Source organism: Dermacentor andersoni, chromosome 5 (assembly GCF_023375885.2).
Source record: "Dermacentor andersoni chromosome 5, qqDerAnde1_hic_scaffold, whole genome shotgun sequence".
NCBI classification, from domain to species: domain Eukaryota; kingdom Metazoa; phylum Arthropoda; class Arachnida; order Ixodida; family Ixodidae; genus Dermacentor; species Dermacentor andersoni.
This window is the reverse complement of record NC_092818.1, coordinates 138,696,601-138,984,958: the sequence shown is the minus strand read 5'-3', so window position 1 is coordinate 138,984,958 and position 288,358 is coordinate 138,696,601. Positions and strand designations below refer to the sequence as shown.

Genomic DNA, 288,358 nt, shown 5'->3' with positions numbered 1-288,358 from the left:
TTTACCTATACATATGACGAGTGCTTTACTGACGGAAATAGAAACAGAAACAAAACTATGTGCGCAATTCATTAAATTTAGAGATCCTATGAAATGAATCCTATTTATTATCCTATGAAATTATGAAATTATTATTCTATTTAGATCCTATGAAATTAATCCTATTTATTTATTTATTTACTTAAAATACTTTCAAGGCCCGAAGGCATTACAGAAAGGAGGCATGGGTGAACATAACAAAAAAAAAAGTTTGCAAGATAAAAGACGCATTCAACGTGGCGCTTTATGAATGGTGGTTTTGAAAATGTCGGTATCCAGGATGGCTGCAACGGTGGCGGTAAGGTGGTTCCAATCTTTGCTTGTGCTATAGGGATGAATGTATTACTACACAGTTTAGTACGTGAAGACGGCACACCAACTTTGAAACTGCGGTCAGAGCGAGATTATATGTATGACGGTTGGGTGATAAGCTGTTCTTACAACAAAGGGTTGTGGTGGTATATTTTATGGAAGAGCGAAAGGCGGAAGCCTCGATGACGGAAAGAAAGTTCTGGCAAGTGTTGTTTTCATTGAGGTAACACTAGCATATCGGCAGTAGTTCGATAAGATGAAATGCGCTGCACGATTTTGAATGGCTTCTATGCTGTTTATGAGTGGCTTATAAAATATAATGACTTATACTTTATAGGAGAGGAGTTTTTCCAAGACATGTGTAATAAGTGGTCCCAAAATAATTGCCTAAGCGTTAACACAAGCAAAGCTATATATATATATATATATATATATATATATATATATATATATATTATAAGGCCACAATATTTCGAGCAGACAATAAGGAGGCCGCATTGGAATTGAACGAGCAAGAGGTGTCCAAGTTATCTTCGCAGAAATCAATCATTAGACAAGATATCGCACGGTCGGGCAGTAGACCCATGCTATTGATACAAAATAAACAGAACACCGACCATTTTGGTCGGCGTTCTGCATATTGTGTTCCTATTATTAGTCTTAGCGCAATCGCTTAACTTGGATGGGCAAGTTAGCCATGTATGATTTAAAATCAATAAAGTAAAAGGTGAGTTATGTTGTAACATATTTAGTGAGTTAAGGTATTAATCTATTAACTACTCTCGGGCTGTTTAAGGCACAAATACGAAGCGCAATAAATCAAAGGTTCTTATTGCGCAGAAATGTGCAATCAAGTTAGTTGAGAATATACCATGGCATGTCCATGTAAATAAATATCTTTCCCAGTTTAACGTCCTCAGTGTGCCCGATATCTGTGCCTCCAGTTTTTGTACAAAAATGCTATTAGAAGCAACAAGGCGGACATATCGACATTAATATTGAACCTCGAAAGTCATGTACTCATACATAACGTGCGCCATACACCACTTTGTCTACACCGTTTCAAAATGATGTACCTCTATACTACCGCGTGGGCTTAACTTAACGAACGAAATTGTATTTCACCAGACGAAACGCCGAACAAGTTTATCAATGCGTTATTTCTCGTACTAGTCTTTTGTAACATTAATAAAATTGTATATGAAATTTACTTTCAGGACACAGTGCTTTCGTTTACCTTATGGATACTGCTTTTCTTGCACATCATTTCTTTTTTGAACCAATATGCAAAGCTCTGCTTTGCCTCGTTATTATTCCGTTTTGTAATAATAAAATGTTCTCCTAGTAGGAATTGATTTAAAAAGCGCGTGCCTACGTTGTACTCCTGTCCATTTAAGAATTCCGCGTTTGTTGCAAAGGCTTCGAACCATGTGTAAGTTTTTAATGCCTAAGCTGTTCCTCGTCAAGTGTTGTCGTGTGGGGCGTAACGGGGCTTTCAAGCTGTTATACGTGCGGCTTCTTTTTTCCTTGCGTACACTCTCTTTGGTAACGATAACGAGAGCAATAAAGATTTCATCTCGCTTGGTTGCTCGTTTGTTAGTTGTGAACAACACACACACACACACACACACACACAGATTATATATATACATATACATATATATACATACATATATATATATATATATATATATATATATATATATATATATATATATATATATATATATATATATATATATATATATATATATATATATATATATATATATATATATATATATATATATATACACACACGTATATATAGTGCCATAGGAACAGTGAAAGTAGTCATCCCAAGTATATGGCATTCACATGTGTGTTACCTGTGGGAGAAGAGCACATTTCGCGAGGACGGACACGAATGCGAGAAATACATTTAGCAGCGGAGAGTCTTCACACACACGCTCGCTTGAGCGCTGTACAGCCGTGACGACCCGTCATGATGCAAACGAGACCCCCAACCGCAGCATCTTAAGTATTCTCACAGCTTCGCATTGCAGTTATAGGTCGTAACGTCGGATCTTGGCCACGTCGTATTGTCCCGCTATTCTTACTTGGCGTCGTGTCGTTGTTCTTCGGGCATCGTGTCGTTGTCCCAGCGTCCAGACTGTTCACACAGCGTCGCCACAAAGCTCTCGAGCGACACAGCACGCGTCTCTCAAAGGAGCTATTCGGCGCTCGGTGGCGAACGCGCCCGTTCGAGTACGAAGACGGGCGAACGAATTGAAGAAAGCTTTTAGCTTCAAACACAGCAGTAAGAGACAAGGAAGTGAATTATTTTATTATTTCACAATACTGCAGGCCAGACTGGCCCAAGTAGGCGGGGCATGAAAACACAAATCATAACATCACGCAAATGCAAAAAAAAAAAGAAAGAGAAAGATTACATTGCATGTGATATACAAGAGAATAAAAAATTAAAATATGACAGAGCAGAAACTAAAACAATGAACATTGAAATTGTTTACTTTCTACTGAAGAAACAAAGTTTGAAGGGCCTGTTCCACGTCAGGAGAGCGAAAAATCGATTCAGGAAGCGCGTTCCAATCAGCCATTGTTTGAGGGAAAAAACTGCGCTTAAATGAGTTTGTTTTAGCAAATATAGGCTGTAATGAGTGTTCGCTATAATGTCGGATCCTTCGAGTAGTGGAGTGCCTGAGAAATGAGGGGGGATCAATGCTAAGCTTTCCTGCCAAAATTTTATGAAGGAAAGAAACGCGGTTAAGTTTTCTACGTGTACTAAGCAACGGGATATTATTGTCCTTCATAAGTTGTGTTGGGGAGTCTGACCTTCTGTATTTATGAAAAACGAAACGTACTGCCTTTTTCTGAACGAGCTCTAATTGATAGATGTCTTTCTTAGTGTGAGGGTCCCAAATTACGGACGAGTATTCAAGTTTGGACCTGATGAAGGTTTTATAAGCCAATAGCTTAATATGGCTAGAAGTATGTTTTAATTTTCGTCTCAAGAAACAGAGCTTCGAGAATGCAGTTGAGCAGATCTCAGAAATGTGAGTGCCCCAGGTTAATCGGTTGTTAAGAGTTATTCCTAGGTATTTGTATTGTGAAACCTCGCTAATGTGACTGTTGTGGAGGCAATATTGGTAACCGCTAATATTTCTTTTTCGCGTAACTCGGAGAAGTACACTTTTATCAATGTTTAAATCCATATTCCATTTTTAACACCAGTGACATATCTTAAGCAAAGATTCTTGGTGCAATTTATGGTCTTCTATTGATGTTATTTCTTTATATACAACGCAGTCATCTGCGAACAATTTTACTGACACTGACCGCGGAATTACATTTACTAAATCATTTATGTATATTAAAAACAGCAACCACCATTTAATAATAAACCACAATTTGGTTTATTAAAGGAATGGTGCACTGAAAGGCGTATATTTGGTGTAGCGGAGGTATTCAGGCTGCGCTGGTTGTTACGTTGCCTAATTCCGTAGAGAACAGAGGTGGCAAACGGCTACTCTGCAGGAGTAATACAGATGGCTATAATTCGTGTACCCCGACTCGTTATGCGTTTGCTGGCTTGCGTTGAGCCATGTCGGGCGATCACTATAGTTTCTGTGAAACTGGAGTCTGCAAGAGACCTAAATAGAAAGGAAAAGTGTTTCTGCTGTAAAAATGCGTAACGCGATACAAAAAACAAAGAAAAAAATTAAATCACAGAGGGACGAATTGATAAGAAAAGGAACAGGTATCGCATACAAGCGATTCGAAAGATTAACTGCTCGTGAGAAAACACAAATAGAGAATATGCATCATTCCGCGGGCTACGTTATCCTACAGATTATGGTCGCGGTAAAGTGCGGTCGAAGACTAACAATAGTTAAATACATATTACTTGATAGACGACGACACTATAAGTTTAAAACAGTATGTTTAATCTGGCAATGATTGTGCTTCACTATTACTTTTTTTAGTGCCAATAGCTAGGCTACACTGGAGGCTCTTAACGCCTTACCAGGCTTTTCAAAGAGGGCAGTCTTATTTAAAATACTAACGCCACACGCTAGAGGCATAACACACCATAACCGCCAGGCATAGATGCTCAAAGAGGGCGGCTATATGCCTGGAATTCAGCTAAAACGTTTTACTTATTGCACTAGCCCTCCTTACCCAATATTACTAATAGAGACGTGTAAGGTACTTTGAAAAAAAAATAATAAGACATGTCCTCTTCAGAAAGCGTGGCAGAACTTTAAGAGCTTGTAGCACAGCCAGGAATTCTGGACATTGCCTCTGCGGCCATCTGTCAACGTTCACCGCACTGCACCAGCATAATTCAATGGGGAGCATTAAAAAAAATTACTTCAAAGGCCGTCCGAGTATCAACAACTTTCAGTTGGCAACGTCTAAAGGGTTCGCCCTTCTAATAACACGTGTATTTACGGCACTTAGTCGTAGCTTTCCTGCTCCGTTATCGGAGTACTATTCCTGATCAATATTCTGCTATAACGCGGCAAAGACGTTACGTCTAAGTGCAGTAAATAAGCATGCTAATAAGAAGGCGTACCTTCAGAAGAACTTCACTTTGGCCTAGTTGGTATTTACTGCATATCATATTTATCATATCATATTTATTTGCGGTCAATATGATATGCAGGCGTACCTTCCCTACGTTGCCAAATGATTTTTTTTTTTTAAATTCGGGGGGCCTTCTGAAATATAGCATCTTGAAAATGCTGCCCATTCAGTTCAGCGGTGCGCAGCGGTGGACTTCGACAGATATCGGAAGGGTGTCCAAAATTCCTATACATGTGTAGCCCTATTGAAACTACAGAATAGTTCGAAGGTGAAGTACTTCTCCTTTTTTTATTAGTGCCCACAGCTCCTTTCCATTCCTTTTTCTTTCGTTTTTATTTATTCTTGCTTTTTTTATGAATGCTCGACGCCTCCTTTTTAGATTTCAACAAACTGTCACGAGGTCGGCATGCGCCCCTTACTCATACAGCATTCGGTCTTCCTGTTTATTATCGTTGTTAGAGAGATGAACCTGTCAAACAGCGCGATGGAAAACGACTAATCAGCTACTGTTTTGGCGCCGTCTGCGGGCTAGCTTATCTGTCTTCGCGTTAACTGCCGCTTTTCTGTCAACGGTGACGGAGAAAGAGTAACTCTTGACGAATGTCAGGGGTTGTTTGTTTTTTCACATTCTTCATTGCAAATGACTCGATTTCACGTGTGTTTATTTATTTACTTTTACCGTTAACGAAGTTTCTTCTGCATGTCCCTAATGCTTCCGGGTTCTTCCACTTTTTTCGCCCGGAGGAAAGCACAAAAGTTAGGCGCATATGCAGAAGTAAGTCAAGCCTTTGCTTTGTTTTTCGCACGATGAAAAGCGAGACAGAACGCTCAGGCGTGACGTCACCGGCGCCATGCTTGTGTTCCATATAGCTTTCAATGTGATGATGGAGTCGAGACGGGCAGAAAGGCGCGCAGACATCACGCGTTTCCGATTCGGCAGAGCGTCTGCCATCACCGCGAACCGTCGGAGTTAGGAAAAACAGAAAGGAAAGGGCAACATCCAAAAGAGCCCCGCACTCGCGTGAACCAAAACTGCACGGCACCGGAACAAACTTCGCAACGGAACAAACATCAGAAACCTGGCGTGCGACTTCCGCGCGCGCGCGCTGAAGCGCACACGCGCACAAAGTTCTTGCCGCTCCACTCGTCTCGCTTCGAGTGTACCGAGAGTGACCGCACCAAAAGGTTAGGGCGTCGTTTTATGCCCGCCGTTTGACGTCGAACAAATACAAATACGCGCACACAGACGCGCACGTTGGGACCAATCTCCGCGCAATAAACCGGCGGCGACCACTCGCTGGGCGCTGGACGGACACCTTTTGTTAGCTCCCCGCTCGTCCGACGCGCAACCTGTTTCAGGGGGGCCCCCCTTTGTCTGGGTGTGTTGCGCAAGCAAACGCGCCGGCCGAGGCAGAGGGGGACGAACCGACGAGCTGGACCTGACCTCCTCCCCCCCCCCCCCCCCCCCCGCTACATCTCGCCCTTCCATATAAGCGCTAAACAACAGACGGGACCCAGCGGCCGGTCGCCGTGGTGAAGGCCTGCGCAGCACACCCCTTCGCTCGCCCCTCTTTGCTCGACCACCACTGTTATATGATTTATAGGCAGACGTAGGCTGCGAGGGGGGGGGGGGGGGTTCAACTGGCGTGAGAGGCCAACGCACCGAACGGAAACTGGACCCAAGCTGCCAGCGCTGGTGCGACGGGACGATGCGGCAGCATCGGCGAGGAGCGTGCAGTGACTTGTCCGCTACATGCAGACGGCCCCCATCTAAGATTGGAAGTCGTGGCGGTGCTGGGGGGGAGGAAGGGAACTGGGAAGAGAGGTGCTTCTCGGCGGAACACACCCTTTATGAGCGAGGTGCAAGTAGCGCCGACGGGGAAAAAAAAAGAAAGAAGAAAAGCGAGGGCAGGAAAAAGAAGACCCCGTCGTCCAGCCAGCCGGGGCTGCGCGCACGCGAAATCGAAGCGCGACTGAAAGTAATAAATGCAAAGCGGAACAGAAGGGATTCATCGCCGCGACTGCACGAAGAGTCGAGACAGCGGCGGAGGGCGAGGGATATGTAAAAAAACCTGTTTCCTCTTCTGCCCTCGGATGACGCGCTGTTTCGCGTGAGGAGCGGGCAAGGGCTTGCGTAGGGGGAACGAGTCTTCTTCTCCGAGACGAACAACCCAGCTGAACTGCGGCGGCGGCAGCAGCAGGGGCAGCAGCCCTCCATCACCAACCCCTTTCCTCTCCGGTCGTTTGGTTACTGGTTTTCTTTTCTCGGAGCTAGTTCTTGACCTTTCGTTCCGGCGTCGCCGTCGTCCCCTTCCACCCCGTTTCGCAGCTGGCGATGATGTGTGTTATTGCGGCTGCGCGTGCGAGTCTCATTTCGAAACCGGGCGACCGTTATGTTCCGCGTTGTCTCGGGGGACGCCCCTCCATTGTCTGGAGCCTTCGAGAGCTCGGTCGCTTCTCGGGGCTTCAGTTCCTAACGCTCTCCTTCCGGTTGTCATTTAAGCGCGCGTCATTTACAAAAAGTGTTATGGCAAAACAGCCACAGTCTTTCGGGGCAGAACGAACAGGAAAACCAAACCGGCTGCCTTAGGTCCCTAAAGGATGCATAGGATAAGCTGGCGTCGAGATGGGACAAAGCCAGCCACTAGCAACGGCTATTCGCGATGCGTGTTCGAGTCCTCTGCGGTTGCTATCAACGGCGGCTAGAGGCACATTCGTTAGGATAATGTCAGTTGAATATCTGACACTGCCGGCGGCCTGGTAGTATCGGGAAGTACTATGTGTATATATCACAGGCTCATCAATATATTACTTCACACACACTCAAAAAAAAAAAAAAAAAGCCCGCACTCCTTATTGCTGTAGGTAGTGAGGCAAGCCAAAACAGCAAACTTCCCATTGGGAACACCACAAGAAAATACATTGGAGCGATATTAATTGTGCCTATATATCACATATATATCTGGCGTCTCTCAGTGATATGAGAAAAGACGGGGTGATTATTCGTGTGCGCGCCACTTGATCATCGCAGAGCTGCCGTCGATGCAAGTATAGCTGCATAGGGCTCTGTGGTTTGTCTTTTGTTCATAACGTACCTGACCATGATTGAACGTGGCGCGGCAGCATAGAAAGATAAAGCATGTTTAAGTATGTTTTGATTAATTTCTCTTTCAGACAGTGTGATATGGTTCGTAATGTTTCACCATAGCTTCAACCTCTAGTGCTGTGATCGAACGAACGAACGTCGACATACTAGTTATGTGCATAGGCCTGGTGAGGGTATACGCGAACGCCAAAGTGCCACCTATCTTTTGATGATCAGAAAATAAATCGTGATGCTTCTGCATGGGTAATTCCAAGTATGATAATGGTGCAAGCATCCAGTTGGCTGTTATTATTAAAGATTAGGGCGGCCCACATAAATGCCTCGAGATTGCAGTGCGATCGAGCATGGCCATGGCACCGAATTAGTTCGGTTCGGTGTGTAGTGGTACGATGTGCATGCAGTATGCAGCGCTGTCTTGTCTTCCCCTTCTGTAGGTCCCATATTTTCGCGCTGTTCCAAGGATGAATCAACACCAGCTTACCCTAATTTAAATATTATACTGTGTTGTGCACTACTATACTATACTATACTATACTATACTATACTATACTATCCACTGGGTTTTGTGCGACGTGTCCGTGGTGTGTTAGTGCCACAAGCTCGCGTTGAGCGAAGCGTTTCGCAGTGAAAACGCGTCCAACATCGTGTGGTCAACGCTTGCAAAGGGTCGCCCAACAGGCACAGCGTTCCCCGCAAAGGTGAAAAACAAGCTGCGCTTAAACCGGTTGACGCGGAGCGCCGGATACATATAATTTCCCAACGTATTTGAAGTTTCTGAGTATGTTAGACGTGTCGCGTCGTGAAAAGCTACTATACTTGGACCAAGCGGGGAAGTGCACGAAGTCCCGCATTGTCACTCAGAGTGAAACCGTCCCTCTGGACGCACTTTGCCCGTGCGATTTTTTTTTTCTCTCAACGCACTCGTTTGCCCTAGTAAACGGCATGGTCTTGTTCCGCCGCTGTCTGCATCGCGGCTTATCGACTCCACCCGGCTTCGCGTTTACGAGCGAGTCGTCTACCATGCCGTTCCAAGCCATTATGGCATGGTGAGGGTAGCATGGTGAGGGTACTCTGGTGCTTATGTATATAATTCATACGGGCCTTTAAGGCTTCAATAAATGAAATGAAATGAAATGAAATTCTCCTCTGCGTGTCCGACGCTGCTCTGCTTCGCGTTTCCAGGCGAAATGCTCCCCGCGATCCTATTGGTGCTCATCACAGCACTCGGTGATGCTTCGCCTGGCGTTTACGCGACTGCGTACTCCCGCGTTCTAAACACACACGCTTCAATGCTAATCGAATGCACTCTGAGCTTCCTCTGTACTCGGTACACGATTGTGTTCCAATTTGTTTGACAGCGAAGCGGACTTCCGCGATAATTTTCGTGCGGTGACGAAGGTCCTGCGGCGGCGAGCTCGGCATCAAATGCCAATCAAGGAAGATCCAGCAACGAAGCCTAGACCAGAGCTCCGATTTTGCTTTTGCAACGTAATTATCAAGAGCAGTACAATATATGTTACTTTGAGTTTACCCCACTCGAATATTACACAACACCTTCTTCGTGTGCTTATTATCTTACTATCGGGAAGTACTATGTGTATATATCACAGGCTCATCAATATATTACTTCACACACACTCAAAAAAAAAAAAAAAGAAGAAAGCCCGCACTCCTTATTGCTGTAGGTAGTGAGGCTATTGCTGTAGGTAGTGAGGCAACAATTCGTAATTTTGTTCCTCACGTCGCGTTTAACCGGCTTCACTTTGGAGGTCAGCTATAGGGGGACTGATATCGACAAACATTTTGCGGGTATCGTATCTGGGCAGTGTAGCTATACACGCGGGAAAATAACACCATAGAAGGTGGACTGGATGCCAAAGCACCCCTTTTGCACCCTTGCTACCCTGAAAATTTTCAAAATAAGTGTACTCATTAGCAAAGCACCCTTAATACGCGCATTCGTTAATTTCAGTGTGCTAAAAAAGTGTTATTTCGCGAAACATGCACCTTACAGAATTTAAGGTCGCTGGGGCGCACAATTCAACATTTCAAGCAAGTAAAAAGCCACGTTTTATTTCCCAGCGGTTTGCGCCAATTCATTTTTCGAACACTTCATACGGCCACACTAGGCTGTATGGATGTCATCCAGTTATTTCATGTATATGGCGTCCCCGGCGGGAAAATGCAGAGACTGAGCTGTTTCCTTCATTTCTTATCCTGGCTTTTGCGTTATACACCTGGCTTCGTTTAATTCTTTCAAGCTCGGTGCTGTTTTATAGATCATCTGTCAATGGTCAACGAATCAGTGCGTTAGCCAATCGTAGCTATTCAGGTTCATGTTCCTCCTGGTGCAGCATGGCCGTGCGCGCAGTACTATGCGCAGTAAGTCTTGCATTGATCTGTAACAAGCATGCGACGCCCCCTCGGGCATAATCTTCGTTCGCCCGCCAGGCTCGGTAGGCAACATTGGTCACCGCACCCAATAAACACCGACGAGCACAGCTGCTCGGCGGCCAGTCATCGTTAATCACCATCACGCTGCGGAGCGTCTGTCTAACGGAGGGTGCCTCGAGCCCTCCCTTATTCAAGAACCCCGGCGGATTGTGACATGATCCATGCAGTATCAGTTGAAAGAAATATTCGCTGGTACATGCGGAGCAATCCGCTACTGCTACGAGCACAGCATTTATTGCTGAAGTGGCGCGTCCTGATCGCACAGTGTACTTCGCCATTTTCTCTCCTCCCTGCCTTTCCCATCTTACTGCTAGCTTCACTTAAATAAAATCACCTTAGTGCTGTTTTATGGATAAACTGAAGCACCGAAGGACGCGGCGCCAACCTATCAGAACAGCTGGAGTAACTATACTGCACTAATAGGTACTGTTTCGTACCATGTGCTTATGTCGGTGGAGTGGTCGAGAGGTAATACTTCCGACTGGCAATCTGTGGGTCAACAGGTTCAAACAGAGGCTGAGCTGCCTTTTATTTTTCTGTGTCTTTTTAATTTTTTATGGACTTCACGGAAAACACTGCGGAAATGTTTCGGCGGGCGTCGGAAAGAATATAGTACACGGTAGTGGCAGAATAAAAGATGGCGCTGTAAAAATGAAACGTAGTGTGCATTTCGGCAGGACACAGATTGGTGGTAAGGGTGCAATTCCAAAAATCCCACTTTCAAATTGGTTTAGTTCGCTCAAACGCCATTTTCTACCCTCTTAAAAAGTTTGCATCCTTTGGGGCGTATCTTGTCCCACAACAATAATCGTCATCTGTCTTGTCCGCATTTCCTTTCTTTAACGCTGCCAGCTCGGTACTTGCAAGTCGCGAGCGGCATGCGCGTTATCAGCGTGACACAGAATTCTCGACAGCAAAGTATAGCGAGCGCCGAGTTTTCAAGAAAGGAAACGCAAGCAAGGCGGATGACGATTATTGTTGTGGGACAATTACACACTCCAAAGGGTGCAAGTGTTTTAAAAGTGTACACTTTTAGACAAATGTACACCCTTTGGGGTGTATATTTGCCACACAAGAATAATTGTCATCCGCCTTGCTTGCGTTTCCTTTCTCGAAAACGTTGTGCTCGCTGCTTTCCTCTCGAGAATGCTCTGTCATGCTGATAACGCGCATGCCGTTCATGACTTGGAAGTACTGGGCTCGCAGAGTTAAAGAAAGGAAATGCGGACAAGACAGATGACGATTATTGTTGCGTGACAAGACCCAAAGGGTGCAATTTTGTTTAAGAGCGTATGGTGTAAGGGAGTGAGTTATAGACACCAAAAAGCACCCTTAAGGGTGACATTTTTCTTATTGTGTAAGATAACTTTTTCTGTGGAAAACGTTTTGTGTACAACCTCCAGAACTCCTAATCGGTCCTCCTGTATCTGCTCAGGATTCTAGTGTGTTTATCAATTTTGCATCCTTATACATTAGCAGATTTACTCACACATAAAGAAGGAATGGTCGTAGTAGTTGCTACCAATGGTGTCACACCATTTGTTACCTTGGTATAACGACAGTTTGTAACGATATATTTAGCAACATAACTGACTAAGCAAGGAAGCAAGGAAAAAGTGGAGAAGGAAGGCAGGGAGGTTAACCAGTTTTGCCTAACCGGTTTGCTACCCTACACATGGGAGGGGGATGGGGGGGATGAAAGATGGGGAGAAGAGATAGAGGGCACATAACACGGCACACACATCGTTGGTTACAGTCTGTCACTCTTGTGTGGTACGTGACATCACTGTCACAGTCGCTTGTCCAAGCCCGTATCCTTCATAAACCGAAGTAGTCCCTTCGTCGCCTTCAGCTGCGATGTCTTCAGTCGGCGATATGTGAAAATGGTTGCAACTGACAATGGTCTACTGTCAAGGTGCGCTAGAACGGACGCCATGGACTGTCTCTGAACATTATAGTCAGGACAGTCGCACAGAATGTGTTCCAGCGTCTCCTCGCAAAGACAGGCATTGCAGAGAGCGTTGTCGGCCATTCCAATGCGAAACGAGTAAGATTTCGTGAAGGCCACCCCTAGCCATAAGCGATAAAGCAGGGTGGCCTCACTTCGGCGGAGTCCGGTTGGCATACAGAGATGCATCAAGGAGGGCAGGTCGTGTTGATGATCGCTGCGGTTGGTCTGGCTGCTTGGTGTGCACCATAGAGAGAGCGTGATCTCCTGTGCAAGCACTTGAAGTCTGCTGGCTGCGTCGGAACGTGAAAGTGGTATGGCCTCTTCCTGTGTGTCTTCAAGAGCTGTCCGAGCGGCTTTATCGGCGTCTTCATTTCCGATGACGCCGCAGTGACTTGGCAGCCACTGAAACTTCACGTGATGTCCTTTCTAATGTGATGTATGAATTAGGCATCTAATATCGAATACGAGCTGTTCAGATGGCCCGCGACGCAGAGCTGATAGTACAGATTGTAGGGCTGCCTTTGAGTCGCTGAAAATTGACCATTGTCGAGGTGGTTCCCGATTGACAAAACAAAGTGCAGCTCGAAGAGCAGCTAGTTCCGCAGATGTAGATGTCGTTGGGTGGTCAGTCCTAAAGCTGATGGTAATACCTCTTTCTGGGACGACTGCAGCACCGGACGAACACTGGATGTTTGTGGAACCGTCAGTATAAATATGTGCACTGTCTGCGTACCTCTCGTGTAGAAGAAGCAGAGACAGTTGTTTCAGCACAGGCGACGACAGCTCAGACTTTTTCCCGATTCCTGGCACGTCGAGATGGACTGTGGGGCTGACAAGGCACCAAGGGGGCATCGATGGTTTAGATGCAGCGGTGAAGCCCGAGGGAAGTTTGTCGTTGTACTTGACAATAGTTTTTGAGAATGATGCTTGGTGCCTGTCTGAAGGTAGCGTTGCAAGGTGGTGATAGGGGGCCCGTGCCAAATGTCTGATATGCGTTCTCAGGGTTTCCACCGTGATGTGAGTCTGCATTGGATGGTCCCGAGCAATCGCAATAGTTGCCTCAGTTGACGTGCATCTCGGCAAACCAAGACAAACTCTGAGTGCTTGAGCTTGCGCTGCTTGCAGAACACGAATATTTGTCTTGCAGGTGTTGTTCAGTACAGGTAGACTGTATCTTAAAAAACCGAGAAAGAGAGCTCTGTAGAGTCTCAGCATTGCGTCTACTGATATCCCCCACGTCTTTCCTGTCAGGTATTTAAACAACTGGGAGGTTGCTGTTAGGCGTCGTTTCATGTAAGCCACGTGCGGGCTCCAACAGAGGTCTCGGTCGATAATTACGCCTAGAAATCTGTAGGTTCTGACATAGGAAATGGTCCGCCCGTTGATTGAGATGACATAAGGCGTCATTGGTTTGCGAGTAAACGCCACTAGGGCGCATTTTTCTGGCGATATGCTGAGACCTTGTTCACACAAGTAGCTCGCTGTCAAAGTAGCCGCTCTCTGAAGCCGTGCACGTATCTGAGGACGTGTGACTGCCGAAGTCCAGAGACAGATGTCGTCTGCGTATACTGAAATTTTGGTGGTAGTTGGCAAGTGTTCAGCAAGCCCAATAAGAGCGAGGTTGAATAGCGTCGGGCTGAGAGCACCGCCTTGAGGAACGCCCTTGCTGGTATAGCGTCGCGTAGTTGGGCCATCGTCAGTTAATACATAGAATGATCTTGCAGATAGGTAACTTGCAATCCATAAAAATACTCGGCCACCTAGGCCAACCGTCACAAGAGCGTCGAGAATAGCCTCATGCAATACGTTATCGTATGCCCCTTTCACATCTAAGAATAAAGCTGCAGATAAACGTTTACGGGACCTTTCGTGCTGGACATATGAAACGAGATCAACTACATTGTCGATGGAAGAGCGGTCACGTCGGAAACCAGCCATGGAACTCGGATAAATCTTGTAGTGTTCAAGGTACCATTCCAGGCGGCCAAGGATCATCCGTTCCATTATCTTTCCTACACAGCTGGCCAACGCTATCGGGCGGTAAGAGCTGAGCTCTAGTGGGGATTTGCCCTGCTTCAATATTGGCACCAGGCGGCTCACTTTCCATTCGTCAGGAACATTTCCCTCCTGCCATGAGGTGTTGTAGAGACTCAATAGTGCTGTCCGTGCGGATTCTCCGAGATAGCACAAGGCTCGGTATGATATACCATCTGGACCCGGAGATGATGAGCGCCTGCAGAGAGCTAGTGCCGCCTCGAGCTCCTCCATTGTAAAAGGAAGGTCCATGCGGCAATCTCGGGAATGGGGGACATCATCTCGGGCTGGAGGATCTGGGCGTGTCGCTTGGTCTGCCATTCGCACACAAAAGTCTTCTGCGACATCGATGTCTTGCCGCCCTTGGAAAAGCGCGAGTGCCTTGAATGGAAAACGCTGTTCCGGAAGGCAACGCAGACCTTGCACCGTTTTCCAAATGTGAGACAGCGGCTTGCGGGGGTCGAGTGTTTGGCAAAACGTTGCCCAACGTTCCGACGCTAATCTATTCATTCGACGCTGAATCTTCTTTTGTATCCTCCTGGCTGCCCTAAGGTCATGGATTGATCTTGTACGCCGAAATCGACGTTCCGCCCGGCGACGAAGTGCGCGAAGTCGCTCTAATTCTATGTCGAAGTCGTTTCGCGTGTGAGAGATCGTCAGTATGCGAGTGGCGTTCCGCATCGTATTTTTAATTGTTTGTTCTAACCCAGAGGGCAGGCCCTCGCTGCAGGCATCTTCCATATCAGATTTGAAGTTGGCCCATTGAATCGTCCGAATGGTATTCCGTGGGCCAGATCTAGACATCAAGCCTTTGATGTTCAGATAGGTGGGAATGTGATCACTCCCATGGGTCTCAATATCTGGAAACCACTTCACATATCTGGCGAGAGAGTTGGAGACAAAAGCAAGGTCGAGGCAGCTGCCGTATGTCACGCCTCGAAGAAAGGTGGGGCTACCATCGTTCAAGAGAGTAAGGCCATAGTTGTAGGCGATGCTTGATAATCTTCGTCCTCTTGCATTTGTCTTTGTACTTCCCCATGCTGGATGGTGTGCATTGAAATCTCCTATGATGACCCATGGAGCGGGGCAAACACTCAAGATATCCGCTAATCTTTTAGTGTCGAAATTGTTGGAAGGCGATATATACACGCCTATGAGAGTAAACAAGAGTTTGTTCTTTTTAACTGTGACGCATATATACTGATTGTCGTCGTGGGGCGCAATCGGTTGCAAAACATAGGTGAGTTCCCGACGAACAAAAATGATGATTTTGCTGCATGCACTATTTGTTGATGACAGGAAACATTCGTACCCTGACAGTCTGATTGGTTTCGACAAGTTGGGCTCACAAATGACGATGAGTGGAAACACATTGGTGTACACATACTGACGGAAATCTGAAATTCGTGATTTTAGCCCTCTGGCGTTCCACTGCATGACGGACGCTGCCTTGACTTCTTTTCGGAAGGATGGGGTATGGGTAGCCATCTTTCTAGTTGAGGGATTCAAGCACTGGGCTTAAGGCGTCCAGCACTTTAAGTGCGCTTCGAGCAGACGGTGTCCCCATCTCAACTAAAATCGTTCGGATGGCCTCCATGAGGGAACGTAGCACCGAGATGACTTGATCTGTTTTAGGTGAATCATCAATGGCCGGAGAAGGCTCCGGTGGCGCCGTTACCTTCTGAGCTTCCTTAGCAAGGGAGCGGCTCGGTAGCGTAGGCCATTCCTCTAAACAAAGAGTCTTATCTGATGCCCTCGTGGAAGTGGTGGGCCCTATCGCGTCGCGACTAAGTGGTACCGTAGTGGAGCGGGTACTATCGCTTCGCTCATGCGCCTTCTTTGAAGACTTACGACGGTGCCGACGTCGACGCCGACGCCGGACTACTTCGGCTGCCTCCCTGTGGGCCGAATTGTCTCTGGCCATTTGCTTCAGAACCGCGTGCTCCCTCTTGATGCGGGGGCAGTCTTTCGACGAGGCTGCGTGAGGGCCGCTACAGTTGGCGCACTTCAGAACTGTGGCACCGCAGGTCACTTCTGCATGAGGTTCAGCGCAACGGGGACACAGAAGCGAGTTCGGACACACGCCCTTTACGTGTCCTAGCCTGAAGCACTGATGGCATTGCAGCGGCTTCTGGATGAATGGTCGAACTGGATGTCGAAAATGTCCGACTTTAACGTGGGAGGGTATGCAATCCCCCTTGAAGATTACTTTTACGCAGCGCGTATTCCCAAGACGGCGCACTTGCGTAATGATCGTGCCCTCGTTTGCCGGCCTGATGAGGCTAGGTAAATCTTCATTGGGAATGGCAATGTCAATGTCGTAAATTACACCGGCTATCGATGTGTCGTCGATCGGGATGAAGGGGCGCATTTTGATTCCGCCAAGCTCCGTGATTTCTTGAAGTGTTCCAAGCGCACTCGCGTTGTACACGTCTATGGCGAGTATATTCTTGCGTGGGTTTATTCTGATGTCTTTAATTTGATCCGGCACCGCACGTTCCAGAAAAATGGATAGGGCTTGCCTGTTCAGCAACCGTAGGTTGCTTGACGGTTCTTCCGGCATAAAGATGATGACGTGTGGCCAGCGCGCAGGCCTTGACTTCATAGTCGTAGTGCTCGCAGGAGGTGACGGCGCTGTGTTGGCGATCTTTCTCTTCGCCCTCTTACTCCGGACGGGTATGAAGCCGTCGTCGGATGAGTCGTCTTCCGACATAGAGTACAGCTCGGTGTCCTCGGTGTCGCTGGGGGAGCCAACTCGCTTCCTTGCGGTTGACAGCCGTGATGACTTCTGGCCAGGAGGGCCTGTGGCATGCTCCGCGTCCATGGTCGCAAGACGGGGAGGTAAGGCACCCCGAAAGGCAAAGAGTTCACCAAAAATGCAGAGAGCACAGAAACAAGCGTTCTGTCAAGAAGACACTTCGTCGTCACTTTTGTCACTTTTACTAATGGGTCTCCGCTACCAATTCCAAACGCGTTTAGCACCACCTGATACAAATATTATCACCTCTGCTGTATATATCGGACATGCTGTGGCGTATTCCACAGTGGGTCCGATATATGTGTTATAGAATGAAAACTTGATGCTTACTGCATTCGGAATTGGTAGCTGAAACCCATTAGTACCAGTCTCTGCCTTGTATATACAGCTATGTTACTAACTCTATCGTTACCAACTGCAGTTATAGTAAGGTGGTGTGAGACTAGGTAGTAACTCCTACGACCTTTTTTTAAGAGTGTACCGCACTGTTAGTGAGCGCCTGTTAGTGAGTCATATGTTGTGTTTTTCGACTTTCCCTTCGACAAGTTATGTGTATAATAAAGCTGCCCTTTTATATTTTGCGAGCCATACCAAGAAAGTCGTCAGTGTCTCGTTAGCGTCTCATCGGCGTTGGCTTTGGCGCCTATGAGCCTGCTGGGGACCCGAATCACCGGCTTTCCCGGGGGACCTTAGGCTGACCACAGCCGATAAAGAAGGATTCTTCGTGGCGCTTCCCGACGTCTTGTACAAGGAAAAAGCGCAGCAGTGACAAGAACGCCCTATTTCTCAGACATTGTCCAAAGTTAAACAAAGAGCCCTGTTTATGCTAAGCGGCTTCGAGTTAAGACAGAATGGCAGCAGCGGTAAAGAAGGCTGACAAAGATTCCCTACACCTATTCTTTGCAGCAAAAACGCATAAGCCTGAGACGCCTTTCAGGGTGGTGGTGGTGGTAGTGGTGTTGGTGGTGGTGTTGGTGGTGGTGACGGGGGTGGTGACGGTGGTGTTGAGTTGTAGCAGCAGGCGGGTTTAGCCTGGCGATCAAGGCCGGCAATTGCTCCGCCCGAGCGTCTCTTATAGAATCACTGTGGTGTTTCGCCACATGTCCACCAGAACAGTCTCTCTTAAGAATGCCATTCATAAGAATACATTTGAAGGCTTTCGCCACTAAAGAAAGGTACTTGCCAGCACTTCGTGTCACGTTATCTGCAGAGGCAGCCGGACACGGTGAACAATGATGACCCGTACCGGGTAGCGAATTCCCCCTCTTTGTTCTGACACAGTTTCTACTTAAAAGCAACCCAGGAAACTGCCAAGCCATCAGTGTTGATATGGAAAATTTGTTTTACTCATTTCCACACAATGAGCTCCTGAAAAGCGTAAGAATGTGCAACCTGGGGCTTCGTCAAGTGTTTTAAGATATACGGATTTCTTTCTTTCTTCATGTTTTACAAAATAAATGTCAGTTGAACGTCAGCGCCTGTCCTGTGTGTACTTTCTTTGTCCTTCGTCCAAATGTGAGCGCTTCACGAAAATACTTCGAAGGTTCAGCTCAACTTCAAACGTTTCCAGCAAACGTGTGCGACTCATCCAGCTATGAATATGACTTTGTTTTCTTATAAACAGACTGGAGTTGCTCCCGGTTCTTTTCGAGAGTCTCAGCAGCTGGGAAAAGGCACAGGGTCCCGTACGTGGAAATGAGCGCTTCATTGGGTTAAAGGTTCAAAGGCCACTCCACGTTTCATCGCTTGTATCGTCGGTAGCGTATTAAATCCTACGTGGTGCCCCGGTGGTACGTAGATGTGTGTGGAAAGGAGAATACAAAGCGACCTCTATTGCTGCAGGACTGCCCAGCCGGATCGTTCGTTTCTCGGTCATTAACTTCTCGAGCTTTGTTAACCACCACGTTTCGGCCCCATATGTTAGTGTCGGTAGAATGCGGTTATTTTACCCTTTTCTTTCCAAGGATAGTGGTAGATGGCAGGTCATGACTTGGTAACGCCTGCCATATGCGTTCCAACCAATGTTTTTTTTTCTCTCTATTGATTGTTGTCTCCTGGGAGTAACTGAAGTAGGCGAAGGTGCTCTTGTACACATTTAGTCTATAGACTGATGGTCACTAACGAATTCTCGTTGTCTTGGAATGCTACTGAACATAAGCTTTGCCTTCCGCACATCAATCTTCAACCCCACTCTTACAATTTCTCGGTTAAGGTCCTCAATAATTTGTTGCAAGTCATCTCCACTGTTGCTGAATCGGACAATGTTATCTACAAACCGCATATGGCCGAGATAAACACCATTGATCCTCGCTCCTAATTTTTCCCTGTCTAGATTGTATACTTTTTCTAAGCATGGAAGGAGAGAGAGAGAGAGAAAGTTCTTTACTGAAAGGGCAGAGTGTTTAGCCAGCGTATTTTTGCCTACATGCTACTTTGCAAGGAATGGGACGAACGAGAAGAAAGGCCCTAGAAGAAGGTGAGCAGAAGAAAAAAGGAAAATAAAATTAAAAAAAACTGCAGGTCGCGTGATGTCATCAGTAGTAGGGTAAGTGTCCGATGCGACGCACGTAGAGGTAAATGCAGAAGAAAAGAAAATCACAGTCTTGATGAGACGACTAAGCATGGAGAGAATCGCATTGAAAAGATTGTGTCTCCTTGCCCGACCCCTTTTTTTGATCAGTATTTTCCCGCTTCTCTTGTGGACAATTATGGTAGCTGTGGAATGTGGAAACGAAATTCGATGTGGCAAATACGTCCAAGCATACAAGGAACGCTACGAGGGAGCATACGGCAGTCTATGGTGCGTTATGACGAATCTCAGCGTGGGTTCATCCATACTATAGGCGCACACACTTCAACGCAAAAGGTTCGCTTGCGACTATATTATTCGGGAGTGTTCGCCTGTGCAACATGTAGCCCCATTTGGCTTAATTCTCGGCAACACTTGCTGTACACCCGCGTGAAGTATATGTTCCTGAATGAGTGAATACGAAAAGAGTAAATGTACCCCTCAAAAGGGAGCGCGAAACCTCTTAAGTATGGAGTTGAATAGGAAAGAAGTGGTTACTCTCGCATTCCAACGCTCCGTTTGTTCTTAAGATCACGGGCGCGGCGGCCGAGTTTCGCTAAAGTGACGCGACTCGAGCGATGACACGAGCCGGGGACGTACAGCTCATCGCTCACGCGAGCGAGCGATCTCCGCCGACGCCACGCGGAGCTTTTCCTTGGCAACTTGACAAAGGTCGTTGCGCCGCGCGAACAAGGGGCGGCGAATACACACTCCGGCAACGTCCGTTTGACAGATGCCGACAAGCGGCGTGAACGTCGCCAGCCGGCGCGCACGCGAGCACGGGCAGTATATGCGCACCCTCGCCCTCTGCCGTGGCACATCTACGTGGCCGTACACAATGTACGAACACGCACGCGGAGAGCACGCCGGAAGGGGCGACGTTAACCCTTTAACTGCCAAGGCCGAGCTGCACCCGTCCCGGCGTACGTTGTGCCTCGTCCAGTGCACGTACTTCGTGTGGACGCACTGATCAATCCTGATTGGTTGAGAAAGTCGTATCTTTGACACTGCTGCTAACCATTTCTGAGGTGTCGAGTCAAGGTGGTTTTACGATCGTGTGCACGCAGACAGCTCAATGCCAACGCGCAGCACAACAAGCTTGCCGGTTAAGCAATGAGCCTTCCCTATTGATAAAAAGAAACACATATGCCCCATAACTTCTATATCAAATAATCCGGTATGAAACACATATGATCCCATATAAAAACCTGTTTTTCCCAGATATCATATAATGTTATTGGGTATGGGAGTGATAGGGAATAAGTTTTTTTTACTAGAGTTGTGGTGCCACATCAAGGCTCAGCTTTGAGATAACACCAAGAAAAGTCGCAGTTCTGCCCGAAAGGCGAAGCATCGATTGCGATAGCAAATTAGTCGACAGCTATACTAAGTAAGGATCGTACTTTTCTCGGCCATATAAACTTGTAAACATTCGCTTGCTAATTAGCAAGCACGATGTCACGCACGCTCGATGATCAATGTCACATCTCACTCGATGACCGCGCACATTCGCTGTCAAAACGCTGGAGTGAGGAATCGCGGCAGCAGCAGTGAGCGAATTGACCTTCGTGCTGTCTCTCGCTTCAACGCAAAGTAAGCGGCGAGAACACAGCGCACATGAAGCTATCAGCACTCGGCGCACTCCATCCCCATTGCAGATCGCTTTCTACATAGGACCCGGGCGGCCGCGCCATGCGCAGCCGCCGCTGGAGTGTCCCCCTCCCTCGCCTCCTCTCGGTGCCTTGCACACGAGGGAATATGGCGCGCTTCCTCCCCACTTTCCTCCCTTGCGCGAGCAAGATTGAGCCGCCATTGTCGGATCATCCTTGCAATCTTTAATCGCACATAAAGTGTTCGGCGCGCGGCGACGAGGCTATCACCTTTGAAATTTATACGGAACATCATGGCGACGACGATGGCAGGAATGCGCCTGCTACCGCAATAAAACTTTGGAAAGATCATGCAATGTGATGTCTACTAGCTTGACTGGCGACCTAAATGACAAAGAAGGCCAACACTGTAACCTACGTGATGTTCTTTCCGAATACGAGCTCGTTTTCGTCTTTCCTTGTCCGCCCACAGGTTTGGAAGAGTTCGAAATATTCGATAATAACCACCCTATATGCCGGCATTTCGGCCCTTTAAACACTCTTTACTAGGCTACATGCAAACGTAGTTAATTCAAGCGAAGCTTTCTTTGCCTCTTCCTTCGACTTTACTACTACTACTACTACTTCTACTACTACTAATACTACTTCTACTACTACCATTACCGGCGCCGCCGCCGCCGCCGCCGCTTTGTCAAACGGACAAGTGATGCAGAGCGTGTCGCAGCGTTTAGACGACACTACGGAAGCGGCTGTCATCAAATCAACAGTTTTGTACGCGTCGCGGTAGCTTTGTGTCGATGGGGTTGCTCGAGGTCGCTAGTTAGATCCCGACCGTGGCAGCTGCATTTCAACGGGGGCGAAATGCAAAAACACTCGTGCACTTAGATTTAGGTGCACGTTAAAGAATCCATACCGCGTGCCTTATATATATATATATATATATATATATATATATATATATATATATATATATATATATATATATATATAAGGTTGTGGGCTTGTCACGTAGTGCCCCATAACTTGTGTGCCAGATGCGATTTTCCCTCTGAGCCGTTGACAGTGCGTACCTTCTCGCCGGCTATGGACAATGGCACACAACAATTCCTCAAGCAAGTACGTCTCGCTCTGTGTTTTGTGTGCTACGTCAACAAACACAAGTGGTGCACGCAAGGCAACGTTTAATGTATCAATACTTGTTGCTGGGCTAGTTGGTTCAACATATTCCGCGAAGTTAGGACGCAGCGAAGGGCGGAAAAAAGCTTTAGGACAAGAAAGAGCATGGCGTTCACGGCAGCAACATCAGCGAAAGGCTCTTTCCCGTCCTAAAGATTTTTTTTCTCATTTTGTTGCATCTTTGCAGAGTAAGGTTTAACATCAACTCACCACTATCGTATTGCTCTAAACGCTGAAGATCTTAAACATTCGCCGTCTTCATCACCGCAAATTATCGTCGATCAACGCAAACAGCAGCGAAAGCTTCGCTTACATCGATTCACACACTGCGTGGGATTTGCTTTTTTTTTTCCCTAAGAATGCTTGGAAGCAGCGCGAAATGACTAGACAAGAATGGAAATTTTTTTAATTTTTATTCTTTAATCTCTCTCTCTCTCTCTCTGTCTACGTGTGTGCACTTTTTCTTTATCTTTCTGTCTCCCTTACCCCTTCCCAAGTGCAGGGTAGAAAAACTGGATATCTATCTTCTGGTTAACCTCTCTGCCTTTCGCATCCCATTTATCACTCTCTCTCAATCCTGCGCTCCTAAAATTTTGTTGTTGATACACACTACAGTACACATACGAACTGCGAGATCCATGCACCCTAGGCAGCTTCGATATTAACGCCTCTAGGCGGCGTTGATATCGTGGCACCTTAATACACCCCATGCCGTAGTGCCCCCTGTGAAAGATGCGCTGTGCTTCGCCGTCGAGCAAACACATCAAGCGGCGAAACAAAGAAGCCCACTTTACAGGAGGCGTGGCGTTCACGGCAGCAACATCGACGAAAGAGTGCGAGAGCGCGGGGAAAGAGAGGCGAGCCACGGACGACGAAGAGTAGACACCGGCAGCGGGGAGCGCGAGGTCGAGAGGGGAGGCAGCATAGGGCGCAACGAGCAACGGCGGGCCGGGGTCAGCCGAGTTTATTTGCCTCCAAGGTTATGCAGGCGCGAAGCGAGAGCGCGCGCAACGACCGACGACGACGACGCGCGGCCAGACGCCGCCACGCTCCCCCCTCCGCGCACGCCGCCGCCTCTGCAGCGATGCCACGTGCGTGCGTGTGTGGCGGGAACACGGCACTGGCTGCGGCAGTCTGCGGGCCACGGAACGCGGTTCGTTAGTTTGTCGGTGTCGCAAAAAAACAAAAAAGAAAACAAAGAAATGAAAAGAAATAGAGAACGCACAGATAAAGGAAGAAGAACCTTGGAAAGAAGAGAGGAGATGACAAAGAGGAAGAAGAAAGATGTAAACAACGTAAGGGAGAAAGGGGAACAGAAATGAAAAGAATTGACGTTCACGGAAGTAACGTCGCGACAGTCACATCAAGGCGATTTCTCGCATAAGTTCGACGACGGCGCGTCCACTTATTTAGCACTGCACAAACCTTACGGCCAACTCACAGGTTCGCCATCGGTTTGCTCTAAACTTTCTTTGAACGCAAAATTTTCGTGTAGCCCAAGCCTATACTTAGGGCAAAGCGTTCGCAGCTTCAAATCCATCTCTCTGTTGGTAGCTAACATACCATGAGGTAAGCGTCCGTGAGTGAAACGAGCCTGTGAGTGTTTTCCAGGCGTCACATGTCTGAAAGCGTCACGTTTTTTTTTTTTTTTTCGTGAGATAACTTTTCTTTTTCTGACTTGAGAAGATGGTGATCGTTCTGCTACGCAGTCGTTCTGCTAACAATGACAAACGAAAGCGGTGACGCAGGATAAGCGTTTCGTTGCAGTGAGGAGATAAGCGCCGTCAAAGTACTTTGTTAATGCGTATCTTTTTGCTCCCATACTTTCGAATTCCAAGCAGAGATGTATTTCTTTTTGCAGTTCTTTCACACAGTGAATCAAGTACGCCCATAGTTCATCCTCTTGTATTACAAGTACTGCCTTTAATTAGTATCTATGTTTCATTGCAGTACACCCCGCTGAGCAGGAGTAACAAGCACTCTTAACCTAACTTGTTCAAAACAGTATTAGGGACGTGTGGCCCCTCGTGTTCATATGCTAAACCAGAGTCCTTCAAAAGGACTCCGACTATACTAACTACTCGACAAAGGCCGTACTTTCTAGATCTTAGTAAATTTTTTGCCCTTTTTTGCCATTCTGGGTGTTTTATTTTTCTGTGAATAATCTGATTCGAATGCTTCAGCGTCAGCCAAACGCTTAAGTCGAACGAAAGCCGCAACGCCGTCCGTAAAAGCGCAGAAGCGAGGACGCGAGAAAACCAGGGCCCGCTGGCGCCATCTGTCGCAGGAGAGATGGAATAGGCGTGGACCTCGGAAGAGCTTGCATTCGACGTTTACTACAATGCGGGGGAATGATTCGCTTGAACGAACTGAAAGGTTGAACAATTCAAAAACTAATCCAACGCACTTAGTGAACAGCTCAAAGTTCTTGCGACAAGTCCTTGAAGTGCCGGAACGGAGATTCCGTAGCTGTACAAAAGTTAATTTCACTGGATGACAACTGTACTTCAGGAAGTCTGCGAAAAAGAAAATTTCAGGAAGTTGTAAAGAGAAGAAATGTAAGATGAGTCGCCATGGTATGAACTACCCGCTTCCTCCTTCATTCCTATGATCCGTCAATAAATACTGATGATTTATTTGTCCATTAGTTATTACCTTGCGCTCGAATTCCCCGTCGATTAAATTATACAATTCACCCCTCCACCACTGAATTTAGGCTGGGTGTCCGCTTTTACGTAGATGCTAGGTGCTTTTAGTTAGTTATGAGTCAAGGGCTTACGCATAACTTTTCACACCATCTTTCCCTCCCTCCTACCCCGTTTGAGTCACACGCCATCCTCATATCCCTGATATCCCTTCTCCAATGGGCCCATGTACGAGGTCCGTCCCAAAAGTATGTGCGTCCCAGTATGTTTTAAAAAATCATTTCACAAACTTTCAGATACATAAATGTGCTGACCTTCATACTACTTCCTATATCACACAATATATACACCGGCTCCACCTTTTCTTCGATTGATGGAAGTGGGCTTGGAAGTCCTTTTCTGTTAAGCGCTTCAGCAGCGATGTCACTTCCTTTTAAATCGTAGTCACATCCCAGAAATGCTGTTCCTGGAATGCCAGTTTGCGCTTGTGAAAAAAAAAAAATACGAAAAAAAAGTAGCAGGAGTTTAAGTCCGGCGATAACGGAGCGTGTCCCATCACACTAAATAAAGAAACGATAAATTAATGGAAATGAAACTGGATGAGCAAACAACTTGCCGCAGGTGGGGAACGATCCCACAATCTTCGCATGTCGCATTGTTTGTGCGCTTCTTATGATATGACTAATACAAATCTGGCACCTCGGTTAACCCCCTTTCTTCTCGTTTATTACATAATGAGGGTCTCGAATCCGGCAACATTGATGTCTTCAGGTAGCATGTGTGAGTTTATTGAGCAGTTGTCTTCACCCAAAACGATCACGTTCTCGTGACGCCTGCGGCAGAAAGGATGTTCCACATCCGCCGCCAAGGTCTGTGAGTGATGGCGCTGGTTAACACTCCCAAGGTTCTACTAGAAAACATAAATACCCAAGAAAGTGGAGGGGGAAACGGGTCCGCGGTAGCTCAATTGGTAGAGCATCGCACGCGAAATGCGAAGGTTATGAGTTCGGTCCCCACCTGCGGCAAGTTGTTTTTTCATCCACTTTCATTTCCATTAATTTATCGTTTCTTTATTTCATTTATTAAGCACAAGTAATTTCTCCTATGTTGTCCTTGGTGTCAGTGTTGGCTTCTCAGGATATGAATTATATTCTAACAGTCATTCGGGGGTCATCCAACACAAGGGAACGCACACGATCGATGTTTTCATCTTCGCACGTGGTAGACAGGCGTCCTGATCTTGCATCGTCCATGGGTCTTCACGGCCTTCGCGACGTTTGATGAATTTCTGCATTATATTCTTGCCCACTTTCAAAATAAATTTAATATCGATCCTTCGTTCTGTCTGTTAGGTTATCTCAATTTCGGCTAAGATTTAAAAATTGCTTGTACGAAAAATGCATGCATACAATTTTGCATCGTCATCCAGCAGTCCAGCTCGTACTAGAGCTCAAGCGGGTCATTTCGAGTGTAGAAAGCGAGAGAGGGACGCCGCTGCCCTTCGCCCACATTTTTGTTGACTCACTACGTATGAATTTTTAGGGTGATACCTCGTACCTTGTTATCCTGTGTTTCTGATTGCTCCCGATTAACGTTGTAGCATTTAATCTTTCCAGGCTGGAAAAGTACCTCTCCGGAAATGCGAGACGACCCTTACACTTTTTGTCGCGTTGTGCTTGTATCATTACCTGAAGACCGCACGGCTTGTTCACAGCGTTCTGCAATAGTACTGCCAACGGGCCATCGCAGTCTGTTATGGCTTCATTTGAAACAAATACTCTTCGAAGTAGAGAGAGAGAGAGAGAGAGAGAGAGAGAGAGAGACATGATGTTTAATGAAAACTGGAGGGGTTTACCTGGTGGCACAGCTTACAGCCATGCCTACCTAGCGTGCAATTCCAGGTTAATGCAATGCTAAACGAAATGATACACACATGGCGTATACGACACTTAACACACACATAGCGCAACATACATAGTTAAATTATCTGTGACCATGCACTGAGACCATGTGCCTCGCAGAAACGCTAAGAGCGACTTCGTAGCGCGGTACGCATAAGTGGCACCAATCCAAGGTCCAAGTATACACAGTGGCGTAGCTAGGTCGTCTGGCACCCGGGGCCCATAGGTCTTCTGTCACCCCCCCTGATGTAGTCGAGGAAGGCGAGGATATCGACAATTTCCGGGTTTCAGCAGCAGTACAGCCGCCTTGGATACCGCGCACGTTCCCCGGGTCCCCCTCTCCTTCGCTTTCTTTCCAAGAGATCGCGAATGCAGCAAATATAGAAGCTGTTTTTCCTGCGCCAAGTAACACAGGGTGCTGCACTGATAACGTGCGATAAGCGCATGTGCACATCTTCTGTCAGACTGTAAGGCTTGGCAGCCAATACAAATGCGGCATCGTGGAAAATATGGATCACGTCACAAGTAACAAGAATATCTTTATAATAAAGGTTTAATTGCCAATTTTAGCGGCAATATTGCATTTGCAAAATTGAAGCCCGACATTCATATCTCGCCCAACAACAACTTCACAAAAATCGTCGTAGGTACTATGGCACGCAGTATTTTGTCTGTGGGCAGCCCTGAACGAAAACGAAAATTAAATTGTTTGTCAGTGACGCTGATCTCCCCACCCTATTAGAAAACGCTACCTGCCTCCCCGCTGCGCGGGTGCCAATGCTATGACAATTACGAGTTTTCTTCATTCTCATCAATAAAGCCTTGTTTTCATTTGCTGCTATATGGACGAACGTGGTTATCCGAGCTGCGGTACCACCGCAAGATTGGGAACAGAATAGAGCACGCTTCGCGTCGATTCTTGGCGTCACCATAAAAAAAGAAAGAAAAGGCCGCGATGAAGCCCGCGCCAGCGAAAGCTTGCACTACTGTTGATCTACACTCGTAATGGAGAGGATTAACGGACCGACGTCACTGGTCCACTATTTCATATTTCTTTCGCTGCTGCCATATACTGGGCGCCACCCGCAGTGCCAAAGTACTGTAGGTTGTAGCATCCAAAACGATTTTGTTCAAGAAGTTTTTGTTGAGTTAATAATATGACTTTGAGTCCTCAATTCTCGAATTGAAGTGCTTCCTGTATAAGCACTAATTACGGGATTATTAAGGCTATAGGTATTACTTATCTGCCATATTTTACGCGCTACCGAGTTCCTAGTAATCACAAAAAGACATAACTTCATAGAATCTCGATCGGGAAATATCCTTACAAAACTCACTTATTTTATATAAAATTCTGTGCGGCTTATACAGACACTGTACTTTTAACATGAAGTCACACAATAACAACAGTTTTCTAAACTTTCGAGGGTAAGAAGGAAAGCGTGAAACATAACGGCAGGTTTCGCAGCGGCTTCTCGGAGCGAGCGGGAGAGGGGAAGTAAAAGCGAGCCGGACATCGCGGCGGGCCCGCGACTACAGCCTGTCGAGTCATACGCCGCCAAACTCTTCGGCCGAACGGAGTCTGAAGACGACCCAGAGAATCCCATTCGCGACTTTTGACGGCCCCACTTATGCAACGTCGCTCTCATCGAACGCTTCACCGCTGGTTGAACGCGCTCTTGCTGCTGTCTTTGTTCGTCTTCGCTGCGCGTTCTGAACGGAAGTGGAATCCAAAAGCCCCAACGCCTTACAACGCCTCACTGTATGTTTAGCGACTCCTGCTCCCAGCATGAACACAGCACGAGCGCGCTCCATATGAAACGTTCCGCTGAGGCGAGTCGTTTAGCGACCATTTCGCGAATGAAATTTTTAGCCCGCACATTCGTGCAATTATTTCGTGGGGTATTGATAGAGCTGCAGCCGACAATTCTGCGGCGCAACGCATCGGGTGCATGAGCTCGGGCTACTGGATACCGGAGCATTCTTTGCAATTTGCGCCCAGTCAAGCCGGCGGAAAGAGGGGTGTCTTCAGGCGTATATGACACCCCCCCCCCGCTGGCCCCATGCACCCGGGGCCCACGGCCCCCCGGCCCCCCTGTTGCTACGCCACTGAGTATACATGTCGCAGCTCAAGGTGCGAACCCCGAGGAAATACATTTAGTGCGGTCATCAGGAAGGTTCTTTGCAAAGTGCAAATACGTTATAATCGAAAATTAGGCGTACTATTTCCTCGTCCTCTCGCACATTGCAGGCAGGGCACAGTGGTGATGCTGTCCGCCAAATGTTTGAGGCAACGTTCAGACGAAGAAAAGTGTGAAGACAATCGGGAGTTGAGATACTCTAAGCAGCCAAATTAAGAACTGACAAGCCAGACAACTATTCATGTTAGCACTGCATCCTTTCATTCAATTCCTTTCTTAGGTGAGCCCTGCGTGCAGGAAACGGTGGAAATAAAAGATTAGATAGATAGATAGATAGATAGATAGATAGATAGATAGATAGATAGATAGATAGATAGATAGATAGATAGATAGATAGATAGATAGATAGATAGATAGATAGATAGATAGATAGATAGATAGATAGATAGATAGATAGATAGATAGATAGATAGATAGATAGATAGATAGATAGATAGATAGATAGATAGATAGATAGATAGATAGATAGATAGATAGATAGATACCATACTTTGTGTGAGAGCTAAGTACTCAAGAGCAGAACCGTTATATCAAAGTGATACGCAAGTAAAGAAGTCGATCGAAACAAATAGAATTGGCGTATGAATGTCAGTTTCCAGTCGATTATGTACGGGGTGATCATTTCTAAGTTCTCCGGAAGTTTTTAAATCATGTGTTGCAGATAACACAATTCTAGTCCTTGAGATGGATTATGCAGGCAGGCGGACATTACTTGTACGATAAATCGAAACACATATTAAACTAATTAAATATCAAAATTATCTTCTTGATTAATTACTTTACGGCACATATTGTAATTTATGTATTGTCGCCGGTGAGTTTGTAAGGCGTATCTATTTGGAATTAATTTCCAGAATGACGCCAGTTTGGAGACATGCACCATCAAACTCTCCGAAAACAAGCACTGTTGTTCCACTTACTTTTTTTAACAAAACGCTCTTTTATGCATTGAAGGAAGAAAGTAACTGTAACGCCCATCTATCTCGTCCCACAGTTTGGGAAATAATATCTTCGAATTGGTGTCATCCTGCAGATTCATTTCAAGTGGATACATCCTGCAACCTCATCGGCTACAATTCATAAATCGCAATATTTGCCGTAAATCAATCAATTAGGAAGTTAATTAATTAATGTTTGTTAATTAGTTGAATATGTGTTTCAATTTGCCGTGCTAGTAATGCCCGCCTCTTTGAATAATCCAGCTCAAGGACACGAATTGTGCTATCTGCCACAAACAATTTTTTTTAACTCCGGGAAACCTAAAAATGATCACGCCGTACAATAGTGCGGTAGCTTAATGGCAAGGCGCTGTATGCCATTGACCCCAAAGCGATAAGACTGAATGTATTTCTGGTCACCTAAGCAGGTGCGTTTCCGAACGACTGCAATGAAGAACCGCATGTGCGTCATAATTTTATTGAGTGTTCGGCGCGTTTCTCCTATAATACCCTGCATCTATGGTTTTGTAACAATAACGATTCGGGCGAGTCGGTCTAAATTCATAGTGTAATTTTTGCAGCGCGAAGCATCCAAGTGCGGTGCGGTGTTTGTCCTTCTTTCGTTAACCCTTCGCGCTTTTCTTTTCTCTCCCCACTTTGGTACTTTGCGCAGCGAAATTTCCCGCCATGGCTTTGTAAGCGTCTTGGTGGATGTAAGAACGAGTAGCTGTTGGGAACTATCAACCAGCGGTATTTTTTATCTCTTTCTAACAGGCATTGACCAGCAAGCAAGCGATCTTTACTCAATATTCGAAGGCGCTTTACCTCCATTTCCATTTTTCCCAATTGCCCCGTAAGCACTGATACATTTACTGTTGTGGCAAGGCAGCATTAATAACTAACATAAAAGACATCCAACATGAATATTAACCTCATATAGAATAGAAGTACAGCTTACACGACAATATTGCACGCCCATCGCCCGGCACCTTCCTTGGGAGAGAGATGGAGTGAAGGAAAATATCTGAATTCAAAACTGCCGCCTAAACGGAGCGCGGTTGAAGAAACAGACGCCAGACGAGAGATGGCGCTAGTCTTCTACACATATTAAAATCGTGTGCATGTGCGCGTGCTTGCATGGGCGCGATGTGTGCGTGCGTGTGCGCGCAGGTATGCAAACAGCGACAGAATGAACGCGGGACATTGCGACGCCTCATGCCATTATGTATGAACACCGGAGATGCGTACGACTGACAAATTCGAAAGCGCAGCTGTTGTATTTTAACTGATATTTATTGTTTTCGAATAAAACCTTGAAAACACACAAAAAAAAAAGGAAAGCATATGGAATTTATGTTTCAGGAAATAGGTGTGAATGCGAGGATAAAGGAAGCTCACAAGAAATTGTGCTCAGAAAATTTGTACTCCCACCGCTGTGAAGCACCTCAGATTTTTTACAGGATTTCCAAGAATTATGGACTGACCCACTAACCATGCATATGTGATTACAGAGCTTTAAAACGTTGTGATAAGGATCAAAAAGTTTAAATTAAAAGATTATTTTCAGACAGTGTTTAGTCCTTTAAAATTCGATCACTATGAGTATGGTATCTTTTACTCGTCTGGTGCATCATCCGAGTTGGTGGTGGTGGTGTTGCAGCAGGCGGGATGAGCCTGGCATACGTAGCCGGCAATTGTTCCGCCTGAGCCTCCTGTGAGTGTCACTGTGTGTGTCACCAGGTGTCGAAGGGCCCCGTGTCTCGCTTCGAGGCAATCAGCAGTCCTTGTACTCTCTTTTTGTATGAAAGCCACGGGCCCTCCGGGTAAAACGACGTCTTGAAAGGTGCTCTGCGAAAGACCATTCTTTTGCAGGCTTTCGACCATCGCTTTTCTTTCTGAGTCTAACTGCTGGCATATCCGAATGAAATGCTTGATGTCGCCGATATCACCACAGAAGGCATAGGACGGGGAAGCGCATCATGCAGTCTTGAACAACCAACTGATGTGTACGCGGAGTCGGTTCGGATGCGGTACAACAGCGTTGCTTCTTCTCGAGTAAGTCCATGGGTCACACAGGCCTGGTGGGTGTGTGATCGACCAGGCCTGGAGCCTGGTCGATCGCCCTAAAGTGAATGCGGATTGCGTCCTTAGAGTTGTGAAAAATCTTTGGTGCTCTTACTTTTGGGACACATGTCAGTGCTAGGCGTGCAAGAGCGTCAGCTTTTTCATTTCCTTCAATTCCCACGTGGGACGGCATCCACTGAAATTTTACATTAAATCCCTTGCTCATTAGAATTTCGATCAGTGCCAGAGATTGCCGTATAAACTTCTCCCCAGGTAGGCCACGCTGTAATGCTGACTTTGAGTCCGTCAGCCCGACGACGTCTCTTGCAGAATAGGCGTGTAGTTTCTGCAAATCTGCGGTGATTGCGGCGCTTTCTACTGTTGAAGACGAAACTATTCGACACAGGGGACCAGACCATGACTTATTAAGGGACGGTATGCAGAACGCCGCTGCGCAGCTATCTGTTTGTGCACACACCGACCCGTCTGCGTACACTTGTAGGTGGCTTTGAAACGCTGTGCTCAAGTGGCCCAGCACAAGAAACTTTGCTTCGGCAGGTGAAATGGTGCCTTTCGCCGGTAGGTGGGATCACTGAGGCTGCAAGTAACGTCCTAAAGAGGCCATGGCATGTCGAGGCGGCTCCGTTTAGGCTATTCCAATGCTAAAAAGTGGAAGGTCTTCAGCGCCGCATGAAAATGGGAGCGAGTGCTTGCTCTCAGCCGCTGGAGAAACGCTGTGCCTGCGGAGGACTCGCCCAGCCTTAATAGCTGCTAGGCCTGAGATGCCAACAGGTGGAGTGGAAGAGACTCTGCTTCATTGCTAGCCTTCTTGCTTGAAACCGCTTGCGGAACTCCCAGTCCCTTTCTGTGCACCGCCTCCAAGCGCACGAATCCGAGTGTTTCCGAGTTGCTCAAGAGGACAGCAAACAACACTTAGTTCGTTGCGTGAGCACAGTGCACGCGCACCTGCTTTCGCTTTCACCCGTGGTACAAAGAAACCTCTATTTTAGCGAACGAAATGTTATTGGCTCCGGCTTTTACAATCTTCCACTCGAAACCTGTAATGTAAATTGGACCATCACTGACACGTGTTCGGATTAGTGAGGGAGATTCAAAGCCACTAGGTGTGCGTATATAAGACTGTTCGTTAGCCTTGCAGCCATTCCCCTTCCACTGATTCAGAGTAAGGAAGCGTATTTTTGCCACCCATTCGCAGGCTTGTGCGTCTAAACCATCTTTTACGCCGTTTGCTTAGGGACAAAGGTCGTACTGCGCACATTAGTCGAATTTCGTATAATGTAATTTTGTACCGTGCACCCACGAAAGTGTCCTCAATTTAAACACTGCTAAAAATTCTAACTACATCTCGTTGTGTGCACTAAATATGCAAATAATGACTGAATCCTGCACTTACGCGCTGTAAACTTCCCAACTACAAGCGGCAGGCCTCGTTTGCAAAGCCACCGAGCTCTTCCACAGTTTCCACATCCACGACGTAGTCGTCGGCAGATGTCTCAGTTTCTTACAGCAAAAAATGTAAATTTTCCACACTTTGCATTCTCTGTGTTCCTACATTTCGTACAGACGGTTGTTGGTCGATTTCTTGAATATCGTGTTTCTTTTCATTTCCAAACTCCCTAAATATACACAACAGTGGGTGCACATTAGTTAGGAAATTAACGACTATACCCAATACTGTATTCAATAAATATATAAATATACAAACTAATGTACGAATGATATGAGTTATGAATTGTACATGAAAGTGCTGTGCGAGGTAAAGGGACATGGTGTGAAAACACACTCGATCGAATGCAAAAGGAAGTTGCTGTGTCTTCTACGGTCTGTTCATTGTTTAACAGGATACAATGGATGTACAATTACTCTTTTGCACCGAAGGTCACAGCGCACTCGCTACCCTTTTTTAATGCAAAAGCATAGTTCCATTTGTAAATGGTGGCTTCTCTGCAGCACCAGTCATTGTGAGGCAAAGCAGCCTTATAGGCGTGCGCACTAAGGAAAACGAGGAAGGGTATGGAGATCGCTCGAGGTAAATTTGCGATACATTGGAGACATTATTCGAGCTATCTGTTACGACGCTAGGTAATTTATACGGTGATACATAATGTCATACAGAATGGAAATAATTTTTTCTTCAGCTATTATTTCTCGCCTCTCTCAATAACCATTCTGACGAAAGAAAGATTTTGTAAATTGCTTCTTAACCTCATATAAATCGCTCCCTTTTGTTGCTCTCTTGTAGATAAGGACGTCAAATATATCGCAGATTGGTCTATATAGAGAGTCCTATACTGTTAACTGTGGTAAAATCGGGTTTCGGCTATGTTGTTGCCGATCTCACAACACTTCTCAGTTATTATTCGTCGATAGTCAGGTCAAGAAAAACAGTAAACTGAGGCAGAGAAACGCGGAGAAGATACTGCGGCTTTGGCGGAGAGTGATGTAGAACTGAGGACACTTCGATCTCAATACCGGTCTTCAAGATACTCAAGAATGCTAAATAAGAACCATTAAGGCTTCTTTTCTTGTGAACCCCCATTTCACAGAGTTCCTCTGCAGAACGTATAGGCTGAATATTCTGTTCTGGGAGACATTTCTATCCTCCAAGCTATCTCGCTATTTGTCGTCATTGTTAACATCACTAAAACTTGACGAACAAACGCGTACGCTGCAAAGGTTAAACTTATTTTATGCCACTGACCATGCCAATGCCATGCCACTGACCATGCAATTCTATGCCAAGTATGGTATAGAATTTTTTAACACTGGCCTTTCACACTCTTACAACTTAACACTAAAGCCATGTAATGCAACCTCTCTTCAGACCCTAAATAAATATTAGGAAGCTTTACTCCTGCGAACAAATTTATGTTGTTTGTATACGCTGCAACGTTTGGGCGGCTGCAAAGGTGAATTAAGTGTACTCACATAACGAGTACGAATTAACAGCTTTTTTATAATCCACATCACACTTGTACACGTCACAGGATAAAAAGTAACCTATTACAACTACAATTCATTAAAATCTAATTGCTTACAGTTACCAACAACTGATCACGAAAGCAAAATGAGAAATTTACTAAAAAGTAATCGATTACTTATACGTTTCTTTTTTCCAAACTTTATGAACATTACACAAATACAGTAAATAAAGCGAACTGGGCTGGTTCTTTCAGTGCGTTCTTTCAGTGGTTCTTTCAGCCCTTCACACGCTGTTTACCTTCAACAAATATAGTCTTTCTAAATTTTCGTCGATCATCTTCCTTCGTTTTCTTGTGGAGACATCAGCCGAAGCAAGGATGACTCTCTTGATGTGCGCGCTGGAGTGAGGGACGGTGTCGTACGAACAGCTTCCGCACAATATTGAGGTTACTCAATGTTGAGGTGCCCGCGTGTGTCTCACCTGTAAGGTGCAGTGCTTTTCATTGTTGCTCGTGCTCGAAGGAGGCGCTCCCGGTAGGGCCTATTAAAAGCTTCTTAAAAAATCGTCCGTAGGCGATTTTCCGGCATAAGCGTCTTAAGTGACCATCTCTATGGAGCCACAGCGTTGCCTCTACAGTTCTTCAGCCAAAATCTCGTGGAGCGTTAAGATGACGAAGCCAATACTGAGTGCCCGCTTCGGCTGTCTGAACACTTGCGAGGCTGCTGCCTGACACGAACGTGCGCATTCTACTGTGGTTCCCGCCGTCTTCCAAGTGCTCAAATCTGCATCGTCTGTTGCAGCTTGATTGATTATTGGATTTTATTGGCACAAGGACCACGGGATCGTGGCCACAGAGCGCCGAGGCTTTGTTAGTGAGTTGTCAATGGTGCGTGAACTGTAAATTTCCAAAGATATAGATGCAACACGCCTGCATGGAGGCCTAAAAACGTTCCGTATAAAGTACGGGAAATATATATGTGATAAAGCTATGATAAAGATGCGTGAGCTGCACGATGTGCTATGGACATAAAAGATATGCAACGAGGGGATTGATATACTAAGTAGCACTATTGCCTCCCCAGGACCGTTGAACGTAAGGGCCTCGAGGCATATGCTCTACAAAAGAATGTTATCGCTGCAGCAGCAGCGAGAGGTTGTGCTGCGAATCTTTTGGCCATATTACTTGCAGTTTGTCAACATCGTGTTAAAAGTTTACAATGACTTTGCGGACATAAAACGGTTAATTGCCAAGCAGTATTTCCGGATGTATTGGGATATATGCTGTCGATAGACTAATAGAAAGTCCTTTTTTTCTTTCAATGTCTGCTTCCCGACATTCCAACAAGACTTGGAGAATGGTAGGCGTATTCGCCACATTGGCCACAGATAGAAGGTACATCACCGGTTAACAGCTAAGGGTGTGTGTCATATGTGCGGCCTATTCTAAGTCGGCAGAAAAACACCTCAGTTGTAGCTTCTCTCATCTATGATGTAATCGGTTACATGTAACTGGTTACTAAAAAATGCAACTGAATTACGGTGACTGATACCTAGTATAGAGAGTATACTCGATTAAATACAATAACCAAGTCTGTAATTCACTAGAAGCAATTAATTGCATGTAATTCGCTATTTACAAGTCTGATCCAGATAACTACAGGCAGTCTGTGGTTCCTTCATATTATTACGATATCATCGAGCGATGCTCAAGGGACGAGCCGCCGCGAGAACGACGACGAAGTGCGTCTGTGCCCTTGGCACGAGTGAATGTCGGCCTGGTGCTCTGGCTCCAGTCCAGCGTAAATAGCCTCTTTGACAAATATGACAAAAAAAGACGAAAGAAACAAAAAATGTGCGCGCCTCGTGCCGGGACTGAAACAATTCCAGATCTTACGCAAGTCAACCATCGCAACATGCACTCCGTGATCACAGATCTCAGCCGCGATAACAAAAACTGGATAAAAAAATTAGTACATACCTGTAGACGTCAAAATGTCGAAGCCGTTCTATTCCTTCACGTATACGCTGCGTCGGAGGACAGTCATTTACTACTCTTGTATGTGAGTTGCTCCGCTTTGTAGCCGTTAGTGAAACACACGCCACGGCACAAAAGCTTGCTTCTGCTGTGACCGTGTTCACAAAAGCTGTTCTTCCGAAAGCGCTTGACGCTACTTCGAGCGGGTCAAATACGAAAACACAAATGAGGCTGTGTACTGTAGTGCAAAATTACATGCATAGTGCCAAGCAAAAGTTCCGAGCCACGAAGGTAAACTTACAATGACGTGAAAAGTTCATTTGGGCTAAGATTGACGATTGAGCTTGCACCGAATACACCACTGAATATATGTAGCATCTTGCGGGAAGGCCCCTGTATGGCTTCTTTGGTCACTCGAATCCTGACAGAGAGCATTTTTGCACCGGTACCGTGCGCATCTTGGCTGGACAGAATCGGTTGAGATCACACAAGAGAGACCCAGCAGGTCCCGTGCCGAAACTGTGCAAAGTTAATGTGCTGCGATGCGCTGTACGCATTTCAGGCCACATGAAGTGTATTAGGTGCCACTAATGAGGTACAAGAAAAGAAACGAGGGGAATGAGCAAGTTGACCACTTACTCTGATTGCGGAGGCCGATTATTGGCCAGTCCCACTTACTAGAGATGCGCTACTGCCGTAGATGTCGTCAGCATCATCGTTAATGTGTACGGTGCGTGAGCCTTTGTACCGTAGCACTTGACCGAAAATGACTGCGTAGGCGACAAGACTGTGCTGACGCTGCATGTTGTTTTACAATGAAGCCACTACCAACGAGCGTAACTTTGTAAACAGACAATCTGAATCGAACTACAACGAAACTAAAGCAGCCGAACCTCAACCAGTACCACTCAGCGCGCTTCAATTTGATTCTCATATGGAAGCCATATAGCCCAATAGTTACCTATTGGACCTAAATAATAAAATAGTGCGTTACGACTAATGTTAACAATAAGACGGACAGTACATTATTTGCATGAGACCAACCACTTCAGCAATAACTTGCTGCGAACGAGCTGTCGGAGGTATATACTGCATATTAATTTATGCGAACTTCTAACACAACCAGCATACACTGCAGTGACGACCTGCGGTTTAATTCAAATAAATTTAAAGCAATACTATGTCTTAACCGTTGTTTTGTCTTCCACTCATATTTTTCCGAAGGATTGCACTTTTTGATCCGCATTGCACGATAAAAGACAATGTCCTTGCCTGATATTTCCAGAAAAAAAAAATAAAAAACAACGGAAACCGTTTAAGTATACACCTCGCCGTCAAAAAAAAGAAAAAAAACCAGCTGTGTCAAACAACGTGAATTTGTTTCACCGCCTCTAGGCGACTAAAATCCATGAGCCAGGCAAACAATAATTTCAAGTAGTTTACTAGACGATGCAACCGAGAAAAAGGAAAGCAATCTTGTCGCAAGTCACTGTATAACACAAGTGTTTATCACAAAGTCTGGCCATATATAGTGGCCTTTTTTACCTTAAAAACTTTAGAAAAAGATTATGATGTTCCGACTGCCTTGTTCTTAATTATATTTTGTAGCAAATTCGCATTCTATGGTTTGGATTGTTCAACATAACACTTGTCGCTGTTGCACAGTTAATTCTTGCCTACGAAGCCGCTACTGATAGTTGTAAACAGTGTCAACCACTTCATCCTGAGAGTATCCGTCAGACGATCACTGCATGCTATCCGTCTGCTTGCCGATCACGTCGTGAAAAACGGTTCTTGTGCTCCGAATGCATTGATCGCTGCTTTGTTTCTTGTGTATGAAAAAGAAGCCGTGTTGCATCCACATGTTGTGCACATCCCTCATACTTTTTTGTGTCCCATTTGATCATCTTGCTTATGTCTTTCTTTTTTAAAAAAACACAGAAACCCGTCGCGTCCACCACCGTCATCATACAGACATTCCTACCTTGTCCAAACACTTCCCTGCAGTGTATCTGACAACACACTATTGTACTTGCGATAAACCGATTTTTCCTATGTCTGTCCCCGTGCAATAAATTATGGAGCAGCTTGCCCGCAACCGTTCACGTTAAATAAATTTAGTGGTTATAGTTGGCAATGAATTCAAAATTCATGTAACTTCAATACGTTTCGCTTGCGTAAACTCAGCAACGAAAAGCCTAGCTGTTTAGATATCGCTTCAAGAGCAAATCTCCTGCTCTAATAGAGTTCGTTTTAAGATAGACTCTTGCAAGAAGCTTCACCTGTTTTTTTCCTTCTTTCTACACTGAACAAAGAGAGTTCCGTTAAACATAATATGGTTCTTGCAGTAAACTTACCTAACAGCACTGTGATACCCTTGCGAAATGCAAATTCAAACTCAGTCATAACAAGGACCAACCCGCGGCCCTTTCCTTGCATACAGTCGCCTTAATGTGCTGATGCTCTTGGCAACTGCACCTCCACCACCACCCCCTTTAACAATGTAGTTAAACAACAACATTCCGAGAAAACAAGCCACCACAAAAGTTATCTATGCGGCCATCCATCCCCAATATGGGTATAGGCATTGATAACATCGCAAACAAACGAGTACCATCACAGGCATAACAGAACGAGCACACGTTCAGCAAAACCGACACCCTGGACACACAATACTGTACAAACCATCACGCTGGCAACTACGCAGAACGGTTGCCGCGTAATAAACAACAACAACAACAACAACAACAACCATTCCCAGACTGAAACACAAGATACAAAGCGTCCACAAGCAACAGCTATACAACGACAATCGTTTTAATTGTGTAAGTGCAACGCATACAAATCTTAACACAACACGAGCAGATGCCATTCCGACGAGGCCCAGACTGTCTCAGTAGCACACCGGCGAGGCGACATGCAACACGTGCTCGTAGAAGCTTCTGCCGTCGAAAAACGACTCCGAGCCGAACACTCACTTTCTCGGCAAGTCCTCCCGCTCCCGGCGATTCCGAAGTCGCAGCCATGGACGGAATTAATCCGATCAAAGGGGCTCGGCACGGCATCCAAGCGAAACGAGCTTTTCCCGAGATGATAGTCGAATCGCTTTCACTCCACAAACCACGGTCAACTACACGGTCAAGCCACCTTGTGTTCGAGTAGAATGTCACGAATCTTCTCCCGGCGTGCAACGGACGCCAAGCGGCTCGAAGAACGAAGACACGGGAGGGAATGACACGTCTGTGCCACTGCCGCGAACGAAAGAAACAAAAAGTAGGAAACCGTTGTACGAGAAAAACGGATGGAGACAGACGATATGGGGAAAAGCCACCACCGGGCGCTTCCCCACTTTCTGGCTTTCGAGTTGGCGTCAGAGGGAGCCATGCTAGCGAAGCCAAAGGGAGAGGATCATAAGGAAAGGAGTGGGCGATGTTACAATAAAAAACGGCTGAGCCTCGGGAGAGAGACGGGAAAGGACATCCCGCATGCGCTGCGGCACCGACCGCCCGCTGCAGGGACACAAGAGAGAGAGAGAGACAAAGTAAAAGAAAGAGAGCAGGAGGGTGACTGGGCCGGGTAAACTAGTAAATAGGCAGCGAAGCGTGTCAGCTGGAAAACGCGGCGCACCAATAGGAGGCTGATCGAGGCGGGGGAGAGGAGGGCAACCCCGCCTCGTAACCCAGTAGCCCAAATAGTGCGCCGCTAACCGGGAAGAACGGGCGCGGGGAGAGAAGGAACAGGCGAGAGAGGGGAAAAACGCAGTTAGCGTGGTCTTCTCCTTGTGCGCGACATTTGTCGTTCTTTTTCTGGCCGCCATGCTTGGCCTCCCTTCGGACGTGTATCCGCGCCCTGCTTTCCTACCGCGTCGTCATCGGCAGACTTTCCGAACTTCAGTCGCGGGCATTCACGAGCAAGCGCTTTTAACTTGAGGAGGCAGGCAGCGTCGTACGCTATCGTTGTGTACAAGCTCGAAGCTTCCGAAGCTTGAGGCACACGCGATGCCACTGATAAAGATTGTGGAGCTCCGGTCTCTACCGACGTTTACGGACGAGAAGAGAAGGGACAAGTCAGGTATACTTTGCGAACTTATAGCACGGTCGGCATCGCCGGGCATTCTCATTAACTAAATCACCGCGCGAATGAAATGTCCGTGCGTAGGCCACGTTGTACGCAGTTACGTGTTCGGACCTTCCTGGTAGGCGAATGGAGGCTCGAGGAAAACAGAATGGACGTGACTCGCTTGCGGACGAGACCTGGTGCGAAATCGGCAGTGGGCACAGTTCACCAACAACGACGCGGAGCGCAAGTCCTTGCAACGTGGAAGTCTCTTACAGGGCAGTAAAGTCAATGGAAGGATATTTTTTTTAACATACTTATACTAGAAATAGTTGCTGTTTTAGTATATTTCTTTGACGCCTTGTGATCTGCACTGCGATGTAGTTGACCATAATATTGACTGCTTACACAATAGTCCTAGTCCAGGCTGCCACAATATTGTTGCGAATGTACTGAATTTGCCAGAGTAAATGTCGTTTTCATGAGAAGTTTCAGAAATCTTAACTTGCCAGTGAAGTGCGATACACGGTTTAAAAAAAGAAATCCTAACTCCAACGACACCTAAAGTAAAATGTAGAAACCCTGTATTAACTGTAGACCGATTTCCCTTACCTGTGATTGATGTAAGATGGTATTTAAGCATCGCGTAAATAAGAATGAAAATAGGATTCTCCGCTGCGCTATAGTACCTCAAGAATGGGAAGCTGGGTGAAAAGAAAGCTAAATGCAATCACTATTCTTTGGAGGAGCATATCATCAATAGGCTTGAGTAGCACATTGATTGTACCACTATTAACAAAACCATTAATTAACTTTTAAATAGTATTTCAGGGGGCATGTTGTAATTGTAGAATTGAAGTCAGCCAGTGCTCGAACCATACAAAATTGGTAGAAACATTATCGTACAACTATTCTTCAGCAATACAAACTGGCAATTGAGCGCGAAATGCATTGTTGTACCGGTAAATAGTTTTCCGTTATGCACATTCAGCAGTGCGGAAGTATATGTTTGAAATTGGAATACAGCAAGTTGCAGATTGGTGAGTGCACTTTACGAGTGCCCATGGATGCATATACACTCCCAAATACCCAGATCATATACCCAAACCCAAATACCCAGATCAAATACCCAAATCACCAGCTATGAACCACCAAGACTGACGGCAGCCAAACGTATCGACGGAGCACCTGCTTTGACTTGACTGATTTCCAAGCACTTTGCTGCGTGCACAGACAGTGTGCTCTCTATCCCGCTTTCCTTTCTGTTCCCCCTTTCCCTTCCCCCAGTGTAAGGTAGCAAACCGGACGCTCGCCTAATTGACCTCCCTGCCTTTCCTCTCTTTGCTATCTCTCTCTCTCTCTCTCCGCAATGCGCTCAGAAGATGCAAAAGCAGGCGTTAGACATTAGAAAGATGTATACTATTTAACTTAGTCTGGTCGCCGTCCTATAGTCAGTTCGCCGTTGTAGGTGTTATAAGGGGGCGCCGCCATGCTGTTTGGCGTAACGTGATCTATGGAAGGATAATTCCTGTCAGATCAATTTCGCGGCAGCCGCACTGAATTCGGACACAAGTTTTCTACCGAAAATGTTTTTGATACCACGAGTCACAAGAGCGAGGCTGCCGTCACAATTAGTCAACAGCCTGAGAGGGTGGAACACGAAATCCCTCTTTAATTCACTTGGGGGCCCGTGCACAAACATTACTCCTGCAGTGTATTAATATTGTCTCCGTGCAAAAACTCACTACCGGAACATAAAATATGATAACATCAATTATTTCATCTCCAGCAGCCTTGAAAAGCACCTATCCAGCCTCCTGAATATAATGCCTCGCACAAAACGTTGTTGAAGACAATGGAAGAAGTGAAGCCACTGCATATACAACGACATATTGACACCGAGCATATTAGCACCCAACAGTCTACCTTCCCACTCGTTCTCCTAAAATATTTTACAAGTTTATTTAAACTTGCAGCACTATTCCAACCTGAAGTCTCTAACGATGTATGCAACGTACTTTAACTGTCATTACTTTCATCAATGCTTTCGCTGATGGTGCGCCATCTTGGTGTGCGCAATATTTCGGTGTACGCACACAGCACCTGAAAGGGTCAAAAATAAATAAGAATATAATCTCTCCCTATTTTATTTTTTGTTGCTCGATATAGTTCCATAACTGACTTTCTCTGTATCGCGCCTATGCACCAGACCGTTTGTCTATCTGTGACGCCATTTTCTCCGCCGCTAGCCATGCCGGTAATGTAATATTTAGTGCTACATTTCGTGGCTCACTTTTCCCATCGTGGCTCAACGTATTTTGAAAGTTGCCCATGTTTTTCCAAGTTTTGCGCGTTTGGCGAGAACTCCTGCATATTCTTCAAGCTAATCTTTCTAAAGTTTCTGTGGAATAGATGAGCACGGGTAACGATAGTTGGCAGGCTAACTTACGTGGCTCCGCTGTTGCGTGATCGGTCGTTTCTTCGTGTGACAGGCTGAAAGTAAAAGCCAGATACTTGTTCAGCGGCGCAGAAAGCTTTACTTTAACGCCTCCTGAAGTTACGCCCATCTTAAACTTGTTGCGATCTTTCTATGCCGTTGTCATTCAGGCTCGTTTATTGCCCCGTAGAAACGTGCGCTTGTGAATTGTTTACAAGAATTATTGTGTCCATATACCACGTGTCAACCTATCCAATGCGTAATCTGAAGCTTAATGCTGCGCTATTGCAAAACTAGCACGCACAATAAGACGCTTAGCTGCTTTAGGATGGCCGCGCAGACCAATCTTTCGTTCTAAAGGGGCCGTGGAAAACCGCCGATTGCACAGCGTATATCTGAGTTTACTTCATAAGCTCGGCACGTATACTACAGCTATGGTGACAGACGCTCACCTGCGACGATCGCTTATTACGCAGATGTTCTTGCTCTCTTGCTTCCCGTGTCACAGCGAGAGATTCCCTAGTGGCATTGAGGGATCCGCTGGTTCCATGTCCTGGCCGTCTGTCGACAGAGTCTTCTCTGCTAACTGGCCCGCTCTCCATCGTTCAGCGCAGTGAATTCTGCACCAGGATTCCTGCATAGTATTGCCAGCGAGCGAAACGCCTGGTCGGCGTCCTGTCGACAACCCGGAAAGCCTCGTACCCTCTGTCCGGTGGACAACTCCTGCTGCCTTCACCACCTGTCCAGCCACAACGCACGCCTTCCAGCGTCCTATACAGGAGCATCACCACACTATTCCAGTGCCCAACTGCGCAAAACCAGCTGTCGCCCCCGTTCGCGCATGTCCTCGTGGTTCCGGCAACATTCAATCAAGACACATCTTCGCCCTCACCATATCGCGGCCTTATCAAGCGCGGCCTTCCATCGGCACGGCAGTGCTACAGCTATCGTGACAAACACTCACCTGGTGACGCTTGTTTGTTATGCAGGTAAACCATCGATATTACTTATTGATGCGAAAGCGTGAAATGGCTCATTGAGCGAAAAAGCCGGCGTCCGGCGTCTGTAGCAGCGACACGGCACGTAAATTCCCATTCGCTGCCACGCCATGGCTCGAGCGCGCCTCGATGGAGCAGAGCGGGTGGAAGGGCACACATGCCGCTGCAGTAGCGCGCCAGGTACTGGCTGACGGGAGAGGGCGTCCGCCACACGTCTCCCGATGGGCATTGCCGCTTGCTCGGGCAGCCTGTACCACTATGGTACATTACTCGAAGCGCAAAACACGAAGGACCACTCAGCGGCGTTCAATTGGACATTAACGCTTTCCAGTGCTTAAAGTCAGCGGGAACCGGAGACCCCCCCCTTTCATTTTGTAAGGAGCGGTAGGTCAAATGTAGCTGTGTGGCACCCATTGGACAAGCGCTGGAGGTGATTTTATTGCCAGTAATACCTTGTGTGGGGCAATCCTGATTGTCCAACTTTTCCATTAATTATTTAATCGCGGTTGCTCTGTTGATGTGGCATGAGCAAAAACAGGAAAGCAGGCATTGCCGTACTGCTGCATGCATTTGCCCGCGTCACTGCACGTGACGGTCACCAGCATTGTTCGACTAAGATTCTTGGCACAGGACAATGCTTCATGAGCCACCTTAGGGTTAGCACTTAATTTTCATTCGTTTAGTTGTGCATTATGAATGCTGCGTCATATCAAACACGCATGCATTTTGTCCGCGTTTGTTAGTAGGCGCAAAATCATAAAATATATTGTTGTAGTGCCTGAGGTTGTCAGTGAACAAAGGTGGCTGTTGTTCTGTGTCGGAGCTACACTTAATTGGTTTGAGTTCACAGGTCATTAACCCTTTGCCTCGAGTTATTTCTGAGAAAACAAAAAGTTTCCAAAATGCCAACTTTTATATGTGCTTGAGTTTTAGTCCTTAATTAATTGAAGAACTTAACTATATCATGAATGTAAAATAATATGGTCCAACAGACCGAGGTCTCAACATCTCCCAAACTCGTTATTTTTGCTTGTCGCGTGAGTTATGTATAGGTTGCCCAGCTCATGTTAGCTAAGCGGCTAAAGGCTGGCGACCCAACGCTATAGTCGTGTAGTCAGACCTTGCAGCGTGTTTTTATTCTTTGTCGTGTTTCATTGCCGGATCCTGTGATTCAACGCTTCACTGATTATATATATATATATATATATAGATGTGGGGTGTCGCAACTATCATGCACCAAGATTTAAAAATATGCAAATGTCACGTAGAAGCAAGCTAATATGATTTGCCATCGCTTGGAGACGTACTCAGATTATTTTTTGCATACTGCCTAACTACATAACCAGTCTTCCTTAATTAATCAACTTCTCAAACATTATAATTAGATGAAAGTGTCAATGAGAAAATTGTGCAGTAACATGAAAACCTCCCTATACAGCTTTCTCTTTTTCAATGCGGGCTACATAAAAGTGCTTTTCCGAGCGTGAAAAAAGCCCGCGAAACACGAAAAGGGCCTTGAGCGGCCAGTCGCGCGACAACTTAAAGTATATTTACTCAAGATTGTCGCGCGACTATATATATTATATATATATATATATATATATATATATATATATATATATATATATATATATATATATATATATATATATATATTCACGGACAAGTTCTGTAGGTCCGGTGCGTAGGTAGTGGAAGAAACGAAGGCGCACACTGACGAAAATTACATTTTTTATGTTTTAACGTTTCGGCCGTGCCACGGCCAATACGTTAAAACTTCAGAAATACATTTTTCGTAAGTGTGCGCCTTCGTTTCTTCCAACTATATATATATATATATATATGGTGTTTCACGTAACTTGAACCAAGGTTTAAAAGAAACAGTGGTTAAGCGTAGCTGAATAAAACCGACGCCATATGGTTTGCCGTCATGTGGTGCTTCTTAGTGTATCTTTATATTCCGCTTAATTAGTTAACTGAGATCAATTATGCAATATTTTTAATATTCAATTTAGGGACAAGTGCGTTACGTTACGTTGTAGAGGGTATTAGAAACAACCGATCCATTCTTTGCGGGAACGTATTATATACATATATATATATATATATATATATATATATATATATGCATATATACACGTTCCCGCAATGATTGGTGTACCGGGTGTCCGAGTTAACTTGGACCAAGATTTAAAAAAAAAAACGACCAATGACCAAGAGCTCTAGAGAAATCGTACCGACTGCATAGCAGCCGTAGCCGTGTGTAGTTACAGCCAGTATTTTTTTAATCACGAAGTATTAATTAATAAATTGATTTTAAGTGGTGAACTCTTTAATGATGGCTTGAATCACAAACACATCAATTACAACGTTGTAGGGCACCTCGAATAACCTCCGAATCAAGCATTTGTTTCGTGCTCAGCTTTGCCTCGTTGGTGTTCACGAAAAAAAAAAAAAAAACACTCGAAACATCCAAAATACGAAGTAGATACACGCTCGCACGCCGCTACTCAAGCGCTCCCAGGCGGCTTTTTCAATTTGTGAGTTAGGAGCCACTTGCGTGAACTCCCCTTCCATAGCTCTTTGCGATAAGGAACTCAAGTTCCTTATCCTTCCTTATCGTTCCGTAAGTTCCATATTGTGTATTATACATTTGTATAGTTTTACGTTTGTGACCCATGCGCAGCAGGAGTTGATTAACGATGACTCGCCTTCCCTTTCTTCCTCTCTCTCTCTCTCTCTCTTTCAGGCCATTGCGAATAGTATATGTTTGTACGGGCTTCAATAAAGATGGCGTTGGCAGTCAGCGCTGGTCCTGTGATCTTCCTTGTCCGTGTGCTTCTTTGGCGCTGTTTAAAATGAATGTCTGAAAAAAAGCGCCATGCGGCTACCGGGCTCCTTTCTTGCGCTTTTTTCTGTACACGCAGCGCCATCTAGTGGTACTGCCGAGAACAGTGCACGTGGCCTCCAAGACGAGAAGCGTGGCGCACTGGTGGGTGCGAACGCTGAGAATGGCTCCCTCGCTTGCCGCACACTCTGCGGAATTCATGAATTCGTGGCACCTAACATTGTTCACCAGTGCCTCGGGCTGCAACCACAGGGGCAGGGAACAGCAACTCCTTAGAATTCTGTAGGCCAAGCCTAATCTCCACAACGCCATTCTCTGAAGCGGCTATGAAATATACATTGAAGACAAAATGTATTTCATTCGCAAAAGAAAGACAGAGAGAGAGAGAGAGAGACTTGCAAAATGCATCAATTGAGTATTACTGATTGTCGCTTATCGTAAAACGTTTGGTAATATCGCTAGCCAACAACTGCAAAGCTATCGATAGCGCTGTCAGAAGCAAACGTTAGTAAACTATCGTGATACTATTGATAGTCATTTTAGAGATAGTTTTACCACTCCTAATACGTGCTCGACAAATCATTGTTTCATATACAGGACAGTCACTACGAGGAGACGCTGCCAAGCAAGCGCTGCTGAGACGACATGCGTGCTAAAGCTTTTAACGCCCAGTCATTTACGCCTGGGACATTCGTCAGAGAGGACAAGTGAAACGTCCTATATACGAAGACAAGCGGATGATGCCGACGCAAAAAAAAAAAAAAAAGAAAAAAGAGAAACAAGCACGCGCGAGTGCGAATGCATATGTGACGTTCACACGGGTTGAGGGCACTCTCTCGTTTGCATGTTTACCCGTTTATTACTTGTTTGATTTAAAAGGTCCTTTGTAACGCTATTGATTTTACAGCCATGAAGCGGGTGTAAAAACGGGACGTGCACGTATTACGCTCTCATATTGCCGCTATTGACAGGGACTCAAGAGAACAAGAGAAGGTACTTAGGTATGCATTTCTCGTCTGTGCGCTTTTCTGTTTAGTTTCCTGTACGCTAGGAAGTCAGTGTAAAAGGAAAGTACCAACGCGCATGACGACAGGAAGAGGCTGTCACCGAGACAGTTCGGCATAACAAGTGGAGTTCGATCGTGATGCAAAATGTGAATACCTTTTTGTAAAAAAAAAAAAAAGTATAATTAAAAAATAAGAAAAGTAACCTAAACATTTATTTGTATAAAGCGCGTTGTACTTGTTGCTGACGTGAGCGTGAATATTATTTGCAGTGCTAAAACCGGCCTGGCCAATAAGTCATCCTAATGACCCAACTCACAAGCAAACCGAGCCACCTCGTATTTTGCTTATAGACGGAGTATCAATTTAAGCTATAGTCATGCTTGTCAGCAAAAAGGGGCGGACAAACAGCTACCACACTCTCTAGAAAACGGAACGCAATGCTGCCAAGAAGACCCGAATATAACTGACAACGAACCTTTCATTCCTTCTTGTTAATCTCCTCCTTCGCCGTTGTTTTACTGGTTGCTGAAGATATCACATATAACCGAAGCGGTAGATTGGTTAAGAACGCATACAAAATTGTATAAATGACTTTGGAGTAGGTAGTGATGATAACAACAGTAAAAGAAAGCAGAATTTTGATGTGAACCTCAAAAGAAAGATAGTTCATTTTTTCTAGGTGACCAGATTCATTCAAATGATCAGAGGCATATGGAATAAGAATACAAAATCTGTGAGCGAATTTTTCACCACTGTCTTCACTATCATTATCTCTCTCTCCTTATATATATATATATAAATAAATTTTCTTTATTTCGTGAAATCAGTCTCACTCAGTAGGTTTATTTCGTCTCACTACGAAACGAACCATGTTCAGTTTATATAGCGGTCATCATTTTTAAGTTTTCCAGAATTTTTGTAATCGAATGTTGCAGATAACGTCAATCTAGTCCTTGAGCTGGATTAATCAGAGAGGCGGACATTACTAGCACGAGAAATTGATACACATATTGAACTAATTAACGAGAAAATCAGTAATTTACTTTTTAATATTTACTTTCCGGTACATATTGCAATTTGCAATTGCAGCCATTGAATTTTCAAGGAGTATCGACTTGGCATGAATTTCCAGAATGACACTTGTTTATAGGTGTGCGCCATCAAACTTGCCGTAAAAAATGCACTATTGTTCCAGTGACATTTTCCAGCGAAGCGGCATATGGCTCGTCCGTCCGTCTGCCGCCTGTGCGCCGAAAACTCCTCCGGCGCTACAGCATGCGCATGCGTGAAAAAAAAAAGGAGAGAGGCGCACGATTGGCTGCGCCAGTGGTGACCTCGTTGCTCTACGTCGCAGCCGAGCGCGCGCGCAGCAGTTTCTCTCTGGCCCCAAAATGAATAGGTCACGTGTCATACGTCCTCCTGAGGAACAGGCAGCTTTCGATCGGCAACGCCGTGAGCAGAACCGGGAACTGGCTCGTCTACGCCGTGCCGTTGCTGCAGCCCGGGCACAATAACAGGCTCGTGCAGCCGAGAGCAAGGAGCAGCTGCGTACCGAGGATCCGGCAGCCTACCAAGCCATTGTTTAACGAACCGTCGGGATTAACCGAATGATAAACACCGAGGCCGCACGCTTCAGCTTCGCTGGTTAACCATCTGTACGGAGTGCTAGGGCGATGATTTTTAACAAAATGCTGTTTTGTGCATTGAAGCAAAAAAAGTAACTAAAACGCCCACGTATTTTGTCCCACAGAGACAACGTATACATTCACGGGACATCAATCTGATTCCTACTAAAGGCTCGGGCAGTGACTGTTTCCAATGCGGCAATTCCAACTTGTACTTTAATTAAGAAAAATGCATGCATAGTTAATTTGAGCTTTAGTAAACTGAATACTTAAATCAAAATTTTCTTAACATTCTTTGTTGTGCGTCGGTGCAAATAATGTCTCAACCAAACAGAAACTTTGTTACTTGTGCTGCGCAGTTTTTTTTTTTTTTAATAATTCAGATACTTTATTCATTCACCCACAGAAACACTATATGGTGGAAAATCGGGGTCTAAGCGCGTAACACAGCCTGCAGCTGGAAAAGAAAAAAACCTAAAAACGCGTCGGCGAATCGACAGGAGCGACATATTCCGCGACCTCATGCTTCCCCAGCCAAACGAGGTCGACGTCCGGCAAGTCGAGCGCCCGGACTTCCGTGTGCGGAGGTTACATGCACGCAACCGCGCACAATAGCGGCCAGACGGGACAGAAAGGAATCCGTTCGGCTCTCCTTCCTTCAAGAACGGGGGAGCGACGCGCCGCGCCGGTGTGCGAGGTCCCTTCACAAAGGACGCGCCCGTATACTTCGGTGTCCCGGTCACTGGCGCTGTTGGTAATAAATCAAAAGTGGGTCGCAGTGGCACGGGGGCCGGAGGTGCTTTTGTTGCACCTTCCCTATACGGGCACCGTTACCCAGCCCGCTCGCGCCGAAGTTTTCTCCATTCTTCCTTCCCCCAATTTTTTTTTTTCCTTGAGTGTGTGCGTACGTTCGTGGCACAGAGCTTCGCGGGCATATATGACACCGACGTGCGCGCCTTTGTTGTCGCAGGCCGCCCAGTTTTCCTTCGGGTTCCGTATTCCTGAGGGCCCCGTCCAAGCGCGTTCGCTATACACGTCGTTTCGTAAAACAGCGCACAGGCTCCGCACCCCAGGTCTGCGCGGTGGTCCAAAATGGGGAAGGGAAATCGCGCAGCACGCGTGCGGCCGCGCTTCCGCTTATTAAACGCGGAAGTGATTCGCCGTGCCTGACTTCCTCATTGTGACTCTTGTAGCGAACCGCCACTCCATATGCGAGGTCATCGGGTTCCTGTTATTAGGTCACTCGGTGTGGGATTATGCGGGTAGCGATAGTCCTCTTCTTTCCCTGGAGGCTTGGGGCACCAGGGAACAAAATTTAAAGGAAACGAGGCTTCAGTTCGTAGAACGCTGCGAAACATCCAGTGTTTCCGGATATCTATAAATTTCTTGTTTACCGAATAGCGTTAAATCTAGCGCACAAATACGTATGTTTAAGCTTCGGGAGCATATCCTCCTGGCTCCAAGTATGAAAAATTCAGCAAATGTCTTCGGATATTATAAAACTTTCTTTAGACTCACCTTTCGCGCATTACAGAGCTCCGCTCACTTACGAAGTCTGAAGTTTCTGTAACCGCGCTGCGTAGAAGAGTAACTGGTTTCCTTTCTGCGTTGACATGGTTGAAGCTTTGCGCTGACCACAATGCATTAAAGAAGCAGAAGTGCCCGCAAAAAAAGTACATTGCATGTATAATCGACGTGTAGCATTTAACGGCGTTGGCGATTTATGCACAGGAAGTTTTTGAGGGGCACCCATGGCGATAGCAGGATGGGAAAAGGACATGAAATCAGATGACACGAAGTCTCAGTTCTATTTCTCATCGACCCATTTTCGCCGGCATGACCTCTTTGGGCATAAATGTCTGATGAGAGCCTGTCTGTTTGTTTGTTTGTTTATGTGTTTGTTTATGTGTTTGTTTGTTTGTTCGTTTATGTGTTCGTTCGTTCGTTCATTTCTTTTGTTTGTTTGTTTTTAGTTTTTTTTGTTCTTTGTTTGTTTGTTTGTATAGCCATGTCAGTTACTGGAACGGCTGTCTCAAGAAACGCCTGCATGTGTCGCCTGCGCTTCAACTCTTGCAGAACTGATAATTTGGGCGAGTTGGTATGAATTCATAGTGAAATGTTTAGCGCGCACAATGGACAAGGACACAGTGTAGGGGGACACACGAGCGCTTACTCACAACTGTTTATTTTCGGAAAGATACAAAACATAAATACCCCAGCTATCAGCACTGAGCATGTGCAACAAGAGTTGTCAGTATAAACAGAAACTGATTAAAAACAGAATAAAAGGGTTCAACCAGTATTTAAAAATGCAAATTCATTGTCGGTGATTGCAACTGATGGTTGGCTTATGCACTTTTCAGCACACTTTTTGATATGAAACACTTCTGTAATTAAAACAAGCATGTGAAATTACAGAAGCGTTTCATATCAAAAAGGGTGCTGAAAAATGCATAATGCATAAGCCAACCATCAGTTGCAATCACCGACAATGAATTTGCATTTTTAAGTACTGGTTGAACCCTTTTATTCTGTTTTTAATCTGTTGCTGTTTATACTGACGACTCTTGTTGCACATGCTCAGGGCTGATAGCTGGGGTATTTATGTTTTGTATCTTTCCGAAAATAAACAGTTGTGAGTAAGCGCTCGTGTGTCCCCCTTCACTGTGTCCTTGTCGATTGTGCGCGCTAAACTTTTCACTATGACTTCAACTCTTACTTGCCAGGTTTGCAGTTCCACGTCGAAACCGACCACAAGCTACTAATGCAGCTGCTAATACGCCTGCAACGATTCAGCATCATACTACTAGAGTTTGGTTACACCATCTATATATCACATGATTGAAAAAGAAGTACACACGACTGATGTGCTTTTCAAGAAACCACGAATAGATACAGAGAGCAGCAGCTCAAGTTCAACGAGGTCATCGAAGAGTACGAAGTACTCGCAGCAGAACTCCTTGTCTCCTACAACATTGTTGATAGAATAAAGGAAACACAGAACGATCCCACATTAGCAATGGTCAGGAATTATTGTTAGCAGGAGATCGGAGAATGAAGAGCTGAAGCCACCAAATCAGTCTGGTGGCCAGGCATCAACCGACACATCGAGAGCCATGTTTTAAATGCCGAGCTTGTCAGCAGCTTGCACCGTAAGCCTGACACTACTACCATGCTGCCCAATACTCCCGAAAAACCCGTGGAAAGTGGTCGGGATCGATCTCTTCTACTGTCTCGTGGTAGTGAACTTCTACTCGCACTTCTTGGAACTCAAGAACTTGAAGCGGGCCATCATTCAGGACACCACACATGATGAAACACAATAGCCTCGCGCCATGGCGGGTTCGCTCACCCATCCTGAATGTAATAGGGCAAGGTTTCATGGAACACGGATGCGCTGCTCGCGCCTAATGTATACGAGAACTTTATCTGAATGACAAAAAAGAACAAATAAACAAGATCCAAGTTAACAATGTAATAGTAACGCAAAAAGCAAATGCTGCGAGTCATTTTATTAATTTCTTCGAATCAGTTTTTTTCAGCGCCTAGCCGCAATTGCGCAGACGCCTGCCTGCCATCTTCGTTTTCATGTAGGATGGAAAATCTTGTCACTCAAGCAGGCGTGTTTAACCAACTGCTGCTTTTAGATTCTAAGAAGGCTAGCAGGCCGGATGGAATACCAACCCAATTTCTAAAGCGATACGCGGAGTGGGTGTCATTTTTCTTAAATAAAATCTTTGTTAAGTCATTGCAAAGTTACTCGTTGCCACAAGACTGGCGTTGCGCAGTCATAACTCCTGGTCATAAAAGCGGTAACCGATTGCTAATAAATAACTATCGCCCAGTTTCCCTGACTAGCGTCTGTTGCAAAGTCTTAGAGCATATCATAAGTAAGCATATTCTCGTTTTTCTTGAAAATAACGACTTTTTTTATCAGCACCAACATGGTTTCCGAAAGGGACTCTTTACAGTATAACCGGACTCAAAGAGACTAAGTATGATTTTACTTCAGCTATAGACGCCCAAGAACAAATTCACGTCATCTGCGTAGACTTTGCGAAAGCCTTCGCCAAAGTTTCACACAATAAAGTGCTTTTCAAGTTGCATAAAGCAGGAATGAATGACACTATTCTAAAATGGATTGAAGCCTACCTACACAATCGCAGGCAGGTTGTGCGTGTGGACGAGTGCTTGTCCCCTCCGTTAGAAGTGCTTTCTGGGGTTCCACAGGGGTCTGTTCTGGCCCCGTTACTGTTCTTGGTTTATATTAACGACATTACAGAGATTGTCGAGTTCCCTGTGAAATTGAAGCTTTTTGCTGACGACTGTTTAATTTATTGTACGGTAACACACACTGACGACCAAATCAGTATTAACCGGGTTCTTCATTCCCTTCACCTTTGGTGTGAAAAATGGGACATGGAAGTCACAACAAATCGACTTTTACACATGTTACGAACAAAAAAAAGTGTGGCACCATTCCTTTATAATAGTGCAAGCAACAAACTAAGAAATGTACATACATTCAAGTATTTAGGGGTCACAATTTCACATAACAGACTGGCGTAAACATATCGATAACCTGTACTCGGCGGCTTCACAAAAACTGTATTTACTGAAGAAAAAGCAGGAATATGCAACGAAGGATGCCAAATTAATTGCTTATAAAGCTCTGATACCTCCATCTCCAGAATACGCTTGCGTTGTCTGGAGCCCCCATCAAGAAGTTGTAATAGAAAAACTAGAAAGAATTCAGAGAATGGCTGCTCGTTTTATTGCTTCAAGGTACCGAAGGACGCACTCGATAACAACAATTCTGCGTTCGTGTGGGCTTGAGTTGCTGGAAACCCAAAGGAAAAAAGCCAGACTTAAGATTTTTCTTTTTCAGGTACTTCAACTGGTTTTGAAGATAAAAAAGGAAAAAAAAATATGCAGAGTTCCCTGCAAATCGTAGCGAGAGAATAAACCACAGCAGAGCCGTCAAGCCTTATAACACACGTGTTGATGTTTTTCGTTATTTTTTTTTTCCCGGATGGAATTAAAATGTGGAATGCCTTACCTGATGTTGTTGTAGATCAGACGGATGTGCATAAATTTGAGTGCTTGATTGATATTTTGTATCGTGAGCACCCAACCTGATGCTATGAAATGTCAAATTTGCTTGAGTTCTATTTTCCCTCCCTGTAACAGCCCTCAAGCGAGGGTTAACAGTATTAATAAAGAAAAGATGAAAGACTTGCCGTTGAGTCCTTGGAGTGCCGTTCTGATTTCCGCCTCATTAAATTCTTCATCTAACTTGGGACTAGGACTGCCAGTGTAGCGGCCGTGCTCGACCGTCGGTCGTTGCGGGAGGTACTTGTCGCAGAGTTTCATGACGATTTGCTTCTCGTTCGCCGCCCCTTTCTCTTTGTGCAGAAGTCTCTGCATGTCGGCTCTTTGCTTGGATTTGCTTCGGGTTTCGCCCAGCAGGTGCCTCAGCAGTCGCCACGTACTTCCGTTGTGGAGTTGGCCATCCGCGGCGTTGCAGACTTCGTCCCACTGTTGCTTGCTCAAGGTATTGCAGTGCTCTTCGATTTGTTTGTTTAGTTCGGCTATCTTTTTTTTCTCAGATTTCCATTGAGCCGCTGGCCTTGCCATCGGTTTTGTATGGATTTCTTGGCTTCCCAGAGGTGCGCGAGGCGACTGTCCATCTTCTCCGTCAGGAATTCGGGAGTGATGGTTTGCGTGGCCTCCCCGACATCCCTGGTCAGGTCTGCGATCCATCTGTCGATGTCACCGATTGGCTCGTCGTCCACCCTGATATTCCGGTGCTTGCGGAACTTGTCCCAGTCTGTCCATTTGAAGCTTTTGACCAGGGGGGTGGTTCCTGCTCGGGGGATCGTGATCTCGATGATCATGTGGTCGCTACCTAGGTCTTCTAGGGTGTTTCTCAAGTAGCCCTCTCGATGTTTTTGATCATTAAGTCCGGTGTGGTATCTCTTGCAACCGAATTGCCCATTCGCGTTTGGGCGCTGGAATCCGTGATGAGCGCGTATTCCAAGTCTTGCGAGTCCTGCCATAACTGTTCGCCCTTGGTTGTGGTGTGGCCGTATCCCCAGGTATGGCACGTCTATCACTATGAAAAATTTCACACCCTTATGGGTGTAATAGGGGTGTTTCGGTTTTTCACCCTTGTAAACACCTATGAAACTCCCTTTCTTTCAGAAAAAGGTGTTCCACAAGAAAACACCCTTACAGCACCAGTCCTAACTTACACCCTAATATTATGAGCCTAAATTAACAAGGCTTTAGTGTGATAAATGAATATTGGCAGATTACGGATTTATATTGACTATATGTGAAACGCACGCTACCTGGCTGCCCCCGGGCCACAAACTTTAGACAGCGCCAATTACCAGCTGCGTTTCCTTTTAGATATGAGTACTGCTGTAACCATATTAGACATGTGAGTGGTAGGACTTACTGCAGTTCCCGGGTATGTCAAAAAAAAAAACACAGCCATCAGAAAGCCTTAGTTTCAGCAGGTCTCTGCGGGCTGTGCAAGAGGGTGTGCGATTGTTAGCAGGGTCCATGATGATTCCCATCCACAGTTTTTGCAAATACGCTAGATACTTCTTGTAAACAAGATTCCTGTAGTTGTAAGAACGGTATTTCGTACCATTTGCTTTGATGAGCATTTTCATGCATACGTTGTACACACTACAGACGCGACCACCAGATTATATATATGTGGTCATTTCCAGAGTGATATAGAACCTGTATACTTCAGAGAGCACAGAGGTCGAACAACTGACAGCCAGCGGAGCACGTACCCCTCCCGCCGAGGCCGCAGGAACGCGCACAAAGAACGAAACGAGTACTCGGCAGGAACGACTTGCGACTTATACGCCGAGCCGGCTCGACGAATGTCGAACTACGTCACTGGCTAGTTGGTACGCCGTGGTACCGCTGGTACCACCGCAATTGGCGCTAGTGTTCATCGTAAAACAAGGGGGGGGGGGGGGAAAGAAGTCGTAGCCTGCATACAGTTGTCGAACTCGGCAAAGTTCTACAAGCTTGCACATGCTTCCACTGCGTTTTTGGACAGCTATGGTGTTAGTCCTGTCGCCGCAGTTTTAAATCGCAGCCCACCGACGGAACCCTCCCGGTTCCGTGGCCGCCTTCGTATTCGCGTTGGGCTACGGCAGCGCGCATGACTTGTAACTCGTGAGCGCCCGTCGCAACATGTTTTGTCTGCACACGTCGTCGCCTGCTCCTGCCTCACCGTTTCTCCAAGAAAAAAAAATCTAGGCGTTCAATTGCGTGCCTGAACCACATTATCAGACGCGCCGCAGCAGGGGACTCCGGGTCAATTTTGACCACCTGTGGTTCCTTCGGGCGCATCTGAAACTAAGTAAACGAGCGTTTTTTTTTTATTATTTCGGCCGTTATCGACATGCTACCGCCGCGGCCGTTATCGAACTCTTGACCTGAGCAGCGGAAGACGAGAGCCACTTCGCTACCGCGACGGGTTAGCTGCTTCGGACTGCTATAGTGACAGGTTTTGCCCTCCATTAAAAACATATGCATAACAAACGTTTCGATCTCCATCACTTGCGCCACATTCGCGTTTTTTTTAAATTCCGGATGCTAGTGTCCTGAAACGCCAGCATTCTGTCTTTGCTAGCAACGCAAGGGAAAGGTGGAGAACGAAGAGAGTTCATAGAAAGCCAGTCTTCCTATACTCTGAATGGTTCCCAGTGATGCTCCCATTCAATCGGTGTCGCTTGACCAGTTGCAGACAGCGAATGTGCCATTACGGTTGGCTAGCACGGCACAGTCTTCACTACATGTAGTTAGTGAGACGGGCAACAAGAATAAGAAGTTTTATTTTGACAGATGATTTGGGCAAGGTGCAGTTTAATGCAATGCATACTCAGTACAACCAGCGCAAAACACGACTGTAAACGGAATTAAAAGCGATTCAATGCTACATGACTGGACTTAAACCCAGATGCTGCAAACAGCAGCATATATACAGTGCATTAACATACATTTATACATATGTACAGGAATACATGTCAAATACATACCGAAATTTACATAGCACAGATAATTTCTCAGCTTCACGATACTTCGCCGTATAAAAATGCAAAACTTAAGTTTTCTTAGATCAATAAATCGAAAATAACAGCATAAATCAAGGCGCAGTAACAGACTTTTTTGCATACATTAAAGCTCAAATAGCTGCAAGCTGCAAAACGTATCTGAAACGGGTAAGCGTAGTAGAGCACCTTCGCTGGGAGATGAAAAAAAAAAAACGATTCCGGCATTTGTTTTCAGTAAACGAGAAAGCGCGCAAGTATTCGAACTTTCCGATGCGAAACGCACAGAAGGGACTAAAACACATTTTAAGACGACGATCTATATATACCACGTCGCATCCTCCAATATGACCTCATTGTGCAGTTATTTCGTGCATCGCTGTCGTATTGCGAACTATTGAGTGCTGCGTGGGTTTCTTGTTCTTTCTCTGCGTCCACGTACCACTTGAGTTACGCACAAAAAAAGAAGAAAAGCCTTCAATGACATACGAATAAAAATTATGAGGTTTTACGTGCGATAACCACGATCTGATGATGCATGCCGCAGTGGGAGACTCTGGTAATTTGGACCACCGGGGGTGCTTTAACGTGCACCTAAATTAAGTAAACGGGTGTTTTAGCATTTCGCCCCGATAGAAATGCGGCCGCCATGGCCGGGATTCGATAGCGAAACCTCGTGCTTAGCAGCCCAACACCGTAGCCCCTAAGCAACCACGGCGGATGCATATGAAGTCCAAATCGCCACACTGGTCGTATCGTAAACCGATTGCGAGTATTGTGGCGCAATTGCAGGACTGTCGTCTAACTGAAGATGGAAACTAATACTTTCTACAGTAAGGCTCCACTGCGCTGTGTGGATGTTAGAGGTTAAAAAAATGCATTCGACTGAGCACAACCGCGCATGCGTGGTTGCTCGACTTTCATCACAGCGCAGCGAGAAAAAAAAGGCAGAGCAATGCGGCATACGTAACCATTTACCACGGACAGTGCTCATGTTATATTCGGTCATCGAGCAACGCAGAGGTAAGGTTATTACACGTTGGGAACAATGGAATTCGCAATAAATCAAGTGTGCGTTCTTATATCGAGATTAGAACAGTGGTAGCATGTGCAAATTCAATCACTATTCAACGCAAACGCAATAAGATGCATGCGAAGAGCAATGGAAAGACAGCGTGCAGCAAAAAAAAAAAGAAAGTACGGGGGCGAACCTGGTAAACTTAATTCGCTTCAACACTCAAAAAAAAAAAAAAAAAAACGAGCAGACATTTTCTAATCAAGATTTCTTTGAGCGAGCTCGTGCACGCGACTTCTCTAGACGTTTACACACGACTTGGCATAAGGGGAGTACATGTAGCCCCTTCGAAGTAGCTGTTTGACAATGGCTCACGCGGTGCACTTTAATCGCGAGATTACACAAGTGTGCGTAATCTGAACAAGTCAGCAGGCAACGACGTCACAGGAGCGTGAAAGGCGCCAGGGCGCTTCAGTATTCTTACCTATCTTGCAGAGTACGCGATAGTTATGGACACAAATATCAAACTACGGCACTGTGTAAGCGGTGAACAAGCGACGACAGCGGGAAGCACTGTCTGATAAACGACAGGTAATACATAGGTTGGACCATGTAGATCCATAAGAGCATTTGAGTAGTGAAGGACACCAGAAAACTAGAAACAGCGAGCCCGGTGACCTTTGACACCAACCAGTCTTAAAGATGGACGTCATTATCATCATGAGCAAATCAGGAAATCTTTGTTGGCGAGAATAACCACCCTCCCCTTTCCCATTCACTGACATTGTGTCCTTTTGTAGTGGCATGTTAATCTTTCCGAGCCAGTGATGAGCAACGTGGAAGAACCGAGAATGTGTCAAGACCGTTTCTGGCACGAGAAAGGCGTCCGAACAATACCTGCTGAATGCTGAAACGACCACAGCGATCAACCCATGGTCCAAAGTAAAGGAAACCAGCGGTTCGACGAATCCAAAAGCGCATGTCCATAGACGATAGTAAACCATCAAACCAGGAATCTCAACAGGAATGAACCGGGTAAAGTGAAGCAACTGTGACGCTGGAAATGCTACCAACATATAAAAAAATTCGAAGTGCGCCAGCTAGCTGCGGAACCCACATCATACGTTGTCGATCGGAAAGATGGAGCACTTAGTAGGACACACACACACACACACACACACACACACACACACACACACACACACACACACACACACACACACACACACACACACACACACACACACACACACACACACACGTTACTACAAAAGTGCACAATGTCAATGAATGTCCATTACTCTCGCCACCAAAAATTTACTGATCGAGTCATGAAAACATTGACATCCCTTATTAAGGACCGAGTGGTGTCCACGTAACCAGACCTCTTTTACTGTTCTGCTTCGTATTAACTCGATTCCTAAAAGCGCCGTCCATTCGCAGAGCAACGTACCCCTCTTCCAAAGCAGAGAAGCTCGCTACGCTAAACTTAAATATGCCTGTGCAAAAAGGCAACACCGAACTGTAGGAGCACATCCGATGCTGATGGGACGGTGACGACACGCAGTCCTTCAGAGCATGAACACGCCGTCCACACAGTGCAGGACACCGCCATGACAGACGTGCGACGCGTTCACGAGTATGAGGAATCTTGTATAGAGGACGTGGCAGGACGACCGTGCTGAAGATTGTTGCTCGTGAGGCAAGGTCAGGGATTTTCTTGTAAATGAGCGTCTGGAACAATTCTCTTGCGCCACAAGCGACAGCAAACACTGGGAACCTGAAACGACACAAGCCCAGTTTGTTGGTCATTCAAAAACACGCAGGTGCAGTACAGTCGTGTGTACGCGATATTTACCAGAATTAAGTGCAAGGACGCCAGGCTAAGTCCAGTCTTACAGCAAGACGCCGTCCGCGAGAGAACGTGGAAGCAAAAGCAGTCGCTCATGGAACGGGTGATGCTGGCGCCCGAAGTAATCTCTTTTGGAGTGCAGAAAGGAGAGTCGACGTGCTGGAGCCTGCTAGGTACCGACCGCAGTCGAAAACGGGAGTGCAGAACCTGTAACGACACAGTGCGTATTTGTTGAACAGTGGAGGACACAGCCGTAATACGAGTCCCGTGTAAACGACACTTACCAGTAGTAGTGTAGGGCGAGGAGACAAGTCCAGTCTACCAGCAGGACGCCACTGGCAAGGGAATGTAGAAGCAGTAGTGGTCGCTCCTGGAACAGGTGATGCTCGTGGCCGAAGTAACATTTTCGAGTGCAGACCATAGAGTAGTGCAGGGGCACGCTGGGTACGCTTGAAGACCGCTGCTGGAAACAGGATTGCAGAACCTGTAACGACACAGTGCGTATTTGTTGAACAGTGAAGGACACAGCCGTAATGCAAGTCCCGTGTAAACGACACTTACCAGTAGTAGTGCAGGGCGAGGAGACAAGTCCAGTCTACCAGCAGGACGCCACTGGCAAGGGAATGTAGAAGCAGTAGTGGTCGCTCCTGGAACAGGTGATGCTCGTGGCCGAAGTAACATTTTCGAGTGCAGACCATAGAGTAGTGCAGGGGCACGCTGGGTACGCTTGAAGACCGCAGCTGGAAACAGGATTGCAGAACCTGTAACGACACAGTCCGTATTTGTTAAACACTGGAGGACACAGCCGTAATACAAGTCCCGTGTAAACGACACTTACCAGTAGTAGTGCAGGGCGAGGAGACAAGTCCAGTCTACCAGCAGGACGCCACTGGCGAGGGAATGTAGAAGCAGTAGTGGTCGCTCCTGGAACAGGTGATGCTCGTGGCCGAAGTAACATTTTCGAGTGCAGACCATAGAGTATAGTGCAGGGGCACGCTGGGTACGCTTGCAGACCGCAGTTGGAAACTGGATTCCAGAACCTGTAATGACACAGTGCGTATTTGTTGAACAGTGAAGGACACAGCCGTAATACGAGTCCCGTGTAAACGACACTTACCAGTAGTAGTGGAGGTGAGGAGGAAAGCCCAGTAGAAAGACGAAACGAAGATACAATGGAAAATAGAAAATGCCCGTCTGGATCGTGCCTGACCCATGTGGTGTAGAACTGCGAAACGCGAAACTCTCCATGGTTCTTCACGCCGCAGAAACTGACGACTTGACTTTTTGAACTTTTTTGATGGCAGAATAAACCAGCTTAGCTCCTCAGAAAGTAACGATGCATGAAGTGGACTACGTAGTCACAAGGACTTGAACGTTCAGAAGGATGGAGAGAGCAAGTTAATATGGAAATCAACGAAATAGCAATCAGAAGACGATCTCGAAGATAGACAAATTCAGTACCGAGATAAAAATACGGCTGTTCAATGCGAGATCTTCCACGCTTGGAATGAAAGAACGAGCGTGCTCGGTGGAACCTGAACAATAACTGCCATATCGCGCCATCAAGCAATTCGAAAAGACCGACTAGCAAGAAAATTAAGCATAGTATTTGACACCTCGTGGTTAATATCAGGAATGTTCTGAATGATTATTTTCAGACAGGAGAAAAATTTGAATGCAGATGTACCAACACTTAAGGAATTTTTCGAAGAAAGTTTTGCAATGACAGCAAACGTAAGTAAGTTTGCGTTGATGAAGTTATGGTTGGAATATCATAAGAAACCAGGCAGAGGGCGTGTACATAGAAGCAAGAAAAAAATTCGTCGAGCTGCAATGATAATTTTGCAAAGGGACACCAAACAGTGAAGAAATGAGAATTTAAATGCGCATCAAGGTGCCGTTCTTGCGTGATCAAGCCAGATCGGTATTCTAGGAATGAACGGGCAAACGGCAGACTCGAGTGAAATGCTCACGAAGGGAAGAGTACTGCAAGCCAGGACAAAAAAGATTCGGTTGGCTGGAATTTCTAACGTCCTGCACTGTAACAGCTAATATCGGTATTCAATGACGGGAAAAACCGGAATCTTGGGACAACCTTCTCCCAGACGAACATAAATGATCTATGGAGAAATATACCGAGGAAGATAAAGGACTAAATGCCTCAAGAGCGCATCGAGAAGAAAACGGAACGTAAGCACCAACACTTATCGGATGCAAGCCCTGCGGTGTATTCAAGTGCAGCATTCATGGTACTGTTATATCAGAGCGGAGATACTGCTGGTCCTGGCAAAGAACAGTAGCTCTAATGAACACCGTCGTCAGTCTCGCGAATTAGAACTTGCGAGCAACAGTGAAGTATCGGACCACTTGTGCAATCGTGCTGCATTGGAGAAAGAAAATGTATAAAGCACCCGTTGAACACAGACAAGAAAATGAATTACTCAGTAGAGCAATGGGGATACGTGAACAGTAGTGAAAAATCGAGCAGGTATAACCAGGAGTCACCGTAGAAAAGTCGCAGTAACAATTCTGTAGAAGGGATCCCAGTTGCTACAGGCCAAATAGCCGTTACAATATGCCGGATAATAATGAAAGGAAAGGAGATTATTCTCGTGTAAGGTATACGTCGAAAAGGATCTCAAGACGAGGCATTGATGTTGATGAGTTAGGCATGCACTTTAATATTTGGAGAGCAACAACGTGAATGTTGCGTTCCGTGAATATTAGAGGACAATTTCAACGGTCCACTAAAAGCACAAGTAATAAATGCCGCCACCTGCTTCATTTGGCTAGAACGAAGCGTGTATATTGAAAAAGTGCAGAAATTCAGCAAGCAAACGAATGTGCAGACAGTAGGTGAATACCCGATATATTAATACCAAATGAGACTTCAAGGGCGCTTTCGGTAGCGCCCGTATCACAAGACGAGCAGCACCCGATCACATGTAAATGGAAGGAATTCGTTGATTATTAGTGAGACACCTATATGGACAAACTTCACGGTGGAGTAAACGGTACACTGGCGCATATACGTGAAAGAAATAGTACGACAGTGCGTTATGTGGCTAAGATACAATTCCAGATCGTTGTAAGAGGATGCACTTCCTCTTGAGGATAGAGTAACGAAGACCACATTGCCTGAAATAGCCGGTTTACGTTTCAACGGTGGGCTGGGAGCACATACAAAAAAAGTAAGGAGACATAGCCAAACTTTGTGTAGCAACTTTCGCAAGTGCCATGACAAGAGGTGTACACTGCGAAACTATTGGAGACTCTTCACATCTGTTTTCTACAGTATATTCGGCGTTTCTCAGCTCGAACATAAATGTGCTCAGCAACAATGCAAGACTTTCAGGACAACGAATAAGGCATTGAATGCGGTCACAGCAACATGAAGTCGATAAACAACTGAACAATTTATGACCTATCACCCAAGTGGAAATTTCCTTCACAAAACACCGTGTGGGGGCGGTTTCTGTGAAAGGCTCATTCGTAGTTTTCAAGTCTACTGCGGAAAGCGATCGGTGGATGTGTGCTGCATAATGGAGAACTATATACCCGAGTACACGAAGTAGGTGGTATCATTAAGAAACAATCGTTCACACAAGTTCACGATGGACCTGGAGAACCTGTTCCTGTAACTTCTGCGGACCCGACGGACGGAACCGGACAACTGGGAGGAAGCATTGAAGAATAGGACGGCAACCTTCGACAAAAGACTACGTAGAGTTACAAAAGCATTGGGGAAAATTTGGCACTCCGGCTAGACGAAATAAATTACGGGTAAGGAAATTAAATCAGCTAAGAAATATAACGAGGAACGGAATTCAACGTCGTCTTATTCGGAGAGCGACATACAAAAGCCTTTTGTAAACTTTGTGGCGAAGTTTTCCGAAGCATAAACCTAACCTCGAAGGTCTGCATAATAAATACAATTGACAGCAAATTTCATCGGAAGCCCACAAAGTTTGTGTACTTGCGGAACCGGCAAGGTGTAGCAACAGGATTAAGAAAAGGAGCACTGAGAGAACACGAACCATAGCCGTCAGAGGAAAACACGGCTTCATTCAAAAGCAGACCTTCGGAACCTTAAATGCCACAGGGCTTATACGCCACACGAGAAAACATCCGTAGCACCATAGGAGTGTATATACATGGTAGTTGTCAGAAGTGCAGGGAGTTGAACGAATCTCCATCTCCCAGCTGAAAGCCACCGACGAGAAAAATGCAGGCGTAACACGGCCGGAGACTAGATGTGCAGAACCCGCACGCCGGATATGCTTGTGAATAGCCGCAATGGAAAGACTGTAGGAACCTGAAATCAGACAGGGCTTGTTAAACCCTCGAGAGCACAGCCATACTACGATTCTACTGTTCACGGTACTTGCCAGGAGTAGTGCCGGGCGAGGAACAAAGTATAGTCCACCAGCAACACTTCCCCGCCGAGGGAATGCAAAAGAGTTAAGACTGTCGGTGACGGCACGAGTGGTGATCAAGGTCATCATCTGCGACGCAAGGAGGAAAGTAAACACCAGAAAAGAACAGCTGGAACCGCAAAGAAATGGACCACTCACCGTAGCTGCTGCACGGCCGGGCTCCGCTCCAGACCGTAGGCGACTGAAGGTCGCCGCAATAGCTAAAAGCTGGCGGGGCAATTTCAGAATGGCGTTTGCTTCCGTGATTCCACATTTCGCTCGATAGCACTGACGCGCCCGGGCTACCTTGTCACGAAATAGTGGGGTCGGGTCGCAAGGCCATTCAGAAGGGTCCATGTCCCTGACGCACTCGTAGAGGACGGCTATCCGCTGTAGCCTGCGCAGTGCCAGCTAAAACCTGAAGCTATACGCCGCCACCCCGCAACACGTGGCCCGTCCTCTTCGATTCCGGCACGGAGAAGACCCGTGTGGCCGCAAGCCATGCCCACGAAACCTCAGGCTTACAGCTAAGCAATTCTTTAGTGTAGCTATACGATCGTAGTGACCGCTAGCTAGTGCAACTGAACAAACATTTAACTTCCCTAAGGCGTGCGCCACCCTCGCCAGCTCGATCATCTAGAATATGCACAAAGACCACCTGATGAGCGTTTCGGACGCTCGATGCGAAGCTCGCAGAGACGACGCTCGCCGTGACAAGGGGTTGCTGCGCAGGTCCTGGGGTTAGTGGGCACACTCAGACTCGGATGTCCAAACGGCCACAGCCGTGGAAGGATTGTTGCTTAGAAGCATCTGATCTGGAACGTAGGCAAGAAAATACTTGTAATTTTGAGCAAAAACCAGTGCTGCCAAATTGTCACGTGTAATTTTGCCACATATGTGGGCGAAAATTTTCTACACGCCAGGACCAAATTCATTCAGAAAAGCATCTATACGCTGTGAGGAAGTCGCTTGCTGAGAGCCTGTGGCCAAATTCACTGGAGCTGACTGAACTTAAACCCATTCGACAAGGAAACGCTAAACAAGCACGATGAAGTCCAAGATATGTGCGTCTGAATGGCCGGCAGTTAAAAAAAAAAGGGGGGGGGGGAGTTTCGAACCTAGGTACAACGCCTTGATAACATGCCTTTCACACCTCGGACATCGAGTTGTGAGCTATTCACGCGTCCAAGCAATATATATCAATCAAGAAAGCTATCTGTAAATAACAAGCTACACTTCCCGCTCCTCATCGGCATGTTTCAAGCGTCATACTTGGCTTAGAAAATAAAAATTACGATGTTCAGTTGGTTATACATGGCCACGTTTTGTCTGAACACATGATGACCCAAAACGTTATGAAACTGGTGGTCATAACTCCGTAGTGGAGCAATTCAGCGCCTTAACGAACGCTCTAACCTGCTTTGCTGAAACCGCTTCCAAAATTTAGTCTTACTCACACCGGAGACTCAATAAAAAGTGGCCGAGCTCGCTTACGTGAGCCTTTGGTAATGCGTGTCATTGTAACTTGCAGTCAGCTGCAGAAAGAGCAACCGAAGCTGGCCACCCGTAAGATGACATTAGAAATGTCGCAAAATAGCGTCCGTGTAATAATGCAGGCATGCCTCATGGACTTCACTTGTCTGCTAAGATGAACAACTACTATTGCCCATATTTGTACACTACATTTTTTAGGCTTGTAGCGCAGCTCAGAAAGAGCAAAAAGGGAGGTGGAAGAGGTAAAAAAGGGAACGGAGAACAGAGTGAACGTTCCCTATCATTACCCCTTCCATCTTTTTTACCCTTTCTGAGCTGCGCTACAAGCCTAAAAAGTCATGACATACCAACACGCCCAAACTGCCACGCCTTTGTACACTGCAGCACAATTACGCGAAAAAACAACTTCTGACGTCAAACAAATTTAACACGTTTTTCATTGCCAGAATAATATTTCCCTCGAGATCTCGGACATATTGTCCACAATACGTAAAACTGCCCACCTTTTGGCAAAACTGCCTCGGGCGTCCTCCTCGCTCACCGCCATCCAAAACGGTCTTCTGCAAAGCGAAAACAGCAGCGTGCTTATTGTTGACCACTCGAAGACAGAGCCAAAGTACGAGAGGTCAGTACGCGATACTCACCAGTAGTGGCGGGCGAGGAGCAAGGTTCGGACTGCCAGCAGGACGCCATGGGTGAGGGACGGTAATTAAACACGGTCGGCCAGAGTGCGGGTGGTGCTCTAGGCTATCTCCCGAAAGGGACGTTGGGAGGATGGCAAACGGGGAGCAGCCCACTGGTTAACTTATCATGGGCGTCAATCGAACGCAGACATCGGGATCCTGAAAAGACAGTTTCCGTACTGAGCATTTCCACTAGAACATCCGAAAGAGTTTTGCACAAAAATAGATTTCTCGGTTTCTTGAAAAAGCATGAAAGTGATCTTTCGACATCAGTGGAGTTTTGAACGGGACAAGTTAACTGAGCTACGAATGTTGCAATGGAAGCAATAATAAAACATACAACGGTAGTTGAATGCAGCATGAATATTTCTGCACCTAAGATGGGCCTTTGATGAAGTCAAATACTAAGCACTTTTCAGGGAGTTTTCTTACAGAATTAGTGGGCGGGGGCTTAATTAGAAACTGTCTCCAAAATAGTAGCAATGGGTTTCATGGGTGCATCTATCTCCGAGCTAATGTCAATGGCTAAAGGTGTATCACAAGGGTATTTTAGGGCAGCTTCTATTTTTGCTTTATAAGTAAATAATATCGCTACCATTCCACCAATAGAAAAAAAGGTTTTGTACGCGGATGACATGAATTGTTTCGTCTAGCGCCGACTTAACGGATAAAATCAAACCGGTGGTTAAGGGAGTTGTCAAAGTTGCCAGATCTGAACGAGCTTCAATTGAATTGAAGCACATAAAGCAAAGCAACGTGACCATTTTTTTTAAGGTTTCGAAGCATGGGAGTAAACCCTTAAGGTCTAGCGGCATTGATCATATAGAGCGGACAAACAGTATAATATTGGATGCTTTTCATCACTACATTGGAATGACCACGTTGGCAATTTAAACGTGAAGCGATCTGGTAGAACAGGTGCTTTAGGAAGGACGAGACCAAATACCACTTATATGCAGGTCAAGCCCATCTTCGATACGATCACAGATGTATGTATTGTCATGTGGGGCACAACTTCTAGCACTAAAATTAAAAGGTGAACGACGAAAGAAAGCATTTCCATTCGCTTTAAACTTGCCGAAGAACGGACTACTAGGGATTCCCGAGATGGTTACAAATTGCTATTCACAATCCAACCACACGTGCATACTGACGACATATTAATACTGAGGTTAAGAGCTCTATAAAAAAAATTGTAAAACCAAGGACAAATTACGGCAGACAGCCTTGACCTATTGAACCCCGCTGTCGGGAATGTTAATATTGAAACTGAAATTCAGCAAGCCAAGTCCTAGAGACATTTCAGCAAGCTACTAATCCTTATTTTTCCCCTACGCTTAGGTAGTACAAAGTTTTTTTTTCTGTTTGCTTTTTAGATGCCAGGCTTTCGTGGTCTATCCAACTTTACGCAACAAACGGTTAGTAGGGTTTTCTTCGCCTAAAAAAATGTTTTGTATTGCCTTAACATTGTTAGAGACTTGTTCTTTCATGTTTACTCGCTAACGATGCATACTTTCTTCGTACTCCTTTTTGCTAATTCCCTGTATCCTCTCACGCAATACTCCTTCGGGAGCCTGTGAGGTAATTGAATCAATAATTAAGTAATGGCCGACAGAACGTTAAGCTTTGTTTAGTGTTGCGATGTGCTTAATTGTATTTACTACATAGTAAATGCATTTCGTGCTTTCTTATGAAATGGTAGTCCAGATAAGTGAATTTTTATGTAGTGCATAAAAAATTTACATTTGTTATTTTAGTGACAATGATATGTTAGCGCTTTTGCTCGAATGCAAAATATTGAGGACAGGGACTTAGTCAGCTACCGACAAGCACTTGTATTCCCTGGTTTTCCTCATTCTATTTCCTTCGTCGTATACTTGACCAAGCGATCAAACAACTTTATGTAACGAAAGGGAAGGTGAATCTGAAACGAACAGAAGCAATAAGACTCATTTTTCGACCACTCGAGGACACAGCCGTAGTACGGGTGGTCTGTGTGTGGTACTTGCCCGTAGCAAAGCAGGGCGACGAGCAATCTCGTCTGCCAGCGAGACTGCACCGGCGAAGCGGAACGGTCGGTCACGGTACGAGCGGTGCTCTAGGCCATCTCCTGAGGGGGACGTTGGGAGGATGGCAAACGTGGAGCAGCGCACTGGATATCCATCTTACACGTGGGCTGCAATCGAAAGCCCAGGTCAAGATTCCGGAACAATAAGGCATGGATACAGTAACGCTAAGTGCTGGGGGAGTTGGTGCATACCGAACGAGGAATTAAACCAGTTAAACAGGCGCATACACACCAAAGCAGAGCATAGGACGGTGCTCTTTTACTATCAAGCGACTCAACAAGCATCGTCCTGTGCACTTATTTGCACTGTATGCATCTTGATGGCTGGTTTAGTTACTTGTTCAATAAGGCATGGACATGGCATTGCTACCAGCACTGACCTCGTAATTGCCAAGTTCTACGTTCTGCAGCTAATTTTCGCGCCGGATCTGCCGGTGCCCGTGGAACAAGCGGTGCGGTTCGATGCGACTTTGGCTGCGCAGGAGCACATCGCCACATGCTGCTCCCTGCTACACCTTTTGTCGGAGTAAGTGGTACGACTCTGAACGGCTACATGTGTGGACCGCTCTGCACATATCGACATAGCGCAACCATATCTCCGAATTTGAAAACTTTGCACCGTCAACGCCGTGGTGACCGGGAATGGCAGCGCTACCTGCACTCTGGTCTCAAATGAACCCCCTAAGGTGGGTAAACGTTGTGGTACGTGTGTTAGCGCGAGCAATACCTTTTTTAGCGCTGGCTTCCCACGACCATTCTTTGTGATCGACACGGTTCTGTACTTCAGCTTACTTCTTATGCGAGGGTACATTGAAACCAACCCAGGACTAGACCTTAGGCAGATCGCCAAGGAACTCAAGGAAACTGCTGTAGATATTAAGGACATAAGGAAAATAGACTAGTTGAATAAGAGTCGTTAACGATTTTGCGAAAAAAAATTTAATGCTTGCGAAATCCAGGTTATTAGTACGAATGGAATGACAAACAAAATGATGGACCATGTAGAAAATGTCAGTAGGTTGTCAAATTTTATCGTTTATGGCACAAGGCGTCTATGGCAAACGAGTACGCAAGTAGAAGATCTCGTTGCTACGGGGTTTATTGACAGCGGGAAGCCAAGTTATGTGGAATCGCGCGCAGAGCAGCCGAGCCATTCCCGACAGACGCAAGCGCGAATCGCAGCGCCGAACCTTCCATCTCAGCAGTAAAGAGGCAAGAGTGACACACGAGCTCTCTTCGGCTTACACAATCGGGACATGCTCGGTCAGGAAGCGGTCACTATTTAACGCATCCACGGTTAATGCAAGGTAACACGAAAGGCAAATCAAACCGTGTTATACGTAAGCTCCCGAATTCTCGAAGGATATTTCAATGAGGTTACAAATTGAAAAATACGGATATGGTTTATCGAGGAAGACGGCAGGAAAAGCACGAAAACAGAAGCTTGGGACGGGCCTAATGAATCCGTAAGAGACGAGAAAGCGTCGCTCGCGTTCGACAACCTATGCAACAGCAATGGCCATACCTGTGTGGTGCGACCGTGAAAACAGTGTCATTGGAGACAAATGCAGTGATCGAACATGTTGGAATTTCTGTGAAACGAAGCTTTCTTGAAGCTGTTCATACCGGCGTGTTTGACGGAAACAGGCGAGTGCACGTTCTCTCGCGTAATTAACCGCGCTACACAATGCGACATCTTAAGCAGGCTTGTATTTGTTGGTGTCTAATTGTACCGGCTGCTTCCTCGGCAATGGCCCGTTCTGTACATGTGCCATTGCACCAACCACTTCTTGGCCGATTCCCCGCTGAGGCTATGTGCCACAGTATGGAAATCTATTGTAAAATATCATCTGGGCACTCGAAGACTGAGCCAGAGAGCGGCTCCTTGTCGCGAGCACGTGCTACTTTAATAAACCGCTCACATTCGAAGCAGTCATTGGTCTATCGTTTTCAACAATGGTGCTGTGAACCAGCATACTACCTCCCCGCCGATAAGGAAGGTTAACCTTCAAAGAAGCAGAAAAGGAAACTGGTGGAGCAGCGGATCGGGCAACGAGACCGAAGAGAGAGAGAGAGAGAGAGAGAGAGAGAGAGAGAGAGAGAGAGAGAGAGAGAGAGAGAGAGAGAGAGGAGGAAAGACAGGGAGGTTAGCCAGTGTAAGTACCGGCTGGCTACCCTGTGCTGGGGAAAGGGATAAAGGGAATAAAAGGAGAAAGAAGAAGAAGAGGAGAAAAAATAAGAGAAATCGGAAAATTCACGCAGTAACGCGATACAACACTCAAAGGCGATCGCACAATTCGCATGTCCTTAAAAACTTCAGCAAAGCCCTTAAGGCCTTGAGTGCCGAAGCTCGTCTGGACCAGTGTCCTAGAGCTCTTCTGTAAAGGGGCGATTGTCCAGTTTTTCGAGCGCGGTCACGAGCACTGTTCTTGGCACTTTGTAGCATATATAAGCATCGGAACAGCTCACTGTCAAGCAAGACGCCATTGTTGCTCTACTAGAAATGAGCGAAGTATAGAGTAACGAAGAAAAGCAAAGCACTTCGCCCCCAGATCACGAAGCTTAAACGCAATTAACAGACAAAAGTTGCACACAACGCAAGAGAATAAGCGAAAGCCTGAACAGCGCCAACGAACAAATGGAGGAATTTGTAACAGAAAATACTGCCGAAGCAGTATTTAAATGATAGAGTACGACATTAAAATAACGACCGCCTTGCCTACAATAGAGTTCAGAATTCGAGAGGCCATACAGTTGGATTTCAACAATAGAACAACGCAGGTGGCATTACTAAGTTCAGAACACGACGCAAGGGAAATACATAAGCTACCCAATCTGGAAATGACAAAGTTTGGCGGAAGAGCTCTGGAGTGGAATCGCTTCTGGGCTCAGTACGAGTGAGCAGTTCACCTCAGACCCAACATGAGCAAGGGACAAAAGTTTATTAGCACCTCTAACCGGAAAGTCAGCGTATGCAATAGAAGGGCTTTATTGCTTTATCTGCATATGAAAGTTGTGATGAAGCGATAAAAATACTACGAACAACGTTCGGAAATGTTGACCGATCAGTGTAGCTGCATATGAGTGTGCTCTTGGGTGTAAAGGAAGTGAGGTTGGTGCAAGAAACTGATTAACTACGCAAGATAGTGCACGTAAATCAGTTGAACAGTCTGTCGGTCTGCGCCTTCAGTGATTCGAGTGCCAGTTACGCCTCGATGTTGACAGCGTTGAAGAGAGCAATTCCACCGGAGTTATCGGTGCAGTTCAAGTCAAAAGAAGCAATGAAAAAACAGCTCAGCCATGGAAGCTAGCGCGCAAAGTAACAGGAAAACAATGCAAGTCGCTATGATCACGCGATCTCACAATATATGACCTTGGGAGCCAGTCGCAGATGTTCAGGAATCCTCAGAACTGACTACGCTGTGGTATTACATGCCACATCCCGCAGCTTCCGAAAATATCGAGCTACGACAAAGCTGCGTGTAGTATTCGACGCCTCTGCGCACAAGCAGAAAGGCATGTCAGGAAACGACCATCTGGAGGCAGGTCATCAGCTCTCTAAGGAAAAGGTGGCCCTAGTTGGGACGTTGAAAAGTCATTCCTACAAATTTCGATGCACTAAGAGGACAGATGCCATGAGATTTCTCTGGTGGGAGCATGAAGATACGAGGAAAAGCTGCGGAATGAAGTACGAACCTGTCGCATGACGAGTAACTTCCGGTTTAACCCTGAGCCCGTTTTTTTCTGGCAGCTACAATCAAGCACCATTTGAAACAAGTGGCCGAGCAATCTGGAGATGCAAGAACCAGCACAGAAAGATTTACGTGGGTGATGTAATCCTAGGGTCCGAAACGTTTTAAGGTGCTGTCAAGTGGTACAAAACGGCAAAACAACTGATCAAAGAGGCGGCGATGAACTTCAGAAAATGGACACCTAAGGAATAGATCCCAAGTAAAATAGATGAAAACGGAAGCGGCGACGATCACGTAGGGATTCGATTGGAAGGATACACAATGCTACTTGCCATTTTATGGAAGTATTCAAAAGACGTGCTATCCTTTCCTGTGGACAAGTGTGCATCCTTACCAGCAACAACGTACTTAACCAAAAGGACATTGCTGCACAAGCAGCAGGAAAGATTTGATGCGCTTGGTTTGCCATCGCCTTTTACGATACGCGCAGAGAGGCTTTCAAAAAATTAAAGAGAGGACGATCACATGAGATGAGCCCCTCCTTAAGGAAGAATGCGACAAGTGGAGGGACCTGATGTCGAAAACAAAGGAGCTGCTAGTTCTAGTTCAATACTACGCAAGCAAGGATAAAATAGAACAAGCATAGACTGTTATGTCGACGCGAGTGCAACAGCATGCGAAGCGGCAGTACACTTGGCAGTCGTGCAAACCGATGGAACAAAGTCAAGCATACCGACAGCGAAAAGGGACGTAGCTCCAATCAAAGAGCAAGGTTTAGCAAGGCTTGAGCTAATTACAGCGGTGATAGCATCAAGACTACGCGTCTACATCAAAAGTCACTTCACCGCAAGAACTGAAGCAGCCTGCTTGACCGGCTCAATGATAGTACGTCATTGTATCAGAGGGACAAGCAAAAGGGGTACATTTGTTAGAGTCGCAGAAGAGAAAACAAACGAGCGAGTCGTTCATTCAAGGTGCAAACAATCTGGCCGATCTACACACACGTGGTATAAGCGCAAAGACGTTGACGGACTCGAAAAATAGGGTGGCATGGACCCGAATGAGTTACATCCGTGGAGCCGGAAAGTGCAAGCGTGATTCACACGATTGTACAGATGGACGATCAACACGAAACGCATTGTTACACCTGCACAGGAACAAGAGAACTAATCTTGCAAATCAAATTCGTTCCACAGGCGGCATCTAAGAGTAACAGCATGAGTATTGGTTCATAGACAACGCAAGATAACAAAGGCCGTTTACAGGAAAAGAGATTTGCAGAGACATATTGGATACGACAAATGTACTCAGGCAGCCAAGTGGCAATGCTGATTCAAGCGCTAAATTGTTTAAAACAAATGGACAAGTCTATCGATACAACAAAGGATTCGCAAGACAGGACGTCTGCACTACAGCCAAGAATCAAAGCCGGCACGTCATCGTATTTCCAAAGGACGGGTATTTCACGGAACCGCCAATACGTCACATTCACCACATATTGCACGGTGGATTTCAAACAATGCTAGCGCAACTGCGCGTTAAGTTATGAATATTGCAAGGTCGCCAAGCTGTAAGAAGTGTTTTAAATTAATTAACTGCTGCCTCCCCTCCCGGCCGACAGAGTCAACGAATCGGGGCAATTGCAAGTCACAGGAGCTGACTTCCCCGGAACACTTTATGCGAAAAACAAATACGACATTGTGGAACAATATGCAGCAATTTTGTAGCAATTATAGCAACGTGAAAAATCGGCACCAATTGCCGTCTATTAACGCAAACAGTACAGAAGGCTTCGCTTACATGGATTCGAACAGCGCGTGGGAGCCGCGTAATTTATTTTTATGCGCTATGGCGTTCAGTATCACGACATGCGAGCAACTGGCAAAGCGGCCACACTAAGGGCGTTTGTGCCTGAAGTAATCCCACCTGCTGTGCTTCGAGTCAAGAGCGGCAGTATGGGGAAAAGCACTAAGAACAATATGAATAACAATGAATAATAATAATAACAATGAATAATAATAATAACAATAATAAGAACAATAATAATACGACACAGCGATAGTACGAATCATGTTTAAGCGATATTTACCAGTAGTAGCAAACGAAGTCGCCCGTAGCAGAAGGATGCCATGGACGTGGAAATGCAAAGGAACCAACGCGGTCAATCACGGTAAGAGGTGCTCAAGGCCATCTCCGGTGGGGGACGTTGGGAGGATGGCAAACGTGGAGAAGCACACTGGATATCCTTCCGACTCGTGGTCCGCAATCTCGAAAGCGGACCTCGGGATCCTGAAACGACAACACGGCTTTTTTTTAAGCACTCGAGAACACAGATGTATTAGTACTATTCATCTATGTGGCATTTACCCGGTGCAGGGCCACAAGGTCACACCGACGAGGGAACACGGTAGACCGCGCGCGGTACGAGTGATGCTCTGGAAAATAGCGAGGACAGTAAGTCCACATCGAAAAACGAACAGCAACAAAGGCAATGAAACGGGCCGCTTACTGTAGCTGCTGCCCGGCCCAGCTCCGACGAAAACAGCAGGCGACGTCCGGCGTCGAGGTGCTGCGTAGAGCAGGTTAGTGCCTAATAGCTGGCGAGGTAATTTCCGAAGGCCGTTTGCTTCCGTCATTCCACATTTCGATCGATAGCACTGACGCGCGCGGGCTATCTCCGTCACGAAATAATGGGGTCGGGTCGCAAGGCCATTCGGATGGGTCCATGTCCCTGACGCAGTCGTAAGAGGACGGCTATCAGCTGTAGCCTGCCTAGTGTGAGCTAAGCTGTGTGTCAGCTAAACCTGAAGCTATACGCCGCCACCCCGCAACACGTGGCCCGTCCTCTGCGATTCCGGCACGGAGAAGACCCGTGTGGCCGCAAGCCATGCCCACAAAACCTCGGGCTTACAGCTAAGCAACAACACTAACTTTACAGAATTTTGTAGTGCAGCGATACAGTGCAGTGAGCGCTAGCTAGTGCAACTGAACAAACAGTTAACTTCTCTAAGGCGTGCGCCACCCTCGCCAGCTAGACCATCTAGAAAAAAATGCACAAAGTGCACACACAGGCCTTTTGAGCGTTTAGGACGCTCGATGCGAAGCTCGTAGAGACGACGCTCGCCGTGACGAGGGGTTGCTGCGCAGGTCCTGGGGTTAGTGGCCACGCTCAGAGTTCATTTACAGTTCAATAGTCCAGGCGCCGTCGGGGGGTGGGAACGCGCACAAACAAAAGAACGAGTACTCGGCAGGAACGACTTGCGACTTATATACGCTGCGCCGGCTCGACCGGAGTGTCGTCGGCGTATAGTAACGTAGTTATGCCGGCTGGCGGTCACTTACACTCCGGGAGCTCGAAAGTGGGGCCAGGAATTGCCGAGACGGCAGGCGGGTCGGGCTACAAGTCTCTCGAGGCGTGCCTCACGTTTTTCAGGCGCCGGAGCATGAAGCCAGTGCTTCCAGAGTCGGCCGAAGGCGGGAACGTGCGCAGCGTGAAACTTCGACAAGCGCTGCCACCGTTAGCGCGTAACTAAGACCAGCAGGAGCTCGAGGCATGGTGCGACGCAGAAGGCTGCCGAGACGAGGCACGTCGAAGTGGACAGAAAATACAAAATGGCGGCCCGAGCCCCCGGATGCTCGATATATGCCCACGACGAGCACGATGCCAAGCTCTTCGGCGCATGCGTTGATACGCCCGAGCAATTTCTTTTCTTCTCTCATTGGTCTAATGTCGAACTACGTCACCGGATCGCTAGCCGTCGCGCCGCTGTTATCACCGCGATCGGCGCGAGTGGGGATGGTAAAAACAAAGGAATAAAAAAAAAATGTCGCAGCCTACAGTTGACGAACTCGGAATGTTCTAGAAGCTTCCACATGCTTCCACTGTGTTCTTGGACACGAAATGGCGTTAGCGCTGTCGCCGTCGTTTTATCGATATTATAACCCGTGGACGGAATCTTCGCGGCTCCGTCGTATACGTTCCGTGGCCGCCTTCGCATTCACGTTGGGCTCCGGCAGCGAGCATGACTTGCAACTCATGAGCGCGCGTCGCGACATGTTTCGAGTTGTCTGTACACGCAGTCGTCTGCTCCTGCCGCACCGTTTCTCCCCGAAAAATAAAAATTGAAATTCTAGGCCTTCAATTGCTTGCCCGAACAACACTATCTTATTATGAGACACGCCGTAGCAGGGGCACTAACGGGCTAATTTTGACCAGCTGGGGTTCTTGCACGCGCATCTAAAACTAAGTACACGAGCGTTTTTGCAGTTCGGCCGTTATCGGAGTGCGACTGCCGCGGCTGCGATTGAACCCTCGACCTGGAGCTGAGAAGCGGCACCCCACAGCCACCCGACTGGCGCCGCTTGGGCTTTTTCCGGATATCGGTGTCCCAAAACGCTGGCTGGCATCCAGTCTTTGTCGGCAACGTAACACAGAGGCGGAGAACGAAGAGCTCAGTTAATAGAAAGTCGCTCTTCCTCTACTCTGAATGACTCAGCGAAAAGACATAGCGAAAGATTTGGGACGAGAAAAATCACACGCATGAAGATTTCATAACCGCAAGGAATATCATGATAAAATTATTCTACAAAGCACTTAATCACAAATAACACTTTTAAATATATTTCGATTTCTTGTTGAAAACTTCATTTACCAAAGATTAGTGCATCTGATCCTTCCACCTGCTTCCTTCGCGTTGGTATGGTCGATGGTATGTAGAGTTAATTTTCTTTACTTCCTAATTTTTTTTCATAGCTTTATTTAAGTATTGTTTTGTTTTTACTTTGCGCGACGACCTCTCAACAGTGGCCTCATTGAGCTGTGGCCTTCTCGTGCTAAGCACGAGTTGTCGTCGGTTCGATGTCTGTGGCCAAGGAAGGCAGCTGCTTAGCATGGGTGCCAGGGTAAAACAACCTTTCATTTTGGGTTCAGAACTGTACGCAAATAATGTAGGTAATGAAGTAGCTGCGTGTCTAATCAACGAAACGTTTATTGCCATGACAATTTCAGTGAATACTGCACGATTCACAGCAAAAAAAAAAAGTAATAATAATTGTCAACACGGGTATGTTTTTTGTTCTTCTTCATAAAGCTCCGAAATGCAGGGAGAGAGAGCCATGGCCAGCTCCGACCTCGAGGATCAGCAAAGGCTGATTGGGAGGGCCCAGGACGCGGCCCGAGCTCAAGGCATTCTGGAATGAGGACGCCTCTCCAAAGCTGCATTCAACCTATAAAAATGTTTATTCTCTCTCTCTCTCTCTCCGAAATGTCATGAGACACTTTACATACCAACAAAATAATCATAGGCACGTTCAATTAGCATTGAATATGGCAGAATTGCCAAGAAAGAAATGTACAATCGTTTTTTATTTTATTTCTTTTTTTATACAACACTGAGACGCCATGAAACATGTTTACAAGGGCATCCACATCTCAGAGGTGTGCGAGGACCGTTAGTTTGAATTCTCGCTTTCCCAAGAAAACACGCCGTGGGAACCGCGTAATATCTGCTTAATCGCGTGTCCCCTCGGATAAGTGTAGCGACAATCTGGACCGCAGACGAAAGGATCGCACCCCTCTTTCCGCCGGCTTGACTGGGCGCAAATTGCAAAGAATGCTCCGGTATCCAGTAGCCCGAGCTCATGCACCCGATGCGTTGCGCCGCAGAATTGTCGGCTGCAGTTCTATCAACACCCCGCGAAATAATTGCACGAATGTGCGGGCTAAAAATTTCATTCGCGAAATGGTCGCTAAACCACTCGCCTCAGCGGAACGTTTCATATGGGGCGCGCTCGTGCTGTGAGTTCATGCTGGGAGCAGGAGTCGCTAAACATACAGTGAGGCGTTGTAAGGCGCTGGGCCTCTTGGATCCCACTTCCGTTCAGAACGCGCAGCGAAGACGAACAAAGACAGCAGCAAGAGGGCGTTCAACCAGCGGTGAAGCGTTCGATGAGAGCGACGTTGCATAAGTGGGGCCGTCAAAAGTCGCGAATGGGATTCTCTGGATCGTCTTCAGACTCCGTTCGGCCGAAGAGTTTGGCGGCGTATGACTCGACAGGCTGTAGTCGCGGGCCCGCCGCGATGTCCGGCTCGCTTTTACTTTCCCTCTCCCGCTCACTCCGAGAAGCCGCTGCGAAACCTGCCGTTATGTTTCACGCTTTCCTTCTTACCCTCGAAAGTTTAGAAAACTGTTGTTATTGTGTGACTTCATGTTAAAAGTACAGTGTCTGTATAAGCTGCACAGAATTTTATATAAAAAAAGTGAGTTTTGTAAGGATATTTCCCGATCGAGATTCTATGAAGTTATGTCTTTTTGTGATTACTAGGAACTCGGTAGCGCGTAAAATATGGCAGATAAGTAATAACTATATCCTTAATAATCCCGTAATTAGTACTTATACAGGAAGCACTTCAATTCGAGAATTGAGGACTCAAAGTCATATTATTAACTCAACAAAAGCTTCTTAAACAAAATCGTTTTGGATGCTACAACCTACAGTACTTTGGCACTGCGGGCGGCGCCCAGTATATGGCAGCAGCGAAAGAAATATGAAATAGTGGACCAGTGACGTCGGTCCGTTAATCCTCTCCATTGCGAGTGTAGATCAACAGTAGTGCAAGCTTTCGCTGGCACGGGCTTCATCGCGGCCTTTTCTTTCTTTTTTTATGGTGACGCCAAGACTCGACGCGAAGCGTGCTCTATTCTGTTCCCAATCTTGCGGTGGTACCGCAGCTCGGATAACCACGTTCGTCCATATAGCAGCAAATGAAAACAAGGCTTTATTGATCAGAATGGAGAGAACTCGTAATTGTCATAGCATTGGCACCCGCGCAGCGGGGAGGCAGGTAGCGTTTTCTAATAGGGTGGGGAGATCAGCGTCACTGACAAACAATTTAATTTTCGTTTTCGTTCAGGGCTGCCCACAGACAAAATACTGCGTGCCAGAGTACCTACGACGATTTTTGTGAAGTTGTTGTTGGGCGAGATATGAATGTCGGGCTTCAATTTTGCAAATGCAATATTGCCGCTAAAATTGGCAATTAAAACTTTATTATAAAGATATTTTTGTTACTTGTGACGTGATCCATATTTTCCACGATGCCGCATTTGTATTGGCTGCCAAGCCTTACAGTCTCACAGAAGATGTGCACATGCGCTTATCACACGTTATCAGTGCAGCACCCTGTGTTACTTGGCGCAGGAAAAACAGCTTGTATATTTGCTGCATTCGCGATCTCTGGGAAAGAAAGCGAAGGAGAGGGGGACCCGGGGAACGTGCGCGGTATCCAAGGCGGCTGTACTGCTGCTGACACCCGGAAATTGTCGATATCCTCGCCTTCCTCGACTACATCAGGTGGGGTGACAGAAGACCTATGGGCCCCGGGTGCCAGACGACCTAGCTACGCCACTGACTGTGGTTGTGTCGCGCCAGTCCCGTCGCACGTCGTGGCGCAGCAACCGACACTTCGAGCGCCGGCAAGGCCTGTCACCGTGGGGCAGGGGCGTAGCCAGGGGGGCGGGGGGGGGGAAGGGCTTATGGGGCTTCAGCCCCCCCCCCGAAATTTTTTCGTGCTGTCCATGCACCGCCGACAAAAGCAACCCCCGGCGCCGGAAATCATTCTGGATTTTGTCTAGAGCGTCTTTTTCACGCTCGAAGAGCCATTTCACCACGAAAATTGCGAACTCAGGCTGAATTTGGCGGCAACGCCCATGCACTGGGAGTCACATAACGCAAGCAGCCCCATCCGAGCACAAAGTTTCAAGGGTGTTTTCATGGCGAACGGGCTCGCCGCGGCATTTCGCGGAGGCCGCGGAATCTACACTCTATCATGGAATTTACGGAGCGCTTGGATATCAATTCTGAAACTTTATGGGTACAAAGTTCTCATATACATCTGATGTGTAAGGTACATTGACATTTCCAAACGTGTGCTTTAGATTTTCAATTGCGGAACTTTGTAAGTTTAATGCTCCCATAAATATTTGACGCCAAAGGTGCATTGACTTTTCCAAAGTCGCACATCGGGCCATACAACGAGACAAACCAAATAAACACGCTATCAGACAAGTTGACAAAGCCCGTAGCGAGGCCCGATGATACGAAGCGTTGTGGTGGTTCATTCGTGCCGTCATGTCACATAAAAAAATATCATTTTTTTTTCACCTGCGCCAAAGCATCCAGTGAAGACACTAAAGCCAGCCAAGGCAACTACGTTCTTGTTTAGTTTATTCTACTTTGACTTTTAATCGCGAGGACACATTGAGCCTCTTCATCTTTTTTTTTTTTTTTTTTTTTTTTTTTTGTTCTCGCTCCCCTACCCGCGCGCTGCCAGAGCGCATGCGTTTTTCTCGTGTTGCCCCGACCACCGCGCGGCGCACTTCGGTGTGCGTTCGGTTTTCTCTGGCCGAGTGTATTTTCGCCTGGCAGAGCTTTGGACGCTTTATAGCTAGCAGACGAGAAAAAGAAACAATGGTCGCTAGCCGCCATCACTGTGGGGACTCGACGGATTGTACCGCGTTCGCTTGAGCGCAACCTCTCCAGAAAGTCTTGTCTCGCCGGTGTAGGATGCCGAGCAGTATGCGCCTGGTTCTTGGTGGACCAAGCGTCTCGTGTTTTCTTCGATATTCCTTTAATAGCCATATCAGTTGCCCAAAGTAGGCATTCTATTGTGACCAACATACCTTGCGTTTTTTTTTTTTTTTTTACGGTGCCCCCGCACCACAAAACGAAAAAAGAAGCGTTGTTGCGGTGCAGCGAATTGTCGTATGGTGAAAGTGCTATTTTGTTATTTCTTTTGCGGAAATTAATGGGCCATGTAACGCTTAAGCTGCCGGATACTCTTATTATATTATTGCGATAGCAATTATATGGACACTCTAGGCGCATTCCTGCCGTCGCTGTCGCCATCATGTTCCGCATAAAGTCCAAGTGCTATGACATCTAACCCCGCGCCGCAAGCTGTATGTGCGAGTTAAAGCCTGTGGGGGGTGGGGGGAAATGGGTGAGCCGACGATGGTGGCTCAGTCTTGTGGGCGCAAGGGAGAAAAGTGAGGAGCAAGCGCGCCGCCTTCCGTCGCGCGCGATACATCGGGGGGAGTGAATGGAATGGGGGCAGGATCTAGGATTGTGTGAATCTGTGATTGCGCAACATGTTTATTTGCCTTATTTGACGCATTATATACCGTGACTTTTTCTTAGATACGTAGATTTATTGGAGACTTACTTATACGTATGTTTAAATATCTTATTGCGAGGTTTTGTGTATACGTGCAGTGAACTTCGTTTCCAGTGGCACTTTTTGCCCTTTATCAAGCTGTATCTTCGCATTTGTATATTCCATTGCTTCTTCGCATTTCTAATGTACCAGGGCGAGTCAAATGAAAGTGAGCCTACCCACCCTGCGCAATTATGGTTCTGTTCATTATCTGCAAGGCCTGCGCGTAGCACACAGGCATCTCTCATTTACAAAAGTGACACGCAGGTGTGAGGATAAATGTTCTTTAATGCTCTCATACACTGGGTTGAACATGGTTGCGTGCCGTAATGGACTCTCCAGAAGTTGAGCAGCGTGGTGCCGTCAGGTTTTGACAGCTGAAGGTGTTTCCCAAAAAGAAATTAGTCACCGTATGGCTGCCGTGTACATGGAACATTGCATTTCATTGGCCACTGTGAAGCGTTGGAACAAACGGGTCAAAGAAGGACGTGAAATTTGCAAAGACGATCCCAGACCGGGCCAAAGCCATCGTGCAATCACCCCTAACAAAATTTCAAAAGTTGATGAGCTGATGAGACAAGAACGGAGGATAAGCATCGATGAACTGGCAGAGCGTGTGAACATCAGTCACGGTTTGGTTCACGCCATAATTCATGAACATCTCGGTTATCGGTTCTTGTGTGCGCAATGGATGAACAAGATTTTGAACCACCGCCAGAATACGGAGATCAGCGCTTCGTTTACTCATCTGATCCGGTATCACAATAAGGGTGACGATTTCTGGTCTGCAATTGTGATTGGAGACGAACCATCATGCCACTACTAAGAGCCTGAAACACGACAGCAAAGCTTACAATGGAAACATTCAAATTCACCTTCCCCAAAGAAAGCAAAGGCCGTCATTTCCGCCAGTAAGGTGTTGTTGACTTTTATTTTTCGATCGTCGGGGGCCATTACTGATAGAATTTTCTAAATCTTGAGAGACTATCAATTGTTTCCGGTATTGTGAAACGCCGGATCGGCTGCGTGTCGCAATCAAGAGCAAACTACGTGGAAAATTGACGAATGGGGTCATCTTGTTCCACGACAATGCCCATTCCCACGTCGCTGATGTGGTTAATACAAAACTGGCAAAGTTCAAGCGGGAAACGCTGCAACATCCGCTATACAGCTCAGACCTGTCGCCTTGCGACTTCCACATTTTGGGGCAACCGAAAAAACAGCTCAAGGGAACTAGATTCGTCTCGGACGATGTCGTGAAAGTCAGTTGCAGACGTTTTGAAGGAGCGACCCAAGGAGCTTTATGAGACGGGAATTGCCCGACTCTTTAGTCATCGGGACAAATGTCTAAATGCTCATGGGGGCTACTTTTAATTAAAGTACCCCGTTTGTTATATATTCGCATTAGCTCACTTTCAATTGACTCGCCCTCGTATATTCTGCAGAACTCATGCTTTTTATACGTGGTCTCAGTTGCGACTATTATTTCGGTGCAATTACTCAGGATACACGACCGGTGACAGCTGCTGCTGCGTAATACATTGGAACAAATGGCAGCGTCATTGAGATTTTTCACTGGCTGTTGCATATGTACAAGAATGTAAACAAGGATCTTGAATGACAAAGTGTCATTAACATATTTGTCCTCAACTTGTTCATTTTATGGCCTTTACATTTTTCATATCAGCAGCATGCACTGCTTTGCTGGCTTCCAACTGATGTAGTTCTGAAGTTCGTGTGATATTATCTTTACTTATTAAATAGACAAAATACATGAAAGCATTGACATCAGTTATGTTGGGCACAATTTTTGGCACTACGAGTATATTCTTTTATGAAAAAATACATATTTTACTTGTATTGACAGTGCGTAGCGTTCAACAATTCGTTTGCAGCATCTTTGGCAATGGCAATGCAGTTATTGTTCGTGTATTTGATCCCTAGGCAATCGTTTAGGAGAAAACTTTAGCTCGGGCCCAACTCCGACGTGGCCTATTCAGATACTTGTAAAACGGCAGAAACGGTTGTCTGAGATAACTCCTAAATCGCTTTTAATGAAATTTGTTGCATTTGAGAGAGTATGTTAAATTCTAGTGTCTGTTGGAAGCGGAATTTCGATTTAGGGCCTGAACCATGTTTAAAATATTTAGAAAAATTCGAAAGTGCGAAAAAAATAGAAGCACGAAGTTTAAATAATAATAGCTATGCATCAAGAACAGATATCGCGTTTCTGTAAACGGCATCCATTACACCATTCAAAGCGGACAAATTCGATATGTCAATGTGTATCTTTCGTGAATTGGTTATGTTATGTACAAGGGTTCTGCAAAAGCCGTATTTCCATAATACTTAATTTTTTGAGACTCATGTGTAACATATCAATTTTTTCCGCTGTAGATGTACTATTATGTGCAATTCACAGAATTGTGATATCAATTATCATTGCTGATTTACAGAGTTGTATACTTAATTGTTTCGTTTTCTGAAAATTTTCGATTTTTGCCACTTTTCAATAAAATATTGACGACCTCAATCGAAAATTCGAAACAAACAGTCACTAGAATTAAAGTTTTTTTTTTAATGCAACAAACCTCGTAAAATTTGGTGCAGTGGTTGCCGAGAAAAACGAATTCTCCTCCTACATGTATTTAGATAGGAGCATCCGACCTAATGTTTCCTCTTAAGGAGGACGTCCACCTGCAACGTGAGCCCCCCCCCCCCCCCCCCCCCCGAACGAAATTTCTGGCTACGCCACTGCCGTGGGGGCCTGTGGACGCCGCAGTTCCTCATCTCGTTATTAGCCCGTGTCATCATCGGCTTATGCTATAATTGCGAATCCCAGAGTATGTTGCCTTTACCTTTACGCACTTAATACGCGTGATGTATGTAGACTGCAGGCGAGAGAACATCGTGAAGAGAGAGAGAGAGAAAAGTGAAAGTCCAGGCATACAAGAAGGCATACACGCTATATAAAATGCGGCGGTATATAGCTCTGGTGTATATACATATACTGGTGCCGGCTGAAGCCTTGTGCTGTGTCGATGGCCATTATATGCGAGTAGACCAAAAGACAAACTGCCCTAGCGAAGTGGGGCGGATACCGGGAGGAAATGGCGATGATAAGTTTCGCGCACGAGCGCCACGACTTGAACACCCCGGCGCGGCGACTTCGTCGAGTGGAGAAAGCTCTTTGCCACCCTTCTTTCATCTGGTTTTTTGGCCGCGGGGGCTCTTTCTGGGCTGTCAAGCTGCTCTATAACGATCAGCCTGACGTGCCCCCACCGCGAATGTACAGTGCGTGTAACATACCGATGATTTTATAGAAGGCAAGAGCAAGAGTGTATTAAATGCGGGAGCCCGAAGAAGGCACCTTGGGTCACTCGCTGCCTCTACCTCCTCAATACGCAAAAGGGGAGGGGACAAATAAAGTGAAACCCGAGCATGCAGCAGCCTCCGTATAGGTATGATGCTACGCGCGTGTTACGGAGCGGTCATCGGCGTGAGGATTGTACCCGCTTGTTTTTTTGCCTCTCTTCTCAACTAATTTGCTTCGCAGCAAGCGATGAAGTAGACGTGCAGCTACTGCTTGTGTGTGTGTTTTTTTTTTTTTTTTTTTTTTTTTTTTGCAGGAGTCCAGCAAGGCGACATGGTGCATCGTTTTCCAGCAGGAACAATCAGAGAGCCGCCGCCGTAGCAGGAGCAACGTTGAGCGTGTGTGTGCCGTGCGCGTTAAATTCCTTAGTCTCGCGCGACTACAGACGTTATAGGCAGAGCGCCCATAAGCGATAGAACGCGGGAACGTCACGCTCGCTTACTTACTTTCCGAAACGCAGTGCATCAAATTTGTTGTTGTTGCTCAGACGGTCTCTTCTATCCCTTTCTTTTTCTGTTCTTTTCTTTCCGATGTCGGTCTCTGTGTTTGCCTCTTCAGGCAACGTTGCGGATTGAAATGCGCGAAGCCCTTAGCCTCCAATTAGCCACCATCTTCGTATCAGCAACTGGCTCAGTCCTTCCTCCTCCTCGAACTGTCATTTTCTTTTTCAGCTCCTTAAGCTCATTTGTGATTCAGCACCCAAAGCGAAAATGCTTCGCCGTTTCTGCTACCTCTCCATAGCCTTCGGTCAATGGCTCCTTAGTCGATATTAACTTAATGCGATGTACAGTCGAATGCAAAAATTTAAGGACCAGAAGTGCCGCTAAATGTTTGCTTTTTCATCGCAACCTATGCATAAAGGCTGAAATCAAGTGGTACTGCCTACGTGCGCCTGTTTGACTAGCGTCATGCGTTAATACGATTTCATGTCGGGCGATTTCATGTCAGCTGTGCTAGAAAAACTTTTTTTTTCTGATGCCATGGTTTCTAAACTTTCTCATTCGTCTATATATACGTCTATAAGAAACTGAAATCAAGAAGGTGCAATCAAGGTTCCTGTCAAGTTCGCGGTGCTTGAAACCGCGAGACTCGCTGCGCGGTTTATGCTCTTCGCACGCTTGGAGAGCGGGCTTCGAACGCAGAAAAGGGTGTTACTTTCAGCTGGAACCTGCGGTGTGTCTCGTTTGCTCGTGAACCCTAAGTTGGTACTGGAAAGGAGTCGGCCTCAACTCGTCGTCAGCGCGTCAAGAACATCGGTCCGCAGATTCGTGTACTACGAGGCCAGATTTCCAGGACACAGTGATCACCCGACTCTCTGTATTCAGGGCCGTGGATTCGCACACAGCGACGCTGGCCATATATGTCGGCTAAGTCAGCCCAGCTTCTCAACACGCAAAGTCACAAGAGCGCGCAGCAAACTTACCGCGGTTTATTTTTCAGGGGCTTTTGATACAACGGAGCCTGGCTTTGGAGCAGATGCGCCGTGTGGTTATACGCTACGGCCGCCACCGAAAACAGCCAATAATATTGACAATTTACTCATTTATTTGTTTGTTTGCCTTTAATGAGATTTACGTCATGGGATGCGTTAGCAACTATATGGTCGCTTGCTTCCCCGCAATAAGCAGATCGGTAAATGATTGAACGACAACAGCATGACGCGATATTTTTGAGCATTCCAGCAATGAAATGCTTTGATAAAAGCTTTTGACAATTTCCTTTTTTTTTTGCTGTTTATACCCGTCATGGTGGCGTAATCGCTTTGTCGATGCGCTGATAAGCCCGAAAGCGCGGCATCAAATATCGGCCGCGGCGGCCGCATTTAGAGGGGGGGGGGGGGAGGGGGATAGAGAAATGCAAGCAAAAAAAAAAAAAAAAAAAAAAGAAACGACCATGCATCGTGCATCCGTTGCACGTTAAAGAACTACAGGTGGCCGAGATCAATCCCGAGTCCCGCACAAAGGCGCGACTCACATTTTGGCATCATGATTTCGGCCCGTAAAACCTCCAGAATTTAATTTAATTAACAAGCATGGAAAATACGAGACACGGAAAACGCAGCATCAAATTGAAACTTTCTGTAGATACTCTGATTAGACACAAAACAATAGGGAACAAACAACAGAAGCTGAAGAATAAAAACATAATAATTGGTAAGTCGAAGTCGATTAGACAAAACAGAGTCAGATAAAGTCGGCAGAAGCATCGCCAGGACAAGTCAAACCGGTTCTTAACATGAAAACAATACCCACGCGTGATAATTAAATAAGAAAAGCACGCAGAGTTTCAATCAACGCGTAGTACACTATCACTATCATTTAAAAGAGTTATTAAGTGTTTCTGAGCTTATCTCTGTGCTGACGGGTTATTCAATTTAGACCCCCATAAAGCGTAATAAGCGAAGCCACAAGAACGTTTGAAGCCCCAAGCACGAGGGTCCAACAAATCCATGAGCTACCCATCATTACCACGGTGGCGTCAGAGTTCCCTCTAGTAATTGTAGAAAATTATTAAATATTGGACTGGGCGTGTTTCAGGAACACTTACTGACCTGTAATGTCCTATATGCGAAAAAGTCCCTCGAATTCCGTCACGTCACAATGACCTACCGGCGTCCTGTTACCGGCGCGAAATTAAAATAAAAGAGAATTCGATCTTCATTTTCTCCTTTAATAATGAACCAATTACCGTAAAATTAACGAAGATTTAGTTTTTAGAAATCACTTTATCCGTGTAAACTAATTAACTTTTTTCTATTTGGTGTCTCTTCAAGGTGTAGTTAAGGCGTCGTGCGTAGGGTGGCTCAATAGCTAGTATTATGGGGTATTACGTGCCAAAACCACGATCTGATTATGAGCTACGCCGTAGTGTGGGACTCCGGAAATTTGCACCACCTGCGGTTCTTTAACGTGCACGTAAATCTACGTACACGGGTGCTTCCGCATTTCGCCCCCATCGGAATGAGACCGCCGTGGCCAGGATTCGACCGCGCGACCTCCTGCTTAGCAGCCCAACACTAAGCAACCACGGCGGGTCGGGCGGCTCAATAGCTGTAAGCTTGTGTCCTGTTCCGCCTCGCAGCCTGCTTCGTCTTGTTCTCCCTCTCGCGTTGCGCTACTGAACGATGACCTACCTAACGACCAAACCTATAGCTTTTCCGTTTCTTAATCTTTCCTAAAAGGAGGCGCTCGGGAGAGAAAATTGCCTACACTTGTGGCAAGGCTAGACTGTTGTGGCTGCCTCAACATGAGGTTCATAAGAGGGGAATTGGACACAGTAGAGGTCATGAAAAGTACACGCAACAAAAAGCGAGAAAAACGAATAATAAAGTGGGTACCTTCCACCTAAACCAACAACCTCCTTTTCCTCTTTGTTTAAGCTGCGCTATACCTGACCGAAACAGTTGCGGTATCTTTGCAGCAGCAGCCTCCTGAGAAGAGCCAATGTTATTATTAATATTGTTATCGGCACTCGTATCATTGCATTTTCCTGTCTTTTGCGCTTAATTGTGTCGAATGCTATGCACGTTATGAAACGTAAGAAGCGCTTTGTTTTGAAACTTTATGACTGGAGGAGGAAAAGAAAGCTGATCAAGCTCCGAACGTTCCATTTATCAAAATAAATTAGTGCGAGTGTATTTAGACTATTCTTTTGTCAGTGTTCTTGAATGAAACTAGCTCTTAGTTTGCAAGGATGTAAATACCCATTTACACTTGTTTCTGAAGTTCTGCTCTCCTGGTGTCATTTTTCTTTATTACATGGCTGCCAGTAAACGTTACCACGTGCAAATGGGTAGCAGAGGCTACCCTCTTTCACATAGAGCGAATACATAAGCAAAATATTCGCGAATACACTTCATCAGAGAGAGATCGCTGATCTCATATCTGTATAAAGTTCACGGAGCATGACTTCAATGCGGCACGAAATAAAACACCGGACGCAGAAAAAAAAAGTATCTTCCTTAAATACGCGCCTAAGTCTTGTACTATAGTACGCCCAATGTTTTCAGGCCCCGTCGCGATTCTATACCACATAGATCATCATCGAGTTCGAGAGTAAATCTGCACGCATCAACATGAACCCTGACAAAGAAAGACGTACACCGATTAAGTAGAAACTTTTTTTTAAAAACGGGGCGTCTCGGGCTTCCCGGGAGCCTTGTTCACAGTGGGGCGAAAAAGCTTGAAGTGTCTGTTTAAATAGGCTTCAGCATGTGGCGCAAACACCGCGCGTAAGACGCCGGGAGGGTTCCTTCGTTTCGATTAGTGTGCTAGAATAGGGTATATAGTTTCGATTGAGCATGTGTCCTGTTGATTGTATCTCGAGGGACTCAAGAAACAGGCGTGATTTCGTTTCTTTCGTGGCCGATTAGACTAGACTGATCTAGTCACCATTGTGTTTAGTCGTTGCTGCGAACTCTGCCAAAGCATTCGAAGCCACTCTTTTCTTGCTCACATTTTTATTTATGTTGGCGCAGTTGGCAGTCTCCCCGATGTAGACGCAATCGCAATCGGCACAGGGCATCTTGTACACAAGGCCAGGAAAGGCGTCCTTCGACAGTTTGGCCTTCCCACTTACGAGTGCGTGCCTTAATTTGCGCACAGGAACGCGAGCCACCTCAACGTCATAATTATGCAGCACGCGTGATAATATCTCGCTTATCCCGGGCACGTAAGGAATGGGAGCGCGTTTCTTCGGTCGGGCACAGGCAGGCTGGAAAGGGTTGGACAAACGACGTTCCACAGCATTCATGAACGCAAGGGGGTAACTGCTCGTCGAAAGATCTTTCCGGATTGTCTGCACATTGGAATTTAGGTCTTGCAATGAGGTTTTGTGCAAATACGGCTCGCGCAACCCAACGCGGAGGCAAGTACGGACCTCTCGCGAGCGTTCGCTCGACGCAATCCGCAATATGACGGGCGGCACTCCGGCAGCTCGCCGCCTTCCGCGCTGCAACTGCCTTGTCGATCACCTAACGACTGCAGAGCAAGCGACTCCGCCGCGATAAGAAACAATGTTTTCCCGCCAAGCAACACGGTCTTAATAGCGTTTCTGAGAAGAGGATACAAATACTACTTTTGAAAACGTTTTCTATGCGATTTCAAGGATAACATATAATGTGACTGACCCGACTCGTCTTTAGGACGTCGAAAAAGGTCCGAAATCTGTTTTATCCACGTATCCCTGAAATCGACGTTTGTAAGACTGTGTGTGCTACCTGTGAAATGGCACTCGTTTCAGCTTGTGTCTACCAAGAGATATAATAAAGGTTTATTTAGAATTCATTAATCTGTCCTCTAACGTCCTCTAGCCGAAGCGCGGCAGTCCAGGATGCCAGCAGCCCGGGCTGCCTCTCGCACCCGGCCCACCAGCGGCTGCTGGTCACGCAGGTCAGAGCTGGACAGCAATGTACTGAAGAGGTGATACTGTACAAAAGAATTGCCGATAAGATTTACCGATTAAAATAAATGCCGATAAATGCGTGCCAAATTGATAAATGCGTGCCAATAGATGCCAAAAAAAAAAGAGAAACCGATCACTAAATATAATGAAGAGAATACCCGTCAATGAATTTTTATCATTTTCAGAAAAAAGAAGTGTTCTCCATGTAAGGATACATTTCTTTAAAGATTTCATGCGTTAGTCTGAAATCCTGTATACATGTTTTGTGTTGATCATTTGACAACTCTGAATCCTTATCTTTTCGTTGGTGCCAACAAACGTGCACTCGCCAAGAATAAAATAAAAATTTTTTTTTAAATTTTATTCTTGGCGAGTGCACATCTTTTGGCACTCAAAAAAAAGGACAAAAAAGGGCAAGACGACACACAAAACGCTTTGTGTGCTGTCTTGTTCTTCTTTTTGTCATCATTACCTCTGCATTGTACAACCGAAAGGTCACGAACCAACAAGTCCAAGTTCCCACTATCCTGAATCCTGAGAATATGTTTGTGATTGGTAACAATAAAGCTTCCCTTTATTAGTCTGGGCAATATACCAAGCACTTCAGTGTTCATATTCCTGCTCAACCAGCGTCGAGGCCCACAAGGCACGGCTTCCCTGGGCACGTGCCTGGTACATGTGACCTCCCCTGGCTACACCCCTGTATGACCTGCTTAGGTTCTGAGTGAACACAAAGATATAAATGAACAGTTTATTAGAACATGGTATGAGTGAAGTTTTATCCTTGCCAAAAGCAGTTGTTAGGCTACTAAGTCTTCATTTCAGCGGAACCTTAGTAGCCTTAGTTGAGAACGATGACCTTGTCAACATTTCCGTGGCAGTATGGCTGATCAAATATTGCCAGCATTTCACATGTCACGCAATGAACACAGCACAGTCAGGCATGAAACTAGACCTAGAAATAAGAGAGATTGCAAAATGAAACATAAGGGTAAATCCTCTCTTCTCACAAATGGGTTCACATATCCTGAAGCAAGCACACCACACAAAAGTGGCGCTATTTAAGCAGCAGCACACCATATAGTTATCCCCACTGTGATAAGTGACAACCACATGATAGTGTATCTCCAACATATTTCTAGAATAACATATACCTTGGCGACATGTTTATTTTACATGACTGCTCCGATGTACAGTCAAACGCCTTTATAACGAAGTGCTTGAGGTCTCCGAAATGCCTAGTTATAGATGTCATTTTGTTGTGAAGATCATGCTCCGTGCCACTCACAGTAGACCATGCTAAGCACGTTCAACAAGAGCAAATCTTTAATACAATTCTAGTGACTCAGTGAAATGAGTTGCTAGTTTTTTTCATACACTTCGTCTGACGAAATGTGCGACTGCAATGCAACTGATCGATAAATAATGTGCAACTGACAAATAATATTCCAACGCAACACATAAGCTATGAAAGTCACTTTAGCAGAGGACTGACTCCAAGATATAGTTCACTACTTGGCGCTATTTAACACGCACCCAAAGCATGGTAAACAACCGTTTTCACATTCTGCCACCATCATAGTGCAGCTGCCATGACTAAAAATCAAAACCACTACCTGTGCTCAGCAAGTGAACAACATAGCCACTGAGCCATCATGGCAGATTCTGTGTGAATGCAAAATTACTTTTGGCAATGAGCAGCAGAGACTGCACTTGTAAAGTCAGCTGCTGTTAATTCGGCATGGATGGGATTGAAGAAACTGGTTGAATTATCCAGCGGGTCAAATTAAACAAATGACAGAAAAAACACTGAAGCAAACTGTGGGTTAAAATAGCAGCATTTGACCGATCCTAGCACCTTCGTGAATCAAACGTCCACTCACTTTATACTGGTTTGAAGTAGAAAACTAACATAGAAATGACATTAAAGATTCTAAACAAAGTAGAAATCCAATGTGCAGCTGACTTTTTAAAAAAGATAGCAAAATGCAGCATGCCTCTGATTCTGGCAATCAGAAAAAGATGAAACTAGCAAACTTGCCTTTGTAAAATGGAAATTTATTTGCACTTAATGTTTATTGTCACTATCAGAAAGCATGTTTACATAGACATTTTAGATGAGAGATGATGTGTGTTGGATACATTCACTGTTTCCTAGCACAGCCAAAACAGACACTGTCACTACTGGGGTCACAGGTCGGTCACCACAGTGGTCCAGTACATTCATACCGAACAGTGAAGTTTGAATTATCCGGTGAAGATCTTTAGCACCTAAATAACGAAATTCTTGGTCTGCAGAAATGTACAAATGGCAGCCAGCACGTTTGGTCAGAATCAAATTAGCCAAAAAATGTAATTAATAAATGTCTATTGTATTGGTAAATGTGGAACATATGGAACATATGACAAGTTGTGCAGTCCTAAAATTCAGGTCGCTAACAGGGAATGGGAAAGTACCTATTAAAGAAAACTGAACAAGCACATGACAGTACAGAAACTCAAGTGCGCACAGCAACAACATACTGCACTCCACTGTACAAGAACATGCAATAAAGGCACCTCAGGAAAGCAGGCCAACATTTTTGCATCTGGAATCTATATAATACACATTAAAGTTGATAACGGTGTCATGACAAAGATATGTCTGCACATCTAATCATGTGCCAGCCTTTATGAGGCAGTTTAGGTTGGCTTAGCGCTCTTCTGTTATTTCTATTGCTTGGAATTGCATTGTGATGAACGACAGTGGCAAAAACTTCTAACTATCCCAACTTTTTGTAGCTACTCCTCCCCTCTCTTAAGTGCAATTCACTTATAACAATACTGTTAACAAAGTTGGACAAGTCAATCCTTGCAATAGTTTCTCTATACATTTGTAACAGTCTCATCCTACCTTTCTTGCACCATTCTTTAAAGCAAAATTTGGCTATCATTTTATGCGCTGCATCAAGACATTGCATGTACGTCGGCAGAAGCAGATTCTGAACTGTATAAAACTGCATGCCAAATCACAGAACTTGCCCGGTGGTCTACAGTGGTCTGATGCAGTATATAAGTGTAATTCACTCAGCCTAATATCACAAATATCTCCAGTATATTTCATCTTGCATCCAGTTTTAGCATAAAACAGCTTTATGAAAGTATTTGTTGACTTTAACAGATGATCACATTGTTGATACTACATGGCATATTTTAGCAAAAAGCCAATGCAAAATGTTCTGTGGGTGATCATTACAAGTTATCTATAGGCACCAAGCCATAACCACTGAACCATGGTGGCTCATTAGGTATGGAGTTCCACTAAAGAGCCCAAGGTCATGGGTTTGTTTCTTGACTGCGGCTGCCGCATTCTGATGGGATAGGAATACAAAAACACTCCTGTACTTTGAGTTAGGTGCACATCAAGAACCCCAGGTGGTAGAAGTTAATCCGGAGCCCCCTACTAGTGTCTCTCATAGCACACATGTTCCTTTGGGGATGTTTATTTGGGGATGCTGTGTTTGGGGAAGTTATGTTACCCCCATAGTTTATTTCCTTAAATCCCTATACATGATACACTGAGCATGAGAAATACTATGCTTCACTGGTATTATTATACACCAAGACAAGTGGTGCATCACCTAGTGTCCACACATGGAACAGATGTGGTCCTTCAGGGAGAAGCCGAATTATGGCACAGTGTCGCGTTCAGGGCCCTGCTTGTGGGCCAAATAGAGAAAGCCAATGCTTGTGAGTGCACTGACCAGGAAAATTACATCAAACCAACGGTGGTAGAAGTTGAACTGCAACTCGCCGAGTACCTCAGTGATGATGGACCTGAAAACAGGTGAAATGTGAGAATGGTTTGGCATCATTGTAATGTAGTAGTGCACCTTTTACAGCAAAGGTGTTACTATGATTAGAACTGCCCAAAAGCATTATATGCCAGTTTTCACTGTTTTATGAAAAAAAAAAAAACTAAATCAAAGAGGAAGTCGATATTTTGAGGAAATGTGGGGACTGTTAAGTGCAATAAGCGGCAAATTTCGAAGCTTCTAGGTGTCAATTAGGGGTTAAATTAAAATTCATAAACCATCGTTTTTGGCCCATAAAACTGCATGCAAGTTTTATATGAAACGCTTAAAATTCCTCTCTCTTCCGTGGGCGCACCATAAATGGCAGAGATTTCATATTTTGAGGAAATGGAGGCCATACGATGGGTGACATGTGGCGAAAGATTAGAGTCATTAATTAGCCAAAGCTATGTTTCCCAGTGTCGTGAAAGAACCCTATCTTAGACAAAGTTTACATTTGGCAGAAATATGGGGCCATACTACGGGTAATGTGTACGCGAAATTCATGGTGTTTTGGTTGATAACGTCTTCTGCAATAAATTGCATAATCAAGTACTCTGAAGCATACATAATTAACTTTTACGAGCTGTGCAAAATTTTGTAAGTAGCCATTGCATAACCACAAATGCCACAAAGAACAAATTTAGCAACAATAGGCGAACTCCTAGGAAGATTACTGTGTGAAGTTAAATGCAATACAAAGCATGTCTTAGAGTGTTTCCAAATGTAATGTGGCCGTTATTAGCTATGTTTATCAATGCCCGGAAAGAACTCTGCATTACACAATCTTCATTTTTACCATAAATGAGGGGTGTCTCATGTGCAACGTGCACACTGGTTATATCTGTTTAAAAGTAGAGGCAGGTTATAAATAATGTATAAGTAAAGTTCAATCTGTGTGGACAATTTACAGGCATTGGCAGTAAATTGCTTATGCATACTATTCAGAGTGTTTAACTGTTTCACAAAGAACACAGAATTTAACATGCTGCTGTGGGTGAACTGTAAGCTGGAACAAGGTCACGTCTAGTGCAAATGGGGGGAATAGTATGGCCAATATTCTCGCAAAGTAGAATGTGTGTAGATGAATTACTGCATTTGTAAAATTTCTTTACCAAGAGCCCGAGTTGGTTTTATGCCGGAAGGTTTCAAATGGACCTGTCATATAGGAGCAACATATTGAAATGTGTGATTTAGTTACAGGCAGTTAATATTTTTATTGCAACTACTCGAAAGAAATAGCTTCATTGGAAATTCAGTTGTGATTTTGCAGGGTCACACAAGTCTGCAGTATCCTTCTTAGGAGGTAATGCTAAACCAGGATGCAAGGACCAAGCATTGTGGTTACCAGCATGAATTTCAATAATTAAAAAGGAAGAAACACACAGAACAAAAGCTGGTTTCCTTCGTGACATCCAGCTTGTGCCTTGTATGTCTTCTGTCCTGTCAGTTTTTCATTGGTGACGCTGCCAACCCATTCGCACATTTGCAGATATATCCCAGATGTACATCCTATACTTTTCAGATGCACTACATGCTTTGCTAAGGAAGCCAAGGCTAGCGGGCTTTTGCCAGCAATGCCCAGGTAATCTTTACTCTTCTGATATAGGCTGTATATGTGCAAGGACTCCCTGTACACTCTACCATTATGTAAAGCAGCCTATTCACTAACTTTCTATGCCTACTTAGTGTCACTCAAGGTTAGGTGCAGACAGGACACAATATTATTTATTTATTTATTTATAGTTCTTAACAAGCTTCACTGCAGCATTAACTAAGCGGGGGTTACATTAAAATAATGATAGTGTTTGCCTGAGCTTGTTGGTTGCAGATAGTTTCCAGAAGAAAGCACTGAGAAGGACAGAAGGCTAAAATAAGGACAATAAATGGCATAGAAACATGAGTATGATTAATAGAAAGCCAGAAAGGAAATACATAAAGTGTAAGACTGTTAATATAAGCAAATAAGCCACTTAAAGCAAAAAGGGGGCAGGAAATACAATAGAAAATATGCAAAAAAAGAAGGAATAAACAGTAGTTTCAGGTATTACCTATATTCTGCAGGCATATTCATTCTTATCAACAGCACAGAGGACACAAAGTACATGCCCTGCAATAAAAGAAAGGAAAGAGTGTTACCAAGTCCTTAAGTTTTTCTCGTCTACACAAAAGTGAATATTGATGCCCTGTCAGCCAATAATTCTGAATGCCAAAAACTAAAGCAAATTACTTTAACATTTGCACTACAATAAACACTTGTTATATCGAAATTGTTTTACTTGAAGTATTGCTTTATTTGAAGTTTCTTGTGATTGCGACCACAGTGTATTTAGATTGGAAAATTCGAAGTGCAATAGAACCTGACTCCACTTGGCACAAAGTGTGAAATCCGCACTGGGCTATTCGGTGCAGAATGTACAATGACCCTTTGTGTTTCTCAGCACCAACCTGCCTGACAAAGAGTGCTGAAAAGTTACATGGTGGCAGCTTCTTGCGACTAAGTGTATGACACAACAATAATCGACAGACGAAGCAGCTGTTTACTTATCTTGACAGAACTTTACCACTGTTATGTCACTACTATCAAATACAGCTTTCCTTCAACATATGTTTTACGAGCTCTCATGCTGTCGGAGTCTACTATACCTTCTGTTGCTACGACTCTCTTATAGTCCCTCTATGGTTAACGCAATATTGCTTACAATGAAGTCAATCATCTGTTTCAGTGACTTCATTATAATGAAGGCTTAGTGTATTTTTGTGATACAATGCAAACACACCAGCAGCAGCGATTCAAGGACTATGGTATTTTGCTGCTCAGCACAATGTAAGATGTTTTACTCCCGACCCCAGTGGAAACATTCTGATGGATGCAGAATGCTTATGCACCATGCTTTTGGTTCATGCTAAAGAACCCTAAGTGGTCGGAATAAATGTGGAGCCCCCCCAGTGCAGCATCTTTCATAGCTAATGAGATGCTTCAGAATATCAAACCTCACATTTAATTTAACAGCAAATACAAACGTTAACATGTGGGATAGTAGAAAGGGGGTAGTAATGAGTAAAAATTTCGAGCAATGTCACCATGACTTGGGCAAGAGCCAGGACAATAATGTCGGAGGACTTGCTGCTTGAAATCGCATAGAAAAACTGCAAAAGATACAAAGAAAAAATAGAGAAAGCAACAAGATGTTTCAAAGTATAATGCACATTGGCCACCTAACAAGCATAAAGAGCAGCATTTATTAATGAAAGCAAACATGTGCAACCATACTTATGCACATACCTTTAGCCGATGTTCAACTAAATGCACAACATCACATGGATGTTTCTAAATTAAAATTTTACAAATTACGGAATCAGCCAGGCTGTTCTTGTACAAGTCAAAATGATGAATGATCAATGAAAAACCTGAACGGAATGTCTCCCTCGTTACGTTTAGCAATGGACAAGCAAGGGAAGCCTCTGCCCAAAGCCAGCGTTTCAACAATGGGATTTGTTTTAATCTGGTCAAGTTCCATTGCTTAATAAGTTCCCTCTTTTGACAAGTTCCATTGATATTTTTTAATCTTCTCTTGCTTTATTATCTTTTCTGCCCCTTACCCCATCTCCCTGTGCCAAGTAGCCAACCAAACACTTCATCTGGTTAACCTCTCTGCCTTTCACCTCTTGTTCTCCTTCCTTCCTTCCAATGATTTACAAGTCCCCTTGTCGAAACGTTGGCTGCAAGCTGAGGCTTCTCATATTTGGCCACAGTTCATAAATTCTAGTATCTAATTTCTAGTGATTATTTTGCTTTGTTTGGAACACTTAGCAGTTACTATGTGTTGCAGATCAATAAGGGGCTCTAAGGTAAGAAATAGTTATCTCCTTTAACAAGATGCCCAGGCAGTGAGAGCCTTGGTGACCTCTGTTAAAGTTACCCAGAACTGATTTGTCACTATTGTGATAGCACTCGCAATACACAAAGTGTTTGAAGCCGTTTATACACAAATGTTTTATAGTTATGAGTGCACTGGAATCTTGCCTGGCTAAAAGTGGTTGGTTAATAGATGCAGTAGTAGTGTCGAAACACTGACATATAGTTGTATCACAAGGTCATCTCACATTTACTAAAGAATGCATCAGGACACATAAGGGTTAGTCCAATAAGGTGCTTCAACTATTTATGTGGTTGTACTGCACATGGGTGCAAAACTACAGTGGTTTTTAGCTGAGTTTATAAGCATTGCAATAGAAAATCAAGACCCATGAAATCTCTCAAGCCTGTTTTAACTGACAAGGAATTCCAGGACAGCTCAGTGGCTAGAACAATGCAAATATCGAAGCTGATGTAGACCTCAGTGGTAATGCTGTAATGTGTATAGCTAAGCCATACTGCATGACTGCAGATGACGTCTACAGTCCCTGACTGAGCTGCTAGGTCTTTAAGACTTCCAAAGTGTACACTTGCTATAAAAATCTTGTGCACTGTATATGGTGTGTCTCTATTAATTTACTGGGCATGACCCATGTGCACTACGTCACAAATGTCACAGCCATGAATACAGTTAAACCTCAATATAACAAACTTCAATATGATGAAATTCTCGATATACTGAAGTAGTAAACTATTTATAACTTCTTGCCTGTAGAAAACCATGCATTTAGAATCTCAGTGTAGTAAAGTGTGTTTATATACGATTTCAATGTAATGAAATTTCGCTGCCGAGACAATAAGTGAAAACTTCCGCAGATGCAGATGGTCAAATGGTTGAATTACACGCAGCTGTTTGCGAACACACATCTTCATCCAATCATATGCCGCTAGACAGAGAGCGACTGCCGAAGCAGAGCAGTGTCATGTTCCGTATAACGTCCAAGTGTGATAAGATCCTATCGTGCCTCATGCACTGTATGCTTTGGGTGAGAGTGGAAGCCTGCGAGGGTGACTCGAGAAGGATGGTGGCTTGACAAGCACCACCTCGAAAGGTCAGAAAATGGGAAAGGTGGGGAGGAGACAATGCCTTCTAGATAGCACAAGGCCGGTCTACTTCGATCTATGGCGTCATCCTACCTTGCCCGACTGCTATAGAATTTAATGGAGATGCTCCCAAGTGAGCTGCGGTGATTTTGACGTCACTGCTTTCGTCATGCTGGTGCTTGGCAATGAAAATTTCGGTTCCAGTAGCATGATGTCATAAGCAAAGTGCACAGGCCTACTATCCAGGATGCCTTGGAGGGTAGTGAACTCACAACAACATGATCAAGTGCGCGTAAAGGAAAGAGGTGGGGGGGGGCAGGTTGGTGCGTGTCTCCTTTCATAGCATGGCCGTGGCTACGAATGGCTGTCAGCAAGGCCGACGAAGCATTCGCCGCTCGTACACCATTTTAGAAGTCATCTGCTGCGTGTGCAAAAAGTGGCTGTGCCGAGATGGCGTGGTATCATGGGCGCTGTCTTCCTGCATGTTTAGTATTGGAAGCTGCGTAATCATGGGTTTCGGAGATGCGTTGAAGCGAGAGGCCGACGAAGCATTCGCTCCCCGCTGCTCGCGCTTTTCAGGATAGCGTTGTCCCATTGCGGGGGACACTATCAGCCGCAGGGACGGAGAGGACATGAAAGCGTGGATGACACAAAAGCGTGGAAGCTTTGCGCTGAAGATGTGAAGATATTGTTGACATGGCATGAAATCATATCTTTCATTTCCAACTCTCAAATTCAATAAAATGAACTTTTTCTCATTCACAATTAACATTCTGTGACTGCCCAGTAATTCAAAAAGTTTCGCGGCCCCTACCGTGTCAGAAAAATCCATCAGCAACTCTACTTATTTGCAAAAGAAGTCAAATTTCAATACAACAAAATTTCAATATATAGAAGCAAATCACCAATTTTAGACTTTCTTATGTCGAGGTTTAACTGTATATCTGCTGCTTTTTCAGTTATCAAACTTTGTTGGTGAGACAGTCTCTCAAGGTTCAGGATAGCGTGTTTCCAGGTGCCATTTGGATGCTAAGCATAAGAGCAAGAACATCTTGGCTGACCTGACACCAAAGTGGTGGACATTCCACATATGCCGCCGTGGCCATGAGTGGCACTAGCTAAAACTCCCAGGGCTACATCTTGTAAAAATACACAAATACCAAAGAAAGTGGACATGGGAACAGCCATTGGCACAGGCCAACTGGTAGGACATAGAAACGTGTAATGTGAAAGATATGGGATCAGCTTCTACATGTGGCAAGTTATTTTGTACGTCCACTTACCTTATCGCTTCTACATTTTAATGAAAACAACTGTTAATTTCCCTTGTGCTTTTCTTGGTTTCCCCCCATGTGGCTCTGTGAAACAAAACTTCGAGCCCCTCAGTTCCCCTTCCGGTTGTTCTGACACCAAACTAATATTCAATTGCACAGATCCCAGTTGGATAGCAAAGCTCAAGTAGTACAAGCAATTAGGTCCAGAATTGTATGCTCGCAAGAATTGCCAGTGAGAAATACAACTAATGCAGCTTACCTTAGTGAGGGTTATCAGAAGGCCTCGTATAGAAGTGACAACAATGATGCCAACCAAAATAAAAGATATATGCTGTGACCAAAACTTCACCTACAGACAAAAAGGAACATGTTTTGAAAGATATCAGAGAAATGTGATATTGTAAGATCTAAACACTGCCATGTGTGTGAGTTAACTGTCTAACTGTTTATTGGGTGAGCTTGTGCCCCGAAAAACAAGCAACACTTAAACCACTTCAACAATGGTAAGCACAGTCCTAGGTCATTGGAACGATTCCAAAGCGTAAAGTGCATCCATATATATATACATGCGTAACCATACATTCCAGATTAATCAATATGCAATGCGTGCAAAATCTGATCAGACACACCACCTTCCAAACATAATTGGCAGCAACATTCAATTTCGGATACGTAGGTGCAACTTGTACTGAGCAACAACTTGATGGAAGTCATAATCCTGTGACCAACAAAAGGTAAAACAATGACTCTTGGCAATACGCCCTAAGTCTATTTAGTGTGCCTTGTCAAAGCCTTGTTCCCTCAAGCATTAGCCTTTTTAAATTAAATTAATGAAGTGGTACACCTATATATGCTTCCAAATGCTCCTATTTTTCTCGCTCCCAATGGGAGAAAGTCATTGCAAGAATAACACAGAAATGAAAGCATTACATGCCTTTTATCTTAAGCCTTTTGTTATTGAGCGCTTTTGGGAACCAACATCACAACTTCAATCACACATATACCGACACAGTGGTGGGTCTTACTATTATTACATGGTTTTGAGAAATGAAGACAACTCCTTGAATACCTATTGCTCTGGTCTCTAACAAGCTGTTGCTTATTGCATGCTGCACAGTAACCCAAAACAACATTATGTGACAACTATGTTCAAGCTGCATTCTTTTCCTTATTGCTACCAGCTACCAAAACAGAATTTTTTTTAGTGGCGCTATGTACACCATGCATATATTAACTCTTTCGTTACTGCATCTATAGAAATATGTCAATTTGATTGACAGTTTTTCTGTGCATTGTTAAACATTTCCTTTGGAATTCTCCTACTAGCAACATCATGCAGAATTTGAAATGACACCTAAACTTTAGCTATTTGTCAGATTTGACAATTTTTCACATATCGGGGAGTCTGTAAAAATAAAACTTCTACTGGGGGTATCGTTGAAACTATCTTGCAGTGCTCATATAGCACTTTCTCAATAAAAAAATAAGTGCGATATTTGCACTTTGGTCGACTTGGAAACATAATTTTTAGATTACAGCAGCAGTGAGTACACAAAAGCTTTCCTTGGGTTGTCGATATTCTGATCCAATGTACAGGCTGTTTTAACAATTTCTCAAACAATGGTAAATGCGCATGAGTACATGTTATTTTGATAACTGTGTCCGATTAATATAAAGTGCGATTTTATTCTTTCCCACCACAGATTGCTTTTATCCATCAGTGCTTCGACAGTGTATGTACAGATTATTATGAGCAATCCCTGTCGTGCAAGGTCTACACTCACACAAGAGCATGCAGTTGATTTCAGATCCACCCTTGCCTGAAGCCTGACTAGCTGTCTAATTTCTTACATTATGACCACCGCTTGTGCAACTGCCATTCTTCATCACTGTACAATGTTGTGTAACACTCCACATTACTGTACAGCACTGTACAAGAACTGAACAAAGCATGTGGGTTGAATGCACCAGTTGAATGCACACTCAAGTATGCAGAAGAGTAGAAGTATGAAGAAGAGCAGATTGAACGCAATAATCAAGTATGAGGAAGCTTGTGCATGCTCCGTGACCTAGCAACCATTGCTTCGTGAGCCTAAAGAATCTTGTAAAAAGCAAACCAGGTGCATGCTCCAATAAGTAAGAACAAAAGCTCCCTGTACAATAGGAACTTACCCATTTTCACACTTGTGAAGTTACTGCTTTTCTGTATAGCGTGGGCATCACTATGGCTAGTATGGCTGCTGACAAGTCTTCATAATAATTTTTTTGTGTGATCTAACTTATAAAAGTAAGGAACTAGGAACCAAATGCATATTTTCTATATTTCAGATTTCTTTTATTCTCAGTACTTATACAAAAAGTAGCCAATTATTACTTTCATTTGTGTTCCTTGAGGTGCTTCTTCAAAGTTTCATATAAGAATCGTGAAAATATTTCTGAGCAATTATTACTGCTATACATCCGTTCAAAACAGCAGTGATCAGGCTATAATGTTATGTATTGCAGCATGTGTTGTGACTACTACATCTTGAAGTAAAATGTTAAAACATAAAAGCACCAAAAATGAGCACATTTCTAGTGGTAACAAAAGATATAGGCAAGTTGCGTAAGCGGCGTACAAGCTTATGCTGTATACAAAGAATTTTTTTAGGGTAATATTCAGGCCTATGCAGATTGATGAAAAGAAAATGATGGCACAACATCAAGAACTTGAAAAATGAAAGTATACTGATTAAATACTTGGACATGATGGTATCAATAACGCCTCTGCGAGAGGCCTTTCTGCAAAAAGCAGGCTGATAAATATCACAAAAGAAAAGCAAGGAAAGCTAGCCTTCAAAGAGGCAGTGACTTCGTGGCAGAAGCACTCTGAAACATCATGTGCATGCATGTCGTGTCAACGTCAACATTGTCATTGCTGCCCAGGTACTATTAAATTAATGACCAGAACCAAAAAAAAAAAGACTTAAATTGTCAGCGCACACTCTCTATTGCTGAACGATGTCAATTCACTCTAGATCCTATTACTACAAAAGAGACAAAAAGTTAATATCTTCAGAGGCTAGTCTAGCTATAGGCTTAGCATGCTACTTCAGTTTCTATACAAGAGAAGACAATGCTGAACCACAGTATATATGAATGCCACTGGTTCTGGATAAGGATAAATTTCACTCCGAGGAGGAAACATCACGAGCACTTGACACCTTAGATGCAAGATGTTGGCCAGACAAACACACAGACTCACATCAACGTCGAATCCCATGTAATGGACAGCAATCTGCATTCCTCTTGTCACAGGGTCTACCTTGCCGACACGATCAAATACAATGTTGATTGTGCACTGCAAAATATTCGAAAAAACATTATCATGCCAGTAACTGCAGTGGAAGTGGTGGCAAATTTGTGAGCACAATACCAGCCACATTTTTGGGCAGCCATTCTTAAAGATACAAGTTTATTCAAGTCACTTGTATTCAAGTCACCCAGCCACCATTATTGTGCATTGCACAAGTGACAGGCATTTGCATGACTTTTCCATGCTCCTGTAGTGCATATTGTCAAGCAGAGTGCACGCACAGGCTGCAGTGTCAATTGATCACACTTTTGGCAACACCAGTTCCAGTGGTCACTGATTGATTGAACCAGTGAAAGTGAATGTGACAACAAGAAGCTAATAGAAAGGCACAACATTAGACCAAAGCTATCAGCGAGTCTCATCACTGTCAACTACCTTGCCTGGAATAAGGCGCAGGATTGCTGCGAATGCTAGGAATTCTTGTCACTGTAGGGGAGTCAAGACACTGACTGCTCCACCAATGTTTTCAGGGTGTATGGCTTGAGAAAAAGCAAGCTTTTGTCACTGCCAACATGTATACCCAAGAATTTAAAGGTGCAGCATGTACTGCCCAGCATGACCACAACAATATGTTGCTAAATTACAGGTTCCCAGATGCGACAGATGTGTGCAGCCCTCATATATATATATATGTATATATATATATATATATGTATATATATATGTATGTGTGTATATATAAGTGTGTGTGTATATATATGCGTCTGTGAATATGTATATATTAACCCTGCCACATGTATGTACAAGGAATATCTTGCCATGTTGCCACCTGTTGTTCATGGGGAGGTGGGACTAGTCAAGTAGCCGTTATGCAGCTTTTATCCTGCCATCCTTACCACTTTGTATACATCAGTGTACTTATGTAGTAAAATAAACTTCTTCTTTTTCTTCTTCTTCTTTTCAGTGATTCCCAGGCCACTGTGTTGCACTGATCAGAGTTCACTCACATAGTGCACAGGGATCCAAATTAAATTGCCTCGCACAAACTTAAAATGACTCTGCAGATATCAGAATCTTTGACAAGTGGCAGGTTACACCGAACCTAACAAGCAAAAGGTGCGGACAGCACCTGCTCTTTACTGTCGGCAAAGGCTAGACACACAGTGGTGATCAAGTCATGTAAGGTGTGGTCTTTTCGTCTATAGTGCAGATTGGCCTTACGATAACCCACCTGCCGTAGAGTTGGGATAGCCCTTCTGGATTCTGGAGAAAAACTGGAAAGCAAGACTTTCTATACAGATTTCTGCACAGGTCAATAAAAAATTGCCGCAAAGCACAGGTCCGCTATTAAACTGAGAACCTCGTAGGTATTCAGTACGGCAAAGCGTCACTAATTAATTAGTTTCAGTGGAGAATTCAGAGACCTGGATTGGGAAGAATGGGGGATAAGAGTTAATGGAGAATACCTTAGTAACTTGCGATTCGCTGATGATATTGCCTTGCTTAGTAACTCAGGGGACCAACTGCAATGCATGCTCACTGACCTGGAGAGGCAAAGCCGAAGGGTGGGTCTAAAAATGAATCTGCAGAAAACTAAAGTAATGTTTAACAGTCTCGGGAACAGCAGTTTACAATAGGTAGTGAGGCACTGGAAGTGGTAAGGGAATACATCTACTTAGGACAGGTAGTGACTGCAGATCCGGATCATGAGACTGAAATAATCAGAAGAATAAGAATGGGCTGGGGTGCGTTTGGCAGGCATTCTCAGATCATGAACAGCAGGTTGCCATTATCCCTCAAGAGAAAAGTTTATAACAGCTGTGTCTTACCAGTACTCACGTACGGGGCAGAAACCTGGAGGCTTACGAAAAGGGTTCTACTTAAATTGAGGACTATGCAATGAGCTATGGAAAGAAGAATGATAGGTGTAACGTTAAGGGATAAGAAAAGAGCAGATTGGGTGAGGGAACAAACGCGAGTTAATGATATCTTAGTTGAAATCAAGAAAAAGAAATGGGCATGGGCAGGACACGTAATGAGGAGGGAAGATAACCGCTGGTCATTAAGAGTTACGGAATGGATTCCAAGGGAAGGAAAGCGTAGCAGAGGGAGGCAAAAAGTTAGGTGGGCGGATGAGATTAAGAAGTTTGCAGGGACAACATGGCCACAATTAGTACATGACTGGGGTAGTTGGAGAAGTATGGGAGAGGCCTTTGCCCTGCAGTGGGCATAACCAGGCTGATGATGATGATGATGATGGAGAAAAAGAAACACTAGATTCTATTAAAAAGAAATTCTACTGATTAAAAAGATATGTTTTAGACCTTCATATACTAGACAGATGTAATCAGTGCTCGTATAATAATTAGGTGCTCCTTTTAATAAGAGTAGACCGTATTGCATACCTTGATTTCTATGCACCTATGTTATTAATAGCTTGACATACTGTTGTTATGCATACCAGGAGATGCGCGAGCATGTGCAGCACCACATATTCTTGCCCAAAATTTGTAAGTATTAAATTTCGTGCAAAATTTTTTGATAGTCAATATTCAATTCAATATTTGGCTTTTTTTATCTTGATTCTATTCGATATTTTATTAGAAATCTACTATTTCTTTTTATTCGTACACCCCTATTAAATTGTAATTCCATCATCATCATCATCATACTGCTATGCCAGTGTCATGCGTATCGCCATGACATCCCTGCATATTTACTTTTATCCCTGTTGTCCTTGTCAAGGGGCCAGCTAGTGTTGTTTCTTAATGCTTTTCTATTACTGGCCCCCTAAAAGATTTTTGCAGCACACATCTTTTAAAAGCTTTTGCAACCAGGTCTACACATCAGACTAAGGAAATTAAGTAAGTCAAACAAGTGGAACAGGCAGGTCTCACATAAAGATATGTCTTCATGCAGATACAGCAGACTTTCCTTAATTCTATCTCTACCGAAAATCCCGGTTGGCACCCACACATTTCTATGGGCCCAAATTTTCATTATTTTGATTCTGAAATTGGCCTCTGCCAGACAATTCGAGCTTGACTGGTCAGCATGCCTCAATGGTGACCATAGGGGTAGCAGCGCCTGCCTTAGCAGTGCTTGTGGGATGAACACAAATCATCTCCCACTAAAGACACTTATTTTCAGAATGCCCTAAAAAAATTTTAAAGCAATAAGGGTAGCTCACAATGAGTGATTGCAGTAGTCATTTGATTCCAACGTGTGCCTTTCTTTCCAAGAAAATTTGCCACAGAATTCCCTGCGTGGTCCCGTAGGATGTGACACCAAAACCACATCCACAACAGCCTACCATCAGAGCCAGCCTAGCCACCGTCATCAACACTGCCCTCACAAAATAGCAGCAGAACAATTTTTCACTTAGCATAATGACGAAACACGTCACTTTCAGTCTTTATGAAAGCTCATGACCCTTTCTTTACCTGTCATGAGTATAGTCGTCATGAACAAAAATGCCTCACACAGTGAATCGATGATGAATATATTCGTCAAATTGTGTTCATATGCAATTTTGACACTAGATGGCCAGACTTATTCATGTTGTGCCACTATGTCTTCCCTTTTTCTTCTGTCTCCTCTCACGCTTGAACAGGAAATATGGCTGCCTTCCTATCGCATGCGAATAAAAGTGCATGTAGAAGCAAGTATTTTGACGATCCCTCGTCAGAAAACAGCTCTGTAAAGCTTTGCTCAGGAAGGGAAAGAGATGTGTTCCCCTTTGAAGACCTGGACGAAGATGACCATGTGGGTAGACTGAAGGTTCTCACTGCAGCCCGCGAATGGTTTCCCCACTTACAGACTGTGCCTTTGGAGCTGTGGAAAAATAGTCGCTATTCATGTACATATGTTTTGCACCATCTAAATTATTTTCTTTTCGAATTATTTTTTTTCACAGTGCATCGAGCCCACAGGATGCTGTGCTGCAAGACCTCAGTGCAGTGCAGAGAAGCCTTCCTTAAACTTTCTTATGTTTTTTTTACACAATTTGGGAAATAAAACAACTTTACCGAACTTAAAAAATGGTACCGTGTTGTTGAGGGAAAAAAAAAATGAAAGCTCTACAAACTGAGTGGAAAAAATTTTTGGTAAATTCAGTACAATTTTCGTCACTTTTCACAGTACGGAAAGGATAAGTTATTTTACAAGCCAAGCTAGCAGCAACAAGTCGCATCACCAGTTGTTAGTATTCCGACGAACCATATGCATTGCAGTATGAACTAGCAATGTGGTTAGCTAATTATGTACGTCTGTGATTGTTGTGGTGGTGCTAGATAAATGCAGAATACTAAACATGCAGCCAACCGTACGAAGGATGGCACATCTTGGTTCACAGACAGCAATAAAATGCTGCCTGGGAGGCATGATGATTCACATTGAGTGCAAAATATATCCATTCTGTGAAGGTGAAGTTCACTGGTTTCGTCTTTTTCTTAATGCCAAAATCTGATGCATGCTTTACTTTTCTTGCTAAAGAATCTGATGTACGTTAGGATGTCTGCCTTGTTTAGAACCTCTAATGTCGCTTCTACGCTAGTTTTCTACTCTGAACCTATAAAAATGTGGGTGTATGTTTGATTCAGCGATGTGTTAGAAACGAGCAAATGTGTTCTGGCGTTTCTATTCTTTTTTCTCTTCTTTAATTTGACCCACTGTAATTCAATCAATTTTGTCAGTCCCGTCAAGGCCAAATTAACAGAAGTTGACTGTACATGTAATAGGATGCCTACACTGGGTCCACAGGCTAGCAAAAGAACACTACATACCTATGTACAGTGCAACACAATTCCAGAATGATTTTCTAAATGACAAGCGAAAGGAAACAGGTTCAAAATTACTCACAATAAATATCTTCCATACGCAGTACAAAGAGAAGAAGTAACCGATAAAGTTGAAGTATTTCCCTTTGAAGGTTTTGGACCACTCTATCCTTTCCTGGGAAAGAAAAATAAAGTATGCATTAAAAACAGAAAGAAAGAAACAGGCATCACCCAATGGCACCGTCGAGACCATGATGATGCCTATAAACATCACCATTCAAGCTTTTCCATCACGATGGTCACATTAGCCAAACAACTCTTACCACAGAATACTATAGAGAAAGACCTCAATGGAGCCAATATCAAATGTGAAAACAGTACCACGTCCCTCTAATTGCACGAAAGAGGGAAAAATTGAAAAGGGGGGCAAGAGAGAGTCCCGCCACTCTATTTTAACACCTTTCTTTCTTTCTATTTTTTAGTTCTTCAAGCTAACAATGCAATCAAGATAGTTTGAGCGGGTCCACCAACACTGCAGTTAAGTGAAGGGGAATGTATCAACATTACATCAAACAATCTCCTTCTATCTTGAAAGTTCTAGCCTTTCAATTCTTCAATTTCTAAGAGGACAAAAAAATGAGAAATGGAAAAGCAATTTTGTTCAAGTAACAGCTTACACGAAATGCACAAAACTAGGTAAGAACAAGGTATGATGTCAGGTGAGAAAAGGCTAAGAGGGCCACAAATGAACATCGCCACTAAATGCTAGGAAGAATTATTCAAATCTAGCTTATAGCCGAAGTACAGTTTACACCTTGAGCTCTACTCAGGTCGAGTGTTACTTCGAGCAAACATCACTCGGTGTGCTTCAAACGTCTATCACTGCTTCATCCCCAGAAGTTGCTATGCTACGTACTATTCTTTTTAATGCCAGTGTTCATATTGGCAAGTAGGGGTTCTAGTCACTAGTATACTTGCCTTTATGAAACTGCTCAGAGAATTTCTTGTCAGACAAGTAGTGTTCACAAGTGAGAAACAAAGTCTTGCTGATATCAGTAGGAAAGCTGTCGCTATGCTTTGGGGCATGCTTGCTTCTCAGCTTCTGCCATCTCGCATACACAAGCTCTCGGACACTAATGGCTTTGCCTTGAGTGCCCTTCATGTAAAGGCTACACAGATTATCGCAACATTCTAGCACATGCAAACTAACACCTCTCTTCCCTCCTGTTTCTGGCTTTCGACTAACCCTTATATTGGACTGGCTCATTCTCACCATGACCTCGTCTAACAAATGCTACCTTATGAACCATATCCAGAAATTCCTGGGAAAGTTTGTCAGCAAAGCCCTGGACTGAGGGTTCCTTGGCATTACGACTAATGTAGACACAATAAAGTTCTTATTCATTCATTCACCTCTGAAGCTTTTTGTTGGCACCTCAAATTGTCACTTGCCAGGCAAATGCTGCGCTTTGTGTACTCCGTTAATTATAGCTTCTTGCATCGATTATGTGTTGCCACCTTGAGATTGTGGGACAGCTGTAGTAAGCTTTCATCTTTGTTAACTGTCACATTTTTTGTAGACTTTACCTGCACCAGTAATTCGAGAAGCTTAAGTGTGGGTGCATTTTTTATGTAAATTTTGCCATGCTGTGTGGCTTTACAGCAATGCACTCTGCTAACGGTTGTGATGACTGAAACATGCACAAAAGTAGTTCTAGAACTTTGGTTTGAACCGATAACTGCGCAGGGTTGTTTCATAAAGATATGTGTTATTTAGCACAGTTATTTGTGTGCGTTGAAGGCTAACTGCAACGAAATTTTCCTTTGGCTAAATTGGTTATAAATGAATAGTACTGATATAGCACTGAACCAATCTTGGCAAAGCTGTAGAGCTGGTAATTGTATAGCTATTTTGTTAACAGTTTTTAAACAGCACTTAAGCAGATGGCACATGCGCCTAGTGGTGTTACTCTGGCTTAAGTCCCGGCACGCAGTGTCCAAAATTTTTCACCGCGCCACAAGGAACCAAGGGTGCCTTGTGGTCGGGCTGGCTTGCGTAGCCACACCTCAACAACCACACAGGTAAATCAGAGCATGCAGTAGCTCGAGCATCTCACACGGGCATGTGTAAAGGGCTTGTCGCGGCACCCCGCAGTGACCGTTGTATCTATGCTAACAGCAGCACGGCCTCCGAGACTGTGAAGGTCATACTGATGAGCCGTGCGTTGCCTCAGGCGTCACTTCCAGCAAGAGGTGATGGTGGTGTTCTTTTTCAGCTTCAAAAACAGATATTTCGGCAAGCGTTTAAAGGGACACTAAAGGCAAATACTAAGTCGACATGGACTGTTTAAATACCATTTCAGAAACTTCGCAATGCTTGTTTTGTGTCAAGAAGAGACTTAGTTTACGAGAAAATTGCACCTGAAGGGTCTGAATACCGTTTTCAAAATTCAAATCTCCTGCCACCCAACTGGGGGAGTGGTGACGATGCTTACGCCATCCTCACACTTTGCTGCCGTTGGTGAGTAAAACAGTGCCTGACAGACGGCGGTACCGAGCCAAGACAAAGACGTGGATTCGCTGCTGCAGCGTAGACTTGCAGCAGCAACTGACGTAGACTGTTCAGCCATCCCGCGACATCACATGGAAGTTGAATTCTCTGCTACTTGCAGTTTGCAGAAGTTTCGCGAGCCGGCAAAACCAGCGTAGCACTACGTGATAATGAAGCTACTGAAATGCGAAAGATAGGGCGGCGCAGAATCGAGCAAAAACGAAACCTTTTGACCACCCGCGTCATTGTCAAGGCTAATTTCCATCATTTCTTCTTACTAAAAATGAAATAGAACTGGACAAGTAGCATTTTATTTCATCTTATAATACAGTACAAGGATGTGTACTCGTACTCAACTCGTACAACGACTAGTTGAGTACAAGTGACAGAATTTAACTGAGGAGTGCTTTTGTCATTGAGCAAGTGCTTGAATGTCCCGGGGGAGTCTCTAATCATGTCATGCATTTACCTCAGTTTCTTGATTATTAAGGCTCTGTTTGAGAGAATAATTACGCCTTAGAGATTCTCAGGCACTAATCTATCACTTTAGCTTGACTTAGTATTTGCCTTTGGTGTCCCTTTAACGGAGGTCCTTCTAGTATATATTTAAATTAGTATTTTAAACTATACTTTTTATGCTGTCCAAAATTTTGTTGCAGTTGGCCTTTAAGCCAACATATTGCCTACCCTCCCCAATGAATGTGATTGGGATGCAGAAAACATAGCTGCAAAAATACAAGAATTCTATTGTTTTTATACCAAGAGTATCTGAGCCATATACCTATTGCTTTGCAAATAGATTGTATACAACTGTCAAGATAATCTGCTCTTTGACTAGTTCGTACATGGTATTTGGAATGAATACAGTTCAAGGAACAAGACAGGAAACTTGTGCTGTTTCTATTCTAAATATAGAACAGTACTTGACAATTCCTGGATATATACATGTAGCCAGGAAGCCTTAATGGGGTAAGTAATTGCAAATATTTAACATGCTGCACTAGCAAATGCGATGAACTTCAGTCACATACATGTAAACATGGCTGTGCTACATGACTGAGCAATGGACCATGTGCTACACGAGCAAGCCTCTGCTCACCAGCATGTTGTGTATCTCCACCGTCTCCAGAAACAACTGTCGGCTGAACTCCTCCAGGGCTTCCACGCTCTGCCTCAGCTGCCCAATGTCTGCAACATACAGAAGAAATCCAAGCAGGACATTACAAACTGTGAAGTTTCACATGACAGGCAATATTCCAGTCAACAATTTACAGAGGCTTGAACAGGGACTCCCTCCCACACACCATTGAGGAAGAGGTTATATAGATTGTATTTGCAGCATCTGTTCTCGTGTAGAAGAGATTTTCACCAATACATTTCCAGTTTTTGTGCTTTGTCGACTACAACATCACATTGTTGTGGTCCCAGTGCAAAGCCCATAGGCTGCTATGTATTTTATTCCTGCTGAACATGTTGCCATTCAGCAGCTGTTGTTGGGCTCACCAGTTCATAGTGCCAGAAAAACACACAGGTTGAGTGAGAACAAGAAAGGCAACGAGACGTAGGTTACAACCATGCGAGGCTGTTCTATATGGGGTTCAACAGCCTGTCGTCTTCTCTGTGGCTTGCCTGTATTAAGCAACATTTTTCAGGAGCATTGCCATTCTATGACCTTCTCTCACCTTACACTGCACTTTGTATGGGGCAGCAATCTGATTTGCCCATTTGCTGGGAAAATGTGATTTATTAGCGCATTATTCGAACCTCAATATAATGAACACAGATATAACGAATTATCAGATATAACAAAGTAGATACAAAATTTGGCTGGCCGTGCTTTATTTCCACGTGTGGTCTCCTGCTATAAAAAAACAAACGAAAATGGTGGATTCGACAAGATATTGGCTATAGCGAAGCAAATTTTTGTCTGCAGGTGTCTAGGATATTTATTCAGATAGCTAAAGTGTTGAATGCAGTCACCAACTGATTTTTCAGATGCCTTACTTTTCAGACCTGCACAATTTTTGTGGCACTGCCATTTACCCCTAGCGACAATGTAAACAACAAAAATTTCGGACACTGCATGGTGTTTCGGGCATTTACCACAGGTGCAATGCTACAAACATGGTGGCCATGAACAAAGTTGCTGCCACATCGACTGGCCCGAAGCTACAACTTTGGTTGGCAACTCCCAATGAAGTGGCACTGGTTAGGCCTGGCGGCCTAAGTAGTGCAGCTGGCAGAGTGGCTGGTAACAAGCTTTTGCAGGACTTGCCACCAATATGTTTAGACTTTTAGAACTTATCGACAATTGTGCATGAGATCAGACACACAGGTTAGACTGATATATCCACAGTAGCAGAATACGAATCCATGTGCGGTCCCCTCTGTGTCCGAAAAGACTGTCGGCAGTGTATGCATTTTTTATGCTTGTACTTGTAGTCCTTATCGAAGTGCGAGATCAGACACATGGCCTATAGACTGATGGCTGCAGTAGCAGAGTATGGATCCTTGTGCAGTCTTCTCAGTGACCAAAAAGCCGATGGCGCGCTCATTTTGGCCAGTGGCTAGGCTTAGCTGGACTGCAGTCAGCAAGCCAACATGCCAATCCCGCGCAATAATGACTGCACCATTGCATATTCACAGTGGTGCAGAGCGTGTGAATGTAAATTATTGATGTTTCAATGTCTCGTATCAGCAGGCCATCAAAATCTACAGGAGGCCCTTTGCTGGCCTGTCAAAGGCACCCCACTAGCATTTCTTTCGCATAGACCTGGTCACAACTTTTTGCTTGTCTATATCTGTGGGTATGTTTATAATGAATATCAGATATAACGAAGGTATTTCCATGGTTAATGCAACTTTGTTGAAACGAGCTACAACTGCATTGGCCTCTGGGGGAGAGAGTGGAGAGACCACTGGAGAGACTGGTGCTGCTATCGCTATGACATAGAAAGTGATATTACATGACTTGCATTTGCGCCTTCGCGCCTTTGCCGCAGCCAATGCAGCTCGCTGACTTGGCGAGTGAAGCCTTGACTGTAGGGTTGTAGATGACGTGTTTCATTCCCAACGCAGCAATTTAGTTGCCCACTCTTACAGCATGGTTGAGTGCTCGACGCTACAGTGCCGGACGTATTCAACCGAGCCCGGTGTGAGTTTTCACGCATGTCCCAAAATGAAGCAGCAAGGAGATGCTTGGCTGATAAAGTAACTGAAAACAATAATTTGTTATCGCAAGAGTTGAGCAAGTGATGCACACAGGATTTGTAGCATGCTCACTTTATATGTCATCAGTAGAAATACCCTGATCAGAGATGCATGCAACTTGCATTTGCACACACGATGGAAGCGTGGATTGAGGAGACAAAAATGTAAGCAGTTGAAGTTCCAGGTACTATAATAGACTGGCAACCAAATCACTGTCCCATGATAATTCTGTCAAAAATGTCAAGCCGCACTCCCCGCGACAAATGCTGTGAACAGTACTGTTATTGCTGCGAAAGTGCTGCGAAAGCTACTTTCGTGAAAAATCATGCGAACTGAATAACCAATATGAAAGCATCAGGTTGCTCACTTAATAAATGTCTTTGCTGCCCTACACCCCAGACTAGGACATACGTGCTAGGTTGTCTTGCTGCAAAGACGCTACACATGCCATGCTTAAAACATGCAAACACTCGGAAGTAACCGTTGCTGAACTGCTGGAGATGCCGCACACTTTGCAGCTGGTATCATGTGGTGTCGCTTTCTAACTCACAGAGAGATTGTAGCAGATTGTGCCATGGTATGTCCTTGAGGCCAATATCCGATGGACAAAAAGGACTCATTTACATGTCCAAAAAGATTCTGATGCGGCCATCGCAGCTTGCCACTCACATTCCTGTTGCCAACTAGGAGCTGTTGCACCAATCCAATCAAAAGCTGAAAGCTGATAATAGTGATCATGATGATAACGATGATGTCCATAAAAGCTTTCTTTTTTTTTCAAGTGCTCAAGGCCAAGCTTTATCAAATAAACAGTCTCATGTTAAAAACAACACTTGCTTCTTCTATTCCATTGCTGTTATGTATTCTTCTTAGCACTTATGGTTTTTTCCCCCATTCTGCGGTCCCATGAAAGATGTATTGGGTCTCTTGGATTTGTCATCCCGGACTGCTTAGGGACTGTCTGACAAGCTACATACACCAAAATTCTTGGCTGAAAGTAGCACCTAAGTCCTAAGCATGCTCTACCAGATGTCAAAATCTATGACATCACAGAGAGCTGGTGTGAGAATTTCAGTCTAAAGTAGCTTTTTGCCTTTCATGTCCTTTCAAAAGCATCAAGCCTGTTCTCATGGTATGACTAATCTAAGCTCCTGCTCCAGACGTTTAAAGGGGCCCTGAACCACTTTTTATTGAAGTGGAGAAAGGCATTTGAAGTGAAAATAGACTATTTCGGAAATACTTTGCTGCAAAAAGTATTTCAATGCGTTCAACAGAAGCGGAGTTATTGGCAATCAAACACGGCCTCCGCTGTGCTCCCGTTCCTTCTTTAATGCCTTGCACTGCGAAGGCTACGGTGCAGTGGGGCGTGCCTGCAATGCTCCAGCATCTAAATCTCACCATGGCGCGCAGTTCAAATTTCATTTTGGATGCTAATGTAGACGCCACGACTTCCGCCTTTGGTGCCTATGACGCACTAAACATAGGCTAAACACGGTTGTCCTCAGCGTGTCGCAGTGCGCTCAGCCAGTGGACTCGTGGCAGCAACCCGTGGCAGCTGCGGTATCTACGCCATGTAGCCGACCGTAGCTTGATGTCGACTATCGGCCAACAGCAGCAGCAGGGAATGATTTAATAGTGCATCTAGAAGAGAGTGAGGACAGGGCCTTCTGTTGAAAAGAGAGCACTGAGAGAAAGGTGACCGCATTCTGCTTGTGAGCTCCACGCACCACGTACGACAGCAAAACCTGGTTGAGATGTTCACAGCAGCGTATGCTACCCGCAGACTATGTTATTTCACCAAGCCAGAGGGGTGGTTCAGGGCCCCTTTAATTCAATAATACAAAAATCTTTTTTTCTTAGTGCTCTTTCAACTAGGATGATATTAGGCTATGTTACATGAATAAAAACAGGTATGACATGTCTGCAATTTGTCAAGTTCTCTAATTACAGTGTAACCATCACATGTGTGTAAATGCTAATCTCATGATGGCAACATACCTTCAGCACCACTGGCCGAAGCTGATGTGACGCTCTGCAACATGCCCCAGATGCCAGTGGTTTGCCGACCCGATGCCGACTGTTTCTGCTTTTCCCTCATTGCCAGGGCAATCCTGTGGTAAGGCAAGATGAGAATGGTGAGTCCTTTCTCTATAATATATGAGAGTTGCTTCTGAAATCTGCAACATACTGTATCTTAGCACATGCAGCCCACCCTTGCATGTAACCTGCACCCACAATTACAACCTTGAAGAAAAATGAAAAGGAAAGGAAACCGCATGTGGGGGGGTGCCTCAATGTTTACAGAAATGCCCATATCTTACTAAGACAAATCAGCGAAACTGTCGACAAAAAAAGTGAAGCTGACAAACACTAGTTTTCTACATTTAGTCATGAAAGCTTTTCCCACTGCCCTCTCGAAATGCAGCACACCTTCACAGCAGTGTCCAACCTGTTTACACGCAGCAGGGACTCCTGTGTTTTACATGGCAGTGTACACCCATTTATTTGCACTGTTCTCAAGTATCTTAGTATATATGCCAATTTTACCTCTATGTGCAACGGCATGGTAATAATATTGCCTTCACATTCAACTTCATGGCAACAAAATCGGCATGGCCAAAAAGTTACAGTTAAGGCAAAATTCACCACAGAAACCACTGCGTCCTTAAGATTTCTTGAATCTTCTGTGCAGCTATTTGATTTCACCTAACTGCAGCAAACAGAGGCTAAAACAGTGGTTCAAACATGAATAGAAAAGTTGGTACCGATCCTGTTATGTTTTCTTGGTTCTTACATTCTCAAACATGTGTTTTGTTCCCATATTGTCATGTGTACAGTATTGGCACCCCATTTCTTACATTTTACTGGAAGGTTCTTACGTCCAAAAAGTACAATGATGCACTACTTATGACTCAGTGCATTTCCTCTTGACATAGCGGAACATCATTCCTAATTTGATTGCCTTACATACCTTCTGTAAGAACGGGTTTCAAGATTTGGATGGGCAGGAGCAAGAACTTTTAGGGTGCAGCATCGGCAGAAATTACAATTATGTGCAACACACTGACAATGCCAACGGGTTTGCCAAAAAGGTGCAGGGAACTTGAAGATGCTATGGCACAACTGGAGCCCATAAAAATTATTGTGAATATGTATTCTTCAAAATATATTTTTCGGATTTCAGAACAGATGAACTTGTCAGACCGATGCCAGCATGGTCCATGATATCGAAAATGAATAAGAGGAGAATGAAGGCTCGAGCAGTCCCTCCGGGCTCATGCATGTTTGCAGACAATGTCATGGTCTTTGATATTTTGCGCGGTTGTATTAATATACGTGGCTTTGCATAAACTGAAAAAGGGTAGTGAGCACCTGAGAAAGACCTGCTACTATGAAATATTTATTCCAAGTGGCAGACGGACATCACAAGCTTAATTTAATCACGCGTCACGACTATGACTGCAAAAAAAAAAAGTGTGGTGTTCCATCTAACTGCTAGGGGGCAACAGTGAGCCTTATTTAGAATGTTTTGAATAATCTTTTATTTTATTTTTTTCAACTTCAAATAAACCTTATAGCCTACAGCCTGTAGCTTACAGCCTGTAATGCTGTTGGAAGCATTATTGAATGTTACCCTTTCTTAGATCATGCTTTCTTTTTCTGTCGCCCGGCAAAAAAGTTGGCCAAGGCTCGAATGTACCACCAGTATATGGGTTCAATGAAATAATGAAGGAAATAGACTTCATTAGAAAGGTTACCAATTAAAAATGAAAACTAGTGTCTCAAACAAATAATATGCAATAGCACCCTAGCTTTCCTATTCAAACCTTACTGCAGCATAAATTAAACAGAACTAAAGACAAGATTTCTTTAACAAAGAGTCAACAATACCAGTTACTGTACATTCTAGCGCTCGGTTAAAACAATTTTTCAACGCTAGTTGAAGTTTTTTTTTTTTCAAGTAAGGCACAATGTCAGATTTATAGAAAACAAATTACTGAACAGATCAGAGTTTTTATGAATGCAATTATAGTTGGGCAAGATAAGAGAAGAACAAATGTAATACCAGACCTCTTCTTCTTCATAATGATTACGTCAAATGTTTGCAGAAGCTTCTTCTCCATGTTTTGCACATCGGTGAGAGTGACTACCCTGTAAAATGTCAAATGAGACAGGATATCACAGCCTACACCAACCTGTTGAATAAACCATGCAGAGAAGCGCCAAGCTGGCTTTACCACAATGCCCAAGTGCCCAACATATGGCCACAAGAGTACTGCTAGAATTGTGATTACTGCACCACTGAGAGGCTAGGAAAAAAAAAAAAAATCTGCACTTCATATGGAGCATGGTTCAGAATACAACACAAGGTACTTTTTGTCAGGTTGGTAGTTCTAAAAAAAAAAAAAAAAGCTGCATTGCAGTCTTCCAAATAACAATAACAATAATAATGATTATTTGTAAAAAATATTCCTGTTAAGTCAAAACAAATACAGTGAATGCCATTTCTAACAGTGGTTTACAAGTGAATTTTCAAAAATTGTACAAGCTGAAGGAGTATCTCAAAACCATCACAACACGGAACCATGTGTTTCATTCTGCAATGTAACCCAGGATTCAACTTCCTTTTCACAGACAAGGCGGGTACTTGATGGTTGGTTGGCTTGTTCTCTTTTTCTTCATTACAGTAGTTGTTCACATAATACTTTCCAAGCACCCTTGATCTGAAGTGCCACCCAAATACCTTTTTCATTACTGGTGAGGATGTTAAGAGCCTTATGAAAAATAAATTGGCAGTGTAGCATAACATCCACGTAAAATCCCTTAAACAACCCTACAAGCATGAAACTAACAAGTAATCAGTGTTCTACTACAACTAGTCTATACTACCATGAAACAAGATACAGTTAAATCTCGAGATAACAAATTTGCATTGTTATATCAAGTTTTTTGTAATAGTGAAATTTGATCTTTTATGCAAATGAGTACAGTTTCCGTTAGTTTTTCCTTACATGGAAGGGGTTGCAAAATTTTCCAAACCATAAGGCCATCGAAAAAAGCAAACTTGAATGAGAAAAAAGATAATTTAGTTGAATTTGAGAGTCAGCAATGATAGATACGGTCCATAGGCATTGCTGCACAGGCATTCCAGTGCACAGGCATTTCAGTGCAGAGGCATTTTTGAGCAATGAAATGCCAGGTTGACGACATTTTCCCATTGGTGGTTTGAAGTGAAGCCAGCCATGCTTCTGCGTTCACTCCGCCCCTGCAGCTGATAGTGCCGCCTGCAGTGCGACGACGCTATCATGGGAAGCGCCGGTAGCAATGAGCGAATTCTTTGTCTGCCTCTTGCTTCAGCATGTCTTTGAAACTTGAAAACATGCAACGTGCGACACTCAAGAATTCCGAATCTTAAATATCAATGCACGCAGTGTTATCAACAAGAGTGATCAGCTTGACGCGATAATTCTTGCACGTAACCCACACATTCTCGTCATCAAAGAAACATGGCTGCATGATGAAACAGAAGATACGGATGTCTTTCCCTATAATTACCGTGCTTTCCGTCGTGATAGACCTACTAGAGGTGGCGGTGTTGCTATTTTGGTGAGACAAGATATTCCGGCAGTTCTCCTACGTCAAGCTGATAATCTTGAAGTGATCTCTTTAAAAATTTTATGCCATAATGCTTCTGTTTTGATTTTTGCTGTTTACTGCGCTCCTGATTCCGCTCCGCAATTTCTCAATGATCTGCGTGATCACATGGCGTCTTTTGTGCACGAAAAAATTTTTCTCATAGGTGATTTCAATCTTCCGGGAGTTGACTGGATTCATGGAACTCATGTTAATATAAATAATGAGCAGTTGCGTAACATAATCTTGATGCACAACTTGCAGCACGTGGTTACTGAGCCAAAACGAATTAGCACTACTTCTGCCTCAATACTTGACCTTGTGTTTATTAGCCGGACTTTAGATAATTATTCTGTCTCTGTTGAACATGGCATTTCTGATCATGAACTTGTGGCTTTTTCTTGCTACCTTGGTCCTCTCAGATCTACACATTGTAAAACTATTACTGTAAAAGATTTTTCACGCGCCAGGGATGAGAGCATACTGCATTATCTTGACTTTCGTCTTAGCGGTTTTGGAGGACATGACACCGTTCAACTTTGGGATGAATTTAAGAATATTTGTACGCACTGTATTGACAACCTTATTCCAAATAAAACCAAGAAAACATATAGAGCTACTCCCTGGATGACACATGACATAGTGCACATAAAGAGAAAGGTCAAGCGTCTAAGACGACAGGGTATTTCTCGTGACATAGTAGAACCCTACCAAGCAAAATTAAATGAGGCTATCAGTGTTGCTAAAGTTCGCTATTACCAGTTCACCCTTCCTAACTTCATCAGAACTGCTCCTTCGAAGTTTTGGGGTTATCTTAGTAAAAAAAGTAAATCAGTTGACCATATTGCCGCTAGGTGTAACGCGCCAGCGCTGAGGAAGAAGTGACTGGAACACGCGCTCGGCAAGAGGTGGGCGCTGAAGAAGAAGAAGTAGTAGAGGCTGAGGACGCCGGTTTGAGTTTTGTGTACGCCATCTTGTACAGCTGTCTGTCTCGCCGACGCCGGGTGCATCTTCATTTGTCTCTTCGTGACAAAACTGGTGGAGGTGCGGGGTACGGTTCATCCGATGCCACAAACCCCTCCAGGTAGCAGGAGTACCAGCCCTCTACTAGTAGACACCACTGTTCACCGGGCCAGCAGGAGAATCCGAGGATTGCCTCCGGAGCTTGATCATCGTTCCGCAACAACATCGACGCCCCCACGGACCAGTATGGAAGGAACATCGACGTCTCTTTCGACCATTATGCAAGGTACGGCCACAACGGCAACTCAGTACCTGTTGCAGAATCTCCGAGTGCCGAAAAACTTCCATGGGGATATCTTCGAGGATGTAGAAGACTGGCTAGCCCAATTTGAGCGCGTTGCCGAGATAAACAAATGGAGTGACGCGGTGAAGTTGAGAAATGTCTACTTCAGCTTGGAGGACGGTGCTCGCACTTGGTACGAGAACCGAGAAGGGCTCCTCAAATCGTGGCTCGAGTTCCGCCGTGCCTTGCTGGAGACATACACCAATGCTGATCGCCGCGAACGAGCCGAATGGGCTCTCCAATCCCGCATTCATCTGCCGAACGAGAGCGTGACGTCGTACGTAGAGGATATGACGCGCCTCTTCCGTCGGGTGGACCCTACCATGTCAGAGGAAAAGAAGCTGCGCCATCTAATGCAGGGAGTTAAAGAACAGCTATTTGCTGGCCTGGTTCAAAGCCCGCCGAAGACCGTGGCTGAATTCTTAACCGAAGCCACGACGATGGAAAAGATGCTGCACCAGCGCTCAGCTTTCTATGAAAGGCAAATGAACGCTACTTCACCTTCAGACCAGCGCTCCGCTACGTATGTCAGGCACGCGAATGCTGCTTCACTGACGGACGCGGTTGCCTTTGGGAACCTGGACGTTCTCCGAGGCATTATCCGCTCGGTAGTGCGTGATGAGCTTCAACAGCTCAGCTGCCCACCTCAGTCCACGCTGGGTTCCATTTCTGCCCTCGTGAGAAGTGAAGTGCAGCAAGGGATCCAAGGTGCCGTTCCAAGCAGCAATGCGCCACCTGTGACAACACAGTTGCAGCGGCCGTCGTATGCGGAAGTATTGGGGCGAGTTCCTGTCCGCGCTCCGACCCATTTCACCCCCGCCACGTCTTACGCTGCGTCATACGTCCCGTCGCTCACATCAGTGCAACCTATCCAACGTGTGGAGGATTGGCGCCCGCTCGAAAGGAAATCTGACGTCTGGCGTACCGCAGACCGAAGGCCTCTGTGTTATCACTGTGGAGAAGCCGGTCACGTATACCGCGAGTGCCCATACCGCCGCCTCGGACTGCAAGGTTTTGCCGCGGATTCACCAAGGCCCAGATATGGCGAAAGGCCTAGGGCGATTGAAGAGTACCTGAACCAGCAGGGTATGCCACTGTTCCCGCGGTGGCAGTCGCGCTCGCCGTCCCCCAGGCGATCTTCCCCAGCTCCTAGAAGCGTTCCAATGGCAGCGCAGGGACGATTGCCAAGCCCTCGCCGGGAAAACTAAGAACAGCGACCTTCGGGGGCGAGGCCGCTGATAATCGCCCTTCCGAAGACCTCCCATCGACACGAGCACGGTCTATTCAGAACAATTCAACGACGACAGCAGCCGAACTCAGTGACAGACTCTCGCTAGACATACCTGTTGTGCTCGATGGCCGCCGCGTTAGTGCGTTATTGAACACGGGTGCCGACTACTCAATCTTGTACGGAAAACTAGTGACGGAACTCAGAAAAGTTATCACGCCTTGGTCTGGAACACAAGTTCGTACTGCTGGCGGGCATATCGTAACACCGTTGGGCATGTGCACGGTCAGAGTACAAATTCATGGGTGTACGTTTCCGGCCAGCTGCCTTATACTCCGTGATTGTTCTCGGGACCTCATCTTGGGCGTCGACTTTCTGCGAGAGTATGGTGCCATTATAGACCTCCGGGATCGCACAGTGACTTTTCCGACAGAGAGAGCAGCGAACATCCGCGACAACTGCTGACGCAACGCGCTTCGGGTTTACGCCGACAGTGTAACTTTACCACCACGCGCAAGTGTCCTGGTAGCGGTCGTATGCGACGATCTGCGCGACGGCGAAGCTGTTGCAGAGGGCAATTCCTCCCTTATTCTGACTCATGGTGTATGTGCAGCCCGCAGTCTCATTATCCTTCGAGGTGGACATTCTACGCTCCTTGTGATGAACTTCAGCCAGGAACATCGGCACCTGTTTCGTCGTACAACTATCGCTTTTGCTGAGCCCATAGCGGACGTTGCTGAATGCTTTGCATCTATGACAAAGGACAACTCAGCTCAGACACTCTGCAATATCGACATCAATTCAGGCCTTTCGGAGGAAAAGCAAAAAGCACTGCGCGAGTTGCTCCTTCGGTTCAAGGAGTGCTTCGCATCTTCTTCTAAGGTACGCCAAACGCCCATCATGAGACACCGTATTAATAATCACGTATGACGATTCTCGTCCCATACGACAACTGCCTTATCGCGTATCGGCGAAAGAGCGCAACGTGATTAATGCACAAGTGAAAGAAATGCTTGACGATGACGTCATACAACCATCCCAAAGCCCTTGGTCGTCGCCGGTGGCCCTTGTCAAAAAAAAAAGACGGAACACTTCAGTTTTGTGTTGACTATAGAAAGTTGAATAACGTCACAAAAGAAGACATTTATCCACTTCCGCGGATCGATGATTCATTAGATCGACTGCGGCGAACCAGGTATTTTTCATCGATAGATTTGAAGAGTGGATATTGGCAAATCGAAGTTGACGAACGAGATCGCGAAAAAACTGCCTTTGTTACCCCGGATGGACTGTATGAATTTAAGGTACTTCCATTCGGCCTGTGTTCTGCAACGGCCACTTTCCAGAGAATGATGGACACTGTTCTGACGGGTCTGAAGTGGCACAGTTGTTTAGTATACTTAGATGACGTCGTCGTGTTTGCGGCGACCTTCGAAGAACATCTGGAGCATTTAGAGGCGGTACTTGAGGCGCTCCGCTCCGCTAATCTCACACTAAAGCCAGAAAAGTGTCACTTCGGTTACGAAGAGCTGAAGTTTCTCGGACATGTCGTGAACGCCGATGGCGTCCAGCCCGACCCAGACAAAACATCTGCTGTTGCTGCTTTTCCGACTCCTCGTGACAAGAAAGCAGTACGCCGCTTTCTCGGTCTGTGTGCGTACTATCGTCGCTTCATTGCTAACTTCTCCTGGATCGCTGAACCACTCATACGCTTCATGCGAGAAGATACACCTTTCGTTTGGACGTATGAGCAGGACGCAGCTTTCACCGAGTTACGGCAGCGCCTGCAGGAATCACCCGTCCTCGCTCACTTTGACGAGGACGCTGACACCGAGGTACATGCCGATGCAAGCAACATCGGTCTTGGCGCTGTACTCGTTCAACACTAGGAAGGCGTCGAGCGAGTGATCGCTTATGCCAGTCGCACCCTTTCACGCACCGAAATCAACTACTCCACTTCCGAGAAAGAGTGTCTAGCGGTTGTGTGGGCCATCATGAAATTTTGGCCTTATCTCTACGGTCGCCCTTTCAAGGTGGTGACAGACCACCATTCCTTGTGTTGGTTAGCCAACTTACGAGACCTGTCCGGACAACTTGCTCGATGGAGTCTTCGTCTGCAGGAGTTCGATGTTACCATCGTCTACAAATCAGGCCGCAAACTTGAAGTTGCGGACACATTGTCGCGCGCTCCCGTGAAAACTTGTGGTAAGGACATGGACGAAGACGGCGCATTCTTTGGGGCCCTCACCACATCTGACCTGATCACACGGCAGCGCAAGGATGCCGAAATAAGACCTCTCATCAATCACCTTGAAGGCAAGAATGTTAAAATTCCACGACACGTTTCTCGCAATCTATCGACCTTCTGCCTCCGAAAGGGTGTCCCCTACAAGAAAAACTCAAGTGCCAGCGAGTATCTATTGGTCGTACCTGCTGCCCTCTGTGATGACATCCTGCTAGCCTGCCATGATGAACCCAGGTCTGGACACTTGGGATTTTCACGTACTCTTGCAAGAGTATGCCAGACGTACTACTGGCCCAGACTTTCTACCACGGTGAAGTGTTACGTGCAAAGCTGCTGTGAGTGTCAGCGCAGGAAATCGCAGTCTTTGAAACCCGGGGGGTTACTCCAACCCATCGCACCACCTAGCGCGCCGTTTGATCAAATCAGCATGGATCTTCTGGGACCCTTTCCCTTGTCAGCCAGCGGAATCAAGTAGATTACAGTTGCCACAGACTATCTAATACGCTACGCCGAGACGAAAGCTGTACAACGTGCCACGGCCTACGAAGTTGCCCAGTTCTTCATCAATCAGATAGTCTTCAGACATGGTGCTCCATCATACGTCATCACTGACAGAGGAACTGCCTTTACAGCCCAACTGATAGAGGACATATTCGAGTTGAGCTGCACGCAACATCGCAAGGCCACTGCCTATCATCCGCAGACCAACGGACTGATGGAACGGCTAAACAAGACCATTGCTGACATGCTGTCTATGTATGTAGATGTCCAGCATAAAACATGGGATCAAGTCCTGCCGTACGTTACATTCGCATACAACACCGCCATTCAGGAAACAACACAATTCACACCATTCCGTCTTGTCTACGGGCGCGAGGACCAGACCACGCTAGGCGCAATGCTCCCGCACGACACCGACGCATCACTTACTTTCGACGCCGAGCAACTTACTCAACACGCAGAGGAAGCTCGTCAACTCGCGCGCATACACATCACGAAGCAGCAGAGTACAGACGCACGACGCTACAACCTTCGACATCGGCAAGTTGAGTACCAGTCAGGTGACCAAGTCTGGGTGTGGACTCCAATTCCTCGCCACGGCTTATCTGAGAAGCTGCTTAGTAGATACTTTGGACCCTACAAAGTGATACGCCGCGTTAGTGAACTATGAAGTCATTCCCGACGGTGCCGCGTCACCTCGGCGTCGACAGCACCACTCGGAGATGGTCCATGTTATTCGCCTCAAACCGTATTTTGCGCGTTAAGGCGGCGCCAACCCGATGTCATACGACTTCCACACTTCAACTTTCTTTTAGTAGGCATCGTAGTTTAGTAAGCATCGGGGTCGATGCTTTTCTTTTGGCGGGGGAATAATGCCGCTAGGTGTAACGCGCCAGCGCTGAGAAAGAAGTGACTGGAACACGCGCTCGGCAAGAGGTGGGCGCTGAAGAAGAAGTAGTAGTAGAGGCTGAGGACGCCGGCGTGAGTTTTGTGTACGCCATCTTGCACAGCTGTCTGTCTCGCCGACGCCGGGTGCATCTTCATTTGTTTCTTCGTGACAATATTATGCATGAGGGCAATCCTGTCGTCGCTAAACAAGATATCGCTGTTCACTTCAATGCTTATTTTAACAGTGTCTTTTCAAACTCGCCCGCTTCCCCTCGTGTGAATGGCGTAGCACATAACGATGATCTTAGTTTTATGTATTTCTTTGTCTGGCGTCTTTTCTATGCTTCTGAATATTGTCACGAGAGAAAAAGCCAGTCAGTCAGTTCTAAGCGAACAGCCGTTTACAGTTCGTGTTTGCAGCCGCTCCCACGCACACTTCTTCTTCCTCGACCTCTAGCGTAACTAGTGCGTGCCATTACCCCTCCCTCCAAAAAAAAAGAAATAAATAAATAAAGTTGGGGAGATGTTAAATGCCACAAGGAAAAAATAAAAGAAATGAGAAAGACAACGGACGAGACGACAGGGGCCGCATCACAAAGTTTGTGGATGAGAGTCAGCGCGAATGGTAAGGCTTCATCCTGGTAACATGAACAATGTCAGAGGAACGTGGTCTACGGGAGTGGTGCGAAGTGTCGGCTGGAATAACTTCGTAGTTGACAGGACTTAGACGACGCAAAACTATGTAGGGTCCAAAGTATCGGCGCAATAATTTTTCTGACCGGCCTCGTTGACATATAGGGGTCCAAACCCATACAAGATCTCCCGGGTTGTATGTGACGTCTCGATGGCATATGTTGTATCGACGAGCATCTTGACTTTGTCGGGATAGAATTCGTTGCCGCGCAAGGTGCCGCGCTGCTTCGGCACGCTGAACAAAGGCGTCTGTATCTGGTGCGGTAGGTTGAGACGAAGTTGGTAGGAACATCACGTTGAGCATAGTGGTGACGTCGCGTCCGTAGACCAGACGAAAAGGAGGAAACCCGGTGGTTTCTTGTAGGGCAGTGTTGTACACGAATGTCACATACGGGAGCAGTTCGTCCCAATTTTTATGATCCGTGGCAACATACATGGAAAGCATGTCCGCAATCGTTTTGTTGAGACGCTCTGTTAAACCGTTAGTCTGCGGGTGATACGCAGTTGCCGTACGGTGCGTTGTTCAGCTCAGCTGCAGAATATCTCGGACCAACTGGGCAGTGAAGGCCGTACCACGGTCTGTGATGACGACAGCGGGAGCACCATGTCGAAGGACGATATTTTTGATAAAGAAGTTAGCAACATCTGAAGCAGTAGCTCGCTGAACGGCTTGTGTTTCGCAGTATCGAGTGAGGTAATCGGTGGCGACGACGATCCAGCGGTTATCAGCCGAAGACTTGGGAAATGGGCCGAGTAAATCCATCCCGACTTGTTCAAAAGGTGAGCAAGGAGGTCGGACAGGCTGAAGCAGACCGGCTGGTTTTAGTGGTGGAACTTTGCGGCGCTGGCAATCTCGACAACTTCTGACGTACTGCTTCACGGTTTTTGTGAGTTTTCGCCAATAGTACTTCTGCTTGATCCTCGCGAGAGTACGCGTGAAACCAAGATGCCCGGACGTTGGTTCGTCATGGCATGCACGTAGAACGTCGTCGCGGAGAGTAGCGGGAACAACGAGCAGGAAAACGGCTGCCGTAGGGTGAAAGTTCCGCTTGTATAGGATGTCGCCACGTAGGCAGAAAGAGGACAAGTGACGCGCGAACAGCCGTGGGGGTTGTGGGCGGCTTCCTTCAAGGTATTCAATCAAGGGCTGGAGCTCGGAATCTTGGCGTTGCTGTTGAGCAAGGTTTAAAGACGGGAGAGTACAAAGAAAACCAGAATCGTCGTCAGTATCTAGTGGTGCGGGTTCGACGGGGGCGCGGGAGAGACAGTCGGCGTCAGTGTGTTTCTGGCCAGACTTATAGACGATGGTCACATCAAATTCCTGCAACCGAAGGCTCCATCTTGCGAGACGGCCTGACGGATCTTTGAGATTCGCCAGCCAGCAGAGAGAGTGGTGGTCGCTGACGACACGGAAGGGGCGTCTGTACAGGTATGGGCGGAACTTCTGGATAGCCCATATGACTGCCAGACATTCTTTTTCAGTTGCTGAGTAGTTTTTTTCAGCAGCGGACAAGGTTCGGCTGGCATACGCAATAACGCGCTCAACACCAGCTTGAAACTGTACGAGTGTCGCTCCGATACCAACGTTACTAGCATCAGTATGCACTTCTGTGTCAGCCTCGGTGTCAAAGTGACCAAGTATCGGTGGTGTCTGTAGACGTCGCTGAAGGTCGTGGAAGGCGTCGGATTGTGCTGGGCCCCAAACAAATGTGACGTCGTTCTTGATGAGTCGTTGCAAAGGTTCGGCAATTTCACAAAAATTGGGTACAAAACGGCGGTAATACGCGCAAAGCCCTAAAAATCGGCGGACATCGTGTTTTGTCTTCGGTATCGGGAACAGAGCAACTGCCAGGGCTTTGTCAGGGTCAGGGCGCACACCGGTGCTGCTGACAATATGACCTAGTAATTTGAGCTCCTCGTAGCCAAAGTGACATTTTTCGGGCTTCAGGGAGAGGCCGGCGGTGCGGATAGCTTGAAGAACCGCCTCAAGCCACTGGATGTGTTGTTCAAACGTGGTGGAAAAAACAACTACATCGTCTAAGTAGACTAAACACGAGTTCCACTTGAGGTCAGATAAAACTGTGTCCATCATGCGTTGAAATGTGGCCGGAGCGGAACACAATCCAAAAGGGAGGACCTTAAATTGATAGAGACCGTTGGGTGTTATAAACGCCGTTTTTTCCTGGTCCCGTTCGTCAACTTCAATTTGCCAGTACCCACTACGTAGATCCATTGAAGAAAAGTAACGGGCATGTCGCAGGCGATCCAAGGAGTCGTCAATTCGAGGAAGTGGGTAAACGTCTTTTTTCGTGATCTTGTTCAGTTTGCGATAATCGACACAGAATCTTAGTGAACCGTCTTTCTTTTTAACTAATACAACAGGTGAAGCCCAAGGACTTGTCGATGGTTGAATGACATCATCGTCGAGCATTTGTTTCACTTGATGACGAATAGCATCCTGTTCTCTTTGCGACACGCGATAAGCGTGTTGGCGAGCAGGTTGGACGGTCGGTTCAGTGATGATTCTGTGTTTGATTAAAGGAGTCTGTTTGACCTTCGACGTGGTGGCGAAACAGTCGCTAAATGACGATAGCAGAGTAAGGAGCCTCTCCTTCTCGTTTTGGTCGAGCTGTGGGTTGACGTTGATGTGACTGGTCAAGTCCACATCGCTGGGTTCCGGAATCGAGATTGTCGTTACCGAAGCACAGGCGTTGGACTCGGCCACCGTTTCAAAGTAGGCCATTGTGGTATGCCTCGCAAAGTGTTTGTATTCGCCACTGAAGTTCGTAACTAGAATCGTGGTTTGCCTATGTTGGAGCTCTACGAGACCTCGAGCGACGCCGACTTCGCAATCCAGCAATATGGTGAGGTTACCTTCGGCGATGCCTATTCCTAGTTGTTCTTGGGGGCATTCAATGAGGACGAAGATGCTACTTCGAGGCGGTAACGTCACGCAGTCATCGACCACGCGTAAAGCCGCGCGGTGATGTTCATCCGCCACATTCGAATCCGAAGAAACATAGTTAGAAAAAGTCACGAACAAGTCACGAAGGTTAATGATCGCCCCATATTCCTGGAGAAAATCCATGCCCAGTATAACTAGCCGAGAACACTTGGGCAGCACAAGGAAAGATGCTACGAAAGTCGAAGTAGAAATTGCAAGTCTGGCGGTGCATCGTCCAATGGGTGACACGAGGTGTCCTCCGGCCGTAATCAGATGTGGGCCGTCCCACGCTGTCAGCACCTTGCGTAGCCGAGTCGCCAGTGAGGCACTCATAACCGAGTAGTCAGCTCCCGTATCTACAAGTGCAGTTACTGGATAACCGTCGATTGAAGCAGTAATAGCAACAGAAGTTTTTTTTTGCAGTTGCGAATGAAGGCGTCAGTGGTACGTCGCAAGGGGATGGCGTCGGCGGAGCATATTTGACGGTTCGCATGACAGCGGCCTCACCCCCGGAGGTCGCCGTTTTCAGTTTCCCCGGCGCGGGCTTCCACCGTTGACTCCAGCGGAATCAAAGGCGGGTCGAGCACGGTTCGGTGACGCGTACCGACGAGGTGAAGGCGACCGTGACTGTCTTCGCTGTTGGGCAGGAGGAAGCCGGTTACTTTCTAAGTATTTCTCGATTTCGTGCGGGCGTTCGCCATAGCGCGGGCAACGGGCGTCCGGATGGTATCCCCGCAGACCAATCCGTCGGTACTGGCAATCGCGATACATGTGACCAGCCTCCCCGCAGTGATAGCACAACGGACTGTTGTCGGGGGCGCGCCATACTGTAGATTTGCACGGACCAGGATGAAAGGGTGCTTGCGGATTCGTGCGGTGGATCGGACTTGGGGAGCGTCGAGAAATCCCAGCAGGCGGCTGCGAAAAACGGCCCGTCGACGGTGCGCAAGCCCGAAGAGCATCCGTGTACGAGAACGTGGGAGGTTCGGGTCGTGTTGGTGGCGAGGGATGAACCACTTTGCCGATTTCTTCTCGAATGACATCCGTAAGAACCGCGGCACTGGGAGGTGTCGGAGCCGATGCATAGGACTTCTGCAGTTCTTCTCGAACAATTTGTCGTATTAGCTCGGTAAGTGACTCCCTGTCATCATTTGCAGGTACGAGAGAGCATGCAGCAGTCATGGTGGTCTGGCGTTCATACTGCGAGAGCCGCTGCCGAAGCATACGTTCCATGACTGTTGCCTCACGAACGAACTGAGAGACTGTTGTAGGAGGATTACGCACGAGGCCCGCGAAAAGCTGTTCCTTTACGCCTCGCATTAACAGACGCACCTTCTTGTCTTCTGGCATTAGTGGGTCGGCCCGACGGAACAATCGCGTCATGTCTTCAACGAACATGGCGACGGTTTCGTTTGGCATTTGGAACCTCGAAGACAGTGCCTGTTCGGCTCTTTCTTTCCTTTCGGGAGTGCAGAAGGCTTCGCATAGCAGTCGGTAAAACTCCTGCCAGCTGGTAAATGAGGCTTCGTGGTTCTCGTACCATACTCTCGCTGCGTCTAAACGGGAAAAGTAGACGTTCTTCAACTTACGGCGATCGTCCCAGTCGTTAAAGGCGGCGACCCGGTCGAAATGGTCCAACCAGTCTTCAACGTCCTCAAAGGCGTCGCCATGGAACGGGTTAGGCGTGCGAGGCGCATTGAGAATGCATGGTACGGGAGCATTTGGGATCACCTCAGTTTGGCTTGCGGTAGTTGTTGACATCTTCCTCACGGAACTTGCCAGGGGACTGTATTGCGGTGGAAGACCTTGGAGGCGACGGCTGCTTCGATAGATTTCTGCCGTCCCCGAGGTACTGGCGTCGGTAGCTTCTGGTTCAGGACCCGTAGGCATACGATGGATGCGTACCCAGCACCTCCACCAGTTTGTCACGAGAGAAAAAGCCAGTCAGTCAGTTCTAAGCGAACAGCCGTTTACAGTTCGTGTTTGCAGCAGCTCCCACGCACACTTCTTCTTCCTCGACCTCTAGCGTAACTAGTGCGTGCCAATATTAAAACAAAATCATCTCCTGGACCTGATAACCTACCAAACGTGTTCCTTCACAGGTACGCAGAAATGCTATCTCGCTTTCTCATAATTATCTTTCGTGCATCCCTTTCATCGGCGGTCCTTCCTAACGACTGGCTTTCTGCTCGTATTGTTCCGATACTAAAAACAGGCGATCCATCACTAGTGGCAAACTATCGTCCCATTTCAATAACCTCATCTTGTTGCAAACTTTTAGAACATATTATTGCTTCTGAAATCAATAAATTTCTCGATGATAGAGTCATTCTATCTCCTATGCAGCATGGTTTTCGAAAGGGCCTCTCCACTGTAACCCAATTAACCACTGTAGTTCACAGTCTCGCTAGCACTATCGACAAATCAGGGCAAACTGACATCATATTCTTGGTCTTCAGGAAAGCATTTGATCTTGTATTGCACGCAAAGCTAATAGAAAAACTTGAACATTTCAACATTCCTTCACATCTCGTAAATTGGATTTGCGCTTATATTTCTAACCGAACGCAATTCGTAGTAGTTAATTGCTCTTCCAGCACCCTTCCTGTCACTTCTGGTGTTTCCCAGGGTAGTGTTCTTGGACCATTATTATTTAACATATATATTAATGACATTGTAGACACTGTTACTCAACCCGTACAAATAAAACTATTTGCTGATGACTGCCTCCTCTTTAATGAGATCACTTGCCGACAAGATCAAGTTATTCTAAACTCTAACCTTCAAGACATACTAGCTTGGTGTGCGCGCTGGGATATGCAGGTTAACATTGATAAAACAGTATTTATGAAGATCCCTAGAAAAATTAATAAATTGTCGTTTACCTATAGCCTAGCATCCAAACCTCTTATGGAGGTGAATGAATATAAGTACCTCGGTGTTACAATAGCCAGTAACCTTAGTTGGAACTCACACATCTCCCATCTTTGCGACTCGGCTTTTAAGAAGCTTTGCTACCTCAGGCATAAATTAAAACACGCTCCTTCTGAAACCCGTCTTATCGCCTACACCTCTATTGTCCGTCCTAAACTTGAGTATGCAGCTATTGTATGGGATCCCTATACTAAAACTAACATCGATGCACTAGAAATGATACAACGTAAAGCAGTAAGGTTCATTTTCTCTAAATATCGCTCAAGTGATTCCCCAACTCAGTTAATGGCTGAACACAATATTCAGTCTTTGCAACTAAGAAGAAAAATTCACAGGCTTAAATTTCTTTTCTTACTGAGTAACAATAAACTATCTCTTTCTCCCGAACCTTACATAACACCCCTTACTGCCCACCAAACAAGACATCGCCACGCTGCATCATTAATGCCTTATAATGGTAGAACCAATGTCTTTATGTCTTCCTTTTTCCCTCGAACAGTAACGGAATGGAACAGCCTACCCTATAACAAACTTTTCAGCACTGATTCCAATAGCGTCTACATATTACTATCTAATATTAGTGCTTGTTCTTACGAAATCTCGTTTCAATTTGTATCGTTGTGCAATATTTATTGATTTGCGCATTGTAGTAATTTTGAATTATGCACTCCTCCTTTTTTTCGATTACATTTCCTGTGCTTTGAAACTGTGCTTGTGAAACAGCGTTTCAATTTGTATCTGCCACTCTATGTGGATTATTTAGGTGCTTTACTCCATTATACCATTGTACTTTCTATTACATTTTTTCTGGAGCTTTTTTTTTTTTAAACTCCTTCGTCAATCTACCATGTTTTCTTCTTTTTTTTTTTGTATGTACCTTTCCCCTCCTGCCTGGGCCTTCTAAGGCCTGCAGTATTCCTAAATAAATAAAAAAATAAATAAATAAACACGTGGGAAGACAGTGCATGAAGCCAAGCCAGTGCATCTTGCCCTGTCTTTGCACAGGTGGCAGATTACCTTTAAAACAGGGCATGCGGATTGCGTATGCACTCAGCCACACGGACAGCCATGTGCCGCCCTAGCCGCGCTAGAAAAGGAGACACACGCCAACTTGCCCCAACTCCCATTCCCCCATGCATGATCGCATTGCTACAAGCTCACTTCCTCCCCCACCCCTTTCCCTTCGCTTGCGTAGGAAGATGGTACTGGTCAGACAGACCACCATCCCCCTCTGTTCACTATGGCATGTTTTCACTCACACCTAAAGCATACAGTGCACGGGGTGCTGTAGGATCTTATCGTACTTGGGATTTATACGGTACATGGCGCTGCTCCGCTTTGAGGGTTGCACGGCATGTGGTTTGAGAGGTGCATATGAAATAGCCGGATGTAATTCAACCATTTGACCGGCTGCTAAGCACGCATTTCAATGGGGGCGAAATGCGAAAACACCCGTGTACTTAGATTTAGGTGCATGTTAAAGAACCCCAGGTGGTCGAAATTTCCAGAGTTCCCCACTACGGCGTGCCTCATGATCAGAAAGTGGTTCTGGCACGCAAAAAAGCATAATTTTTTTTCCAACCATTTGACCATCTGCGTCCACAGAAGTTTTAATTTATTGTCTTGGTATTCTTTCGTAGCAGCAGTAAAATTTCATTATATTGAAATTGTGTACAAACACACTTCATTAAAATGAGGTTCAGAATACCTGGCGTTCTATGGACAGGAAGTTAAACAAGAAGTGAAATACTTCATTATGTAGAGAATTTCATTACATTGTAAGTTGATATATGGAGGTTCAACTGTATTACATTCCTGACCCAAATACCTTTATGCCTGAAAGCTATGGCTTGGCTATGAGGCATATGCTGCAGGTGAAGACTCCAGATAAACATAAATGCTCCAAGGGCTGTTAAACATGTGCCGAATTTTAGTGCACAGGCATTGTTGTACAATGCCACCATTGGAATGTAACCGCTGCTACTAGGAATTAATTGATGTGGTTTTGTGTCCCAAAGCTATACTGGGACAATTAGAGAAGCTGTAGCAAAGAGCTCCCAATTATTACATATTACCTAAGGTTTTCACAAGTATAAACCGAGTAATCAGGCACTTCACATCCTGTCACCATCAGAACATGCGTGCCCCATCTGGAAATCTGCTGCTCAGCCGAGTAAAATGGCTTTTGAATTGCAGTGCCAAGTAATAGTGGGTTTTGCCGCTGCATTGTGAGAACAGTTGCATAAAGGAAACCCATGCTCATGCCTACTTTTCTGTACAATTTTAATTGCCACTCACCTCATAAAGTAGGCCATGGAGGTGTACGGGTAGTTGACAGCACCAAATCCGGACAGTACGGCCATGAGCGTGACACCCACGACACCTACACGGCTGATAACTTGCTCTATCGAGAGTATGCCTAGCAGAAACCAACAAGAACATTGTCAAAACTTGGTTGCCTACAACATGTGCGAGCTGTCTCAGCAAACATTAGATAGGCTTTAAAAATACTAACACAGCCCACAAGGATAACAGTAACGCATTGTTGAAATGAAACAGTATTCTAGGAAAAAAACAAGTAAGCGAAGAGAAAACAGCAAGACAGATGCTAAGCTTTTTTGCAGTCACCTAGCACAACTCAGGATATCTTTTCGTGTTCTACCTAATTGCTTAATTATACATAATTGAATAACAATGTCAAGCACTAATCGTTCCTTATTTTATCGAACACTGATTGCTATCACTGATGTAATGTTGTTTTCAAGTGTCGTGTCCAACTAGAATATTTTTTTTATATTCTTGCTAACTAATTAACTTATTTACAATCTCCTTGAGTATCTATTGTTATCCTACATTGCCTGGGACACAATGTTAAAAAAAGAAGAACGATCCAACAAAGAATGTAGCGCAAATACATGTGAAAAATGGGCACTGGTGCTTAGGTTAATTAATACCTGCCAACAGCAGCAAGAGACATGTGCATTCTCCAAGCACTACCACTGCTGTAAAACATCCATGTTAACTATGCTGACATATTGACAAACAAGCTGTTTTATTCAGGAATATGCAGCCCTTTCTGGCCGTAAAACTGGCATATAAGGTACACAATGAATACTTCTCCGATTTCTAAGCTTTCTGATCTCTAACAAAGACACCCGAGTGAAATGTGGTTGCAAATTTGTGCATACATTGCTCAGGGTTCTGGGTGTTATGAGTTTATTTTGGGGCAATATCGGAGGGTGTGCTTATATTTTCAGCACAAACTGAGTTAATCACAGCTTTCTTTTATGGTGCATAGGAATTATTACCTTTTCTGCATTTTAAGCATAATTTGCCATTCAGCTTTGCTCTTGAAAGGAGCTTTGATAGCAAAAAAAAAAAAAAAAAATCGGGGGGGGGGGGGGGTAGTGTAGCATATACATAATAGCAAAAGGGCTTATAGCCATTCCACCTTACTGTAATAGATACATGAAATCCAAGGTTTGACGGAATCTTGTCTTGCAGGAAGAAGCATGATTAAAAAAAGGGAATGCTGACCAAGAAAAAGATATATTTCATGAATAATTAAAAGAGGTTTCAGCTCCCACATGAGAGCCTTGTCCACAATGCCAGTCATTGTGAACAATGAGGGAGGGAGCAGGAATGTCTTAATTTATCACTACATATTTTCTTGCTTGGTCGGCATTCTCCTATGTTTTTTTTTTATCTATACATACATATGTATTAATGAATGCTTAATTCAGTCAATGTGGCACGCTCTTTCAGATTTACGGAAAGAAACATTGAGAATTCCCATTCAACGGTTGCATTGTATAAAGGAAAAGTATATTCAGCCCTGTACCTGAAAGGACGTGCCAGACTCAGTCATGCACCCTCCAGTAAACTAAGGCTCAACAACTTCAGCAGCATTCATCAGACATTCTGAGAGAACACTCTTGCAAGCACCAATGATGATAGAACTCAAAACAACTGCTCAAATGTACAGACGTTCACACTTCTGTCTAGAGTAGAGATGTGAGCGGTTGAAAAAGACATTGAAAATATCGAAAAAACAAAAAGTTATTTTTTTTTCGTTCTTTTTTTTTAAGCCAGGATAAAATTGAAGAAAAAGAACAAGAAAAAAGGAAAGAGCTTCTCCACATAATTCTTTTGTTGTGATGCAACTCCTTTCAACATATCTAAAGGTTCGGTCAAAACAAGGTGTTCGGGAGTCTGTGAAGCACCTGGGTCCATGTAACATGAAAGAAACCCGTTTTTTTCCACGGCCCTAAAATTTAATTAAATTAGTCTAGAGCGCTCAACTGCATGGCTGCAGAACTAAACGAAAGAGCAATAACACAGCAGCCTTTAGGTTCAAGGTACCTGGCTGAATAGTGTATTACCAGGGCGCTTGTGTGGCTTGTTAAGAACGGCCCGCTGAGGTGCAAGTTTTGCCAGCCAGTTGCGACAGCGGCGTCAACTTTTCCTGGAACGCCACCGCAACACCCTAGCCCTAGCCACACGGCGTCAATAAGTCTACTGTGTCCTCAGGACAATGCGCCATGTCCGCCACTCTGCATCGCGGGATTGTCGAGACGAGTTTGACGAGCCAGGCTTTGTGACTAAACACACCACCACCGACCTGGTCTGCCGCGAGCGGGGGAGTTCCCGAGGGAGCGTCTACGAAGGCCCCTTCCCACGCGCCTTTCAAGACGCAAGACAATGGACGACCGGTGGCCGCGCTGCGGGGGTCAGCTCGGAGAATAAAAAGCACCTTTCCTGACGTAAGCCCCGAGCTCTGCGAAGACCACCTGACGTCGGTGGGGGCCATGAACCTGTGCGGAAGTGTGTGTGTGAGTGTGTGTGTGTCCCTCCGGCAGAGAGGGGGCTCGTCTACTAGTCGAACGGTTTCCTCACCTTGTGATCGAGGGAGGACCGAGTGTTTATAAACCGCTGTTGCGCAGCTGCTCAGTGTACTTTCTCTCGCAGTAATGCTAGACTGATGAACTGCAACGTCCTGATGTAGATACTATAAGTAAACCCATATTCCTCGTTCTCAATGAGAAGCAGTCCTTCTCTTCAACAACGTCCTCAGCGTGGATAAGTTGGACGACGGCGTGGGCCAGCTACCTTCTAATTCATGCCCGACTCCAATCTTGACAACTGATTACGAGCGATGGGATTGACCCCCCAATCCTCACAGGCTCCTGCTGGTCACAACTATTATTCCTCAAACCTGTCAGCAATGCACAGATAATGAATTTTTTGCATAGCAATGCACTAATTCAGCACTCTAGTGAGAAGTGTTGATGACTGTATGTGTCGAATGCTTCTGGCAGTACCAACTTCATTGCAGGCATGTAGAGAGAAAGAAGAGAGCAAGGAAAGGCAGGGAGGTTAGCCAGACTTTGTCCAAATGTACCTAAGACACAAGGACGAAAGAAAGGACAAGACACACGTAGTGCACCAACTTCATGTTTGGGCTCATGATCTGAGCATGGTACCAAAGGACTTGTGGGTGCAGTGCAAGTTGTGATGAATCATTTTGTTGCATGGCATGGCTCAAATTTCCTGCAACAGCAGCGTAGTACTCTCTGCTGCTGAGGCTCTAAGCTGTTTATGAATTCGCAGTGCTTCTCCTCATCTACAATGTCAAGCAAGCTGTCGATGTCTATGTAAAAGTTATCGCAGATTCGTCAGCATCTGTAGGCACACAGGACGGCGCACATCATGCAAAAGAGTAGACTCATCATGGTATAGTCATGGTACAGTCATATGGTCACAACTGAGGGCCCTAAAATACACAACTTCTCTGATACAGCCAAATTCTACATTTTCTTTACCAGTGAGTGTTTTTCATAATTTATAGGATTAATCCTAAAGTGCATAACTTTACTATGTAGTCAAGAAAGGAGTGAGAACATAAAACGAAATAAAAACGGGCGTACCATGTTTTGTGCTTAAGATCGGGAATGGGTCCCCGATCTTCCAGAATAAATAGACGAACACCAGCCATGCACCCAGCGCGAGTGGCTTGACAAGCCTCGTCCGCACTGCATGTAAGCAAGAAATGGGAATAGATGAATGGCAGAATAAATAAATTTCAATGTCAAGATAATCAATAAATAAATACACACTAATTCATACTGCAAATAGTAAACTACATCCAATCACCGGTGCAGCCACAGATTTATTTCGAGGAGTATTCCAAACCGTTTCTTAATTTCCAATATCCCCCCCCCCCCCACCCCCAATTTTTTACCACTTATTCAAAGGTTGTTTTGATAGAGATCACAAAAATGTCGTGGTTGTCCTGGCACCAAAACACTGACCCTGGCTATGACCCTGCAGGCAATAGCTTGTACTCACACCTTGAGCACAGGTTTGTGATACACAGTGAAAGTAGCAGAATGTCGTCCCAGTGAGCATTCTACGCCATAAAATTTTCTCACTGGTTTAGTAACAGCAGAGATAGAAGACAAAAGTGTGTTGTGTGGCGATGATGCAAGGTGGGCCAGCCTCCTCGTAGAAAAAGCCCTCCCCATTGCTTCCATTGAAAGCAGGATTTCTAGTAGCGTCCTCCGATATTGGAGCTCATGTGACATTTGCATCACATACCCTGGCTCCTATAAACCAGAATTTGCAGCATTTCTAGGGGACAGCCATCTTTTGCCAGGGATGGGAATCGGGGAGAAGAACAAAAGATTAACGGCAGTAACACTCTGCCTGTTCTTACTACATGCTTGCCGCCAATGTTCACTCGTCATGGCTTTGTCTTCTGCCGCCCCATCATCAATTTAGCAGCCCAACATAGGCTGCCCAGATAGCTGGTGGCTAGGGTCTAGATTAGGTGTGTTTGCTCTAAATGGGTATGCGAGAGGAAAATGTTGTCATGGGATAGTTAGTCAGCAATGCCCACAAGGACACTAAAAATGAAGATGATGAAGGGGTACCTAGACTTATGAGCAGTTTCGAAATATTGCGTGTTGCTGAAAATTCATATGACCCACGGTCATGCCAACTGATCCACCTTTCCTCACATCCTGCTGCTTCCCCGCCAACCTCCAACCATCACACCATCGGTTATCTCAGACCAGCCTTGTGACCCTGATACGTTTTCTGCAGCTGATGGTGTCAACGACGAGGACTGGATGAGCTGCTATGAACATGTCAGTGCTCACAACTGCTAGGACTCAACGCTAATGCTCATGGAAAGAGGTGAAATATGGCTGGCATAATATAAAACTATTACAATCTGTCTTTATTCCAAATTGGCTTCCTTAATTATAAACACGATTCCTTAATTATAAATGCGTGCACTCACCATCTCCTATCACAGTACGAGCACCGATATGCCTCATAATTGTACTAGCAGGTCTCCAGGACTATTTCGGACCTGCGTGTGGCGATTTGTGCCCTTGGGGGCAGCAAAAAGCATGCATTCGTTTTTTTCGGACTGCCCGATTTTTCGGACGTTTTTCAACGTTTCAGGGAGTCCAAAAAATTGGATGTTGACTGTATTATCTGCAACGTGGCGAAACTGCGCACGAGACTATGTACGCCTTCGTCTTCATTTTGTTGCATCCTTGTGGTTATTGCCGACTAATTGTCACATGACAATATTCTGGTCTATTTATTGTGACAAAAACTGTACGGAGACGCAAGGTGAGTTTGCGCCATTGCCGCCACAGCCCTGCTGTTCAGGGTGCGATGGTGCGACCTGTGCGCCAAGTGTAGGGCCACATCACCTACTGCAGGCATCAAGGCGAGCTTGCAAGCACAAGGTTAAAGGTTGAGGTTAAAGGCACAAGGTTGAGCAGTTAAAGCAGGAAAGCTGGTGCTTTGATGCACGTTGTCTGCCCTGTGATGGAGGTCATGCAATCAGCTAGACTTTCGGACCACAGCACACTGACATGGTAAAGGGAGTGGAAGCATGGAACAGTCTCTTTGGGACAAGCGTGCACACTCCTCACTGCCGGCACTCCTAATAACACTAGTGGTAGCGAGGTCAGTTAAGCATGTGAATCTTGTGGATTAAGTTTCCGACACTAGCTGCAGCAGATGTGTTGGTGCTCCATACATCGTCTTGGCAAGGCAGACATGGCAAGTCAGCATGGCAGGTCCATCCATGCTTTGACAGATGAGGAAATTTATTAACTCCTGATGAACTCTGACTTGGATGAAAGCAATGATGAAGAACCAGCTTTTATGTAGAACAAAATGCCCGCTGAACCAATGCACGAAAAAAAAAATGACAGCACAGGGTGAGGAGCAGTCTGAAGAAAAACCCGACAGTCACAAGGTTAAAGAATGTAGCCAAACAGCTTTTATAAAAAAAAAAGGAACACAAGCATGCTTGGTATCCGTTCTGTACACAAGTGAGCAAAGAAAATTGTCAACAAGCTTGAGGCATCATACTCACCGAAACGTGTGTTGCTGATTATCAAGTAGCCAATATAAAAAGGAAGGAACACTATCAGCATAAACAAAATGGCATACAATCCTAGCTTCCAGTGTAGATAACGTGAACTGAAAGAAACAGTAATAATAATAATAAATACATGAGTGTGCATGGTCACGATGGTAACACGAATGTAATAAGACATTTCCAATGCAATGGTAACACAAGAATGCTTGCTTCAAGTTAGGCTTTTTAGACAAAGGTAGATTCAGCAAAAAGCATGTTATTTAGAATGGCAGAAACCTGCAAGCAAGTAAGGATTCATGGCTAAATATATTACGCAAAAGAAGAAACACCGAGAAAAGAATGAAAACAGAAATTATCTGTAATGTTCTTGGTGGGTCATTAAAACTTTTTGCCCCCAGTATTATTTTGAACAATATGGGTTGCCCATTACTTTGTGTCCCCTTCTTTGCCAAGGTCATCAAGGTTGCTTCCACAGTCAGAAATTTATAGGGATGGGTCATCTCCTGGCATTTTTGTCAGGAACTAGAACATCACACCAATAAATGAGGCTGCCTTTAATGGTGGACCATCTTTCAGGATATTATACAAAGTGTCCCAGTTAAAATGGTAAAGCTGATTAAGAAGGGTTCAAGATACGAGGATGGGTCCAATGGTGTTCTGTGAGCAGAAGTCTTTCGCAAATTGGAGTATTTTTAAGTGGGAGCCTGACGAGTTTATCTGTTACTGGCCGAATGTCAGGTAAGCAAACCAGTGTATAGCTTGTGATGAAAATAAAACATCCATTGACTGATTGATTAAACGTGTAGGTACTTGGGAATGTCTGCTAGTGTGTGGTGGTCTTGCCTGCCGAATGGGCTCAGGAATTCCCACTTGTGTGTAGCGGGCTAACTGCATAGCATCACGAAGGGCTGAAAGGAGGCATAATTCGGTTTTGGCGGCCTCTCCGACTTCTGTATGCACATCGAATGGTTCAGCGCGATAATGAGGCCGATGTCGTCCGCAACATTGTCAGTGTTAATTTCAAATATATAGAGAAGTCTTGTCTGGTTTCTGCAGTAATGAAGAAAAAAAAAAAACGAAAAAAAAAAACAGCAGTGCAGTGCAAGTTTATGCTTTTGGTAGTACCTAAACCACAACCAAAGAAAGGCTTCTAGATAAAATGCATTGATTCACCTGTTAGGAATCTTTGCCTATGATCATCCAAAAGCATTACACGCACCACATCACGCTTTAATAATCAAAACACGACTTAGAAAACAAAGCGAGCTGGAAACTAATGAATATGAAGTTTTTAAATGTGAAGAACAATTTTATACTTAAACTCATTAGCTAATTAATTTTGACTAAATGGTGAATTCACATAACATAAGAAATGCCATTTGCAGAATACTTCTGCTGACGAGATACAGTTGGCGAAATGCGAAAACACCCATGTACTTAGATTTAGGTGCACGTTAAAGAACCCCAGGTGGTCGAAATTTCCGGAGTCCTCCACTACGGCGTGCCTCATAATCAGAAAGTGGTTTTGGCACGTAAAACCCCATAATTTTTGAGATACAGTTGGTTCTGTCCTTGTATTTTTTTAATAGCTTGGCCCATGTTAGCAGGGACACCCTGTAGTAGTAGTTCTTTCTTCTAACCTAGTACATAAAACATAGCAGTGACTGTAAACCATTTTCTTTCTTTGCAAATACGGCTGCCATGGAGTGTACCACATGGAAAGCTTCCAACTGACGTTTCTTGGCAATACAGAATTTCATTTTTTGTTTTGAACCTTTCCGTTCTATGTGCTATGTGGATCGCATAAAGCAGAAATGTGGAATAGAAACACAGTGCTTACCTTGTGTCAAGGAAGCCCAGGATTTCAAAAATGATCAGCTCAAACATAGTGCAAGACAACGAGAAGGTTATAGAAAACAGTAGTTGTACAGACAGGTGATGAACCTGCAGAGAACACATAGAAATTAAAATATTACGAAATATAAAGTACAAGAACACAACACATTCTTTTTCTGTAAAACACAGATAATTTGAAATGAAGGCTCAAAACCTAGCTGCCAAGCTAAAAGCAGTGATTCTGGCACTTACACTTTTACCGGTTAGAAATTTCTTAAAAGACAAGTTGCAAGGTTAAGGTTGACCGAATGATGAGATTTAACCATGCCAAAGCGCCACAGAGGCTACAAGACATTGCAACAGAAGAACTTTCTGTTGCACACCCACACAAGCAATCACTTGGGGGTCCTTGTGTGTGGATGTGTGCGTGTATGCAGGTGTGTCTTTTTGAGCTCTAATTTGCTTTGCCACACAAAAGATTGCGTAGTGAAGGGCTCTTGATGATTTACTGCCTTGGATTCTTCAATGCGCATGCAAAGCTCACTAGGGAAGAATTTTTGTTTTTCACCCCCGTTGAAAAGAGTCACCGTGGCTGTTATTCAAACTTGTGCTCTGCACCATATAGTCATTCAGCCATCAAAGTGGCCGAGGCAAGATGGAATCTTCATCCAAATTCTGCCTACGAACAGTGGATAAATTTAATCTTTATCCTGACTTGAAGAAGCTTCGCAAAAATAGCTTGGCACAGAATTGAGGTCATATCACATGGGACTACAGTAAATTTAGCAGCATTCAACTTGTCGCTGTGCTGGTACAAGTGCCTGGTACACTGGCCTGGTACGAAGGTAAGGTGATGATGTGCAAGGAAGGTGGGCGAGCATGAAAGCAGACCAAAAGGTCACAGAAGTTAACTTTCGATGCTCAGTCTCGTTTTGCCAATGGCAGAATCAGGGGAGAGGTAAAGTCATGCTCGTGGAACATGCTGTAACACATGTGCATTGCTGACAAGTATCAGCTTTATTTTGACGTGATGCAGCCTTTTATGTTCTGCCTACATCAGCAGTCATGCCGGCATCCTTATTTGTAAGCAGTTTCTATTGCATACGTTGGTTACCTCGTAGTCTTTGAACAGCTTCTTCATAAAGAATACCCAGCCGCCCGCAAAGAACAACACCTGAAATGTAAGTTTTGAAGTGTTCAGCGCATGACTTAAAGCATCAGTTCCGCATAATTACACAAAAGGTAATCAAGTACGCAACCAATTTAAGCGCGATGACCACAATAACAGCACATTTCAGCTAGCAAACATAGTTGTGTTTACCGACTGTTTGTAGCGCACTTTATTGCTGTACAGTTAACCTGCTGAAAAGGTTAGTTGGTTTTAACGCACTCACTGCCCTTACATAGCACTGCCCATATGTGAAGATTCTTTATTAAGGCAGAACCAGCGGTCAAAATCTTGAACACATGGTGCGGGAATCCGACTCTAACAACTAAACCTCTCCGCAGATACAGAACCCCGGAATTGAAACATGTGCAGTAAAACAGCTGCTATTCAAGTGGTAGGGTGACATCAGTTAGGTTGAAGTGCTACTTATGTAATAATTATTTTCGCAGTCATGACGTACACATCTGCTTTCTGAGACTAAAAAAATATTCGGTACGAAAGTATGTGCAATCGAGCTATCTGTACCAAAACGACTTGCAGCAGTAAGACAAACGTAGCGCCAGTATTAATGGATAGAAATTTGAACTTGTGAAAGCATATTCTGTGAATTCGTTCACCCCACCGCACGGTATACGTCCATCATCGAGACACACAAGAAGCTGACGTACTTGCGACACGGTAATTACGAAAAAATCCGTCAGAAGCGACATGGCTCAGCGTCAATTTCACCCAGACTTGATGAACAGTAGTCGTATTTCGTCGTTCAAAGGCGTAAACATTTGTTTAAGCTCAGCCACCGCATTCTGGCGGACGTCACTCAGCTCGTCAACACCGCTAGCCGAATGCAGACAGTCGAATCTCAGCAATGTTGACACCAGTGTCGCCAGGCGACCGCAGTTTCCGCGACGTTTTTAGACTAGATTCTTGGTTTCGGTTCCCTCCTTGCTTCCCTTTATCGCTGTTAGAGCATCGCTGTTTTGAACCGACAACCAGCATCGTGTGGGTCGGCAATCAACGAAAGCAATCAATTATCGTTAAGCGCTCATTAAGCAAGTTGTGCGACTCGAACTGACACTTCACGCGGACGTAGCGGACGGGCCTCTCGCTTCTCTGGAGTTGGCGATTACTTTTCTCATGCGTGGTTAATCGCAAGGACCACTAAACACAGTAGAGATCAGTGGATGGCACACTACTGCAAGATTGTACGTCTAGCATTTGTCTTTATCATCACTCATTCCATTTTCTTCCCTTTCTTCCCTGCCCAGAGTAGCAGGCCAACTAAATGAGAACGCACTACGTCGCGAATGTCATTAAGCTTTAATGCCATTAAGCATGTCTGTGTGGCAACCCGCGAATGACATTAAAGTTTAAGGCATTAGCCAGTTAATGTCATTTTCTGTGCCCGTGTGGCAGTGGTATAAAATATTTATCTCACCCAAGTGACTCTGGATGGAGTGATTAATGCAGGAGTTAGTAGATTTTGCTGAAACGAAAGTCGAAGGTAAAAGTTTTCCTCGTATTTCAACAAAGATAAGCCACTGTAACATATCCCATAATAATGTGACTGTTTAGTAGCATGCAAAAGGGGATGTAAAATTGTTTCACTTCAACTTTCGGAGGTTACCTCGAATGCAATGCATGCACGTACATCTACAAAAGGTTGCCCAGGGGCCATATTTTGCAATAATTTTCATTTTCAATTCTTTTTTCCCTTCGTCACTGGCCCGTATGAAGCACATCACCAGGAGCAGTCACTTGGTGGGAATTAAGAAATAAGTAGAAATACACCATAAGAATTTGCATATAATACAACTCTAGTAATCTTGTGCGGCTGATATGTTCAAACTCACACGGCAGAATTTTAACTTCACCTCCTGTGAGCTGACTCAACACTGCGGCATTTACACATTGCATCATAACAGTCCAGGTCATCATATCATAATGCTCCCGCTTTTTTGTGCAATCTGGCTTGTTGCTTCAATACGATTAACCACTTTGAAAGCGTCCTTTATCTTTGTGCTGTCACTATTTTATTCTTTGTAACATATAACTCACAATGAGTTGAAAGGCACTCAAATAAACTGAGGAAAGTAAACTCTGCAGAGTAGTAGAGTGGGCATTTGTCAGCCAAAATGAATTTTCTCGACTTCAGCGGTGCCTCTGCACTCGTATGTCAAACTGCTGGTGTTTCCAGACCAGCATGATGGACAGTGAGGATCCAATAGTTTCAGCAGCAGGTCCATCTAACTGGAGCATGCAGCCATCATGCTTATGGGTAGCCAACCAAAGCTGGCGCTTTTATGTCGTTTACCTAATCCCGCAGTTTCATTTAAGCAAGTTTCTCTTAAATCGAGCCTACTGTATGATATATTAACTAGTATCAACTGATATTAACTGATAACATTAATCATGATGGTCACAATTACACTTACCTGTTTTCTCTGATATAGAAAATAGCCCATCCTTTCCATTCTTCGTGGAGTAGCAGGGTAGGAAATTAGCTCCTGTGGCTCACCTCTAAGCCGTATATATTTCATTAAGGAACTCTTTCTCCAACAAAGAAGCAGGAGGAGATCAAGTGCACAGTTAGTGACATACAGATATGACATACAGATGGTATTTTGAGCACAAAGTGTGCACCATGATACATCCATGCATGAAAGTGTTATTTGCAGGACACCAGGACAACACTGAAGACCCGCCCCTCTCCCCCATACCCCTTTTCTAATGAATTACACTCTTGGGGAATATGGGGGAGGGGGGTAAATTTTTTTCATTTTGTCCAACAAAGCTGGTGGCCACAGTATTCACAGGATTGTGAAGGAAGTAAATGCATGTCACTTCGTGGCATCTCTGCAAGATGGCACCAGCTTGCGATGGCTGCCCAAGCATGTGCCTCTCCTAGAACGTAAAGGAAGCTGGTCTTTAGAGGCAGAAACGTGGTGAAGGGATGGTGCAGATGCAAGAGTTGTGGAGCCGCACTTGGACCCACAAGGTGCTGTATATCCTCGTGAGCCACAGTTTGGTCACCCCTGGGGTAGAACAATACCATCTCTGCATTCTTCTTTTCTAATAGTGGTGCAAGTTCTTGCAACTTTGCCTTTCTTTATGCACACTCTCGCATAGTTAAACCTCCATCAGCCTTGTACATTGATTGGCTATGATAGCACTACAAAAAGTGATTTGTGTTATCTACTGCATGTAAATGGCAATGGTGTAAAATATGATCACACTGTTATGCCCTGTATTACTTCATGATAAACACATTCTATGAATCTTACATTCACAAGCTCTCTTCAAGGTATCCTCTATAGCCTGGCAGTCAACACCAACCTATGAGAGCTGGTAAAATTAGTGTTCTGCACTATAACGGTAGATAAAGAAGGTCGAAACATGTCCTTTCTTGAATCCTTTATTTACAGAAAACAAAGAAAAACACTTAGGACATCACAGTGTAAGAGCAAAATGCACTGGCAGGGAGCCCATAGAGCAAGAAAAACCATTCTCCATGATTGGACATAACCTGCAAGTAAACAAAACATGCCGGCAATGTGACAGTCATGCCTCTCTACAAATTCAAGAGTACTCAGCAACACACGCAAGGAACTGTGTTAATATAGAAGAATAGCTTCAATTAAGGGGTCAATTACATGCAAACATTTGATCAATCTAGATTTCTAGATAATTTACGTTTCTAAGGAAGAAACCTCACAACGTTTGTCTTATGCTAAGAAAGGCTTCAGATGCAGGAGCAAAATGGGACAAATATGGCTACACTATCCTTTTGCAATTGAAATTTATATTCAAGAAGTAGTGACAGTAAGTTCTATAGCAAAATACAATAAAACAAGCCAAATGCACTTTCTCATGCAGAAATGCAATGTTACAAAGTTTCTTATCTTGATGCTTGACTATGATGGTTGTCTCAGAAGTCCTCAGTCTAAGACAGAAAATGTTTGTGGACAGAGCCCACACTTTTTCTATGGTAGGCACACCTACCAAAAGCCATGCCTCAGCATCTTGCATGTGTGCAGCGCCTACAATGATTACGGTTGGTGCGGTGGTGATACGTGCACATGCAGCCAGACCAAACAGACAATATTAAGGCATGTAGAGTGATCTGAATTAATTAATTTAAATAGCGGGGTTTTACGTGCCAAAACCACAATCTGATTATGAGGCATGCCATAGTGGCGAACTCCGGAATAGTTTGGAGCACCTGAGGTTCTTTAACGTGCACTTTTCGACAACACGAATGTTTTCACATTTTGCCCCCATCGAAATGCAGCTGCCGTGGCCGGGATTCAATCTCACGACCTCTTGCTTAGCAGCCCAACACCATAGCCACTAAGCAACCACAGTGGGTGATGTAGGGCGATCGAATTTCTGTCCCTGAGAAAGCAAACTCGGATCAGGATCCATCAGGATATGGTAAAGATGTTGGGAGAGGATGCCCCATTCTATGGCACAGTTTGTAAGTATATGGATTGCCCTATGCAAGGGCGGATGAGCAGTGAAGGCAACCCATGCCCGAAGTTAGCATGTGACAATACATAAGCCGTGTGAGATCCGTGCGATGCAGAGTTCAACCAGTTGAGCTATGCACACCTGGTGGCGTAAGCTCAACCAGGCAAACACAGCTAATATTGCAGTAACAAGTTTATTTTACTTTGCTTCAGGTGCAAATTTTCGGCAGCAACATGATTACGCCGCTGCTGAAAATTTACCCCAGCAGCTAAATAGGATACACTTTGTTACTGCAATATTAGCTCTGTGCTTGTCTGGTTGATCTTTGTGCCACCAGGTGGCTGCACCATGTCGGCCACTCACATTTGCACTTCCGCTCATCCGATAAAACATCGGATGAGCGACAGTCCGCTTGCGTTTACCCGAATGTTGGACACGCTAAAGCTCTCTACAGGTCCCAGAAGGTTTTGTTCGTGAGTCAAGCTGCTTACTGGTTGTTAGCTCTAGAACTTGAGATTTCCAATGGACGGCAGGTCGGGCAGCTTCATGTCCTTGATCTGCTGCGGAAGGTTCATGTTCTTCACTGCTGACACAGCTCTCGCAGGTGCTGCCGAGAGGCCAGCCTGCAGGCGCGACAAACAGTGGGCCATTGAAATATGCGGTATTTCCGCGAAACATTAACTAACATTGTGACATCAGCTAACATTAGGAGAATCATTGGATTACCAGAACTCAATGCACTTGTTTGTTTGCTTTACACTACTACACTGTAACCACTCCCCTCTGTAATGCCATATGGCCCTGAGGGTATTTAAAAAAAAGAATTACACCACAAGTCCCACTCGCACACACACGTGCACAAACACATTGAACACAGTAACTACATATTAATTAAGGTATGAGCACTGTTGTCCCAACATCATTACTGCAAGTGCCTTTCCACACTTTGACAATGGCCTTAGCCAAGTATGAGTTGCTCAATTACAACTGGCAAGTTTCACTAGTCAAGCATTTCCACATTGCACTCCCTAGTGCCACAAACGAGTGACAGCTGCCTTCTCCCTGCAGTTTTTTTTATATGACCTGGATGCAGATGTTCTTGAATATGACAAAAGAAAGATGCTTTATATTTATACATTTAAGCCACCCCAGTATGCACCCTGCACCAAAAGCTACAACCCTCCAAAAGAAAACAAAACCATGCATGTAACTGCACAAATAACTGCAAGGGTGTCCACACCTTTAACACACGTGACCTGGCACAAACATAAATGCAAAGCAAAGCACCAAAAGTAATGCACCATAAGCAAACCTCTTTAGTATGTTCAATTATAACTTCCTTTACTGCTGCTTTTTGTCAATGCATGGTGTTGCTTCAGGGCAATGCGGAGAGCACTTGTACCACAATTTTGCCTTCCAATGCTGCTTCATAGCAAATATTACCATAGCCTTGAAATGCGGCTTTTTGTTAATGCGTGTGTTACTACCGTGCAGAGACATTTCATGGCAAAATTAACATATAACCCACATCTTGAATGCTAGGTGTCAGTTATATGTAAATGCAGTTTGTTATACCATTGCCTTTACTGGAAATTCATAGCGGCTCAGCTCTTGTAGGCTTCAAAAATGACAGTTCACTGTATCATTGATTTTACAGCTGGTACTCTAACACCCAGAGGAAGTTCTATCTCTGTTCTTATCTGTCAGTGAGCTGACAATCCATGTTACAATTTTATGCCAGCTACCCAAATAATAGTGCCAATTTTTTTTGCCTCACCAAAACCATTCTAATCAAGATTTGCTAAGCACACTGAACAATGACCACTATCGGGTGAAATTATACCCACTTATTGCACTTATGCGGAAATAATTTTCAGACCTCATGGCAGCATTTCACAACTCTGTACTGCCGGTAATTACATACGTGCACTTCATTAATCCTCACTTGCAGGGTGCTTCAAGCAACTTGTACAATGCTGAGTATTACCCAAACAGATTTTAAAAACCCTCCTGGTAAGATAATGATTACCCAAAAGTGAAACCAAGCCACTGCCATTTTATTCGTGGCACAAAAATATATAAGGCTAGGGTGGAGAATAGGAAGTGCTTTCTTCATACTTTCTGCATGTTTAATGGAACCTTCTGCTGACGGCACTCGCGCTGTCTTCAGTGCACTCAGGTGCTGTTGTACGTTTGTCTGGGCGCCACGTGTCTGGTGGTGCACGTTAGGCTGGGGCAAACACGTCACGAGTGCCCCACTGTGGAGATTGACAGTGGAGCAGGGTGCGATCCCGTCGAGCAGCATGTGCCAGCAGACGACGAAGAGCAGACCATTCAGTTCAGGTGCCACTTTGTAGTAGGCGGTGACGATGCAAGCTGCTTCTCTGCCATGTCTCGCATAAAACTACTTTTTGTGCAAGAATGCAGTAGCTCAATGGTCAGCGAAGACCACACAGTCTATCATTGCTGCTAACCAGGAGTCCTTACGAGAGCAGCCATCGAAGGTGAACAATTTCATCAACAATGTAGTGGCGTCACACGACGATGAGGTATGAAGCTACAGCATTGGTTTCTACATTTGATACTGTAACTTTCACGGCCGTTGCTCATTTTCAGTTTCGAAAATTCAGGCTATGTCCGAGTACATGCAAGGTGCTGACAGCACAGTTCATAGCCTCATCCCAGTACCCCAAGAATCATTCAAATTGCAAGCATCATTCATCATCTCATAATTGAAGCATCTGTGATCAATAAAGTGCTTGACCTTGTTCACGTTGCAGTGAATCGCGACAAGTACAAGTGCACTTGTCGCTCAAGACAAGATAAGTGGCCTGTGTAACAAAGTGCCCTCTGCTGAACTTCGAATTCAGTATGTCTCTCGCAGAGGGTGCTACCTTCGCAAACTCCCATTTCATGACTTGCACATTCATCTGTCATGCAGCGAAACGTGAAACTCGGGTAGCGTGTGGCGTAATTTTTGGAGCACTGCCATGGTGGCTCAGCCAAAGGTACCGTATGATAACTTATTTCACCGTACAGATCCTACTCAACACCAGCTTTGTGTTACTGCTTTTAGGATGGAATGTGAACCTCAGGCAAATTTTAATTTTAGCCAAACCAAATAGTTTAGCTAGAAACAAAGAGCTTTTATTTTCCAATTATCCTAGCATTTACATCAGCAGAGTAAGAGTACTTAATTTGTGAGTGGACTCCAGCTGGTGCGGCTCTCTTTAAGAGGTAAAGACGGGGCAAGCACTGGCTTTTTCTCTGCTGCTAAGAAGCTACCAAGGCTGCCACTCCAGAATTTATTCTTATTACGTGCCAAGTACGTATTTTTATGAAGGTGAAGTCAGTGCAGTGCTCATTGCATTAACAGCACATGAGACAAGATTTCTCTTTAAATGGTACTGACTAGTGGAACAGTATTGACGTCTTCAGGTGAGACTGTACTTCTGTCTCTTGTCTCGTTGCCGCTTGTCTGCATTGCCGTTTTGAATTTGTCACCACAAACTGTCAACTAGCTGAAACACAAGCCACTCGATACCCATGTTCTTACTTCACTCCTCGCTTCTATTACTCCCTGACAAGGTAACCAGAATGGCTGAAGCAAAGGAGGCAGATGTGCCAGTCCCATTACCATGAAAGAATGGACTCAATGAAATCACTACTCGACAAGTGTGCTCCAGCAGAAAGCGCAGGTATTGAGAGAATAGGAAAAAAAAAAAAAAAAAACATGTCATTGCATTTTTCTGATGCCATACCATTAAAACTTCAACAATGCTCTCAAGCTATAAAGAAATTTGCTTCAATCAAACTGCTTTTGACAACAATGCATGTGACACAATAACTCCATTGGATGAATAGGTTTTGTGGCATCTTGCATCTCAAAGCTCTGTCACTTATTCATTGGTATCTAAACTGAAATTTAAGGCTTTCCTGCTTCTCAGTTGGTCAATGATGAGAAACAATGAGCTGCAACCTCAAACGATACAGCTGTGCACTAAATGTATGAATGTATTGTGGAGTCAATATGGCTTTGCAATGGCCAAGGCTGTGAATGGCTGTTGAAAAATTCCTTATCTTAGCTTGTGAGAAGCAGTAAATTTTTTGTAATGCATTTTAAAGAAATGCATCAGTGTTGATAATTTCCAAACAAGGACAATGACTAGCATATATGAAACACATTGTAACACTCAACCACTAAAAGAAGCCCTACAGCAAGAATGCATAGAGCTTAAATTAAAATGACATTATTGTTGATGTCATTACAGCCAATGAATGTGCATTGTTAAGAATGATTCCTATAGAAATTAAAGTTAAAATATGGGCTCTGGCTTTCACTAGTGAACTAGAGGTGATTTTCTTTGAGTGTGTGTGCATGTGCACGCACACGCTTATGTGCATAGATACCTCTTGCTTCTCAATCTTGTTCTGTTCTTCAATCCGTGTGATGATCTCTGTCATGCTGGTTTCCAGGACCATGCCCCCCATGACAAGCTCGTTGAGAATGTAGTGAACCTGCGTAAAAAGTATGGGAATATTAATCACATATACTGCAAAAGCAATGTGCATTGCATTTCTACTTGCTGCTTCTAGCCTGTGAAGTGCCAATGCCAACTTGTACAGGAAAGACAAAAAGCTGCAAGGCTCTTGCTTAGGTAACCCCAAAGAAGTATAGTAGGTTGCCAGCACAGGTAAGCGGAAACTTAACCATATTTTGAGTCTTACCTTACTTTCAGCAACATCCAAAAGCTCAGATCTAGGGGCTGTATTATAAAACCTATTCTATCAACAACATCCAAGAAGTCAGGAGACACTATCTACCCAAAGCGCATTATCTTTGCTTACATCACTTACAAAGCACATTAATATTCCTAATGAAAGTTAGCTAAGGCAAGCAACCTGCTGAGCAATACAGCAGTCGTAAAAAAAAAAAAATTATTGGGTTTTACGTGCCAAAACCACTTTCTGATTATGAGGCACGCCGTAGTGGAGGACTCCGGAAATTTCGACCACCTGGGGTTCTTTAACGTGCACCTAAATCTAAGTACACGGGTGTTTTCGCATTTCGCCCCCATTGAAATGCGGCCGCCATGGCCGGGATTCGATCCTGCGACCTCGTGCTCAGCAGCCCAACACCATAGCCACTGAGCAACCATGGCGGGTTGCAGTTGTACAATGATCATGGTTCAGGACCTCTCCTGAGCTTATCCCTAATATGTATTCTGAGAGAGAAAGAGAAAAGAAAGAACAAGAACAATACGCATACTAAGTATACTTTATTTACTTGCCTATGAAACAATTAAAATTAACATAACTATAAAGAACACCCCTCAGATATCAAGATGTAAGCTGACACAATATAAAGAGATTCTTCTATTTTTACAGTTAACAACCCAAGAAATGAAACTAGCATTATTATGGTGCAGGCCAAACAATACACCCTGATTGAAAAGACCATACAGCCATTCTTTGCTGCTGTCGTTCTAAAGTGCAGCTTTATGGAGGTTTGATGCCACTTTGAGCACTTTGTACAGTGCGATGCCTGTCATGGAAGAATACCTTGAAAACAGGGTACTTTTGGACACTGACTACAGTGAACATTTATCCACACAAACGGGGTACTTCACTGTCTGATTTGTTCTTCTGGAATTTATAGTATACAGGCAGCACTAACCGTATGGTCAAACCTTGCACTCAACTACAGCTGTGGCTACCATATATCGAAAAAAAATTATGCGATACTGTGGCACTACAGGTTGAAGCAAGAAAGAAAATACAATAAAAAAGGAAATACAGAAACAAATGCACAAACATGCAGGCACACAAGTGTTTCCGAATTCATGAGGTTGATGCTCAGCCAACTCATTATAATTATTTATTTTACAATAAGGTTGCTAAAAGGAGTTCCACAAAGGTTTACACGCGGCACTGTGGCGATACCAAATGTGAATATAAGAAAACCCAGCAATGCAACATGCACTATTGCAGCCCTGAAGTGGCCATGTGACCTGGAGAGTCCAGCTAGTGGACTATCCATTTCGGCCGCCGCTGATGTGCTCATTGGATAGAGCTGTGCGAGCAAGGAGGAGACGAGCGGCCCCAGCCAATCAGCGGCAGTTGAAATGGACAGTCCACTAGGTGGACTCTTACAGAATACCCCCCCGCCAGGGCGGCAGAATGTGCAGCTGGCTTTGGGAGAGGAGGAGATGAGTGGCCCCATTCAATCAGCGGCGGTTGAAATGGACAGTCCACCAGGTGTATCCTTACAGAATAACCCCCCTCCCCCCCAAGCCGGCAGAATGTGCAGCTGGCTTTGGGAGAGCCATTGCAGAATACAGGCCCACGCATCGGTTATAGCGGAGACCTTAGAAGTGCTAAGCTCGAATGCAGTGAAGTGTTTGAAAAGCATTGGTCATAAGAAGGCATTGCACGGGCATAATAGAAGCAATTGCAAAGTCTTCGGTAGATTTTGGGCGGTGGCAAACCAGACCTCCGGGACTTTCAAAGGGTGTGAGAACAGCCTTACACCGTTTTGCTGCTTTTGATGTACAGGTTACTTGGACTGGCATACATCTCTGAAAATATTTTTCAAATTGAGAAAAAAAAAAAAGAGAGAATGAAAACTTGTATGCTTCTGTTTCAGTGAAAACTGTGGTTAAAGAATGCAAGTCAGGCTGTGTTGTTTGTTTGGTTAACGAATATGATAAGTATACTGTAGAACCTTGGTAAACTGAAATTACTAGTATGTCTAGTCCATGTGTTTGGGCACTGTTTCTAAGCTGGTAACGAGCCGGGTCTCGTCCAATTAATTCTTACGCTCTGGAAAGTTCCTCCTTTGGCTGCTGGAGGCATAGGAATTCTGTGTGTTGAGCAAATTTGAAAAATGGTGGCTGCCAGTCGCGCATTGCGCCCGGCTCAGGCATGCGTGTTCTTGAGAAACGGGCCTCACTCGTCTGACGGCATGACACTTTGTGGACTCATCTGGTCTACAGGAGGTAAAAAATGTGCATTGTCTGTTGCAAAGGTCGAAGCACAATTCACAATAAAACGTGCAAAGAAACAAGCTTCTTGAGTAAGGAGCGTGATATGGGACTTTGCATCATACCATGTTTTGTGATCTGTCATGTGAAAGCAACACCCTAATCCATTCTTCAAACACTTTGACTTTTCTCATTTGCAAGCCTTCCTCAACAAATGTTCACTCTAAAATGTACCTGCAGCATTGAGCGGTTATTTATTTATTTAGTTTATTTATACAAAATACCCCTAAAGGCCCTCACAGCTGAGGGTATTACATAGGAAGGGGAGGGGGGGGAGGTACAGGCAGTTGATCAAAAATAGAATATACCACAAACTCATTGAGAAAAAAGAAAACTTCAAGCACACACCACGTGATACTAGAAATTAAGTACCAAATACTGTTAATTCCGACAAGCATAATGATGATGAAACTGATGATGGAACTGCTTTTATCAACTCTGAAATTTCTAGTCCACGCACGCAGTTCTTGTTCTTTTTCTTTTGTATCTTCAAACGCAGGTTGTGAATTTAATGACCCCATGTCAGATATATTTCAAAAGTGCAAGAAACTTGCAATCCAAATGTGCAATAAAAAAACTTTTTTTTTTCTGAGTGCCTTTATGGATTTTTCGCCAGCACTTAAAGGGTTGAATGGAATTGCCACTTAGGCCGAACAACAGCCTCTAAATTGGTTGGTTTTCTGCTTGAGTAATGAAAAAAAAAAAAGGAAACTTACATTAATCACAAACAAAATCTTTGCACCTCTCTAAACGAAATCACAGCAGCAAGTTCTAAAAAAAACTATTTATATCTATTTTATTTTTTAGAATACCTGTCACAAGCCATTTTAATTAAAAAGGCAATCGCAAAGACTCAAGCAAGTAAATGCTTGATCAATTTTTAATGCATAGCACATGCAGTGTGGACAGCTTCGTGGCACCGCAACAACCAAAATTTCAGACACCTTACAGCACACTGTTAGACAATTTGGACTGCATGACTGCATGCCAATTCAGTCACTGAGATGAATAGTAAGACCAATATTTTTGCTTTGATAAGTTGCTCGTGTCTCCTCAAAACCAAAACTGCAGTGAAGCCAAGTTAATTCAGAATTCAGCGACCATGCTCAAAAACCAAGGGACAAACTAGCTGCTACATCACTTATTGGTGCCTAACATTTCTAGCAGTGTTAAGAGTGTGTATGGCATATAGTACTGTACACCAGCACATATTTCTCAGTAAATGGAACTCCTGTTAATTGGAATATACAGTCGGGGTGGACCACATGCAGGGCATCAATGTGTATCGAGGGGCTTGCTTCGGTGGGGATGCCGTTTACTGCAAGGCATGACATTTTGACAAAGGCGTGAAAACGGGGCTATTCGGATGTTTCTTTCCTCTGTCAGTGTTCTTGGAAACGCCGGAAGAGTATAGCAGGTCTCGGAAAGAAACTGTTTGTTATTTGTTTACTTGTTTTCTTTCTTTCTCTCTCTCTCCCTCTCTCACTTGGTGTTCCAAGAAATGCAGAGAGAGAGTGAGAGAAATGGTCATGAGTAAGTGATAGCATAGCTGACACAATCAGGTCGCTGGGTTGTCATGATCTGCCGTGAGGGGATTTGGAAGGTGCAAACAAAGGGTTAAAATTGGGCTCCCAGCCCTTCAGCACCCCTCAAGATACAGGAAACGTGCTCTGAACTTTAAGCTCTGCTGAGTTGAGTGCGCCAGTCCTAGTGTAAACAAAGAATCTGGATGCACGAGTGGTGCTATGTACTACTGGCTATGCTGAGTTATTACATCAGATTCATTGTAAAAACACTATAGCACAAGTGTCTATAGCATCCCATCTGTGATGGAAGAGGAGAAATGACAATGGCAACAGCTGAACAAGACCCGTTTCAGCACCAAATAAGCTGGTCACACCAGCTGGAGAATTCGGTGCTATGAGGACTGGAACCGCTAGTATAGCAGCAGCCCAAATATGATCGGGACTGAAGCAAGGTACCCATATTTTCTCATCGCGAGTTACTACATTAGATGTCCTAATACGTGAACATTAAAGGACTTGAGAAATATGCTCACGTTATGAATGGGAGCTTAAAGGCTAACTGAAACGAAATGTAGCTTTGGCTAAGTTAGTTAGCAAGTAGTTGTATACACGATTGAATCAATCTTGGGAAACTTTCAAGGCGAGTAACCGGCCAATTTTTTTAATTCGGAGCCTTTAAATAGCACCTTAGCAGACAAACTGGACACCTGATGGTGGTGGATATGATGCAGATACCAGAACATGGACTCTGAGATCATCAGTGTGCTGCAAGCATAAAGTTTCTCACTATATTACATAAAGAGACATCTGGCGCTGCCTGGAATGCCAGCATATTGTGACTTCGGATTGGCATCATTCTCGGAGACCTGATACCTTCAAGACGTGCTGGACAAGCACCATTCCATCTGTCACAATGATTCATTTTCTACTAAAACAGCACGTAAAAAGCTGTTTTAGCTTTATTATTACACAAAAACATGCTTTGTTTATTAATGAAAACTTATTATTGTATGTACAACTATATGAAATGTAAAAAAGTACCAGTGGGCCACTAGAGTTGGAGGACAGACAAGATTTGTGCTCGCTTTCGAACAGTTTGTCGTCTGTTCTTGCTTTTCTTCGCTTGGTTATGCATTGTAGGTGAGTAAACTTCACTGGAAGACGTAATATGCGTGAATGAAAACCTTTTATGAAGATTTTAAATTAAGAACGCATCATTTGTGTAGCCATATCCATGCTTTAGATGAAGCCTTTTACAACACAAGCCAACACAAGCCTCGCAGACACATATACTGTCATTCCCATGACAGCACAGCGCCCCTTAGGAAACTCCTATAGACGGTGGTGCCAGATTTCCCTCTAGGTGTTATAGTGAGAAACTCTATGGCTGTAAGCACCTCCAAATCTCGGAGGTCATGCCCAGGCTTCATGCAGTTTCTCAACGTTCTAGGTTCTGTGCCATTTCTGGCAAGCAGTAACCCGGCAGCATTTCTTTTAAATTTCCATTTTTGCTAGCTTTTTGGGATGTATCCACTCACACTTCAACCGTGATATACTGCAGGGAGACTGCTTTTTATTTACACTATCTGAATCTAGGCATTTTATGTGGTCAGAAATTTTGTTGGAGTTAGTTGCATAATGAATAAATATAGAACTGAACAAATGTCCACAATCTGTTCAGCTTAACAAAGCCTGCCTTAAGACCGAGCCTACTGCCCTTTTTAACAACTATCTTTGCTTTCCTTACTTTCTGCACTTAACAATGCTGTGGCAAAACATCTACACACTTTTCAGGTGCTGCAGGACTGCATGGAGACTAGAAAACTGCTGCAGGCCTCTCATTTAGTCGAGTGCCTGCATGTTAAACACCTGTGGCCAAGTAGTGCAGGAATAACTACCTTGTCTACGTGAAAGATCAGGTCCAATTCACAGACGTTCTCAAAGCACTTGTCCAGTGTTTCCACGAACACCTGTGAAATACAACAACACAAAAACGATGTCAGATGAACACTTCAGGAAGATGGTGCCAGACACAGCTCAGTGTCCACCACAATTATAACATGGTTACAGGTAAGACGGTAGACTTCAAAGCACAAGCAGCTGTTCAATTAGTTTTAAAAGACAGACTTAAAGGCATGTCGACATGTTTTTTTCTGAGTCCTCTTATTATTTTTAGCATTTTATATGACAAGACAAGACCTTTAAACACTAGAAATAATACTGGCAAACCTCAGAGCATCCTCAATAATTTAATATATCTTTTTTACAGCCAGTTTCGGCTTTGTTTTTACTGTGTTGTGATGTCATGACACAGAAGGTGGTCTTGCGGGAGAAGGACATTATGGCATTTTGACACTCACACCACCTCTCTTGGTCATCTTCTATGCTGCTACATCTGCCCTCACATTGAGTAGCAGCATAGGAGATGACAGGGCATGCTGGACTAATTGCCTGTAGCGCCCTCCCTTGGGCGGCGCCTAGAACTTGGATAACACACGACTACATGAGAAGAAAATAAATACGGCGCCTGGTTGTGGCACGCGAAGCCACAGCTCGCAGTCTTTTTCCGGCATCGATTCAGGTCAGCTGTCTTTCTCCTTTGCTCCTGAGGAATAAGCCTAGTGGAATAAGTGGTGACCTAGGACATGACGACCGATTCGCCCGAACCTTCCACGGAACAGGACTCACATCCGCAGGACGTCTCATTGCTGCAGCTTCGCTTCCTGCACTTCTGGCAGGAACTCACAAGTTTGGTTTCACTTGATCGAGGTTAAATTTTGCCTCTACCGCATCACCTCGGAAACGACATGCTACTACCACGTCGCCTCAGTCCTTCCTCCTGAGGTTGCCAGCGAGCTCTTGCACGTTCTCTCTGCTCCACGGGCGCTACACCATATCAGCACCTCAAGACCATGTGCTAGAGAGATTCATGCCGTCGGAATGCACCCGTCCATTACCGAAGAAGACCTTGTTGCTGCTTGCTGGTCAGCAAGCTCCTTACCGAAGAGGACCTTGCTGACCGGCACCCCTCCCAACTGCTGGGCTGGATGCAATAGCTTCTCGGGGAGTGTGACGTCCCCACCCAACTCATTGTTGCTTCGAGTGCTTTTCCTCCAATGCCTTTCCCAGCCCATCTGCATCATCCTTACGGCAGCTGGCAACGTCACCCTTGACTGCCTGGTGGAGCTCGCTGACCAGGTTCACGAGGCAACCTTCCTTTCCGTTGCTGCTGTCTTACCACCTAAAGACCCGACAATTTCGCGCCTTGAGGTCCGCATCAACGAGCTCACCACCTCAATCGCCGCGCTCCGGAGTCCCCCACAGGGGAGTCGTTTGCCTCGTCACGGTTCTCGCACTCTTCCGCACATACATCGATCTCGGAGTCCCAGCTATCTGCCTCTCTGCTGGTACCACCAGTGTTTCCGACACTGAGCCACAAAGTGCACGCCTCCCAGTTTGTGGCCAGGAAATGCCCACCGAGATCACCGACAGCGGCATGTAGTCTCATTTGTTGTCCCAGCCGGCTTTTTATGGTAACTGACAAGTTCTCCGGCGCCCAGTTCCTTATAGATACAGGCGCGGAAATCAGTGTGGCTCCCCCAACTAAGGCTGATCGTTCCAGGTCATCATGGCAGTTTCTTCGTGTTGCCAATGCCTCGTTTACAGCGACGTATGGACTCTGATCTTTTACCCTCATTTTCAGCCTCTACCGCACTTTTTGATGGGTCTTTGTCGTCGCAGACATGGTTCACCCGATAATGGGCTCGGACTTCCTCTCATACTTTGGCTTGGATGTCAGCATGCGGCGTAGTCACCTCACAGATGGTCTGACTCGTCTGTCCATTTCTGAAGTCCTGTCAGAACTTGCTCCCATGGGCACCCGCACGCTGATACCTTCCTCTCCTTTCAAAAATCAAGGGAGATTTTGCGGAGTTAACAAAGCCAACCAACCCAATTCAGCCGCCTAAACATATGATGACAAACCACATTGTCGCCTGTGGTCCACCAGCAATCACTCAACCACCCCGCTTGTTTGGGGACCGTCTAGCTAGCGCCAGACAGAGTTCAACCACATCCTGAAGCTCAGCATTATACACCCGTCATCCAGTGCGTGGGCTTCTCCACTGCATTTAGTGCCCAAGTGTGATCCCAGTGACTGGCATCCCTGTGGAGATTATCGAGCGTTGAACGCCAAGACTGTCCACGACGGCTATTCACTGCCTCACATCCAAAATTTTACATCACGCCTCAACAGCTGCACCATTTTTAGCAAAGTGGACCTGGTTAAGGCATACCACCGAATTCCCATCGAACCTGTAAACATAACCAAGACCGCCATCACGACGCCCTTTTTTTTTGTTTCAGTATGTGCAGATGCCTTTTAGACTCCGCAATTCGGTTCAAACCTTCCAGCGGTTCATTGCTGAGGTCACGCAGGACCTTCCTACTATGTTTGCGTACCTTGATGATGTCCTCATCACTGGCCCTACGCCTGAAGATCATGAGCACCATCTGCGTGCTTTGTTCCAATGTCTACAGCAGTATGGCCTGGTTGTGAACGCCTCCAAGTGTGTTTTCGGCGCATCTGAGCTCGAGTTTTTGGGCCATTACGGACCAACCAAGGGTATACGCCCTCTCCTCCCATGTCGAGACCATCCAGAATTACTCCCAGCCCACAACACTGCGCCAGCTACGACAATTCCTCCAGCTAGGTAATTTTTCCAGGTGCTTTATACTGCACTGTGCAGGGCTGCTTCACCCGCTCACTGACCTCTTCAGTCAACCACTGGCTCGTTCTCTGCCATTTCTCGGTCATCAGAAGCCCAGGCCGCCTTTACTGCTGCCAGACAAGTAGTTGTGAATGCCGTGCTTCTTATCTATCCGTGCAGCAAGGCCCCACCTCGGTTAATGGTGGATGCCTCCAGCGTGGCCGTCGGTGTCGCGTTACAGCAGTGCATCAACTCCGATTGGAGACCTTTGTCTTTTTACTCTCGGAAGCTACTTCATGCTGAGACCTGCTACAGTGTCCTCAGCCGAGAGCTACAAGCCATCTACACTGCGATACAGCCCTTTTGGCATTTTCTGGAAGAATGCCAGTTGCACGTGCTGACTGATCATAAGCCACAAGCATACGTTTTCCACACCAACTCATCGAAGTACGTGTCACGCTTTCATTTCTGTGTGGGTATCTCACTTTGGTTGTCCTGGCACCGTGACAACAGACCATGGATGCCAATTGCAGTCCTCCCTATTTGCTTGCCTTAACCGCATTCTCGGCACCAGACATTGCAATACCACTGCTTATCACCTGTGTGCCAACACCATGGAGGATTGCCTTCACCGACAGTCCAGTTTCGACTTTCAGTCTAGGCGGGAGGGGGGGGGCGGGGCCTGTAACGCCCTCCCTTGGGTGGTACCTAGAACTTGAATAGTGTGCGCCCGCATGAGAAGAAAATAAAGACGGCGCCTGGTCGTGGCACGTAAAGCCACGGCTCGCAGTTCTTGTCCGGCATTGATTTGGGTCAGCTGTCTTTCTCCTTCGCTCCGGTAGCATAAGCCTACATACCAAAACAACCTCCACCTGACCACTGCCACGGTGTGACGCTATGAGCCCACTGGCCGGCGAGATGCTCAACTTTTGGGTGGAGCCTTGCCCCTTTGCCACCTCCACTGTGTAGCTTTCAGTGCACTAGTGGATACGAAAGGAGGGGGAAAGCTGCTCATTGGTATGATAACTACGTCTTCCGTTTCTGCTTGAAGGAGATGAAACATTTTTGCGACAGGATATTCTTGAGGCAACCTCCTTTAATAGTGGGGCCATTATGTGCTTTGTTAGAAAAGTGTTTCAGGGCCCCTTTAAATTATTTAGGGTGCTCTAGGGCTTGCCAGTATCTATTCTAGGGTTTAGAGGTCTAGGATCTTCATTTTAATGCAAAAGAAAAAGAAAGAAGAACATATCATGTCAGTACTCTTCCAATGGCTTCAGAATTTGTGATGGCGAATATATGGTAGTTGTGAAGTACATTATTGACTCATCGCATTTGTGATTTGATTGAGAACTTGCTAAACTTAGCACAAAATGCCTCCTTGAATTATATTTACTAACGAAGAGTGAACACTGGCTTGGGTTCCGCTGGCACATAGCGCAAAGTTCCAAGAGAGAAAGTGTGAAAAGTGAGACAAAAAACAGCGGTTACTTCCCCAACTCCTCCCAATAACCCGGTTTTCTCCAAAGTCCTGCAGCACTGTCCAGACTACTCAAACTGTATGCAATGACTGCTAAATGAAGACTATTACGACAATGACAACAGCGGCATAGCACCTCATGATGCGGTGCAACGGATGCATGGACAAAATACTGTTTTGAACTCTGAACTGTTGCCGCAATAAAATGTTTCCTGCATATGGCACTGACATCTAACTACAATGAGATAGCATGTGGACACTACAAGCTGCTGCGTGCCGCAGCACAACGCAGTTTAACAGCTATGTCAACTCCTCTACCTGAATCAAGTCCAGGATGCCGAGCTCGCTTTCTGACGAGTCCACACAGAACACAAAATACAGGGTTGCATAATGCCGGTAGATGATTTTGTAATCAGACCCTCCGATGAGCCTGCAATGAAAAGCATCAAAGTGAAATAGTTAAGACACTACTTAATATTTACGGAGAGGGCTACGTATATGAAAGGCATAAGAACAAGACATTCGAGCGCTACAGTTTGTGAAGCTTACTGAGGCTAACACTACGACAACTCGCCAACAAACCACACTAGCCGAAATAATAAAATAAAATAAATTATGGGGTTTTACGTGCCAAAACCACTTTCTGATTATGAGGCACGCCGTAGTGGAGGACTCCGGAAATTTTGACTACCTGGGGTTCTTTAACGTGCACCTAAATCTAAGTACACGGGTGTTTTCGCATTTCGCCCCCACCGAAATGCCGCCGCCGTGGCCGGGATTCGATCCCGCGACCTCGTGCTCAGCAGCCTAACACCATAGCCAACACTAGCCGAAATAAGTGACAACTATACGGGCTATCTACTCTGAGGGTTGCCCTACTTCTTGCTTAGGGCAAACAAGCATTTTCCATATGGGTACACAACACCGCTTTGCGCTCCGAAATATGTCGTGATAGTCTACTTACGTTCCTCCCTCCAAGAAGTTGCAGACATTGTCGTCTCTCTTTGAGACTAGCTGGAATGTTTCCCGGATGACCTGTTGCTGCGCGTATTCAGGCTGGAAGTCGTAAACACACAGTCGTTAAAAAACAACAAAAACGACAACGTAACACAATTAACAGAGAGTCGAAACTGCGCTAAGAAACTTAAACACCAACTTTGTTCCTAGGGATGTCGTGTATCTGACAAAAAGTAATGCGTTCTCAGTAGCTTTAGAACGCATAACACAAGCCGCTCTGATTTACCAAGTAACGGAATGCTAGAAAACGGTATTTATGAACTTCTGAACATAATTCTACAGATATATAGCGGAGTGCCGTAAGCTGAAAACAACGCGTACTCACATAATACTGGTAAAACTTTGAAAGCCTTGGCTTCCCATGGTTATTGAAGACTAAGATGGCTTTTATCATTGTCGATTAGCAAGAATTAAATTTGCATTGTTTAGGAAGTACAACACTTTTGTAACTTTTGCGGGGCACAGCGCAAGCTACAGGAAAGCGCAACATGCAGCAGACAGGAAAAGACGTATCCGTAGCTTCTGTGCCGTAGCCGTAAAAGGATCCATTAGAATCCACAAATGTTTAATCATGGTTGCCAGTTGTCAGTGGAGGCCTCCTAGACATGGCCACGACTCTGTTTAGGCTGATAAAGTAGTCTTCCAAACCTTACGAATGATGCTTAGCTATTATGAAAAAAAAAATGAAGACAAGGCTTCCGCTTTCTTGAACTCTACGCCAATACCATGGTGCTAGTGCTCTAGTGCGTCAGCGTACCGCGACGTCACAGCTTTCAATTTCTATGGCGGGAACTGCAAACTTCGGCGAACGTGTCGCCACCCGTCTGTCTGTCTGCGTGTGCATATGTATGCGTTTTTCAGCTTACCAAACCAAAAAAATATAATTAAATTCTATGTTCATACCTGCCAAAACCACGATTAGCGGCGCAAACGCCTGAGCCACCATACCGGGTTTACCAAACCTCCTTCATTTCGCTATTTCAAGAAATTTACTAATAGGCTGCAGTTTCGTTTTACCTAATGGTTCCGTTTTTTAAAAGAACTTTCGTTGTCGTTCCTGAGCACCTTTATTTTTTACTCACCATGCGTGGTTCAATTGACAGCCCTGAAAACATGAGACGATGAAAGGGCACACAGATGAATGCGCGCGCTCCTAGTTCAAGTTTATTATCTAAACAACACTTATAAACACAGTGAAAAAAAAAAAAAAAAAGATGGGGGTGGGGTAGCTTAGAGGGTAATAACGTCAAAATGATTAAATCAACCACATGGTGACAATGAAGGCATGTGGGCATTGTTATAACGAAAAATCAGCAAAATGAATCTATCGAACCATTCAATTGACTACATCAGTTTGCGCAGTTATTAAACTGCACTCACCGCGCGCTTCGCAGAAAGGTGTCACCTTGGGCAGCAGCTCTGCGCGATTTTGCAACACTGTGTCGACGGAGATCGATCTTCCTTTGGCAATCAATATTGCACGGCACATAATGACAGTGCCGCGCTCGTAAAGGTTTGTGGGAAATCCTACGCGCGTAAACGAATCGAAGGTGAAGAGTTTCGCAGAATCCGCCGTCTTTCGATGTCGTACACTTCGCTCGATCGTCGTCGGTGCCGCTTCTATCCGCATTGCAGTCACGAAGCGAGCAAGGTGCGTCTCGTGGCTCGTGCGCAATCGCTGCTGTCCGCGCCTGTTTCACTGACCTCTGCAGCGGGTTGTACGCCCTCGCTCTGCGGACGCCCGGCGTGCGTAAGCAGCCACCGGTTTCGTTTGCATATACGCAAAACCCGCGTCGAACGCAGTCGTGCAGGGCCGCGGAGGTGATAACGCGAGTCGTCAAGTGATCTTTTCACGTTCCTCGCTTCTTTCTTTCTTTCTTTCTTTCTTTCTTTCTTTCTTTCTTTGTTAGAGTCTGCGCTAACACACGCAGAGATCGATGACGACAACGGGGAAAAGCGAGCTCCCTCTTTTGCGTGATGGCTTGTGGTCTTCCACGCACAGAAAGATAATGCAGCCTGCGGATGTAGACGCTAGGAGTGTGCAATTGACGTCCGGGAGAGGTCCGAAGAGAAAAAAAGAAACGAGAGAGAGAGGAAAGAAAACAACATAAAAAGACAGAGATTTGCATCAGGAATTAAATGCTAATTCAAACTTTCTTCTCTCTCTCTTTCTTTGTTTTTGTTTTTTGAGACATTACGCGGCGTCTGGTAGGACCATGTGGTTTTAAACGTTGAGGCAAAGACTAAAGGTAAATTTTTAAAGATTGGATTGGTATAGCTAACACTTCTGAAATAGCGAAAAGTGGTCTTGCAGTGATTGGCGGCTTGGCAAGCCATAAAAGATGGGAAAACTAAAGAGAATAGTAAAACGAAGCTATCCCTTAAATTGGGCTTCTCCACACAACGACTCCTGTTGCGGAGAATCCAGATTTCACGAACAGCTTTAGCAACTTCAGTACATTCGCACGTAAGCAATTATTTAAGTATGCCACTCACAGGTTCCAACGTGTATAATTGGTGGGGTTGGAGGGCGAAACAAAAAAAGGGAGGGGGAACTAGTAATAAAATTAAAATCATAGATTAGGGAGCAAAAGCAAAGCGAAATCATTGGCCATTGTGAAAATACATATTTACAATAATTACCAAATTTACGATGACAAGAATGACACGTAGACCGAATGAATATATGGAACAGTAAACGAAGTATTCAGATCAGCAAAAGTTAAAGATAAGTTCGAGGTAGACTTGTACACGTTACACACACGCAAAATGTAACCGATTACAATTACAATTACCTCTCTCAAAAATAAAAACGTAACTGATTACATTTACTAATTACCACCCCACGAAAGTAATTCAGCAATTACTAAAAAGTAATCGATTACTTCAACGCCACTTTTTTCCCTACCTTTATTAGCATTGCACAAATACAGCAAATGAAACGAGCTGGCCTGGTTCTTCCAATGCGTCCTCTGCAGCCCTTCGCGCGTTGTTCGTCTTCATTACGAACTGCTTTACAAAATTTTATCCGGCAACATTCCCTCATTTTCTTGCGAAGACAGCTGCAGCGACACTGAAAACTCGCACGCTGGAGAGAAGGGGCGTGATGCAACGCATATGAACACGTTGTTTACAATATTGTGTCATGGTTACTCAATGCCACGACGTTCACGTCTGGCTCCTTTACGAAGCTCATAACGCTTCATTGGCGCTGAGGGCATGGGAAGGCGCTGCCGATAGGCTCAGTGAAAATCTGAAAAAGAAATTGACCCGTAGGTGATTCCCAGGCATCAACTTCCAAAGTGGCCATCGCTATTTATACACAGAAGCACCATTTTAAATTGTCGGCCGACATCTAGTGGACCTCCTGCCGGCGCCCTTCACTCGTATATATATATATATACTATTTTATTTTATTACAGTAGAATTTCTATAAACGGAAATCGCATGGAGCGGAAAAACAGCCTTATGGTTGGTTGGTCTCGCACTAAGGCATGCGTAATAATAATAATAATAATAATAATAATAATAATAATAATAATAATAATAATAATAATAATAATAATAATAATAATTTCGGCAGATACACTTACGTGTGGGAATGTGCGAGAGCATTAGACCGTTTGTAGACCTCGGAACGCTATGAACGCGCTCATGTTATACACTCCCATGACGTGACCCGACCTGCTCCTCAACCTACAACCTCCGACTTACGTGAACACTGCACTATCTATTGTGATACTGCGCCTGCTATCAATTGATGTACATAAAAGTGAAGCGCATGATCGAAGGACTGCGGCACTAGAGGAGGCAAAAAGAAAATACAAGCACGTAGGGAAAGATTTGCAGTTTCGACCGAAAGGCGAAGTATGTACAGCTATACACCAGAACACCGTGAATTCAAAGCGCGCCGCCATATTGATGAGCGCCGGTCGCGCCATCTATCCCAAGCGCCGCGAAGTAGCAGGCCTGGGCTGCCACGCCGGGAGATGCGACCCGGCGCGAAAGCGAAACTTGGGCTTTTTAGCTGGGCGGAAGGCGTGTTTCGCGTTTTTTCTAGCCTGTCATTTTCGCTGTCTCGATTCAATCAAACTTCAAGACCTCATGCAAGTCCGCAATGGCCACACTGAGTGATGTGCAGACTGCAGAAGCGAATACATCGAGTAACCACGTAAGCACGTAACCTGTGAAGGATTTTACAGCACTGTGTTGGTGCCACATTTTATTAAAGCACGCAGAACATTGTCCTCTGCACTTTCAGTTTGGTCTTGTTTGTCATGGTCACTACTGGGTTGGCCGCGTTTGGCAACCAACTGGCGAGGTCGTTTGACTGCCTGATTAGCAGACGCCTGCCCTTCACCACCTGCACATTGAAAACAATATATATGTTATAGTAAGAAGGGCTGTAGTTCTTTCCCTTGCCATCACTGTTGCGAAGACATAAAGTCCTCTCAAAATGAAATAGAAAATGCACCAGGCCAATTGTATCGTGCAACCCCTTAAGAGTACAACATTAAGAACACAAGCCTACAGTACTCGAACAAGCAGCATGTGATGCTAAACCTGCACTCATTGGAAAATGAACTACAGTAGTTATAATGTTCAACTACATGTGCAGTCAAAGCCCATATAACAGGGCGAGCATGACGGATGCAGGTTTTTTACAGTTGCACAAACCATGACAGGGCACAGAAAATTACCATCACTACTTAAAGCTGCATCATCAGGGAAGCCTTTGGTACAAGACAACAACCGCACCTGCATTCCAAAAAATTAGCCCCACCAACTGCAGCTACCTGGTATCAGACCTGTTTCGCTTGTGCGAGGCCATATCGGATTGTTAGCGCTCCCTTAGAAAACAGTAAAAGAAACTGGTGAGAACGAGCAAAATTTTCTTACAAAATACAACAATAATTAAGCACCTTATTTTCCTCGCCTTATGAACGGAAAAATTTTGCGCTTTGCCCTGCATAACAGCCCGCACGCAGTTTAGAGCTCAGGATGCTCAAATGAATTCGTTACGAATGACACCTGCAACACCAGCTCGTAAAGACAGGCGCGCTGGAAGAACGCCTTGGGCGACGAGCAGTCGTTGTTTACGTTTTTGTCGACGCATGCTACGTGACGAGCAGACTTCGTTTTACTTTCATTAGCAATAACGCTCACCAGCAGGGCAACATACTATTGTTTATAACTTGTCGTTCACGCTTAATGGTCATGCCGTGCAGCAGCTGCAAGTATCGCTAACCGCAAACTCAACTGTTCCGCTTAACCGTCGGGAGCTCTGCCTGAATGAAAACACGAAAAGGCTTGCCTTCTTGTTATAGCCAAGGCGAAGCACCGGCGCGGGATTCTGCTCTGTGGGCTTGTCCAGAAAGTTCTCGGAGCAAACCTGCGTATTACACATATTACGTTCGTAGGGCGCAAAGTTGAACGTGGCACCAAAATATACACAGATCGAATACTCACTCGTGCATTTTCACTGGGTTGGTAGTTCTTCCTATTCACTGCAGCTATCCACCGGTGGCGCAGCTTGTCATTCTTCGTTGCGGATGGAAATCGGTGCAGGCTGAAAACACCGCACCGGCACGATTCCCTACGTGTATTGTGCTCTTCGCAAACAGCGCTAAGCAACCTGCTCCTTTCCACTCGTTATTTTGGCATCCAAACACGACGCAACGATGCCCAGATGACTTCTTGTACTTTGGATTCGCGTGAACGGGCACATTTCCGCACTTTGGAGTCCTAGAGCTAGCGCTAGCCATTTCTGCTGGTCGCCGGCGAACACGCTTTGGCAGCCCAGTACAAAATGGCGCTGGTCGACCGGGCAATCCGGGTGCGAGAGTATGCGTTCGATTAGCCTGGGTGCGAGGCTAGCGTGTTCTGGTCTATAAGAAGTAAGGTTAGCAGTTTTATCGGCGCATAAATTAAAATAAACATATGCTTAGTAAATAAATTACCAAGCATGGTGTCGCACGCACACGCAAAACATGAACGAATCTCACTCGATGACCGAAGGAACTCGCTGTCGGAACAATGGCGGGACGAATAGCGTCAGCAGCGGCGAATGAACGGGCTCCTGTCTGTATGCATAAGAAAGGCTAAATGATGTTTCTTGGTAACCACTGCACCACGTTTGAAGAGGTTTGTTGCATTTAAAAGAAAAATTCAAAATTTAGTGACTTTTGGAAGCGAATTTTCGATTTAGGCCGTCAAATGTTTAATAAAGATTGTTAAAAACCGCAGATGCCCCGAGAACTACGAATTTTACATCTCTGTTACTCAACAATAAAATATATTGTCACGTGGTGGTGACGTTCACGAACACAGTAGCAGTACTGTGTAAGACAAAACTGACTTTTATTGGGCGGACCTGTGCCCACAAAAACAGCCTACACTTATAGCACGACGATCCCGCCGAAAATTAACTCCAAGACACACCGCGAGATGGCGCGCTCAATATTTCTGTATAAATAAATTTTTATGTGTTCCGCCAAAAAAGAAAAAAAAAATGCTTAGTGTATTTCGGGCATTTATTTAATGTGCCGAATCAATGAAGCACCTTAAAAAATTGGCATTTTGGAAACGTTTTATTCAAAAATAAATTTTCGAAGACAACCCTGGATGTAAAGGGTAAAAAATACGTGAACTCGTAGAAAATAAACGTGTCTCTGCCACATTTTTCGCTCATGTTTCGTAAGCCGACTAATCGCGAATAAACCATTCATCGCGAAATTTGAGAGTTAGAATTGCCCCCCGCACGAGGCACTACTGGTAATAAAATCCCCTCCAGCGCTTTTAGAATGGGTGCAGCAGTGCTACAGTTGACCTGACGAGGCTCCTCCACCCCATCACCCCCACCTCACCCTAGGCACTGATGACAGTCCCCAACTAAGAGAAAAGCTCGAAGGTCGGGCTTCCAAGACAATTAGTGTGCAAATCTGCAAGCCTTCCATGTTCAAGTGATCGATGTGTAGGTGCAGGACGCCGATCGCGGAAAGGAGGCAACTCATTTACGCGGTTTCATTTCTTTGGACTCTGCACTTCCTGCCAAATTTAAGTACTCGAAGCTGCGTCACATGTTATAGCTTGTTTCATAAAGAACTGCAACATATGTAGTGGTTACTGAAAAAAATAATTTAATTACAGTTAGCCTTACCGAGGAAACAATGTAACCATTAAATTACAAGATTACCAAAAACGTAATTGATTGCAACAATTATTTACGTGTAATTCGTTATGTACAAGTCTGGTTCGAGGTATCAGCCACTGAAGCCGCACCCCAAACACAGCTGGTGCCACAGCTCATGTATTTCATTTCATTTTATTTGTGCCCATTTACAAGCAAATGGAGGGGGCCAAGGTAAAAGCTGCTTATTGGCAGCTTGAGTGGTCCCTGGCCCCCTTTACATATTGGCAGAGGGGTGGCAGAGAACACTTTCAGAAATGAAAAAAATAAAGAACAGTGGGTTACATCAAATAAATTACATTTCTTTCATTGAATACATATGGTTTTACGGAACCATAGCGATTTAAATGGTAGTTTTCACCAGACAGATGAGCTCCGATGGTGTCAAGGCATAGATGTCAATGCCGGCTTCTAGATAAGAATTTAGTAGCCGTGGCAAGGTATTTGCGACCATTTGATGGCCGTAATTTGTCCTCGAAAAGGGTATGAGCCATTTTTCATGGCTGCGCGTCTCATATTTGGGTGTATTCTCTTTTAAGTTTGCTATATTTGTAATTAAGTTTCTTCTATTTTTTACCTGAAAGTAGTAGGTGCGTAGGAGGGTTTGTTTGTAGAGATGATGACTTTTTGTTATGTTGTACTTGGTAAAAAGACCCTCAGTGTGCGAGTTGTATGGCACATTTGCGATAGCGCGTATTATCTTTTTTTGCATCAATAGTATTTTAGAGTGATTGGACGCTGATGTCGTGCCCCATACAAGATGGCAATAATTTACATGCGAGGCAAACAATGCATTATAAATGATCAATTTAGCTGACGTTGGTAAAAGGTAGCGATTTCGATGTAGTATACCTGTTACGCGGCTCAGTTTCTGGAGTACAAAATCCACGTGAGCGTCCCATTGCAATGTGTCGGTAAAATATACGCCAAGTACTTTTACCGTGTCAACAATCTCTATTTTCTCAGAGTTGTAAAATATGTTGTGGGTCAATGGTGTACATGTACCTCTTGTTTTAAAGATGACTGCTTGTGTTTTATTCGAGTTTACTTTTAAAAAGTTGTCCTGGCTCCATTTTGAGAGATGGGTTAATAGGTTGTTCGCTGCACCAATGAGGCCTGCAAAAGAGTTGTTTGATAAAAAAACACTCGTATCATCTGCGTAGTTTATGAATTTCGCTTCTCGGTGGATAAGAACTATGTCGTTTGTGTAGATGTTAAACAAAAATGGACTAAGGATACTTCCCTGAGGGACACCTGTTTGTATTTTTCGTGTAGATGATATGCTAGTGTTTATAGCCACATATTGCTGTCGAATTTTAAGGTAGGATGTCAGTAACTGAAGAGGAAGGCCCCTGATGCCATATCTTTCAAGCTTAAGTATCAGGAGATCATGGTTTATGCAGTCGAACGCTTTTGTGAAATCTATGAATAGACCAATTACAAGTGACTTATTTTCGAGGTTCTGCAGTATATATTCTTTCTGTGCTACTAGTGCTAATTCCGTTGATTTACCTTGTTGAAAACCGTATTGAGCGTCTGTTATTAGTTTATGTTTATTGCTGAAAGATGTTAATTGGTTAAGAATTATTTTTTCAAGACCTTTAGAAAACTGCGGGAGAATAGATATCGGACGGTAATTTTTTAAATCAAGCTTGTCACCTTTCTTATATAACACAATTACTTTTGCAATTTTCATTTTTTCAGGAAAAGTACCTGATGTTATGCATAAGTTATAAATTTAAGCTAACACATGTACACGTGAGATTCATAGGAAACGCGAGAAAACCGCTTCAGACTCGACTGCAACCACTCGCATCAAAGGCGTTTGGTTTTGGCACGTAAAACCCCATAATTAAATTATTAATTAAACGCGTTCAGTTTTACCAGAAGTTCTTTAAACGTGAAAGCTCCCTTTCCTGTGCAATCAGCGATGATGTCAGGGACCGCAGCTATATATATACCTTATAGCTTCCTTCTCAATTCACCGATTTTCTATACGTATGCCCTTTCGCGAATACCGGACAAAGAGGGAAAAAAGTCGCCCAACAATAAACGCGGTCTGCACATATAGATGTTGTCACAGTGAAGGGACAGATGTTATCAATAGAGCCGAAAAACGAAGAAAAATAAGCAGAATTCTTCGCCCCTCTTCTATTCACAACTTTTTTTTTATGATGTGAACACGAGCACTTGCAGTTATTACTGCATATGTCGGCATGCATCGCGCGTGACGTATACAACAAGAGCAAAATAGGCATTTCGGCTGTGCGGATGTGATAAATATGGTGCCGTTAAATCTCAAAAGATGGTGTTAATAATTCGTATTGTCGATTTCATGAAGCACGTGGTAGTAGGCAGAAGACACGGCACACAGTGAAAAACGCCTTAATGACTGGAACGCGATAGCATTCACTGATCCCTGACTGCTTCTCACGCTTCCCGGCAACTGCAGCCGATGCAACCATAATGTTTAGCGGGAAACGCTGGCGGCGAACGCTATATGCACGAAGGCGAATTTTCTTGTAGAGATACGGGCTTTTTCGTGGGCCGATCTCGGAGGTATAGTGCAGAATCGTGCCAAAAAAGTTATTCCATTTTCAGGTTTCTGGTATTGTTTCGCACTTTAACATTTAAGTCTGAGAATATTTAGCATAAAATTCGTGCGCTGTCGGTGTTTTGTTTCACAAATTTGTTCCGGAGCTGCCCTTCTCAAAATTCCGGGGAATAACTTTATCAAGAATGTAAGACAAGGTATGAGAAAATTTAGTGATTGAATTGTGTGGCAATATAACCCGCGTATACCGCATGTCGTGTAGCAAAGCGTGGCATATACACATACCTAAATATACACAGAAATTTTCACTTACGGACAACTCCGCCGACGCCGACACCGACACCGGATGTGTTCCAGCACGAAACTTCGACAGAGTATTAAAATAGCGACCCCATTTCTAACTTTTCTCTCTCTCTCTTTGACTAGTAAAGACAAAGGTGTGATGGCCACTCAAACTCTTGAAAGGTTCAAGTGCTGCCTCACCTTGCCAACGTCCTTCTCACACGCCTTTTTCTCGTCGCACGATCTTTATTTATTGACGTAGGGACCAAAATTTTGAGTTCGGTTGCTTTGGAAAGGAATAGCGCTGTTCCGGGTGTTTCAATAGACGCTGAGATGCCTCCGTGTTCACTCAAAGGAAAACCAAAGAAAAAGAAAGAGAATGAAGAGACCGAAAAGGCAATTGTAATGAAGCGTGTGAGAAGGATATATATATATATATATATATATATATATATATATATATATATATATATATATATATATATATATATATATATACATATATATACCCACGTGTACCCACGTACGCGCATGTACACATGCACACACATACCCATATACATACAGCGCCACTGGTGTCCAGATCAAAAATACTTAGGTAGTTTGTCACCTAAGTAATCACCTTCGCATATGCAGTATATTTATGCTATACATCACGCAAGCTCCAGGACTTCGACAAACAGCACAGAGAAACACTGTTTTCGGACTGCGTGACGCAGTGGCGTGTCGTACGTGCCACACGGGCCTTCGCCGCCTGATGCACTATTGTACGTTGCGTAACACATACTGCGGGCTTTACAGGGGTTAGGTCGCCGACCTCTCTGGCTTTTGAATGGACGTCCCTAATATGGGACATTAAAAAGAAAGAAGAATATGAGCTGCATTAGTAAATTACCTCGCTACAATACAAAAAATAAGCTACTCTTATCGTGGTTTAAAGCGATTGTGCCGGAAATAGACGCGTGGCACCGCTGCCTTGAAGATCCCGCACCAGCTCGTCATGACGTCATGGGCGTCGGCAGTGTCTTCAGGCATAAGTATATTTTTTTAACCGTAAGAAATTACCACTTTGTAAAAATTGACCGTACTGCATTCTAAAAGACCTAAAGACTGAACTTAGAAAGTGTTTAAAAGCATTACAGGGTCACCGACAGCTGCAGGTACAGAAAAGATAGCTCTAAATCCACGACGTCACACTGACGTACCAACGCTGAAGTTACGGTGCGAAGAAAAAAGAAGGAAAGAGAGAGGGAGAGAAATAGAAAAGACCTTCATTTTGTCTTTTAGATTCAACCTACTACTTTTACAAATTACAACCTTCTACAAGTTAACGACAATATAATTTTCAATGAATGCATTATTAGCCTAGACTGATTTAGTGTTTACTTTGGTCGTGCCTGGTGCACAGCGTTCGTTTTCCCAGTCTGCGATATCGTATAGACAGATGCAAGCAAGGCTAGTAATTGGGTCGTCGCAGCAGCATTATACGGCGTCACTCAGATAGCCTTACCGCAGATAAGGCTACGGGCAAGGCCATCGACTGTCCTAGTAAGAGAGGAATTTCCGTTTGAAATGAGGTGCCGAGCAGAATACGAAGCCAGGGCGTGTCTTCACATAGTTTCTTTATGCTTTCCATTCATGCTGCGTATCGAAGCGTAATCATCTGAAATCGGTTTCCCTGCCTTTGTTTCTCTGTCTGCTTCCCTTAACCCCCCCCCCCCTTTTCGCCTTCACCTTCCATACCCGTTACACGTTCTTAGTAACCCTTTAGTGAAAGGGTCACAGCGGTAGTGATGCAAGCGCTTTCATTGATATGCTGAAAGAGCGGGCTCCTCATACAATGTTGTCAATGACGTCCGTTAACTTGGCGGCAAATATCTCACTCGCCTGAAGTCAGGTGATTGCTGTTCTAGCTCACCGGATCCCGGGGCACCAGTTCCCGCATGGTGTCTCAGTCAGGCAGTAAATCGATCTGAAGGAAATCGCGCTGCGAGAAACTCATCCGGATCACAAAGGGGAAAAATAAAGAGAACAGAATAAAAGAAAGAAAAACGGAAATTGTGTGTCGCACTTCTCTACGCTGGACTACGTTGTCAATTTGCCCAATCTGAAGCAAACTACCCACCACGGTGGCATAGCAGCTCTGGTGTTGCGCTGCTATGTAAGAGGTTGCGGGATCAAATTTAATCCCGGCCGTAGCGGTCGCATTTCGATGGGGGGAGAAATGCAAAAAAGCCCGTGTCCTGTGCATTGGGGGAACGTTAAAGATCACCCGCTGGTGGTCAAAATTAATCCGGGGTCCCCCGCTACGGTGCGCTTCATAATCAAATCGTGGTTTTGACACGTAAAATGCCAGACTTCAATTCAATCTGAGGAAAGTGAGAAGAACATTCAGGACACGCGCACACTTAAGCTATATCGCCTGTCTCATCTTACGCAGTGCGTTTGCTTCGAGATGGACGAACAGCGTGCGTCGTCGAAGCGCGTTACTGAAAAGCGCCGTCAAATGTGGCACGCAGCCGGCATACTAATTGGACGTCGGGTAATGAAAAGAGACGAATCAAGTTCCATCGGCACCAGAATTTAACGAGCAGTGTTAGGCATTTACACTCGGTGTATAACCACGTCGGCAACGTGACGAGAAAAAAATGAAAGAGTTGGTAATGGTCATTGCGCAATCGCACGAAAGTTATTCAGCTACAAAATCAAGGTAACAGCTTCTGAGGCAGGCCTTGACAACATAACGGGGCATTGCGTGGGCTTGTAACGTCATGCTACAGAAGTGACCGTCCTGTTCGCTGCCTCACTTAGAGGCCAGTCGCGAAAACCAGCGACAGCAAATGGAAAATGCTAAATGGAGGCGCGAGCCCTTACGTTAACACCGTTCAGTGGTGTTTTCTCGATGTGAGGAAATCTTTAACACGAAATTGTTATCTGCTTGGCTCCAGCGAAAATCTGTGCCATGTACGTACGTTACGCAATCATCATCACGCAAATCCACGAGATGGCGATTCTTTGCCATTCGGTTAGGAATGGTTAGGAAAGTAGGCGTAGAAAGGTTAGAAAGGTTTGCTTCGTTAAAGGAATTGCACTCTTGCTAACGTTAATTTGTTGCAACGACCACACATTTAGATATTGTTACGGGGATGTTGCGAGCATATAAAAACTATATTTACAATATATATACAGGATGAGTCAGAATAGCTAATATGGCTGACCACCAACAACACGCAGCAGCCAGCGTCTCCGACCTTCTTCTTCCTCTCTCTTCTCTCATCCTTCCGTAACAATATGACTTGTTTTATTACTGAGTAATTCCGTATGAAAAGGAAGCCCGCAGCTTGGACGCCTCTGTAAGGGTATACTATACAGTAAAAAATGGAAGTGCTCGGAAGTGTCTCGCTCTCTAACTCGGTCGGCATCTGCGGACGACGTCGTTCCCGGCGCTTTTTCGAAGGTGATGACCGACAACCGTCATCATCAATGGTTCCCACCATTCTCGCGCGTGTGCTGCACCTTTGAGTACGACTGCCAGCGGAGCTCGAACGACGCAGTTTAACGGCACACGCACTCCCCGCCACGTCGGGCATGACGCCTGGTAGCTTCCATGGGTGCTTTTTACGCTTCGCAGCAGCGCAGGTCTCGCATGCCTGGGCTATTGCGGGGTCGTTGATTCGCCCTCCGGGCCAAACCATACTTGATAAATTACTCGGCTCACTTACGGACTTCTATATGTTAATGTGCGACGAAGCTGCCACTGCTCTTTGGTATACACGTTTCACTTTCGTGATACGACCAATGCCACTGAAAGAGGAATGAGAGCTATTTTTTTTTTTTTCGTGTTAGGCGAGACCCCATTGGGGGGTTTATACACCGAGCTCTTTTATTTTTCAGTTCAATCAGAATTTCAAAATTATATTCCATGTAGTATATAGAGCAATTCATCTCGGTCAGGTTGATTACATGAAGAGGCGGACGTTCACGGCACATCGTAATGACCCCATAGATAATTCAAATATTCACTACTTAACTCTTTAGTTATGTAGATTAGGACACAAGTTGCAATTGATTTATTGAAGCCGGACAGTATGGTGAAGTCACGTCCGCTTGGCAGAACCTTTACGACTGGCACCACCTTCGATATATCTTTTCCCAAAATAGGCAAAATAAGTGCGCGGGCATTCTAGCTAGTGATCGTCACGAACTTTCATGGAGGGGGACGCTTTTGAGAAACTGCTAACCAGGGTGCCAGTGTATTTCACGGCACGTTTTTAGGACGTTCATCCAGAAAGTGGTGCTAGCCATGTGGGGTTCATTCTAAGCAGACGCGATTTAACTACTACAGGGTCACTGGAATAATATATTGGGTACTGGAATATTCTGGACCTCTCGGGTACTTGTTGTGGCCTTTAGTCATGTACTTCAAGACAACGTACTCTAATTGCCTCAAATAAACTCCGCTACAGCAACAACAGTTATTAATTCGGGGCTTCAGCCAATTCAACCTTTTTTTTTTCTGTAATCCCCTTTGCCGAGATAGTGTTTCCCCTTTTCATGTAGGTTTCCGCCGGAGACAGGAATTAGCTGCAGGAGAAATCCCAATGTTCAGATAGCTGACCTTTAACATTCTGGGGTTTTTACGTGCTAAGACAAGAATATGGTCATGAGGCAGGTCCTAGTGGGCCCGGACTCGAGATCAATTTTTGTCAACTGCCTTTCTTTTTTCTTTATAAGCGAGCACCCAATGAACGGGACATGGGCGTTTTTGCATATCGCTCCCCTTGAAAAACAGCAGCCGCGGCCGGGATTTGATACCGTGTTCCACAGGACTTAGCCGCGCAGCGCAGAAGACGCTAAGCCACCACGGCGGTTTAGATAGCTGAATATGAGAATCCACAAATTAACGGTCTAATTAACCACTTATGGGCACATACAGTAAATGTGAAATTGAAGCTGAGCAGCGGTGAAGTCACGTCTGCTTAGAATAAATCATACATGATCAGCACCACTTTGGAAATAATTCCCGCCTCCCACAGAAATCTACCTAAAAAGGAGGAACAATGCTATCTCTCATAAGGAATTAAACAAAAAATTATTGCTTCTAACTAAAAATAATAACGAAGAAAGCTGAATTTTCTGATTGCGTGTCGCGTGCAAAGAAATGCTGCTGGTGTTTGCAAGTGCTACGCGACTTTACAAGGCCATTCAAATAGCAAGTGCATTAATTTCCACGCATGTGAGTGTCTTGCGTGACTACAAGGTCACGGCATATTTCATGTCATATTCCACCTTGCATTTCGCGAATGACATACCAAGGCTTCAGCAACAAGCTTAGTCCGGCTTTCATTAAATTCACCCTCCATCTCTAACTCACGTTCGGCCAGTAACTACCTAAGTTCTCGGTAACCAGTAATCGAAACGCATCGCTTATATGTTTTAGTAGCCTTCCTATGAAACAGACTCGGAATAAGACATAAGGAAACAATATAGCTCATTTCCTCGTTACCAGTTTCGTATGAATAAGAAGAAATCTTCGTGAAAAGTGCAAAAAATATTAGACTCATACTAAATGTTCGAGAATGACGCCACTCTTATTTTTTTTAATACCATCGATCGTATACGGTTAGCCCACGTCTGTATATTTGTAATGCACGTCTGATATTGTCTCGTGTTGTTTGTGCCTTCTTATGCAGATATGTGTAGATTCGACAGCTGCCTAGCCTGCACAAACTCTCTTGTTTACGAAACTGAGTGTCTCCTTGTGTTCTTTTACTCTTTTCTGTCACTTCCTTTACCCTTGTGAGGAGGAACATCGCAAATGTTTATCATATCCGATTGTCCCAATGCTTTCGTGCTTTTAGTTTTGCTTCTTCGTCGAATGGGAGTAGCCGGGGCCACTAAAGGCACCAACCTCTCCTTCAATCGCATAAAAATAGATATTATGCGTAAACGTGTCGTAAGGTAACCGAAGGCAAAGAAGTAAGAGCGAAAATTTCACTACCGACGATTTGGCTGCAGTAGAGAGGAACCCTTTGTATTTTCAATAGAGGACGTGACTGTAACGTTAATAATAACACTGTGTAAGGAGCTGTGAAATTCCAGGTCCATAAAGATGCTCTTGACATTTCTTTCGAAACAAGCAAGGCAATGAAGCAATGGAAAATTACCAGAGGTGCACGTACCACTTATCGCGAAATCTTAAGGAGCAACGGATCGACGAAAAAAGAAAGAAGATTGTCGCAGCCTGCTCAGAATTTAAACGTGCAGTACGTATGTACTTTCCCTGAATGCGCGTTCGGAGTTTCCCAATTTCGATAGCGAAGCCGCGAGAAAACTCGCAAAGCCTTTCGCAACATCCGCACTCCGAAAATTTTTGTTACCAGGTGTACAGCGAACCGTTAAAGCTTTCGCAGCACGGAAATTGAGAACAATATTGAATACATAGCGATTCTGCCTGCGTTATTTCAGTTATTTTTCCCCCGTTGTACCCATTCCAATATTCGGTTAGAAGTCCACGCTATATAAGATGCATCTGCGGCGCAAAAATAAGTTGTGAGTGATATTAGTCCTGAAACTGCACTATAACTCAAGTTTATAACTTTATCTATAACGCAATATATATATATATATATATATATATATATATATATATATATATATATATATATAATTATGACTATAACTCATGTTTGTAACTCATACAAAGGACGCCGTAGTAGCTAGTGGTGGACTCCGGGTCAATTTTGAACCCCCCTCTATAACACGCACAGAAGTGTACATTCAGTCAAACACACGAGCGTTTCCTTTCTTCTTTTGTTTTTCTGCACTTCACCCTCGAAAAGGTGCCCTCCGCCGAGTTCAGGAGTCGAACCCGCGACCTCTTGCTCATGCATCGCAGCAGAACGCCATATATATATATATATATATATATATATAACCGCCGTGCCATTGCGGCGGGTACGGCGTGTCAAAGATATCTACCGACCATTTATATAGGAGCGAATTTCCTCAGCACGCCTCCACACGGAGCGCGTAATATGCCAAACACCGCACGCCTGTATCGCACAGGTTTCATTTGTTACGGAGTGTGTACACAATCCTGCTTAGCGCTCGGTCCGCTGTCTCGGTGCGTGCCTCCCTCCGGCCTCCTGTCAGAAGATGGCCCTACATACACGGTAGCACTTGCTGGCACCGTGCACAGCTGGTTTGCGGTCCGTCCTTGGGCAGCCGCCAGGCGCACGATCCGTGACCAGCTCTACGCGGCTGTGCGCTCGTGCGCGATTATTCGCGTCACGCGATTCCTCTCTCCGCACTTCGCCGCGCGTCCATGCGTGCGGCGCAGCCGGTTCCCATAAATAGGCGGCTTTTCTTCTTTCCAGACAGTTACGCGTGGTCATACACACTCGGCAAAGAAAACGGACTTGACAGTTTGTTTCTTCGCGCCTTGGCTTCCACTCCAACGGCGGTGCGAAAGTGCGTATAGGGCGAAAACGACAGCGTCTTCATCGGACCTTGGACACGTCGTCTTGAGTTGCGCCCGCGAGGACGGGTGCTCTTTACTTGAGCGCGAAATTCGTGTATAGGCCGCATGTTTCCTACGAGCAGCGAATGCAGAGATCGGAGCTAAGTGGAACAGAACTCGTTCACTGCAAATGATGAAGAGCTCGGTAAACAATAGAAACCGCTTTATAGGCAGATAGATGCACGATTCCACCACAATGACGACGACCGTGGGTGCTGTGAGCCCATCGAGCGCTGCCGGTTCACGAACGCGGCTGCCTGCAACGGTCAATAAAGACATGGTTCGATGGAACTGGCAAGTCTTCAGATCTTTGTAATACTGATCCATTTATCGAATTTAATATACGGGTACAGCTCAACAGGCGTCTCGAAACAGTTATCACCCGCCCACCTATTGGGTACCGGGTACACAAAAAAAGTTTCTACATCGCATTGGCCATGCTTTCCAAACCTCACTGCGAATGCTGCGGCATAGTATAGAAGACTCGAAACATCTACTTTTATAATTGCACAAATACTTTGAGTCAAGAAGCCAACTGGTGTCTAAACCCACGAGGTTTGATCGAAGGCCGATCAGCCTACAGAAGCTACTCGAACCGTGGCTTACAACTATTCATCAAAAGAACGCGCGCGCTGGCTGCTCTTAAAGAGCTTTTGGGCGTCACTCGCACTGCGGAGAAATAAAAGGATAAGAAATGCATGTCAGTTTTTCCAGGTGAAAATAACACTGCATGAATGTACAATGCACACATGTAGACACTGTACGCGCTTTTGTCATATTTATGGTTTGAGCGACTTGAAGGGTGCTATAACTCAATGCGTCTTCTTTGCAAAGCATTCGACGTTTGCTCTTTACATTGGTGTGAGTATATATCAAGCGAGTTCAACAGTGCATCGTTGCAGTTGTCGCTGTATTATTTCAATTCAGTTCAATTCAGCTTTATTCAGCATCTGCCAGATGTTTGGACTAGCTATGGCACAAGCGGGTTCGGGCAAGAATTAAGTATTTGGTAGAGTTATGCGAATTTTTTAAATTTCTAATGCGAATATGTTATTCCATGCTATTCGATTCGTATTCGATTTGAGAATTTACTATTCAAAGTTGTCGAATATTCATTTCATTAGAACGTATAAGGGATAAACTACACTTATTGATGTCTCGAGGCACACAGAATGATGGATGCGAGAAATGTCGCGAATGATTCTTCTGCAGGACAGCTGCGGTTATTGCACAATGGCGCCAGTTTCTGAGCGAATGCACAAGGCAGATAACTCTTGCTCAACAATTTCTCATCATTCAAAAAGAATGGCTCACTTTTAGGTAGCCTACACAAGAATTCGTTCCAATTTATTATTCGACTAGTCTCACCAAGCTTGCATACCTTTAAAGAGAGAGAGATAGATAAACGGGGTGGGAAAGGCAAGGAGGTTAACCCGAAAAGATTCTGGTTTACTACCCCGCACTGGGCTAAAGGAAAGGGAAAATGAAAGACATGAAGACTAGCATACATTTAAGAACCTTTAAAACAATATGCGGTGTTGTAGCATCACACTTCCCTTCAGCGAACACAACACCGTACCTGCATCTAGTAGCTATGTTGTTCATTTGTGCGCTCCTGTTGTCATGGCGTCCCCAGATAATTGAAATCAGTTGTTTATCATTTACAAGATCCTCAGTTTCCCGAGCGTCTAATGGTGGACGGTGTCATTTGCGTGCGCCAGTGTATACAGGCCTGATTTACTTCCTTTTCTTTTTCTTTTTCCTAACCAAACAGACTCCATGCAAACTCCATATTTCATGCTACTTTAGGAATCAGAAAATCCTGTCCGTCTGTCTACGTTCATCCACCTGCGCGCCTTTTCGTGTGCTAGTCGCGAAGCAGCAGCCGACGTCCAAGAGCCCAGCGTTGCAGATATGCGACGTGCTACGCTGCGACAGGAGGAGACCGCCTTGGCCAACCAAATCCGACGCACGAGTGCCACGCTCTTGCGTCCAATGCTTTGAAAGCACCCGAACATTACCTACTCCTATAGTAGCGCTTGCGTGCCACGGCAGATGTCGCTACGACAGACACACGGGCCCTTGCTGAATACGTCTGGTAGATTCGCAGGGGGAGCCTGCTATTCCTTTTCCTACCTCCTTATCTTTACTGAATATAATACTTTATGGTGGCGTTAAGCGCTCTGACACTCGCGTGCCCTCCTCTATAACACTACGCGCTGCGATTTAGCGAAATGGAAAAGCAAGCACATCAGCCTTCTGCACCCTAAGTCCCAAGAGACGTCACCAGCGGTGACCTCATTACGTCACCATCTCTACCCCACTGTTCAACCACCACTGCTGAGGTACCCAAAGAGGTAAAGATAGCATTATGTTAACCACCGATGACAACGAAGCTACAGCTACATTAAGCCAGGGGAAAAGCCCGGCGGCTCGACTAGTTTTTCACTTACGTGTTTATAGCTTCCAGTGTGACGTCAGTGGTCGGAAAAGGAACTTACACAGAATTCGGACATGACGTCATTGACGCACGGCACTTACGGCCGAAACGTGAACGTTCCCACGCGGGAATACTCTAAGCACAGTGACTCTGTAAGCCTCTGGAAATCACCCGCGGGCCCAGCTATACGACCGGTCGCGCGAGGCACCCGCCCCTCTCACGGCACAAACGGGAACGAGTTTGATTGAGACATTTCGGCGCAGGAACGCGCCGCGGACAGAATACGTAAGCGTGAGTGGCGGGAACCCCGGTCGGTCGTTGCTGCCGTATGCCTGCAAAGAGTGTGTGTGCGCTGCGAAAGCCAGCATCGCTCAACGATCAGCCTCCGATGTGCATGCGGGGCGCTTGTCTGTGGATGCGGGTGGCCCCCTGTTCTCGAGGCATACGCGTCTCGCTATTTCCGAACTCTCCTGACATAACTGGGCGAGAAAAAAAAGATTTTGGTAGAGACACATGAGACTGCTTACGTGTCGGAATGCGAAAGCATTATAGTCCTTTTGGTGAAATGCTTTTTTTTTTCCCGCGCGTTTCTTGTCCGCGCAAGCTCTCGCCTAGCTGCTTTTTCACTGCGCCTCGATGGGGCCAAATCAAAACGCGCCAAGCGTCTCAACGCGCTCGTTTACCCGCGGTGAGTTCATAACTCGAAGGTCTCAGCGGCGTCCAAATGGACATTAATGCTGTTTCTTTTATACAGTCTTTCTATACAGTCATGACGTGGCGCCACCTCCTTTCCATTGGCTGCGCCGTCACGTGCCCAACGACCCACGCACTAGGCCACACCTTTAGACAGCCAGAACCGTGGAGCCACCTTGGCGTCTGGGAAGCGCGCTCGCCCAGCGCCATAGATAGCAGGCCTGTGCACTCTGCTGTATGACGTCATGCTACTTGGACCAAAATTTCCATTGACAAGCCCGGCGTCACGAAAGCGGTGACGTCAAGATTCCCGCGGCTTAATCTGGAGCGTCCCCATTAGATTCTATGGTAGTTGGTGGAGGTAGCATGACGTCACGGATCGAAGTGCACCGGCCTTGTGCCATCTAGGAGGCGTTGGCTCGTCTCGCAAACTGGTGGCCCGGGCTCGATTTCCACCCAGACCGAAATTTGCCGAATTTACTTTTCAAAGCCACTGACTTGCTTTATTTGCAGGAACCTTCCTGAGAAATTTGACGCCAATCCGAGCATTTTTGACGCGTCTTTACTCTTTGCGCCGTCGGCCATTTTTGGTGCTATCGCTCGGTGGCGACGCAAATGATGCCGCATTTTCACGTAAGGGGGCACGTAATACTTCCGCATTAAAAGAATGTGTCCTTGATAATCCATCGATTTCATGCGTGTTAGCTGTCCTGCAAATTGAGTATAGTATCTAGTACTAACAGGTATTATAAGAGTTTGTTGGATAGTATATGTTGCTGAGACCAGGCTGTTCTATGAGAGTATACTTCCTGTAAGTGTCTACACCTAGAATCTGCTTTATACCTAATTATAGTCTCTTCAAACCCATACGTGATCCACGTGCAATGCTGTTGGCAGTGACGGCGATGTGCACCATTTATTTCCCTTCACAAGTATTCACTTGCAGACAGTTACCACTATAGGCCAGTATCAAGTAAAAAATATTGACAGTCACTTAAGTACCCTACATGATTTGAATGCGAAATCATAATCACTTATCTAATTAATTGGTTACGTCCATGATACGTGACGTCATACATTGTCACATGTCCTTCACAACTCTAATTTAATCCACCTTGCTCTAATTTGTACCATCCTTAATTAATCCACCGTTTTCCACCTTGATCTAATTTGTACCATCCTTAATCCACTTTAATCCGACCCGTCGCGGTGACTTAGCGGATATGGTGTTGCGCACGAGGTTGCGGGATGAAACCTCAGCCACGGCGGTCGCATTTCAATGAAGGCGAAATGCGAAAACGCCCCTGTCCCGTGCATTGGGGGCCCGTTAAAGATCCCCTGGGGGTTAAAATTTATCCGGGGTTCACCACTATGGTGTGCCTCGGAATCAAATCGTGGCTCTGGCTCCTAAAAACTCAAAATTCATTAATTCCACTTTAATCCACTTTCATTCACTTCACCTTAATTGACTTTACTCCACCTTAAGTCACCTTACTCTAACTTGTTCTAACTTTAATTCTAAAGTCATGCAAGACGCTGGTGACGTGAGTGATAATTTTTCTTACCACTCGTTGCGGATAACGCCGGTTTTTCTGTCTCACGGGACATACAATGCTTTCGCACTAATAACCAACGAGGGAAACACTGCCACAGAGTCTCTTCTATTCTCTTTTCCACCTCATTGTAGAGACCAGAGAAGAAGACACCCGCCCAAGGGTATCGCTTCAAACTGCTCGAATAGTGGTCGACTTTATCACGCTTACAAGCGAACGAACGTCGGCATGTATATACTAAGGCTCAGCTATTCCAGTGCCGCGCAACACTAAGCGGGTGCGATGAAGATATCACCACGCTGATAGAGATTGCCAGTCGGACTTCTCCGGTGAAGACACGATATACGTTCACATGCAGCACGGATGGTCACCACAAATCTCTGTCAAGAGCGGAAAGTGATAGCGTTTCCTCGTCGAGTCGAAGTGCGCGCAAAGAGGAATGTGGATCTCGCGCAGGCTGGTCCACGGGGCCTCCCTTCGAGCGTCTTTATAGACGGAAACCTCTCTCTCGCTCTTGAGCTGCTCGTCATGTTGGTCGCTGTTGCGACATGCGCCGGCCATTCCTGGAACTTGAAAAGGCTGTCGACCTCGCGAAACGAGCGCAGGCGGCTTGGGTCGAAGCGCTTTTCAAAGTCAGGACGCGTGGAAGCAAACGACAGCGCGACACGATGATGGGAGGGCGGACAATGAGATTCCTTGTGTGCTAATGGCGACTCGAATGGCCACTCGAAGCACACATTCGCTCGATGTATCTTACAAAGGCATTACTAAAGGTTAACTCCTCACTCACCTTTGCAACGCTGGTGTGTCGGATCAACACTAAGATTGACACGGCTTTGTACAGGACAGCTTTATTGAAATGCATTGCATAGTCTCAGCAAAAGTACTACCGGGCATGGATAGCTTTTAGAGATGCTGGTGTAGCCTTCTTTTTTTTCTTTTTATTAACACTTATAAGACGAGTTTAAAAACATGGTTATTTCACTACTGGAGCACCCGAACCACCAATGGAAAGAAAACAGTGGAATCAATTTTGGTATTATCCATGGTAATAAAATCGATCAGGCAATAACTTATTCCGAGTCTTTTGCTCGCATTTAAGATCTACAACATTTGATGTTCTTATTGTAAGCTGGAAACGAAGTGCACGATTAAAAAAGCACAGAATGCGTATACAACTTTATTGTACGTGCGAAAAAAAGTCAAAAGTAGCATTTGCATGAGCTTAATTGACGGTTATTTATGGGACGGGAAACATACAGTTTCGTTGGAAGCAGAAAAACAACTTCACTGGTGCTACGCGTATGCTAAGTACCGTCAAACACCATTGACTTCAAAATACCCCAGAGAATTTTGCTTTGGGATGGCTTCATTTGGCGTGGAGCAAGAAAAAAAAAAAAGACAGAGCCAGAAATGTAGGGAGGGAGGGGGGGAGGGACGGACGGACGGACGGACGGACGGACGGACGGACGGACAGACAGACAGGCAGACAGACAGACAGACAGACAGACAGACAGACAGACAGACCTGAAGTTTCTTATCAATACTTTCCTTCATAAGGACCTAAGGTGGTCAAAATTAATTGCAGAAGCGTACGCATTTGGGCTGGTTGGTTCATAATTACGAGCAATAAAAACAGCGCTGTTGTCTGTGTCCCTTCACTCGTCCTGTCGTTTAGCGCTGTTTTTATTGCTCGTAAAATTAATTGTTTCAAGCCTTCACCCGCTACGGCGTCTTCCACAGTCGACTATGTAGTTCCACGGCCGTAAAACTCCCTCTCACTAGTCAGCATTTCTTGTTCCTTCCTCTGTTCTATACCACTGCTGTATTTATTTGTTAGTCATACGATTACAGCACGACGAGTTCTTTGACATCTAAAACTTGCCGCTGTCGTTCGTGCCTACACGCACAAAGTACCAACAGTTCGACAACCATAAACTTCACCGTTTCGTGGTTCGAACGATGGAAAAGCACTGCAGCGGGATAACTGGGCAGAAAGTGTTTTTCCTGCGCGGAACGCCGCAGCCAAAAAAAAAAAAAAAGAAAGAAGGAAACTGAAAAGGAAATAAGAGAAAGAAAGAGAGAGAGAGAGAGACGGGCACCGATTGGCCGCAAATGCCGCAATCTTTTCTGGTCGACGACGTCCTTGCACGTTGTCAAAACAAACTTTCGCCATTGTTCGGCGGTGCGGCGCCTTTTCCTTTCTGCCGAGTCGTCATCGACGGTATCGCCGCTCGGTCGGTCGGTCGGACGGTTCGCCGTCTTTGAAAGGACCAATGGCAGTCCAAAATTTTCGCCACTACGCGTCCCGGTCTGAACGTGCGGTGCGCAAAGCTGCCGTATATGCAGCAACGCAGAAATGCAGAGATGTATGCATGATGCGACCTTCTAATTTGGGGCCCCTGTTTCCGGGTAACCCCATTGTCTGGAACGTGTGTCGGAACGACGAGTTCCTGAAGACCATTTGGGGTACAAGAGGCGTGTTAAATAAGGGAAATAAAGAGAAAAGAGGGGCCATTCCATTCTGTAAAGGTGGATGACCAGTGAAGCTGTGGCGCATCACACAGGGTTAGACGAGGGAGCATGTATTTATTTTCACCATTTGGGGTAATGGTAGTGACGATAGCTTTGATTACTGCGATATATACAGATTCGTTCGGTTACAAGCTTAGGCAGAATATTTTTCTAAAGTTAGATCTATACCCGACCGTTGAGTAGTTTAGTGACTTAAGTTGGTGTGGCACTTCAAACCAAACTCTTCTAGCACAAATTGAGTGAACCATTTGTATGGTTTTGAAATTTGCACATTGAAGTCGCCAACGATGATCACAGGGGTAGTGTCATCGCGACTAAACCATGCAAAGTGCGTGTTCATCATCTTCTCAATATCACAATTGGATGTGCCTGGAGATATATACACAGCATATATCACCACTCTGTCTTCAGTTCGCATCGCACACACATCCCCACAGTTGGTGGAATTGTCGTCTTGGGAGTCCAGGGTGTATGGTTGTACGTACATTTTACCCTTTCCCTATATAGCAATACCTCCTGCTCGTGAATCTATGGGCGGTGCACTGACGATTCCAGTATACCCATCGACTGGAAACAATGCATCTGGATTTACTTATTTAGTTTATTATTATTTTTTATTATTATTAATATTACGGCGGAGTGCTTAAAGCCTACTTCACGTGCACCACCGCAGTGGGTCCATGGGCCCCGTATTGCACAACCTCCGGGATCAGCCCACATTTTTGCCTACGGACACGACAAATTCATTGGGGAGCAAAGGTATACAGTTTCGCCGTAAAAAAAAAAAAAAAAGCACTGGAGAAGCAAGAAGAAGCATCGGTGACATTTCATTTCACCGTGTCACTTCACACTACTTTCCTAGATAAACTGTGTGCCAGCTGATCTCGAATCATGTCCAATTTTGGTTTTGCACTTCAGCTACGTTTCACTAGTGTCAGCATTCAAGGCTCACAGACAGGCGACGCGTACACAACCGAAGGGTGCAATTGAAAAAAACAAAACAAAAAACTTTGAACTAAGCTGATCTGTAGTCTTGCCATCACCCCTGTAACCAGAGGTGTCGTGCCCGAGTATTTACAAATTCAACGAATACTTTTCACATGTCGCGATAAAGCTTTCATAAGCGTTCGCAGTGCTTTAGTAATTTAGCCAACATTTACTACATTGGATGAGTCTGCAGCTGTTTCTGATATCGAAAAACTGCAGGAAAAAGAAACGAAAGCTATTTGGACTTGCTAGTGCAAGACGACAAACCAGCAGACCTTGAGCCTCCAGCCGAGAAAACTTGAAAGCTGAAGAAGGCAAGGAAATGCTCCGCAATTCTTTGCAAGGCCGGCAAACATTCGCGAGGCTTGTTATATGTCTTCGTAATAACGTTTTAGCTATATCTTATTTGTCCTCTGATTTATTTTTCCACTATTCCTATAAGTCTTGTGAAATGAATGTATTTCTCGCTCTTTTCAGTTTTACATACAAGTATTCTCACATATTTCTAATTCATTTATTTTTCACGGGCGAAAGTAACTGCCGTCAGAACATGGTTATATATGGAGGGAAGTTTGCGAGATGCTTTGCCAAAAGCCGCTTGAGAGAGCTTTCCTATGTGCGATCTAAAGTTGTATCGTCCCTGCAGACTATAAACATTACCCTGGCTACTTTTCAGATATATAGTTAACTGTGATACGAAGGTCAAGACAGTTGGCTACGGTATCGAGCACATCCGGCCCCCCTGAGGCGTGCTTCAAGGCTTTATGCTTGAGTCGCCCGCAGAAAGTCCTGAAACAAAAAATGCATTTCCTACTCATCTAGAAGCGCTGCAGTGCAAGTGTTGAAGTTAGCAGGGTGCTCGCTTCGACGTTCGTTAACGCCAAGTGGTAGAAATCGCTTCAGGGCTTGAGCTAAGCGAATGCACAAGTGAGCTTAATACGTCGACGGGGGATGTCTTTTCCTCCCGACGTTATTCGTTTGGGCCTTGCGATGTATTAAGCGAGCTCACGCATTATCAGAATGCAGAAACCAGCGCTTTTAACACCACAGGGTTCGGTAGCCTCAGTCGTTCCACCTCCAACGCATTGCGCCGACTGGACGATCTGCCGCTGTCCTGCAGGCGATACTCGAACAATGTTTCTCGTCGGTCTGCAGTGCAGTGAAGGTACTTGCGTGCTTCTTGAGGGTGACAGACCTGTGCGGACGTTTTCGACCGCGTGGCGCTATCTGAAAGTGCGTGCACTTTCACAGTGTTTTTTGCTGCCCCCTCTCTCATTCTTCTATTCCCCTTTTCCCTTTCCCCCGTAGTGCGGCAGCCAATCAGACATTTTACTAGTTAACATTTCCTGCCTTCTCTCTTTCTTTTTTCTTCCTCAATTGTTCTATTACTATATACATGTAATCCTGTTTCTTTTAGCTGCCGCTAGTTAACAAACAAACCAGGTGTATGCGTGTGTGCATTAACAAACGCGACTGGCATGAATGACCGAATTACAGAATGCAAAGTATCGCAAAAAAAAAAAAGAAAGAAACGAGGCATTTGCCGCACGTAAAGATGCATTAAGCTCAGCCGCCCCCCCCCCCCCCCCCCCACACACACACACACCTCACTAACTGGCCTAAAAATATCTTGTCTCACCTCAAGGGCTCAAAACTTGAAGAGCATACGAAAGTTGCAAAAATTCGGTGAAAGCGTTGGATGTACAGCCTGGCTCAATGAATGACTTGCAATGCGTAGTAAATATTTGTTGCTGAAAACTTAATGCAGGCTTCAGCTTTTCCGAAAATAGAAAGTCGGTTTGGAACACATGTCAGGGCGTAACCCTGCAGGGCCGAAACCCGTTCTCTCCAATAGTGCGCGCTTAATTCATACGCGTCTAGGGGCATGCCAAGATGCTTTGGCGGGCCATCAGTCTACCTAATGCTTGTAAACTGTTCTGGCTTACAGCACCGTGAGCCAAACCATAAGCCTAAACTTTTCGAGGAGTTCATTCGCGCTCCTGATACGCTGCCAAATTTCTCTATTGCTGGTACAACCTTTAGACATGTTTTTTTTTTTCATGGAAATGCACAGTTTGCCGAAAGCGCGAATGATGGACCGTAACGCCGAACCGGTTGTACCTACTAAGGTGAATTTCATCCAGGTGACTGTGCATCTAAAACATGTTTATGATGGTCTTGATATTCAACCGGACTGGTACCCCATTTCGGTGAGGTGCTTATCCTTACCACCATACTAGAGCGCAACTAGCATTTCCACCTAAAGCATGAGCAGTGCCTCTTCGGTGTGTGACTGCCATAGTGCCCGCCATTCTATGACTATGCACAATTGATGAATCCTTTATTTTTATTTATTATTTACAGCACACTGCAGACCCTAATGGGTCCTAGCAGGAGGGGCAAAACAAAAAGATAACGACAATAACAACTCCAAAAATCACAGCCAATTACATTGCAGTAAAGAGAATATATAAACAATGACACATAGCAGGAACAGAATACAATAACCCTGCAACTGCCAATAAATAATTTTGTCAAAGGCATCAATACTGGTTAGTAGATCAGTCGGGAGTAAATTCCATTTAGTTATTGTGCACGGAAAGAAAGAGTATTTAAAAACATTGACTCTAGCGTTGTACGGTGTTAGGGATTCCGCGTGATGATTTCTTGTTAGGCGTGTTGTGGTGGAATTAATAAATGGACCAGGACTCGGGGAGAGTTTGTTATTTTTGATTAAGAAAAGTAACTTCAATCTCTGAATTTTCCTTCATGTTTCTAGTGTCTGTATGTTATGTTGTGTCATGAGAGTGGTGGGGGAGTCAGTAGAGCGGTATTTGTTAAAGGTAAATCGAAAAGATTTTCGCTTTTCAGGCATATTGGGCTACGTGTTATTGTAATAAATACCATGAAAGAAGAGAAAAAGCGCTGGCGCGGCGCAGTGGTAGAGTATAACTAAATTTTCTACCTTCTTACACTCGTAGCACAGAGTGTTCCAAGCTGGCGTAACCAGCTTACTTGGTAGAGAAACTTCTCTTCAGCTGCCGTCGTCGTCGCTTCTCCTCTTTCATCAGAGATGGGACGCTATAGACGTTTGCACTTGGAGAAAATACTTACGTACACAATATTTACATCGACAGCTATTTACAGTGAGTCTGACGTATCAACTCGACATAGCCGATAGTGCATAACACCGTTCGTACGTCAAGACCCTTCGGTTACACTGGGACCGGCGCCCTAACTCGGCAGAGCCGAAAGTGCAGAGCACCTTTCCTGCGTCTGCGGAACCCCCGTGAGAGGTCGGGAGCCATGTTTCAACCCTTCAGTTTTTCCTCCCGTATACCCTCAAGGCAAATAACGACACTCCAGTGACCTGATCGGGTCAACTGGGCTGTTACTCATTGGACACTATCTCTCTCACCCTCTCCCTGCGTTCCTCGGAACATTCAGAGGGATAGAGGGAGAGAAAGAAACCACCAAACAACAAATAAACAAACAACATCCCAACCGTCCTGCTCCGCGACATGTATGGGAAATTCTCCCGACACTTTGAAGAACACTTACAGGGAACGAACATCTGCGTCGCCCCGTCCTCGCACCTTATAATTAAAACCATCGCGCACTGCGTGCCGCAAAAGGCGCTCCTGCCGAAGCGCACCCACCGGTTCACCATGCCGTCTTGTGCTTGGTTCGTCTCCTCCGGCGGGCCCATAAAACGAAGTGCGTAGATGGATTGTGTCTCCGGTGCCAGCCTGTCTTTCAAGAGACCGCGCATCGGGTCACCGATCCCTCTGGCTTTAAGTTGCCCCTTTGTACCCATTGACGCCCTAATGACGCCTTGCCCGTGGTTCGTCCCAGGCAGGGCACCTCCGTCCCCGCTTCCGGGCCAAAGGGCCCCCAACGTAACACCCTTTCCCACGTTTCCAGACCGCACGTGCGACAGGTTACGATGCCCCGAGGTGGCTACGCGGGCCCTTTGCCGCCAAAGAGCGCCTCCTGACTCGCTACCCAAGCGCCCAGCTGGTTTTGCTCTAGGCGAAGCCCGAAAACGGCGATCTTCCACAACTCTGGGGCGAAATTACTTCTCAGCCTCCATGCCGTTTGTCAACATCCTTTACACTATAGCCGACTCCCACACAGAGGGCCCGGGCTCCATCCCGGCGGAAACTGGGCATATATTTTTTTTTCTCATTCCTGGCGATATATCTGCGATGGACACCGGCGGCGACAGCGGTGGTGGCGGACAACATCGCCAACTAAAACGGCTATTAGAATGAGCCCATAACAGCTTACGCTGTAATATCCTCGGAAGCGCAATTATCATTCTTAAGACATCCCACGAAACCCATTCCCGTTCTACCTTACTGTCACGCAGTGCACAAGATAGACTTTTTCTTTTAGGAAAACAATATTTGAAAGCAGATAGTAGTGCTGCATCGAGGGCTTCTGCGCTGAACTCGGAGCTAAAGTAAGGGATGTGAATTATAAACTCTAGTGCACCCCGAGTTTTGGCTATAGCATCAAGCTAGCGCGGCTTTGTATGCAAAGAGGCGAAGCTGCAGAAAACCACCAAGGGAGTCGCACCGGAGCGTCCGTTCTTGAAAGTAGCACGAGTCATCGTATGTTGTTTCCGTGGGATGATTGAGCAGCTTCGTCACTGTAATAATTAAATATTACGACACAGTGACATACTAGTCATCCTAAATCCTCTCCGGGTCTCCAGTCATCACGAAGTTCCATCACAACTTCAAAAAGCCCTTTTTCATCGGGCCTGTGTCGTAATACTGATTGAAAACTTGTAGCGTAGGCTCTACAACAAGGAAATATTTGATGTTGAGAATTCTGAAAAAGGTTGTCTATGACGTCTCTCATTCTGATTGTTCACATTGTTGAGAACGTGTTGAGAGACACATCGAGAATTTTCAGAGGCACCGTTGGCATTGAACATGAACGTTCGTTGACAGGAGGGACACCGTCTAACCTTTCGCTGCACTGTCGCGATCGCATGTGTATAAACTACAAAATTTGCAGACACTAGTATAGTTTTGTTCATAGCGAAGAAGTTCGCCGTATGGTCGAGGTTTGGCATATCACTAACAGCGGTAGCGCGTGTTCAAGTCAGTTAACTTGCACAAAGAGGAATTACCATGCCTAAACAGTTTTCTTTGGTGAGTGCCCACACCTGTCAATAATTGACGTCTTGACGCTGCCTTTATTAATTAATTAATTAATTTATTTATTTATTTATTCATTGTATCCTCAAGGCATACAAGCATTATAGAGGCGAGGGTTCAATCGTTCAACATAAATACAGTCATTTCCACATACACAATAGAAAATTTCAAAAATGGGAACCAATGTTCCCAATGGCCCTTGAGCAAAGGAAGGCAGTTTTCAGTTTTCGCCGCCGTGTGATGAAAACGGAGCTGAAACAGTCGAAAATGGGCGTTGATGTGGACATTTTCGCTACTTCCTGTGTCCGTGTTTGCGTCCCCGCCATTCAGTATCATAAGTTGAGAGTCACGCAGAATGTCGCTCGATAGCTGAGTGTTTAGCGCGTCCTTTCTCCAACTGCGCGCAGCGACACGGACAACTAGAGTTCAATACCAGCGGGTTGCTATGGTATAAGCTATTTCTTTCTTCCCGATACATTGTAAGAGTGAAGCCGATGAAAAGGTGGCCCGACGACGATGCGATAACGAGAACACGAAGACGAAGACGGCGTATCGGAAACGACAGACGGGCGGACGTATGGAAGCTCTATCATAGCAGCGGTCTCCAACAGGTGGTGCGAGCGCACTCCGCGGAACGCATCGCTATACTGCAGATTGTATTGTGTACCTTATCCACTTGCAACGCTTGCAGATTCGTTTCATTCGTCTCGCAAGAAGAACGGAAGTGTGCCGCGATCATAGTGACGCGGATTTTGTCTGTTTGGCCCATCTTCTCAAAAACTACTGGCATATTGCACGGCGCGCTCCTTGAACAAAGGCGCTAAAAGCGCATCGGGCGATCGGCTTTGCTAAATTAGTATAAGGACACTGAGACCTGAAGATGGTCGCTAGTTCCAGACGCTCGCGACGAATTTTTTCACTCGCAGTTACTGCACAGAACAATATGACAGCAAGTTCCGAGTCATATTCATGACGCCTGTAGTCTTCGAGATAGAAAATAAAGGTACCGTTCAGGGCTAAAAAAACAGAAAGTATCTGGTTTCAACGCTGCAAGCAGCCTTAAAATGGCGCCCTCCGCGAGCTATAGCGGCGCAATTTCTAGCGCGGCAAGCGCCATTTGTCTGACAGGTTCCTCTAATAAATCTATGCCTTGTATGAAAACAAAGGGGAGAAGGATGTGTAGGCGGAAATGGCGTCGCCCTAATCACCGCGTGCAGCACATAGTGGGGGATATTAGCGATACGTGGAAAGATTCAGAATGGCGCAAGTATCGTCTATTTTTGCATCCTCGATGCCCGCCTTTTTTATTTCATTCCTTTGTCCTTCCTTTGTTCGCCGGCGGTCGAGCGAGTCGTTGTCTCATTTGGACACGCGGCTCCCAGATGTGGGTTGAGGTCTCTGGCATTAATGGCGTTTTCCTAAGAGATAACGACCTGACCCCCTTGCCTCCTGGTCTATGCCGTAGAAGCAGCCAACGTCTCGACTATAGCTACGACACAGCCAGGGTACTGTGTGTTGCCTAATAAAAATATGCTGGTGTTTCTTAAACGAGAGAGAGAGAGAGAAAGAGGAAAGGGAAGGTCGGGATGCTGACAAGCGCATGTCGATCCGTTCTGATATACGCTATACACAAGGGGAAAAGAGCTAGGGAATGAAAAAAAGAAGAGGGAGAAAGTGAACTAATTGTACGCACCAAGTCTATAGACGCTGCAGAGACCTGTTGACTTGATGCACTGCAATAATGGTCTGGTTGCCTTCTGCGTTAGCAACGCTCACGGCCATGTCCCAAGGAGCTTCGCTTCCGAAAACGGTCTCGAGTCCAGCCGGTTCTATGCTGTCCAGGGAGGTCCGCGCAAGGGCAACGTACCGAAGACAAAGGTCCACAAGGTGTTCAATAGTCCCTTCCCTTCAGCGAGAGTCGTACGTAGGTGCCTTGCCCATGTCAGTGAGTAAGCTTTCGTAAATGGCAGCCCGAGCCAGAAACGGCACAACAATGGGCCTCTTCTATCTGTCATGTCGGACTGTCACTACCCGAGATGCTGCACACGAAACGCTCATTGGTTGAAAGCGCTGCCTCGGGCAGTCCGGGACTGTCAGGAACGGATAATCGAAGAGGCCCAATGCCAGATCAGTGCGAAAAATATTTGATGACGCTTTCGGCGTTAAGGAAGAGCAAAACAAAAAGAAAGGCTCTAAAAAGCCCTATGGAGTCGGATATCTTGAGCTTATTGCTACTCGAGCAAACCGTTCTGTTAAAAAAATAAAATCCAATGCTATAAAAACAATAAGTACACTAACAGACGCAACAAACATAGTTTGTTCATGGGCACCAGCACGGAAACTATAATCGAAAGCGCGATCCAGTACTTGCAAAGCAGTCACTGCGCGAACGCACGCGGAGGTTCCTGCATGAGCAATTCCACACGAACGGATAAATGAGACACCCGAGTCTCGCACAAATGCACAACAACAAAATGCGCAACATGGCCACTGCGTGTATACATTCCCTTTAAGGTTAAGTATAAGTGTCAACACGGGGTCCACGAGACTTCTACGCACGAAATGAATAAATAATATTCAAAGTTTAAACCTCACCTACGCTTTATAGCGTACTTCATACTAAACGCAGACGGAAGAACTCTGTCTATGGCGGGAAGCGCTTGGAAATACATGCGTCCAATGAGATATATCAGAACTGCATCCCTCGTCGTAAATACATGGCGGGAAATGCGTAAAAGTAAATGTTGAATGAGATGTACGTACTGGCGCACTAGTTTACCGTCTCTGCCTGTAGAATCATCTTCTGGTCGGCTCTGTAAAACTGAAGTTTAGCATAGTTGACTTCGAACGAACTACAGCACGATTGCATAGGCGTCTTTTTTCAGCCGTAAAGCTTTATAACTTTCACTCCCAGATAGAATAGTGCTCGTTCTCACTTTTATCGGTCGGCACGTAATCTTGTTTTTTAGTCGCTCGAGCATCGAGTGAGACTCTTGTTTCTTGCGCACCATTCCGGTTCACCTCCTGAGACGACCGGGGACGAAATTCAAAACAAATCAGAATAATAATAATAAAAAATGGTACAGTACAAAATTCATGGGTTCCGTTATAGATATTGCGACGTGCCTTTCTGGCTTTGCTTCTGTGTCGGTGACTTTCAAATTACGGGTGTTATGGCGTGTAAGCACTCGCGCAAAGCTACCGCGATAGCTTCGTACCTACGATGGGCCCATCGTATCAGGCAGGGCAACTTGCACGATCTCGCGATAGTTCTACGCGCGTTCCTTCACAACCTTCAATTACTCGTCCGCAGATAGGTGATGCTCTGTTTTGTCGATCGCCGTCCGTGCTCGCGCATGTTGCTGTTATTGGGCTAGTTGCTTTTGGTTATGCGGGGCACAAGTTCGCCTCAATAAATGCTTTTCTTTTCCGCACGCTCGTCTTCTCTAATTACCGGTGTCTAGCCCCACTCGTGACAATATGATATCAGAGCATAAGTTTAGTTACAAGTTGAGTTACCGAAGTGTCTGGAATAATAAGAATTAATTAAAAATCGCTGATTACCGCACAGCATCGTAGATTTTAGAGACTCGCCACGTGAGCACGACCTTGGCTTAATTTCTGGAAACCCGGAAGTAGAAAGCGGAAGCAATGACCTCACTAATGACGCCACACAAAAAAAAGGTGGCCTGGTATTTAATCGGCTAAATAATGGAAAACAGTTGCCTCGCATAGACTGAACATCTGCCTAGCACAGTGGATGTGACGTCACTCCATCCTCTCTTGCTTTTCCCCTCCCGGCGTTCACCTGCTCGCTCGCTTGCTAGCAACAGCTGTGCGCGCGCTCATTTACATGCTCTGACGTCAGCACCGCAGAGGGCACGCAAGGTGCGCTTCGTGCGCCGCTCGTTTGGGGGCTACGCCCCGCCAGGTGGCACGCGCTGCGCTTCCTCCTCGCCCTCCCTCGCTCCTCGCCCGCATATCGTGCTGCGAGACTCTAGGATTTTCTGCAAAGACGGATAGCCTCACGGCTATCCAAACCACTACAGGCTACTCGACCTGCCCCAATCATCTGGCTCCTGCTGGATCACCGCCCCCTGGCCTTTCACCCGATCACCACTCCTTCCGGACCCAATGGGCCCTTCCTGCCGGACTGCTCAGCCGCTGCCCATGGCGTCACTTTAACCCTCTACTCTCCTATCTCCTTTGCTCCCACTCTCCCCCCCCCACCCCCACCCCTGTTGACGCTGAGCCGTGCTCCCGCAAGGGCTGCAGAAAACAGCGTCAACCTTTCCTTCTCCCTTCAAGAACCACTTCTCTCTCTAGGAGAAAGACCTTCGTCCGCTTAACCTAAAGGACACCAACGTCGAAGTGCGAGTGCCACTAAGAGACACCTAAATCAAAGATTAGGGTCGCCTACCATGTTTTGTTTCGCGAGCTTGAGCAATGCTTTAGGGGCTATATATACCAGACAGCAGCATCACGCCAAAGTGGGCGAAGTAGGCTAAGGATGCTAATCACATCAATATATAAAGTAAGAATCGCTCACAAATGTAGGGACACTTGTACGATTAATATGAGAATGGTGAGCGAATGGAAGTTATATGTACATACTCAAACATAAGTAAATGAATGTAAGCTGTCTGCCACGTGTTCATCGGTCTGCACCACTTAGTGGTTTGTACCTAGATGCACGTTGTGTCAATCCGGTGCGACTAAGTCAAATCTCATCCAGCATCGCGCTGTCGCGTCCTTCCAAGACTCGACGACGAGGGTCTCATTTGTCGGTCGCGTCGGCCAACCTAAGAGACTGCATCTTGCGACAAAAGGGCGGAACAGGAGACACAAAAGGCGTCCTTTGAATTCTTCATCTGCGTGTCGTACAGGAAGCTTACGTCATGGCGACGCACCCGGCTGGAGGTTTCACAAGGCGATGCATCCGCAGTCGAAGCCGGATCGTTAGTTCTAGCACGCATTGCTGACTACTGCTACGTGTAGGTGGCGCAATGTCAGCCGTGAGCAAGCAAAGCAAGAAAGAAATAAAGACAACAAAGTCAATACAAGAACACCGCTTCACAGGTCTGCGTGGAGTAATTGAGCTCACCCTTATTAGGCAGGATAAACGCCGGCTTCTTCGTCATGTAATAGGATCACTGACTCCGCACTGCTTCGTCGAAGACGCCGGAAAGCAGCCCTGCAGAGCAGGCGGAGGAGGAGTTCCAACATGCCTGCATGACAACATAGCGAGCTAATAATAATAATAAGAAAAAAAGAAAGTGAGCGGCACATGCGAACAGCCCCGCGAAACGGCGTGTTTCGTCGTCCCGAACTTTCCTTCCTGCTAAAGGTAGGCGAAGGCATGTGAACGCGTTTTTATCGCTTCCGACCGGAACTGGCGTCGTGACGTCACCGGCGCGCTGTGCTAGCGCGGAGCAGCTGAGCGCGTCCGTCACGGAGCGCGAGCTCGGGAGGCCCCGGACGGGGGGAGTCCTTTTTTTGCTTTTCTCAGTCGGAGTCTGCGGAGGCAGTGCTCCCAGTACGGAGCGCGCGTGCCTTTACAAGGAGCTTCATGAATACGCGCTGATCGAGGCATGGCACCCCCCCCCCCCCCCTCATTCTAAAAGGGATGCTGGAGAGAGGAATTCTTCCAAATGCACTCAAGAGACGCGTTCTCGGTTCGAGAATTCAACTGCGACATATAAACAGGAGAGCCGAATTTGAATGAAGCAGGCGTATATATAGTGCATCAGCAGTGCAGCTCAGCAAGGGCAATGAGGCACGTAACAGGTTCACGAGATTTCTGTCTGGAAGACGGGTGTGAAGCAGTGGGCATAGGCAATGTAACAATTACTGAGAAAACAGACAGGTTTTCTCTCCTCTGACTAAAATCTACAAGCGCCACGACTAACTCATCTAGCTGACAAAAAACAAGCAAGCAAGCTACTCTCTTCAGTACACAGGTCCGTCTGACAAGACGACGTTAGGAGAGTCTACGCACAAAATTCGCTCGAAGAATCTAATCTCCCATCGCATATCAAGCGCCTTTCGTTCTCACACATTTCAATAACCCGAAATATGTTTCTTCCGAGTGTCTGGTATATATACGTCTCCTTATGCAAGTGAGTCTGCACATGCTCGCCGGATGCTGCCCGCTTTGAGCCGTGATGTCACGCGGAAAAGCCGACAGCCAATACTTTACAATGAGGACGTCGCCAGCCTTCGTGCGATCATGCTTTCTCGAAACATCGTTGTCAGTGGAGGTGCACTGTGCATATGCCGCGTATATATACGCTCTCGACAATCCAGGAGATATTGACACGCTTAGCAGGGGTGCTGTTGTTTCTGTTCATGCGGGACCAGTCAGCTGTACATCGTGCGATGCAGGCAATCAAGGGTATATATAGCCTTTGACTACGTCGGCGGGTACTCGAGTATGCGCAGACTCGCATAGTGCCGACTAATTTTATATCTCCTTGCCTGGCTCTTCCGTGTTGACGCGCAGCCATAGCGTAATCCAGAGATTACATCCGGAAGGTGGCGACAAGTGCCGACAATCCAAGTTAGCTCAGAGCTGACAACCTCAATCTCAGGCACAGCAACGCAGCGTGCTAATTCTGGCATTGGTTCTTTCCCAGGGACTATCCTCCTCCTCCTCCTCCTCCTCCTCCTCCTCCTCCTCCTCCTCCTCCTCCTCCTCCTCCTCCTCACATTGAGCATCATCATCATCATCATCATCATCATCATCTTCTTCTTCTTCTTCTTCTTCTTCTTCTTCTTCTTCTTCCTCTTCTTTTTCTTCTTCTTCTTCTTCTACTGTTATGTGCACTGCAGGACGAAGGCCTCTCCAAGCGATCTCAAACTACCCCTATCTTGCGCTTGTTGATTCGAAGTTATGTCTGCAAGTTGCCTAATTTCATCCCGCCAGCAAATTCTCTTCGTTTGTTCGTTTGTACATGGTACAAAGCAGCACGAACTGCACAGAACAACACAACACGTGAAATGCTTGAAGCATATTACATGGAAAAAAGAAAGTTACCTCTGCGTCATCCAACCATCTTTCGCCCTCATTAAAAAAGAAGTTGCCCTTTTGCATAAACAACCATGTTGTTGATCGTACAGGGGTGGATCCGTCACGCTACAATTTGATTCTAGCCTTTCAGAGTAAGCTGGTATACGGCGCCGTTTAAGGTTTGTTTGCAGATGTGCATGTGTGTACCATTACCCTTATGATTCATGCTTTTCAAATAAACATAGTGTTGTTAGTCAGCGCTCGTCCTGCCTGTTCCTCTTTCTATGTGTTGCGTGGTTCCCGGTGTTATGTACCATGTACAACTTATACGAACTCGCCCAGTCTTCTACTGAATATTCCTTCAGCATCATTATATTCTTATTGTTTGTTTCGAAGAAGCTCGTAAAAAAAAAGCATAAGTTGACAAGAAAGCCTTGCGGCCGCCTATTGCTTGTGCATTTGCGCTGGCGGCTGCAAATAATTGAGAAAGTCTCACCTACAGGTAGCCGAATCATGAAAAAAAATATTTTGGGCGAGGAAACTTGGAGCAGGCGCACGTGTGTGTAAGAATTTTAAAAAATGAGCCTGCCGAACGGGAAGCTGCTCTCGGAAGTGTACAACCTTTTGCCGAAGAATTAATGTCTCTGCGCTGAAGCATTGTCAAGCCAGTGACAAAGAGGCAGTCAGGTAACTAAGGTGGTGTTCTCGGGGCGACACTTCTTCTTTGGCTAAGGTGCAATGAACGATGAGCTTCGTCCTTGCTTCTTGAGAGCAAACAAATGCGAAGGGACTAAAAAAAAAAAAAAAAGAACAGAACACATGTTACCTAACATGCTGATAAATTCAGCCTAGAAATAACGCTCCGCATGAAACGATCGTGAACTTTTCTTTCGCTAAAACACAAATATGCCCAACAAATGAAGACTGGCCTATATCCATACCTATGTACAGTGTCATGAAGGAATTTCATATTTAGCCGTCAGGGCTGCAGCACTTTTCTAGCAGCGCATGGTAAATGCTTAAGTTACTTTCTTTTTTTTTGTTTCTTTAACTATAGCTAATAACCGCCCCTCTCCAAGTCAAAGTATTATTGCGACATAGAACACATTCGTTGATTAAGTGCTGTAGTCAGTCTACGCAGTAAGACGCAGTAACCAACTTCTGCTGGTTACTGCGTCTGTCGTCGAAGAGAGTTGCGAAAACGTACACCACACCAGAATATTCAATGAATGGTAAATCCCAGAAAGTCAAGCATTTGAGCATGCTGAAGGTGCAGTGCGGAGCTTGACCCAAAGGGAACGAGCGAAGTTAAATCGCGTGACATCACGTTGTCGGAAGCCTAGCATTATAGGCTTACCCATCTCGGCTCAAGAACATGGCAAAAAAGTTCGGAAACGTAATGCAATTGGTTTTATTCACGTATATGCGCAGTTAACTCTATGTAAAGACATGCAGCATTTACTACTGCGTCTTGTAATCAGAAACTGGAAGTTTAGGCACTAAAAAAAAAGAAAAATAAATTCTATTTTAGGCGCCGATAAAAAGCAATAAAGTTTTCGTTTAAAGCATATATATAGGGGCCAAATACCGTCTTTAAGGCACTTATAGACTCAATGAATAAGCACTTTCGCTGTACATTTCAGGATACATCATGATTTTCATAAGTACGCTGTCTATTCAAGCACTGTTTCGCGAAATTCATTTCAAATCTTCGGTAATATATATATATATATATATCCTTTCATGTTGCGTCTTGTATGACTGAGTATTGCTTTGTATGCAGAAAATGAACGTTCAACCTCCAACAAAGTTAGTGGCACATGTTCTTCGGAACGTTCGATGGTAACACGGTCTGTTGAATTGTAGAATGCTCGCCGGTCGGAACCTTTGGCCGTCTTTTCAGTACCGAAAACCCCCCATTTCTTCCGAGACCGATCGAAGTTTCGAACTATTTCCAGCAACAGGGCCATCCAGTGCGGATGGTGGCGAACCGTTCCTGAACATACAAAATTATCCCTTTTATTCCGATTCAGTGTCCGGTCCCATCATTCAAATATCTCGATCATGTCGACTAAAAACGGCAGAGAGAGCAAGCGAGCGAGCGAGAGAGAGAGAGGGAGATGAATATAGGAAGGCAGGGATGTTAACCAGTCAACAGTCTGGTTGGCTACCCTACGCTGGGGGAAGGGAGAAGGGGAAGAGATAGAAGGGAGAGAGAAGGTGTAGAGACGTGTGCGGACAGCACTTGAGTTAAAGCCGCTCGCGCAAACCAGACGTTCTGAGAAAGCGCAAAAGTGCCTTCACTGCCTTCTGAGCCGATGATCGGTGGGGACGGTGCTCTAGTACGGTCTGCTCACTCAGAGGACGATCATCTAATTTCCTCAATGTGTTGGACAAAGATTGTCGTTGTGCTTGAAATTGAGGACAATGGCACAATAAGTGGTCAATGTTCTCTTCGAATCCGCAAACATCACATGCAAGACTATCCAATTAGTGCTGAGTAGGCATTCGTGACGGCAACTCCAAGCCACAACCAACACAAAAGAGCAGATGTATGCAAAGTACTTTAGGTCACTTTCAGATGTATCGTCGCGCAGCGAAGCTTGAGTCCCTTTCGCAATAATGCTGTCCCGGCGGTGAAGCTACTAATATGAGCCTTTATAGCGGCAAAGTGTTTGTGGTAACAATCGGCTGCTTTTAGTCAAGTACCCCAGCAGATGATAACATTATAAACCAAATAGTGCTAAGATAAACCATAATAAAAGGCATTTATAGGCTCTGAAAATCCGAAGTAGGAAGCACCATCGAAATAGGCATTTATAGGCCCGATGAAGGTGCTACTAAAGTGTTTCAAGGCTCATAGTTTGTGCTTATATGTGCAATAGGTCCGATAAGAACATAAGGAACAGACAGGCATTTTGCCTAAAGTTCCGGTCTCTATTTATAATATTCGAGTTCCCTCACCCTACTGTGCGCACTCACTTATTCTCCTTCTCTACTGGAGGAGTGATAGAATGAGCTGTATAAACGCTGCCAAGGAAAGCTAGGGCGGAATTCACAAAGCTTTTCTTTAGTAAGTGCGCTCTGCTATTGGCCAGCCACCTTCACTAATAATATGTCCAACGCCAGGATTGGCTGAAATTTACTCTTACGAACAATTATAGCTTAAGAGTTCTTTTGTGAATACGGGCCCAGTTGTTGTCTCGACGAAAATTTCTTGTCGAAGCGTTGGCACCAGCCTGATACGTCCCTTGTTCCACAACTGTTAACCACTTGAAACCTTCACCTCCCTCTGAAACTCTGTCACAGAATTTTTTATCGAAAGGCCTTCAGATTCACATCTTTACGTCGTTGTTCACTTAATTTTGTACGATCAAACCAACTGGCAAAATTTTCGTTTTGTGCATTATTCAACTTTGAGTGATCGTTCCCGGAAGTTGTCGCAACGAGCCTATTCCCCAACGTTGCACACCGCTTTCTGTTTATTCATTATTATATTTTTTGGCCGCCGAGATGCAGAGATTAGTGAAAGGTAAAATAGCACCTACATACTGATCTGGTCAGGACGTGACGTCACTTTAGCCGAGTTGTCGCACCATTTGTGAACTGTCATAAAGCGCGATCCGAGAACACTGTTCGCACCCCGTGTAACAACAGATATGATCGAAGGAGCTGCACAACGATACCTTGACAAACTCGTATGTTTCGAAATAGATGATCAACCCTAAGACAGAGCGCCACCACTTCGAGTTCAGCCGACAGTGCGGTCACAAAACAGGCGGGCCGAAATGAACTCGTTTGTTTTGCAAGTGCATGAGAGCTCCTATGCAACCGCAAACGGTGACGCATACTTGATGTGCCAGGCAATCGGCATGCCACCCAACACAGTTCATGGACGAGTAGGCGAATACTGGCACTAATGCTCCCGCTGCTGGCATATGACCTGGCGCTGGTCTCAGAACCTCCGCCCACGCCGGGGTCTCATTCCCCCACTTGCAAGAGTACGTACGGAGTGGGCGGGGACTCGGTCATTAGGAGTATGTCGTGAAGAAGCGGCGCTTTTTGTTTTGATGCCCATGTCTACACGGGGTTGGCGCACTGCTTGCATGACGCCGTCGCCCGCCATTTGTCCGTGTCAAGGCAACTCGCTAGCGGTGTTCTTTGTCGCGGGTTAGCGCCGTGATAGATGTAAGCTGGTGAGGACGATGGAGAGCGAGAGAGGACGCGTAGAGGAGAAGACAGGGGTGCAGGACGGGTGGTTGTACAAGCGATCGCAGAGAAAGTTTGCGCGATTAAGCGAGGGGAGAAGTGAGCGGAGGAGGAAATCGTCTGCAGGTCGAAGCGAAGAAGGCCACGCGTGCTTAGAAAGCGGGGCGTCCTTCAGGCACGCGACACGCGCTATAGGTTCCAAGGCGTCGCTGTGTGTATACATCGCACCGCTTGAGGCCGCCAACAGTCGCACTGCCGGCGCCGAATTCAAGGCGAGTTCGTGGCGGCGTCGCCGGGCAACGCGCCGTTTCATTCAAGCTGGCACTGACGTCTCCTGGGTGCGCTGCCACGCTTGGCTTCCAGATCTGGACGGCCGATCTCGGCGCATGTGCAACCGCGCGGTGCAAGCGGCAAACAAAATGTCGGCGTCCCTGCGCGAGCAGACGGGTCAAGTTCCCGGAACACTTTCGTTTCCTTCGTGTCTGATTGCCTTGGATTTTCTATCGCGCTGCTTCCGCTGCCGTTTTGTCGAGAACACAGGCCGCTTTCGCTGATGTATGTTTGCCGAGCTGTTACGTTCTCGCGACGCTGGCGATAGAACCAACGTTTTTTCCGCCGTTCGCTCGGGGCGCGTGGATTGCTAAACCGCATATAGGTGCTGGTAACTTTGTGTGCGCTTAGGAGAAGATGAGTGGCTCGGCTGGACGAGGCTTGCCATGGGGCACGACTGTTGAAATTTGTTTTCCAGACGTACAGAAGACACCAGAACGTTCTCACATGTTCTGTTCTGCCTTTGATTAAAGACCCAAACGTTCACAGAGAGCAAATTCAGCGCTCTTGATGTCAGTGTCAGAAATTAAGCAAATTATAGCTGTGTATGCGCAAACGTGGGAAGAAAATGGGGAGCTTTAGAAGGTATATCTCTTGAAACATAATGGATGGGTGGGCTCTGACTATGCTCTTTTTTTTTTTAACGCAGACAAGACTCGGCCTGTGCAAGGTGGTTGGATACATTGAAAGCTGCCATTATGTCTTAAATATAGCGGATGTGGCCTTATATGGTCGTTATTATAAAGCTCTTCGCGAGTGGCATGGAATGAAAGAGTGGAATGAAAATAAACTCTTCCAAATTGCGGTTACAGGGTGAAGACGAGAAATTTGCCTACAGTTTAACTCGACAAGCCTTAACAGATGCAATGACCAGTATATTACTTCGATCATCGGTAACAAGGGCAACCACAGTTTTGCCAATAACATAGGGGCTTCGCTTTTATAGTAGACACCTGTATAGCAAACTGTGCCTGAAACCTATGTCACATACTTAAAGCTATAAACAGCTGAAGAACACAGCACAAGTTACCGACGTGTTCGCCCTTCCCTGCAAATTGCTGCCCCTTTTTTGCTGTTTGAAGAGTGGAAGACCAACAGCGGTGTGCTTCCAAAGTTGAGACCAATCGACATATGGTCGGACCGCTTTATATGGATAGTAATACGTGCGCCTTCTTTCCGCTCTAATCACCATCTTTTGTCATTCCTTTCCGTCCCTTTACGACCTATCCGCCTATCGAAAATTTTCAATTTTCCTCGCTGAGAAGTTTGCAAAGATAACTAAATTGCACTGTGAAAGAAGAAACGTCAACATCTTGACAGAAGCAGCATGACCCGATTATTTTCGAAATTGCTTTGGACGACTTTCTGGCCGTGGACGACGATGTGGACGGGGCGGCGAGCTCTCCAACATCGAAACTGTCGATTACTCGTTTGGGGCCGCTGCCAGTGCTTCTTTTCTAGGCTGGAGATAAGAAATTCGTATATAACGAATGCGTGCCAAGGGTATACGTTTAAATTTGTTATGGGCGAGTTTAAGTGTGTCGAATTGCCGGATGTAAGACGACGTGACGGAGGCTGGCTCGGCGTGCTGTAATCCGCGCATTTATTCGGAAATACGAAGAGCCTCGGCTACGGCGTCCAGCGCGGCCATTGACGAGAGTGCGCTGGCGATTATGGTGCATGAGGAACTCCCTTGTTGAATATAACACTGTAACTGATATACCGAACTATTTTGAACGCGTAAGCCTGTTCACTATAACCGCTTTCGACTCTACTATACACATTTATTCTTCAACTGCACCCTTCACTTTCCCCAGGCCTCTCTATACAACCGCTAGACTCTTGGCTATTCTTACGCACTGAGCGAGTTGCGTTATTTGAGGAACAAGCAAGCAAAAAAACAACGCGGTGGTCTCCACTGTGAGACAATGAAGTTGTCGCAGTAAATGAATTCGAATTCAAAGACGAAAGAACCGCTGAAGTCTGCTGTCCTTCTAAATTTTTTTTTATTTTCTTCTTTTTATACAGGTACGTTCGTAGTTCTAGCTTTAAACAAAACCAGGCATCCCTATTCTGCTCAATTGTATAGAGCCGCTGTACCGCTTCCGACTAGGGGAGGCCTTTACGAATATTTTCCCATTACTAATTGGAATCACTGACGCCCATATTTGGCCCGTGGGCTATAGCACTGCCCTTGCGTTCCGCGCAACGCTGGTACCTTTAAACTTTCTGGTAGACACTAGTCAATATGAGCTACTCTAGTTAGCTTGAACGTTGCATGTCGTGGTGTGTTTTGTGCATGTTGCGCGTCTGTGACGTGCACTGTTTTTATAATTTCCTTTCTCCAACCCATCTGGAGTATAGTAGCATGCTAGGCATGTCAGCAGGCAAACCTCTCCGAGATTCATTAAAAGCCCCCAACCCTTTCTCTCTCTCTCTGACACCCATATGCGTGACTGGTACAAACGTGAGGAGACAACCAAACGCCTCTTGACTTTCAAGTTATTGGTACGATGTCCTTCGTGACCTTCTCCGAGTTGTGTTAAACTGGCTGGCTTTAAGACCATATCCGGAGACAAACATTTTTTTTAAATGTCTCATGCACCAATCGCTAAGAAAGTAACGTGGAAATTGTTGCATTTCTGAAGTTCAATTACCTCAATGACCGTTTGTCGGTGCGACTATAGAAAGAATTTGCATCCGGTGCTTCGATTTATTTTTTACAAACAGTTGCCGAAAATTGGCAAAGTAAAGAAAAAGTTGATGCACGATGTTTCAAAATCGTAAATAATCCCCCCCCCTCTCCGCAAAAGATAAATAAAGAGAAAATAATAGACAGATATTGCAGTTCTGTAAACGGCTTCTGTCAGGACACCTACAGTGTACAAAAATCATTATATTACAGCTCACGTAAGAGAGAGAGAAAGAGAGAAGTCATAAAAGGGAAAGGGAGGCAGGGAAAAGGTGACTGAAAGAGGAGAAGACAGCTTACGTAAAATTGTTACGATGCTTACGAGGGCTTTGCAAAACTCCTGTTCACAAATTAGTAGTGCCTTTAAGCGAGGTGTATAATACATGAATTTTGTGGCCTTTATAGTCTCAATAGCTGCACTTCGCAGAACTGTGATATCACGTTTTATTTATTTTTTTATTAGTATTAAATTCTGGGTTTCGACATGCCTAAACCACGATCTGATGATGAGGTACGCATTAGTGGGGGACTCCTGGTTAATTTTGAACACAAGGAGTGCTTTAGTGGACCTAAATCTAAGCACACGAGCGTTCTTTTGCATTTCAACCTGTCGACACGCGGCCGCCGTGGCCAGGATCGAACCCGCGACCTCCGGTGCAGCAGCGAAATGTTATAGCCGCTGTGTATATGCGAAAGTAACCGCTGCACATTTCGATTCGAGGGCGGAGGCATCGGCCGTGACTAAATTAATGGCGAATTTGGCACATCGCGCCTGTGCGCACCAGGGCGCTTTGGGGCGACGATGATTGGATGAAACGGCGCACTTGGGGAGCCCCAGGGCACACCGGTGCGATTCGCCGAATTCGCCATTAGTATTCATTTTCTCGGATTTTGTATCGAGAAATGTTGGAGTTCGTGAATATACATGACACTACATGCATGAAACACTAAGGGTGAGACACTATAGGTCTACGGTAGCCGAAGCTTTAGAGAAAAAGAACACTTGCTGTTTTTGAGTTCTGAAAGGAAAGTGATTTTTTTTTTCGTCGTTCCCTTATCCGTCCTTCTTCCCATCCCTTGACTAAAGTCTTCCCATTTTCGCGTTAGCAAACCATGGAACTTCAGGCTTATAGACAGGCTCTTCCGACCGATCTTTCCAGCTTTCTTCAAGTAGAAACCTTTATCTATACCCAAGGCCACGACATATGTGTGGCTGAATTGCTCGAAAAAAACCTTCAAATAACCAAAGCCTCATTCGTTTCACATCCAATAAGCCCATGGAATCATATAGTCAGGATCGGCCAGCATAACGTTAACACAGGTGTTTTCGTTACTCTAGTGCTCTCGTTCTCATCGCGGTTCTTATGTTCTGCTGGCCGAGCCTGTCGATACGCACCAACCTGTAGCCCAGAAAAATATCGCGTTAATCAAATGGTATTCTTTACAAGAGCCTCTATGACTCCATCTGATCATATAAGGTTTTCGACGAACAGCCGCTTTTGAATCAGACAATCCTGGAATGACTTTCACACCAGGATTCGGTCAAGGCGCTAGAGAAGTTTCAATCTTCAGTTGGCTTACTAGAGATACCTTGATACTCTCAGGAATTCGCCACTCCCTCTATTGATTTCTTTTTGCGCCTTTGTTTTCTTTCTCTGGTATTCTTTCTTCCTTACCCTTGCCAAACGGTAGGGCAGCAAACCAGAAATTTCTCTTCTGGTTAACCTCCCTGTCTTTCTCTTTATCATTCCCTCTCTCTCTCTCTCGTATATGAAAAAAGGTAACGTTCGCGAATAAGCCTTACAAAATACTCGATCGCTATTCCACGTTCTAAAAACAGTGCCAGCTATTACTTCTACAGTGTTTCACGTTATTTTCGAAAGCCTTAAGCCTTATCACACAGCGTTATCGCAGTAAACATGGCGGCTGCTGACCTAGGTCGGGCGAAAGGTCGAGGCAACAGGCATAAAACGTGTCACGTGGTCCGTCGTGTGTTTTGCCTAGAATACCGACCAAACAAGGTGCCATAAACCGTATATATATATAGAACCCCCAAGCTGCTACTTCTGCCAGCTATCCTAGGATGCACGCAGAGCAGTCCGGGGAGGTTGCGTACGACCAAGAACACGAAATGTTTTATAGACGAGCTTGTTTCTCTTTTATTCATCCGAAGTCGATTCATAGCGGCTAGCCAAGAAATCCAGCGCGAGCGAAAAGGCCTAAGGCCATGACGTTTACACGATGCCCCATCTGTTACGTAACCGCTGCCTGGCATGAATTTGCGACAGAGTAAAAACGAATACTCGTCACGAACATTAGATTCACGATCGCTTGTAGTAGGCTGCTTACTGGCTCGCGTTGACACGCGACGAAATTCACGAGATCGCTCAGAAGATAAGGACGACAGGCACTTCGCCTATTATATAATTAAGAAGAAATAGAAAAAAGAAACTTGCGACGGACACATGTAAATTATGCCGCCGAGGCAAGCCAAACGCAAGTTAAGCAAGAAGGGCAACTCTCGTCCACTGGGGTGAGCGCCAAGCCGACAGAGATATCGCGATGATAGGCCCGGCCAGCAAGCTATACGCTCACCAGCTGCTCTGCTGTATAGTGGCGCGGGCACTTCCTCCACCGAGATACTTAAAAGAGCCTGACCGCCCTGCCGGGCATAGCGCCTATCGCCACGCGATGTCGCAAACAGGCGCAGTTACAGACGCCGCCGGACTTCTCTTGTTTCTCTTCTTATAACGCTCCGGCCGTCTTTTCTTTCTCGCCCGAGGTGCACGTCCAGGAAGCCGCGAAGGCGATCTCTGTTCGCCGAGACCTTGCGGACTTTCCTGCAGCAGTTCGAAGCCGCGCCTCGCGCGCGCGCTCATGCAAACGCGTGTTTCCCTGTAGTGATACACACGCGCAGCACACTTGTCCCTCGCCGCCACGCGACTGTGTAGGTTCCCGCACTATACAGGTAACTGGCAATAGTGGCAGAGATAGCGGCAATAGTGGCAGAGATACTTGATCGCTCTAGCAGTTGGTTTTGGAGGACCTTGAACTAATTGAAGTAATACGACTACATGGATCGCCGTGGTGTTCGTCAACCCAGCACATTCAATCAAATTGCACATTTTCATTCTTCAGAAGAGCTCTGAATTGCTCTATAGACGAGACTGTAGATAATTACGGCAGAACGAACGCCCTTGTTCGAATAAACGTTGGTGAAGCTTTCTTGAAAGGTTTCAATTAAATGCGTTGCAACGGGACATACGATGTTTGAAATGTTATTTTATTTCCAAGTACTCGCCAACAAACGTTCACGTGCTTCACCCATTGCAGAAGTTTTGTGTGAGTTTGATTAGCAGTAAAGCGCACGTGACTGACGGTGTTCTGCACCGCGTCCTGCAGCAGAGTGAATGCGTGCCTGCTCGTGAAGACAGCTATGGGCGCGGTGACCCCCCCCCCCCCCCCCCCCCACCACGCGCCCGATGTGACCAACGCGGCCGCTGATTTCACTCTCTCCGAGACAGGCGCACATTAATGTTTAAAAAACAGGAACTGAGCAGACGTGCCATATCCCCGGCCCGGGAGGAAAGCGTGTATTTATTGTAGTGAGGATATTTCAGCACTATTTATTGTTTCATTGCGTAATTCCGTAGATAACACAGCCGGTCGGCGGCACACTTCTAAGGGCAGTACAGACGGGCCTATATAAGCCGATTCGTTATATATATATATATATATATATATATATATATATATATATATATATATACACTGTACTGCGCTTAGAACCCGCATAAAAAGCTAACGACCCGTGAAGGATCCAAAGAAATGCTGCATGCGCGTGCCCCAGGTACATGTAAACTTCAGCGGACTAAGCGCCTGTATATGGGCAGCTCTACATTTTCAATCGACACTGCACCTTGGTGTTATTTATTCAAGGCTAAGAGAGGCATGCGCTGTTGTATATCAGAGCTTATGAGTGGAATGTTGACCTGGAAGCTTATGTTTACTTTGGTTTAAGCGTGACACAATACGTTGAATACTAAATACAATTTCTCTCGCATAGTCTTTAGTTTGACAAGGCTTAAGTTAAACAGCCTTGTTTTATTGTTTCATGTAAATTTATGTGTAATATTGATCCAATAGAGCAATATTTGTAGTAACAACAAAAGCGAAACTTGCTGTCAAGTGCTATAAACTTAATTGTTTCACCAATTAAACCTGGAAGGCATTCGTTTTGGACTTCGTAATTAACACCAGCAGTACTCACTTGTCTCTTTAACCAAGCTCTATTCTGTATATTCATTTCGATTTTCTTGAAAACAGCCTCAGCAAAACACCTTCGCAAGGGCAACGGTGCCCCGAATTAAGACGCATAGTAATAAGTGCCAATACGTGCAACTTCTGTTGCGTGTTACATACTCGAAAGAGTTGGTCACAAGTCTACTTATTGCTTCTTCGAAAGCTTCGGCTTTCCTAGTACCCATAAGCATGTATTTAGCGCTACCTTGAGTGCTGAATGTCGAAGGCTTTAGACGTCTCTCTTGTTCATAGTTCTCGCTATCCCTGTGGTTAGATTGTCATCTGCTCAACGCACTAGCCACGATTGAACAGATTCAGCGTTCAGCCACATGGCACTTCGCGAAGTGCGAGCTTCGGAGAGAAGTTCCAAAGTGGAGCCCTGTCAGAGGGAACCACCCAGGAATAAACCGCGCAACGGTTTTTGCAATAATAAAGTTTCTCCTCCTCCTCCTCCTCCAAAGTGCCAAGAATTGCACATCGGCCCAGTATCGCGCACCGTTGGCTGGGTGTCGCGACAACCATGAGGTCAGGCACCGACAGCGAGATTGCTGGCCACCATACGTCTGTCCAACTCTTCGACGAACATTAAAACCCACTGTACGACATATTCCCGACAGTCAGCTTTCTTCGGGAACCTAACGATGATTTTCTTTCGACTGTCTAACCATTTTCGTGGGCCCGATCCCCAATATAGTGTACTCTAACACAGCGGTAAAACTACCTGATGGTAAGATGAGCGTTCTCACGTTCTTTCCTCGTGACAGCTAGCCTTTTGAGACGTTGCCAATGAGACGCTGCGCTTCTGGATGCAGACGCTGCACGGGGTTACGAACCATTCCTTAAGAAAGTGGCGCTCGAAGTTCTCGTTGGCCCCCGTGGTCGTAAGGGGAACGTCACCTATAACGCATAGCGCAACATAGTGTTACAAATAACTACCTCCAAAAGCATGCTAAAGGCATTCTTGGATAGGAACTGGCGCTGGTTCTCCACAAATTTTCTTCAAGCCGTGCAGTGTGACAGTGTAGACCGATGTCGCAGTCAATCACTGGTACACAACCATGCAACACTTCCTCACCAAGCGTCGCCACTGACAATACGTCATCTCCCTAATGAAAAATACAGTTGTGCACTCGGCCTACGATTAGCTTGCACGGCTTCCTGTTTTCTTTTCCCGTTTATTATTTTATTTACATATTCGTCATGCCCTCATATTTGAAGTATTGTGTGAGGGGGACGGAGGGCGGTATGCTGATATTCTAAAAATATAGAACACATGAAAGCAAGCAAACACAAACAAAGAAACAGGCGTTATACAAAGGCCAACCACAATAACAAGAACACTTTCTTTATGATAAAATTTGTCATTGCGGAAGGAAAAATAGTTATAGAGCCGACGTAACGTGCGATGAGGCTTTGATATAGGGGCCATGTCTTTCTATGTTTACTGCAAACTATCTTGTGGGGTAAATAAACAAGAGCTGTCTTTCGGGGTTGTTGCTGCTTCCTGTTTTGTTCGAACAAGCGTATAAGGGTAGGCCTTACAGTATGTGCTTAAAACGTGTTACAGCAATACGAAAATTTCAACATTTGAACAAGGCGAAAACCAATGGTTTTCGTCTGAGATGTCAATTCGCACAAGCTGTTACTTCTGACGTGGACATGCTCAAGTTAATAAATATGCCAGCTAATGAATGAATCAATCAACCTTGATCAAGACACTGGCCGGAAAATGGCAATGTTCTGGAGACGCTAGGAGAGAAGTTCTAACAGTATCAACACCTTCCTTTATAGTTATCCTCAAATCTCTTCGTGGAACGTGTGAGATTATCAGTTCTTTGCGACCGTGGATCAATAACCATTAGTCATTTTATCTATTGCCACTTTAATGTGAGTCTATACGCGTGCTTGTCCCGGTGGTCTTATCTATACGCTACGTTACAGCGAAAGGAAACGGTGAATGCGCATGCAGAATAAGCGGTCGCCGTCAGCCTCTATTCACGTCATTGTCATAACAGAAAAGGTCTCACACTCACGAAGAAGAGTTATGCGTGAAATAACAGTTGCCGCTAGCTGTCAGTCGAGGATGTTACCTTTCACGCGAAGAAAACAGGAAGAAAGAAAGACACACCGGCTGCTTGACAAACAGAAGTGTCAGGGTTGCACCGAAGACGTTGGAGGTCACAAGCGGAAGCTTCGGCCTTGGTTTACTCGCCTTGGATTCAAGGGCCCCATGACGTCATGGACTTGCATCGTTGTCATTTTGAAATCACACGCGAGCGAGCGTGAATGGGATAAGTAGAAATAAGCAGCAGTGGCACGGGCACTTGCGTCAAATTCACTGACTGTCAACTTCTCTCATATTTTTTTTCCCGCAAAACGGCACTTACACCGTTTACAATGCAGTTAAGTACTGTTCTGAGGACTCAATTGAGTAGAGATTATCCAGCTTACAAATAGACTAAAGCATATAAGCCGCTGCCACCAGTTCACCGCCTCTAGTATACATCGAATGCAATAAGTGGAATCAGAATGCCCCGAATTATTGGGTAAGGTTATTGTACGTTGTATACTATATTGTTGAGTCAGGTAAGTCAGGTAAGGTTATTGTACGTTGTATACTATATTGTTGAGTCAGGTTAAAATTACTCTCCCAAGAAGACGACGAAGTGTCTTTTGATACAGCGCTGTTCTTTCTAGCTCCGCCTTATTTCTGTGAAAACCTAAGTTCATCCGCTGGTCTTCGCTCCCTGCTCGGTCGTAATGGAAGTGGACGACCCCGCACGTCTGCCGGCGATGGCGGCGTCAGCGGCGGCCGCCTCCAGGAAGCGGATCGGTCAGCAGAGCGACACCGACAGCGAGGACACCCATGTCTACTCTCTCAGCAGTGAGGACACTTCCGATGACGACTTCCAGCTTGTGCAGAGCCGCAGAGCGAAGAGAAGGAACACCAGGACGTCCTCATCGTCAAGCACGCAAACAGTGAGACAGCCGCAGAGGCCGGACGCCAATACCATCATATTTGTGCCCCTGCTTCCCAACGTCAACATGAGGCTACTTAACAGGCAATCTGTGTCGATGTCACTGGAAGCCCTGGTGCCAAACGAAATATCGGACATTCGAATGAACACCCGAAAAAATCTTCTGGCGGTTGATGTCCAGCATGCGGCTGCTTTGACCACTCTACGCAGCGTAACGGACCTCGATGGCATTCAGGTGCGCTCTTACATCCCTCTGGGATCTGACGTAGTCACCGGTGTTATCTACGACGTAGACGTTGCTATCCTTAACAACGACTTGCCGATTCTTATCAAGCCAGCCAATGATGAGGTCATCGTTGATGTTAAGCGGCTAGGCAGTTCACGCTGCGTGAAAATAGCATTCAAGGGTAAATATATACCCTCACATGTTAAGGTGGGACACTTCAGACATGCAGTGCGGCCTTTCATTGCGAAACCTCTTCAGTGCCACAAATGCATGAAACTGGGACACGTGAGCAGCGTCTGCGAAAATCAGGCAGCATGCCCCCGCTGCGGAGAGCCCCACGCTGCAGATAAATGTGGCGCGACTGTAGTGAAGTGTTCCAACTGCGGAGGATCACATGAAGCTTCATCGAAGAAATGCCCACATATTAAGAAGGAAATGGCCATCTTGAAAGAGATGGCGAGAGATCATTCATCTCATCGCGAAGCCGCCGAAAAAATCAGGAAGCGACGTTCACGTCGCCGGCGCTCCTCAAGGAAGGCTCCTCAAGGAAGGCGCATGCCACTTCCTACAACACCACCTCCTCCTCCACCGCCCAGGCCAGACAATGTGGACAGGACCGCGAAGAACAAGTCCACTGAGAAGACCACGTCTGCCGAATCTTGGCCGGCTCTACCGAAACGACAACATTCACCAACAGACACACAGCAAGCTTTCGCTGGACAACCCCCGACGTCTACTGTCGGCGATTTGTGCGACCACGACAGGCAGGTGGCTGATATGCTGCAATCGCTAATTAATACAATGCGCATTATACTGAACAAGCTGCAAACACCAGCAGCTCGCAGCGCTCTGCAAATACTGGATGCACTAAATCCAGTGCTTGCTAGCATCGCTTAAGCATCATGGCTCGATCAATAGTCCCCTTCCGCACTGAACTTAAAAGTGCGTCGATCTTTCAATGGAATGCCAGGGGTCTAAGGACCCGTATATCAGACTTTCGCCAATTCATTTTCACACATCGCTTCCCCATATTGGTCATTTGCGAACCAAATACATCAACTCCACTCAGACTGTCCGGTTATGAATCTTTCTTCTCGTCCACATGCGGTGCGAGCACGAAAGTGATAATCTACATCCGCACGGACTTAACATATGTCGCTAATGCGATAGAGCCTCATGACGACAACCAATATGTCTGCGTAAATGTCCAAAAGAAGAATGTGTCATTTACACTAATTGGAGCCTACATATCCCCAGCGGGTCACTTTGACGGTGAACGACTAAAGAAAATATTACAATTGAACAATGGCCCCTGGGTTATCACAGGTGATTTCAACGCGCATCACCAGCTATGGGGAAGCACTAAAATTGACTCCAAAGGCAGGAGCCTTGCCTCCTTTGCTGCCGACCATGATTTGTGCTGCGTGAATGACGGCAGCCCTACGTTTCTGCGAGGCACGACCTACAGTAGCTGCTTGGATTTAACTTTGGTGTCAAGGCGCTTTGCCTCGAGCGTCCAATGGTTTACAGACATAGAAACACATGGAAGCGACCATATTCCAACATACATAAAGATTAGAGGAGTTGAGCAACGCTCCTCTACTGCCTTGCGTACAGTTGATTGGTCAAAATTTCAGAAGGATATGGATGACACATGTCAGGAAGGCCTCTCACACACTATCGAAGAAGCAATCGCAGAAGCATTGAAAACATCCATCTGCTCGCTTCCAAGGTCAACAAGGCGAACAGACTTGGACATGGAACTGGAGAGGCTGCGTGCAGCACGCCGACAAGCGGAGAGAAGGTATCGGCGCACGAAGTCCGTCTTGGATCTGAGGGCTTCACGACGCATACAAAAGAAAGTCCAGCGTCGCATGGATAAATTGGAAGATAAGAGATGGAAAGCATTCTGTCAGTCGCTTGATCCCCGCAAGTCGCTCTCGCACATATGGAGAACGGTTAGGGGTCTTCGCTCATCTCCGCATCAAAGGAAGCCCTTCGCTGCTCTGGCCCTCTACCAACTCCGCTCGGAACTTCAAGTGGCTGAAGAGTTCTGTGCACGGGTTGCTGGGTCCGTGGCCATCATTACTGACGTAGCATTGAACGACATCCCTGAGGCACGTGTACCAGAAATGAACGTGCTATTTTCACTCGAAGAACTCGATGCTGCGTTGGCGACCTGCCGGCGTTCTTCGTCACCAGGACCTGATGGCATCACGTATGCTGCCCTATGCCACCTTGGACATGACGCACGTGATGAGCTGCTCAACTACTACAATGAATCTTGGCAGAACGGCGCCGTTCCTAAACAATGGAAATTGAGCCGCTTGATCCCCATTCTGAAACCTGGAAAGTCTCCGCTTGAGATCTCATCATATCGTCCGATTGCGCTTTCGAGCTGCGTCGGCAAAGTGATGGAAAGAATGATTCTTGCTCGATTGGAATGGTACCTAGAACGATTCAACATCTATCCGGACGCCATGACAGGCTTTCGTCGAGGTCGCACGTCCATCGACAACGTCATTGACATCGTAACATGGGTCCAAAATCAAAAAAGCCTCAAGCGCCTATCTGCGGCACTTTTTCTGGATATAAAAGGAGCATACGACAACGTCGCCCACGAGGCCATACTAAACTCACTTGAGGCTGTTGGAGTTGGTGGCCGGATGTATCAATGGATTCGGGACTATTTGACTGAGAGGCGTTTTTTCTTACAGACCGAAGACGGCCCAACTTCAGACCATTCCATCTGCCGTGGTGTGCCGCAGGGTGGAGTGTTGAGCCCTATTTTGTTCAACCTCGTCCTGGTAGGACTAGCGGATTACCTACCGCAGACAGTACATGTCTCAATATACGCCGACGACATTTGCATCTGGGCCTCTGCGGTGACTCGCCCTCAGCTAAGAGCCAGGCTTCAGCGGGCGGCAACCATGACGGCTTCTTATCTCCGAGAGCAAGGCCTCAGTGTGTCTACTGAAAAGTGCGCATTACTTGGTTTTACGCGGAAACAAATGTCATCGTATCCTGTTACGATCAATGGTCAAGCTGTACTCTATGTTAAGACGCATCGCTTTCTGGGCGTCATCATTGACCGCAACCTCTCATGGAGCCCTCACTGCGTCTATCTGAAGAAGAAGCTAGTCGCCATTGCTCAGGTCTTCCGATTTCTATGCGGGAAAAACTGGGGTACACCAGTCCATTCTATGTTGCAGCTGTACAGGGTTTTGTTTCTCGGACTCCTTCGTTACAGCCTACCAGTATTGTCAAATGCATGCAAGACGAACTTTCGCGCCTTGGAGAGCATACAAGGTCAAGCCCTACGCACGTGTTTAGGGCTGCCTAGGTGCACCTCAACAGCAGCGACAATCGCCATCGCAGGAGACCATACAATCCAGACACATGTAGCTGTCGACTCTCTCAGAGCGCACATTCGCCATCTGTCAAGGATCCCCGACCATCATTTGGCCTCCCTACCAGCCGAGAGACCTCAAGCGACCTTTTCACGAGTTATTAGCGCTCATCATGAGTACATACCGGCATCATTTACACCGGCGGCGAAGCCTTCCTCTCCCCTGTGGTGCCTGCGACAGCCTCAAGTGAATTTTGCTATTCCTGGAATTACAAAAAAGTCCAATCATCCATCGCCGGCTCTGAAGCAACTTACACTCATATTACTGCACCAGACGTACCATGACCGCATACATATATATACCGATGGTTCCACCTCACCTACCAGCTCAACTGCCGCATTCGTCGTTCCAGCCAAGAACGTTACAGTTAAATTCAAATTGTCGCACACGACTACATCTACATCGGCAGAACTTGCAGCTCTCCATGCCGCTATGATGTACATCACCGAAGAGCCTACAGAGAAATGGGTCGTATTTTGTGACTCGAAGGCAGCCCTTCACAGCATCAAGTCCGCATTACGTCCCAGAACTTACGAGCAAATGACATCTGAAATCAGGGAACTGCACCACCATGCTCTGGAAAGTGGACACCACATTATATTTCAGTGGATTCCTGCTCACTGTGGCATCGTCGGCAACAACCTAGCTGACAAGGCTGCCCGGTGTGCCCACGAAGATACCAAGACGCGTCCAACACCTTTGGCGAGGTCGGACGCTGCCAGAGAACTTCGCCAACTTGCGCGTAAGAAGTCCCAAGATCTCTGGATTTCAAGTGGCCTAAATTGCAGATTACGTAAACTGGACCCCACGCTACGGCTACAACTGCCATCTAGCCTTCCCCGCGGCGAAGCAACCTTGTTGTGTCGCTTGTGGCTGGGAGTGGCGTTCACGAAAGCATACTCCTACCGTATGGGAATGGCCGAGAGCCCGATGTGCGACTCCTGTGGGTGCGAGGAGACCATCGAGCACCTATTGTGTACCTGCCCTCGCTACGATGTCCAACGCCTCTCTCTGCGGGCAACTTTACGCAGACTGGACTCGAGACCGTTTACCGAGTCAAAGATACTCGGACCGTGGCCACACCCGTCACTAGATCGAAAAGCGATTCGTGCACTAGTGCGGTACTTGAAGTGCACGGGCTTAACAGACCGTTTATAGTGTCCTTGTGTATGGTGTCGCTCCCACACGTACTCAGTGCTTCCTCTCTCCCTTTCTTCCTCTTTCTATTCCCCTTTCCCCCACCCCCTGTGTAGGGTAGCAAACCGGATGCTGTTCTGGTTGACCTCCCTGCCTTTCCTACCCTTGTTTTCTCTCTCTCTACTACTCAGGTTAAAATTCTCAGCGTACTTCGATAAGGCTCCTATGATTGGTATCGCTTAAACGCGCAATAATATATAAAATGAATATAAATACAAAGGTGTTTCAGAAATAGCGTACCCAAAGTTGACGTGCGCTAACGAGCCTCCGCACAAAACAACCCAAGCCGAGTTAAAACTCTACGCATGCGCATTGTCGCTGGTCTAACTCTTTGGGTAGGCTAAGCGACTGGGCGATTTATATTTCTAAATATATCTATTAAGAAGAAGCTCTAGGTAGGGCCCAACTCCGATGTCACCTATTCAAATACATGTAAAACGAATAAACGCTTTTCTGAGATAACCACTTGGTCGATTTCAATGAAATTTGTTGCACCGAAGAGAGAAAGTTTGATTCTAGAGACTGAAGCTGAATTTCAGTTTAGGACCTGCATGCCTTAAAAGGTCTTTTTAAATATTGGTAAGTTCAAAAAAAGAAATATAGAAGCACGAAGTCTAAAAAATCCGTAGCTCTGCACCAAGAAGAGACATCGCAAGCCTGTAAACTGCGTCCGTTAGGGAAACGAAAGCAGACAAATTTGATATGTCCATTTGTATCTTACGTGAATTTGTTACATTGTTTAGAAGGGTTTTGCAAAAGTTCGACTCACATACTAGTGATTTATTTCAGAACAATGGCTAGTATATCAATTTTATCCGCTTTAGATGTAATATTATGTGCAATTTAGAGAATTCTGATATCGTTTTTCATTGTTCAGTTACAGAGCTGCAAACTTGACAGCCTTGCTTACAAGAAACGTGCGATTCTTGCCAATTTCTATTGAAACGTTGACGGTCTAAATCGAAAATTCGCAACCAGCAGTCACCAAATTTTAACTATTGCTTTCACATGCAATAAACCTCATCAAATTTGGTGCGCTGGTCGCCTAGAAAAACGGTCGCTCTTTTCTCATGTATTTAGATGGGAGCCCCCAAGCTAAAGTTTCCTCTTGAGTTGACACGGGAAGTTGGATTTCTCCCGAAGAGATTACAGGCAATGACACCACCCCAAGGTTCCCGCGGCAGCTGTCCATGAGGTCACCACGTCACCTTAAAGGTTGTTCGGTGGTGCTCCAGTGTTTGTGAATAAAATAGGATCGTATTGCATTCGGAATTGTGCCACTGCTCAAGCTGGAACCTTTGTGAAGCTTTTTGCGCACAAAGAAACGAAACTAAGCGCGACAATTGCGCTAACATTTGTCCCATAACAGTGCCACCGTCGGCGCTGAGGTTCGCGCGCAAATTTCACGAAGCGCAGTGCGGCCTGCACTTTATATGGTAATAATCAACATTCTTCAAACTCGTAGAATTATAAGCGAAGATATGGAAATTATTTATTTCGTCTTCGACATCGTGTTCTACTTCAGCGTTCCTCTAAGGTAAGCGCCAGTTCACCGTAGAATCCGTAAACAAAAAAACCTGCCATTTCCGGGAAGTCAAATAAAAAAAATATGCGCAACAAACGATTGAATTTGTCCCGGTTGCTGTGGAAACGCTGACCACAGGACGAGACAGTTAATTATTATTATTATTATTATTATTATTATTATTATTATTATTGTTGTTGTTGTTGTTGTTGTTAGCAGTAGTATGTAGTAGTAGTAGTAGAAGTAGTAGTAGTAGTAGTAGTAGTAGTAGTAGTAGTAGTAGTAGTAGTAGTAGTAGTAGTAGTAGTAATAGTAGTAGTAGTAGTAGTAGTTCAAGAAATTCTGGTATTCATTCTAAAAGGCAGGCATAGGAAACACGGAAAAGAAGGAAACGAAAATACTGATACTACTAAGAGCGTTTGTACGCGTTGTCCTTTTTTTCTTCCTCTTTTTCCCCGGATTTCGTGCGCCTGAAACCCAAAAGAGCCGCAGCAGCTAATACTGCGAAAGAAAGTATCCGACAAATCTCGCACGCCGCGCCAAGGTATAAGCGTCTCACACGGACGGGCCGAGTACGCGGGCAGATACGGTAACGATACGAGCACAGGCGCCTAAGCATAGCCCCCGGCGCCTCCCTTCCGGTGTAATCAATGCAAGGGTAGTCCTCCAAGGCCCGCGGGCGCACGCGCTTTTTGCAGCGAGGCGAATTATGTCGCGAAACGAATTAACGGCGCAGCTGATCGCTGCCACGTGATGCCGGCGTGAGACATTAGAGAGTTTTAGTTTAGGGGACGCAAGCGGCTTGCGTACGCAAGAACTAGGGGCCACGGTACTGCGCATGCGCAGACCCCTACGTCCGAGTCTGCGCATGCGCAGTACCGTTGCCCCTAGCTCTTGCGTACGCAAGCCGCTTGCGTCCCCTAATCTAAAACTCTCTATTAGAGTTTTAGTTTAGGGGACGCAAGCGGCTTGCGTACGCAAGAACTAGGGGCCACGGTACTGCGCATGTGCAGACCGCTGCGTCTGGGTCTGTGCATGCGCAAGCCGCTTGCGTCCCCTAAACTAAAACTCTCTAATGTTGGTTTTGGAGCGCCTGGATATACCGTGCCAGTACTGGCATCGCGGTAACCTGTCGTCCACCAGAGCGAGGGAAACCTTTGTGACCGATGTTCGCGCCGCCTGATCGCCGTCACGGCTGTTGCCGTCTAAGCACGTGAAGAACGTTTGGTTGAAAAAAAAAAAAATGGCTCTGCTATTACATCGCTTCGTGCAGTGGGGACCGCTAACAGCCAGTTTCTGTCGAAACAGGCACGTGTTGGCGACTTATACGCGTGAAAAATATGTTTTTGCAACTCTTGCGGAGAAGCAATTTATATCCGTGGCGTGAAGAAAATACGCCCACTCGGCTGAAGCTTTAGAAGTGAAGAAAGAAGCAATCGTCAGATTCTATAATAAAACGACAAACGCGTTGATTTTGCTTGCGCTTTCCGAAGCAAGCAAAGAATGTGGAGGTCACTACTTTATCAACTCACTCGCTGGCTGCACCGATATTAGTGAAATCAGTAATGGTAACCATTAGTAAGATGGAGACAAAAGGGAATCACGACTAACACACCAAAGAAAAAAAGAAAAGCAAAAGAAAAGGTAGCAGGCTGCGACAATTTCTCAATTAGGCTCTGAACTAATTTAGGGCCACAGCAGTATTTGCTCACAGTGAAGGCGATCATCTTGTTTTGGTTGCCTGCTTTTTCCTAAAGGAATTACGCTCACACACCACGGGACATTGGCCAGGTAGCCACCTGGTGGATGGTTGTTGGTTGCGAAATGTGGTCGAAAAAGAGTAAGGTATTTATTTGAAGTAAGAATGCGACACACAACATAATGTATGACGTTGTGTTGTGTTTTTTGCTGCAGGCAGGCTTCCTAGTTGTAGAGTGCACTTAATAACGGCTCTCCTTCTAGAGGGCCCACTTTGTGGCCCATAGTGTCTTTTTTTTTTCTTTGTCGATAAAACACACCCAGCATTTTTCGATGACATTAGCTGAGGAAGCAGCAGAAAATTGATGCAGCATGGAATCAGTGAGAAGGAAACTTGGCATTGGACAAACCAAGATGAATGCACTGAAATATGCGCGGGGAAATATCATCAGCAATCTCGAAGGTATAGTAAAAGCAGCCGAAGAATTCTATACTGACCTGTACACTACCCAGAGCGGTCACCATACCTCCATTCGAGGTAGTAATGAACAGGTTACAGAGGCACCTTCTATAACTAGCGATGAAGTTAGAACGGCGTTGCAATACATGAAACGGGGAATAGCGGCAGGGGAAGATCGAATAACAGTCGATTTAATCAAAGATGGAGGAGACATAATGCTCGAAAAATGATAGGCCCATTAGCTTACTTCCAGTATTATATAATAATAATAATAATAATAATAATAATAATAATAATAATAATAATAATAATAATAATAATAATAATAATAATAATAATAAAGATAACCTCCAATAGAATACGGGCAACACTGTAATTCAGTCAACGAAGGGAGCAGGCTGGTTTCAGGAAGGGATATTCTACAATGGGTCACATCCATGTCATCAATCAGGTAATACAGAAATCTGCAGAGTATAATCAGCCTTTCTATATGACTTTCACAGATTATGAAAGGGCAGTTGATACAGTAGAGATACCAGCAGTCATATAAGCATTACGTAATCAAGGAGTGCAGGACGCTTACGTAAATATCTTAGAAAATATCTATAGAAATTCCGCAGCTACTGTAATCCTTCACAAGAAAAGTAGGAAGATACCTATAAAGAAAGGGAGTCAGACAAGGAGCCACAAACTCTCCAATGCTATTCACTGCGTGCTTGAAAGAAGTATTCAAGCCATTAAATTGGGAAGGCTTAGGAGTGAGGATGAAGGGCGAATATCTCAGCAACTTTCGATTTACAGATGACATTGTCCTGTTCAGCAACACTGGGGACAAGTTACAACAAGTGATTAAAGACCTTAACAGAGAAAGAGAGAGAGAGTAAGAGTGGGGCTGGGAATTAATATCTAGAAGACAAAGATAATGATCAATAGCCGGGCAAGAGGACAAGAATTCAGGATCACCTGTCAGCCTCTAAAGTCTGCGAAGGAGTACGTTTACCTAGGTCAATTCCTCACAGGGCACCCTGGTCGTGAGAAGGAAACTTACAGAAGAATAAAAATGGCTTGGAGCCCATACGACAGTCATTGTCAGATCCTGACTGGAAGCTTTCCATTATCATTGAGGAAAAAAGAGAAAGGTGTACAATCAATGCATTCTGCCTGTGCTGACATATGGGGCGGAAACTTGGAGTCTGACAAAAAAGATCTAAAACAAGTTCAGGACTGCTCAAACAGTGATGTAACGAAGAATGTTAGACATATCGTTAAGAGACAGGAAGAGAACAGTGTGGATCAGAGAGCAACTGGGGATAGGCGATATTCTAATTGACATTAAGAAAAAAAAAATGGAGCTGGGTAGGTCATGTAATGCGTAGGTTAGGTAACCGGTGGACCATTAGGGTTATAGAATGGGTGCTAAGAGAAGGGAAGCGCAGTCGAGGACAGCAGAAGACTAGGTGAGGTGATGAAATTAAGAAATTACGATCTTACTGAAATTAAGATCTTATTAAATTAAGAAATTCGCAGGCGCTAGTTGGAATCGGTTGGCGCAGGACAGGGGTAATTGGAGATCGCAGGGAGAAGCCTTCGTCCGGCAGTGGGCATAAAATAGGTTGATGATGAGATAATGACGATGATTAGCTATCACGATCGTTCCTGTTGAACACAATGGTAAAAATGACCACAGGACACTTCCCTGCGGGAAAAAAAGTTGAATGTTACTCATCCAGTGGCGTGGCTATAGATCGTCCGGCACCCAGAGCCCGTAGGTCAACTGTTATCCACCCCCCCCCCCCTTCTCCCCCCTGCCTCAACTTTGTCGGGAGTGTGTTTTCTTATATAATGTGTAAAAAGGGTGTTCGCAGGAAACTACCAAGCTTAAAGGAAGCATATATACAATTTTATGAGATGGGATGGGGAGTGTTTGAACAGCAGCACCACCGCCTTGCGCCTACGCCCCTGCCGCGATGAAAGGCGCGATGAAGTCGGTGCCAGCGAGAGCATGAGCTGTCGTTGGTTCTTCCTCGCCAAGCGAAGGCGGGAGAGACATGCGTGAGCAGTACGGTATTTCATAGTCGTATCGGCCCTGGGTCACCCGTAGTGTCAAGTAACTGCAGGCTGCAACACCCAAGAGAATTTTTTTAGAGAACATGTTTTGTTGGGTTAGTCTCTGGCTTCAATTCCAAAATTTCAATGTTCCCTCTGTAATCGCGAATTAAGCAGTTCTTTAGGATATTCTTGCTCATATGCAGCCGAATTCTGCATGGTTTCGAGTTCCTATAGGCACCCTGCAATGGTCAGGCGGCGCGGCGATCGGCTCAGCCATCAGCGCCACCGTGTCAGTTGCGCGAAACACCGAGGCGGCCGCTGTTGCGGAGGCATGCTTTTGCGGCGCTCGTTTGAAACCTTTCGGACGTTCTAAATTGCGGTTTTATTGCAATCTAAAACGTCGAGGCCCATTTTGGACCACCGACGCTTGAGAAAGGACGTAAAATCTTTTACTACAACCAAAGAAGTAAACAGCACGGACATCACAGTGAGGTGCTTAAATTAAATTGTGGTGTTTTAGGTGCCAAAACCACGATCTGATTAGGAGGCACGCCGTGGTGGGAGACTCCGGAATAATTTGGGCCGCTTCGGGTTCTTTAAAGTGGACCTAAATCTAATTACACGGGTGTTTTGGTATTTCGACCCCATCGAAATTCCGCCGCCGTGGCCGGGATTTATTCCCGCGACCTCGCGCTCAGCAGCCCAACACCGCAGCCACTAAGCAACCACCGCAGCTCGCGAAGTATTTGTCACAACAAAGTAAGTATGCTTACGACGTCGATCTCGAAGTGCGTTAACAAATCATTATTTTATGCCACTAAAGTGAGCAAATACGGCCGTGGACGTCTTTGAACTGTCATTTGTCGCTTCCGTACTTGGAGCGTGCCTTGCCCCTCACATTGTATAGGTTTTGGCGAATTGGCACGTAAGTGCTTTGTTCTCCGTTGACGAAGTGCCTCGAGCATATTCTGGTATTGTCGTTCGGGCTCGACTGTGAGAGGGCATTACCGCTGAAGCATCATAGAGAGCAATAAGCTAGCTGAGACTAAACAACGTGAAGACTGAACAAACATGCGCTGGTGTGCGCGAGGGAAATGCTAATTTTCGTATACTCGACGTGTTCTGCAGTGTACTCCAACCTTAGTTCTGTTGTTCTAAGCGCGAGAAAACATCGGCACGAATGAGCTCGGTTCCAGCATTCGCGTCTTGATCTTGGCGCAGGAAGAAGCACAGCGCATACAAGCGCTTACGAAGCTAGATTTGACACCTAACAACTACTGCAAGTTTGTTTTGAAGCAAAACGAGCTAAACAACTATCAAAACTGATTTACAACATCCGGAATCAGTTCACACATTTTTATGCAGCTGACGCTTTATTGTGTATTTTTACAGATGCCGCTGCTGGCCCATTTTCATTTCTTTTTCTTGTTTTTGCACTTCCGTCTTAGTTTAACAGAAATTCGCAAGACCGACACGAACCGCGACGATCCACTTCAGCCGCCGGGTTGCTTCCCCCGGTTTTAAAGGGAAGCGGTACAATTTGATGCCGACATCCCCTTCGCGGTTGTGACATTTCTAAACGCAGCAGTATCTGCGCTTGTTCTTTTTGTTCACACTTCTCACGAAGAAGCTGCCAAGAGGCCGCGGGGAATCCATTGGAAAATTGGAAAAGCAGGCTTGCAGGCGGGCCTGAGCGCACCACGGACAATGGTGAAATGACGGTGAGGGCCTACCCGCGGGTGCTCACCGCCGCTGCCAGGTGGCGCGACATGCACAGGCAAACTAGAGTCACTGGAAAAAATTTCAGAGTACCGCAAAGGTCGGAATTTGACTGGCAACACTGAGCGGCCACCGCCATATACCTTCCAAGCCGACTGCGTCGCAGGAAGGCCGCTGTGTTGGAAGAGCTTGATATTCGGTGACACATCGGGTTGAGTGTTTACTGAAATACGTATACTTTGTGCCCAGAGATAATGGTTGCTAAGAACGAAAATGAAATGTTATGTTGTGCGAAGTAATGTAGCCGGTGGTTGTTTTGCACGCCGATCGTGCTTACTGCTGAAACTGTGCTACGATTGTGGGCAGCAGTTTAGCGCTTCTATCGGGAGCTTATGCACGCGCTTTTTTTTTTCCTTCCGCGGAGCGAGCTACGAAGGGAACATTTCGTCACTTCGAGCCGGAATGAGGCAAGCTTGTGCTTTTGGGCATGAACATCGTGGACCACCGTCGGCTTCTATTGAAGGTTTCCAAGCAGGACGAAACTAACACCTGACAGTGTCACAGGCACGTACGTTCATTGTATAATTTCACAGGCTAAATCGGATACATCTAATTTAGTTTGTAAACGGATACCGCGCGTTCTCGATTCTGCAGGGCGACTTTGTCCGCCGTATGCGCACGACACACTGCGACTGCCGTGTGCGCTCGGTGTTAATTTGGCCATGATCGTAAGACGATCTGTGCACAGCAGGCGTAAAAACCAACTTCGATGACCATTTTGCGCACTAAATCTTGTGGAAGGCCAATGTTAGCCACTTGCGTGATTACAGCAACCTATACGTACTTCTGTACACTGATAATGAGCGAGAGTTTGCTACATTGCGATTTATGAACGCGGCTGTCTAGTGCGTTCATGAGCGGCTACTCTTCTCAACTTATTTATGACTGTTTTCTTAGACTGCCAAGATTTGCTGCCTGTGTAAAAATAAAAAGCAGGAACGCCCGCTGGTGACGCAGCACTTTTTTTTCTAAGTTACATAGGCGATGTATAAAATTCTTGTGCTTTTAGAGCGGCTTATGTAACATGCATAGTGACAAAGTAAAACTAAAGCTACTGGGCGTTCTGTTGTTTTGTATTTCTTGTTATGCATCAAGCACAACATTATTTGGATATGCACCGTAGCATTTCAACATAAAACATAATATGTATGCTGACTTCAGTTCATTGCATGTGCTCGGCTTACAAGCTCAAAATTTGAAGCATGTGTTGTGAATATCACCTGGCCATTGGTTTCAAGCTCGAAATGCGTATGTATAAATGAGCAAAGGATAAGTGGAAAAAAAGGTATCATGGGCCTCGTAATGACCATGTTTTTATTGACTGCAATCGTCACGATCTGCGAAAAACAAGTGCCATATGGGTCGAGTGACTCGAGGCGCGAGCGCGCTCACGTGCGCGGAGAAATCATGCGAGTACCTGGTGCACGTGAGGACGCGGAATTCTCGCAAGACAAGTGTGCATTCGCGTGCCACGAGCACGGAATAACCGCGTGTGTTGAGCAACAAACGCGTACACGTGTACCCGCGTCAAGCGTGCAAGACGCGAACGATCCCTGCAATGAACTCCTATTTTCGTAGCATCGCTAACACCACGTGCACTTCGCTTAAATATCTTCTAAAACATTGCCGAAAAGCACAAACAAGGAGTACTTATACCTCGCACACGCAGGTATTTTTTGTAGGCTTGAAGTTCTCCCGGCCGATTCTGTGTAACCACGCAGAACGACGCTCTCGGTCATTTTTCCCGGTCGGAATCTAGAAAAAAGTCTTTTCAGACTCAGTTCGGTTGCTGCATGCGAAGGCGCAGCAGCCAGGCATGATTTCCTTGCAGTCGAATGCGAGCGGGACAATCGGAACACACACACGCACACGCACACACGCACACGCACACACACACACACACACACACACACACACACACACACACACACACACACACACACACACACACACACACACACCCACACACACACACAAAGAAACGTAGGTAACCTGCGTTGCCTGCGCTCTAACTCAGGCGGCCCGCCCGGCGCTTGGAAGGTATATGGCACCGCAGAGGTCACATGGTACGGTTGGGCCAATGAACGCGTCGGCGGCGCGGGGAAAACGAATGCGGTACTCTGAAATTTTTTCCAGTGACTCTAAGGCAAACTGCATTGCCTGCCCATAGGGGTTCCACAGAAACATCTATAGACCGTTTCATCGGGCGAGGAGGAAAGGGCGCGCGGAGAGCCTTTCCTCCTTTCTGGCTTGGGCGACCGGCGCGGCGCTGCTTGAAAGTATTGCTGTCGCGTGCTGCGGAACGATTTCGAGATGTTTTAGATCTTACTTTGTGAAATTTACGCCATGTTCGTTGATACAAGGTCGTCAGGGAAGCCTTTCGGTGCATCGGTAACTACTGTAGGCAGAAATATGTCTTGGGGGCGCAAAAATGTGACACGCATAATCAGCCGCGTTGTACGAGCATTATCAGTCGCGGTGCGTGTATGTGTTGTTTACTATTTTGCTTATATCGATTTTAATTCAACAAAGAAAACCGGCGTCTCTGTATTACCAACATTAAATGGTAAATCAGCTCACTGTCTGATGGATTGGCGTAGGCAGTAAAACATAAAACATAAGAGCGCATGCTCGTGCACGGCCAACCTAAGGCAACCACGAAACATCTGAGCGGCAGGCGCTATCAAATATTTTTGATACACTGGCATCGTTCTCACGCATTTCAAGTCTAGTATGCTTGAAATTACCATATGTCTACGCTAGCCTTGCTGCATGAGGCCCATGGCGCTGCTCAACACAGCGACCACTGCGGTTGGTGAGCCAGCACGATACACATATAAGCTGTGTGCTTCGGCATTGCCTTTTTGGCCTGTATACAGCCATAATATATGAGAGGGTTCGCATAAAAAGAATGCGATGGCTATTTTTCAGCGCAAAATTTCCGTAATACGTGTGAGTGCGTCGTAGAGAACTGAACGAACACAACCGAAAAAAAGTTCAGTTATCATCCTCTTTCTCTAAAGAGCAAGAGAAAACGGGCTAACGCCGCACAACGTTTGTAAATATATAACCGCTGATGCCGTATGCTTGGACCATGCGCTATACAGAACAAATATATCTGTAATCCAGCACCTACGTTGCTTAGGACGCTCGCGCAGTTCGTAAACGGTCGCTTTGCTGGACAAGCTTAATTCAGACTGTAAGGTATGCTGCTATTACTAGCCAAAACTATTTTATTAATGGGTGGAAACCTCATCCATCCAACCAAGTAGTCACGCAATGTAACTGCAGTGAACAGTTTGAACGCTTGTCAAACAGCACAGCTCCTGTCGTAGCAGAACAGTACCCATGCTGTTACGATCGTCGCGTATGTTTTATGGCTCCTAAACCGCAGCTTAGAAATAGAGGATAATACTGCAATAAGGTCACATTAGTGATTGGAACATTTAGAAATACACAATTGATCGCCGAGGCTGATTGTAGGCCCAAATATGCGAGCACCCCCCCCCATCGCGCTGCGTGTTCCGTACACCTCAACGCCAGCAGAAATTCCGGTCATGACGCCTTAAACCACTCCAGCACGCCTCACAGAACCATTTACCCCGTAGAAGACGCACGTCATACTAAATAGACCACACGACCGCGAAAACAAACGCCAGAACCTACCGCAAAAGACCGCTTTCACCCAAGCCAGTATGGCGCTGCTCATAGGCGGCGCCACTGCGTTCACAATATGGCGGCGCCTACGAAAAAACGGTCTATAGAAAAAAAAAAAAAAAACGCTCAGGCGAAGGAATACAACCTCTGTTGTGACGTGAAGTCACGCAGTAATGGATGGATGATGGATGAAAAACTTTATTAGGGTCCTTTAGGGCGCGCACTAGCGCGCAGCGGGCCGCTCCCACGTCGGGACAGAGAGGCCGAGTCTCTCCGCCGCGTCGCGGGCCCGTTGGACAGCCCATAACTGTTCTTCGAGGTTGGGGCTGTGTAGGACCGCATCCCAACGTGAAGAAGTGTTGTTTTCATCGCTGTGTAACGCGGGACATCGCCAGAGCATGTGAGGTAAATTCGCTAAATCATTGCATAGTGCACATGCATTTGTTGTCTGAATTTCGGGGTACACCTGGTGAAGAAGTAGGGGGTTTGGGTAAGCCCCCGTCTGTAGAAGCCTTAGTGTCAAAGCCTGAGGTCTATTGAGTTTGCAATGTGGGAGGGGGTAGATCCTCCGAGCCAAGTAAAAGTGCTTAGTAATTTCGGTGTACGTGGAAGGAGAGTCCCGATTGTCAGTACCCCCAGCGTCACGCTGCCCGGTAGCTACGCGGTTGATGATCCCTCGCGCAGCTCCGTGTGCCGACTCGTTGAGGTTGGGCGGGGCACTCTCGATCTGTCCCATGTGTGCTGGAAACCAGATCAATGTGTGTGGCTTGATCTTCCTGCTTCCTAGTATCCTTAGGGCCAGCTCGGATATGGTTCCTTTGGCAAATGCCCTAACAGCTGATATGGAGTCACTGTAGATTGATGTCCTCTTGTTGTCCAATAAGGCCATCGCTATTGCAGCCTGCTCTGCAATCTCAGAGGACGTCGTCCGAATCGAGATTGCGTTCGTTATCTGCCTTTCATGATCTACGCTAACTACAGCGAAGGCCTGTCCGTCGGCGTAGCGCGCTGCGTCTACGAAACTGTTCTCCGAAGCCCGTTCACGAGCCTTGTCCAGGAGAGCCTTCGCGCGCGCCCGACGTCTTCCCACGTTGTGCTCTGGATGGACGTTTCGTGGGATCGGGGCGACAATGATGCGGTCCCGCTGCTCTCGAGGGATGCTACAGAACTTTGTTTTGATTACTGTTGGGGGAACGCCCAGCTCCTGTAAAATGTGTCTTCCAGCTTGTGTGGTAGATAGCCTGACGAACTGGGCCCTCTCCTGTGCTTCCGCTATTTCCTCTAGCGTGTTATGCATGCCAAGCTGAAGTAAGCGTTCCGTGTGAGTGTATATGGGGAGGCCGAGAGCTCTCTTGATTGCCTTCCTGATTAATGCGTTGAGCTTATCCCGCTCCGATCTTTGCCAGTTGTGCATAGCCGCGACGTAAGTGAAATGACACATTACGAACGCATGTACCAATCTCACGAGGTTATCTTCTCCGAGGCCTTGCTGCCGGTTGGCCACTCTTCTGATTAGTCTGATGGCATTGTCCGTCTTCTTAGTGAGTCGCAGCACTGTCTGGTTGTTTGAACCATTCGACTCCACTATCATGCCGAGAATCCGGATAGCATCCACCCTCGGAATATATCCTCCGTCGTTTGTGCGCAGTTTTATGTCGCATTCGGAGAGTGGTTTCCACCCCTTTGGTTTCGGGCCTCTGCGCTTAGGTCGATAAAGTAGCAGTTCCGACTTGTGCGGTGAGCACCGAAGGCCCGTGGACGCAAGGTATCTCTCGGTAGCATCAATCGCCTCTTGCAGGGCCGTCTCTACATGTCCGTCACTACCTCCCGTACACCAGATGGTAACGTCATCTGCGTATATGGTATGACTGATACCGTCGATGGCAGAGAGTGTCCTGGATAGTCCAATCATGACGAGGTTAAAGAGGGTTGGGGATATGACTGCCCCTTGTGGCGTGCCCTTAGACCCCAGCTTGATCATGTCTGAAGTCAGGTCCCCGATCTTAAGGGTGGCTTCTCTGTTTGACAGGAAAGATCTCGTGTATGAATGAAAGTGCTTCCCCAGGTTGAGACTCGAGATGGTGTTCAAAACGAACGAGTGAAGAACGTTGTCGAAGGCCTTTTCCAGATCTAGACCTAGTATGGCTCTCATATCCCGCGTATTACAGTCAATGATGTGATGCTTGATGAGCTTCATCGCGTCCTGCGTCGAGAGTCCGACCCTGAAGCCGATCATATTGTGTGGGTAAATGTCGTGGTCCTCCAGGTAGCGTGAAAGCCTGTTTAGGATTGCGTGCTCAGCAACCTTCCCCACGCACGATGTGAGCGAAATTGGGCGGAGGTTATCGAGGCTGGGCGGCTTGCCTGGCTTGGGGATGAGAATGGTGTTGGCCGATTTCCACATTTCCGGGACTTTACCGCTGCTCCATGTTTGGTTAACGATGTCCGTTAGGTATTCGATGGACTTCTCGTCCAGGTTCCGTAGAGCTTTGTTTGTGATCTTGTCCGGACCCGGAGCCGATCTGCCGTTGAGGGCATGGAGCGCCTGCCTGATCTCCTCAATCCCGAATTCTGCGTCGAGCTCAGGGTTGTCGGAGCCTTCGTAGTCAGGGGAAGGTGGTAATGACACGCAGTAATGACAAAATTAAAATATGCGGTAAGCCACGAGACAGCGGTTTTATTCAGCCCCGCGAGAGGAAATGAAGGAGACACTGGGTTACACACCGACGACACCTGTTGTAACTTTGTGTAACGTTGAGCGCTTTACACTCAACCGTAATGACAGCTAACGACTTACATCCTTCAGAAGCTTTTTTTTTTTCTGCAAATCCATTATTCGCAGCAGTGAAGTTTGTCTTTTTTGTGCGTGTTCTTTCTCCGTGGTTCCACGCGCTCCATGTGAACGTTTACAGAGCCCGTTCCATCCGGGGAGGTGAAGAGCCGAGGGAAGGCGCACGGCAGCCCAACTTTTTCGCCGTAACGAAAAGCGCAGGCTCGCGTTGCCCGTGCGGTTTTGAAAAGTGGCGAAAAGCACGCTCTCAAGAAAATACGACAAACAAACAAAAAGTGGCGCCGCGTAGGAATGACGAACGAAAAAAAAGATAAACAAAGCATGCAGCAACAGCGCGCCTACACCCGAAAAGCGGACGGAGGGGTAGAACGCACAAATGGTTTTGGACAGCTTCCTCTCCCTAATCGGGGAGGTCGGAAGCAGGAGCTGGGGAGGGGGGGGGGGGGGCGGCACAAAGTACCCTTCTTGGAATGCATCTGCTTTCAGTTTCACGACCTTTGAACCCTCACAATCTCCCTGTGGAGAGCGGGCGGGGTCAATGCATCAGCGCGAGCCATCAATGGCGGAGGGAAGGAGGCAGGTGTTGCGAGCGCTCAGGGCAGGTTACCGGACCATTCTTTACCATTTGTGCCCAGTCAAGCCGGCCTGGAAAAGGGCGCCTGCAAACATAAGCACGCTCACCCCACACCCTAACTGGTACCCAGGACCAACACTGGTTGTCGCAAGCATCTCCTTAAACGTACGTCGATACAACGGATGGATTGGCGGATTGACGCACACACACGGCTTTTACGACAACTAAACGGGATGACGTATATAGGATCGGTCTAAGAGAACATCAGTTTTTAACAAAAATTATCTGGGCCGACGCGTCTGGCAGCCCGTTGCGGAGAGTGCAGAGCTATCCTGCGTTTAACAAAACCGAGGTGGTTCAGAAAAGCAACAACTAGCTCGCGCGAGAATTAGCAGCGGCATTTCCTAATAGAAAAAAAAAAAGGAGATACTTGCGTCAGCCACCGTTCCGTCTTGCTGCATGATAAGGAATTTGCTTTTCTCGATTGAATATATATATATATATATATATATATATATATATATATATATATAGAGAGAGAGAGAGAGAGATAAATTGCAAGTAAGTGCCCTATTGTGTCTTTCCTTTGTCTTTCGCCTTTTCGTTGTGCTTTAAAAAGCTATGAAGATTAACGCCTACCAACTATCCCGCTTGTCCATCTTGCTAAACACGCAGTCCAATTCATCACAGAATCTGCGATTACATGCACGCCAGTTCGCATCTCCTGGAGTCTGACAGAGAAGTCTCACCTTTTGGAAGGCTGACGCCATGCACTTGAAGCTCTGCTTGGGCCATGTAGCAGTATCGTTGGTGCATCGCGCGCTATGAAGGCATCCGTAATTTTTCTTCGGAATACCGGCCTCGATCAGCCAAGCGCTATAGTAATGTATTTTTGGTGTGCTCATTTGTTTTCGTTCTGCGTGTGCATGTTTTTTGTGTTCTCATTGCTTCACATGTCATCCTTATCGTCCGGTGTTGCGTGCGAGGATTGTGGCCTGGTAGATCAAAGCAGAGCATCATATCTAGAAAAAAGAAGGACAAGGCTAAGTTCTCCGTGTTCAGTTAGGGAACCTCTCTCTCTCTCGTACTGAACATATGAAGTTCAGAGTGCCACAAGCGTTATTGTGGGTATAGCACGGGTACAAGGGCAACAACTGGAAAAAACCCAGCTTGTCAAACAGTTTGGATCGCTCACACAGGACGTGGTACGCGTATCCGCGCATTCCTGCTTGATTACAGAAATTTTCCTTCAATGGATAGCGTCTAATACACTTCTTCAGCGTAGCCGCATACACGAAAGCGCGATCGCCAGATATTAGTATTAGGCACCTTGCCATCCCTGTATCATTCGACATCAATGATCTGACCCATATACCTTCTCAGATATCGCGTACAAGTTATACGGCGGCGTTTTCAGAGCAGCGCCGCGTCCTTGGCCGGGTGATTCACAGTGCAGGAGGAATGAGACAAACAAACCGCGTCCTTCGGGCTAGTTTGCTATAAAGCAGCGTCTCACTCGGCTGCGCGCGCCTGCTGGCCACGTTATCACCGCGCCGAAAAGAAAGCGCGAATAGCAGTGACGCTGCTTGTGTTGTTTCCGGGAAGTCACTATAGATTCGCGTTTTCTGGCAGACAAGACGCTTACGCGAGTTGCCTAGCGAATGCCTATATTTGTCGGGCGTCGAGCAAAAGAAGCTCATCCGAAGCAGTGGCCGCAAAAAAAAAAAAAAAAAAAGGAGCGTCCTAATAGCTTACAAGAGCCTATAGGCGAGAGGACAAACACGTAGGCGCGCGGCAGTACCTTGCACGGCCGTTTTGTTTCCCCGTTCCGTTTTGCAGGGAGTTGCATATACAGGATGCAATTCAAGGGCCAGGTTAAGAAAACACCAGCCGGTTGATTATAATGCTCTTTTGCTCGCGTGGTAGAAGGCGTCTAGAGGAAGCTTGATCATTAATATCGCTTTTCTCGAAGCAGGGAACTAGTCCTATTTTGCCCACGGAAACCACGAGACGTTTACACCACCAACCGCGCGTGCCTTTTTGATATCCTTGCGTGTCATAAGGGTAGGTTAAGCTAAAGTTCAAAACTCACTCCAACAGGTCCCCATGCTACTATTTCAGCAATAAATCTACAGCGGATGGATACGTACGCGCTTATACGTGCGGCTCGGTTTCATCCGCCAAGTCAGCAAAAGTAGTGGTCATTTTCTTCAAGTCCTTCGCAATCCACTTTTAAGGCACCTCATCCGATTTCATTTACGGCTACAGGATTCAGTGCTCCGTGCGGTTCTGGAACTTGTTGTCCAGGTATAATCACACTCACGATCCATCTTATCACAGCTCTGCGGAATCTAATATCGCTGTTTCATCACGTATCCGGTGAACAACTAACCGGTCACTGACATCGAGATACCATATCGCAGCGAAGTCGACGAGGGACACAGTATCGCTTATAAGTTAATGTCAAGCTTCTGGCGGCATCGCTGGTAACGATAGCGTTGATTAAACCACCCGATCTGTCCCTGACAGTGTGCGCTGCATACTCATTCTAACGCATAACGGCGCATCCGCTAACAGGCCGCACTTGCTGGCGCGCAAGCCTACAAAGGCATATGGAAGCTCCACCGAGAGAGAGCGAGAGAGTTACAAGCTTATATGCTGGAGATGTTACAGCCTGGCTGTTCACCAACGGCGGTCTTTGTAGCATGCACCACAGTTCCGTTTTCTGCCTGGGATGCCAAGAGGTGAGGCAACACTAGCTTCGCTTACGAGCTCGACAAAGGCCGGTCGAATCGGCTTGTCGCTCGTGCGAACGCTGGCGGGTCGGGCCGAGCGAGCGTCGAGACGATTAGGGTCAACGCTCTTTCAAGGGGTCGGTTGACTCGTCCAACGTGCTTGCAAGGTGCATGTAAACGACTTCGGGTCGGGCTGGCTTAGCTTGACTTCTGACTCGACTTGATCACTTTGACCCTGTGCAAAAACGAAGCCACTTACGCTGTTGGTTGCTCGGCGTAGCATACACGAATGGCTGTCCTCGATTCTGTTAGAAAGACCGACAGTCGTATATGGCTGCGTGAAGACAATCAGAAACGTCGTTCTTTTTTTTTTTGTTTGCTGCCTTCGCTACTGTGTGCAAAGACAGACGTTTTTGAGAGCGCTAGACAGGCTTCGCTATCACTCCTCGTCGGAGGAAAGTATTATGGGACACTGGTACACTTGCACAGATTTTTTTAGACACTTTATTGCGTTTCTTGATGACAAGTGAATGGCGAGGCAGGCTATAGGAGCTCTAGTGCGCTCTTTAGCGCTTATACATATGAATAAAAAAGATCTTGCACATGTTCTTTTACAGCGAAGCTGTATATAGCTACCCTCCGGCGGTGGTCGATGTCCGTCCATCTATACGCGTCGCGTCGACACGAAAAACTTTTTGTGTCCAGTTTCTCGCGAATTCTCTGTAGCTCTCAATCCAATGTAGGTATCTTATAAAAAAAAATTGACTGAGATTGGCCGCTAAGACGACCCTATCATTACGCCGAGTTTAATTTACTTGTCCTAATTAGTTAGTTCACAGTGAAGTTACAAGCGTTAGAAAATTCCCGTCTGCTGTCAATACATGGCCGCCTGCGCTGAGGGAGTATGGTTACAGAAAACAGCTGTAACTCTTGTTTTATCTTAAAGTCTGTCTCTAAGACCAGTCCTCCGCAAGGAGCGCAACAGCGCTTTCAAAGCCTTCTGTGCTGAGGACGGTCTCGACCAGTGTCCCAGGACCTTTTCCTCTGACAAAGGGCGTTCGTCAGACCGCCTAGCACTCTTGAAGTTCTTTCCTGGACGCACTGAAGCGGGGACACTCGTAGAGAAGGCGGGAGATTGTTTCCTCGCAGCTACAGTTATCGCATGTAGGCTGTTGGCCATTCCGATCCGAGATGAGTACGCATTCGTGAAGACCACGCCAAGCCACAAGCGGCACAGAAGCGTCTCCTCAGCTGTAGGTATAGTCCTGACGGAAGGCGGAGCAGTAGATTCGGATCCAAGTTGGGGAGACGAGCATTGATAAATGCCTTTTTTTTTGTGACATCTCTTTTCTGTCATATTTTTTTCGCCTTACCCCTTTTCCCCAGCACAGGGTAGCCAGCCGGTCTGAGAACTGGTTAACCTCCCTGTCTTTCGGTCTATTTCTCCTGCTCCTCCTTGTTTTATCGAAACTATACCCCGAAACAAATTATATGACCATTAGCGGCTAAGATTTCGCCGGGTTACATCTACTTTTCGCAATTACGTAGTTCATAGGGAAGTTGTAGATATTGTGGAATTACCGTCTGCCATGCGGTGGTACTTGCACACATCACTACTTCATAAAAGAATAAGAATAAATCACTCCACAGTCGGATGTATTCGTTGTCTGTGTCATTCAATAATAATAATAATAATAATAATAATAATAATAATAATAATAATAATAATAATAATAATAATAATAATAATAATAATAATGATGATGATGATGATGATGATGATGATGATGATGATGATGCCTACATACACATATATGCGTCGACTGAGGTAAAACACACCACACCTTCGCTGCTCATCCTTCCTCACAGAGTGGAAGGGCTGATGAATTTTGTCTCCCTTGCACTTTTAAAATATGTCCGTTGTTTCCTGCTACAAAGTCGTCAGAAACATCCTAATGTGGTTACACCCGTGTCTTTCCCTCTCAATCTTCTCCCTTCCTTTTATAATCTCACGTAATTGTGAAGCTACGTCACGTTGCTTTGGTTGGAGACAGTAGAGAGGCTACCGATGAGATGAAAACATTAATGTTTACGCCATTGTTGCTGTTTCTATGGTACGTGAACAAGCTAAGCAGAATAAGTGCTGGCTATCTGGCTAAAAAAAAAAGAAAGTACTGCCATTTTGCTGTGTGCAGTGTGTTATTCGCCATTCACCGACACTTGTATGCTTGCAGCGAATCTATAAATGTGTACTACAGGCCAATTCAGTTTCTTTTTTTCTGTAACAGAATTTGTTTCTGTGTCACTGCACGTTCATGGCTCTTGATCGTTCAGATAGCAGATTCACGCGTTGAAGAAAATCTCGTAAATATACATAAACTAAATAGAAGTCCTGTCGGCAGTTATGTAGACTCCGTTGATGACGAGCAATGCATGGTATCCTTCGAACAAGTACACTCTCGGATGCTAAGCCTTTAATGCCAACAGTTTTACCCATGTTAGACTAAACGCTTCTGCTATTTTGCTCCGACACCTGCCTTGTGTGAGACCTTAGTGAGACCCAGTTTCCGTTGGCAGTATAGTAAGTGCGTAGAATGACTCAGCGCCTTCTCGGTGGCAATTTAAGGAGAGGCGATTACGCTCGCAACTTTTCCGACATCATAAAATCAAACAGTTACGAGCTAACCACTTCCTCCCTCAATGAGTCGAACATCGTCAGCATCATTTCAGGTTTCCTCGAGCGAGACATAAGGATACGTTATTCTACTTTTTATTTGAAGTGTCTTGCCCGGCGCTTTGATGATACCATTCGTTTATAAGGGCAGCAAAAACGTACAAAGCATTAGTCACACTGTGCTTAATTTTTGAGTATTTTTCAGATTGAGATAAGTATATATTCCTGTCGGTGATGGCAACGCTATAAACTTGGCAATGAAAGAAACATGAAAAAAAGAAACCGTAAAAAAGTTGTATGTCCATTTCTTCTTTTTTTGAGATATATCTACCCGTGTATTGGCGTATTCAAATGTAACTGTGACATTGCTGTTGCTGCAGTCACGCGACAGAAGGTCAGGACATTTGCCAAGCCAAGCTGTTCTCGTAGGAAATAAAATTGAGTGTGAAAATGTGAAAAAAGACACGTTGCTTACTCCTAAGTTCGCATGCCGAGACAGGTTAAGATACGACTTTAACACCTCCCTCCCCACCTTTTTTTTTTTTTCCGTCTGATGTTACGGAACAGTTGCATGAGCCGCAACCTGAGGTTTACTGATCAATTTTTTATTGTTATATTCGCCTCTTCACGGTGCTTTTTCCATGAGATATGCACTAATTTGTGGCCATCGTTGCTACAATAAAATGTGATGGCGTCCTTATCTATTCTACAATTAATATAGTTATAATTTCACAAGCGACATTTATTTCAATCTTCCCGCAGGAATATGCTGGTTAAATAACTTGCGTAAGTATCCTGTAAACAACTGATTCGAGATGGAATGGTGGGCAAAAATCCGGGAACTATCAATATCGCCGAGGTGACAAATCGGTCGAATATTGAAGGCTATTTTGAAGTGCTCACACAAGTTCAATTAAAGAAAATTGTGCATTCCTTAGCGCGCTTTCTTCTTTTTTTTCCCTTTCGGCTTTCCAGGAAGGGGGGGGGGGATCACCTCAATACAAATATTCAGACAACAGTGTCTATACTTCGTTGAAGGTTAAATGAAGTGGGTCGGTTATTTTGAAAAAGACTTTCATGAGCTTTCGTGGATGAAATGATGAACATATGTTATCTCCCTCACCTGGGTGATCTACGGCACATCATCTTCTCTTTTTCGGCCATGATCAATATTCGAAGAACATTTGTGCATGTAGTGCACGCAGCGATTGTGAATAAGGAATTGTCTATTACAACTATCTAACTATAAGATCACTATCAGTGCGGTACGGCTGAAGTAATCACGTTCTCACGTTCCGTTCGCGGTTTAGCACTCGAAAATCCCGTCTCTTAAAACAGCAAAAATAGTTGTCATGAGCCTCTGTGCAGCAAGAGCTCGCGACATACATTGCTTGTCGTTGGTTAACTGCGCAGTGTACTTTTTCTTTTTACTTCACACTCTTTTTTTAAAGCCTACAATGGTTACTCGTATTACGTGAACACGAATGAATTATCTGCGCAGGTGGACATCATTTGCAAGAAAAAAACCAAAACTAACTAAACTAATTTAATTATTTGCCTTTCTATCTACCAATTTTAAGGCTCTTGTTTATATTAGAGAGTTGAAAGGAATCGCCATAAATGTCTAGCACCGTTTTCTTTCTTTTACATTTCAATGTGGCCATGTTGAAGGAAATAATTGACGTCAAATTATTCGATCAGTTTAACTGATTACGCACGCAGAACCGCCCAAACGCGGCTCTCTGTCCAACCCGCGTGTGACGTAAAAGCATGGCGTAAGCATGGACCTGCCCTCGCATTTCGCTTCTTCCAGCGATCTCCTTCCGGCTGCTGCTGCTGCCACAACTCCCGATCGGATATATGCGTAACCACTTCAGCGAGGTGGGCGATAGGGAAGACTTTGTTGCGCCGTATAGCCAAGATTCATTTTACGCCGTCCTGCTACGTCACAAGATGGCTGCGCCGCGAGCCGTGCTTCGCGATAGTGCGTTCGCGATCGAGTAAATTGGTCGAATGGTATGACGGCAATTATTTCGTTCTGCATGGCCGTATTGAAATGCAGAAACGCAGAGCCAGATTTTCATCGTCATTTCCTTCGACTTTCCGATATAAGCACGTGTCGTAAGGTTCATAAGTAAGAAGTTAATCGTTGTAATTAATTTAATTAGGCTTGTATTTCCTTGATTTTTCTTGCAAATGATGTCCGCCTGGACAGAAAATTAATCTGTAGTGACGTGATCCGAGTAACTTGTGGGGGCATTTTTTCTCAAAAACAAAGTCTTTGAATTAAAAAAAGAAAGAAACAAAACGCACTCTAAATGAATGGGAAGGTATATAAGCTAAAATAGAGTGGGCTATTCCTAGACGCAGTATGGAATCGAGTGCTACCCATTTCCTCGTTATCCACGACATATTTTGTATGACGAAAAATAACACTGCGTAACAGCAATACAGCCTATAGTTACGAACTAGAGCTACTGTCCTACCTTGTAAGGCAAAATGTGACCATTTGCCATATAAGTAAAGCGTACCAAAGAAGAGCTGTGCAGAAAGACACATCGGAACCTATTTCACGACTAAAGATCCCCTCATATTTCACTGCGAGCTCGTTCCATTGGAAAATGGCCGCTCGGATGCGTCAGCACGTTAGTCGTAAAACGCCTCCCGGCCGCGGTGCCTACAGAGTTCCTCCTTTCTATGCCAAGTTCATTTCCTTGAATGTCCAAAGGAGGAAAAAAATCTCCGTTCCGCTCGACCAGGTTTTACTCTATTGCGTGATAGTTCGACGAGGCGTCTTTCTGACGGGGTCTCACCAGCGCGTGCGTGCATATTATGACGTCAAGCGTAGATGGACACTCGAGTTCAAAATGATGAGCGGGTGCATATGGGCAGGATATCTTTCGGTGGCTGGAATGGATCCAGGTAGCTTTATCGCATTTTCAGAAGCTCCTCCTATACTTTCCACGCACGTGCGCTCCCATGACGCCAATCATTCGTGGAAACTCGCGTTCAAGATTAGGAGGTGGAAATATACTAGCAAGGAATGTCTCAGTTATTGAAATTAAAGTCGAGTTAAGGTATTGCATTGATTGTTCGATTTGAAGTTCTAAGGAAACACAGATGTTATGAGAGAGACGCCGTGCAATTGAATCTAAGAACAAAGACGCTTTTGCATTCTGTTCCCATCAGGATGCGTCCGCCATATGGTTAGGAATCGAACTAGCGACCTCGGTTTCGACAGCAGAGCACTATGATTGCTGAGTCATAGAAGCAGGTAGTTTATCTCACTGCAAATGCTCTTAATAAGCCAATGGCTTCGCTGCTGTGAACACATTTACAAAATGAATTATAACCATTTTATCGACTTTTCGTAAGTTTCGGTATATAATGAAGACCTACTGAACTGCAGTAGATTTTCTACGGCGCATGGAAATTGGCGGCTCTAACTGCCCACTCACAAGCGCACACATTTTTTAAGTCATCGGAAAACTTTCATAAGGAGAGAAAACTGGGTGGTCGTCTCTTGATGGAGTGCAGCTCCGACGTCATCAACAGATTTCACGGAGAAAACGCGCTGAGTGGACGAAAATTTGCAATTATTCTCTAGATAACTCGGTCCCTTGTGCTTATTAAGCTATGCTTCCTAGGAGTTGGTTACGATGGTTACCGCTGAAGAGCCCGTCGTGAGACATGCAGAGACAGATCGAAGGCAACCGATAAGTACAGAAGCACATAGCTAAATATAGGCAATTGTATGTGAAGGCTCCATCACTATGTGAAAGCAACTAATGGAGTTGGCTTTTAGTTTTAATGCGTTTAAGATCATTCTTTTTTTTTAAATCTCTACCTAAAAAGGAGTAACCGGTGTCAATAAAGGCGACAACATCTCCTACGTACCATATAATAAAAAAAATGGCTCAAGAACGGTAGAGGTTGGCGCTGTAGCCGTGCTAGAGAGGTCAAACATACTACTACTACTACTACTACTAGTAATACTATCAATAATAATAACTGAGCACCAAAAATTACTCATTTTGTTCCAACCAGAATATGTATGATGAAGATAGTTCAGCTTTGTTCCGCTGAGTAGGGAACTATTAATATTTCTGAGATAGCTATCTTGTTACACTACAGATTAAGAATTGCGCAGTCACAGGACGCCGTTATGCGACGTATAAAAGATCCGCCTCCGGTCCACCCTGTGAAAGTGCATGTGCAGCGAAGCTGTTGACGACGTTAGACAAGTACCCCGACCCCAACTGACGTTAGACGACGTTAGACCTGCACCATCACCACCACCGACGTACGTCACGCACGCACGCACGCACGTGTGTGGAAGCGCGACAAATATCCTCATTCTTACAGGCCCTCCGACAAGCCTAAGTGCCTTATTGAACTAAATTAATCGTTCAAAGTAAATTGCGCAAGAAAATTCTAAAGTAGGATCGACCCACATACAAGCTGCAGACATGATAGCACTGGATTGCAACTGTAATATACGAGAAAGCATATTTCTCTTACACGAAAACTCAAAGACAACGCCCTTTTCCAGCTGCCGTTTGAGGACTGTCCGAGCGGCCGCTAGGTGGCGGTACTGTTCTTGGACAGTGTTTGCCGTAATGTCTATTACGGTCGCAGTACACGCCGCGCAACAGATGCAACGGGTGGAGCGCCCACGCATGGACAGATACATTGTCCACACAGCTACGTCACGCACGCACGTGTGCGGATTGCAGCATACATCCTCATTCTTATCGGCCCTCCTACAAGCGTAAGTGCGTTATTCAACTAAATGAATTTTTTAAATTGAATATCACCAAAAAATTCGTAAAGTACGACCTACACACAAGCTGCAGACATGATAGCTTCGGGCTGTAATTCTAATATGCCAGAAAACACATTTAAAAACACAAACTTAAAAGACAAAGCCATTTTCCTGCTGTCTATTGAGGTATGTCTGAGTGACCGCGGCCGCTAGGTGGTGGTACCATTTTTGGGGGACCACGAGCCCACGGGAAATCCAGACGAACCAGAGGCTAACTGGTTCGCCGTAAAAAAGATGGTTTAAACTGGAAGCATGGCAGATTTTGTAGAGATGTTTCGAGAGTCCGCTAAGTCGGTGGTCAATCACTGTAGATAACGTGTCTCGTTAGACCTATTCTCGCGAAACAGTTCTTGCCCGTTGCTTTTCAGTGCAAGATTCAGGTCGAAGAGCCCAGACCTACATTATCGCCACTGCAGCAATATAACAATGTTGCAATATCAAATTGCCACACTGCTGTGCGCATTGTGTGATATTGTTGTTTCAGTCAGTGACATTACTAACAGGAAGCCCCCTCTTTCTGTTAGTCTTTGTTCTTTTCCTGTGCCTAATACGGGGCATGCTTCGAATGGGAATTTTAACCTTCCCAAACGTCATAAAGTTTATGACGAAATATTAATAGAACTAAATGGTGCTAATACATAGAACACGATACCACTTCAGACAAAAACTGCCCATAATTTCGGATTAACATGTCCGTCGTTCTTTCTGTCTATGCAAAACCTGGGAACTCATGATGAATGTTGGAGGTATGGTTCGAGTTTATGTTCATTTTATGTTGAATTTATATAGGTTCTCGCAGCCGACCTGCTCATATTTTGTTGTATATCGTATTGGGTGGGCCACTAGCCACAGTAGGCTAACACTGTAAATATTTTTCTAATCTTTTTTGTGTAGTTGAAAATAAAATTTCATTGATTGATTGATTGATTGATTGATTGATTGATTGATTGATTGATTGATTGAATCACTTGCCCTATATTTAACATGTGTACCGCGAAGGCAACTAACAAACTTTTGTTGAATGACCAGAGGTAAAGCGCAGATCTTCGCGCTATTGACATAAGTTTCATAATGAATATACGTATAGCTCATGGTGCTCATAGAGAAAGTAGGTTTTATAAACAATGGTGAGTAAAAGAAACTATGCAAGTCCAACGCACATATTGGAATATGTCCTAAACGAAGCTTAAGTAAAGTGCTTAATCAAGTGCTCCACAGGTAACAGCGATGCGCACAATTTGATGATGACAAGTGTATGCCCACAAAAGGGCGACACGTATCAAGCAAGATTTACCAGGAATGCTGCACGTCCTGCGACACAGTGGGACGTACACGCCCATTGTGGAGGACTGACCGAGAACGGGTGCACCACCAGTGGCGCATAGCGAATGGCTGAATTAAAGAAAGTAAATAATTCACGAAAAAAAAGTGACCATTCTTTTTAACGGATCGGCGTACTTTAGATATGCTTGTGAGTCGAAAATACATGCTTAGGCCTTATGTAGGAAGTTATATTTTTATTACGCACAGCAAAATTGGATATACGCGGTGAGGATGTAAGGTTCATGTGTGCATCTCCGTAGACACCTTAATAAAACCTTTTTATATATATACACACACATATATCCACAAGTACATTCGGTAAAACACACACCATATCCAGCTTTCCTGGACACGTACCAACTAGCGCCCCAAGCGGCCCCTGCACGAAGCTAGCGCGTTTTCAATGGAACGAGCGGGTTTTTCGCGAATAACAAAAGCTGCAGGTCGATTATCAAAAAACGCAGGTGACAGACGTGTTCTGGAAGACAATCCACACGAGCCAAATGCAGTGATCACTCTATGGCACGTAAGAATTTTGTTCCCACAGCGGTTAAAGATTTAGCAATGGAAGCCTATGGAAACGACGAAAATTTGTACTCAATTTTCGAGGCAAGAACCGTGGCTGTGATTACACTAGGGCTTCTATCGTAATACGCAGTGCAGCGTATGTAGTCCGGAGACTCAGCTTTCGATTGATGCCTAGCTCGACTCTCCACACATCGCGTAACACTGTTCCCAAAAGCGTTTTTTGTAACACTGTCGTGAAAATTCATGTGCTATCTATAAAAGGATGTTCGTACCACTGCGCGAGCCCTCGGAAACCGTGGCCGAGCGGTAGAATTGCGCGCACCTTTCGTCACGCTTCGCGGTGGCCGCGGTTCGATTCTCGCTTCGGACTTTTTTTTTAGCCGCATAGGACCTAGTTTTGTAGTCTCTCACTAGATGGCAGAAACACAAAACCCAGCATTTGCTTTCGGTTCTGGTTTTTCAGCGGCGCAGTTTTTTTTTTTGTAACCGCATAGGACTTAGTTTTATAGTCTCCCACCAGATGGAAAAAACACAAAACTCATGATTTGCTTTCGGTTCTGGTTTTCGAGTCGTTCTCTTGATATATTATGTTTTCTATTTTTCCTTCCTAAAACACAGCAATGTCGTGTTCATTTGTTAAGTCATCGCATTTATGAAGGTTTTATTCATTGGACATCATAACTAGAAGCTTGCGCAAAGCTTTGTGCTATGCAAAAAAAAAAACAAAAAATTCGTGCTTTGTAGCGTGGAACCTGGGGGAACAAAATGGCCATTCTTATTGCGTCCTTCTGGAAGGTGCGTTTTCTTCGACTTTCCCCTGTCCTTAATGGCACATACTCCGAGCGAATGAGGTCCACCTGGGCCACAATGCCACCCGGTGGCCAGTGCCATTCCTATGCAACATTCGTGCGGAACAAAGTGTCTGCTAAGCTGAGTCGCTGCCCGAACGTTAATTATTTCTAAAGATTCATCCAATTAAGAAATGCACCAAATAGGAGAAGATGTGCAGTGTGTAATTAATAGCTACTGGTAATGTGTTCCCTACAGCCAAGTGGTATGAATCCGTAGGTGTGGCCGTAAAAAAATAATTTGAATAAATGTCCCGTGCTGTGTCTGCCCCGGTCGCTCTACAGAGAAGCTAGCTTGGCTAGCCGTCAGTATTTAGGATCAACATATGGCGTCGCTCGTTCGGTGCAGTTGCTTTTAATGCGAAGCATTCTTTGGTGAGTGCCCCAGTGATCTGGTAGCAAAATCGTGCGAAATCGTGTCTGTGACGCCAAAAAACTTGACGCATTTCCCATATGAATACATAGGTCTTTATAAAAAGGGGTGGGGTGGCCAACTTGAAATTGGAAGTGGCGTCAGCATAAATTTGGCCGTGATGCAGGGATTGGTCAAGTTGAATGTGGTAGTGATATGGGATTGGCCCAACATAAATTTGGGGTGAAATGGTAGTGAGCCAAGCTGAATTTGAGGCTGATATGGGGGTGGCTCAACCTAAATTTGAGGTGATATAGGGGTGGGTAAGCCTAAGTTTGGGGGAATATGGGGGGTGGGCCATCCTGGATTTGGGGAGGATACGGGGGTGGGAGAACCTAAATTTTGGAGGGATATGGGGGGTGGGCCACCCTAACCATGGGGCTGATATGGGGCTGGGCGAAGCTGAATCGGGGGTGATACGGGGGTGGGCTAACCTAAATGTGGGAGTGATTTGCGGTGGGCCATCCTAAATTTGAGGTGATAGAGGTGTGGGCTAGGCTAAGTTTGGGGCTGATATGGGGGTGGGCGAACCTGGATTTGGGGATGATATGGGGGTGGGCCAACCTAAATTTGGGGCTGACAAGGGGACAGGCTAACCTAACCATGGGGGTGATGCGCGGCTGGGCCACGCTGAAGTGGAGGGTGATATATGGGTGGACTAACCTTAGTTGGTGGGCGATTTGCGGTGGGCCATCCTAAATTTGAGGTGATCGAGGGGTGGGCCAGCGTTAGTTTGGGGCGGATATGGGGGTGGGCCAACCTCGAGTTGCAGGTGGTATTGGAGTGGGCCAACCTAAATTTGGTGGTGTTGTGGAGGCGGGCCAATCTGTATTTGGGGGTGATATGGGATTGGTCCTACCTAAATGTGGGAGCAATCTCGGGGTCGGCCAATCTGAATTTGGGGGCGATATGGGGGTGGGCCAACCTAAATTTTGGGGTGCGTCGGCTCGAAATTTGGAGGACGATTTATGGAAATTCGTCTGTGGACCAGCTTGAAAATTAGGGGTGGCCCAATTGAAATTCGGGGTTGAGCCAACTTGAAGTTTAAGGCTGGGCAAAAAGAAAATCGGGCGTAGCCGACTTTAAACTTGAGGGTGGACCAATTTAAATTTGAGGGTGTGCCAACTTGAAATTTGGGGATGGGCCTACTTAATGTTTGGAATGAGCCAATTGAAAGTTGGGGCCTGTTTACGAATAGTTAGACAACACCAGTGGTGTTTCTGCATATTTTTCATCATCGCAAAGTACGTATATCAATAATTGTTACCTATATCTCTCAAGGTGAGCTACCACTCGAGCCTTCCCAGCCCACTGAGCTAATGATGTCACGGGAGTGCTCTCATCGTAACGACTGCGACGTTCAATGTGGAGATCCACAAAAACAAATCGCAGACCGAGCTAACCATTTTCACGCCAATGACACCGCTAACACTACTCGCTCGTGCTAGACGCAACACAAGCTTACAACGATCATAATTCAACTTTCAATCGCACCTACTCGACAGATTCTCAGTGCAGAATTTCGTCAATCATCTGAATAGAAACCATGCTGGATGTTTTACTGTTATGTTGGGACGTTTTTTCGAAAGCCTTCTCCCACAAAGACAATACATTTTTGAGACTGACGAGGCAAGCTAGTACATAACTCATGCGAAGCAAAAGTATAAAGGGTTATAGTGATTTCTCAAAAAATATGTTAGGTAAATAAGATTTCAGATAGTATTATTTCGACCGGGCATGACAACGATTTCTTCCCGCCTGTCACAGCGCTTTCACCGAAGACCTAATCATTTTGCTCAAACGCGTTGCCCCAATACTACATGTGCTGAATGTACAAAAGTGCGGTGCGTGGTCACAGCTTCAAAGCCAGTCTATTTTGTGTACTGTTGTTGTTATTGTAGTAATGTGGAGTTTTCCTCTTCATAAGAGCACAAAAAGAAAAAATAATATTACAGATAGGAGCTGGGCGCAAAGTACATCGGAGATCTGAAACCAGCAATTATTTTTAATTTGCGGGTTGGTCTTCTCTGCTGGTAGATCGCTGTCCGATCACTTCAACAAATTTTGTTTGTGTGCAACAGCAGCAAAAACAAAGATACTACCATTTCATTGCTAGGACCTTTATGCCATTCACACGCACAATAAGGACACCAGATAATTGACACTATCAGTTCATAAACTGATATTGTTTTGCTAATTTCAGTGTAGCGTGGTGTCTGCGAACGGAGTATTTTCTTAGTATCAGTCCAGTGTTAGCAGTGAGAAGCAGTTCGGTCTATCATCTCCGTGAGGCCATACTAGCCATTGTAGCGCTTTACTCTAGGCCAAGTGCTAAAAACTTGGTGTGCTTCGTCCTTTCCGCAAGTCGTCCATCCATTCTGTTATGATGGCCATCAACGTTGCGTCCGTCAGGCCTCCTCCTCATTTTAGCTTCACCATCGCGAGAGTGGGCAGAGAAAGGAAGCTTTCTTGACAATCAGCCCCAGCGGGGTTCCACCACTCGTAACTGCTGCAATTTGCATTAAGTGGCTGGGCATCCTAACTACATCCTTAGTTTCACAATGGCTAGCGCGCGCAGAAAAAGTAGAGCTGTGGTCGCTATCACTACCACGAACTCATGTCAATGCAGATGTAAGTACGTGGAGGGGCTGGGCATGCTAACTTCTGCGCTACGACCTGCCGCCGCCACCTCAGATTTTCTATGCATACCTGCTTCTGGTTTCTATCGCACACGCATGCAGGACAAACGCGGATAAGTAATTGGATTAGATTGGGAAAACGTTTATTGAGCCTGCAGTAAAGCGCGAAGGCGTGCTTCGAACGTGGCCTACGTCGTCATCGTGGCGGTGTTCGGAATGGCCGTACAGGGTGGCAACGTGCCAGCTTTCAGCCCGCAGCACGTGTTCCAATCCCACCAGACGGGGCGCACTTCAGAGAACTGCGGATGACCGGCAGCCACGTGGCGCGCGGTCAACTAAGGAATGTGGTACTCGGCTGCGCCGAGTACCACAAGCAGAGTTCTACGAAGCCCTCTGACGTCGGCTCCGGACCCTTTTCCCCTGTGCGTGTGTGCGGCACGTGTTTGTGAGCCCTCCGCCAGAAGGGCTGGTCCACGGGGACATCGAACGGTGACGTCGAACGATGACGTCGAACTATGACGTCGAGCGGAGAGCTTATAAGCAGCGTTTACCGGCTGCTAGAGCGTGCTCGTCGTCGGGAGGTGAGTGCTCGTTGTCATGCTAGAAATGTACTAGTGAGCTGTGTGCTCGTAAGCTGTTTGCTGTATGATAGTCTTGCGGGCTCCATATGGGAGTCGCGCTAAACTGCCAATGTATCTTGCCTAAAATGGTAAATAAATCCTGCTCGCCTATTCCTGTCGCCACAAGGTCCTCCCTACAGCTACGACTGCCAACTCTTACATCGGGTGCTCTGCGAGGATCCCCGCTCGCCGTTGCCGGCTCGCCAGGCTCCTGTCTAGCCATCGCCTCGATGACCTGCTGGACGGCCTGTAGTTGTTTTTCTTGGTCTTCGCTCCACGTTGCTTCGTACGTACGTGGTCGGGGACGGGGCATTTTGGTCCCTGCTGTTCGTGATAACCGATGCCTAGACTGCACAGGATCTTTCTGCCGGCCTTTGTTGATGACAATCTTTCAATCTGAGCGGCTCTTTGCGCTTCGACGATCTCGTCGAACGTGTTGTGTATGCCCAGCTGGAGGAGACGTTTCGTGTTGGTAGTTTCAGGTAGACCGAGGGGTGTCTTGTAAGCCCTCCGGATTAGGATGTCTAGCTTGTTCTTTTCGCTTTTCACCCACTTGTGGAAGGCTGCCACGTACACTGGCAGACTACGAAGGAGTGTATAAGCCTGATGAAGTTTTCCTCCTTCATGACTCCCTTCTTGGTGGTAACGCGCTTGAGCAGTCTGCTGGCATTGGACGCCTTACCCATGATGCGGGTGATGGTGTCTCCGTTCCTGCCGAGCGCTTCGATCGTCATGCCCAGGACTCGGATCTTGCTGACCGTCGGTATTGTGTTACCATCCCTGGTGCGGATCTTGATCTTTTCGTGTTTCCTTTGCTTCTTGATTCTGTGCGTTTTGATCGGTTGGTAAAGCAGGAGCTCCAACTTACTTGGGGAGCAACGCAGTCCCGTACCTTCCAAGCTTTCTTCGACCATGTCGACTGCCGTCTGTGGCGTGGATTTTGTGCGGGCATCACTGCCCCCGTCCACCCACAGCGTAATGTCGTCCGCGTATATCGTGTGCTTCAGTCCTTCAAGCTGGCATAGTCTTTTGGCAACTTGAATCATAACAAGATTAAATAGCATGGGTTAGATGACGGAGCCTTGGCAAGTGCCCTGGCTCCCTAATTAATGTCTTCTCGTCCGTCTTCAGGTCGCCGGGTCTGAGCTCCGCCATCTGCCGGTGAGGAAGCCTTTGAAATATTCGTACGACCTCTCGCCTAGGTTTAGATGCGATACCTGCGCCAGGATGGCAGAGTGCGTAACCTTGTTGAAGGCGCTTTCTAGGTGGAGCCCGAGGACGGCTTTGGTGTCCCTGGTTTCGCCGTCGATGACCTAATGTTTGTTAAGTAAAAAATCTCAGTGCCCTCCCACTCTGTGAAGAAAGATGACCAGCAAAGCTGTGTATGAGGGCCCCTTAATGGCGAACTGCACCTCCGCCGCTGGTCGGCCTGGCATGGCGTTACATTCGGGATCAGCCCACGTATGGGGAGAGCTGAACGCTTGCTGCACCTCTGCTGCGGGTGAGGCCGGTATTACGCTATCTTCGGGATTTTGCTCTATACGCGGACGCGATAGTGGGGAAAGTAGCCCTGAAGTGGAACCTTTAGCTCTGGTGGTCCTATATAAATACATGTAAAAGGAGAATTCGTTTTTCTCCACAACCACTGCATCAAATTTTACAAGGTTTGTTGCACTTAGAAGAAATACTTAAAATCTAGTGACTGTTGGTTTAGAATGTTTTATTTAGGTCATCATTTGTTTATTTAAAATTGGCAAAAATCAAAAATTTTCAGAAAACGAAACCAGCTTTACAACTCTGTCTTTCGGCAATCAAAACTGATATCACAATTCTGTACATTGCATCTAACAGCACATCTAAAGCGGACAAAATTGATACATTACGCATGAATCTAAAAAAAATTAGTAATGTGGAAATACACCTTTTCCACAACCCTTGTTCACAACGTAACGACTTCACGTAAGATATAAATCGGCATATTGGATTTGTCCGCTTTGAATTGTCTAAAGGATTCTGCTTACATAACCGCGATATCAGTTCTTGATGCGGAGTTATTAATTTGTAAACTTCATGCTTCTGTATTTTTCGCACTTTCGAATTTTTGAAAATCTTTTACCAGAATTCAAGCCCTAAATAGAAATTCCGCTTCCAATAGTCACTAGAATTTACCTTTCTCTCCCGAATCCAGCAAAATTTATTAAAATCGGCCCAGGGGTTATCTCAGAAAATCGTTTCGGCGTTTTACATTTATGTGAATAGGCCATGTCGGAGTTGGGCCCGAGTTAAAGCATACTCTTAACGACTTCGTTACCCGCCGTGGTTGCTCAGTGGCTATGGTGTTAGGCTGCTGAGCACGAGGTCGCGGGATCGAATCCCGGCCACGGCGGCCGCATTTCGATGGGGGCGAAATGCGAAAACACCCGTGTGCTTAGATTTAGGTGCACGTTAAAGAACCCCAGGTGGTCGAAATTTCCGGAGACCCCCACTACGGCGTGCCTCATAATCAGAAAGTGGTTTTGGCACGTAAAACCCCATAATTTAATTTTTTTTAACGACTTCGTTGTAAAAAAAAAAAAAAGCCGTCAATATCGCCGCCTCAGATTTTGTCATGATGGCACCGCCACCATCGGCACGGCTCCGTGAACAGCTACCAAGCTGTTCACTTTCGTTATCTTCCTTCCCTCGGCGGCAGTGCACTGTCTTGATGCCGACGACACGCTAAATCTGCACCATCATTCCGTCATGCATCTCTTCTGCGAACAAGCAATCTTTCGGCGGCACACGTTCACTGCCGTATTGACATTAAAACTTTAAAATGCTTGCCTTCGAGAAAGCAGCGTGAATAAAAATGGAACGCGAGTATGTGACCATGGGGAACATGTTCACGGGGCCATACTATTGATGACAGCATCACAAAAGGCTAGATGTGGTCAGGTTGACTTTACAGGTTTGGAAGGAATGACTGACGGGCTAGTTGCTTCATTATCACATAAACAACAGCGCCTAATGTTAGCGCAGTTTGTGTGTGGTTCCCCCTGTGCGTGTACCGTCGTGAAGTGCTGTTCTTTCTTTGACTTTACAGATGTTCTTTTTCTGCATCAGTTACGTCTTCCAAGAGTGTTTACTTGGAAAATTTTTGTTCGCATTGCTCTTACAGAAGCATGTTTAGTCGAAATTTGTTCGCTTGGCCGCTTAATCTCGAGGACGGGCTCCAAACTGCTCATTTTCTTTAACCACGTAAAAACCATTACTGAAAATTTAATTAACGTAGCTTTGTTAATTACGCAAACAACTTCTCAACTTACTCCGCATCTAGAGGTTACCAATCTGAACACTTGAATGATAAAATGATGTTAACATTGTTTGCATCGTTCGAATAGTTTTGTTTCGTGCAGTTAAAAGCAGCCGGCATATTGATGGTGCTGTATATAGGCTTCTTATAAAGTAAGTGTGAAAGTTTGGACAGCTTATCTTGGCACAAATCAACTTCATGAGCTTAAGCACATGACCCAACCTTGCACGTCTGTCTTTACAACCGATTCTCATACATTATACAAGAAGCACCTCAGCGCTACGGCACATCCCACAAGGTGTGCGAGAACACTGTGCGCGCTCCCGATTAGGTTTCTGAGCGTTGGTGGCATCAGACTCGGTTTCCTGGCATCATACGGAATAAAAACAGCTTCCTGGAGGAAAGCATTGGGTACATTTTCAGCACTTTGTAACATATGGATCAGCATGGATATCTACGTTAGAACGAAAAGTACTGAAATATTAAGGTGAGGGTTTCGCTGCATGTATTTTGGCTGTCTAATGTTAAGATCTAAAGAAAAAATGCTTTGATTTTGTGACAATTAATGCTGACATGAAATATGAGCTCCGACACAGTACCCGTGGTGGAACTGGCCCCTGGAATACAGGGCTACATTAAACCACGATATGCTGGTTTGATAAATACCAGTAATTGTAAAGGGGTTCACTCTTGAATTTCCTGTATCTCAATCGGCGCCGCTGTGCAGTGTTGGGGGCCCTTTTTATACCACCAGCACTATGTTTCAGCTAATATTGAAAGCAACTCTATTCTTTCTTCTAAGGGGGGGGGGGGGGGAGGGGGCTTTTTTTAGCGTCTAACCACAGTTCCAAAGTTATCAGTTAGCTCAAGATGCGCCTGCATGTGTTTCTAATATCCAGTATGTTGGCACGAATTCAATAGCGAAAGAGCGCTATCTTATCAGATTGCGCGCGTGAAGCGAATACTGGCGTACATTCTCCATCACATTTGCCGACCCGAGATTGCGCTGCGATGTACGAGCATTCCAATCTGACGAACCGACGCCTTGATCCGTAGATCGGAATCAGAGGAAGCACTTTGCGCGCAGCCATCGGTATCTTTGAGTGTTATTTTCTTTTCCAGCGCAAGCTCATCTTATAATGAGTAACATTCGTGACTGACTCTTTTGGAAGTGTTTTGTTCTTGACATTTCTACAACGTGAGAGTATAGAGGTGCTCCATCTTTATTGAGAGAATACTGGGAAATGAACTAGGCCTTTTCTTGCGTCTGCGTTTACACATTTACCGCACCAATTTATTTTCCATAACTTACGTTTTAATTTAGGGGGCTGTAAAGCACAGCAACCTTTTACTAACAGGATGTTTTAATAACACAGAAAATTTAAATGCTTATTAGTCGGCTTTCACTTCATGGTAAGGAATTTCAATAAAGATCTACTTACGATAATTAAAAGCCTATCCGTTTGACAACGTTTCCTCTGAGTTCCCCTTTGCAAGGTGATACAGACTTGCAGATTGTTCGTATTGGGCACCCTCGACATATGTCCAACCGCCAAACAAAGGGTTATTCTGAATGTTTCATTTCAGGAAGGCGTGATACCCTCCTGTCTTTCATTCCCTTTCGCAAACACGCATAAGACGAAAGTGCTGCGTGAAGAGCGTCGTTAGTCCAAGCCAACTAGCTACCGTAACTCACCTCGCCTATATCGCTGTCATTTAGGCTTAGATAAGAAATATTATTTTAAACTGACGCATCACGAATCCAAAAAGAGCTGCGCGCGACCAGCCCAGCTAGGTTTCTTTCATTTCCTACATCGTCGTAGCGGCTAATAGTAGCTCACGAAGCAGAGCATTGAGTGTGGCTATGGCAGAGAAGGTGTTCTATATAATGTCTCGTCACCCACCGAGAATTGTCCGCCGTGCTACTGGCCATTCCTAGAAAATTGTATATGTGACGCCCAGTCATTTGGAACACGGCAACCTTGTTTTGCGATGGGAGAGTCCAGGTGAGAGAAAGTGTGGTTATGGAGATAAAGACACGCTATTTTCTGCAGTAACTTAGGCATGCATGGATGAATGCCTTTATTTATTGAGAAAAGGGAGGAGCAAGTATCAGTGGAAGCACGTCTCAGTAGACTGGGAAAGAAGCGGGGGACAAAGAGGAAAAGCTGGGGCCTGGGTGGCAGGCGAAGTCGCAGCTTAGAGGCGAGAGAATATAAGCAAGAGTTGGCGAAACCAGTTGAATTCCAGTGTAGATGTGTGATGTGCCGAGTAAATGATTGGAGTCACCGCCCAGCATCCACCCTTTGCGGCAGTCTAGGCTCCCACCGTTCTTGGTAACAAACCTTTACTGAAAACCAATCTTCGCAATTACTTATTCATCAGCCATGCCTAGCCACGTATTCCTTAGTGGCAGGGTCTGTGGATTACAACTACGCTGTCCCGACAAGTTACGACCATAACGTGGCGCTTGCGGTTACGGATGCCATACTCGTGACTCTTACTGTACTACTACTATACTGCGCGAATACTATAAACATGGGTTTACTGCACAAGTTAGTGAACAGACATTTTAGAACCGCGTTTTTCGCCTTACATACGCCAAACGCAAGCACCATCGTAGCATGTCACGGTGTGAGTCCCCTCAAGACAGAGACGCGAACGCAAACATAAGAACGTGTTAGAAGACAGGGTCTTGGGCCTCGTGCCAAACATATCCAAGCCAACAATATGATAACAATCATGCCGTCGTTTCTATGCAAAGAGGTTGTGTATTTAAACTTCTGGAGTGACAGTCCAATCCGCCACCTACGGGAGCGCGTGAAGCCGCCGGGGTCCACATTGTTAGAGGAAAAGGAGTGCGGCCACAGTACGTGGCTGCGGTATACGCGCGACGCAACCTGTGCTTGCGGTTCTGCGATGAAGAAATAAAATTAAACCCCTTTAGGAAGTATATCAGTCCGCCATTTTGTGTCGCAGTTGTCAGGTAGAAAGGCTTCAGGCGAGCAATATGAGTCAGCTGAGTTCTGCTTGATGGCCGACCATTGCACAGGAGGCGAGCTTTGACGTAAGTGAGTTCGCTCAGGCGGTCCACAACTACAAATGGGCCTGAATATTTTGACAAGAACTTTTGGCACAATCCACGCTTGCGTTGTGGTGTCCAAAGGAGGAATAAGTCACCTTTTCGCAGCGATACTTGTACGTGACGGTCGTCGTATCGCTCTTTCGAACAACTTTGCGAGGCCAGAGTACCAAGACGAGCTATTCGACGCGCTTTATCGGCGAGACACAAAGTCTTCGATACAGGATCATCACTGTGCAGAACGAAGGGTAAGAAAGTGTCCAAAGGGCTTCGCGGTAACCTTGCATACAGGAGATAAAATGGGCTATAGTTCGTGGTTTCGTGCTTCGCCGTGTTGTATGCATAAGTGATGAAGGGCAGCACGTTGTCCCAGTTATGATTGGAGGAGACGAACATGGCAAGCATGTTAGTCAGCGTTCTGTTTGTCCTTTCAACGAGGCCATTGGTCTGTGAATGATACGGCGTGGAATGACGGAACTGTGAAGTGCACAAACGAAGTAACTCTTCAATGGCATCAGCCGTGAACTGGCGACCACGGTCGCTGATGATGACACGTGGTGGGCCATGACGAAGGACCACGGAACGGAGCAGGAAGGCCGCCACGCAAGCAGCGGTGGAAGACGGTATGGCTGCAGTTCCTGCATACCGTGTAAGATGGTCTACGCAGACAATTATCCAGTGGTTCCTGTTGTTAGATAACGGGAATGGACCCAAAAGGTCAATGCCTACTTGCTCGAACGGCGTAGTGGGCGGTGTCAATGGCCGAAGGGGACCCGGGGCTGCGGTGGTCGGTCGCTTGTGACGTTGGCACGTTTCACAACTAGCGACATAGCGCTTGGTTGTTTCGTACATCTTGGGCCAGTAAAAGCGCTCCTGCGTGCGGTGCAGCGTTCGTACGAAGCCGAAATGGCCGGATGTCACATCGTCATGAATGGCGCGTAGAACGTCGGAGCGGAAACTCTCGGGGACAAGAAGCAGAAAACGCGCTCCATGCCTGGAGTAATTAGTTTTGTACAGCAATTTATCACGGGCAGTAAAGCGACCGCTGCCTTTAGAAATACGGGCGGCGACAAAAAGCGGATCAAGGGTAACATCATCCCGTTGTTCTCGCTGAAAGTCTGCCGCGTCAGGGAACGTAGGAGTAACAGCAGCGAGACAGTCGTCAAAATTCTCAGCCTCGCAGTCGGTAGTCGCAAGAGGAATCCGAGAGAGGCAGTCTGCGCCAGCGTGACGACGGCCACTCTTGTACGATACCACAAAGTCGTATTCCTGGAGGCGCAGCGCCCAACGTGCGAGGCGACCAGAGGGATCATGCAAACCGACCAGCCAGCATAAAGAATGATGGTAATCGATAATCTTGAATGGTCTACCGTAAAGATAACATCGAAACTTTTGTACGGCGAAAACGGCTGCCAGGCATTCCTGTTCCGTGACCGTATATCTGCGTTCAGATTTGCTCAGACAACGGCTGGCATATGCGACAACATGTTCTGCGCCACTGTGACGTTGTACAAGCACCGCTCCTATCCCGATTCCACTCGCATCAGTGTGAACTTCAGTCGGGCAAGATGGATCGAAGTGACGCAAGAGGAGTGCTGACGTTAGTATAAACTTCAGTTGAGAGAATGATGCGTCATACTCTGGTGTCCAATTGAAGGATGCATTTTGTCGCAAAATACTTGTCAACGGGTAAACGATGTCGGCAAACCGGGGAAGAAAACGACAAAAATACGAACATAGGCCAATGAATGAGCGGAGTTCTCGTGCTGACTGCGGTGGCTTGAAGGAGCTCACTGCTTCAATATTACGAGGATCGGGTCTGACGCCATCCCTGTCGACTAAGTGTCCCAGGACCAGTGTTTGACGTTCGCCGAACCGACACTTTCTTGAGTTTAGGACCAGTCCAGCTTTCTCAATGCAGTCGAGAACGAGGCTGAGGCGTTCGTTATGTTCTTCAAACGTGCGGCCAAAGATTACAACATCACCGAGGTAACACATGCATATCTCCCACTTTAGACCACGTAGTACTGTGTCCATGAATCTTTCAAAGGTGGCAGGAGCATTACAAAGGCCAAAAGGCGTAACATTAAATTCGAATAGGCCATCTGGAGTCACGAAAGCGATCTTTTCCTTGTCGGCAGGGTCCATAGGTATTTGCCAGTACCCCGATCGCAAATCAAGTGTTGAGAAGTAAGAAGCAGCGTGTAAGCAATCAATGATGTCATCGATTCGCGGTAGTGGATAGACATCCTCCTTCGTCACTGCGTTTAGATGTCTGTAATCCACGCAGAATCTCCAGGAGCCATCTTTTTTTCGGACCAGGATTACTGGGGCTGCCCATGGACTAGATGACTCTTGAACGACACCTTTGTTCATCATCTCCTTGACTTGCTCTGCAATAACTTTGCGCTCGGACGATGACACTCGGTAGGGCTTCTGGCAGATGGGGTGTGCTGAGCCGGTATCTATTCTGTGACGAGCGCGGGACGACGGTAAATGAAGGGGTGCATCTCTATGCGTGAAGTCGAATGCGGCCTCATGCCTGGCAAGGACTTGTACCAGTGCTTGCCATTCCGATGTACCGAGAGCCTTGCTGATTATGCCAAGCATTAGCTCTTCAGAATGGCGATTATCGCAAGGAAAGCAAGCTGTAGAGACGTCCGTAGTTAGTGTCGCTATTGAACTACATGCGGCTTCATCGAAAAGAGCGATTTTCATACCGCGAGGAAGGACAACCGGCGTGGCGGAACAGTTCAGCGCCCACAATGTGGCGACTCCTTTCGTCATTCACACGACAGAGCAGGGCACAAGTATATTTTTTTAGCACAGTTTGTGCGGAGAGGCCTAACTATACAAGATCAACACAATCAGCATCAACAGTAGTTGTAGAAACACGAACGGGCGTCAGGCACCACGATGGTACAATCACTTCACCAAGAACACTGAGTGTGTCTGTGTCCCCGTCTTCACCACCCAAGCTTTGTTCGGAATGTGCTGATATAAATAACTTGTTCAATGAGATTTCGCCACAACCACAGTCCACGGAAGCGCCGCACTGTTCAAGAAAATCGATACCAAGAATAACGTCGTGCGAACAACGAGAACGAACAAGGAATTCCGACACAAACACTTTCCCAGCCAACAAAACACTCACAGCACAAACACCAAGGGGATGAAGCCACTCGCCGCCTACTCCACGAAAGGTAATACCGTCGTTCCAAGAAAACATAACTTTGTGGCCTAGCCGGTTTTTGAAAGCGAGGCTCATCACAGACACAGTCGCCCCAGTATCAACTAACGCCATGGTCGGTATTCCGTTAATCGAGACATTCACTGTGTTTTTGAACATCACAACAGGCAGAGGTATTTCTTGCAAAGACTGTCCGGCGACCACACATCCACTGGCCGCGGATGCTAGTTTCCCGGGGGCGGTGAGGAAGAACGGCGCCGAGGGGACGGAGAGCGACGGGGACGGCTATTTGGTGGCGTCAAACTCCGCTCAGATGCTGGCGAATCACTGCGTCTGGTCTCGTGTGAGAAGTGATCCCTTGGAAGCACATCGGTCGTCCGCAGGTCATATGAAGTACGGGTTCTGAGTGGCGAGAACATCGATGGTGTCCTACGTGATTGACGGGCTTGGCGACGATACCGAGCTATATGGCCTGTGGAACCGCCGTTGCAGCACACGGGAGGGTCGCGGTTCACAGCGTCTTCCTCGAAACGAATGGTAGACGGCTGCGGGCGGCGAGAAAGTTTGTGGTCATGTGGATAACGTGTCTCTGCTGCTTGCTGAAATCCGTTATATCTTTCATAAGTCGCGTCGTGGTAGTAGGGTGGCCTGACAGAAGCCGCAGGGCCTCGGGGGTAAAAACGCAGCTGCTCTCGTTGTGGCCGAGCGTCATAAGTAGGGCCTCTGTCGTAGAGACGTGACTGGTGTCGGGGCGTGAGTTCATAATCCTCAGTGCCCCTTGCCGCAGGATACGGGGAGGATGCCACGTTTGGCTCAAAATCTAGGGGTAGGCGGAAGCTATGAGTGCCTGGATGTGCCACTTGCGCGTGCAGGCTGAGTTCTTCCCGAACTATTTGTGGGATCGTTGATTCAAGACCAAGGGGCTGGTTGCTGTCCACGCTTGCAACTGTCGTTACATTGGCTAGCCTGCCAAACTTCGGCGTTATGCGCGTCGTCTTTAGTTGCTCGAAAGTGCGACAGTGCCGAATGATGTCAGCGACGGAAGCCAGGCTGTCTTTTGCAATGAGGAAATTGTAAACATCCTTGGCAATTCCTTTTAGGATGTGCCCGACTTTGTCTTCCTCGGACATTCCAGAGTCCACCATCCTACACAGTTTTATTACTGCCTCAATGTAGGTCGTGCAGGTTTCGCCTGGTACTTGCGCACGTTGCAGTAGCGTCTGTTCTGCCCTTTTCTTTTTCGTCGCGGAGTCGCCGAATCGCTCTTTGATTTCCGAAACAAATCTTCCCCATGTTGTGAATGTTTCCTCGTGGTTGTCGAACCACACCAACGCAGTATCCGTTAGAAAGAACACGACGTTCGAAAGCTGAGAAGCGCTGTTCCGCCTGTTGGCGGCACTCGCCCGGTGATAATGGATGAGCCATTCCTCGACGTCTTCGTCCGATCTTCAGGCGAAGGGACGAATCTTTCAGTTGCAGAACAGAACTTGTCGGGGCAGCAGTTGGAATGGGCCGTTGTTCTTCTGCGTCGTGGGACATGTTCAGCTCCGGTGAATTCGGTGGGAGTCCAGCAAGGTGACGGCTCCGTCGAAGAACTTGTGGTTCAGCCTCCGTCTTCGGGTGTCGATTACGCAGCACCTTCCACCACAACTGTTACGAGGAGTTGCGAAGAAATGGTTCTATTTACAGGAGAATTGGACGATGGTGGTAGCGTGATGGTAGCGCAGCCCGGCCTCTCTAACTCCTCGTTTTCTTCGTCCTCTCTTTCTTCTCTTCTTGTCCGTGCCTTTCGTATCTGTTACAATATGTTGCGAGAACTGAAAAACAGTCGCTTCCTGTTTTCTTCATTGAGTAACCTGCCGCGTGCATCGGCACTGTGAAGCCCTTTCGTCGATACGTGGTGCCGGCCCGTATTGACACAATGACATGACCTCGAAATGTAGTATCTTTATGCCACTTCTTAAAAAGATCACTATTTGTGTAAATCAGCGTTTTCGGTTGAAACCAAGAAAACAAGAAAAAAATATTCAACGGTAGGTATCATTTTTTCCGGCATTTGAGTTCTAGCTGAAAAGAGTCGGTGAAAGCAAATTTACAATAAAGCTAAGGCGACCCACAATCTGCACACAGCCGCAAGCCTACATGCGCTCTAATGAGAATAACCTGCCAAAGTTAAGGTCATGCGTCAGGTGGCCGCTCAAGCAATCTTTACTTTTTTTTTCGTTTCTGCATCCATTCTGCCTGCGTCTGCGGCAAAAACGTGAAGTGGGATCGTGGTGGTGGCGGTGGTGGTGGTGGTGGTGGTGGTGAATTGTAGCAGCAGGCGGGTTTAGCCTGGCGAACAAGTCCGGCAATTGCTCCAGGCAGATAGATAAACAGAAATTGGTGGAGGCAGGTGGTAGCGTAATGGTTAGCGTGCCCATTTCCCAAATGTAAGATGGAGCATTTGGGAGATGGGCTCGAATCTCGGTGGTTTGTTTGTGAAGACAGCTTTCTATGCTCTCTGGTGACTGCGAAGCTCAGAATGAGGGGGCATCCTGACGACAACAGTCGCCGTCAACGTAACAGAATAAGCGGGCGTGCAAGGTCACACTTAAAGCCGAAAGTACATTCAGAGGAAATACGCTATGCTCTTGCCGACAAAAAAAAAAAAAACGTGATGAGTAACGAGCGGTGTTGTTGAGAGAGGCTGTAGACGGATAATGTCACCATAGACAGGACAACGCTCCAATCCCGGTGCTCAGCGGAAATATACGTCGACAGTGTGTCAACTAGCCTGTAATTGATACTTCATTAAGGTCGTTGCGTGTTTGTGTTGTGTCTAGCAGGAGCGAGTAGCGTAAGAGATGACACTGGAGAGAAGGCGGTGAGCGAAGTCCGCGAAAAGTAATTGAGGATAGCCATATTGAACGTCGACGCCATGTTGAATAAAGCCTGCGACTTCAGTTGCTCAGCCGCCATAAAGGCTTGTGTCGTAGCATACCGCTGGGCGTATTTGGTAACCACTGCGATAAACACACATTTTGCGGAAGTAAACAGAGGTAAGGGACGTAGTGAGTTGGCCGCCCTTTTCGAGCTCTGGCATAGTTTGAAAAATGAATGTGGCGAAGTATGACGCACAAAATAGTATATGTCAACCCAAACGAATCAGCGTGGTTATACTTGCGCGACACGCCATGGTGGCCTGCCACCAATACATCATGAACTTGGAGCGATGAGAGTTTTCATTGCGTACTTGACAATAAAAACGAGCACATCAGAGACGTCCGAGGGACATGTCTAGGGTACAAGAGCATAACGCCCCCCCCCCCCCCCCAAAAAAAAAAAAAAATCACGAATATAAGCTTACGAATATGGGCGTCGTAAGGTCGAGCACTACGGCGCTTGTTGATCTTGTTTAGGATCACGTCAGCATTTCATTCAGCGTTTATCTCTGAGAAAAAGAGTTGAAGGCGCCCGTTTATTTGCATCACAATGGCAGGCGTAATCAGGCAAACATTGACAGCATTTCATTGGAGAGTGCCTGTCTACTCTGTGGAGATTACGCATGACAATGACAACAAACGCAGAAAGCGTTGCTTACATCGATTCGCACATACATAGGATTAGCATAATTTTTTCACTCATTGAATACAGTGCATTCTACGGTGTCATTCTTCGACAGATGGTACCGATTTTCGCGCAATGAGGATTGGAACAAATTGTCTCACCTTCCGGCTGTTACCTTCCTCCTACTGCCAACATTCCTTCCCTCCATAGTTGCTTAGCTTTTATTGGGTTTGGCTGCTAATCACGAGGTCTCGAGTCGAATCCCAACCATGGCAGCGGTATTTCAATGGGTGTGAAATGCGAAAACCCGCGTACTTAGGGTTAGGCACACGTTAAAAAATCCAAGTGGTCTAAATTATTCTCGAATCCTGCACTACGGCGTGCCTCATAATGAAATCGTGGTTTTGGCAAGTAAAACCTCATAATGTATTATGTAACATTCGTTAAGGATATCCTGGGCAGTCGCACAACTCTTGAATACAATTAAGCGACAGGAGTTGTGCGCGAGGTCTTTGAGTATGGGGATAGCCTTTATGGCGTTCGATAGCTGCTAGTCTACATTGCGGCTATATAATAAAGGCGGAACGGCAACATGGTAGAGAATGTGGAGAACACACAAATCCCGCATATGTTACTGCACAATAATTTTAAATGTCGTTCTTGCTTCACGCACGCGGACAACCGCCATGGGAGACGACTTTGGAAACTAACTGCAAGTACTGTATGTGTCGTACCCAATGGTGTACCTGGCCTGGTGGCCAGTAAATGGAGACGTAATATTGCGAACAGCTTCGGCTATAGCATGCTAACGGACGACGACACAAACTGAAGTGACTAGTGCAAGAGTGGACAGGGAACACTAAAGACGCTACAAGGACAAGCGCCCAGTTGGATGTTTGCGCTTATCCTTGTCGCCTCTAGTGTCCCGTGTCCACTCTTGCGCTAGTCACTTTAGCATGGAATACCAACTAGCCCGGTCTCACACCCTGCGACGACACAGGAACAGTTTGCTCAACTCCTGTATAGTGACTTTTGTGTTAAGGTGAAAAACCAACTTATCCATGTATATGTCTTAATGCTTAAGCACATCTAGATTTGCAGCTGCGGCGGTAGCCCATGAGTGCGCATTGCAATGTCGCTAGTGAAATAACTGTGTGCACCTTAACGAATTCGATAGTGGAAAATCGAAATCCGTCCACGACGGCGTCTCTAGTAGACGCTGTGCGATGTTCGGACGTTAACAATGTGTGCCGACTGAAGAAAGGCTGCCCCGAAGTACTTCTGACGATTAGGCTAGCTTCTTTACTCCGTAGAATGAAAAAAAAAGAAAAGGAAAAGAAAGTAAGAAAAAAAAAGAACCGCATCAAAAGCCCAGAATCAACCATTGCTCGTCGCGACTAAACGCTCTTAGGATGACGAGTAATTTCTAGGCGACGAGTGAATACGCTTGATCAAGACCACTGATAACACCGGCGGGACAAGCATTGTGGCGAAGTTCAATGCGCAGGGATAGCTTTTATTTTTTTTTTATTTTGTTTGGTTGACGTCATCACGCGTCACCGCGGGAAGTTTGAAAAGTTTAAGGTTAGTACGCCACGTGGTGGCACTCACGCGAACTAAACCCTCATGTCCAGAAAAGCTGGATACGACACACACACTTTATATATATATATATATATGTGTGTGTAATTTACAGATATTGCCAACCCTTACACAGGGCTATGGCAGGAATGGAATACGAATATTTACAAATCAAATATTTTGCGCATAGAGAATTGTACATTGAATACAAAAAGAGACAATAAAATAAAATTAATAACACCAAGAGGTAACAACCTTAACCGCTGAAGATAACATAGATACAAAGTAAAGCATATTACTTACAAACAAGGATATCTCCAATGTGCTTTGCGAAGAAATCAATTGATGAGGATGAAATGTCTTCTTCCGACAGGGAGTTCCATTCTTTGATAGCTCTTGGAAAAAAGCTGTACTTGAAACAATCGGTATGAATATTAGGGGGACGAAGAAACATTGAATGACGATGTCTAGTTGTTTCACCCGAAAGAATTTCAAAAAAGTCTGTATACCTAATATGAACATGATGATGAATTAATAGGTAAAGATATTTAAGTCTTTCAGATTTAGTTCTAGCCTGCAATGTTGGTAGGTCTGCCTGTACACAAAGTTGAGAATCCCCTTCTCAACTCAATCTACGTCTCAATCCCGTCCGCCGATATATATTGAATATGAATCTGACTGCCAGACTCTGTATTCTTTCGATTTTTGATATATTTATAATAGTGCAATGGTCCCATGCAACCTTTGCGTATTCAATTAAAGGTCCAATTAATGTTTTATAAGCTAGGCGTTTTGTTTCTTGAGTTGCGAATGGTAAATTACGCCTCAGACACCAGAGCGATTCGTTGGCTTTGGCACACACATAATCTATATGGTGGTTCTAGCGAAGATCACTTGTGAAAATCATGCCAAGATACTTATGCTGCTCAACTCTTATAAGTTCATGATTATTAATAAAGTAAGAGTAGTTTAAGTAATTTAACTTTCTAGAGACTGTCATAACTACAGTTTTTAACGGGTTTAGCACCATTTGCCATTCATCACACAATTTCTTTATCTTCTGTAAATTTGCGTGTAATTTATCCTGGTCTCCTACTGTATCAACTTTATTGTATATATTGCAATCATCTGCAAAGAACCTGATGGAAACGTCTATTTCATTCGGGAGGTCATTTATAAATAAGAGAAATAGAAGAGGGCCCAAAACACTGCCTTGGGGAACTTCCGACTTAACACATGAAATCTGAGACCTTGTACCACTAATTTCGACATATTGCTCGCGAGAAAGAAAATAGGATGAGAACCATTGTGTAATAGAAGCATTTTTGAACATAACATCAATTTTTCCTAGTAGTCTACGGTGAGACACTTTATCAAATGCCTTCGCAAAGCCCATGAAGATCATATCCGTCTGTCCCCGAGAGTTAATAGTTTCTGAAAGATCATGGGCTAATTCGATGAGCTGAGATGTTGTGGATAGGCCTTGACGAAAGTCATGTTTGTGGATAGATAACAAGTTATATTCATTAATATAATTTAACAGTTGTTTCGAGATGATATGTCCAAGCATCTTTGAACAGGTACTAGTAATTGATTAAGGGCGATAATTTGCTAAATTGTGAGCACCCCGCTTTTGAGGATAGGAATAAGTTTAGCTTGCTTCCATACCTCTGGTAAAAAACCGTTATGAAGTGAGGACCGAAAAATTAATGCAAGATATTTAGAATTACATTTGGCGTATCGACAAAGAAACTCATTAGGGATGCCATCGGGTCCAGGGTTTTTCTTTATGTTTAAATGAAGCAAAAGGTTGAGCACACCTTGTTCAGAAATTTCAACGTCAGCAAAAGGCGGCCTGTCAGATGGAGATTCAATACTCGGCATAATACCGTTATCTTCTGTGAACACAGATGCAAAATAATCACTGAAACTCTCAGCAGGACGATTCTTAGATTGTGTCGTTGAGCGAGCATTCGATGACGGATTAATATATCTCCAAAATTTACCCGGTGCTTCTTTTAGAAATTTTGGGATTGTGATGCCAAAGAACTTTTGTTTGGATTCTTTCACAAGTATCTTAAGATTCCTTCCAAGACATCGAATGGTTGATCGAGTCTGAGTGATAGGATTCTTTTTATAATTCTTACGTTTTCGTTTTAATTGTCTCTTTAAGTGTATTATTTCTCTAGTTATCCAAGGGCTTCTATTGCTAGTTTTCTTTATAGGCTTGGCTATAAACAGCTTTGTAAAAGACATGACCAAATTAGCAAGGTACTACCAGAGACAATCAGGACTCTGATTATGCATATAATGTTCGGAGAATCTCTCATAAGATTCCTCTAGCAATTCTAGAACCCCAACATCATCAGCTCTAGCAAAGTTTAACACAACATTTTTGCGGGGATGGTTGACAGTGTTGGCGGAAAGGCTCGAAAAAAGACAGCACTACAAGTTTATGGTCCGAGATACCATCACTGCTCTCACAGTAGATTAGTAAAGGCAACAGGCAATATATATATATATATATATATGTGTGTGTGTGTGTGTGTGTGCGTGCGCGTGTGCGTGTGCGTGTGTGTGCGTGTGTGCGTGTGTGTGTGTGTGTGTGTGTGTGTGTGTGTGTGTGTGTGTGTGTGTGTGTGTGTGTGTGTGTGTGTGTGTGTGTGTGTGTGTGTGTGTGTGTGTGTGTGTGTGTGTGTGTTTGTGTGTGTGTGTGTGTGTGTGTGTGTGTGTGTGTGTGTGTGTGTGTATCACGCTAAGGAAATACGAAAAAGATGGAAATTGCATCTGTATATCCTGGATGATAAAAACACGTCCACGATAAACGATCATATGGTGGCGAAAGTACACCCACATACCGCAATAGGAGAAAATGACTGCAATTTTTCTTCAGTGCGACCATAATATATATATACACGTTATTTTTCTCCTTTCACGAGCGACTGCCGAAGGCATCTGTATAACGCTGCGGCATAGGAGCCAGTGCATATATATATTTAGAGTAGTGCTCACTACATAATGGAATACCTTCTTCGCACTATTGAACCTTTTTTACAACGAAGAGAGGCCTAAATATAGCCAGCGCTCACTACAAAATTCAGAGCAGTCTGATCCTGATCCTTTATTAAAGGGCTTATTGGTATTCGGCCGAATTTCCCGACGACTGCTTCGTAATCGACGGGGCGCTATAGTTTTCAGTGATGTGAAACGACCACCGTGCTGGGTTTGTCGAGCTTTTCTCAGAAATCAAGAGGCTGGCACACCAGACAGCAGCGCCGGGAAAACCGTCCATGACCTGCATGTCCTCGCAGTTTTCTTATCGCTTATTATTATTATTAATTTTTGAGTCGCTTTTCAACTTTTCGTCCCGTTCCTACTTCAGTCAAATCCCACGACCGGCTAATTGACGTCACATGAACGGGACCGTGTCATTACCTAGAAGTTGTGCTAATCGATTCCAAGTTCTCATTACACAACAGTTCGCAATACAGTAACGCGAAAGGGAACACCTCGCCCGCGGGAATACAGTAAGCAGAAACCTGGGAGGGGTGCCAAACGAGGCACATCGTTCTGTTGAATAATAGCTTACAAAAAAAAAAAAAAGATATGGCGCAAAGTTAGTGCGTTATTTGGTCTAAAGAGCGCTCCTGCGTCGCGTCACTGAAATGATAGAGCTGCGAAACCAATAGCGACGTCCTTCCCGTTGTTTCGCTGTCCCCTTTTGTACATATGTTTTGCCTTCGCCCTATGTGATCGTCAATCTTTTTCTCGCTTTTCTCTTATTATTTTGTCTCCCTCTTTCTCTTCTGGCAAGCTCTCGATTCTTCCGGCCGCAGTCGTGCCAGATTCATTACGTCGACAAACAACCAACCTCTCCGTTGGTGACGTCACCACCTTCGCGACTCGAAGCGCGCCGGCGTCGTATACGCGTGTACTTTCGCTAATCGAACGCCGCAGGCGTTTTGAAAGCAGTACAAGAGAGCGAAGCACCACTACGAACGTACGATCAGGCAAGTTCGGAGGGGCGAGTGTTCCTTACGTTTGGCATTACCTTTCGTTTTTTCTATTAATCTCGTTACTTCCGCCCGAGGTACATTTACGCTTCCTTTCTCCACGTTTCTCATTACCACGACTATAGGTATGCTTCCTTCCTTCGCTGTTAGCCGGCAATGAAGGAAAAGAGATGCTGAGGGCGATTAACTCACGCTTGGCTGATTTGCGACACGTGCGTGTTTCGCACGTGCGATCAGGCAAGCTTGTGAGCAGGGTTCCCTTATCGTACGCCTTGTGTATCTTAGTTACATCTTCTTTTTCTTTTCAGCGTTTCTAATTTCTCGGAACATCGCTGAAATCATAAACGCTTAGAAAGGCAACAGTCGAAAGGCTTCTCAGAAGATTGCGCTCTTGCGTCACGGTTGATGTCGTAGGGTGTTAACGTGGTGACTCGTTGTTGTTGATAGCCGCCACTCGGCGCGATGCTCGGAGCTGAACGAAGCAGGTATAGGACGAGGTTTCACACGGTGAGCTTAGTCACGTTGACCTTGTTGTTGTCCTTCGCCACAATGGGGTTCTTTCAAAACAGGGAAAGGTCGAGAGCGAACTGCTAGGCTGGCCGGCACAATATTATAATGTTCAGGATCGAGACCCCTCCCAAGCTCTGAACATCGCTCGTGAATGCCGAAGTAAAGCGGTAAACTCGACAGCTAGGGTGTGTTCGAGCTCACCGTCTGCCCCAGTGCGTGCAGATGCCGTAACAATGCTTCTGAAGCCCGATTAATGCTTCTCTCTCAGTTTATTTAGATGCCATAGCTGAATGTATGTATATATTTTCTACATTCTTGTTGTACTTTTGTGTTCCTCTACGTACACATCACTGTCATATTTTGCATACCTACTCGTGCTACATTCCTAACGGGCTGCGGTGTGGATAAATAAAACAAAAAAATTCGTTATTTTCCCTGTATACGGTGACAGACGTCGTTATGTCATTTTCGAATGCATTCGCCGGGTCTTCGGTAGGAAAGAAGACCGCCCATTTATGTTTTCCGTTTCAGTTTAAGGGGTAGGAATGCAGGAATGCCCAACGCTGGTGGATAAAATAAAAATTTAAGAAATCAAGTTTTAAGTTGCACTTGTGACCCGCCTTTGTACTCTTTCGTGAGACACTGTGTTTCAGAGTCACAGAGTGGCCTGTTGGCCATACTATGCGGGCAGAGCATGCAACTGACTCGCCGCGGTAGCCCATTGGCTGGGGCTGCGCATGCTCAGTTCGAGATCGCGGGTTTGGTCATGGCGGCGGCGGCAGCATTCTGAACGCGGCGGAACACACACACAAAAAAGTTATTGTGCCGTGCATTGGGTGCACGTTAAAGAACGCCAACTGGTCAAAATTAATCTGGAGTCCACCACTACGGTGTAAAAAAAAAAGAACTTTTAGTTTCATTTCTTAAAGAAAGATTCCTCCTGCTCCGAGGTTCTAACCCGCTACAAACGCCTTTCCGATTTCGGTCGCTCTGCCATCCGAGCTAACCAGGAGGAAATAGCACATTTTCTTCCACTTTTGCGTTGCACGAGCCGTGGATGGCACCTTCGAACAGAAACGACAGGCTTGGTCTGAGCTTGCGTTTGTGAATCATCGAGTTGGTCATTTGTCTTTCTCTAGGCTTGCCCCACGAGATGTACGTTTACAGCGTGGCCTCAGTGGAAATTACACGTTCGCAGAGTTTTACCCACATCACACACGGTTAACATTAGCCGGGACACTCACCACCTGGCCTTTGATTTCAAAGAGTCCAACACCACATGCGAAGGATGTCACATGCTTGGACGGAACTTTAGGCTATGACGAGTGCTGTGGAGTTTTTCTTTGTCTCGTATTTGCGAAAAGCCTTAAAATGTTAAAATGCTTCACAAACGTATTGCAGCATACATAAGCCGTTGTTAAGTGTATCAACGGCTAGGCTTGCCTGGAATGAAGATGACAATAAATGAAATAAAGCATATTAAACCACAAGTTCTCAGGGTTATTCAAGGAGGCTCTATAAACGTTAACTGTGTTTAAAGTGACCAACCATTGTTCAAAAAGGAATCTCTAAGGCTCACATAACCGCAAACACCAAACCAAATTAAAAAAAGAAAAGAAAACTTGAATGCTGCGATGTTACGTGCCGTAGCCACGGTACGATTATGAGGCACGCCGTAGTGGGGGACTCCGAATTACTTTTGACTACCTGGAGTTTCTTCAACGTGCACCCAATGTACGGCACACGATAATTTTTGCATTTAGCCCCCATCTCGCACCCTCGGGCTCAAAGCAGCGCAACGCTAAGGCCCCTACGCCACCACGGCGGGTGCCAAATCAAGTAAACATAAACAATATTCTACGGAAACACAATGCAATATTATCAGACAATGAGCGCCTTAGAGAAGCATTCACCCGTGTATGTATACAGACAGGTCTCACGTGACCGCATTAGAATAGTTGTAGCCATGTTAGTGCACGCCTTGCCAGCCTGAGGCATCTATTGTGTTATTGTGTTATTGCATCTATTGTGTTATCGCTGATGATCGCTTTAAGACGCCATTATAATGTGAACACCTGTCTTAACTGCGTTTACAATGATTTGAGCTGCAATCCTTGTCGAGCCCTGCAGATTTCTTAAACCGGAGTTGTGGCCGAGAGAAGATGAGAGAGAAAGAGAGAGAGAAATAAAAAGGAGAGGCAGGGAGGTTAACCAGGGTCTCCCCCTGTTGGCTACCCTACACGTGGGGAAGGGGGAAAGAAAGGTAGTAAGGAAGAAGGAGAGTCATTGTGCAACGCACTCAGATACGAATGTTCGCTCACGTATACGAGTGTGTCAACTCATGATGAATGCTCACTCACAAACGCTCTTCTCGTCCGGTTACGCTCAAAAAGAGCATTAGGGCTTTGGTGTCATCGTGCATTTTCACTAGAGATCTACGGCCAAGGTCATAGGAGGAGAATGGACATTCAGACCGGAGGTGTTCCGGCTCCTTTTGAAGTTCTTTTAAGTGATGTGGACTTAGATTGTGATCAGTAACGTTTAAACGGCTCATTTTGGGGCGTTATGTCATGGGTGTGGGCTGGCTGGCGTGGCATTGTGTGACAGGCTACTACTTGCGTTCTGTTCCACATCGCTGTGCGCGTCGCCTTGCTCGCCAGTCTCGCGCGGCGATTTGAATGAAGATGCACTGAACGGCGCAGCTATATATTTTAGTTTTTTTAAGTTCTGCTGAAAGGCGGCGTGGGGCGGAGCCGTTCCCAGGAATTGTTGTTGTTGTTGTTGTTGTTGTTGTTGCTGCTGCTGTTGTTGCTTATCACGTGTGTGCCTCCTACCCACGGTGGAGGATTGGCCAAGAAATGGGTGGATTATTCTAAACTACAGCTAGGCCAGATCGGCCTTGTTGTTGTGGTCGTCGTCGCCTTAGATTTATGGCACGCACCCCCGAACGGAGACATGCCATGGTTCGCAATGGAAACGTAATATCTTTGCTTGTCGTTAACTTATTGGCCAGTACTGCTTATATTTAAATAATAATGATTCTAAATTATTTCTTTTTCTTTTTTGAGAACTGGTCATGCCAATTTTTGACGAAGCTTCTAGATTACGAAAAAAATGCCATCTAATTTTAATAATAAGGAGAAGGTGTCCAACATGACAGTCTTCCTGTATCAGTGACGCACTCATGCACAATCTGGCGTACTTCCTTCCGGACACGACCAAGGAAGCTTACACCAAAAGATAAAATGTTGATCACTGAGAGGGGAAGGCCCGTACGCGAAGGGGCTGCTCTATAGGTAGGTCTTTCTTTCGGGATTATATTTTAGGCAATAGAGGAGAAAATGGTCGGGTGATTCTATAACCCCACAATATACACAATAGTTCGATGGTGCTAACCCACGTTTATTCATGTAAGGTTTAATTGCGGTATTGGACATCGTAATAAGGTAGTAGAAACTTCGCATTGCCGCATTGAATTGAAACTTTGCATGACCAGGCATACAAGGGGAATGCTAAACGTCTGCAATCCGGTGCAGAAAAGAGGGGCTAATTTTTTTGACCTAGGACTCGTTGTATTCGGAACCTTGTCACGGCCACCTGGGTAAGGTTAGGATAAAGCAACCTAGCGGTCCACCAAGCTCTGCATTTGTAAAGCTGTCTGCAATCTCATTAAGTGCTAATCCACAATGTCATGCACAAAATTCGGATTTCTTTAACATGAGTTGGAATGAAAAAGTGTAGCGACCGGTGCAGTAGCAAATTATTAGTACTTTCTAGCGCCATAAGAGCTGACCGGCACTCTGCCAGCAATATTATAAGTGACAATATTATAAGTGTATAGGGCCAAGCAAACGACCATGAATTGGGCGACAAAGATTGGGGTATAATTCGGAAGACGCACAGCAAAGCTCCATGATAGCGTTTTGAGCAAATGCTTATCTCCGATTTTCTCATCTTTCTGTGAAGCGTCCGTGAACATTACCTTGTATCAAAGAAAATCTGCTAGATACTCATTCAAGAGTCCGTCTAGTGTCGGTTGGCCCATGAACTTAAGTATTCTTCGGGAAGACGTAATCAAAATTACAAGTATTACATCCTTTTGCTGAAGTGACACATTGAAGTGATCGAAGGTTAACGTTTATTTTTACTAAAAGAGTCTGCGTAAACACTACCTGAGGAAGCTTGTATCTTGGCCACATAAAATGAAAAAAAAAAAATATAGTACCGGTTGTGCAACAAAACTGGGTAACTTGTCCCGGGAACATGTTCGTATGCTGTAAGAAAAGTTTTTACTGTTAATAGCTAAAATATCGACGCTAAATCTGTTATGCTTGGTTCTAGATACAACACATAGTCCTCCTATTTTTCCTCCTCTGAAAGATACAACATTGTCCTCATGCCCTTTCTCCTCTGAAAGAAGAAGAAATAAATGTAAATGCAAAGCGCCCGCGCCCGTGTGTGTGCGTGCGTGTGTGCTCGTGGGTGTGTGTGTGTGTGAACGTGCGTGTGAGTGTTTGCGTTTGTGTGTATGTGTGTGTGTGTATGTGTATATGTGTATATATATATGTGTGTGTGTGTGTGTACGCGTATGCGTGTTTTCTTGTCAAGCACACGATAACACACAACAATGCAGCACTTTCATGCATATTTTCGCAATCATATTTACTTCCAAAGGGGGGTTTCGGCTGTGCAGCAGCAGCAAGCATGAAAGGTATCATCCGATTCGACATGTCGAAGGCACAAACTTGACGACTTACATTTAAAGCTTTAGTCTTCACCAGTTTCTTCGTTTCTTCAACGAGTACTGCAACGGTGCGAAAAAGAAAAGCAATAAAAGATGGCGTGTGTGTGCATGTGTGTTTTATTGGTTCATTGTACCAGGGTCCTTCAATAATTTTTGTCTTGAATACAATACTTTTGTATCGAGGGACCCTGTTATTATCATTTTCCTTGTCTTTTTCCCGTTCGTTCACCTATTAATTTGACCTCTCACGCCATTACTACAGAGCTACGGAAATAAGGAACCCAATCGCGTACGTCAAAACAACATTTACAGAGCGAGAAAGCACCTTTATGATGGCAGCAGAGTCCCTCACATGACGTAATCCGCGTGATGGCACCGCCCCAAACTTCTCGAACCTAAAATCTGTGCGTACTTAATGTTGGTTTGCTATTGTTGTTTTCAAAACACATTGTCATGCTGAAAGCTTCAACGGTGCGTCACGCATTTTCCCAAGAACTTTCAGTGTATTGTGGATTCTCTATTCCAAGCCGCAAGAAGCCGGGCGAAAAACCATTTTATTCTGAAGAAAATACTCATACCTCGCCACTACATCCCGCACTTAAAGGTCATAATAGCGTCGCTGAAGAAGTCAAACTGTACGATCCTTGTGAAATAAGGAACAGGTGTAGAAAAGAAAGGCATGAAGCCAGCTGAGCCTGGGTTTCGTAACATCGCAAATGGCTATGTAAATGACATGTGTACGCTGTAGGAGTATAGGACGGAGACATTTTCCTCAATATCGCGCAAAACCAACAGAGAACTAGAAGAGCTGAAACAATCCCGTGGGGTTCCGCTTTCCTCGTAGGAAAAGCCAAAGAAGCCATATGCAACCATCGGACTTCAACTGCCACTTTTAGCTTTTTTTTCTGATGGCTCTGTTATCCTAATTATTTTTTGTTCATTCATTTTCTACAGGAAAACATGCCGCATAGAGATGTTTGCTTTTCGTGATGGGTGTACGCGGCGGCGTAGATAATAAATATGAGGAAGCTTGGTAATTTCAAATTGTTTTAACCAGGTAGCTCAACAAACACAGGCTCTTCAGTCTCTGAAGTAAGACTCAAGCCTGATATGCAGTCACAAAGTTCCAAGTAAGAACTGCGAATTCTCATGCCTATGATACTGGCGAGTTAACAGAGTGACATAGAGCGATACGAGTGACTCAGAATCTATGACAAAATTTAGATTAAGTTAGGCGATTAGGTGGAGAGGTTGGAAGCATGCGTTCCCTGCTGCCCCTTTTCACTTACATTATATGGGCTAAGACGGTACGAGTGATGAAATTTACTTGAAACAGAAATACTGAATGTAGCGATCCACGTGGCCAGGGGGCAGTATAAAAGAAGAAGTAGAAGACAAGTTCGCTTAAGAATGCAGCAGTAAACCGATAGAGTCACTATGTCTACATAGAAACCTTATATTGGAGCGGTCGACAGGATTGATTTAAAGGAGCATCTCAAGACCCAGCTCCAGAGACAGAAATACTGGATGACTGAGAAGAGGCACTTTGATCGTCGCCGCAAAGCAAAGATGCCAAAGATCGATCATGGATCCATGATATTGGTGAGGAAAGGACTGGATTCAAAGACCCTATTCACTGGCCCGTACTTCGTTGTTAAAACAGCTAAGCAACAACGACTGTTGAAGACTACCTATTATAACCGACCAAGTAGCAGAACTGAAGAGACATCTGCGGGAAATGTGCTACCATGTTACCAGCGTCAGGGCAAAGACAGCCGGCTGGGAGAGTGTAGCGATCCACATCGCCAGTGACCATGAGGCAGGAGAGAAGAAGAAGAAGAAGGAGGAGGAGGAGGAGAAAAAAAAGGAAAAACAAGAAGAATACGTAGTAGTAGATGAGCTCGCTTACGAATGAAGTCGTGAACCGATAGAATCCCAGCTAAGGGGCAACTCCGGCGTTTCTTTATTGGACATTGACATTTTCAAATGGCACTGACAGCCCTCTCACCGGGAGGGTGGTTCAGTTTGCTCAGAAACTCATCAATAATTTTAAATAAATAATAAATAAGGTACCATGCTCAACGCATTATGCTGCGGCAAGACGAAGAAAAGCACCGGCCAATGTCTGTCAAAACAATAATTTTCGGCCGTCGTCTCGTAGGAAAAGCAACCAGCTTCGTCGTTTCTGGGCGAAGTGGCAGTGTAGGCTTCGACGTCACAAGCACATGGTTGCCATTAAAAAGTTATACATTCGTGAGCATGAGTCGGGAACACGCAAACAATCTTTAAAATTTATTTTCAGGAAAAATAAATGACTTGCGGTCATATCGTTTGGCACAGCTAATCAGAGTGCAAAAGAAAGCGTGTATTCAAAATTTTATTAAGGTCAGTGGACATTGAAAAATCGCCAAAATCGCCAATCGTAAGTGCGAGAACGAAAAAAAAAGGATAAATAAAAATAACGCGCGAACGCATGCACTATATGTGCAAACTAAAAAAGTAAAATAAAAATGAAGTCTGAACGCATATACACTATCATTACTTTAAAGTAAGGTTGCACGAGATAAAAAACATTCCGCACAGCACATAATGACCTCTTTGTAATGTCTGGAGAAGGCCAGGGTTCACAAAAATAATCCCTAAAGAGAGCACAAGACTGTCCATTGTTGTAAACTTGACACACAGTTCTCGCCTTCGAAGGGCATCAAACGGAAAAGTTGCAGCCCATGTGGGATGTCATCATCCAGTTCCCTACAAGCGCGTGATATTGATTCATCGTGTCCTAATTATTGTGGGAAGTGAGTGGTGAGAGCTCCACCAACCCGAAGTCGGTGAAGCAAAATTTCTGCGCCTCGCGGTAAGTTAACAGCTAAAGAGTCTGAATTTTAGTTCAGGGAACACTGTATAGAAAATATATGCTTTCGCTGCATCATCGAGCCACGTTGTGAAACACCATTCCACGAAGTGTTTCTTCATGATGTGTCTTAGATGTCACGGCTGAAGAGAGGAATTACGCATATGTCACCGTGTTCGTGAACCCTTATAGCTATTGAATTTGCCCGGACATTTCTGGAAAACCCAACGTGGCTGGGCACCCGCTGAAATAGGACACCATGCCCACGATATGCTGCGCGGTGCACACATTGCGCAATTGAAACAATAATTTCGCGGTACTAAGTGTCGAAGTTGGATGTGTACTCAAAGCTGTGGTACCGACATAAGCTCTAGCACAGTTCGTAGGAGTTTTCATGCCTCTTCCACTGCCGGTGTCTACCTTACGTCGCCTTCAGTGCAACAGGCTAAACAAAAGGACTCCCTACCATTACAAAGCGCAACTTTCTCTCTGTCAAATGTGATATTCCTCGCAGTGCTGGTAACAAGTGATTGATTTTTTGACCACACCAAAGCCACATTGCGCACGAGAAAGGTGTCCGGAATGCTCCCACATTATGCATCCACCAGATTTCGTGGAGCTCATGTCACCTCCACCAGTTCCAAACGGTTCGTCCATGATACACCACCTATCAAATACTCCTCCAACAAAGCGAAGGCTTTCGACGATTTGTAAGGGATGGTTATCGATGCATATGCTGGAATACTTTCTGTAATGAATGTTTAATAGCTTCGATCGCAGACGCCGAAACCAATATGTGGATATGGTCTGCGGATATGGATGGAGGATGCTGTGGCAACAATGCCACTACTGGTGTTGTAAGAGGCTTCGTCTAAAACGTGGATATGGCTGCACAAATAACGCGTTCTCAAAGTAAAACCTTCATAAAATGTTTCCATTCACGCATATTACATCCTTACTCACCTACAATGCATGACCAAGAGAAGAAAAGCAAGAACAGACGACAAACTGTTTCAAAGCGAGCGCGAACCTTGTCGTCTGTCCTCCAACTTTAGCGGTACGCTGATACTTTTTTACGTAACATATAGTCGTACACGCAATAACAAGTTCTCATAGTTAAACAAAACACCTTCTTGCGCAATAATAAAGCTACAACAACTTTTCACGGGCTGTTTTAGTAGAAAGTTAATGATTGTGACAGACGGAACGGAGCTTGCCTGGCTCGTCGAGAACGATGCCAATCCGAAGTCACAATATACCGGCATTCCCATGCATACCACAGCGCAGCAGCGCCAGATTTCCCTCTAGGTAATATGGTGAGAAACTCTATGGCGCGGATTACACTAGCGTGCATGATCACAATATCTTCTTTTTCTTCCGTCAACGCTCTGTCTGCCAGGTCGGCGAACCAAATAACGTGAACGAGAAAGCCTCGGGCCTGCGGACAATTTTTTAAAAACGCGTCACTTCACTGTTCTTTAGTACCGATTAAGAAAAAAAAAAAAACAGTGTAAGACCAGGAGAACCGGGGGAACCAGAAACGAGGAGCAAGAAAGACAAATGAAGCTGAACGAGAGAACAAGCTTAAACTTCTTTTTTTCCTCGCTTAGTCACGTCACACCAACCTACATTAATGTTAACACCATAGCCTCATCGTAAGTTTATCTCGCACTATCTGCCTTTGCGGCTTTCACAGCGACTGAAATGCAAAGCCAACGGCGTCGCTATACGGCCGAAAAGCGTGGAACAGTTATACTTATTCATTGCGCAGACTTTACTGGCGCGTAAGTTACCGAGACATTTTTTTCTTTCTCCCCTTCACTTGCGCAGGATATACGTAGACGCTGCCGTAACTGAAGGAATGCTACTTTGACACTGCTGGTCTCGCCGCCCCATATTCTCGAGGGTGCAGAGAAAAAAAAAAACCACGCCGCGGTGCAGATACAGTTACTTAGCTCCGATAGCACATTATTAGCTATTCATACCCCGAAACACTGCCTGAGAACGGCTCTTCCGCTTCTGCGCCCTCCAGTGCAAGCTTAATGTTTCGCGTAGCGAAGTTATAGCGCAGGGACCACTGAGAAGGCGTCGTATAATTGTCTAGGCGCCGCCTCAAGTTGCAGGGACATCTAATAAGGACATGGTCGTAAAATTCTGCACTGGTGGGAGTCAGTGAGAATGCGCAGTGCCCAGCATCCTAAGGCACCAGTAACGACTCGTCAGGCCTGCGACGAGCCCGACGGGAGCTGGCTGGCCGAAATTACGGGTGCGAGTCGTTTGCATGACCATTTAAGAGACGCGCAAAGTTGCGAAGGCGACATGGAACATCCCCGCGTTCAAGGCCAAGGTTGAATGGAAATAAGAGCCGATGTTACACGCACGGACACACGATCGAAGAATTCGCTAGGCGTGAATTATTCACCATTTCGTTCTTCAAGGATGGGCTTCTGATAGTCACACTTTCCGAGTCGCTGCAGCTTCGAGTGACGCAAATTCGATAAAAGCGGAGACCTCATTTGCATATTCTATTAATTCCGCTTACTCGTGTCTCTCTCTCCGTGTGATGCAAGTTTCGTGGTGGCGAGCGGAGGCGGCAGTTGACAGCCGACAAGAAAAAAACAGAAATAAATAAAAGGAAAAGACAAGCCCAACTCGACTTTTGCGCCTGCGATACGCCGGTAAAAATGACGTTGCCTTGGTGCCTGCGCAAAAACTATTTTCCTCGTGTGATAGGACGGCGGTTGACAGCCCTCTTTCGTTGCGGTAAACAACGCCCAATAAAAGCTGTTGCTATATGCTTGCCGTTTCGCTTGTGCGTACATTGTTTTCTGCTTACAGTTTAAGCTTCCATCAAGGCTCATCCAGTGCTGTCGACGTCGTGTGTCATGTGGCTTGATGGCTTACACTTCTGAGGCGGAGAGCCGAAACAATGCACGAAGCGGGTGCGAATTGAATTACAGCATACAAAAAACATGCAATATTCGTAACAAGTAGAACAAAATTCGCCAAATGCGGTGCGCGCAGCGCTAATAAATATACGCGATGACTTTCTTGCCTGTGTGATGTACAACCAGTGCGCTAAGATTTCAATTCAAAAGCTTTTGCTCCTTTTTTTTCCAATGAATGCTACCGATGGGCCTTCAAATCATCATCATCATCATCATAATCATCATCATTAGCAGCAGCAGCAGGAGCAGCATAAGCATCATCACCCCCCCCCCCCCTCCCGTCATCTTGTTTTTTATGTCCACTGCAGGACGAAGGCCCCTATACCTGCCATCTCCACCCCTGTCTTGTGCCAACTGATTCCAACTTGCACCTGCAAGTTTTCTAATTTCATCACCCAACCTAGTTTTCTGCCGCCCTCGACTGCGCTTTTCTTCTCTTGGAACCCATTCTGTAACTCTAATGATCCATCGGTTATTTGCTCTACGCATTACACGGCTTTCCCAGCTCCATTCTCTTAACTAGAATATGAGCTATCTCCGTTTCTCCCCGATTCACACCGCCTCTCTTTCTGTCTCTTAACGTTACGCCTAAAATTTTTCGTTCCATCGCTCGTTGCGCGATCCTTAACTTGTTCTCGAGCTTCTTCGTTAATCTCGAAGTTTCTGCCTCATAGGTTAACACCGCTAGAATGCAATGATTGTACACTTTTCTTTTCAACCACAGGAGTAAGCTCCGAGTGAGGATTTGGTAATACCTTCCGCATGTATTCCAACCCATCTTTTTTATACTTCTGTAAGTTTCCTTCACACAATCAGGGTGTCCTGTGAGTAAGTGACTATAGATAAATATGCTCCTGCGCAGAAACTACAGAAACTGAGTGATGATCATGAATTCTTGTTCCCTTGCCAGGCTATTGAATACTTTCTTTGGTTTCTGCATATTGATCTTCATCCCCACTCCAACACTTTCTTTGCCTTCTGCATATTAATATTCATCCCCATGTACTCTAACACTTTCTTGGTTAACGTTCTCAATCACTTGTAATTTGTCCCCAGTTGCTGAACAGGACAATGTCATCTGCAAACACTTCAACTGATAGCTTATGGCAATTCTAAGCTATCTTTGATGTATTTCTGTCAGTAAATCTGCAATTATACGCGTTCGATTCGTCCCAGCCTACAAAAATGGTCTGTGTAAGACTGGATAAATTTCTCTATGGTGCTGTATTGTTTGGTCTTAATATTTAAGGCTTAAACAATACGACACAGCGTTTCTCTCGAGAGGGACAGAGCAAGCGACACAATAAAGCTGCAGTGCAGCGGGAGATACCTCGTTATAGCTGGAGCTTCAGTTAAGGGTCGAGAATTTGCAAGCTACAGTTCGAGAGACGGGGTACGAGCGACTGACGACGAAGTTTATAAAATGATGCTGTACGTAACTAAACAGTTGCCTGACTCGCCCTTACCACTATGTTTCAATACGAAGAATAAGCAGTACCAAAAAAAGCAAAAGCAAGAAAGGAAGAAAAAGCAACGCAACTGCCGTAGGCCAGTATGTTGAACAAATGACAGTTAGCTCATGCCGACGTCACACGGGCACTTTCGATCGCGATCTAGCCCTATCGGTATCGAACTTCTCGATTGCCCCGTTTGGGCATACTGTGGGAGCCAATGCGATCGAAAAATTCGGTCCCGATTGCGACCGAAAATGTCCCGCGTGTGACCGGGCTGTAACTAACTTAGAGCGATGAAATAAAAAGGACGTACTAATACATTAGAAATCACTGAAATGCTTCGGAAGTACTGCGAAAGCATTGCACGTGGTATTGGCCTAAAATTCTGCGCTTATGGCACATGTATACTCACTGCTATTCTTTTATACAGCGGCCAATCTCCCATCAGATCATTTTGATGACAGCGGGAATGAATAAATTAATTAAGAGAGAGAGAGCGAGAGAGGAAAGACAGGGAGGTTAACCAGAGGCGAGTTTCCGGTTTGCTACCCTGCAATGGGGCGGGGGATACAGGGGTTTGAAAGAGGGCAAAGAGAGGGAGAGAGAAAGAAATATTAAAATGGCCGATGCGGTATGCATGGCACGCGTGCGTGCGTGCCTGCGTGGGTCCTCAATGATGCTTTCGAACAGCTCGCAGCCTGATCACACCCTTTTCTGCACCGACAGCGTTAATATTACGCTGCACACACACACACACACACATACACACACACACACACACACACACACACACACACACACACACACACACACACACACACACACACACACACACACACGCGCGCGCGCGCGCGCGCGCGCACGCACGCACACGCACATACTAACACACACAAAAAGGCTTGAGAGGGACGTAATTGCAGGAAAGGGCCAAGCGAGTGGTGCGCGTAACTCAACACATACCATATCACCCCGGCTATTGCCGAAATCCTACGGCCTCAATGCTGCTCAAACATTGACGCCGTCTCATTCTCGCTATTCGCTTAGCTTAGGGCGATTCCTTGAGCGAGCGAGTAAAGAAGGCCAAATGTCTCCTCCTAAGATGGGCCGAGAATAAACAAAAGGAGGACGGATGTCTTGTTGACGCAAAGGGGCGTCATCAGCTTCATCTACGGGGGCACCGAGTGACACGGAAAAGGACAGACGAGCCGCGCATTCATTAACGGTGTCACCACTGCTTTTTCTCAGTAATTTACTGACTGCAGGTGGAGAGGGTAGACGGGAGAGATGCGGCAAGAGTGATCCGCGGAGTCGTGTGAAGCCTCATGACAATTAACAGCCCGATAATGCGCTTCGTACAAACACGGAACCCTTCCTCGCTTGAAGCGCATAGCATAGGAGGCGGCTGACCTACAGAGCAAAGACGCAAGCGCCGATTCCCAAGAAAGGACTCAGACACAATATAGGTTTTTATTTTCTGTTTTTTTTTTCGCTCCTCTTTATCAACGGTAATGTCGCCTTGACACAGTGACCATAATTTGAGAAGGGAACCCATTAGCGAACGCATAGCAATTAACAAATCGACGTTGTCGCCCTCAGCATTTGCGTGCAGGTGGAACTTCACCGTGACACAGATGCGGTGAGCACCAGGTGCAAGCAAGCCAAACGGGAAGGTCGGACAGACGCGTAATTGCTTTCCTTTTCCGCCTCCCCAAGTCGCTCGAGTGGCAAACACCTAAGGGATTCAATTAGCAGTGGGCGTTCGCGCATTTGCGGCAATAATACCCCCCCCCCCCCCCCCCCCCCCGACTGGTGACGCAGTACCTTGTCCCTCATTTGACACGTCGAATGTATAAGCTGAAGAGGGGACAATTAACCGCGATACTGTGGGACGCCGAGTAGTATAGGAGTGGGCGCAGCCCAAGGATTTGAGTTCGCTTTCATGGGCTTATTAGAGCGTGCTACGTGAGCGTTTCTACGGCGCGCACTGCCTGCAATTGGTACGCTTGATTTCAATGGAAGGTTGCTTAGACTTAACGCTTCGATTGGTTAGGCTTGTAATGTAAAGGTGGTCGCAGAACATGGCTATAACTAGGAAACAATAGAAACAAAAGACTTTAGCATCCGCTCACGGGGAGTGTCGGGGGCTCTGCGTGGCCTTTATAACTGCTCTCTTTTTCGCGGCTTTGTATCTAGAATTCAATAACATTTAATGCTATATAAACAGTCACGATTAGCAAAACCAAGACCGGGACTTCTGCTTGGTGCGCAAGAGTAGAAAGGTTCTGCTTCTTTCATTTTTTTTAATAAGTTCTGGAAATTCACGATGAAGGTATCAGTGTATGCTCCGCAAAGTTCGAGCCAGGTGTGCGCGACAGCACGCCATTTTACAAGCTAATGTACAGCAAGTCCCTTTCATTCCGTGTGCATGGCAGGTAGCGTTGCCAAAACAAAGAGGGCAACACAACTGTGCACAGTTCCTCTAGCATCGCCTCCAAGCGATCATTACTCATCAGGTCATGATAAATTTCATTTACACTTCCTAAGTATATAAAGCTACAACTGTTAATCCGTTTTACTGGAAGGGAAGAAACGCCACATTTGTCGCCTGCGAATGGGAGTTTTCTTTACGAACCTCTACTCTCACCTAATTGCAATGGCGGACAGTGCCCATTGCAACACATGTGCCCCTCCACCCTCACCCCCCGTCCCGCGCCCCGCCCCGTTGAAGAAATCATAGAACACCTCCTGTATGACTGCCTAACATACGAAGATGAGAGGCTTGGCTTTCGAACTGCTTTAGGGCACTTAAATGACAGGCCTCTTACAGAAGTCAAGATTCTGGACCGTGGTCTTGTGCGTCTGCGATGCAAATGCGCTGTTACGCTCCTTGATATGCGCCAGCCTGTATAACCGCTTGTGATGAACTAAACGATTAACGCTTCAATGTGTGTATGCACGAGCAAAGTGTGAACTTCTCTCCTCCTCGTATTTCATTCTTCCTCCCCTTCCCCCAAAGCAGGGTAGCCAACAAGGCTCAACCTGGTTAACCTCCTTGTCTTTCCCTTCGGACTCTCTCTCTCTCTCTCTCTCTCTCTCTCTCTCTCTCATTTGCACTTAGCCCATACGAGTAGATTCAAGTGCTACGCACTCTTGCTCAACGGGAGTGCATAGATTAACTCGAGCCAACAATAGAGCAGCTATTGCAAACAATTCTACAAAAAGTAAGAGAAGCAGGTTTGTCAATAAATAGCCCAAAATAAGTGAAAC

General features: G+C 45.6%; 3 protein-coding genes and 1 long non-coding RNA gene across 7 annotated transcripts; all 4 read right to left on the bottom strand.

Moving 5' to 3' along the window:
* Positions 1-58,087: 58,087 nt before the first annotated feature.
* Positions 58,088-62,477, bottom strand: LOC126531254 (uncharacterized). 2 transcript variants are annotated; one of them, XM_055071048.1, is made up of 6 exons: positions 62,307-62,477; positions 62,028-62,229; positions 61,751-61,950; positions 61,474-61,673; positions 61,196-61,396; positions 58,088-61,117 (listed from the first exon to the last, which is right to left on the bottom strand). In XM_055071048.1, the coding sequence occupies exons 1-4, from the start codon at positions 62,435-62,437 to the stop codon at positions 61,508-61,510; spliced, it is 699 nt and encodes a 232-aa protein (XP_054927023.1). In that variant the 5' UTR covers positions 62,438-62,477; the 3' UTR covers positions 58,088-61,117; positions 61,196-61,396; positions 61,474-61,507. The 2 variants fall into 2 exon arrangements, with proteins under 2 accessions (XP_054927023.1, XP_054927024.1); XM_055071049.1 differs by lacking the exon at positions 61,474-61,673.
* A 7,318-nt stretch (positions 62,478-69,795) lies between these two features.
* On the bottom strand, positions 69,796-77,662 carry LOC126531255 (uncharacterized). The gene is made up of 4 exons (XR_007599603.3): positions 76,051-77,662; positions 75,909-75,976; positions 75,631-75,830; positions 69,796-69,957 (listed from the first exon to the last, which is right to left on the bottom strand). It is a non-coding gene; the product is annotated as an uncharacterized lncRNA (long non-coding RNA).
* A 13,734-nt stretch (positions 77,663-91,396) lies between these two features.
* On the bottom strand, positions 91,397-146,088 carry GPHR (Golgi pH regulator). Of its 3 annotated transcripts, none has more exons than XM_055071046.2 (16): positions 145,888-146,087; positions 145,166-145,225; positions 144,056-144,159; positions 142,210-142,316; positions 139,736-139,840; positions 136,107-136,227; positions 119,507-119,587; positions 117,434-117,546; positions 113,325-113,413; positions 109,757-109,849; positions 104,846-104,941; positions 101,861-101,950; positions 98,449-98,514; positions 97,416-97,474; positions 95,152-95,347; positions 91,397-91,554 (listed from the first exon to the last, which is right to left on the bottom strand). In XM_055071046.2, exons 1-15 carry the CDS (start codon positions 145,927-145,929, stop codon positions 95,200-95,202), a joined length of 1,374 nt encoding a protein of 457 aa, XP_054927021.1. In that variant the 5' UTR covers positions 145,930-146,087; the 3' UTR covers positions 91,397-91,554; positions 95,152-95,199. The 3 variants fall into 3 exon arrangements, with proteins under 3 accessions (XP_054927021.1, XP_050034660.1, XP_054927022.1); XM_050178703.2 differs by lacking the exon at positions 91,397-91,554 and adding an exon at positions 92,269-92,486; XM_055071047.2 differs by lacking the exons at positions 91,397-91,554; positions 98,449-98,514 and adding an exon at positions 92,269-92,486 and having other exon boundaries at positions 145,888-146,088.
* Positions 146,089-148,615: 2,527 nt separating this feature from the next.
* Positions 148,616-165,960, bottom strand: or (AP-3 complex subunit sigma-2 or). Its single transcript, XM_050178701.3, has 7 exons — positions 165,784-165,960; positions 165,406-165,497; positions 164,760-164,871; positions 160,154-160,225; positions 154,097-154,204; positions 150,178-150,309; positions 148,616-148,742 (listed from the first exon to the last, which is right to left on the bottom strand). The coding sequence occupies exons 1-6, from the start codon at positions 165,850-165,852 to the stop codon at positions 150,190-150,192; spliced, it is 573 nt and encodes a 190-aa protein (XP_050034658.1). The 5' UTR covers positions 165,853-165,960; the 3' UTR covers positions 148,616-148,742; positions 150,178-150,189.
* Between the last annotated feature and the right edge of the window lie 122,398 nt (positions 165,961-288,358).

Coding starts and splice junctions, on each gene's coding strand:
- LOC126531254 (XM_055071048.1), bottom strand. CDS start 62,437: ATGGAGAGTTTCGCGTTTCGCAGTTCTACACCACATGGGTCAGGCACG. Junction 62,230..62,306: donor CCTCACCTCCACTACTACTG/GTAAGTGTCGTT, acceptor GTGTCATTACAG/GTTCTGGAATCCAGTTTCCA. Junction 61,951..62,027: donor CTCGCCCTGCACTACTACTG/GTAAGTGTCGTT, acceptor GTGTCGTTACAG/GTTCTGCAATCCTGTTTCCA.
- GPHR (XM_055071046.2), bottom strand. CDS start 145,929: ATGTCGCTTCTGACGGATTTTTTCGTAATTACCGTGTCGCAA. Junction 144,160..145,165: donor AGCTGTTCAAAGACTACGAG/GTAACCAACGTA, acceptor TGTTCTCTGCAG/GTTCATCACCTGTCTGTACA. Junction 136,228..139,735: donor GATCTTAAGCACAAAACATG/GTACGCCCGTTT, acceptor GGTTTCTGCTAG/GCATACTCTCGATAGAGCAA.
- or (XM_050178701.3), bottom strand. CDS start 165,852: ATGATAAAAGCCATCTTAGTCTTCAATAACCATGGGAAGCCAAGGCTT. Junction 164,872..165,405: donor AACTTCTTGGAGGGAGGAAC/GTAAGTAGACTA, acceptor TTTTCATTGCAG/GCTCATCGGAGGGTCTGATT. Junction 154,205..160,153: donor TGATCTTTCACGTAGACAAG/GTAGTTATTCCT, acceptor CTTTTTACGCAG/GTTCACTACATTCTCAACGA.